Source organism: Mobula hypostoma, chromosome 21, assembly GCF_963921235.1.
Source record: "Mobula hypostoma chromosome 21, sMobHyp1.1, whole genome shotgun sequence".
NCBI lineage: Eukaryota > Metazoa > Chordata > Chondrichthyes > Myliobatiformes > Myliobatidae > Mobula > Mobula hypostoma.
Genome location: NC_086117.1, coordinates 39,176,594 through 39,464,951, shown reverse-complemented (window position 1 = coordinate 39,464,951; position 288,358 = coordinate 39,176,594). Strand labels below are relative to the sequence as shown.

The following is a 288,358-nucleotide window of genomic DNA, read 5'->3' as shown; positions in this document are numbered from 1 at the left end:
ATGTATTGATGTTTACTTGTACTTTGTTTCTTCCTCCTCTGTCTCCAGTTGAATTACTTGGTGCCAGCAACTTGTTGCATCATCATTCTCTTTGTGTTCGATCTGCCAGCCTACACGTCACCTACTAATTTTCCAGCAGTCCTCTCACTCTTCCTGTTGTATGGGTAAGTCATATTATACAGATATAATCTAATGAAGGAACTAACCAATGGACAAATAATGCCTGTGTAACCATTTGAAGTGCCTTGTCCACAGCCTTACAAATTCTATATGATGCTACTGCCTTTATCTTCCGTTCTTTCACCAACACTGGCTCAAAATCCTAGATATCTCTCCATTAAACCACAGTGAACATACCCACACCTCAAAGACTGCAGCAGTTCAGGATAGCAGCTCATTATCTCTTTCTCAAGGGCATTGAGGGTTGGGCAATTAAATTCTCGCTCAGCTTGTAAAGCCCACATCCCTTGAATTAAATAAATAAATAACAAATCTCATGTTTGCCTACTGTAAGCTTATTTTTTTAAGCTTACAAAAACTCCCCTTGCAAGTACCTTGTATTCATTAATGGACCTCGCTATTGAATCAGATCCCAGCATTTTGTATTCATTTCTTCTTTAAAAGCCACCCACCCTATACACCCACCCTGGACATTCTTTTTACCCCTCTCTCCCCTCATTGGGCTGAAGACACAAAAGCCTGAAAGCACAAACCGCCAGCCTCAAGGGCAGCTTAAGACTCGTGAGCAATTAGATGGACTCTTGGCCTCACAATCTACCTCATTATGATCTTGCGCTTTATCGTTTACCTGCATTGCATTTTTTATGGTAGCTTTTACATTTTAGTCTGTATTGTGTTTGTTTTAACTCAGTGCACTTGAATGATTTGATCTGTATAACTAGATTGCAAGTCAAGCTTTTCACTGTATCTCAGTACATGTGTCAATAATAAAGCAATAGCAATACCAGTTATGAAGAAAGTGCAGTGCAAGGAAACGATAAGGGTGCAAGGCCAACATGAGGTCGATATTGAGGGCAGGAGTTCATCTTACTGTACTAGGGACTGTTAAATAATCATATAATATTGTCCTTGAGCCTGGTGGTTTGTGTTCCAAGCTTTTGTATTTCTTTCCCAATAGAAGTGAGAATGTCTGGGGTGTTTTTATGATTATGTTGGTTGCTTTACTGATGCGGTGAAAAGCTGAGACAGAGATTATGGAGGAGAGACTGGCTTCTGAGATATGTTGAGCTGTGTCCACAACTGTGCATTTTCTTGGAGTTAAAGGTGGAGAAATTGCCAGGCCATGATGTATTCAGATAGAATACTTTCAGCACAAGTTTCCACTTACTTACAATGCGTTCCACACACAGATAGTCAACCGGGATATTTCTCCAAAGATTACATTTTGGGGAGGGAATGAATGGGTGCTACACAGCAGAAGCATTCAGGAGAGACAGAGAGAACCTTCAGCTACCTAAGTGTGATAGTTCACAAATCCCAAACAGAACTGGTGATGTCAACTTGTCAAAGAGAATCTGAGGAACACACTGCATAAATTGCAAACTTTATGATAATGGTTCTTAAACAAAGTCAAAGAATTTGAAATTTATTTCCTTCATTTCAACAGGTACTAGTAATTTTCTGATTGTAAAGGATTGTTGTTGTTGTTGTTTAGTGGAGTCCAACTCTTCGTGACCTCATGGACCATAGCTTCCTTAGGGTTTTCATGGCAAGATACGGAAGTAGATTGCCAGGCCTCTCTTCTGCACAGTTACTGCTGCTGCCCAGGTTGGGACCCAGCTAGGCTTGAACTCAGGACCATTTGCTTTGAAGTCCAGTGCTGATGCCACCACACCACCAGCCAGCCCAATTGTACAGGAACAATAGCATGAAATATTAGACTTTAATCTCCGAAGTTAGAATCATACATTTTATCTCAGACAGTGAACACATTTGCATTCCCAAACTCATGCCAGAGAGAAAATATAAAATTTGAATGTTTGATTTTATATTTTGACTCTTTTGTGTAAAGATAAGACCATAAGATATAGGAGCAGAATTAGGCCATTTGGACCATCGAGTCTGCTCTGCCATTTCATCATGGCTGACCCAATTTTCCTCTCAGCCCCAGTCTCCTGCCTTCTCCCTGTATCTCTTCATCCCATGACCAATAAAGAATCTATCAACCTCTGCCTTACACAAAAATGTGGCCCCCACAGCCGCTTGTGGCAAAGAATTCCACAGATTCATTACTTTCTGGCTAAAGAAATTCCTCCTCATCTCTGTTCTATAAGGGGCACCACTGTATTCTGAGGCTTTGTCCTCTGGTCTTCAATTCTCCCACCAAAGGAAACAGCCTTTCGATATCCACTCTATCTGGGCCTTACACAAAAATTGGCTGCTATATACTGTTTCAAGACAATTATTCAAGATCCAGTTATGAGAATATTATTGTGAATACTTTGAGGGAGATACAAGCTGGTCCTTGAAAATCAGGTGAATACACTGCTGGAAATCTGATATAAAAACTGAAAATCCTGGGTACACAACAGGTCAGGCAGAAGCTGTGGAAAGTGAAACGTTAACTCTTACACTAAACTATATACAATAAACTAATTCTACTTTCAGTCCCAGCATATGCATAATTTTTCGTGAGTTTTATCTAGATAACCCTTCTTTGTGCTACTCAGATCTTGTCTGGTTATCATACTCTTCAAATTCAGTTTTTATCCCTTATCATTTAGAGCGTTTAAGTTCATTGCTATACCACACCTGCTGATGTGCAGTATTCATGTGACCTAATTTATTGGAAATACTGTTTATCTCAATAATTCAGATCTGCAATTCTAGCAAATTGTGGTTGACTTCGGCTTTTAGTATGTGGCGGTTTGTAAGAAGAATCTTGTGGACTCTGTTATGTGATTAGTGCAAGATTCATGGATTATACAGCACTGAAACGAGACATTGGGATGTGGGGTTCGTGCTGCCCCACTTCAGCTTTCTTTTGTTCTCATCGAAACCTAAACCTGTCAGCATAACCCTTACTCCCTCTTGGCTATTAGGTTTCCCTCTAAAAGCACATTTGTTATTCTCCTCAGCTACTCCCTACGTTACTGAGTTCTCTTAATACTATCCATATAGAGCAGGAGTTCCCAACCTGGGGTCCACAGACCCCTCGGTTAAGGGTCCATGGCTTAAAAAAGTTTGGAAATGCCTGATACAAAGAATGAAAAGATTTAAATATTTTGTCTCTCCTAAGTCCTTGAAACAACAATCCAGCTAGTTTCATTTCCATCTCCTTCCCTGTGGATTATAAATTCTTCCTTTCCCAGTTCTATCCAATTTCATTTTCAAGGTGTTTCTCCAACTTTTTTGGGCAGTAGTCCAAACATTCAAATTGATAACAATTCATTGCATAAGTTTTTTTTTCTTTCACTCTTTCATCGAATAAAATATTTGATAACTTTCTTAAGTATCTGTTTTGGTTAACAACCCTGCTTCAGGTTGAAACAGTTTTATAGCACCCTATTTGTAAAGTTGTCCTAAGTAGAAAATTTTATGAGTGAATTCTGTGTCATTCAACAATTCAGTCAGAAACATATTTACTGTGTCTCCAGTCAGCAGTAGTTACACTTTATAAGAAATTTAATCCCTTCAAAATAGACTTAGTTTCTTTCACTTAATTATAAAGTTTCTAAGCATATCTTCAATGAAGTACATTTATATGTTGAAATTGAACCCTACAATTAAAGACAGACCAAATCTCCTTTGTATATATTAGACTGGCTCTGAGAGAATGAGAATTAAATATAAATTGCAGGAATCTGATTCAATAGAGAGGTTCATTAATGAATACAGGTGCTTGCAAGGTGAGTTTTTGTAAGCTTGAAATATTAAATAAGGATAAATATGACGAAGTGTATTGCATCTGAGCAACAGTGTTAAATTGAAAATTAAAACCTCGTGTTTCATTGAAACTTGATGCTTGTAACTACATTCTTTTGTAGTTGGTATTAAACCAATTTGTTATTCAGCTTGCAGAATAAATAATTGAGATGCTATCTGGGCATTTTCAGAATCAAAATCACATTTAATATCACCGGCATATGTCTTGAAATTTGTTGTCTTTGCGGCAGCAGCGCAATGCAATACATAATAATAGAGGAAAATATACCATGAATTGCAGTAAAAAAAATTATGGTAACAATGAGAAGAGAGCATGTCCTGGGTGATGAGTAAGATTTTTAGGTAAAGCCACAATATTGTAAGCAAAGATTAGCTACTTACAGATATCATGTATTGCATGAACAAAATGAGATGGCTAATACCATCTTGTCTCATGTTTAATGTTACATCCCAAGCATTATCCCATTATTGTGTCATTTATCAGTGTGAACTTCACAAGTTAGAAGTCACAGTTTGATTGGAGACAACACTTCATTTGTTTTTTTATTCCGTCAAGAGCTGTGGGCTTCACAAGGTGAGCTAGAATTTAATTGCCCATCCCTGATTGCCCTTGTGAAGATGGTGGTGAGTTGCTGTCTTGAATTGCTGCAATGTTTGAGGTGTGGATGTACCCACCACAGTGCTGTGAGGGAGAGAATAGGATTTTGAGCCAGTATTGGTGAAGGAACAGTGATATATTTCCAAGTCAGGATAATGTGTGGCTTAGAGAGTAGCATTTGTTACCATTGTTTCAGCTAGCATTGTTCCCATGCTTTTGTTATCTTTGTTCTTCTAGCTCAGGAGTTCCCAAGCTTTTTTATACAATGGACCAACACCACTATGAAAGGGATCTAGGGATCTGTAGATCCCAGGTTGGGAACCCCTGTTCTAGCTGGTAGAAGTGGTGGGTTTGGAAGGTACTGTCCAAAGAGTCAAGAATGTATTTTTATGCCATCCCATGTCTGGACCTTGATGAGTCCAATCACCTGGCTGTACCTCTATTCCCAGCACATGGGCAGCAATTGAGGACTGCAGACAGTATACCTGGCCAGGTACTGAAAACATGCACCAAACAACTGTCTGAAGTGTTCAGTGACATCTTCACCCCACACTGCTGCAGTCTGCCCTGCTTCAGAAGGGCAGCAATGATACCAAGTGCCCAAGAAGAACAGGGGAGCTGCCTCAGAGACTACCACCTGGAAGCCATCACATCTACTATGAAGTGCTTGAAGAGGTTGGTCATGGAAAAAAAAATAACCCTGCCTGAACATGGACCTGGCCTGCTGCTATTTGCTTACTGTTGCAACAGGTCTACAAACGGGCACAATGTCACTGTCTCTTCACTGTGCTGTGGACACCAGACAACAGCAAGACACCCTGCCTTTTTCCAAAAGTTTCCTTTTGGAAAGTTATTAAAACAAAAACTATGACACCTGAGAAGTTTCTTCCTTCAGGTAGTTTATCTAATCAACCACTCTAGTTCACCCCTCCCACCCACCTCTGTCTATTGCAACCATCACCCCATCCCTGCAATGCACTGTAAACACTTTAAGCCACATTTTATAAAATGCTGTTTACATTATAAATGCATGCTGGTATTTATGTACATTTTATTCTATATCTGTACTTTAACCTCTAAATTTATTTTTTATATAATTCTGTACTTATAATTGTTAAATGTTGTAACTTTTCATTGTATGTCGCATTCTGATCAGTACAACAGAGTAAATTCCTAAATACATGTAAAGTTGATCCTTCGTCCTTGATCCCTGAACATACATCAGGTTGTTGTTTATTGGTTACAGCTTTGTGTTCAATGCCATCATTCTCAATCACCAATCTTCAAAACCTTGGCTTCTATACCCCCCTCTGCAATCGGATCTTTGACTCCTTTATCCGAAGATTGCAGTCAGTGAGAATCGGTAATATCTAATCACTGACAATTAACACAAGCGGTCCTCAAGATTCACCACCCTCTGGGTAAAAAAAACACTCCTCCTCATCTCTGTTCTAAAGGGATGTCTTTCTGTTCTGAGACTGTGCCCTCTGGTCCTAGACTTCCTCACTATAGAAAACATCCTCTTCACATGCAAACTATCTTGACATTTCCATAATTGACAGGTTTCAAGGAAAGCCCCCTTCATTCTTTTAAAGTCCAGTGAGTGCAGATTCATACATTAACCCTTTCTTTCCCGGGATCATTCTCGTGAGCCTCCTCTGTCCGTCTCCAATACCAGGACATTCTTTCTTAGATAAGGGGCTCAAAGTTGTGCACAATATTCCAGGTGCGGTCTGACCAATGACCTATAAAGTCTCAGCATTACATCCTTGCTTTTATATTTTTGTCCTCTCAAAATGAATGCTAACGTTGTATTTGCCTTCCTTACCACTGACTCAATCTGCAAGTTTGCCCAAAGATATCCAACTCCCTATGCACATCTGGTTTTTGAATTATACACTTCTTTACACTATATTCCATCTGCCATTTCATTGCCCATTCGCCTAATCTGCAGACTTCCTGCTTCCTCAGTACTACCTTTATCTTCCACAGACTTGACCACAAAGCCATTAATTCTGTCATCCAAATCTTTGATATGTGATGTGAAAAGAAGCAGTCACAACACTGACCCCTGGTGAATACAACTAGTCACTGCAGCTAATCAGAAATTAATCAGAATTAGGTTATTATCACTGGCATGTGACGTGAGATTTGTTAGTAGTAGCAGTTCAATGCAATACATAATCCAGCAGAGAGAAAAAATAAAATAAAATAATAATAGTAAATCAGTTACATATATTGAATAGATTTTTAAAAAATGCAAAAACAGAAATACTGTAATTTTTTTTAAAAAGTGAGGTAGTTTCTAAAGATTCAATGTCCATTTAGGAATCGGATGGCAGAGGGGAAGAAGCTATTCCTGAATCACTGAGTGTGTGCCTTCAGGCTTCTGTACCCTCTTTATTCCCACACTGTCTCCTGCTAATCAATCAATCTTCTATCCATGTCAGTATCTTTCCTGCAACACCAAGAGCTCTTATCTTGTTTAGACACTTCATGTACTGCACCTTGTCAAAGGCTTTCTGAAAATCCAAGTAAACAACATCCACTGACTCTCCTTTGTCTATCCTGTCAGTTATTTCCCCAAAGAATTCCAACAGATTTGCCGAGCAAGATTTCCCCTGAAGGAAGCCATGCTGATTTCAGTTATTTTATCATGTGCCTCCAAGTACCCCGAAACCTCATCCTTAATAATGGACTCCAACATCTTCCCAACCTCTGAGTCAAGCTAACTGGCCTATAATTTCCTGTCTTTTGCCTTCCTCCCTTCTTACAGAGTAGAGTGACATTTGCAGTTTTCCAGTCCTCCAGAACCATTCCAGAATCTAGTGATTCTTGAAAGATCACTGCTAATGCCTCTACAATCTCTTCAGCAACCTCTGGGGTGTAGTCCATCTGGTCCAGGTGCCTGATCTACCTTGAAGCCTTTCAGCTTCGCAAGTACCTTCTCCTTAGTAATACCAACTGCACTCACTTCTGCCCCTTGATACTCTTGCATTTCTGGCATTCTTCAAGTGTCTTCCACACTGAAGACTGATGCAAAATGCCTTCACGTCATCTGCTGTAAGTCAGTGAAAATAAATTGATAGTAATTCTGGTGAGTTGCTGCAGTGCGTACTGTAGGACAAACTGCTCCTGCAAGTTGACATTGGTAGCAGAATGAGTGTATGGTTACTGATGAGATGTCTCTCGAGCTGGCTGCTATGTTCTGTACGTTGTTGAGCTTCTTGTGTATTGTTGAAGCATAGACACTGCATAAGCTCCACTACATACATCGTAGAAGTGGCTACTCCAGGGTCTGGTCAGTGATAGTCCTCAGGACAATGACAGTGGGTGATTCAGTAATGAGTGCCAGAGGTTGATTGCTCTTGTTATATATCATTAATAGGTGACATGAATGTTACTTTTCCCAGGATTTCAGTAATCAAACTAATTATTGGAGCTAGCTGTCCATCTTGGGTTGAAGGAAAAGCCAATGCAGTTCGTTTTTTTTCCTGCACAGTACGATAGTCATATTGTAGCATCATTGGCCAATCGAGGCTCTTTCATCAAGGAATAATGGTAGTAACATGAATCACAAAATCTGCATTATTGTAGTTGTCACCATTAAGCTTTTCTTTTGCTGAAGGCTATTTTTCAACAGTAATTACTTCTCTTGTGCACACAACCATTAATATTCATCAGTGAAAATGGTATGTATTAAAAAAAGAGTGTGGTAGGTGATCTAATCCAAATTTTAAAAGTCTGAGCAACACACATAAAAGTTGCTGGTGAACGCAGCAGGCCAGGCAACATCTCTAGGAAGAGGTGCAGTTGACGTTTCAGGCCGAGACCCTTCGTCAGGACTAACTGAAGGAAGAGTGAGTAAGGGATTTGAAAATTGGAGGGCGAAGGGGAGATCCAAAATGATAGGAGAAGACAGGAGGGGGAGGGATGGAGCCAAGAGCTGGACAGGTGATAGGCAAAAGGGATACGAGAGGATCATGGGACAGGAGGTCCAGGAAGAAACACAAGGGGGGGGGACCCAGAGGATGGGCAAGGAGTATATTCAGAGGGACAGAAGGAGAAAAAGGAGTGCGAGAGAAAGAATGTGTGTATAAAAATAAGTAACAGATGGGGTCCAAGGGGGAGGTGGGGCATTAGCAGAAGTTAGAGAAGTCGATGTTCATGCCATCAGGTTGGAGGCTACCCAGACGGAATATAAGGTGTTGTTCCTCCAACCTGAGTGTGGCTTCATCTTTACAGTAGAGGAGGCCATGGATAGACATGTCAGAATGGGAATGGGATGTGGAATGAAAATGTGTGGCCACTGGGAGATTCTACTTTCTCTGGCGGACAGAGCATAGGTGTTCATCAAAGCGGTCTCCCAGTCTGTGTCGGGTTTCACCAATATATAAAAGGCCACATCGGGAGCACCGGACGCAGTATATCACCCCAGCCGACTCACAGGTGAAGTGTTGCCTCACCTGGAAGGACTGTTTGGGGCCCTGAATGGTGGTAAGGGAGGAAGTGTAAGGGCATGTGTAGCACTTGGTCCGCTTACATGGATAAGTGTCAGGAGGGAGATCAGTGGGGAGGGATGGTGGGGATGAATGGACAAGGGAGTTGAGTAGGGAGCGATCCCTGCGGAATGCAGAGAGTGGGGGAGGGAAAGATGTGCTTAGTGGTGGGATCCCGTTGAAGGTGGCAGAAGTTACGGAGAATAATATGTTGGACCCGGAGGCTGGTGGGGTGGTAGGTGAGGACTAGGGGAACCCTATTCCTAGTGGGGTGGCGGGAGGATGGAGTGAGAGCAGATGTACGTGAAATGGGGGAGATACGTTTAAAAGCAGAGTTGATAGTGGAGGAAGGGAAGCCCCTTTCTTTAAAAAAGGAAGACATCTCCCTCGTCCTAGAATGAAAAGCCTCATCCTGAGAGCAGATGTGGCGGAGACGGAGGAATTGTGAGAAGGGGATGGCGTTTTTGCAAGGGACAGGGTGAGAAGAGGAATAGTCCAGATAGCTGTGAGAGTCAGTAGGCTTATAGTAGACATCAGTGGATAAGCTGTCTCCAGAGACAGAGACAGAAAGATCTAGAAAGGGGAGGGAGGTGTCGGAAATGGACCAGGTAAACTTGAGGGCAGGGTGAAAGTTGGAGGTAAAGTTAATAAAGTCAACGAGCTCTGCATGCGTGCAGGAAGCAGCGCCAATGCAGTCGTCGATGTAGCGAAGGAAAAGTGGGAGACAGAGTGAAGGAAAAGTGGGGGACAGTTTAAAAGTCTGATGAAGCTTTACATCTGAAATTAGTATACAACTTGCTTGATTTTATCGATCCGTGATCTCTTTGTTAGAAGTCTAAAGGCAAAATGCAGCAGATGCTGGAAATTTGAAATAAAAACACAAAATACTGAAAATACTCAGTTCAATTAGTAATAAAAAGAATTTATAGTTGATATGCTCTTTTCTCTGTTCATAGATGCTGCCTGGCCTTTTTTTCCAAAGACAAAAAAAAACAATGATTTGCATTGCATAATTCATACAATAAGTGGAATTGTTAATGTTTGCATACAATATTGAATATTGCGTAAAACTGTCTCATTTTTTGCTTATGTGAGGTACTGTAACCATAAAGAATGTTTAAGGCCAATGTAATCAAATGAAATCTTTACTAATTTGGAAAGATGGCTTCTATTAGAATTTGATGGTTTAACTAAATGTCCCCTGTGTGCTTTTTGTATTCTTAGCACGAACATCTTGATTCTTAATGAGCTAATTAGTTATGAGAATAGTGTATTGTAGTGCCATATAGCCTACATTAGAAGAGATTTTAAGTCCAATAACTTGACAATTTTTGTGAATTCACTGTGCTACCCTTTAGACTTAGACACTTGATTTGCACCAATACCTTTTTTAATGTTTCAGTTTCTGGAAGAGTTTAATATTTATAATGTATAAATTTGCCTAATTTATAAACAGGGACTTGGCATTAAAAGCCCTGGATTGGATGCTGAGGTGATGGAGAGAAAGCAAATTCAAATATAATATCTGTCTGCAGTAGTAACATCCATTTCCCACTTGAAAATGTTTACCCATTCCTTATCTTGTCATTTCTTTTTATGCATTTCTTTACTTTTAATTACTATTTCATTTATTTTATGTTTTCATATTTGTTTACCACATAGAAGGAAACTGGCTTAATGAACCTATACCAGATCTAAGAGTAATCCCATTCTGACACGCACGTTACTGTAACTTTTTAAATCTCACATGCCTAGAGGGCATGTGCTATCATGAGAGGCTGGATAATCTTGAGTTGTTCTCTCTGGAGCACCAGAGGCTGAAGGGAGATCTGATAGAGCTTTACAACATTACGGGAGGCATAGGTAGAGTAGACAGAGAGTATCTGTTTCCCAGTTTTGAAATGTCTAGGTTCAAGGGGCATGTGAAGGGTGAGTTTTTTTTCACTCAGAGAGTCGTGGATGCCTGGGATGCGCTGCCTGGTATGGCGGTAGAGGCAAACATATTAGAGATGCTTAAGAAATATCTAGATAGACACATGGATGCAAGGAGGATGGAGGGATGTGAACATGGTGTAGGTAGGAGGGATTAGTGTCTGGATGTTTCTGATATGCTTTTCAGCTGGCTTGATACTACATTATGGGCTGAGTGGTCTCTTCCTATATGCTCATTACATTTCCTTTCTTTCTCCTACCATCCCCTCACGCTAGAAATAATGTACAGTAACCAGTTAGGGAGGAAACCAAAGCACCTGAGGGAAATCTACATTATCACAGGAGAACAGGCAAACGCCACATAAAGAGTACCCTAAGTCAGGGTCAAGCCCAGGGCAGTGGAATTGAGAAGCATCAACATTACCTACTGCTGCACTAACTTGTTAATGATTTTGTGCCATCTATCATACTGTGCATGGCTTTGGTCCCCTTATTTAAGAAAGGGTAGAATTGAATTGAGGCTGTCTAAAAGAGATGAGAGGGCTGTCCTATTGTGAGTGCCTAAAGAAGTTAGGTGTGGGCACGTGGCCAAGTGGTTAACATATTCGACTAGCGACCTGAAGGTCGTGAGTTCGAGCCCCAGCCAAGGCAGCGTGTTGTGTCCTTGAGCAAGGCACTTAACCACACAGTGCTCTGCGACGACACTGATACCAAGCTGCATCGGCCCTTGCCCTTCCCTTGGATAACGTTGGTGTCATGGAGAGGGGAGACTTGCAGCATGGGCAACTGCTGGTCTTCGATACAACCCTGCCCAGCACTGCGCCCTGGAGAATGAAGACTTTCCAGGTGCAGATCCATGGTCTCGCAAGACTAACGGATGCCTTTATAAAGAAGTTAGATCTGTTGTCTTTGCGATTAAGAAGAATAAAGAAGAATCTTATTGAAACAGTATCTTAAGGAGGCATGGCAGGATAGATGTTGAGTGTTTCCACCAGTGTAAAGTGTCATGAACAAGGGGGCATTGTTACAAGAGGCAGCCTTTTGAAACTGAAGTGGGAGTATTTCCTCCTTGGAGAGAGTGGTTAGCCTGTTGTATTCTCTATCCCAGATGGTACTGGGAACTGGAACCTCGAAGAGGTTAAAAAAAGAGGCAGGTAAATTTTTGTTAGATAAAGAAATGCAGGGCTATGGAGATTTAGCACAGAAGAGGAGTTGAGACAGGGTAGATCAACCTCGATATTATTTAATAGTGGACCTGGTGGCTAATCCCTGCTCCTAATTTTTGTGTGTTCTCTTCAGAAGTCTGTATTTGGTGTTCTATGTTACACCTTGTTTCTGGTCTAACACCATGCGATACGAATCTTTATACAATTGTCTCATTTCCTCTAGGAGCTTCACTTCCCTCCACACTCCTTCACATCCCAAAGATGTGCTGGTTGATAGGTTGCTTGGCTGCCGTAACATTACCTCTATTATAGTTAACTAGCAGGAGAATCACAGTGAAGCTGACAGGCTTCTGGGATAGAATAGGTTATAATGGAATGTTATTGATGGTGTTTGTCTGAGCATTGGGATAGACTTGATAGACCAAAGTTTCTTCTGTATCAACGGAGAAAAGGAGATTGTCCGATTTCTTCTCTCCTAACTAGATTAAATTGCCTGTGGCATTCTCCCTTAAGATCAGTACCTGTAGCTGGGACTATTATACCTCCAAGATGGAAAACGTAGAAGCATCAGTATAGTATATATAGTACTTCAGTATATTCAATCTTGAGAGAAAGTCATTTTGTACAAATGGCCTTGGCATGTCTCCAAGTTGGAAAAAATAGGAATCAATCAACATCTGGGAATACCTGCAGTCAAAGGGGTTGACTTCACCTTCTGACAGAAGAATACTTATGCCTGTGAAAACTTCCTCCTGTAAAACAGCAGAAAAAATGGCCACAGCGGTGTGATTTTCATCAGTTGCTCAAATTATCTGCCAGCGTCGGATATTGATTGTGGCAGAAATTTGGGTTTCTATATCGTCACCACTGAGACTCTGATTTAAGAGCAACCTAGGGTGCAGGATTCAAAGCCCCTCACCCTTCCATTGATCAACAACAGCCTTCAGCACAAGAGTAGCACTGACTCAAAAATTAAGAACAAGCTAATTTATCCTAAAGGATCAAATTATTGTCCTGCTCCCTGCTGTTCTGTACCTAAAGTTCCGCCCATAAATGGCCAGAAATGGATCAATTAGTTTAATATAATTATTTATTTGGTTCTGCTAATTAAGAAACAAGAATAAAGTTCAAGTTTATTTGCACTCAACTATACACATATATATGTAGCTAAATGAAACAGCCTTCCTCAGGGGCCTAGATGCAAACACAGTGTATACAGTCGTGCACAGCACATCTAGTTATGATAGCACATACAGTCACAAAATAATATTAGTACAAGTCACTGAATGTGGAGGAGTTGATGTCTTTTCTTTCTGTATTTAATGGCTACCTGGAGTAGACAAATATTAAAGTTATATTATACATCCGTACTTTGACAATAGAATGAACCTTTGAACTGAAGCTTGATGGTGCAGGGGATGTTGGCCTGGAGCCATGTTTCTGCAAGAACAAATATGTGGCAGTTCCTCATCTCATGCTGGCTTGGCAGACAAAGGTATATCAAGTTTCCCCAAACCTAGCACAGATTCCAGTGCACCCACCATGTTTCTGTTCAGTTCCACTGCCACCATGCCTCCTCCCCTGGGTGGCTGTAATAGGTGATGCGAAGCATGAGGGAATGGTCTGCACAACAGTCCACACATCTCCCCCACCATTAGTCTCACCAATAAGCTACTGAGCTGTACGCAGTATTTTATGTTACCAATGTCCAACAGGGTCTTGAAATCACAAGAAAAATATTTGAAACACATATTTGCATGATTTGTTGAACCTAGAGAGGCAGCTGCTACCAAGAACACTCGTCCTGCAGGATCTCACTAATTAGTTACCATGTGCTGTATAAAACTGGCTAAAACGTTGACTGTACTCCTTTCCGTAGATGCTGTCTGGCCTGCGGGGTTCCTCCAGCATTTTGTGTGTGGTTGCTTGGGTTTCCAGCATCTGCAGATTTTCTCTTGTTTGTGTTAGGGAATTTCTAGACAAATTGTGAAAAGTAACAAATACAATTGTTTAGGTTTAAAAATACAGACAATATAAAGACTAGATCTTAAAACATTGGATCTGATATACTTCCTGATCAACAAATTTGATTTTCCTGTGTTAAGGCTTCCATTGTTTATCTGCTTGATTCAACATTCATCTGCATCTGGTAAACTCTACTTGTAATGGCTGTTGGAAAGGTACAGAATGAGACCAAAAATCTTCCATTTAGGAAAAGTTGGAAAGTCAATGATGTGGGCAAATAGATTCTTATTTCATTTTAAGGGTCTTATTGGTGAAGAACTGGGCCATTTCACTTTGGAACTGTCCTAGTTGGCAATATTAGAGGATGACCCAAAGAAGCTGGGGGGGTGGGAGGGGTGCACAGACTCCGAATGGGACCTGCTGTTTGATCTATTGCTGTTTGCTCCACAGTTGGTCAATCACTCCAATCATGTATCCGGCATCCTTCTGGTTTGAGGTTCCCAGCACAGCCTATGTGTTCCTAATCGTCATTAACCTCTTCATTGGTATCACAGCCACAGTTGCCACATTCCTGCTTCAACTGTTTGAACACGACAAGGTGAGGACTCAAGCAGTGTAAACATCTTGTATTCTCCTCCAGATTTTTCACATTGCCTTCTGATCCATTTTTCTATGGGGCAGGTCTGAGAACAGAGACAGAAATAGCCTGTGAATGCCTATCAGCAGTATATTAGGTTTATAACTATTGTGCATTGCTGTAGTATTTGGTTCATCCTATTAAGAAGTTAAAGAGTACAATGGTGGTCTGTGTTGTTCTGCCGAGCGTTGTGGGCATGCCACGTTGGCACCAGAATGTGCGGCAACACTTGTGGGCTGCTCCCAGCGCAGCCTCAGGTGTGTTGATCGCTAATACGATGACACATTTCACTGTATGTTTCGATACATATTTGTGAGAAATAAACTTGAATCTTGAAACTGTGTCCTCCTTTACAATCTCTAAATAGTAGATGGTGCATAAAATCACATCAGGGGACTCTTGTGCATGTGCAAAGAAGCACAATGAGCAATCATCTGGGTTTAAAATATCACTTACAATGTTAAAGAAAAATTTATTACAAATAGCAGTGAGGTCATGGTGAATTTAGTCTATTTTTGAGTGGCAGTGGTTGAATTATAAATATTGGCCAGGAAGTGGGAGGGAGCTTACCTCTTCACCTACGAGCAGTACTACAGGATCTTTTGCATCCATTTCAGAGGATAGGGGATAGTTTAATATTTCACACAGAGCAGCAACTCCTGGAAGTGTAGATGCAAAATACCACAAATCCTGGAGATCTAAGGTTGAAGAGAACTATGGTGGAACCTTGCAGCAGGTCTAGCAGCTCTTGAATAAAGTCAAGTTGAAAACACATTGACCTCAGACATTAAACCTATCATCTTTTCTTATCGGATATGAATTACACCTGTAATATTTCCATTATTTTTATGTTTTCATATTAATTAATTAATGTATTTATTGACTGAGGTACAACATGCCCTTCGAGCCGCTGTCACCCTATTTAACCTTAGCCTAATTACAGGACAATTTATAATGACCAGTTAACCCACCAACTGGTACATCTTTGTCCATGGGAGAAAACTGGAGCACCCAGAGGAAGCCTACACAGTCACGGGGAGAACATACAATCTCCTTACAACGACGGGAATTGAACCCGGGTCACTGGTACTATAAAGCATTGTGCTAACCACTGTGTTACTGCCGCACCACTGCAGCCATTCCTTGGTCTTTCACTGAAGCCTCATAATAAACCACATATTCAGGTTTCTAGAGTCGAGGACAGCACTGCAAACTTTGGACTCGTGACAGTACTGAGCCAAGGCAGTGATTTTAGCTGTGAGCAGGCCTTCGGTCAATCCATTTCTTTCTCACTTCCAGAAGCCAAATTAAATGTAAGGAGACTTCTGGTGAAATTATGACATTTGAAGATTAAAATAGGTTATATTGCTCATCAAGCCTCCTCTTACAATGCTTGAATTGACACTAATGTTATAATTTCACAGGGAAAGCTTTACTTCCACTCAACCATGTACAGGTATATGTAGAATGAACTGTAATTATATCTCTACTGCTAGTCAGCCACCCACTGAATAATTTGCATCTTTTGTGAGTAATGTTTATCAGAGTGAGACAGTTATTAACTGGTGTCCAGATGGTCGAAAATATAGAGCCACTACACTGTGAAAAATTTGGGATGTGAGACAATGGCTTAGACCGGGTAGATAGCATAACAAGATGTTTTGTGCCTGCAATGATGGCAAAACTGCAAAGAATCCATTGATATCTGGTACTTATCTGATTTTTAAATATGATTACAGTCAGGTTCTTTTTGCTTTTACGTGTTTTAAAAAGAGCACTTTGCAATTTCTTTGATTTGTTTTGAATTGTGTTTCCATCATAATTTAGCTCCTGTTTCTTCCCTTTGCAGGATCTGAAAGCCGTGAATGGCTACCTGAAATGTTGTTTTCTCATTTTCCCGAATTACAATCTGGGTCATGGACTCATGGAAATGGCCTACAACGAGTACATCAATGAATACTATGCGAAAATAGGTAATTCCAGTTGCCCACCTGACTCGAATAGTTCACCATTTTCAAAGCATGACTGGAAAATAAAGAGAGTATTTGTTGATAAAATATAGCCACATCAGTATTGTTATGTATAGCATACCCACAGCTATGGGCATCTGTATAGCGTGGTTAAGTTACAACTATACTAGAGTGTAAAATGTACTCATGGTAGTGTTTGATCTTTAGGTTTAACCTCAAATTGTTCCCATAAGCTTAACCATTATGTTTCCTGTGCTGGTTAATGAAAACACCGTTTCAGAGCCATCTGTTTTGATTTGTGGATTCCAGTGTTAATGTGATATAATGGAGATTCCACTTAATTCCTGTGTCACTGATCTTGGTGGGAAAACATTGGCTTGCCCGTTGACCCTGAGGGATCTTTATTTACTGGTTCCAGTAAGCTTTCCTCTTCAGAAAAGAACTGTAGAATTAGTAGATGTAGAACTGATCCATTGCATCTCAACAAGGCTCTGCTGGAATTTGCAGCCAAGGACCAGTAGCCAAACACATCCCTGGCATCCAGCCATTCATTTTAAAATATTTATTGCAATATTTAAAAATATTCCAGACCCTTGAGCCCAGCCGTGCCCTAATTTAATCCTAGCCTCATCACGGGACAGTTTACAATGACCAATTAACCTACCAGTGGATACATCTTTGGACTGGGGGAGGAAACGGGAGCTCCCAGAGGAAGCCCACGCAGTCATGGGGAGAGCATACAAACTCCTTACAGGCAGTGGCGGGTATTGAACCTGGGTCACTGGTACTGTAAAGCGTTGTGCTGACAACTACACTACTGTTACTGCACTCTTGTCTTCTGGTTTGGAAGGTCGAGCTGTAAAATCAGAGCTGATCAGGAAAGAAGGTATTGCTTTACTCACTGACCTCATCAACACAAGGAAAGATTATGACCAGTGCTACAGTTGATGTATTTGTCAGTTCACAGATGCACAGTCTATTTCAACCAAACAATTAAATATTTTGCTCATCTACTACTCTGGAAATGTTGAGATGGTGGGAGGTGAATCTCTTCACTCTGTGCTACGTCTTCCTGAAAGGTCAGGGTCATGACAAGCTCATGTTCCGTTGAGATTAAAAGCATTTTGCCTACATACCAAACTTGATGTAAGTGCATAGACACAAAGCCAGGATTCCTTATACAGTGAAGTATCAATTGATCTAGCTTACATTGGCAATTTCATGCATTATCATCTTATTTCTGTTGCTTTGTATTCACACCTGGATGGTATGAACGCTATTTATCCTGCAGAGAGGTCTGAATTTGTCTCTAATGGTTAAAATTTCTCTCTGCAGGTCAATTTGGAAAGATGAAGTCTCCCTTTGAGTGGGATATTGTGACACGAGGGCTAGTTGCAATGACGATAGAAGGGTTTGTGGGTTTCTTCATCACAATCATGTGCCAGTACAATTTCTTCAGAAAGCCACAGTAAGTTTGTTCTATATCATATCACCTATAGACTCCTGTATCATTTAGGCTTGCAACTTCAGAGGAGGATCACTGTGTGTCTTCGAATTTGATGTGGAGTTACTCTTCAGTCTTCATGGTACTTAAAAAAAAAGAACAATTAAACAGTGTCTTTCTTCCGCTTCCGCATCCTTGGATGCTACAAAAGTTCCATTATCATCAAAACAAATTTAATCAAGGAATTTGTATCAGTGGAGATTATTTAAACAGGGTGGAATCAAGTATATATTCTTGAGTTCTTTCTTGGAGTGGATATTTCAAAGGTGGTTATATGATACATTCGGAGTTGAAATTGTAGAATTGTTGCAGCATTGATGGAAACTATTTGAGTCATTAAATCTTATAAAACTTGCCCATTCCCAATAATTCCCATCTCCTTACACTTCCCCTGTGGCCCTGCAATTATTCTCCCTTAAGTGGCTATCCACTTTTATTTTGTAAGCTCCTGTTGACTGCTTCCACTTCCCATGCAGTCCTGAGTTCTAAATCTCTGAGATCAATAGAAGCTCTTTTCCTCACTTTCTTCCCTATATCTTTCACCTGCCATTATTAATCTCTTCCTCAATCTCTCTGCCTTCCCCCTCCCCCTTTCCCCCTCCCCTTTCCCCCTCCCCTTTCCCCCTCCCCTTTCCCCCTCCCCTTTCCCCCTCCCCTTTCCCCCTCCCCTTTCCCCCTCCCCTTTCCCCCTCCCCTTTCCCCCTCCCCTTTCCCCCTCCCCTTTCCCCTCCCCCTTTCCCCCTCCCCCTTTCCCCCTCCCCTTCCCCCTCCCCTTCCCCCTCCCCCTCTCCCCCTTCCCCCTCTCCTCTCCCCCTCCCCTCCCCTCTTCCCCCCTCCCCTCTTCCCCCTTCTCCCCCTTTCCCTGTCCCTCCCCCTCCCCTCCCCCTCTCCCCTCCCCTCCCCTCTCCCCTCTTTTCCCCTCCCCCCCTCCCTTTGCCCTCTCCCCCTTTCCCCCTTAACCCTCCTTCCCCTCTTTTCCACTCCCCTCTTTTCCACTCCCCTCTTTCCCACTCCCCCTCTCCCCTCTCCCCCCTCCCCCTCTCCCCTCCCTTCTCCCCCTCTCCCCCTTTCCCTGTCCCTCCCCCTCTCTCCTCCCCTCCCCCTCTCTCCTCCCCTCCCCCTCTCTCCTCCCCTCCCCCTCTCTCCTCCCCTCCCCCTCTCCCTTTCCCCTCCCCCTCTCCCTTTCCCCCTTCCCCTCCCTTCCCTCTTTCCCCGTCTCCCCTCTTTCCCACTCCCCCTTCCCCTCTCCCCTCTCCCCTCTCCCCCTCCCTCCTCCCCTCTCCCCCTCCCCTCTCCCCCTCCCTCCCCTCTTCCCCTTCTCCCCCTTTCCCCATCCCTCCCCCTCTCCCCTCCCCCTCTCTCCTCCCCTCCCCCTCTCTCCTCCCCTCCCCCTCTCTCCTCTCCTCCCCCTCTCTCCTCCCCTCCCCCTCTCCCCTCCCCCTCTCCCCTCTTTTCCCCTCCCCTCTTTTCCCCTCCCCTCTCCCTTTGCCCTTTCCCCCTTACCCCTCCCTCCCCTCTTTCCCCCTCCCCTCTTTCCCCCTCCCCTCTTTCCCCCTCCCCTCTTTCCCCCTCCCCCTCTCCCCCTTTCCCTGTCCCTCCCCCTCTCTCCTCCCCTCCCCTCTCCCTTTCCCCTCCCCTCTCCCTTTCCCCTCCCCTCTCCCTTTCCCCTCCCCCTCTCCCTTTCCCCTCCCCCTCTCCCTTTCCCCTCCCCCTCTCCCTTTCCCCCTTCCCCCTCCCTTCCCTCTTTCCTCATCTCCCCTCTTTCCCACTCCCCCTTCCCCTCTCCCCATCCCTCTCTCCCCGCGCCCCCTCCCCCTCCCCTCTGTCCCCCTCCCCTCTTTCCCCCTCCCTCCCCCTCCCCTCTTTCCCCCTCCCCCTCTCCCCTCTTTCCCCCTCCCCCTCTCCCCTCTCCCTCCCCCTCTCCCCTCTCCCCTCTCCCCTCTCCCCTCTCCCTTCTCCCCTCTCCCCTCTCCCCTCTCCCCTCTCCCCTCTCCCCTCTCCCTCCCCCTCCCCTCCCCTCTCCGCCTCTCCCCCTCTCCTCCTCCTCCTCTTCCTCCTCTTCCCCTTTCCCCCTCCCCCCCTCCTTTGCCACTGCCCCTCCCCATAACTGAAATATATTCTCTTTGTTTGCCTCAACTAAATCAGTTTTGATCTCAGAACCTCAATCAAACTTCATCTAGATCTTCTTTGCTCTGGAGAGAAGAATCCCAGCTTCACTAGTCCAAGCTTAGTGCTGAAATCCATCATTCCCAGTAAATATTTTCTGCATTTTGACTTGCGGGTCCTAGAGTGGGGTGAGCAGAGTTGAATGCAGCATTTCAATTTTGAATTTGTTTTATATATGGATGTACTGTAATCTCCTCATTTCTGGACTCTGTTCCTTTATTCGTGAAGTTCACAATCCCCATATCCTCATACTTTCCCAATACTGTGCTTTTGATATGTCCAACATTTTTAAAGATTTATGCACCGACATATCCAAGTCTATCTGTTCCTGCACCATCCTTCGAACTCTGGAATTAATATTTTATCTTTTACATACACCAAAACTCCTAGGCAAAAGGGCAGGTTCAGAACAAATTTATTTATGCGAGGCTGGTAAGTCAACCAGGAAGAGGCATTATGTTCCACAGGCACGGCAGTTACTGTAATGGGATGATAGTTGATACTGCAGTAAAAGGACTTCAAAGGATTTCTTCAGACTAACCTTCATTTTGATGCTGTCCCTTGTATTTGACAGAACAACCATGCTTTGATAGTGCCAAGATGTTGTTGTACTTGGTTTGCATTACCTCTTTTGATGCTTCTTCAGTCAATGGGCTGACTCCTACTTCTAGTCCATCTGGTTGTACATAACCCCTCCTCTTATGTTACAGACGCCTGCCCGTTTCCAACAAGCCAATAGAGGATGATGATATTGATGTGGGGAATGAGAGGAGACGTGTGCTACGAGGAGATGCAGACACTGACGTTCTTAAAATTCAGAACCTGACGAAGGTAAACAACAGCAGGGAGAACACTTAAAATTTAAATAGAAGAGTATGTTTCATTTTTATACTGCCTTTTATAACATACAAATGTTAATAATCATAGAGTTCAAAGGTGCAAGAAAAGGCTGTTTGTCCCACTGTGCACTTGCAAGCCAACTGTGAGTCTCTATCTATTTATCTGTCTAGCTATTTATTTATTTATCTATTAAGATACAGCGTAGAATAGGTCCTCCTGGTCCTTCAAGCCATGCCACCCAACAATCCCCCTATTTATCCTAGCCTCTTCATGGGACAATGTACTTCTTCGGCTATCCATCGATTTTCAATGATGACTGAGGCCTGGGCAAGGTTGTATGGAAGACCGGCAGTTGCTCATGCTGCAAGTCTCCCCTCTCTGCGCCACCGATGTTGTCCAAGGGAAGGGCATTAGGACCTTGCTTGATACCGGTGTCATCGCAGAGCAATGTGTGGTTAAGTGCCTTGCTCAAGGACACAACATGCTGCCTCAGCTGAGACTCGAACTAGAGACCTTCAGATCACTAGACCGACTCCTTAACCACTTGGCCACGTGCCACACTAGGACAATGTACAATGACCAATTAACCTACTAATGGTATGTTCTTGGACTGAGGAGGAAACTGGAGCACCTGGAGGTAATCCACGTGGTCACGGGGAGAATGTACAAACTCCTTACAGGCAGTGGTGGGTATTGAACCCTGGTCGCCTGTCCTATAAAGCGTTGTGCAAGCCAGTACACTACCATGCCTCTTTTGAAGCTACCCAGTCTCTGAACTTGCACCATTCCATTTACTCAGGAATCAGTCACCGATCACCACAACCAACATTGTTGACAAACTTGCTAAAAAAGATGCTGCCACTGTTTGCCAAATTATCTGCTGTCCCGCAGACCTAATGCCAGCTGTCTAACACCTCCCTCTGGACCATGAAGCAACAACTAAGCATAGGCTATTATCTCCTAGACAGACATTGACTTCCTCAAGAGATCTTTCCTTCATATCCTTAACACTAATATTGCAGTTTGTCTTCATGGCTGTTTATCAGTCTTTGTTTATGTATAGTTTCATAAATTATATCGTATTTCTTTTATTTTTCCGGTAAATGCCTGCAAGAAAATGACTCTCAAAGTAGTATATGGTAATATGTACATACTTTGGTAATAAATTTACTTTGAACTTTCCAGACAAAGGCTGTTGTTCCCCTCCACAAATGCTGCCTGATTTGCTGAATTCCTTCAGCGTTTTGTGTGTGTTGCTCAAGATTTCCAGCATCTGAAGAACCTCTAGTGTTCATGATTTGTGCCTATCACCTCTAAACTTTCTGCCACCTCATCAATTGACAGTTTCCTTGTCCCAGCAAACTTAATATTAACTTCGATCCTACCATTCCAGAGTGAGGTTGTGCTTAAAACTTTTCAGTTCTTCCTTGAAAGGTCACCCAACTAGTTCCTCGTCAGTACCACCAATCTTCACTTGGCTGAACTTATCTTCGAACTGAATGACTTCATTAGCTCCACAGTGCTATGAGAATCCACATGGATCCAAGCTGTACCTGTCTCTTCCCAGGATAAGTGGTCCTGTTCTTGTGTGTGCTGGTCAAGTCTCCTCTCCCACTCATTGATGACGAGATGACGTTAGTTCCTGTTCTCAATAAGAACTGAAATGTTTTGTCACATCTGCCGTCAACTGCCACCCATTTACTCATGCCATTTCAGCACCATTAAGGCAAACCCCTACAACCAAACTATGAAATATAATGTTACTGTGAATAGTTGAGAGTATAATTCACTCTTGCCTAAGAGAGATCTCCAAAAGACCAGGGGAAATAAATTACTTATTTTGACCCGTCTGTGTGAAGTCCCCAGTACTGACCTGTCAGATGCACAAGGCAGTCACACTGAAATAGGCTTCACAGGCTTTCCGTAAAGCCTGCCCGAAAATGACTGGATCTCAGACCCTGCACATGCAACTGAAAATTTCTCAAAGTAGTGTCTATTTGTGTTGGACACCAGCACATCCAAAGTTGCTGCTTCTCGGAAAGCCAGGTACACCAAAAACCTGGAATGAATATCCTGGTCCTGGTGATCCCTGCCACGTGTCCCTAATTTCTAATTTTATTTTATTTTAAATAAAATTTGTATTGTATTATACATAAAATCCTGTCATGGCACAATCCAATTTCCTGATCATTGTCACCATAATAATTGTTTAATTATTCCTGTGATAATATCAAGAAACAAAAATATATCACACCTGACAGGGCTGGTCTCCATGTAAAAAAAATTCCAGTTAATACTCAGTAGGCTGTGCGTGTTCTTCCCAGTGAAATGTGAGATCAAGATGAACTGAAATTTAAACAAGTGAAAATCTGCAGATGCTGGACATCTAAGCAACACACACAAACTGCTGGAGGAATTCAGCAGGTTGCTGAGTGGCCTGCTGGGTTCTTCCAGCGTTTTGTGTGTGTTGATGAGGTGAATTTTGTTCTGTTTCACTCTAGTACTTGATTAATCTGCAGGTGTACAAGTCTCGGAGGATGGGCCGTATCTTGGCAGTAGATCGATTGTGTACCGGTGTGCGGCCAGGAGAGTGCTTTGGCTTACTGGGAGTGAACGGAGCAGGGAAGACTACAACGTTCAAGATGCTGACTGGGGATGAGAGTACAACTGGTGGAGAGGCCTTTGTTAATGGAAACAGGTAAATGATGACAGTTGCTTGCCACAGTAAGGCAAGGAAAAACTGTTAGTAAATACCCTTTAAACTTTGTATCATTAATACAGCCCTAAAACCTAAATTTCACAGGAAAAAGGACACTTTATCTATGGTCATGCAAGGCAGGAATGTACGACACTTATCTTCTTGTTTGTTTGTTTCAGCATTCTTAAGGACCTGCTGAAAGTCCAGCAGAGTATTGGCTACTGTCCACAGTTTGATGCACTTTTCGATGAGCTCACTGCACGGGAACATATGGAGCTCTACACCAGATTACGTGGAGTCCCCTGGAAAGATGAAGAGAGGGTAAGGATTGGGAGGAGGCTCCAGATTTAATTTAATGCGAAATAATGTTGATAGAATTTACAACACCAAACCAGGAAATTGTGTTCCGGTTAGTGACCTTTTCAATATCTTGGCTCCAAAGTATTTTTATGAGGCTTTATTTTTACAATGGTTTGAAAATGCCAGTGAAATTCTCCCAATACAAATATTTTCCTAATACTTTTATTAAAAAAATGCTCAAGGTGCCATCAGAATGAATAGAACGCAGCACTTCGTGGTATGCCCTGGAAGCAGTGAACTAATTATCCTCAAGTGGTTAGGAATTTTTTTTCTCCCAACAGTGGATTACATTTCTGAAAATAAATATTTCTGTACATAGGACTATAAAGAAAACTGCTTCCACCAAATTTACTTGTCCTGTACTGGTCAACGCTGACAGACTTGCTATTGATTTTCCCCTCGAGCATTATACATTTCCTTCTTGTTAGGTACATTGAAGATCTTACTCCAGTAGATTCTATTACTGCAATCCTGCAGAAGCCTCAGGGAGTCAGGTAGAGAGCAACTTAACTTCTGTGTCAGTTGGTGCTATTGGAATGGCAAGATTTTCCTTGTTTGCTGATCTTCCTATAGATGCTGCTTGGCCTGCTGCGTTCACCAGCAACTTTGATGTGTGTTGCTTGAATTTCCAGCATCTGCAGAATTCCTGTTGTTTGCGTTTGAAACGGTCTACTGATAGGTTTGTGCTGGTTGGTGAACCTACTCCCACCCATCTTCATGAATTCCTTTCAGTATACCCTTCTGCTTCCTCCCTGAGCTTACATAATTTCTTCATACGTATGCCAGTGTTATTTGTCTCAACCTTTTCACGTGGTAACCTAACGCACACTTGGATAAAGAGGCTCCTGCTGTTCAAACAGCCCCATTGATGTGTGGGTTGGTACAATAATTGCCTCTCTAAGTTGCTCCAAATGAGTAGATGAGTGGCTGATTCTGAAGAGGGTTACTGGGAATGTGGCAAGAATTAATTAGGTTTAGATTTAGTGTAAATAGGTGCTTATTGGTCAGCACAGACTTGTGGGCTGAAAATCCTGTGTGCTGAAAGCTGATTTTAGTTACACGACAGTTTGTTTCATTTAACGTGATGTTACTCAGGAGCAAACCAACTAAGAGATTAAAATCTCGCGTCATTTAGCCTCAGTACTAAGAATTTGCCCCTTAAAATTTGTATTGATTTAGAGACATGTCTAGAAGATACTGCAGAATCTCAATTGATGGAAGCAGCGATGACTCATATAGCTCCTCAGCCTGCTGTACCGTTCAATAAAAGTTTGCCCCAGCACCAACTTCCTGACCAGAGAAGTCTAATAGAAGTTTACAGAATATTTATGGGGCTTGATAAACACAATACAGGGAAGATGCCTGCATGGACCAAAGGGTCAAGGAGCACAGGTTAGTTATTGGAGTGGAAGGTGTAGAACTGAGAGGACTGAAAGTCAGAATTTTTTTCCACTGTACTGTGGAGGGAGACACAGTCACGGAGCTTATTCAAAACAGAGTGCAATATTAAGAGAATCGAGAGATGTAGAACAAATCTTCTCCCAAGCTACAGTTCTCTTGCAGACTGCATCAGGTTTTCCTCCAGGATTTCCCTGTATTTTGCTGCATTCATTTTACCCTCTACCTTCACAAGCTTTCCAGGATCTGCTGCAGTGAAGCATCCCCACAGCATGATGGAGCCACCACCAGGCTTCATGGTAGGGATGGTGCGTTTTTGATGATGTGCGGTGTTTGGATTATGCCAAACATAGTGTTTGGTCTGATGGCCAAAAGGCTCAGTTTTGGTTTCATCAGACCATAGAACCTTCGTCCAGCCGACTTCAGAGCCTGCCATTTTCCCATAAAGCGTTTGATGGCTCTGGACCTGAATTCATTAGAATTCAGAAGAATGAGGGGTGACCTTATTGAAATGGTGAAATCGTGACTCACCTTGATAGAGTGGATGTGGAGAAGGTGTTTCCTATAGTGGGAGAGTCTAAGACCAGAGGACGCTGCCTCGGAATAGAAGGGCAGGCGTCCTTTTAGATCGAAGATGAGGAATTTCTTTAGCCAGAGAGCGGTAAATCTGTGGAATTCTTTGCCACAGGCAGCTGTGGAGGCTGAGTCTTTATTTATATTTAAGGCAGAGGTTGATAGATTCTTGATTGGTCAAGGCATGAAGGGATATGGGGAAAAGGCAGGAGACTGGGGCTGAGAGGAAAATTGGATCAGCCATGATGAATGGCAGAATGGACTCAATGGGCCAAATGGCCTAATTCTACCCCTATATCTTATGGTCTAAAGCTGTGTGATGAAGATATGGGGGATAGTGCAAGGAAATGAGACTGAAGTAGAAAATTTATCCAGAATCTTGATAAAACGTGAAGACCAGAGGGTAAGGTGGTCTGTTCCTGTTGCGATTTCATATGTTTTGTTTCCATGTTCTACCAAATTAAATTCAAGATTGTCTAATGTCATTTCCTTAAATAAGTGTAAAGGAGAACGAAATAATTGTTACTCCACATCTGATGCAGCACAAAAATACACATAAGATGAAGGACACAATAATTTTTTTAAAATACACAAATATAATACATAAGATAGCCTATATAAATAGATTAATTGTATGTCCATGAAGTGATGCCTGGCTGTACATAAGGTGAGTGACAGAAAATAATGTAGTAGTGGTGGAGTGAGTGGCTGGCTGCTTTTGAGTCAGGTGATCCTGGCTTGGATGCTACCAAGCTTCCTCCCTGATGGGAGTGAGACAAATAGTCCATGAGCAGGGTGGATGCGATCTTTCGTGGTGTTACTGGCCCTTTTCCGACACCTTTCTGTTTGTATATTCTTGATGGTGGGTAGGCTGGTGCCAGTGATGCATTGGGCAGTTCTGACTTCCCACTGAAGAGTCTTCCTGTCTGCTGCAGTGCAGTTTCTATGCCAAGAAGTGATGTTGCTTGTCAGGGTGCTCTCTACTGCGCATCTGTGGATTGTCATGGGTATAGATGTGAAAAGCCTAGCTCTCTTCAGCCTTTCTCAGAAAGTAGAGGTGTCAGTGAGCTTTCTTGACTGTGTAGGATGTGTTCTCAGACTATGAGAGGTTGTGTGTGATGTGCACTCCCAGTAGTTTAAAACCGTGTTGCCGATGTAAACGGGTGTCAATGGGTGCAAATTCTCCTAAAGTTGATAACCATCTCTTTTGTCTTGTTGATATTAAGAAAGAGGTTATTTGTCAGGCACCAGACCTTGAGTTCCATATCCTCTCTGTAGGCCATCTCATCGTTGTTGGCGATGAGCCCCACCACTGTCTTGTCATTGGCAAACTTGATGATGTGATTGCTCGAGTGTCATGCAGCTCTGCAGCCATGTGTGAGCAGAGTGTGCAGCAATGGGGTCAGCACACAGCCCTGAGGGGCACGCGTTTTGGGGAGGATGGAGAGGGAGGAGGGGTTGTGCATCCTGTGAGGTCTGTTCATTAGGAAGTCCAACACACAGTTATACATGGGTGTATTTAGGCTGAGGAGCAGGAGTTTGTTCACCAAGGTTTGTGGGACAACAATGTTGAATACTGACTGAAATCCAGAAACGACATATTGACATAAGTGTCCTTATCTTTTGGTGTGGCAGCGTCAGGTGCATGAGGGATGCTATGGCATGTGTTATAGATGTTATGGCATCTGTCAGTAAGCATATTGGTAAGTGTTCAATGTGGCGGGAAAGACATTTTTCAGATGTGCCATTACAACCAGTCAAAGTACTTCATATTGATTGATGTCAGTGCCACTGGGCAGTATTCATTTAGTTCTGAAGGTGTACAGTTCTTTTGTACAGGGATGATGGTGGGTGATTTGAACCATGTCGGGACAGCAGCCTGGATAAGTGAAGTGTTGAAGATGTCAGTGAGCTGGTGTGTATACTCCCTGTACTCGGCCTGGGATGCTGTCCGTCCCAGCCACATTACGGGGGGTGACCCTCTGCAAAGTCCATCTCACATGTACTGTTATTATGGGCAGTGGATGCTCACCTGGGAGTGAAGTAGCTTTTGTGGCCGACGTTGTGCTGCATGCCTTGAAGCATGTGTAACAGTTGTTTAGTGTCAGGGAGGCAGGCATCACTGGTATAGCCAACGCCGTTTTTCCTCATGTGGTTGGTAATGCTCTTGATGCCCAGCCACGTACACCAGAGATCATTATGGGACAGGTGTCCTTGAATTTTTTGTGCATAGACCGTCTTCGCCCACTTGATGCCGAAGATGAGGTTTCACCTGGCTACTCTGAGAGCTGTTCTTCATTGGACTTGAAGGAAGCGTCTCAGGAATTTAGTATGGAGCACACCTCTGCATTCAGCCTGGGCTTCTGGTTGGGCTGCAGGATGACCATTCTTAAGGTACCAAAGTCGTGATATAGCCCATGACAGATGAGGCATATTCCTCGAGGTCTGTGTCTTCTCTGTTTGTGGTGGTCTCCTAGAGCATCTGCCAGTTAGTCTGTTCAGAACAATCCTGGAGCATAGAAATTGCCTCATTAGGCCACACAGTGATGGTCCTCTTAACTAGTTTCTCTATTATCAGCAGCGGTTGGTATGCTGGGATTAATATTATGGAGATGTCATGGAGTTCAGGGAGGCCAAGATGAGGGCGTGGGATTGCTTTGTAAGTACCATGTCTGTTCGTATAAACATGATAGAGCCTGTTTGTTCCCCTAGTGACCATGGTGATGTATTGGTGGAATTTTGGTAAACTGTCCTGCAGGTTGACATGATTGTAATCTCTTGTGATTATGAAGAGACTGTCGAGATGCTTGTTTTATAGAGAGCTGGTGATACTGTAAAGCACTACCAGTGCATCCTTCATATTCATGCTCAGGGGGCTGTAGACATTGGTGGTGAACACAACAGTAAGCTCCCTCGCAGGTATTGTGGCTGGCATTTAATTGTAAGATGCTCAATGTCGTATACACAAACATGCGCGTGCACACACCCACGCCCGTGCACACACCTACATCTGCACTCATCTACACCTACACACACACACACATACACACACCTACAAGTCTACACACGCGCTTACACATACACAGAATGCTGCAGGAGCTCAGCAAGTTAGGCCATTGAGGTTGCATAGTGGCATAGTGGATAGCACAACTCATTTACAGCTTGGAACATTTCGGAGGTCAATTCCAGAACCATAGTCTAAGGAGTCTGTGTACGTCCTTCCTGTGGAATACATAGGTTTCCTCTAGGTCCTCCAGTTTTCTCCCATAGTCCAAAGACTTACCAGCTGGGTTAATTGCTCATTGTAAATTGTCCCATGACTAGGTTTGTGTTAAATTGGGTTTGTCGTTGGTTGCTGGGGTGGCGTGGCTGAAAGAGTTGGAAGGGCCTATTCTGTGCTGTATCACTAAATAAAAACAAATAAACATCTAGGGAGGGGAAAATACTGTACATTTTGGAATGAGACCCTTCATCACAGATACTGCCTGACTTGCTGAATTTTTCCAGCATTTTGTATGTGTTCTGTTCCTCTAGATTTCATCCTAATAATGTTCCATTTGCCACGTCCTCATTGGTTCACTTCGACTGACCCTGTCTTAAAGTCGTGAAGCATCCCCACACCTCTTGCTCCCAAGCAATTTTGTATCATTAGCAAACTTGGTTATATTACCCAAAAAAGAAAATATAACAGCAAACTTGAAATAAGAGCAAAAAGAAAACACTGGAATTACGCAGCAGGTCAGGCAATATCTGAGGAGAAAGAAGCAGTTAATGTTACAGGACTGATACATTGAGTTTTGGATCCAAATTATTGACAAGCTATGGATAACTGTGAACACTGATCTCTGCAGCATCCTGCAAGTTACAGCCTCCCAGCTAATGAAGTGTCCATTGATTTCTACTCTTTGGTTTTTGTAACTCATCCTCTGCCAGTATATTTCCTCTAATGCACTGTAGTCTGTTTTTATTTAATAGCCTCTTGTCTCGTACTTTATTAAAGGCCCTTAAGAAATCTAAAATACACAACACCCATTGGTACCCTTTATCTATTCCTCTAGTTATAACTTCAAAAACACTAAAGGATTTATCAAAATGATCATCCTTTAATAAACTAACATTGACTGTCTTAATAATCTTTCTATTTTCTATTATTATTATTTTCTAAGTGTCCTGGGTCAGCTTTGGTTCTCCATTTCCTCTCCCCCTTTCTTCATGGAGGTACATATGTTCCCTCCCACCTGTGGGGATCACCCAAGAGGACCGCAGCCTGGAGGATTTTTATGTTTTTTGTGACAGCAGACACAGAATATTTGTGTAATTTTCTTCTGCTATGTCCTCATTGACTAATGTAATTTCTCTTGTCTTAGTCTATAGGATGCTCACATTAATTTTGCTATTCATTTTCATTTTACATGTTCCTTGAAACTTTTAGAGCCTACATTTATGTTTCTCACTTGATTATGCTTATTTTCTAGTTACCATTTTCCTGTCAGTGTTTTGAGCATTGTTAGATGAATTCCTAAATATTCCCAACCCTCACACTTACTGTTGCGCTTTGGCAATGTGATCCAACTTTTCCATTGTTGGTCTGGTTGGATCAGACTTTCTGCTGTGATTTTATGCTTTGAAATATAGACTTATTTGTTTAAAGTATGCATTAGTTCTTTAAAATGTTAATTGTTTATTTATTATCATACCTTTCAGTGTAGTTTCCCAGTCTATCAATATCACACGTTTGTCAATGGAACAATGTTGACAGGTACATTAGGATATGTTATAGTACAGTGAAGATGTGATATATATTTAGCACATATTTCTAAACTGAAGCTGTTTGTAAGTGAAACTGATTTAAAGATCAATACACACAATGCACTGGAGGAGCTCAGCAGATCAGACAGCATCTATGGGTGGGAATATGCTGTCGACGTTTCAGGCTGAGACCCTTCATCAAGTCCTGGTGAAGAGTCTCGGCCCCAAACGTAAAATGAGTTCCCCCAGCACATTGTTTTGTATTGCTCTAGATTTCCAGCATCTGCAGTATGCTGTCTGTGGCTTGAAGATCAAATTTTTCCATTGAACTGTCTTGTCTCCATTTTTTCTTTAGGTTATAAACTGGGCACTTGATAAACTGGAGCTCACAAAGTATGCAGACAAGCCTGCCGGAACATACAGTGGTGGCAACAAAAGGAAGCTCTCTACGGCCATTGCATTAATCGGCTACCCTTCCTTAATCTTCCTGGTAAGATTCACCAATAATTTGGGCGCCCAGGGGTAAATGAATTCTGCTCAGATCACAAAATGCAACCATTCCAGGTACCAAGGAGTGCAGGTGCATAGTTTATTGAAAGCAACCTCACAGTTAGACAATATGGTGAAGAAGGCATTTGGCATGCTGCCCTTCATCAGTTAGGAGTTGGGAAGTTATGTGGCAATTATATAAGGTGTTGGTGAAGCCACACTTGAAGTATTGGAAACTGTTTTGGTCACCCTGTAATGGGAAAGATGTTATTAAAAAGCACAGAAAAGATTCACCATCTGTTCAGTCAACTGTGTTAAGGTGACCCTTGCCTACTACCAATGTGCTTGCTTACATAATATTAGTAATTGCACTTCAAGGACAATTGTTGGTTGCAAACACTTGAGACACCCTGAATTTGTGTGTAAGTTCAGGTTCCCTGCTTTATTCATTCTGAACAGTAGCAGATATAAAAATATACTCCTACTCATGATTTATAAACTGTTTGAAGTCAATTAAAATATGATAATTGGGCTGTCTGAAACAAAATACAATTGGTCTCTAAGGACCAGTTTTCTAATTGAGAATTCCAAGGATAGAAGAGAAGCAACATATGGCTGATAATAACAGCTTGCAACAAATAAATGGATCCTGTCCTGCTGAGTATATCCACTGTTTTGTGTTTTTAGCTCAGTTTGACAGGTAGAGAGTTCCTATCACCCTATGAGCCTTGACATACAAAACATCATTCTCCACAACTTCTGCCAGCTTCAATGAGATCCTACCATCAAACACATTTTCACCTCACCCCCTACTCTCTACTTTCCATGGGGATCACTCCCTCTGTGATTCCTTTGTCCATTCATCCCTCCCCACTAATCTCCCCCTGGGACATATCCCTGCAAGTGATAGAAATGCTACACTTGCCATTCAGCTCCTATTTCACCTCCATTCAGGGCCGGAAATAGTCCTTCTGAGTGAGGCAGCACTTCACTTGTGAATCTGCTGGTGTCGTCTATTGTATCTGGTGCGCCCAGTTCGGCCTCCTTTACGTTAATGAGACCCGACGTAAACTGGGAGACTGCTTTGTCATGCACCCCCGCTCCATCCGACACAAGCAGAATTTCCCTGTGGCCAACCACTTTATTTCATATCCCCATTCCTGTTCTGACATGTTTGTCCATGGCCTCCTCTTTTGCCACAATGAGGCCACTGTCAGAATGGAGGAGCAACATCACCAGTCTGATGGCATGAACATCGATTTCTCCCTCCGGTATATTTTTTCCTTCCCCTTTTCTCCTCTTCTGTTCCCCATTCTGGCCTCTTACCTCCTATTCACCTGCCTATCAACTCCCCCTGATGCTTCTTCTTTTTCCCCTTCTACCATGGTCCACTCTCCTCTCCTATCAGATTGCTTCTGCTCCAGCCCTTTACCTTTCCCATCCACCTAGCTTCTCTTCTCACCTTCTAGCTAATTCCCCTTCCCCCCACCTTTTTATTCTGGCATCCTGTCCCTTCCTTTCCAGTCCTGAAGAAGGATCTTGGCCCGAAATGTCAACTGTTTCTTCATTTCATTGGCTGCTGCCTGACCTGCTGAGTTCCTCCAGCATTTCGTGTATGTGTGTTGCTCTGGATTTGCAGCATCTGCAGAATCTCTTGCGTTTATCTCCCCATTTGGCCCACAACTCTCTAAACTTCAAATGCAATGCAACAAGGAGTTGAGAAACCTAATGGCCTGAGGGAAGAAGCTGTTTCCCATCCTGACCACTCTTTCCTTTATGCATCAGAGTCTCCTGCCTGATGGTAGAATGTCAACAAGACATTTCAGTTTGCATTTCAGTTTTCAAAAAACAGCCTTTTACAACTGTTGCTTTTCATCTATTCCTTGGAACCGGCTGTTTCTAGCAATTCACTGTCCATCAGTTCTCTTGCGGAGGAGGGAGAGAGAATTCAACCACATTGATGGATCTGGAGTTACATGTACGCCAAACAACACAACCGTGACCTAATGTGGCTCCATATCTTAAGCAATGAATGAAATCTGCCCTTCTCAAGTTACTTCATGTTTTCTGACTAAAAACAATATATTGCCTGGTGTTCATAGAAATGTGTGCATCTGAATAAAGCCTTCTGAGAGACCATGGCTGATGTTTTAGACTCTTATTAAGTTTATAATGCTCAAAGATAAATATATCAACAGGAAAAGTAAAAGGTGAAGAGTATGAGAATGGGAGAGTTGAATAGAATTGCGTCAGCACAGGCAAGCTACAATCAATGGTGGTATCCTGTCCTATAGAAAAAGAAGGTATAGCATTATTACGGTTCAGAGGAAAACCATTTGGCCATTGAGGATATGCCCACTCACTGTAGAGAAATGAAGTATTTTTGAATTTCATTGACATCCCACTGTTGGCTGAATCAAAGGTGATGTTGAATCAGCAGATAGGAGGGAGATTGAAAGTCTGGTTGAATGTCGCCACAACAACAACCTCTCGCTCAATGTCAGTAAAAACAATGATCTGATTAATGATTACAGGAGGAGCAAACCAGAGATCCATGAGCCAGTCCAGGTTCAGGAAGTTATTTTCCCTCTACCATCAGGCTCTTGAACCAGATAAACTTCCCTCACCCCAACACTGAAAAGGATTGAAATGAAATGAAGCACCTATTCACTCACTTTCAAGGACTCTACAATTCGTGCTCTCAATATTTATTGCTTATTTATTATTATTATTACTATCACTATTTGTTGTCTTCTGCCCATTGGTTGTTGGATCATCTTTGTTGTTTGGGAATTTTCATTGACTCTGTTGTGCTTCTTTGTAGTTACTGTGAATGTCTGCAAGAAAATGAATCTCAGGGTAGTATATGTGGATATATATGTTCATTGATAATAAATTTATTCTAAACTTTGAACTTTAAAGTATCATTTCCTCACCTAGTAAATGTATTTCCCTCAATTTTTCATCCAGTTTTTTAAATTGTTGATTATCTTCACGTCCAACAACTTCATAGGCTGTGAATGCGATGTCATTACCACTCACTGTATTAAAAATAAAATACTTCTTCCTCACATTCCTCTCCCAATTACTGCCTTGTGTCCAAATTCTTAAATTTGTATTGGATAGCTATTCTTTGTGTACCTGTTCAAAACCAGACATGTTATCCACTGTTCCCATAATAATTAATTGGTCAATGCATAAACTGGACACATGTCCTCCTGATCATTGTAAATTTAAATCTTCAAACAAAAGTTAAAATTATAATTCCCAGCATATAACATGTAAGCCATAAAAATGTAGCATTTGATTTTGCAAAAAAAGAAATCTTCCTACTGAGAAATTCCTTTGTAGACCAATGAGAAATTCCATATGGGAGATCTTGTCCTCCATTGGGAGCCCCTGGATTGATCAAATCAGGGGCACTGGGGTGGGGATGGATGGTTAGGGCTAGTATAGTGTAAGTGCAGGGCCCAAAAAATACAAAGTCAGAGAAGGATTTAAGCATCAAGTGTCATATTCCAACAATGGGTTGGGAAGACAGAAAATACCTGATCAAATTACCCAATTCCATAAACAGGGGCCTGCCTGGATTGTCTGAAGCATGGCAAGCTCCTAAGGCATGACCTGACTGACAACAGAGTCTCTAGCTGTGCACGGAGAAAGCTCTGTCTGTGCAATGCCTTCACAACTAGTAAAGACCCAGACCTCACTTGGTCCTCTCTGAAACTAAGGTGGTCTTTCAACCATTCTTTTTGAAGAGGGAAGTAAATCTCTCGATTTCTCCATCTTGCCAGCTATTGTGGCTAAATCATTGGAGGCAATTAAAGAGAAAATAGATATATTTTTGAAGGATTGTTGAATTTAGTGCTAAAGGGAAATTGCACAGAAAAGGGCCTGAGACCCGAAGCAGATCAGCTATGGTTATATTGATTAATTGGTCAGGTGTGGGCGAAGTGCTCTATTCCTGCATCTAGGTATTTAAGGGGTATTTAAGTACCTCTTGGACAGGCACAAAGATGAAAGAAAAATAGAGGATTATGGGGTAGTGTGGGTTTAGTATGTTTTTAAGGATCTATGGGTCGGCACAACATCAAGGGCCGAAGGGCCTGTACTGTGCTGTAGTATTCTAGTGTCTAGGTTAATAAATAAGAGATGATTCTGGAAACCCTCAAAAGGTCAGGTAGATTTGTGGAAAAGGATACTGGGTTAACATTCAACTCTAAGGCCCTTCCTCAGAGCTTCTGTTTTTTTTGGCTTTTCAAGTATTCTGATGGTCACAGATAATTAAGAACAAAACGAATCATTTTGGGGAAAAAAAGCTTAAACTTTTAAATTGCTTCCATCTATGCCCACTAAAATCAGTTGGTTTACAGGTTCTATCAGTGATGCCATTTGGAAACTCTCCGTAAGGTCAGGATCTCTGTATTTGACAATGAGTGTGTGGGATTCCACATTTGCCTCCATTTAACCAGGCAATGTGGTGTTTCATTTCGGAGCTACAGGCATCTGCTGGCACAGCCTTGGTCTTCAAAATCAAAGTTGAATTTATTGTCATCTGGCCGAGTTACGTGTATGCAATGAAAAACTTAATGCAGCAATGTTACAGGCACATAGCATCATATAAGTATCATATAGCATAAAAAGAGAAGTATAAATTATACCTGATTTTCATGAGTAGCAATTTCCACAAAATAAAACAAAATTGAAATAAACAAGTCCATGTTAATGCTAAGTGATCAAAGTAGTCAAAATATTGCTCAACTGTAGACATTAGGATTGTTTTGTTTGGTTCAAGAAAATGGGTGAAGGGAAGAAGAGAAGCTGGCCTTAAACCCGGTGATATGAGTCTTCAGGCTTGTTGTGAAAAGATGGCATAGTTGTGATGGTGGAAATCTTTGATGAATGTTACCTGTCTGAGGCAGTGCCTACAATAGATTCTATTGATGGTAGACAGGGATGTGCCCTTGATGTATAGGGCTGAGTCCACTATTACCTGTCATTTCTTGTGCCCCTATTTGGGTTGCCAAACCAGACCATGATGCAGTCAACGTACCTTCAGCAGTATCAGAAAGAAGTTCATTAGCATTCAGTGACAAGCCAAATCTCCTAAGAGACCAATTGGTGTACAATGGCTTCCTTCTGATTCCATCAATATACTGCACTCTCTCCATTGCCAATCCCCAGATCCAGACCTTACTATGTTTATGACTTTACTCTTTTGAGCCAATGTATTTGATAGCTGTCTTTGGGCCAGTTTTACATCTTTCACAAGCTTGAAAAGCAAATTGTGTGCAATCCCATGTATTCCTTTGGCTGTTGCAGGATGAGCCAACAACAGGAATGGATCCCAAAGCACGAAGGTTTTTGTGGAACCTGATTCTTGACATCATCAAGACGGGACGCTCAGTGGTGCTGACATCACACAGGTGATGCTTTTAACCTCTCTTCAGTGTTTGGTTTGGGGAAATGTCATTTTGCCCAATGCTAATAAACAAAGATGTGTCTGAAGTTATTTAAATTATTGGTTGCTATTTGTAGATTTACGCAAGGTTTGAAAGTATTAGAAATTTCTGTGCAGTCAGGAAAGCAATTTTGAACCATAATGGTTCAGTAATGGTGTAGTCAAATTCTGCTCTGTGACACAGTGGTGGGAAAACTATACTTTTTATATGATACTTGAAAGGTAAACATTGCCTCTTGCTCTTCTTGTAAATCAGATGTAGCTTGGAACCTGGATAGACTAAAACTGAAATCAAATGACAATAGAAAGTTTTGTGGCACTTACTGTATGTAGATTAGTCACAGTTTAGATAGCATCCATCCCAGGTTACTGAGGGAAATGAGTGAGGAAATTGTGAGTAGTCCTGGCTGTAATCTTCAAGGCTGGAAAAATAGTAAATACTATACCCTTCAATAAAGCAAAAGAGTGTAGAAATAATTAGGGAAAAAATAACTTTGTGTTTGACAAGTGTGCATTGATTGGAGGCAACCAGCATGGGCATATTGAAGGTGAGTCAGATTTAATAAAATTCCTTTTTTTTATGGAGATTGATTTGTAATATGTGGACTTTCAAAAGTCAGTTGGCATTATGCCACAAGATAATCCCATCACAAGATCAAAATTTCTGGAATAACATGTGTGTTTTTATTTATTTATTGAGGTACAACACATTTATTGAGGCCCTTCCAGCCCCTTGGGCCACACCGCCCAGCAAACCCCAATTTAACCCTAGCCTAATCATGGGACAATTTACAATGAACAATTACCCTCTGAACTCTCACATCTTTGGATTGTGGGAGGAAACTGGAACAACCGGAGGAAACCCACGCGGTCACAGGGAGAACTTACAATCTTCTTACAGGCAGCATCAGGAATTGAACCCTGGTCACTGGTACTGTAAAACGTTGTGCTAACCACTATGCCACTGGTAGAAAAATAACTTAGAAAAGTTGTCTTTGGAGTGAAGGGAAGTGTACAAAGAAGTTTCACAGGTGCTAGGATCACAGTTTTTCCTCAAGTTAGGCATTTGACTCAGGACAATTGGAATTTATAGGATTCCCTGTGAATACAGACCAGTGTACATTGGCCAGACAGGGCATGTGGTGGAATCACACATCAAGGAGCACAGGAAGTGTATCTGTTTGGGTTACCCGGAGAAATCGGCGATAGCAGAACATTGCATTAGCAATGGCCATAGGATTGACTTTGGCATCACCAGTGACACTTGGGACTGCCTGGTGAAGGAAGCCACTGAAATAAAACTGGAGAATAAGAATTTTAACAAAGATGGAGGTCTCACTCTAGGTAATAACTGGAATTCAATTGTAAGCAAAGAAGGACAGTGTAAACCAGATTGGTTGAGGACTAACCAATCAGGGGTGGATGAGAGGGGTATATATACCACCAGACTAGATGTACCTAGGCATCATCCCTGATGAAGATGGTGGAGTTTGTCATTGAAACGCCGGTTAAAATTTGATACCTGTGCCCGGCTGGGAGCCTGAGAAGAGTTTATTTGTCATAATGCTGCAAAAGTACTCGATCTTTTTTTTTAGAAGTAACAGGTTTATCATCACTGTCTTATATGATGTGAAATTTGTTTGTAGCAAAAGTACAGTGCAGAGACATTAAAATTACTATAAATTACACAATTAATGAAAAGTGCATAAAAAAGGAATAATAAAGCAGTGTTCATGGTTTGTTCAGAAATCTGATGAGTCCAGTTCCAGGCACCACACTTTGGAAAAGATGAAAAAGCTTTAGAATGAGGGACTTTAGTTATCTGAATAGACAGAGGAATCAATGCAAGGAGACCTTGTGAAAGTATTTAATACTATAGTGTATCCAGATAGAAAGAAACTGTTTCCCATTCACAGATGGACAAAGAAACAGTGAAAATAGAACTAAGGTAATTCACAGAAGAATCAAATCTGTCCAGAGAAAATAAGAACAGAAAATGTTGGAAGTACTCAGCATCTGAGGACAGAGAAGCAGAGTTAACGGGGAAAGAGAAAACAAATTAGTTTTCAGTCATAGAGAAGGTTAGGGAATGAGAGGTAGAATAAAAGGTGAGACCAGATGAGTTAACGTAGCAGTTAGAATCAGATTATGTTTTCTTTTGTCTGTGTTACGTGTTGTAGCAAACCATGGAGAAAGAGAAAAACTGAGTTGACATGATGATGGGCCAATATGGCCAGTTCTGATACCAACAGAAAGACTGAAAGAGTGAGTGAGGTACGGTTGGAGGGTTTAAGATTAGGTTTATAGGACTGCACCATGCTCATATAGAAGGTGAGGTGTTGTTCTTCAACCTTGTGTCAGCCCTTGTAATAACAGGGCAAGAGGCCACAGATAGATCAGAGTGGGATGGAGTTTTTAAATGGCAGTGTCCTCATAAGGATGTTGATAAAAGAGGGAAAGCAAGATAGAGTAGGAAAGAGAAAGTAGGAGAAAGAAACAGTATTCTCCTAACCTTTTTGAATACGTTTTGGGACATTGCTTAATGGTAGACTGAGGCATATGGTGGGCTTTCAGGCTATGTAATCCACTCAAGTATAATGCTGCTGGCCCACATTATTTCATGGGTGCCCATTTCAAAGCTAAGTCTATCATAGCATTGGTTTAGTGACACACAGCATGTTGGAGGGTATCTTTGGCATGAATTGGTGGTGATTTATTGCAACCCATGATGCAATGTGCAGATGTGACAGATTTATTGGTGAGCGTGTGTTCAGACAACTTTTTAACCTTGTGCTGTCATCTCAGCACTGCTTTCTCAGAAAAAAATCATGAGGTTATTCAAAATTCAGCCAACTAAGTCAATGCTATTAAGCCCTTTCTCTGTATGGACGTTGAATACATTCTGTAGTTTATTTGTTAGTTGGGAGGCTATAGTGTGTGATAATCAATGGGAGCTTGATTAATTCATAAAAATTAATGAAGTCTTGGAATCAGTGAAGAAAACTCCAAGAATATCGTCCTCTCCACCATGTGCCATGTACTAATACCTTGAATGGACCAGGACATACATAGTATTCTTTACGGAAGTGCTGAGGACAACAGCTGAAAGGTTTAATTATACCACAGAGATTAGAATGTTCTTCCAAATGTCAGCATACCCCAGATGTTTACCAGAAGACCGTTGGACGATTGACAGGTCTGGATATTCCTCCATATGTCCATTTCAATCCCAGCTATTTTGGTTAATGAAAATCAATAAAACAAGACCTCGGATACCAGACATTTCAACTAAAGTCAGAAACAGACTTTAAGAGTTCAGGCAGTATCTGTGTAAGGAGGTACAGGGTTCATGTTTCAGGTATAAGACCATGTAGCAGTTAATCTATTCAGTTTTACTTTTACATTTATCATAGAAGTTTGATGCAACCAAATGGTTTGTTCGGCCATCTCAGAGGGCAATCGAGAGTCAAACACAGCGTTACACATAAGCCAGACTGATCCAAAACAGAAAATTCTCTGACGGAAAAAAATTACATTTTATAATTGGTTTGAAGGTACAACAAGGAAGCAGGTTGCAGAGCAGATGTTATAAATATCAAGTGACCAGTAAGATATTAGAGCTACATTCTTCAATCAAGAGAAAGAAGGCAGTTGTATAATGTGCTTGTTTTTTTTTCTGGTCTTGTATTATACCCAAAAGGCATAGCGTGAGCCATTCTGTTAAGGACGTTGCCTTCTGAGAATATCTGTTGAATCCTTGGTCCAATGTACTGAAATGTACTTCTGAGTTTTCTTCATGGAAGGAGATAAATAAAGGATAGTTTAACTGTACAATAATTTTTGTCCCCAAAAGCAACCATGGAAATGAATGAACAGTTGATATTTTGGGCCAAGACCCTTCCTTATGACTAGAAAGATGTCAGTACAAAGAGGTGGGGGATGGGCAAAGAGGATAACTAGAAAATGTTAGGTGAAGCCGGGTGTGTGGGAAAGGTGAAGGGCTGGAGAGGAAGGGATCTAATCGGAGAGGAAAATGGACCATGGAAGAATGGGATGGAGGAGGGGTACCTGAGGGAGGTGATAGACAGGTGAGAAGAGGTAGGAGGCTAGAGTGGGGAATAGAAGGGGGGGAATAGCCAACTTCTATTCCAAATGGACAAGGCACCATAGAATCATCTTAAGGAATTTTCATTTTAGGAGAAAGAAGTGCTGTAATTAGTATGTATTCTTTGAGGAGTTTTGAAGCATTGAATCATTTTTAGATATTTATGACTGCCCCAAACATATTCTTCTATTCCATTCACCATTATCAGCCTTACTTGTTGTTTTGGAAACTGAACCTTCATTTATTTTCTACAAATTCTTTATTAAGAAGGATGAAAAGGCAACTTCAATGCAACTCTACCATAATGTTCCCCTAAGTAGAAAATACTAAAAAAGCCTAAGGAAAGTAGCCAATTGGTGACTAATTTTTGGTAAACCATACTGCTGCAATGCCTGCTATTGCTCTTGTATTGGACTCTTCCAGCTTGTGTTCTTTTCTTTACAATTCATTTACAGGTTTCCCTTGCCATCCGAAGGTAGTGTTCCTATGAAATGGTTCGTAAGCCAAAATGTTGTAAAGCAAAGAAGCAATTACCATTTATTTATATGGGAAAATTTTGTGAGCGTTCGCAGACCCAAAAATAACCTACCAAATCATGCCAAATAACACATAAAACCTAAAATAACAGTAACATATAGTTAAAGCAGGAATGATATGATAAATACACAGCCTATATAAAGTAGAAATACTTTTCCACAATCATTACTGCACTGTTCTCCGTAGCAAAAATCTCCTGCAAGTGCTCCCGGCAGAAAATCTCACACAAGTGCTGTTGGCAAAAACACAGCGCAAGCGCTCTGCAGTAACCTTTAAGCTATGAAGCTGCCAAATCATACCAAATAACACGTAAAAATACATAGCCGATATAAAGTAGAAATAATGTATGTACAGTGTAGTATCACTTACTGGAATCGGGAAGACATCGAGCACACTGATGATGGTGTGTTAGACTGAATCATTGCAGGCTGGGGTGGTGCAGTGGCCCCCACCCTCCAGGCCGCCGACCGATACATTGCCGTGAAGCATGCAGGGGTACAGCGGTAGCCGGGAGGTACACAGCACATCTTTAAGAAAAAAGCCAAAATGAACATTCTAATTAATTAGGTGCCGCCTGGCACGTAATTGTCGGCCCAGATCAGTACCGATTGCATCATCTATGATCTGGGCCGCCAATTACGTGTCGGGCGGCAAAAATTAATTAGCATGTTTATTTCGGCTTTTTTCTTAAAGACATGGTGGGTGCCTCCCGGCTGCTGCTGCATTCTCCGCGAATCGGTATCTGTCCGCGGCCTGGGTGTTGGGGTGATGGGACACTGGGGTGTCATCTCATCGTTGTCTGTTTCCATTAGAGCAGGCAGCTCATCTTCTCCTATGACTGTCCGCCTCGATGTCAAAGGTCGTCTGCTGTGGCTGATGTGGAAGGCTTGCTTGATTGCTGAGCCTCACGCATTTTTCTATCATACAGTTCTTTGTAAGCACTCAAACCATCCTGCAAATATCCCCTAAACCTACGTACCCTTTCAAAATTAAAGTAGTACTTTATCATTGCAGCGAAAATCTCATGCAGTTGCTTCACGTTCAGTTTGCTACTGCATTCGGTTTTGATTGTTATCCTTTCCTCTTCCAATTGCATCAGCTCTTCATCTATCAGTTCTTGGTCATGGTATGCCAAAACCTCTTCAACATCATCTTCGTCAACTTCCACAAGCCAAACTCACTTTGTCCTTGCTTCGTTTACCACGATCGAAACGCTTGATTATGTCTAGTTTTACGCTAAGTGTAACACCCTTACGAGCTCTTTTAGGCTTTTCCGATACCATAGAACTCATCTTGCTAACAGCTGCTCACAGGCAAGTGTTAAAGCAATGCCGATGAGAATGCAGTTCCGAATCCGGGGAGAGCGGCTGCTGGGGGTGCGTGCTGCCTTTTATCGCGCGCTGCTTTTTTTCCGTAACAGTGAAAACACCTTCTGAAAGCAAAAACAGGGTACTAATGTAGGTTTTTCGTAACAGTGAGGTTTCGTAAAGCGAACGTTCGAAAAGTGGGGGACACCTGTATATATTCATTTTTGGGAGTCATTTGAGCATTGCTGGTAAATCAGTGATTGCTCCCCAACCCTATTTGTCCCTTGAGGAGTTGCTGTCATGGCATTACAGAGGTAATTTTTTACCACTGAGGGGTGGTCTGGAATTAATTTTAGTCCAGACATAGTGCTGTACAGCATAGAAATGGGCCTTTCAAACCACCACAGCGTTCTGACCTTTTCACCCATCTACACTAGTTGCCTACATTAGGGTCATATCCTTCTATGCCTTGCCTATTGTAAGTGTCTGCCTAAATACCTGTTCAGTATAATGATTGTAGTAAATTTCTCCACTTGCTCTTCAAGCAAGTTCCAGATATCAACCACTCTCTGTGTTATAAAAGAAATTACCCCCGAGATTGTCTTTAAGACTCCTTTCACTCACCTAATGCACTCTTGTTTTTGGTAGTCCTACTATGTGAAAAAGATTTTGACTACTTCATCTATCTTTCACACTTAAAGATGACAACTGGCTTCTTATAGTTCTTGTAACCAGAATGAATTATTATTGGAAATTGTAGGCCTTTTCCAGTAAACTTAAATCCCACAGCTAGCATCATGTGTTTTGAGCTCATACCTCTGGATTGTTCATTCGTGCTTATGGATTGCTAGTCACACAACCTATCCACTGTACCTGAGCACTGTCTTCCTCTGGGAGACCAGCTTCTCTGGCAAGACCTTTCCAAACACAAGGAACTAATGCTGTTAGAATGGCTTTGACTGCTAATGAAGCAGAACAGGCAATGAAGGTATCTTCTTTGACCTGCTCAGACATTAAAAAATTCCAAAATGTTTTACGCTTACAATGAAGTCAGTTGTCATCTTTAAAATTTTAAAAAGGGACTATTAATAATAATAGTTAGAACACAACAAAGCATTCACTATTCCATAAAATCATAGCCGATCTGATTATCACCTCAGCTCTGCATTGATCCACTTGTGCATACTGAATTTCTTTAGACTGCATCCATCTGTGAGCTGCTGTTTCCAACCTGATGTACTATATCCAGGTGCTTTGTGATACCATCTATGGTGAAGGAACCAAAGCACAGCTTGGATTGCAGCTTCAATGAACATTCTTAAAACTGAGTCATTTTGTGTGTGAGGTACTTGTTTGGAGGTGTTGAAAGGGTAGAGCAGCTTGTCATCAACCTGCAGCAGACATTGTGTTTGCAGGCAATAAGGAATTGAAGCAAACAGAGCTCAGGGTACAACCAGACTTTGTTTCATTGAATGATGGAGCAGACCCAAGGGGCCATTCTGATGCTTCTGTTAGTATTTCCTTCAGAGGTTGTGGTGCTTAGTGTATAATTGCCCTGTAGACTTGATGGCAACACAACAATAACTAACCTAACTTGTTCCTGGGTAACACATGCAGAATTCTGGAGAAACTCAGCACTTACGGAAGGGAATAAATAGGACTGAGAACAAAGGGGGCAGCAGCCAGAAGAAGAAGGTGGGGGGGGTACAAGCTGGCAAGTGAGGGACACATTTAAAATCATAAAGGCAGTGCGCCATGGAAGAAGGGAAGGAAGGGGTGCACCAGAGAGAGGATACAGGCAGGTGAGGAGAAAAGTGGTGAGAGGGGAATAAGAAAGAGAGAAGGCGGAGAGGAGAGAAACTTTCACTGCCCTTTCTTATTAGATTCCTCCTTCTTTAGCCCCTTATCTCTTTCACCAATCATCTCGCAGATTGTTACGTCATCATCCCTCTACCCAACTTTCCCCTACCCTACTTTCACCTATCACTTGCCAGCTTGTATTCATTCCCCTCCCCCCATCACCTTCTTATTCTGGCTCTGCCCCCTTCTTTTCCCATCCAAATGAAGGTTCTTGGCCCAAAACTTTGACTTTTTATTCTCCTCCATAGATCACTGCCTGACTTGCTGAGTTCCTGTAGTATTTAGTATACATTGCTCATGATCTCCAGCACCTGCAGAATCTCTTGTGTTTGATCCTGGGCAACTTTTCTTGCTAGCCGTTTTCCCCAAATGATCAGTTACATTCTCAATATAATACATGAAATATTTGTGTTGCAAACACATTAATAAACTTGGCCATTTAAAAAAATATAGTGCCTATAAAAAGTATTCAGCCCCTCCCACCTTGGAAGTTTTCATGTTTTATTGTTTCACAGTATTGAATCACAGTGGATTTAATTTGGCTTTTTTGACATTGGTCAACAGAAAAATACTCTTCTGAGTAGAGGATAAAATGAATGCAGCAAAATTCAGGGAAATCCTGGAGGACAGCTTGATGCAGTCTGCAAGATGATTGTGACATGGGAGAAAATTTATTTTCCAGCAAGACAATGACCCCAAGCATAAAGCCAAAGCTTCACAGGAATTAGATTGTTAGATTAGATTAGATTATGAGGACACTCAGTCCTCGTTTATTGTCATTTAGAAATACATGTATTAAAAATAATACAATGTTCCTCCAGAAAGATATCACAGAAGCACAGGACAAACCAAGACTAAAGCTGTCAAAACCACATAATTATAACATATAGTTACAACAGTGCAAAGCAATACAGTAATTTGATAAAGAGCAGACCATGGGCACGGTAAAAAAAAAGTCTCAAGTCCCGATAGCCCCATCATCTCACGCAGATGGTAGAAGGGAGAAACTCTCCCTGCCATGAACTCCAAGCACCGCAAACTTACCAATGCATTGGAAGCACCCGACCGCAGCCGACTCTGAGTCCGTCCGAAAACTTTGAGACTCCGACCAGTCCTCCCACACCAAGCACCGAGCACCATCTCTGCCAAGCGCTTCGACCCCGCCCCGGCCGCCAAGCAACAGGCAAAGCCGAGGACTCGGGGCCTTCCCCTCTGGGGATTCTGGATCACACAGTAGCAGCGGCAGCGAAACAGGCATTTCAGAAGTTTCACAGATGTTCCTCAGTGCCCTCACGTCTGTCTCCATCAAATCAGGTTTGTGCACGGCACCCTACTTGACAGATACTGATATCATTCACCGGAGTGGCCGCTGCAAGCTGCGTCACGCCGCCATCTTCTCCTCCCGTCATGGCTTTAAAACAACAAAGTTAATGTCATGGAATGGCCAGGATAGAGTCCAGACCTCAATCCATTTGAGAATTTGTAGCTGGGCTTGAAAAGGGCTGCTCACTCATGATCCCCATGTAATCTGACAGAACTTGAGCAGCTTTGTAAAGGAGAATGGGGAAAAATTGCAGTGTCCAGATGTGCAAAGCTAATAGAGACCTATCCACAGACTCAAGACTGTACAGGTACATCTACTAAATACTGACTTGAAGGGGGTGAGTAATTATGCAATCAATTATTTTGTGTTCAGTAATTATAATAAATTTAGACCAATTTGTTGAAATTTATTTTCACTTTGACATGAAAGAGTTATCTGTTGATCAGAGTGAAAAAAGCAAATTAAATCCACTGTGATTCGGTGATGTAAAACAGTAAAACATGAACACTTCTGGGGGAGGGGTGAATATTTTTATAGGCACTGTATATACAATAAAACTTTAATAATCTGCACCCTCAGGTCTCAGTAGTGCTGTGCTAATATATTTTCCAGACTAGTGGATGTTACTTGTCTTACCCCGTCCATTTTTATTTCCACTTTTGGTCATGGGGCACAGTGGTCTAATACTTCAAGAACTCAGTGTGGGATCCTGATGCTTTTGTGATCCAAAGGTTCTTTGGAATGAGGCTTAAAACTTGTTGCTTATGATCATTTAAGTGCTACAAAAGCAAAGAAGACAAAGAGCGAAGAAGCATGGGAAATGGCAAAGAGTAAAGAGAAGGGAAGAGAGGGGAAAAGGGAAAGACTCAGAGTAGTATTGTCTTCTTATGCCAGACTACTGATAACAGAGATTCCACTGATAACGTTAACCAATTGGATAGTCAGATTCAAGTAATATGATACTGGCCTTTGAAGACGGAAAAATAGAGGCAACTGTAACCATTGAAAACTCACTGAGCAATTGCCTGTATGTAGGTGATTATATAAAAATACAAACAAGCATAAGAAAGTTAAACGACGAGAAAAATGATAATGCTACACAACAATCTGATTGAGTTTAAAAGCAATGGGTAAAAGTTCCCTAGTAAGTATAAAGGGAACCTGGCCAAAAGAACTTGTAATTTTCAGCTTGTCAAAACAGCTCACACTCCAGTCACCAATCTTGCCACATTTCTGACCCACACTGTATCCGATCCCAGCAGTGACTCCACTGTCAATAGGCACAGTTGGCCTCATGAGTATTTGAATGCATTAATAGTAAATTTGTGGATACGAGTTCTTAGCCCACTGATGACTGAACCAGATGATAAACCATCAGGATTTCTGAACAATTGGATATTGGATTATTGGAGTTTTACTCTGCTCTTAAAGATGCTGTGGAGTAATGGAATGTTCTGTCTGTCGTGGAAAACCCCAATGCTTCGCAGTGAAGGAGGAAGGAATTTTAAAATTCAGGGGAATTGCTTCTATGTACCTGAAACTATGTGCAAGTACTGAGCAGAGAGAATAAGTAAAGAAGTGCTTCGAGTGATTGGTTATGGCACACATCAACCACAGCCTACCGGTCAACCTCGATGCTTTGCAATTCGCCTACCGGAGCAACAGGTCAACGGCAGATGCCATCACTCTGGCCCTACATTCCTCCTTAGAACACCTGGAAAATAAAGACACATATGTAAGGCACCTTTTCATTGACTACAGCTCTGCCTTTAATACCATCATTCCAAATAAACTGATTCCTAAGCTCCGGAACCTGGGCCTTAGCACTCAGATCTGCAGCTGGATCTTCAACTTCCTCACAGACAGGACCCAGGCTGTAACAATATGGGACAAGCTCTCCTCTACAATCACTCTGAGCACCGGTGCCCCACAAGGCTGTGTACTCAGCCCCCTGCTGTACTCACTGTACACCCATGATTGTGTAGCCAAGTTTCCATCGGACTCAATATATAAGTTTGCTGATGGCACAACAATTGCAGGCCATATCTCAGGTAATGATGAGTTTGAGTACAGAGAGGAAATTAAGAACCTGGTGGTATGGTGCGAAGACAATAACCTAACCCTCAATGTCAGCAAGACGAAGGAATTGGTTGTTAACTTCAGGAGGAGTAGCGGACCGCACAACCCCGTTTACATCGGTGGTGCGCAAGTGGAACAGGACAAAAGCTTTAGGTTCCTCGGTGTCAATATCACAAATTACCTGACTTGGTCCAACCAAGCAGAGTCCACTGCTAAGAAGGCCCACCAGCGCCTTTACTTCCCGAGAAAGGTAAGGAAATTTGGCTTGTCCCCTAAAACCCTCACTAATTTTTACAGATGCACCGTAGAAAGCATTCTTCTACGGTGCATCACAACCTGGTATGGAAGTTGTCCTGTCCAAGACCGGAAGAAGCTGCAGAAGATCATGAACACCGCCGCAGCACATCTCACAAACCAATCTTCCGTCCTTGGACTCACTTTACACCGCACGCTGTCGGAGCAGTGCTGCCTGGATAATCAAGGACACGACCCACCCAGCCAACACATTTTTTGTCCCTCTTCCCTCCGGGAGAAAAGGCTCAGAAGCTCGAAGACTCATATGGCCAGATTTGGGAACAGCTTTTTTCCAACTGTGATAAGACTACTGAACGGATTCTGACCCGAATCTGGGCCGTACCCTCCAAATATCCGGACCTGCCTCTCGGTTTTTTTGCACTACCTTACTTTCCATTTTCTATTTTCTATTTAAGATTTATAATTTAAATTTTTAATATTTACTATGGATTTGTACTCCAGGGAGCGCAAAGCGCAGAATCAAATATCACTGTGATTATTGTATGCTCTAGTATCGATTGTTTGGCGACAATAAAGTATAAGGTATAAAGAATATGTATGCTTTTGCAAGTTCTTTAATGCTCTTCCGGAATCAGAATCAGCTTTATTGTCACTGGTATATGTCAAGAAATTTGTGATTTGTAGCAGCAGTGCAATGCAAGACATAAACATTACTTTAAGTTACAATAATAAATTTTTAAAAATGCAAAAAAAGGAATAACAAGGTAGTCCTTTAAAATTGTTCCGATTGTTGACCGACTACAGCCTAATGCTTTTCCAATGACCAATGGCATTTCACCTCTTTCCCATTGCTTTATTATTTCCACTTTATTTTCAATCGGGATTGTTTTCCTTTTCTTTGATGCATCACCAGCACTTGCATCCAGTTTACGCTTTGGAGTCATGGTTACAAGGGTAAATAAGAGAAAAATTTAAGCCAAATACAAAGTTACACACTCAACACAGTGTTAACGGCAACATGATCCGACTTAAAGTGGCGGAAAGTGATCTCCTTCCTCGAGCCAATGAACTGCTGAAGCCGCGCAATGTTTTCATGAGCGTCACGAAGTTTTAATATAATAGGCTTTATGGCAGTCCGTTCGTAAGTACGAGTTGTCCGTAAGTCGGACGTTCTGAACCCGGGGACTTACTGTACTAGTTGATGGCAGTCAAAGGTGGGGCAGCAGTTCAGCAAATTCTCCAAGGGGACGGGTGTGAGAGTTGCCGTTCTATCAATTTCCTTTCCTTTTACACACTATTCCATCACTCAGAGAAAGACGGTACAAGACGTGTCTAACCCGCTGCTGTCTGTAAGAAGTTTGTTTGTTCTCCCCGTGACCATGTGGGTTTCCTCTGGGTGCTCCGGTTTCCTCCCACAGTCCAAAGACATACCGGTTGTTAAGTTAATTGTAAATTGCCCTATGATAAGGCTATGATTAAATCAGGAAATTGCTGGCCAACACGTCGTATCGCAATAAATAAATAAATAAATAAATAAAACCCCAAAAGAAATTGAGAAGTTGAATAAAGAATGTAAAAAGAATCTTAAGAAAGAAATTAGAAAAGCTAAAAGAAGATATAAGGTTGCTTTGGCAAGTAAGGTGAAAATAAATCCAAAGGGTTTCTACCGTTATGTTAATAGCAAAAGGATGGTGAGGGATAAAATTGGTCCCTTAGAGAATCAGAGTGGACGGCTATGTGCCGATCCAAAAGAGATAGGGAAGATTTTGAACAATTTCTTTTCTTCGGTATTCACTAAGGAGAAGGATATTGAATTGTGTAAAGTAAAGGAAACAAGAAGGGCAGTTATGGAAATTATGACAATTAAAGAAGAGGAAGTACTGGCGGTTTTAAGGAATATAAAAGTGGATAAGTCTCCGGATCCGGACAAGATTGTCCCTAGGACATTAAGAACCAGTTATCAGAAGATTGATGCCGATAAGAGGACAATGGGAGAACATGCAAGGTGCTAATAAGAGAGAGACGAGAGAGATTACCGAAAGGAGACACGGTTCTGAGTATTGTCAGAGACCGGTGGCTTTGAACCCTGAACTGTTTGAAGTTTGATGGACAGGCGATACCCCAGCAGGGGGATAAAAAGGGACAGGTTCGCTAAGGCAACGCACACACGACTCCATGAGGTAACGAGACCCTGAAAGCAGTGTGCCCCCCCCCCCACAAGTTGGTGGGAGTTTTTGGAGGTCTGGTCGTGGGACGCACAGGGTGGAAAGATACAGTCGGGCGGGAACCTGGTGTGTGTGTCCGCCCTTGCCTGGGTGCCGGGTTCACCGCAGAAGAACGATGGTATCTGGAACGGCTCGCCAGAAAGCTACCTGCGAGGAATATCGAAGGTCTGTTTGGAAACCGATTTGCATATTCATTTGTTCTCTCTCTCTCTCTCTCTCTCTCTCTCTCTCTCTCCCCAACGACACGACGGCGACTACTGCGAACTGAATTAAACTGGACTCTGTATCACTTGATGACTGATCATCTTACCCCTAGACTGCGATGGCAGGCGGTGACTAGTGGGGTACCGCAAGGCTCAGTGCTGGGACCCCAGTTGTTTACAATATATATTAATGACTTGGATGAGGGAATTAAATGCAGCATCTCCAAGTTTGCGGATGACACGAAGCTGGGTGGCAGTGTTAGCAGTGAGGAGGATGCTAAGAGGATGCAGGGTGACTTGGATAGGTTGGGTGAGTGGGCAAACTCATGGCAGATGCAATTTAATGTGGATAAATGTGAAGTTATCCACTTTGGTGGCAAAAATAGGAAAACAGATTATTATCTGAATGGTGGCCGATTAGGAAAAGGGGAGGTGCAACGAGACCTGGGTGTCATTATACACCAGTCATTGAAAGTGGGCATGCAGGTACAGCAGGCGGTGAAAAAGGCGAACGGTATGCTGGCATTTATAGCGAGAGGATTCGAGTACAGGAGCAGGGAGGTACTACTGCAGTTGTACAAGGCCTTGGTGAGACCACACCTGGAGTATTGTGTGCAGTTTTGGTCCCCTAATCTGAGGAAAGACATCTTTGCCATAGAGGGAGTACAAAGAAGGTTCACCAAATTGATTCCTGGGATGGCAGGTCTTTCATATGAAGAAAGACTGGATGAACTGGGCTTGTACTCATTGGAATTTAGAAGATTGAGGGGGGATCTGATTGAAACGTATAAGATCCTAAAGGGATTGGACAGGCTAGATGCGGGAAGATTGTTCCCGATGTTGGGGAGGTCTAGAACGAGGGGTCACAGTTTGAGGATAGAGGGGAAGCCTTTTAGGACCGAGGTTAGGAAAAATTTCTTCACACAGAGAGTGGTGAATCTGTGGAATTCTCTGCCACAGCAAACTGTTGAGGCCAGTTCATTAGCTATGTTTAAAAGGAAGTTAGATATGGCCCTTGTGGCTACAGGGGTCAGGGGGTATGGAGGGAAGGCTGGGTTCTGAGTTGGATGATCAGCCATGATCATAATAAATGGCGGTGCAGGCTCGAAGGGTCGAATGGCCTACTCCTGCACCTATTTTCTATGTTTCTATGTTTCTATATTATCCTAGTTCTGTGTACATGTGTGTTTTATCATTGCTAAACTGTTGCATTTATATCCTTTTTATTAGAGTACTGTGTTGGTTATTTCTTTAATAAAACTTTCTTAGTTCCAGTAATCCAGACTCCAACTAAGTGGTCCATTTCTGCTGGTTTGACAACCCAGGTACGGGGTACGTAACAGGAAGTACTGGTGGTCTTAAGGAATATAAAAGTGGAAAAGTCTCCGGGTCCGGACAAGATAGTCCCTGGGACATCGAGGGAAGTTAGTGTGGAAATAGCAGGGGGTCTGACAGAAATATTTCAAATATCATTAGAAATGGGGATGATGCCGGAGGATTGGCATATTGCTCATGTGGTTCCATTGTATAAAAAGGGTTCTAAGAGTAAACCTAGCAGTTATCGGCTTGTGAGTTTGACGTCAGTGGGGGGTAAATTGATAGAGAGTATTCTTAGGGATGGTATATATAATTATCTGGATAGACAGGGTCTGCTTAGGAACAGTCAACATGGATTTGTGCATGAAAGGACATGTTTGACAAATCTTATTGAATTTTTTGATGAGGTTACTAAGAAAGTTGACGAGGGTAAAGCGGTGGATGTTGTCTGTATGGACTTCCCGTAAGGCCTTTGACAAGGTTCCACATGGAAGGTTAGTTAGGAAGGTTCAATTGTTAGGCATTAATATTGAAGTAGTAAAATGGATTCAGCAGTGGCTAGATGGGAGACGCCAGAGAGTAGTGGTGGACAACTGTGTGTCAGATTGGAAGATGGTGTGTAGCGGTGTGCCTCAGGGATCTGTACTGGGTCCAATGTTGTTTGTCATATATATTAATGATCTGGATGATGGGGTGGTAAATTGGATTAGTAAGTATGCAGATGATACTAAGATAGGTGGCATTGTGGATAATGAAGTAGGTTTTCAAAGCCTGCAGAGAGATTTAGGCCAGTTAGAAGAGTGGGCTGAAAGATGGCAGATGGAGTTAAATGCTGAAAAATGTGAGGTGCTACATTTTGGTCGGACTAATCAAAATAGGACATACATGGTAAATGGTAGCGCATTGAAGAATGCTGTAGAACAGAGGGATCTAGGAATAATGGTGCATAGTTCCCTGAGGGTGGAATCTCATGTGGATAGGGTGGTGAAGAAAGCTTTTGGTATGCTGGCCTTTATAAATCAGAGCATTGAGTATAGGAGTTGGGATGTAATTTAGAGTTACTAATGGCTCCTTTATTAACCAGTCCTCAATCCATACATGTATAGTATACAGGTATTATTTTTTCTCTGTTTTAAAAATTTCCTGTGTAACCGCGTAGCATAGTGCAAGTATGCCACATCCACTTGTCAACACTTCTCTGTACTAGTCACAAGATTGAAACATTATTCTGTCCCTTAATGATTGGTTAACTGTCTTATTGTCTTATTGTTCCCTAATTCACCTGAATCTTTTTTAAATTGTATACATATATCTGCATTTCCAGCATGTGCCAGTTGCACTAAACTGCCTTGAATTTTGGAGTGTGACAACCTGTGCAGCCACAACCTCCATAGACACTTCCATCAAATCTTTGGAATGCTGATCATCAGCTTCTTTCCTTTCAACAAATTTCTCCAGAACCTATTTTCATAAAAAGCTGTTCTTTTCAGCTGTCTATTTATGCTGGACCTGTTGTTCCCCATATTACAATTGAAACCATCTCCACCACAATACCGGGTTGCGGAGTCCAGGTGTGAAGCACTGTAAAAAAAGTTGCTCCTTCTATTTTGTGACTCCTCTATCAAAAGAAGCATATTCTCACTATCTACTCTGTTTTTCATCTTTATGATGTTAAGGATATCCATAAGATCCCCATATAATATATTCTGTTTATAAAGATGATCCTATCTCCTCCAGCACATCCGCATAACTGGAGCTCCATGGGTTATGACCAAATAAATGGCTGGAGTCACTTAGCACTTTTATGCAAGGGCGTTTATTAGGTGTGTCAAAAGTCAAACTTAGAAAAAATAGCAAAGAGAAAGATGTCAATATTTACAAAAAGATATTTACCAGGAAACACATTAATAGCTCCATGCTATTTTGTCCAGTGTGAACTCCTGGCAGCTCTGATATCTATTTCTCCCACTGAGAGCGATGACCCTCTTTTATTAGGCACCAGGATGTACGATCTTTAATTACCCACAAAGTTAACTTAGACTACACATGAATTAGAATATGATGCACCCCACAGTTACAAAATAGCCAGGAGTATCTACCTTAAATACAGTATATAAACAATATATACACATTTACACATCCCCATTACTGAAGAAATTGAATATTTCACTGTGTATGACGGAGAAGGCGCCATAAAACTAACCCTTTAGGGCCCATTATTAGAATATACCGGTCTACTGGGGAAAGACATTGAAGTATACACACCCAGCACAATTACAAAGCAATGTTTGTGCATGTGGATGTGTAAGTAGTGTGTTTACCGAGTCCTCTCAATTGTGTTCTTTATCTCTGAAATCATTTTTGTTACTCCCTCAAGCCTGAGCACATTGTAGCACTGTGGCTTTTTCATTCATTCCGCATTTCATTCTTTAAATTTTATATTTAATTTAAATAAAATTAATATATTTTAAATTTAATATTTAACTAATTTATTTCCGAAGTATTATGATAAAAACTTTTTTGCAAGGTATACATGAGGCTGCTGATGTTTACTTTCATTTTTAAACTTCCTCATGTTCTCCTTCTTTGCATCCAATGAAAATTATATTTAGCCTCTTGTGTCAGTGTTTGTACTTTACAAAATGATTATCAGCTCTTCATCTAAGATAGGTTTCATTTATTTTTATGATAATACAATAAGACATAGCAGCATGAGCAGATTCTTTTGCACTTTGAATGTGCCCCATCATTTATCAAGTTCAAGCTTGATCTTTTATCTTTGTACCACTTTCCTACACTGTCCTTATTTCTGTTGGCTATCTCAACACCCCACAGTTGCAATGGTGAAAGAAGCTTTCCAAAAAATGAAGACCATATTAACAGACAGAAAGACGAGCATGTACACTAAAAACAGAATACGCAGTGCTACATTTATTCTATCCTGACTTATGGAAGTGAATGCTGGACCATTTCCCTAGCAATGGAAAAGAGACTAGTAGAAGCAGCTGAATTATGGCTCTATAGGAGAATGTTAAAAATATCACGGACTACACACACATCAAATGAAGAAGTTCTCAGAAGAGCCCAAGCGGTTAGATCACTCATACCAACAATAAGAGAAAAACAACTCAGATTCCTAGGACACATCACGTGGAAAGATGAACTAGAAAAACTCATTCTCTCTGGAAAGATCGAGGGGAGCAAACCTGGAGGAAGACCTTGGCTTATGTACATCAAAAGCATAGCCAGGCGGCTACACATCGAGGAAATGAAAGTCATCCAAAGAACGAGGGATAGATCTATATGGAAAACCACAGTCACCGATGTCCACATCGGATATGGTACCTAGACAGACAGATCTCAACATCCAGAAGTTGATTGATCTTGGTTTTTTATGAAAACAGCTGAGTCTCTGGTTCTCTGTGGTAGATAATTCCAGAGATCCATCACCTTCTGCATAAAGAAATTTGATCTCTTCTGTCCTTTATATTTGCAGTTATAAACAGTGAAAAGATTTGATATTTAAAGCACTTCCAGAGCCTTAAAACTACTAGAGCCGCACATCACAGCTCTAGTGGCACAGGTTCAGTCCCAATCTTTGGTGTAGAGTTTCCATGTTCTCCCTGTGACTACGTGCACCTTCTCCTGATTTTCCTTTTTATTCCCCACATCGCAATGGAATTAACATCAGAATTAGACTCTGATTTAATAGCACTGGCATATGTCATGAAATCTGTTCTTATGCAGCTGCAGGACATTGCAATACATAATAAAAACAGTGAATAACAGTAAAAAAAAATTGTGTGTGTTAATTTAAATAATAGTGCAAAAACAGTAGTGAGGCAGTTGTTCGTGGGTTCATTATCCATTCAGAAATCTGATGGCGAAGGGGAAGAAGCTGTCCTGAATCATTGAGTGTGTGCCGTCAGGCTCCTGTATCTTCTCCCTGATGGTAGGATGAGAAGAGGGCATGTTCTGGGTGATGGGGGTCTTAAATGATAGATGCCACCTTTTTGAAGCATCATTCCTTAAAGATGTCCTGATGACTAAGTTTACAACTTTCTGCAGCTTATTTTGATCCTGTGCAGTGCCCCCCCCCATACCAGATGGTGATGCAGCCAATTAGAATACTTTTCATGGTACATCTGTAGAAATATGTGAGAGTCTATGGTGACATATCAAGTTTCCTCAAACTCCTAATGAAATATAGCCCCTGTTGTGCCGCCTTTGTAACTGCATTGATATGTTGAGCCTGGGATAGATTAGTAGGCTAACTGGCCACTGTACATTGCCCCTTCTGTGTAGTGTGCAGTGGAATCTGGGAGGAGCTGATGAATGTGTAGGCAGCATAAAATAGGATTACTGTAAATGGGTGCTTTATAGTTAATGGACTTGGTGGGTGGAGTTGTCTGTTTCCATGTTGAACAATTCTGACTCTATGACAAATTAAATACTTATTTATTTGTTGGTGGAATTTGTATACAAATGTGTAATGAAATGTGTTCATAGGTAGAATAGTTTTGCTGATCAAAGATGTTTGAGCTTAATATAAACTACGTTTCAGGCTTAATTGAAGTGGAAAAGGATCTAGTACCTTTTTGAAGGTGAATTGTGTTTCTGAAAGAGAATTGAAATTGTAGAAAAAAGGTTTGTGTACTACTGATTACTCAGACTCAATTTTAGTTGATTTTTGCCTTTTTTTTAGCAATTCAGTTATGTGGCCATTTAAAAAAAATCAATGCACATGAACTTCCAATTCAAACCACACAGTGAACTGAATTGTAGGAAGAAAATGTGAAAACATCTAGTGAGTAAAACTGATGACCAATGAGCCAGATAAGAATATATCCTTCTCTCCATTATTGACTGTGTTATGACATGCGAGTAGAAAGTAGCTTGCTGTTTCTAATTTGCTTCCTTTTATGTCCACAGCATGGAGGAATGTGAGGCATTGTGCACAAGACTGGCAATCATGGTAAATGGGCGGTTCAGGTGTCTTGGCAGCATTCAGCACTTGAAAAACCGGTAACTTCACATTCCAGTGCTTTTCCAACCCTGATCGCAGTCAGCTCCCTGTTTCCCTTAAATGACACTGTTCTTCATTTTCTTGGCACAGAGTTCTTTTGAATCAAAAGAATCAAAAATAAACTTCACACTTTGGTAATGAGCACTGTTGACACCACTGCCCCCCAATTTACACAGTGATGGCTCCACTGTGTCTGCTGTCTGACACCCTTTCTCAAGTTGTCTACATGGAGAGAGGCTGGGCGGGCAAGTGGATTTTGCATGAATCATGCTTGACGATCAGTGATATTCTGACAAGTTGTATATTTACTGCATATCCAAAACAAACAAGAAGGCAACTTTCACACCTAAGACAAGGTGATCCCACTAAACGACACACACTAAATGCTGGAGGAACTCAGCAGGCCAGGCAGCATCCATGAAAAAGAGTTCAGTCGACATTTCAGGCCAAAACCCTTCAACAGGACTGGAGGAAAAAAGATGAGGAGTGGATTTAAAAGGTGGGGGAAGGGGATGGAGAATGACAAGGTGATAGGTGAAACCGGAATGGGGAGTGGTAAAGTAATGAACTGGCAAGTTGATTGGTGAAAGAGATACAGGGCTGGAGAAGCGGGGAATCTAATAGGTGAGGACAGGAGGCCATGGAAGAAAGAAATAGGGACAGGAGCACCAGAGGGAGGTGATGGGCAGGCAAGGAGATGAGGTGAGAGAGGGAAATGGGAATGGGAAATGGTGAAAGGGGGTGCATTACTGGAAGTTCGAGAGGTCGATGACCATGCCATCAAGTTGGAGGCTACCCAGATGGAATGTAAGATGTTGTTCTTCCAACTTCAGTGTGGCTTCATCACAACAATGGAGGAGGCCATGGACAGACATATTGGAATGGGAAAGGGAAGTGGAATTAAAATGCATGACCACTGGGAGACCCTGCTTCTTCTGGCGAATGGAGCGTAGGTGCTCGGCAAATCAGTCTCCCAACCTGCCTCGGGTCTCACAGATAAACAGGAGGCCACACTGGGAGCTCTGGATACAGTATATGACCCCAACAGACTCACAGGTGAAGTGTCACCTCACCTGGAAGGACTGTTTGGTAGTGATAGAGGAGGTGTAGGGTCAAGTGTAGCTCTTGTTCCATGTACAAGGATAAGTGCCAGGAGGGAGAGCAGTAGGGAGGGATGAATGGACAAAGGAGTCACATAAGGAGCGATCCCTGCGGAAAGCAGAGTTTGGGGGGGTGGGGGAGATTTGCTTGGTGAAAGGATCCTGTTGCAGATGGCGGAAGTTACAGAGAATTATATGCTGGACGCAGAGGCTGGAGGAATGGTAGATGAGGACCCAAAGGAAACCCTATCACCCCCCCCCAACTTTCTGCTTTCTGCAGGGATCACACCCTATGCAAGTCCCTTGTCCATTAGTCCCTTCCCACTGATCTCCCTCCTGGCACTTATCCTTGCAAATGGAACAAGTGATACACCTCCTCCCTCACTACCATTCATGGCCCCAAACAGTTCTTCCAGGTGAGGTGACACTTACCTTTGTGTCTGCTGGGATCATATACAGCGTCCGATGCTCCCGGTGTGGCCTTCTGTGTATCGGTGAGACTCGATGCAGGTTGGGAGATTGCTTCGCCAAGCACCTATGCTCCATCTGCCAGAAAAAGCAGGATCTCCCAGTGGCTACCCATTTTAATTCAATTTCCCATTCCCATTCTGATATGTCTATCCATAGCCTCCTCTACTGTTGCGATGAAGCCACACACAGGTTGGAGGAACAACATCTTATATTCCAGTTGGGTAACCTCCAACCTGATGGCATGAACATTGATTTCTCGAACTTCTTGTAATGCCCCCCACCCACCCTTTCTCCTTTACCATTCCCATCCCCTTTTCCTTCTCTCACTTATTTCCTTGCCTGCCCATAGACTCCCTCAGTTGCTCTTCCCCTCTTTCTTCCATGGCCTTCTGTCCTCTCCTGTTACATTCCCCCTTCTCCAGCCCCGTATCTCTTTCACCAATCAACTTCTCAGCTCTTTACTTCACCCCTCCTAATCCTGGTTTCACCTGTCACCTTGCATTTCTCCCTCCCTCCCCCACCTTTTAAATCTACTCCTCATCATTTTTTCTCCAGTCCTGCTGAAGAGTCTCAGCCTGAAATGTCGACTGTACCCTTTTCCATAGATGCTGCCTGGCCTGCTGAATTTCTCCAGCTGTTTGTGTGTGTTACAAGGATTTCTAACATCTGCAGACTTTTATCTTGTTTGTGATCCCACTAAAACTGATTATTCTCAAAGTGCTTGTCAAGTCAAAACTTACTATATGACATAGCCAACTGCACAACACAGATTCTTCAGGAACTTTGAACAGCCCAACATCCTTTTGTGTGTTAGGGTAAAAGCAGACACAGAATAAATATGCAAACGTTGAAATAAATAGGGATTTTGGGAGTGATATCAGAGATTGGTTTTAATAATGAATTTTTGAAGAATTTTTAAAACTAGAGATAGAGCTATTGAGTAATGGGTTGATGGCTTTATAGAATAGATAGAATAGAATAGTACAGCATAGTACAGGCCCTTCGGCCCACAGTGTTGTGCTAATCCTTAAACCCTACCTCCCATTTAACCTTCCACCTTAAATTCCTCCATATACCTGTCTAGTAGTCTCTTAAGTTTCACTAGTGTATCTGCCTCCACCACTGACTCAGGCAGTGCATTCCACGCACCAACCACTCTCTGAGTAAAAAAAAACCTTCCTCTAATATCCCCCTTGAACTTCCCACCCCTTATCTTAAAGCCATGTCTTCTTGTATTGAGCAGTGGTGCCCTGGGGAAGAGGCGCCGGCTGTCCCCTCTATCTATTCCTCTTATTATTTTGTATACCTCTATCATGTCTCCTTTCATCCTCCTTCTCTCCAAAGAGTAAAGCCCTAGCTCCCTTAATCTCTGATTATAATGCATACTTTCTAAACCAGGCTGCAAATCTCCTCTGTGTCCTTTCCAATGCTTCCACATCCTTCCTATAGTGAGGCGACCAGAACTGGACACAGTACTCCAAGTGTGGCCTAACCAGAGTTTTATAGAGCTGCATCATTACCTCGCGACTCTTAAACTCTATCCCTCGACTTACGAAAGCTAACACCCCATAAGCTTTCTTAACTACCCTATCTACTTGTGAGGCAACTTTCAGGGACCTGTGGACATGTACCCCCAGATCCCTCTGCTCCTCCACACTACCAAGTGTCCTGCCATTTACTTTGTATTCTGCCTTAGAGTTTGTCCTTCCAAAGTGTACCACCTCACACTTCTCCAGGTTGAACCCATTCTGCCACTTCTCAGCCCACTTCTGCATCCTATCAATGTCTGTCTGCAGTCTTCGACAACCTTTGGCATAGTTGCTGCTGTGAAAGAAGAAGGCAATGCAAAAAAATTAATATCCAACGAAGGGTAGAAAGGATGAGAAGATTAAGTGTGTTCATGATGGGTTAAGTGGATTGAATGATAGGTTAGTAATGTTGACTAGGGGGGCTTCAAATATGTGTGATTTTGGATTTTAAATTCATCTTCTAATGATAGATATAGGTGAGGAGTTGATCCTTTATAATTTGGTGAATAGAAGATATAATTAAGGTCATTGTGATAGTGGTAGAGAAACATTCAGAAAGGGTGGATGACTCCGGAGGTTAGAGGATGATGGGTATTGGGTGTTGGGTGCGCATTTTGTCGGGATTGTGGTAATTTTAAATAAAAGATTTTCTAAGTGTGGCCAAGCAATGATGGAATATATACAGGGTAGCCAAAGGAGGGAAATCAAAGAATGGGAAATAACCCTCATGAAAATGAGCAATTTGGGGTGAATGAAAGACATGTGGGAGATAGGAGTCAAGTTGCAGAGTGACTTGGAACCAGACATCAGGAGGGTAGAGGACTTAGGGAGTTCACATGCAAGGTAATGTGAACAACGAATGGAAGCAGCAGAGGGAGCTGTGGGGAGGATGAGAGGCATCATATTATAACTTGCCACGCTGTGGCACTGGTTGTAACTGTGTTCTCTTTAATTACATCTAATTTCAAAAATACCTATATCATTACATCTTTTCTGAATAGTTTTCAAAGTATATTCACTTGCAAATCTAGGCATTATGCAAGATTCAAGTAGTATTGGTCAAAATACTGCAGATTAATGTCAATATATTGTATAGGCCTTAAACAAACATCCCAGTTTTAGGGCCAATGCTACTGGTTCTCTGTCTTTTTCCACAGTTTTTGACAGATGATATTGGAAGTTCAAAGGGATGTATATCTGCTGTGCCATTTTCAACAAGTGATGTGTTTTTATTTGCATTTTTTTTGTTTCCTAGGTTTGGTGATGGTTACATGATAACTGTCCGCACAAAGTCCAGTCTATACGTAAAAGAAGTTGTCCGTTTTTTCAACAGAAATTTCCCTGAAGCAGTTTTAAAGGTATGACCGAAGCTGAGGTCTGTGACCTGCTTACATGCTGTAGCCTTCATGCCTAAATCCTCGTGACTGAACCAAAGAGCGGAGAACACTGAAGTCATCCCTTTAAGTTGTTTTAGCTCTGCAGGAGCCATGAGAGCCTAGATGTGCTTCCCATCCTTTTGCATCAGCTCTTGGTCTGTCACACCCAGGAGAAAATAGCCTTTCCATCTCCTGATTCCTTTCACAATGATAGGATGTCAGAGGAAATCCCTGATGTTGATGACTCTGTAGTGAGTAAGGATGTAAGACTACTACTCAGTTTTCATGCTTTTGGAGACCAAAAATTGGGGTTGCATTGACCCCTTGCCAGTAACTTGAAATGCAAATATTTTCTGGCATCCCAACAACATTGTCTTTAAATTTATCTAAGCAACAATTGATATTATTCCCTTTGAATAAGCATTCTCTTTGAATAGCACCATGGGATATTTACTTTCATTTGAAATATTTGGTATGTTAATACCTCAGAGTACTTCCAAGTGTGCAGGACTTGCTATGTCACTTAGAGCCAGTGCTCAGTTTAAAGAGGGAAATCTGAAACAATTATTACCAAGCGAGGATGAAGTGCTTGGTGGGAGCAGGAACAGACAACGCACAGGTGTCCAACCTGGTGAGACGAAGGAGGGGCCAGGCCCGGAGTCACCCCATAGTGCCCAGAATCTCCAAGTGTTGCAAACTAATCCCTCTAGCATGAAGTTTAACAGGAGGCTGATCAAATGGCCTGCAGCTAACATGACTTCACTGTGGAAGCAGTTTGATGAAGGTGTTAACCAAATTCTGGAGGCAATGGTGAAGAGAGGGGTTGATAGGAAGCTGCAAGCCATGACAACAATTATTGTCAGTATATGGAGAGCGAGGTGTCTCCCAGTGGAGGTTGATTGTAGGGGATTCGCAGCCCGTTACTTAGTTAGAGCCTTCAGTATTTTGAGCATTGAGGGAGAGAGGAAGAGGAGAGCCATCCGCAGTACCACCAATACGTCAGAGAGGGCCTCAAGATGGCTGTGGCTCAAAAGAGGAGAGCCATGGAGTCATAAGTAGCTAGCCATCTGGACACAAGCTGGGGTCTGATCAGCCCCGCCTGAGTCACCTGGAGAAGGTTGTATGATGTTGAAAGACCCGAAACACCCGATGATTCCAGAAACATCACTGAAAATGTGTCCAGAAGCATCAGTAGATGTATGTACACAGCATGAACAAGAATCAATAATGTTGCATTCCTAAATGTCTTGTTTACAGAACAGGGTTATTTTGCTACTGGAGAGGGAGGGGCTGGGTTGGGTGAGGAAGCCCCTTAATTATTATAGACCTTAATGCTTTGTGGCTAATGAAGTGCTTTTGTTGATAACAATGAGTCTGATGGGTGCATAGAGAGATCTTGCTAACAACAAGATGGTAATGACCAGGGAATCTGTTTTAATGATGTTTATTGAGGGATAAGCATTGGCCATGATGTTGGTGATCTTATGCTCTTCACAATAGTACCGTAAGCCTTTTACCTTCATCTTATAAGATAGACAGGACCCCTTTTTCATCTATTTAGCATTAGAATGTAGAATACAAACACAATTATTATTGGAATATTGAGTAGGAACTTGGCATGTGTGTTCAAAGTAAATTTATTATTAAAGTACATATATGTCACCATATACAACCCTGAGATTCATTTTCTTGAGGACATATACAGTAGATCCAAGAATCACAATAGAATCAATGAAAGACCCATACCCAATAGGGCGGACAAACAACCAATGTGCAAAAGACAACAAACAGGGGAAATACAAAATAGTATAAAATAATAAATATCAAGAACATGAGATGAAGATTCATTGAAAGTGAGTCCACAGGTGGTGGGCACCGTTCAAAGACAGCGCAATTGAAGTTCAATGAAGTTATCCCCTCTGGTTCAAGAGCTTGATGGTTGAGGGATATTAACTGTTTCTGAACCTCGTCGTGTGAATTTTGAGGTTCTTGTACTTTCTTCCTGATGTGACTGTGAGAAGAGGGCATGACCTAAATGGTGCATATCCCTGATAATGGATGCTGCTTTCCTGCGACAGCACTCTGTGTAGATGTACGCAATGGTGGAGAGGCCTTTACCCATGATGGGCTGGGCAGTATCTACTACTTTGTGTATGATTTTCTATTCAGGGCCATTGGGTCTTCCACACCAGGCTGTGATGCAACCAGTCAATATATGCACTACCACACATCTATAGAAGTTTGTCAAAGTGTTACATGTCATGCTGAATCTTCATAAACCTCCAAAGAAAGAAGAGGTGTTGCTGTTCATTCTTTGTAATTGCACTTACGTGCTGGGCCCAGGACAGGTCCTCTGAAATGATAACATGGAGGAATTTAAAGTTGCTGACCTTCTCCACCTTTGGTCCCTGATGAGGACTGGCTTATGAACTTTCGGCTTGAAGCCCTGAAGTCAATAATCAGCTCTTTGATTGTGCTGACACTGAGTGCAATGTTGTTGTTTTGGCACCACTCAGCCAGATTTTCACTTTCTCTCCTATATGCTGATTCTTCACTGCCTTTGATTTGGCCCACGACAGTGGTGTTGTCAGCAAATAAGTCATTGAAGCAATGTTTAGCCACACAGTCACTAGTGTAGAGTGAGTTGAGCAGGGGACTAAGCACACAGCCCTGTGCTGATGGAGATTGTGGAGAATGAAACAAAATATTTGCAATAATTTTGATTGAATGACTGTGCGGAAATGCTTTGTTTGTGATTATTATTATTATTATTTTGTGCATGGACCAACTGGCCTAATTCAGCTCCTTTTTCCAATTATTCCAGTGCTACAGTCAGGACACCATTTTATAAGCTTAGTGTAACATTGCAAGTCTGACATATGCGTGTTTTGTTTAGGAGAGGCACCATACCAAAGTGCAATACCAGCTGAAGTCAGAAAACATCTCACTGGCCCATGTTTTCAGTAAGATGGAGCAAGTCGTCGATGTGCTGGGAATTGAAGATTATTCTGTCAGTCAAACCACGCTAGACAATGTAAGTGAATCCTTAAACACAAAAAGAAAGGTATTGATGACTTGGGGGTCTTCAAAAGGATTTCACCCATAACCAATAATATATTTAAAATACTTGGGAATGTCTGAGTAATATTTAGCATTCACGAAATATTACCGCAAACCTACATCCACCATAGGTCGTTGGTAACGTGTGCTTTGTGCAGTGGCAGATTGCATTCCATTGAAATTTCCCATTCAGATTATTCCCATCTTTAACCAGAAATTTTAAGATGTTCTATAGTAATATGCATGTAATGTTCACTCATTTTAAAATATGGGTATTTTAAAGTAATGCTTTAGTCAAAAGATGAAGGGTCTTGGCCAAAATGTTGACTACTCATTTTCCTCCGGCATTTGTGTCTGTTGACTCATATAGTCGTTTACTGCCAGGCCTTCATCCTTTTTAGTTACGTCCTCAGAAACTCAGTCAAATTAGTGAGACAAGATTTCCTCCACACAAGACCATGCTGACTATCCCAGGTAAACCACTACTTTTCCAAATGTACATAAATCCTATCCCTTAATTTTATTATCATTAACTTAAAATTCACTAACCTGTAGTTACCTGGCTTATACCAGCTTCCCTTCTTAAATAAACCAACATCATTAGCTATTTTCCACTTTTCTGGTGCCTCGTTAGTGGCTAACAAAGGTGCAAGTATTTCCATCATGGTCCCATCTTTGTACTCCCTTGTTGCCCACAGGGATATGGAATAGATCTCACTTGGCTCTGGGTATTTATTAACTCACATGAATCCCTCGATATCCAACATTTCCACCTTCATGCTTCATATTATCAGCATAACCTCCCTGAACATACTACCATGTTCTTCTCTTTGGGAACCACAGATGAAAAGTATTCATTTAGGACCTTGCCCACAATCTGCTAGCTCCACACAAGAAGAGTCCACTGTTTTTTGTTTACCCCGTCATTCCTGATACAGAATTACTTTAACTTACCAACCAAGGATATTCAATGGCCAATTTTATCCTTATTTATTCCTTAAGATCTCTCCTGCATCTTCTTATTCCTCAAGGACACACACAATTCCAGTTTCCTCCGCCTGCTAGTTTTCTTGCTTCCTGGTCAAATTTTCATGGTCCAAGGTTCCCTGATCTTGCCATCTTTATCTTTCATCCTTACTGGTACATGCTGTCCCTGAATTCTTACTAGCATCTGCTCCATATCAGCTTGCACTTGGACCTCTTTTATTCTATTGAAATTAGCTTTACCCCAATTCCAACTCTGAACTTGAACACAAATTTTATCTCCTTTTCATAACTATCTTGAGGCAAATAACCTTCTCCTTAATGTCAATAAGACAAAGGAGATGGTTGTCGACTTCAGGAGAACTCGCACCACTCACACCCTTATTTACATTGGCAGCACTGCGTTGGAAACTGAGTAATTTCAGACTCCTGGGAGTACACATCTCACACAACCTGGCATGGTCCCAGAACATATTCTACCCAGTTGGGAAAGCTCACCAGTGCCTCTAATTTCTGTGGAGACTGGACTACGCACATCAATACTCTCGATCTTCTACAAATGCACAGTTGAGAGGACCCTAACATCCTGCATCTCCGTGAGGTACGGAAATCGCATTACAGCAGACAGGAGGACTCTGGGTACTTAGAACTGCCTAACGCATTATTGGCACCAAGTCTAGCTGTCAACAAGAACATATATACAGAAAGATGCCAATAAAAGGCTTGCAATATCATGAAGGATCCCATTCCCATCAGGGAAGAGGCTACACAGTATCCACGCCAGGAACACAGTTACTAACCCCAAGATCAAACAAGAGAAAAATCTACAGATGCTGGAAAACCCAGCAACACACAAGATGCTGGAGGGATTCAGCAGGCCAAGCAGCATCTAGGAAGGGTTTTGCCCGAAGCATCTACTATACTATTTTCCTAGATGCTGCCTGGCCTGCTGAGTTCCTCCAACTTTTTGTGTGTGTCGCACTAAGCCCAAGATGCTAGGCTGATCAACACCTCTATCCATTAACCCACCCCACCACGACTGCATACACATCACCTAGTGTCTATGTACATAATAGTTACTTGTACATCGTGTTTTATAAGATTGTTTTTATATTTATGTTTATTGTGTTCTTGTTTTTTAAAATTTGGTTCTTTAGCCTTATTGTTTTCTAATGCTGTATCAGATCAGAAATAACAATCATTTCCTCCTCCTTTACACGCATGCACTGAAGAATGACAATTAACAATCTTGAATCTTGAAATTTCAAGAATTATAGTCACTGTTCCCTATGGTCAAGTACTGTCCTGTCCCCAGTAGGGCACTCTACATTTTATCTCAAAGACTTTCTTGGACGTACTTAACAAATTCCACCCCATCTAAGCCCCTTGCACTATGGCAAACCCAGTCAATATTGGGAAAGATAGCACTGCTCACTTTCATAATGAGCTTTCTGCAACGTGCTTACCTATCTGATCTTTTCATTCCCATTGACTGTTGGGCTGCCTGTGATATAACTGCAGCAATGTGATCAGTGCCATCTTATTCCAAAGTACCTCCTTTACCCATTGGATATTGACTGTAAAGCTGTTTGTTTCTTGCTGATCAATAGTGTGAACCACTCCCCCCTACCCCGCCTTTCCATTTCTCGGTATCACGATTGAAACATCTGTACATCTTGTCCTGCCCTTCTCTCAACATTTTTCTATAATATAAATTGTATCATAATTGGAAGTGCTGATCCATTTTCAAGTCTTACCGGACTTGCCTGTGAGGCTTTATATTAAATTAATGAGAGCCCCCTCCCTGGTTCTCTCGCACTCCCTAACTACCATCTGTCTGCCCCGTCTACTGGATTTCCCTCATTTATCCTGTACATTTGAGTCAATCGCCCCACCTGCTGCACAGATATGACATTTCTCACCATCCTCTCAACTTAATTTAAACTTTCTTGAGTAATATGAGTACACCTCCCTGTAAGTATGTTGGTCACCTTCCAGTTTGGATGTGTGCCAATCCTTCTTGCACAGGTTACACCTGCCCCAGAAGTGATCTCAATGATCCAAGTACCTCAGGCCCTTCCTCCTGCACCAGCTTTTCAATCACACGTTCATCCTGCATGTCCTCCTATTTCTAACCTCATTGGCACGGGCACCGAGGGAAATTCTGAGATTATGACCTTACAGTTCCTGCTTTTTATCTTCTCAAGCTCATTTTGTCTCATCCCTCAACTGCTTTTTGCCTCATCCCTCTTTCTACCTGTGTCACTAATACCAATATATACAATAACCTCTCCCATCAGAATGTTCTGTACCCAGTCCAAGACATCTTTGAGCTTGGCACCAAAGAGGTAACCAACCATAGGAGTGCCTGACTGTTCCCCTCACTGCTCAACACCCCACCTCAACCTTTCCCTCTCCTGTTGTGTATCAGAGCCAGCCACAATGCCATGAACTTGAAGCCGCTGCTGCTTTATTTCTCAACAAACATGGTGCACCTGTCTGAGACGGCATTGGCTACAGGGGACTTTTGCACACCCTGTCTGCAGTTTGCTGCCTGTCCTGGTGGTCACATTCCTCCTTTCTTTCTACGCCTGTGACTAACTATTGTTTCCAAATATTCATAGTGAGTTCAACCACATTGAAGATGGCCAAAGCATAAGAAAAACAACCTCAAATACTGCCATTTATTTCTGTCTGAGCATTTGGGCCTAGGTTCCCTCTAAGATCAGTTACACAGAAGTAGCTTAGAACTGTGTATCTGTCAGTGACCCAATTCCCAGATTTCTGGCTCTTTCACTTCAGATCTATTAAGCTCCGCTGATCTTAATCATCAGCAGTTTTTTTAACTGCTAAAACCATTAGGTTTGGTGAGAGAGCTCCAAACCATTTCTTCGCCATCCAGTCGCCAACCATGGCCACTCCCCTTCAGCTCCACTTAAGCTCTCTTTCTCAGAAAACCCTGCCTCTTTTACCAAGCAGTTTCACAAATCCCTGATGTCCAAATTTGTTTGTGAAGTGGGAAGTTTAATTGTTATAAACATTCTATTAGTCATTGAGCATGGAGTTATTAGCTATACAGCATAGAAGCAGGCCCTGTGACTCAACAAGAGCATGCCAACCATCAAACACCATTTTCACCAGGGGTTCACAACCTTTTTTATGCCATGGACCAATACTATCAAGCAAAGGGTCAGTGCGCCCTAGGTTGGGAACCCCTGATTTACACTAAATCTACCCCAATCCTATTTCATTCTCATATTCCCGTCAAATCTTCTTGACAAGGGACAACTTACAGTGACCAATCTATATGTCTTTGGAATGTGGGAGTAAACTCTATGTGAGCACAAGGAAAATATGCAAACTCTACACAGACGGTACAAGAGATTAGGATTGAACCTGGGTCACTGGTACCATCAGATCTACTGGCTGAGACAGTGTACTGTTTTATTATTGACCTCGAACTCTGCCACCAATTCCTTAAAATTGTCTCCAGTCTAAATCCTGCAACTCCCTAACCAGTGGCACCATGGTCTTCGTTGTAATGACACTACCACAGTTGCTGAAGTATTTTTTTCTGAATCTGGTCCATGACCAATCTGAGTAAGATGCCAATCTACTGAACTCTTGCACTTTTACCACTGATATCACATGTATTTAGAACCAACATAGACACCTGTCACTAGTGTTAGTCAACTTTAGATGACATTGCCAACTCCCCAATCTGATTTGCCTTTTCTAAATGCTGTAATAAATCTCCTGTGAAAACCTTACAGATGGGTTCTACTAAATCATGAGCAACTTTATCTTAGGTTTGCACACAGACAGGACATTCAGCCAGACTCTTCCATGCTGTGCCCAGTGTGCCCATCCAAGCTAGTCCCATTTGGTTTTGTTGGCCCATATCCCTCTAAACCTTGAGCAACAAACAATCTGCTGAAGGAAGTCAAGTGTTCAAGCAGCATCTGTGGGAAGAAGGGACTTGTTGACATTTTCAGCCATTTCAACCCAAAGCATCGACGGTTCCTTTTGTCCCACGCTGCTACCTGACCTGCTGAGTTCCTCCAGTAATTGTTTATTGCTCCAGTTGTCAGTATCTTCAGTCTCTTGTGTGTCCCCTGAATTTTTCCTATCTGTGTACCTGTCCAAGTGAATATAAATGTTGGTAATTTACCTGCCTCGACCACTTCCTCTGGCACTTCAGTACATACAAGTACCAGCCTCTTTGTAATGAATTTTATTTATTTATTGTGATACAGTGCGGAATAGGCTCTTCCGGTCCTTCGAGCCTCGCCGCCCAGCAGTCCCCGATTTAACCCTAGTCTAATTACAGGACAATTTACAATGACCAATTCATCTACTGACTGGTAGGTCCTTGGACTGTGGGAGGAAGCTGGAGCATTATGCGGAAACCCACGAGGTCACAGGGAGAACTTATGAAATCCTTAACAGACAATAGCAGGAATTGAACCCAGGTCGCCTGTACTGTAAAAGCTTTGTGCCAACCACTGCATTACTGTGCTGCCTCACCCACCTCCCGCAGGCTCTTATAAATATTTGCCCTCTCACCTTAAACTTATAATCACTAGTTTTTGTTTCCCTTTCCCCAGGTAAAAGACTATGTGCATTCATCCTACCCATACCTTTGATGATTTTATATACATTTATAGGGTGTATATTGCAAACTTGTCCAATGGTCAAGGAAGTTTCTTAAGGGAGACTTGTATCCTATTGACTGAAACTTGGTTCAAATACTGCAGAATTCAGAGATTAGAGTGTTTCCTCATGCAGTTTTACACACTCTGCTTATCAAATATCTTGTGTTTCTCATAATTTCTTGCCCCCATTTATTTAGCCATGTGACATCTTCTCTCTCAAACATGCCCATCACTTCTCCATTGATTTTCTCTCATCCTCCTACGTTTACAGTAGGCAATTAACCTACCAACCCATGGGATGAAACCGGAGCAGTGGGAGGAAGTGTGCGTACTTCACACCGAAGTGTACCCTTCACAAGGTCCGAATCGAACCTTGGTCTCTGGAGCTGTGCTGTGGCACCAAGAGAGAATTCCCTGAAACCTTTGACCAAAAGTGTACATAACAAAAATGTTCATATGATCAAAGTGCTTGCCATAGGTTTGAAGTTAGCCATAAGAGTACCACAGCACAGAAACAGGCCATTTGGTCCATCCAGTTCTTGCTGACCCAGTCTTCTGCCTAGCCCCACCTACCTGTACCCAGACCATATCCCTTCAATCCCCTCATCCAGGTACTTGTCCAGACTTCTCTTAAATGTTACAATTGAACTGGCATCTACCGCTTCCACTGGCAGCTCGTTCCATGCTCACATTACCCTCTGAGTGAAGAAGTTTCCCTTCAGACTCCCCTTGAACTAGAAATCTTATTGCAGTCCCCTGAAACTCTCCTGTAAACTTCTCCAGCAGTCTTCTCCAAAATGCACCTCTAGAATTGTGTGATGTCGTTGAGAGGTCCTTCTTCCATTCTGGTCTTTGCAGGTGTTTGTAAACTTTGCAAAGAAGCAGAGCGACAACCTGGAGCAGCAGGAAACTGTCAGCACTGGGAGCGTGCACTCACCGATCAAGCGCATTCTCAGTCTCCTGAGGCCAAGGGGCACCCCAACAGAACTACAGGCTCTGACCGTGGATGAGCCTGAGGAGTTAGAGAGCGACGACGAAGGGCTAATCAGCTTCGAGGAGGAGCGTGTAAGTAGTACAAGAGGTTATGATTGAGGGGTTCTTGTAATACTAAGCCTATAACATTGGCTCAAGTATCTATTGTAAGGTGATGGCAGAGGGCCCTCCACAGCAGACCAAGGCTGTGAGCACACGAACCTAGCATTGCAAATTCCCACACCCTCAAAATGTACTGCCATGTCTCTGAGAAATTGCCGGCCATAGGGACAATTGGAATTAGGGATTCAGGTAGCTGGGCATTGTTCTCTGCATAGTGTAAGAGCACAATCAACTTGTGCTGTGGGGACTGAAATTAGGAATAGGATACTTGCAGTGTGCTTGTACAGAGAAGGGAGCAGGGAATGGGACCAGCAACATATAAGAGGGATGGTGTTGAGGTTGGGTGGGGGGAAGGTGGTATGAGAGATTAAGTAATGTAGGAGGGAGAGTGACGTTGTTCAGGAGTAAACAGTTTGTTACTTGGGCAGATTTCCCAGTTAGCAGCAGTGCAGGTTAGAGCCACATTATGCCAATGGCAGAAACCTTCAAAAGGACCAGAATACAGGAAGTGTGTCAATGCAAATAAATTCAAGGGTACTGGCTCCATTTCCATTGACGCAATTTCATCTCAATGAGTATCAGTGCAGTGGGCAGCCTGAGGGCTGATTGTTGCGAAATCAGTTTGTTATAAATTTCTCAAGAGTATAGTAGTAGTTTGAAGCAGGTGAGAGCACATTACGAGCCATAGTTAGCTGATCTCAGTCCTGGTGGCACCTGAACTAAAGCACGTGTCTTTCTTTCTTTCTTTTTAAATCTTTTTATTGAGTAAGTATACAAAAAAGGTAAGCCATATAAACATTAATACAATGTTAAAGTATAATAAAATTCCAAAAGATAACAATACCAAAAAGAAAATACTACAAACAATGTAATTTAAGCATAAGAAACCAAGATAACATAATAGTATACTAGATTTTATATATATCAATGGAAAAAAAGAAAAAAAAAACCCCAAAAAAAAAACCCACCGTGCAACTAACTAAAAGCAAAGCAAAGCAATGGGCTAACTTGAAACCAAACAGAGTTAAACTTAAAATCACGTCCTCAATCCCGACCTCCATTAAAACAGTGAAGAGAAAACAAGAAGGGTAAATATTACATTAAATGAAAATATCGAATAAAAGGTCCCCAAATCTGTTCAAATTTAAATGAAGAATCATAAAGGTTACTTCTAATTTTCTCCAGATTCAAACATAAAATCGTCTGAGAAAACCAAAAAAAGGTAGTTGGAGCATTAAGCTCTTTCCAATGTTGTAAAATACATCTTTTCGCCATTAAAGTAAGAAATGCAATCATTCTACGGGCTGAAGGGGAAAGATTACTAGAAATTTTAGGTAGTCCAAAGATAGCAGTAATAGGGTGAGGAGAGATATCTATATTTAATACCTTAGAAATAATATTGAAAATATCTCTCCAAAAAGTTTCCAAAGTAGGGCAAGACCAAAACATATGAGTTAAAGAGGCTATCTGCCCCGAACATCTATCACAGAAAGGATTAATATGCGAGTAAAAACGCGCTAACTTATCTTTGGACATATGTGCTCTATGAACCACTTTAAATTGAATTAGGGAATGTTTAGCACAAATAGAGGAAGTATTAACTAATTGTAAAATCTGCCCCCAATCATCCACAGAAATGGTAAGCCCCAATTCCTGTTCCCAATCTACCCTAATCTTATCAAATGGAGCTTTCCTAAGTTTCATAATAATATTATAAATCATAGCCGATGCACCTTTCTGACATGGATTAAGGTTAATTATCGAATCTAAAATATATATAGGAGGAAGCATTGGAAAGGAAGTAAGTATAGTACTTAGGAAATTTCTAACTTGTAAATATCTAAAAAAATGTATTCTTGATAAGTTATATTTGTTAGATAATTGTTCAAAAGACATAAGGGAACCATCTAAAAATAAATCCAAAAACCGTAAAATACCCTTAGTCTTCCAAGTTTGAAAAGCGCGATCCGTAAAAGAGGGAGGAAAAAATATGTTACCTAAAATAGGAATCGCTAACCCAAATTGATTAAGATCAAAAAATTTTCTGAATTGAAACCAAATGCGCAAAGCATATTTAACTATCGGGTTAGAGACCTGCTTAAGACGTTTCGAATCAAAAGGAAGAGAGGAACCTAAAATAGAACCAAGTGTATAACCCTGAACAGATTGTAATTCCAATGCTACCCATTTAGGAATAAATAGTATGTCCCGATCAAGTAACCAAAATTTCATATGTCGAATATTAATAGCCCAATAATAAAATCTAAAGTTAGGTAATGCTAAACCTCCATCTCTCTTAGCTTTCTGTAAATGTATTTTACCCAGTCTCGGATTCTTGTTCTGCCAAATAAATGAAGAAATTTTAGAGTCAACTTTATCAAAAAAAGATTTAGGAACGAAAATTGGTAATGCCTGAAACACATATAAAAATTTTGGCAAAAAAAACATCTTAACTGCATTAATACGACCAATCAAAGTTAAATATAAGGGAAACCATTTAGATGAAAGTTGAGTAATATGGTCTATTAATGGTAAAAAGTTAGTCTTAAATAAATCTTTATGTTTACAAGTAATTTTAATCCCAAGATATGAAAAGTAATTATTAATCAATTTAAATGGAAATTTATAATATAAGGGAAGATGTTTATTAATCGGAAAAAGTTCACTCTTACTAAGATTTAATTTATAACCTGAGAAAAGACCAAATTGTGCTAATAACTCTAAAACAGCAGGAATGGATCTCTCAGGATTAGAAATATATAAAAGTAAATCATCAGCATAGAGTGATAATTTATGGGACTTTAATCCCCGAGTTATCCCAGTAATATTTAAAGATTCTCGAATAGCAATTGCAAGAGGTTCTAATGCAATATCAAATAATAGGGGACTAAGAGGACAGCCTTGTCGAGTACCACGAAAGAGAGGAAAAAAAGGTGAGTTTAAGGAGTTAGTACGAACCGAGGCTACAGGGGAGTAATATAACAGTTTAATCCAGGATATAAATTTCAAGCTAAAATTAAACATTTCAAGCACCTTAAATAAATAAGGCCATTCTACTCTATCAAAAGCTTTCTCGGCATCTAAAGAAATAACACACTCAGGAACATTTTGTGAGGGAGTATAAACGATATTTAACAATGTACGAATATTATAAAAAGAGTAACGACCTTTAATAAAACCCGTTTGGTCTTCCGAAATAATAGAAGGGAGTACTTTTTCTAGTCTATTTGCTAATAACTTAGAAAAAACTTTAGAATCAACATTTAATAAAGATATTGGTCTATAAGATGCACATTGAGCAGGGTCTTTATCCTTCTTTAGTATTAAAGAAATTGATGCTCTATTAAAAGATTCCGGAAGTTTACCAAGTTTCAAAGAAGCCTCAAAAACCTTATAGAGCCAAGGAATCAATAAAGAAGCAAAACATTTATAAAATTCAACGGTAAACCCATCAGGGCCAGGAGCTTTCCCCAGATTCATAGAAAAAATAACATTCTTAATCTCATCCATTGTAATGGAAGTATCTAATAAAGAAGACATATCCTGTGAAATCAGAGGGAAGTCTAACTTATCTAAAAAATCATTCATATATTTAGAATCTCGAGGAGACTCTGATTGGTATAAAGAAGAATAAAAATCACAAAAGGTTTGATTAATCCCCACATGATCCAATATCAATCGATCATTTTGGTTATAAATCTGATTGATTTGAGATTTAACATAATTAGATTTCAATTGATTAGCCAGCAGCTTGCCAATTTTATCACTGTGAACATAAAAATCACTTCTTGTTTTCTTTAATTGGTTTACAATCGAGGACGAGAGTAGTAAACTGTGTTCCATTTGAAGTTCAGTTCTTTGTTTGTATAGCTCCTCAGAAGGAGCCATAACATATTTCTTATCAATTTCTTTAATCTTGTCCACAATTACCATCTCCTCCTGCTTCTGTTTCTTCCTCAAAGCAACGGAATACGAAATAATCTGACCCCGAATATAGGCTTTAAAAGTGTCCCAAAGAGTGTTAACCGAAATATCTTCTGTATGGTTAATTGTAAAAAAAAGCTCAATCTGTTCATTCATAAAATTAACAAAGTCCGAGTCCTGAAGCAACAGCGAATTAAAACGCCATTGTCTATTGTTTGGTATATTGGCCATAATTTTAATAGAAAGCTTAAGTGGAGCATGATCCGAAATGGTTATAGAATCATAATCACATTTAATCACTGAAGAAATGAGACGAGAATCAATGAAAAAATAATCAATTCTTGAATAGGAATGATGAACATGTGAAAAGAAGGAAAAATCTTTTTCCTGAGGATGCAGGAAACGCCAAATGTCCGTCGACCCAGAATCAGAAAGGAAAAAATTAATCAAATTTGCAGATTTATTAGGTAAAGTCCGTAAAGGAGCCGAACGGTCCAAAGCTGGAGATAAACAGGTATTAAGATCTCCGCCCCAAATCAATGAAAACTCGTTCAAATTCGGAAACTGATCAAACAATGATTTATAAAATTCCGGACAATCCATATTAGGAGCATAAACATTAACCAAAACTACTTTTTTATTAAATAATAAACCACTAACCAATAAAAATCTACCATTCGGATCAGAGATAATATCCTGTTGTATAAAAGTAACTGAGGAGTCTATAAAAATAGAGACGCCTCGAATCTTAGCATTGGAGTTCGAATGAAATTGTTGTCCCTTCCAAAATTTGAAAAAACGTAGTCTGTCCCCCCTCCGTACATGGGTCTCTTGTAAAAATAAAATTTGTGCTTTAAGTCTCCGGAACACTTTAAAAACTTTTTTCCTTTTAATAGGATGATTAAGACCATTAGTATTCCAGGAGACAAAATTAATAATAGACTCCATAAATCCTAAAGTCAACCCATAACAAGGAGGATTGACAATAGGCGCGACCCACAGACCCGGAGAGGAAACAGAACATACAAAAGATACCGGGGAAAAGGACGTAACCAATACTTCAATAATGTATATAGCCCAAAGAGAAACAAACTAAAACGTGAAGCCCCTCCCACCGCCCCCCACCCCAGGACCCCAAGGCGAAATCTAAAGCAGACCCGCCAGAAAGAAGCAAGCGCTAAAACTACCCCCATGACTTCCGGTATACGCTCCCTAAAAAAAAGGTATAAATATGAAAAGGATCAGCTAATTGTAAAACAGTAAAAAATAAGTAAAAAAAAGTTAACTCAATTAAAATACACACAGAACAGAACAAAAGCCGGAAAGTATATATTAAAAAAAACCACAATAAACCTCAAACTCATGAATAGACACAGCAACAAAAAAAATAGGATTATTAACATAAAATGATTATAAAAAGCAAAACAGAATAAAATTTAAAAAAAACTACAAAATTTAAGGCCGCACAGGAAATACGTAAGATGACAAAAGGGAAGTAACCACCCAGAATCCCCTGGGAAAAGAAAGAAATGACGCAGTTAAAAAGAAAGTTTAGCAGCCATATTAAGAAATCGAAAGTAAACTTTTCTGCCCAAATAGGGCACAGAAAAGTTAAAACCAACCAATTCACAGCCTCCGATCAACGGAGAAAATTAAAAAAAGGCAATTAAGATGTTGAAGATGAAAGTTGATCCAGATAACTCTGGGCATCCGATGGAGAATCAAAAAAACGAAGAGCTCCATCTAACATGCGAATCCTTAGACGTGCAGGGTACAGCAGCGCTGGTCTTAAATCCATCTTATAGAATTCCGACATCACGGATCTGTAACGGACCCGTTGGTCCCAGATTGGTTTACTGAAATCTTCCACGAATCGGAACTTAAGATCCGAAAAATCAATGAAACCTTTAGATCGAGCGAATCGAAACAGTCTCTCCTTATCTTGAAAGTAATGAAAACGTAAGATAACATGCCTAGGTCTATCTGACCTAGACGAGTATGATGGGATTCTGTGAACACGATCCAGTAGCGGTGGTTGGTCAGGAAATACAGTAGGGAATGCATCTTTTAAAAGTTGAGAGAAATATTTCATAGGGTTGTTAGCTTCCACGGCTTCCCTGACGCCAATCATTCGTAAATTCTGCCGTCGCATTCTAGATTCCAAGTCAGAGTTTTTAAAAGTCAAAAAGTCAAGTTTCTTCTTCATTACATTAATTGTTTCTTCGACTTTCCCCATCTTAAGCTCACTTTGTTGCGCGGATTTTTGAAGACCAGATATAGCCGACTGATGTTCCGCAATACATGTTTGCATCTTATCAATTAAATCGGCAATTTTCTGGAACTTAGTTGAGATTTCCATATGAATCAGGTCTTTAACAAAGCCCATAATTTCTGTACGAATCATCTCCCTAACAGAGGTTGAAATTTCCCTCTGAATTAACTCCGATATAGCTTCCAAAGTCACCGGTGATTCAGTCGGAGGGAGATCCGTAGCTTTCGGTTTAACCGGAGGTTTACCATCCTTGCCGTCTTTCCCGTTCTTAGACATAGCAGATCTAAGTTCCATCCAATTGTCAGAGAATTCAGTTTAATTCAAAGTATTGTAAAAATTGATGCCTTAATAGTTAATTAAAGTATAGCTGACCATAGAGAGAAAAAACTCAGAGGTAATGGAGCGAGTCAAGAACGCGACTTCACTCCATGAGCGCTACCGGAAGTCTCGCACGTGTCTTTCAAAGGACTGTGATTACCAGAGTTGACCTGATGTGGCCAAGGCATATGTCTCTCACCAGCCTAACCACACTCACCTTCTGCAGTAACCTCACTTCTGGTTCCCTCCTGGAATATGGCTGTTGCCTCTTTACAGTGAGATAAAACACCAGCTTTGAGCATTTTGGAGGATTACAAAATAAACCAAAAGTGGTTACTACTGAATTCTTCTAGATATAATGAAAAAGATTTAAACAAAAAAGCTCTTCTTGGGTTTCCTGCCAGGTACAGGTATCGATTTTAACTGATGTTTCGTTGACAAACTCTGCCATCTTCATCAGGGTTGATACTTTGCCACGTCTAGTCCAGAAGCATACTGTATATACCCCCCTGGTCCGTCCCTCTTGATTGGTTAGTCCTCAACCAGTCAGGTTTCCGCTGTCCCACCTTGTTTACAATCAAATTCCAGCTCTTACTTGGAGCAATACCTTCATCTTTGTTAAAATTCTTATTCTCGAATTTTATTTCAGTAGCTTCCTTCACCAGCTGGTCTCAAAGCCATTGGCAAGGCTCTGGAGTTTTGTGCCTTCGAAGTGAATCCTATGGCCAATGGGAATGCAATGTTCTGCTACCGCCATTTTCTCTTGGTAACCTAAACGGATACACCTCCTGTGCTCCTTGATGCAGGCTTCCACCGTGTGCTCTGTCTGGTTTTAAAAGGGCTGACTGAAAAAAATCAGGAAGCCTAACTATGAGGAGGAACCTGTTGCTACCAACTGTCTTCCATGTATTTCCTCAGCTTCTGGAAGGATTGCCGGGATCCTGAAGAAACATCGAATACCACCCACAAACCCATAAAGGAGCTCAAATCCCAGCTCATCCAGGTCAAAGGTGACCTGGAACTCAGGATGGCTGGCATTTACATGTTCCACCATTGGCCAGATAGGGCACATGGTGAGAATCTGCATCAAAGAGCACAGGAGGTGTATCCATTTGGGTCACCCAGGGAAATTGTTGGTAGCAGAACATTGCATTTGCAATGGCCGTGGGACTGACTTCGGCTCAAAACAACTGTGCCGTGCCAGTGGCTTTTGAGACTGCCTGGTGAAGGAAGACTTTGAAATAAAACTCGAGAATAAGAATTTTAACAAGATAAAAGTTTTGTTCTAAGAAAGAACTGGAATTTGATTGTAAACAAGGTGGGACAGCAGAAGCCTGATTGGTTAATCCTCAACCAATCAGGAGGGGCGGACGACAGGGCACTGGAGTAGACATGCTTAAGTACCATCCCTGATAAAGATGGCAGAGTTTGTCTTCAAAGCATCGGTTAAAATCGATACCAGAACCCAGCTGGCCAAGCCTAAGAAGAGTTTATTCATCATATATGCCAGGAAAGCACTAGATTCTTTACCTAAAAGATTGAGTGTTGAATAATGCTTAAAAATATGATGTTGTAGTTTTGATTGACACTAATAATAAGAGATGCAGAATTAAGGCAGTGGATGGAATTAAGGACACCTTAGTCCTAATTTAATTGGATGACAGTTAGTGGACAGAATAGCTTTACTGTGCAGTACACACCTCTATTGTTCCCAGTTCCTCTCACCTGCAATACTGTCCATTAAGAAATTAATTGATAGTATTCACAGCAGGAAGAACAAGGAGAAGCAGCTTCCACTGACAGGAAAATCAGCAAGTAAAGGATACGGATTCACGTTATTGGCATTAAAGCCAGAGGATCAGTTTGGAATGCACACAAAATGCTGAAGGAACTCAGCAGGCCAGGCAGCATCTATGGAAAAGAGTACAGTTGACGCCTTGGCCCGGAACGTCGACTGTTCTCTTTTTCATAGATGCTGCCTGGCCTGCTGAGTTGGTCCAGCATTTTGTGTGTGTTGCTTAGATTTCCAGCAACTGCAGATTTTCTCATGTTTGGGATCAGATTGGAAAAAGCTTTTAGGTAGTAAGTTGCTGGATATTGGCTTCAATAAGCAATGTCACAGGTTCATCATATCATTCGCAAGGGAATGAAAGTGGCCAAAATTGACCCAGAATCAAAATGAAACAATTGCCGCCAGCCTGAGACCCACCCCCCCCCCAGAGTTGTTGTACTTGCTTAACACACCCACAGCTCCAAAGGATCAAATTCCCTATTCCAATCCTGCATTAGCAATTGGCAAACATACAATTAAGCTTTATTGAGCGTTATCTCAGTGGTCAGCAAAGATATGACCTCCGCGGTCCCATGCTACATACTGCCACGAAATAAGCATGAGTATGTCATTTATTCCCTTTGGTTTTACCACGGCCCCACTAATGTGGCTAGTTACCATAATACACTTAATTAACGCACAGTGCAGAATGCATGGTTCCTGCAGGAACTAAATGAATACTTGAAAGAGAGAAAATTGCAGTACTTTGGAGAAAGAGCTCTTTGGAGTGGGACTGCTCTGCCAAACTTTGACCTAGAGTGAATCAGCAGAGGAACTGAATGCCCTCCATTGTTGTAGGGTACTGTGATTTGATTTATTCCTTTTCTCTCTTTGCACTCCCTTCTCTCCTGTAATCTTCCATCCATTGCCCACCTAACTCTTAGCCTGTCTATTCCTACCTGAGTCCCAAGTTGCTTGCTAATGGGCAGGTTTGCATCGTTTGTGTGGTTTCTTTATTCATATATGGAAAGAATGCTGCACCTCTTTAAACCAACTCAGTGAAGGGTGCAATATTACCTCATAGGGACCTCTAGCATTTAGACCCTCAAAGGAAAGATAGTGTCTTGAAGGAAAACCTTGCAGGTGTTGGCATTCCAATGCATCCTTCTTGCTGATGAAAATCACAACTTTTGGATATGTTGTGGAAGCAGCCTAAGCAAGTAATTGCAGTAGATGATACACACTGCTGCCACTGTACCAGCGATAGAGGGAACAAATGCCTTGGGTGGTGGGGATGGACTGCCAACCAAGCTCTGGATAATAACAAGCTTCTTGAGGATGGTTGAAGCAGCACCAATCTAACAGAGTACATGCTTCGCTTTCTGAATGTGCGCCTTGTGGATGCTGAGAAGATTTAGGGTAACAGGAAGTAAATTATTAGATGCAGGATACACAACTCCTGACCTAATCTTGCATCTGCAGTATTTAATGGTTGTTCAATCATGTCTGGTCAGTGGTGATGAGGTAGAGATCTATATGATGATCATATTATTGAATGTCAAGAGTGAGTGGCTAGCCTGTTACTTATTGGAGGTAGTCATTGTCTGGTACTTGTGGCATTTGTATCACTTATTGGTCCATGCTTGAATGTGTTGCCTATGAGTATATAGATGTGGATTAATTCATTGTCTGAGGAGATGCAAGTGTGTTCACCACTGAAGGAACACCTTCACTTCTGCCCCTGTCTGGAAGGAAGCCCATTGATAGACCAGCTGAAGGAATCTTGGCCTAGAACACTGTCCTTAGTGATATCCAGGGCATGAGGTGATTGGCCAACTACGACCCTGTCCATCTTCCTTTGTGTGAGCTGTAATTCCAGCCAGCTCACTTCTGGAATTCTAGCTCCTTCGTCTCTGTGTGGAGCAAGACGAAAGAGAGCTGGAGCCAAATGGGAGCAAGACTATCGGGGGATAGTGGAATTGAGACAAGACAATCAGCTCCATTGCATCTGGAGAGGATCAATAAGAATCAAAGAACAATTCATCTCTGCCTTGAGAGTACTGATCCACTAACACAAAGATTCCCAACCTGGGGTCCACAGACCCCTTGGTTAATGGTATTGGTCCATGGCATAAAAAAAGGGTTGGGAACCCCTGCACCAACACATGCCTCATACAGTGATTCTCATCACGTGTGGGAATTAGGATTGAACCCATGTCTTTGGTGCCGTGAGGCCACTGCATTCAAAGGTGTGATAACATGTCACGTTTCCTTAAGTTTACTTCCAGCTACTCACCAGTAGATTCCCAGAGAAAAAGGCATGTCTACCCAACCCGCACATGACAGGCGATGTAGGTGGTCCTTATCAAGCAGTCCTTGTACAGAGGCTCCCTGGGTTATGGAGGACCTGGCTTACAGTAATCAGACTTTACACAAAGTCTACCATGCATTTTTGAAGGTAGTAATGATAATAAAATTGTTTCCTTTTATTCAGTAATGACTGAGTACTTTGTATTTTCCATTAGTTTCATTTTATAGGTGGTGCCAGAGTGATTATTCAACGAAATGAAAGAAGATTAACGAATATATGTGGAATGATACAATTATGAGTCACTATTGAAAACCGTCTGACAGAGAAACTGGCTTTATGACAATGCAACTCTTGTATAGCATGGGGAGTGCCTGTATATGGCATTTAACAACTGTTGAAGGAATTTGTGTGTTAAACCTGTACCCTGAATCTAGCTTTCACATGGGGTCCAGTCAACCCCTTTGTTATGGCTTATATCAGAAGATCTCACAAAGAAAATCTTTCATACAGCATGGTCAGTCGGTTTATTCAGGCCCTCTTACAGCATACATTAGGATAATATTTTGAGTGAGAGCTGAAAGATACTCCATTGATCAAAACAATAGCCTTCCAGCAATCTATTGTATCTGCATTACAATAGTTACGTGCGAGTTTTAAAATTTCAAAGTTCAAAGTACACTTACTGTATTATCAAAGTATGTATACAAAATACAACCTTGAGATTCCTCTTCTCGCAAGCAGCCATAAAAAGAACACAATAGAATCCACAAAAAAAAACAGCCGGTAAAGACGGTCAACCATCTAAAAGAACCAATTATGCAGGCATTAAAAAAGTAAAGAAATAATCTTCTCTCTCTTCGGTTGTTCATGGAAATCGGATGATGACGTCCTTTCCTTTAACGGTGAGATCTTTGATGACTGTACAGTCCTATCCTGGACCCACAAGCTCTATTGCAGGTGGGACATGTATATGTGGTAGTGGTGGCAACCATGGCTGCATTTCTCCAGGCTCTCTTCTGGTTGTTCTTTCCATCTCCAGAATACGAACCCCGTCCCTACACAGCTGTCACCAAGTGGTACGATCAGCTGCAACATTCTCCAGGTCCTCGGGTCTGATCTTGCACTTCCTTAAAGCATTCTTCATCTGATCCTTTTAGCGCTTCTTCGGCCCTCCAGCTGAGCGTCAACCATTATGTAGTTGGCCGTATAACACTCTGCGGGGTAGCCGACATGGGGGCATCCTTATCACGTGCCCCAGTCACTGCAGCTGACGCTGGGTGATCATGGCCTCAATACTTCTGCAGTTGGTCTTTACGAGTATTTCAGTGTGAGGCACCCGCTCACGCCAAGTAATTCCCAGGATGCACTGGAGGCAGTTTATGTGGAAGCGCTCCAAGGACTTGATGTGACAGCTGTAGGTTACCCAAGCTTCACAACTATAAAGGAGGGTGGTGACACAGACCGCTTGGTATACGGCGACCTTTGTGGAGGGTCGAAGGCTCCTGTTCTGAAAGACTCTACGCCAAAGTCTCCCAAAGGCAGCTGATGCCTGTTTAATGCGCTCCGGATGTCGTTGTCAATGCCGCTATCCTCAGAGAGAATGCTTCCCAGATATTTGAAAGATGGTGCTACTGACAAATTATGCAAGCAATAAAAAAAGTAAAGAAATAATACAGAGAACATGAACCCCAGAGTTCCTGAAAGTGAGTCCACAGTCACAGAGTCAGTTCAGCACTGAGGCAAGTGCAACTGGGCAGGACTCCTGCAACTCACACTCAATCATCAAAAATGGACCCATTTTTCTTTGCTGGACAGCTATCTCCCGCACTCTGTATGTAACTGGGTGCTCTATTTTATGGTTTTGTACTTCCGACATGATCCTGCTTATCTCACCATCCATTGTCCTGCATTTGATCCAGTGCTCTAAACACCTTTCTGCTCTTATTGGTTTCTTCTGTTACATACTTCATGGATATCTTGTGACTGTCTTATGAGGATGATGTAATGGTCTTGCCGAGGTCACATGATGTAATCTTCCTGTCAGTGAGGTCACATGATGACCTGTTCTCAACAGGTATATAAAAGAGACTCCTGATGTAACGCAGTTAGTTTTTCAGTCTAGTTTTGTGTTGGTTACTCCGTATTGCTGCATATTTGTCTTATGAAGCAGTTTCGTTTTAAAGTGGAGTTCTGCTTTCTATTGTATTGGAGAGTGAAGACCTTACCAAAATACAGGAATTCACTGAGTCGAGCAAAGCTGATATCGTTTGGCGGTTTTGGAGAGGATCGACCTTTATTGAATCTTTGTTCAAGTAAAAGTGACCTGCAACTGAGATATCACCTGCTAAAGTAGGAAGGATAGTGCAGTGTCTATTCTCCAGAGGAAAAGGTCAGTTCCTTTAAACTGTTTTATTTCCGTGGTTGTGAATCCTGCGGACAAGGCAGGTTCCGGTTGGGATCAGCAGTAACGACACATCTTCGAGGAATTCTTTACTTCAGGAAAGTCTCTCCTAATAGACTGTATAAATCTCTTGGACTTCCGAGTTTACCATTCTAAGACCTGCGTTAGAATTTACCACTTTAAGGACTGTTTTCACATTTACCCTTTTAAGAACTGATCCAGAGTTGCCGTATAGCAGTTAACATCCGGTTAAATTAGTCGTTTGAATATTGTTCGCTATTGTTGATCAGAGTTTAATAAATGTTTGTTTGTTTTTTATAAAACCTGACTCAATTTTATATTCATTGTTGCCAGTCACATGATACTTCCAAGTGACCTTTAAACCTCTTTCACTGATGGACTATATTGTGTATGTGGCCTGGTTACACAACAATGCTATTAATAAAAACGCTGGAGATGGGAGCTAAGTTTCATGGTTCTTTACTGGCAGAATCCGAACTTGGCACACACGTACAGATCAATATGTGCCTAATAGTGCATTCAACGACGTGTCCCTACAACATAAAGTAGTCCCTTATTATACTGTAGGCCAAACAGTACACTCGTCCCCTTTTATTTTAGTAGTGTATCAACTGTTTTTTTTTACTGGGTCACTATGCTAAACAAATATGTCTACCCTTAACGTACAAATGCCTACCATTTGTTTACTTAGTAACTTAATAATATCAAATCATAACAAAGTAACATAATAATATCAAATTACAACTAGCCTTTTTTTAAACTTTTGGTCTAAGACCCATTTATAACTCAAGTCTCTGGGGGAGTCTTCTCTACCTCTCCAGGTAATGTCTGTCAATAAACTTGCTTGTTTTAATACAGATTTCCATATAAAAGTCATGAAAAGTTGACCTCTGAGCATAGAGAGTTAAGAAGTGCACCTCCAACTTGCTAAAAGTTCTAGGCAGCAGATCGCCTCCGTATAATGAAGACTCGTTTGTGCAGCTGTTCTAGATGTATACGCATCTGTGTGTGTGCTATCGCTTGTTTTCCTTACTCATATCTCATTTGTTCCAACTGAGCTAATTACACAGCCAATCTTCGTATTCTCCTTAGATTCCAAATAGATAGCCTGACCTTTATGATACCATCTCTTATCATAATATAACTTTCCACCTTCTATTCGTACTTCATATCTTTATGCTGGTGATTCAGCAGGAGTGCTGGGAAGATGGAGATGCTCAGGAGAAGATGGAGATGCTGTCACTTTTTGTGGAACACATCATTTTGGGAGTTAAAGATATACATGATAAATTGGAGAACAAGGTTGCATTCTACGCTGGTCAACTTGCAAAGAGTTTGAACAGTAACTCTGATGTGAGATCCCAAGGGCCCTTTCAGGCTGTGGTTCAGGTCCTCAGGGACTGTAAAAATAGTGCAGGTAGTCTGTTCTTCAGGCATGATCTGAAAGAATGTACAATTTGCTTAGGAGAACTCAGCAATTCCATCCTGCTTCCATGTGATCATTTTTGCTGTTTAGGATGTATAAAGCAGTGGCCTGAATTAGGACAACGACTCTGCCCACTGTGCTGTACTTCTCTAGATGTTGATTATGTACCAGCGGTAACAGAAGAAATAAGTGAAGCTGTAGCAAAATTAATCATATTTCGCAAGAGGTGTGATGCATTTTTCGTAGCTTCAGTTTCCATGCTCTGCTTCAAAGATGACTTGTCACCAACAAAGAAGTGGTTGGTGATCTGCTGTCTCTGCTAGTTATTAAAAAGTCGGGGCAATCCAATGACTCACAGAAAGATCAATACTTTACCAGTAATCATTCACTTTACCAGTAATCCTTCATCGTTCACGATGAAGCAGTTGATTGAAATCCTGTTGTTTGTTCCATTGTTCGTAAGCTGCTGTTAAAGTACAGTTTTGCTGATATTAAAGATTACCTGCAGTGCTATCTGTCTGGCTCAAGAGGGAGAATTCCTTCAGGTGCACATTCAGCACAAGTGTGAAAATACAACAATAGAAACCTTACAGTTTGTTGCCAGAATTTGCCTCCGTTTTGATGCTGTTTCCCAACTTCTTTGTGAAAAACAAGACACATTGGCCGAGGATTCAAAATATGTATGTGCAAAAGAAACTTTCCTGCAAAGGATTAAGTGTATGATTCTCAATGGAGGAAATGATTAGTTTGAGAGTTACCTTGTGTGAAACTTGTTCTGTTTGAATGGAGATGCTGGTCTTTTCAGGGATTTAAGCTTATTGAGAGTTCGCAGATCTTCCATTATCTGTTCATCTGTTAACAAGTAATTTAAATGCGCAGGTGCAGGTTTTCTTCTTTTGTCTGTAATTGGACCAGAGTCATTAGGTCTCCTTAGTTTCCTAGTCATTATTGGCTTTACCTCCATAGAATCTCCTGTGAGTTCCATTGTTAGCCTCTCATTCTCAATCATCTTTCTTTTCTTCTAACTCAATTTTTTTATCTTCAAATTCCTTCACCACTGCTTTCTTCTCTTTAATATAATTCCTTTCCACTTGTTCTGCCTTCGGTTGCAGAAAAAATTCTGCATTTCGTATTCTTTTCTTGTATTGTTGATCTAGTTTCTCCATCCCTTTCTGATACTCCTGCAAAGTGCCTTCTTGTAACTGCTGTAGCTGTCTTTTAAGAGATGTCAATTTCTCCTGGTACATCTGCTCTGTTACTTTCAGATAGTCTTCATCATCCTGCTTATTGGCAATATCTGTCTCCCTTGCATCCTCTGTATCTTCATCGGAGTCGTGGCCACGGATACTGCGTTCGTCTTCATCGTTGACGCTGTCTAGCTCTTCCGTGTCGTTGTAATAGTCAACAATGGGTGAGAGGAGAGCTGTGGACATCTACCCGCCGAGCTGCCCTCCTTTGTTGACACATCTAGTGCCTTGATGGTGTGTCAATCCAACTGGATTTTCCTGAGCCATTCATGTCCCAGCAATGGTGGTCCTCCATTTTTCAGTACATAGAGGTTCAGCTGCTGTGTTTTGTCTCCGTAGGTCACTGTCACTTTAATTTTGCCTTTGGGACACATTTTCTGTCCTGTGTAAGTCTTTAGCAGTAGTTTAGTTCATTTCAGAGGTATGTCAGAAAACAGTCGTTTGTAGTCGTGTACAGAGATCACTATTAAAGCTGAGCCTGTGTCCAACTCCATTTTCAGTCTCACGCCTGCCACTTGTGGAGTGATCCATATTACTCTTCGATCATCTGTCTCTTTCACGCTCTGAAATTGCAGAAAAGACAATTCACTTTCGTCTGAGTCATTTTCAACAGAACTGCTTTCTTCCATGTTGTGTACATTGTTGTGTTTTCCTTTCTGGAGTGTCTTGTTTCTTTGTACTTTGTCCTTTTTCTGCTGTTTACTAGCTTTGCATACTCTGCCAGTGTGGCCCTGTTTGCCATAGTTTCTGCATTCTTTGTCTTTAAATCAACAGTCATCTGAGTCATGTGACATGTTCTGACAACGGTAACATTGTTTACTAGCTTTGCATACTCTGCCAATGTGGCCCTGTTTGCCACAGTTCCTTCATTCTTTGTCTTTAAACTAACAGTCATCGGGGTCAAGTGACATGTTCCCACAACGGTAACATTTCTTTCCTTCATTTCTGTTCAGTGACATTTTATTCGTAGCGTATTCCAGAGATTTTTGTTGTATCTCTGAAGCACCCTGTGCTGCAATTTCTGTTGATATTGCAATATTCAGGGCCTCCTCTAATGTAAGGTCTTTTTCACACAGGAACAACTTCTGTGTGGTTTCACAATGCATGCCACTCACTAATCTGTCCCTCAATGAGTCCGACAGGCCAGCTCCAAGTTGACAATGTTCTCATAATTTGTGCAATTCGGCACAATATTCAGAAATGCTTTCATTTTTGCTCTGATTCTGTTTGTGAAATTTAAATCTTTCAGCAATAACCAGTGGTTTGGGGTTTAAATGCTGTTGGAGAGTGTCTACTATTTGCTCAAACATTTTGTGAGCTGGCTTTTCAGGGGTTAACAAGCTCCGTAGCTGCCCGTATGTTTTTGCTGCCATAATACTGAGGCTACGTCCACACTAGACTGGATAATTTTGAAAGCACCAGTTTCACGTGAAAACGATAGGTGTCCACACCAGGCGTTTTTGAATATACTCTGTCCACATTAAAAAGGGTATTTGGGCGAATCTCCTCCTATTGGGCACGCGCAGGACACATCTACAGAAAACAAATGAAGAGGAAGCGATATACTTGGTGCATGTTTATCTGTTACAGACTAGAAAGACTTAAGAGGAAATTGCCAAACGACGGATAGCTGTTGGCTCTCACGCAGGAGGACTTAAAACTAAAAAAAACAAGTACTGGAGCGTATGGAGGCAACCGACAAGGAGTTCACGGACAGTATGACCCGGCTGACGGCGAACATTGAAAAAGCTGACTCACTCTGTTGCAGAGGGTTTTGCAATGATGAGGAATATGATGGCTCCCCCCCACCCCAGTACTTTTCACTGCCACAATACCAACCTCATAGCCACTACAATAGCTACACATACGGACACACAGACCCCCAGGAACATCTTCCCCACTCCCACAGAGGGGTCACCCTGGAAACATTTCCTACAGCTATAGTCTCTTCACCGATGAAAGGGTCGACAGGTTTTTTAAAACCTCCGGTTACCCCGTACACACTACAGCACCCAACCGGCGTTTTCAGATTTAAACACTCTGGAGAGCATTTCAGAAAAGCTCCGTTTTTGGGGGAGGAAAACACTGTTTTAGTGTGGACGGAGGGTCAAAACGAAGAGAAAAAGCTTCAGTTATGGATTTATCCTGTCTAGTGTGGATGTAGCCTGAGTAAGACGTTGGCTTTCCTTTCATCATTAACACCATTACCCTCACAATATACCTCTACTCTCTCAATGTAAGTTGCCCAGTTTTCAAAGGCACTATCAAATGCTGTAATGGTTCCAATTATCGCCATCTTCGTTATGTTAAGTTAGCCCCATTTTCCCCTTATTTATCTTTTTGACTTGCGTGTCCTTTTTGCTAGTGCCACGAGCGCACGCCGTCTAGATGTGTGTGCGTCGCTCCTTTTTAGCTCCCTTCTGAGGCAGGCAGACCCTTAGCCGCTGGGGGTCAGTGCCGGCTGTGGTCTCGGCTGGACGTGCTGTGGCTCCGACTGTGTCTCTTGGTCTCCCGACGTTCCCGACCTCGGCTGTGCTCCCACTTCCTTTCAGACTCCCAGCCTCGCCCTGCCGCCTCCTCTCGCTCCTTGGCTCGTTCCTTGCGCCCTTCTTTCGAGAGTCGTTATCAAATAAAATGCGACGTTCCAATACGATGTAGGTTTATTAACCTCGTCACCAATTTGTTGTGTATATGGCCTGGTTACACAACAATGCTATTAATAAAAACGCTGGAGATGGGAGCTAACTTTCATGATTCTTTACTGGCAGAATCTGAACTCGGCACACACGTACAGATCAATACGCGCCTAATAGAGTATGCTCAATATGTGCCTAATAGTGCTTGCAACACGTGTCCCTACAAAACAAGTGGTCCCTTATTATACTGTAGGCCATACAGTACAGACTATTTTTCCATCACCTGTCTCTAATTTATATGATACATAAATTGACCATATTACAAACTTTCCCAATTTTGTTATAATGAATGGAGATTCCTTCACCGTACTAGTATAAGACTAGAGACAGTGTGGAGTAAGTATTAGATTTGACGAAATCATTGCACTATATTAAACCACATGAAATGAGGAATTTAATTTCATTAGCCAGGAGCCACCGTTGCTTAGTAGCATGAGTGGATCTGGTAGCCATGTTTTTTTTTCTCAGGGAACCTGGTGGACAGTAAACATAAGGGAGAGGTGGCATATTGGTAATGTGGCCACAGCCCTAAGACCCAGTACAATACTATCCTTAAAGTGTTGTCTGTGTGGAACTTGCATGTTCCCCTTGTGAGTACATGCAAGGTGCTCTAACTTCCTACATCTTTAAAAGCGAGGAAATGGCTTCCATAAATTTCCCCCTAGTCTCGCTAAGTGCCAAAAGAATCAGTGAATTTGATAGGCAGATGAGAGAGCATAAATTGTAGGAGTACAGAGAAATAAAAAGAGAGAGGATGAGATTTCTCTGCTGAGAGTCGATAAGAAGTCACTGGGTTGAATGGCTACAAGTTGTGCATAATGTGTCATGGTACCATGATCAATATGATTTGGGGCACATTTGATGGATACCTGGACTGTTTTTGTCACTAATTACATGTGTTGGGAAGTGTGTTTCTTTGAGCATGACTCTTGATAGATGGCCTCTGTTTTTTTTCTCTTTTTTTCAGGCTCAGCTTTCGTTTAACACTGACACATTGTGCTGAGAGGGTGATGTTACCGAATCTGTCCCATCTCTGAAGACCTTGTACACAGCGATTAAGAACTTTGCAACAACCCAGCACAGTAAGCGGCGGTGTTGGGAGTAAGGATTGGAGGTGACTGAATGTATGGTCAATTATTCCTTCGAGCTGAAAACCACTTCAAATGGAGACGTTAAATCCACCAACCAGCAGGGAATGCTGGTTAGTAGGTGTGAGTGGTTTTGGTATCCATGCCTTGTTATTCCTGAGGAAGTACTGGCAAGTCACTCTCCAATAAACATCAGTCCATTAACATTTTATTTAATACAGAGTTGTTTTATTTTAATGCACTGTCAAAAAATAGTGTATAATACCTGTCTGCTGTGCATTTGAATATTTTAAAAATTATTTTTTACAACAGTGCAGAAATGGTGAGCAAAGTATTTAGAATCTTTATTTTGAATTACATATGCACTGTAAACACTCAGATATGTAACCCTTGCCAAAACAACACATGCATGAATTTAGCCAATGGTCCTTGGCCACCAACCTGCAAAGGTTTGTAATATGAGTCAGAAAGGGGTAATGGAATTCCTCCAGTTTCCCTCACCTTCCCTGTACCCTGACAACTCACTTAGAAATTGTTTAATGCTCTCCAGTTTAACTTACATATATAAATTCAGCACATAAGTTTAAAAGTGAATTACCACCTTTCCATCTCAGATAGTACTCTAGAATGTTTTATTGTAGCTGGTCGTTACTCATATTAGTCAGTGCCAGCTTAGGTTAACTGATTAGGATCTTCAGTTTTAGAATAGTAAAGTCAGGGTACTTTGAATTATTATTCCATAGGCAGAATATGAAGAATGAAAATAAGATTCTATTTTTGAAAGATATTCTTACATTACCATTCTCCTACTACCTGATTAAATCCATGGTGATTATTCTTTGCTGATTATCAGGCCCGTCTGCAGCCTCAAACAATAATTGAGAGCAACCAAACTAATGTTGCTATTGTCGTCCAGATCATGTCCACAATATAGGTATAATATTGAAGACAAGTTAATTCATTCAGTCTAATTTAATCTATTCTATCATTTGGCTCAAAAGAATATGGGACAAAAGGATTTGATTCCTGCTGCACAGATAAGACATTTATTGTACAAAAATCTGTGTAGGATTAAATACTATGTTCTAAAGACTATTTTTGGCTGATCAACTCAGGTATGGACTAAAGAACGGTTCCAAGGGATATATTGTGGTATTAGTTTATCTTTGGTCATGTGTTAAATAGCTTTTGATAGGCTACTAGCATTGTGCATTACTTCTAATGTAATCAGAACTGAGCTTCAGAAGCTGAATGCGAGGCGTATACCAAACTATATCACACACAAGGTTAAACCTCACTTTTATCTTTAGTTTATCCATCATTTATTTTTGCTCTTGTACTACCAGAGAGTTGTTTATCACACCCTATACATGAAGCACAAAGTACAATAGAAATTAAATGAAAGTGCATTGGCTATGAAATAATATGCAAATTTCTTCTAACTTTCTTGAAATCCTTCGACTTTTATTACACCTGAACTTAAATCTATCTCCTGACAGTTAAATTAAAAGTAAGTTGTAATTAAGAAATAATCCTGCCAGACACTCGGATACAATGCTAAAGCACATTCTGGGCCAAGATTTAAACGTATGGAACCAAATGACAAGTTGATTTTATTTTCAGTTAATGTGATGCCTTTGATCCAAAATGTGCATGTTCAAATTCCTCTGAGTGTTTACAATGAGCTGCAGTACTTACAACCTCTCAACCCATGTTTATGCTTATGCTGCAACTTCTCTTGAAGGTGCCCAATTTAAAATAAGTATGAACAATCCAATGCAAATATAAGGCTTGACCTGCTATGATTAGGTGAATGGTTGACACTAATGCAGCAGATTTTCATAAAGATTCTAAACAGAAAGTATTGAGATATAACTTGCATCTGAAATGGAATGTCTCATTGATGTATATTTTTTACCTTATGATTCTAAAAGTGTCTCCCACAATGGCCATAATGTCAAAGTAATGTTATAGTTGGCATTTCATCTGAAATGAATGCTGAGATAAAGTGGCCTTGTTGACCCGGTTGGTGTAACACTGTGGTTGAGCCTCAAACTGGACTTTGAGCTCAGACATAGGCCACACCTGCATACCCAGCAGGTAACATGAACAGTGAAGATATGGGAATGAATCTGAGTCTTTCCACAGAACTGTTTGATCATTTGTTTTCAAAGCCATTTCTTCTGCTCAGTCAATGCTTTGGAGTTAAGTGGCAAAGGTTTTGGGCCAGGATGTGATATGGCAGCTTTGTTGATTTTTAATACATTTTTTGACACATCTACATATTAATCAGTCCAATACAAAATAAAAGGTAAGGGGATTAATTTAAAAATCTTTTGATTTTCATCCATGTTGTCAGATCTGACCTCTAGATAGCAGTGTTTAAATTGAGTCAAAAAAAATAACGATGTAAATCTGTCATATTCATCTTTTCATTTAATTTTTTCTTCTGGATTTTAATTTTCACTTCGTTGAAGAATTCATCATTAGATGTGAACACTGTTAAATGTTAACTGCTTGAACCATGTCCATGCGTTGTGCCTTGCAACATTTTAATGTCACCCTCTGCACTTCACTCTTAAATACGGGCAGTCTGAATATTGGGAAAGCTACAGTCTTTCTTGAGAAATTGTGCTCAGAAGCTTAGATTAAAATAACAGGGTCTGAAGCACAGATTTCGATGTTGAGCAAAAATGAACTGAAGAGGAATGAGCATTCAATCAACATCCCTTGCAAAACTAATGAAAAGCATAATCACTTAATTCAGTATTGTTTCCCTTGATATTGATTAACCTTAATGGGTGAAAAGCAATGGTTGTATCAGATAGGACAAAGTAAAATCTCATGCTATTAAATTAACTTGTAGATGGCCGAGGCAAACTTGGCTGCTGTGTTACCAATGGCACACTTGAGTTTCCACTTAACGTCAAGTTTATGAAGTGATGCCATCAACAAGGAAGTGTGACAGTGATACCAGTAAGCAGGACTTGTAGAAACAGTGGGACTGTCCAAAATGAACACTCCAGGTAATAGAAGGCCTTCAAGTTCGCCATTGTATAGAGTTTAGCACTTCATGAAAATAGAAGATGGAAAATCAAAATTTCTTTCACGTTTGTGCTCTGATATTTATTTAATTGGTAATCTGAATTACAAACAAAATGATAACCCACCCAACTAACAAGCCACACAAAAGTGGGCATCAGTTGCTTTTTTGAAGAGGATTGGTTAATCCTATTCCATTCCAGTGCAGGAGGAGGTAGTGATGATACAAATTTATTACCGTAGACGTCATAAAATATTGTAAGATAGAATTAGTATATTCTATTAGAGCATTGCAGTGGCATTTACAATAGTTGTAATGGCCTTAAGCTTAATTGCTGGTCTGAGCAAATGCCCATTCGAGACTTTGGTATCATGTAGGCCTCATGTTGTCCTTAACTCTTCAATGCCAGTTGCAAAATCCCATAAAATTTTCTGACATAAAGATCACACTTTACAAAAATATAATTTTAAAATGCTTGGTATTCATTTTACCCTAAGTGTCACTCCTTTCCAAAACGTTGTACTAGTGCAGTCATGAACACTTCTGCAAAAAAAAACTTTGTGTCTGACCTTTTGAACTCAGATTTCACCATCAATTAATTTGTGTGTCAGTGGATTTGTCAAGATGCCTGTTTGTGAGAGAAGTGGGCATGTTAAATTGTGGCATATTTGCACATTTCTGTGTGTCTCTTGTCGTTTATGGGTTGAAAGCAGCCTATACTGTTGTAATTTTTTTTTGTTCAGGGCAATGACAAAGCATCTGGCTAGCTAAATAAATATTTGTTTTGTTGTATAAAACTTGGAAGAGGTTTTGACTTTTCAATTGGATTGATGCACATAGATATCAAATATATTCATTAACAAGAAGTAACTGCTTACCCTATTAATATTATTCATTATTCCCCTGAGCTTTATTGATTACCTATGGCTTTTGCTCCATCAAAAGAAAACAAGGCATTCTATATCATGGAGCCAAGTGTCCTAGATTGTGACAATCGTGCTTGCCGAAGGAGGGCTGAGCTCGAAGGGTTATGGACCAGTAGCTGCCACCAGCAGTAATCTCCAGTCCAACACCTTTCTCATCTCTGATGTCAAACCAGATCAACGATGGTCTGCCACAAATTGCAGAATGGTTTATCAGAGCAGGACTAAGCATGCCTTACAATAAATCTGCCACAAAAGTCAAATGCAGTACATGATTAACCAAGGCTCCAAACCTATGTGGCAGGTCATATTGCTGCTCTGTTTTCCTCCCATAATCCAGAGAGCAGAGAGGCAGGGGGTTAGTATGTTAGTTGGCCACTGTAAATTAGAACCAATACAACCAGGTAGTGGGAGAATTGGGAGCCAGTGTTGGACATTTGAAAGTTAAGTTATAGTAACTAAGTGGGGATAGGATATCCCTGAGAGCTAGCATAGACTTGGTGGACCAAATGGCCTGCTCTTGTGCTGTAGGAAAAGCATAATTTTGGTGTTCTTCCAAGATCATCATCATGAGGGCCATACCTAAATTGTAAAATCTGGAGAAATTGTATATTGTGCAATATTATCTGTCAGCTGCAATTATTTTGTGCTGGTCCACCAGTGCTCACTTCCTGGTCCACAGTGATGAATATCGCTGATTGTTGAGGAAGGACAACACCAGGGACATTATCAGCAGATATAAAATAGTTTGAAGTACAAACAGGTACTGTGTAGTTTGTGCTTCTTTCCCCACAGAAATATATATGGCAACAGACATTGTGCCGATTACCGTGAATGAATAGAAAATAAACATAAGTGAAACTGTAAGTAAAATGAATGGCTACATGGGAGAAAATTATTAGATTGATCTTGGAGTAGGTTAAAAGGTCAGCACAACATTTTGGGCTGAAAATGCCCGTACTGTGCTGTATTGTTCTATGTTTTAATGTTAATATATTTTGCAACTTAGTCTCAGGGTCTTAGAGTCATCCAACATGAAGAGAGGTCCTTTGGCCCACCATGTCCACGCCAACCATCAAGTACCCATCCATACTACTTCCATTCACCAGCACTTGGGCTATAGCCTTCTATACCTCAGTGATTCAAGTGTTCACCCAGTTGCTCATTAAATGTTATGAGAGTATCTTCCTCCACCATCCATTTATGCTGTATGTTCCAGATTCAAACTTCCTTCTGAGTCAAAAAGTTCTTCCTCAGATCCCTTCTGAAATTATAACCCTTATCTTGGATCTATACCTTATAGTTCTACTTCTGCCGTGAAGAAACATTTCTCAGTATCTAATAATTTTGAACATCTCTAGCAGGTTCCCTGCTCAGCCTCCCTCCTTCCAAAGAAACCAGACCTCATCTATGCAGTCTTTCTTCAGAACTGAAATGTTCCATCCCATGCAACTTCCTGATAAGTCTCTTCTGCATTTTTTTTCCAGTACAATCTTGTCCACAACGGTTCTTTGAAGCTAGGATCTTAATTATATTTGACATTGTTTCTATCCAGTGACATGAAATAGCAACAATCCACCAAATAAATAAAATATTCTTGCTGTATATCAGAGCTGCCTCAATCATGCTGTCCCCAGTACCTGATAATATGGAACATTTTCCAATTATTCCCCAAAACTAAACTCTAACTTCATTATTACCATCTTTTAGGTGGAGTCAATTATGCTGCACAATTTAAAAAAAAATTACTCAAAAAATGGTGTCTCCAAACCTTATCGTAAACTTGATCTGTCTATATTAGCCCGTAAGATGAATCAAGATCAAGGCAGAGTTCAATTCAGAGACGCAAGAGATTCGGCAAATGTTGGAAACCTTGAGAAACAATGACAAACTGCCGGAGGAACTCAGCGTGTCCAGCAGCATCTATGGAGGGAAATTGACAGTCAGTGTTTCAGGTTGAGACCCTTCATCGGAGTGCTGATGTTGTTGGACTTGCTGAGTTCCTCGTGCAATCTCTATGGATTGCTCCGCAGTTCAGTTCATTTCAGTGTGGTACTAAGAAGCCTGCCCTAACAGAAGGTCAAAGAGAAAACTCTGTTACTGAGAGATGTTCCTGGCATTCATGGGGAATGACGGAGCAGTCTGATCTAGCTGGATTCCCTTCATTTCACCTGGGATCTGCATCTGCTCTCTGACCTGCCATATGATTGAAATTTATTTATCAGAGTGGGAATTCTCAACCTGAAGATTAGAAAGGAAGAGGTAAGTTCAGGTTTTTTTTCTCAACATATGTTTATTTTAATGCATTTTAAATATTTTCTAATGCGTCATTGTGCTGCTAGTATTTAATCTATTTTGTTCTTTAATATAATAAAAGATTTTAAAATCTCTTATAAAGCCTCATGGAGTTTGACAGGAGGCAGGGTTCCACCACAAGTCTTGTGTTCTGCAGGAGGGGCTCAGTGCACACTGGTCATTTTAAATGATGTGCAGAGCTGACCGCATGAGTTCGCAGACCAAATCAGTGGCAATTGTTACGTACCCCGTAACTGGGTTGCCAAAACAGCAGAAATGGATCACTCAGTTGGAGTCTGGAGTACTAGAACTAAGAAAGTTTTATTAAGGAAACAAGCAACACAGTAATCGAAAGGATAATAAATGCAACAGTTCAACAATGATAACCACACATGTGCACAGAATTAAGATAACAGCATCAATCAAGCTCTATCGTTGCCTAGGGGTAAATGACCAATTTCAAAATGACTCAAAGTTCAGTCCAGTTTAGTAGTTCAGTTCGCAGTAATCGTTGCCATGGCGGTGGACAACGTGGGGGAAGAGAGAGATAGAATAGGAACAACTGATCATTCAGAACACTGCTTCACTCACAGACCAGCAAGATGGCTCACAAACAGCTTTTGGGCGGGTCCTTGGTGATGTCACCTGAGGTCACCGACTGTGACCCCTCCTCCAGATGCGGTCGATCCTCTGCAGTGAACCCGGCACCCAGGCAAGGGCGGACACACACCGGGTTCCCGCTGATCGTACCTTTCCACCCTGGTCGTTGTCTGGCACTTCTCACCCACTCGTGAGAAGCGTACCGCTTCCAGGGTCTCGTTACCTCGGGTGGCGTGTGTCTGTCTTAGCGAACCTGTCCCTTTTTATCCCCCTGCTGGGGTATCGCCTGTCCATCACTTCAAACAGTTCAGGGTTCAAAGGGGGGGAGCCGCTCCAGACAGCTCTTCCTCCCACATCCCTTCATTACACATCTCCAGACGCTGCTCCATTGTTCCTTATCTCTCCTTCCCCTGAGGGCAGGTGGCAGACCAACTGCTGATGCCACTGATGCTAGCCCAGGCCAGCAAACATCTTAATTTTATGTGTATTCTCGTAACACAATGAAGGTGGAGTGCATCATAAAAGTTTCAACAGTTGAATAGTTTCATTTAATATCAGGGAATGTATACAATATACAGCCTGAAATTCTTGGTTTTTCACAGATATCCACGAAAACAGAAGAAACTGCAAGGAATGGATTACAGTAAAAACATTAAAACCCTAAAGTGATATCTGCAGCAAAGCATCAACCCTCGCCCTCCCACTTACTTCAGCAAAAAAGCATCAGTGATCTGTACGCACCAGCTGTGTGGTGGAAAAGGCATAACAGTGCCTCTTTCACCTCAGACGGTTGAGGAAGTTTGGTATGGGCTCCCAAATCCTAAGAACTTTCTACAGGGGCACAATTGAGAGCATCTTGACTGGCTGCATCACTGCCTGGTATGGGAACTGTACCTCCCTTAAATTGCAGGACTCTGCAGAGAGTGGTGCGGACGGCCGAGCACATCTGTAGTTGTGAACTTCCCATTATTCGGGACATTTACAAGGACAGGTGTATAAAAAGGGCCCATAGGATCATTGGGGACCCACATCATCCCAACCATAATCTATTCCAGCTGCTACCATCCAGGAAGCGGTACTGCAGCATAAAAGCCAGGACCAATAGGCTCCAGGACAGCTTCTTCCACCAGGCCATCAGACTGATGAACTCTCACTGATTTGAGTGTACTCTATATTACATTGACTGTTCTATTTATTATAAATCACTATGACTGCACATCACACATTTAGATGGAGACGTAACATAAAGATTTTTACTCATGTATGTGAAGGATGTAAGAAATTAAGTCAATTCAATTCAACCACCAAGCAAGCAGTAACAAAGCCCCCAGAGAGGGACCATGATTAAGCATAATGGGGCAGGTGACATGTCAAAACTTGGTTGTAATTGTCACGTGCACACAGCAATTGAAGGAGAACATTTTTTTGAGTGATGGAACATGGAGAGGTAAATTTTTGCCAGGGCACAGCGGGTTTTACCCAAAAGCTGACACCTTGTACAACAGAGTTTTCTCTCCGTGAGGCATTGCTCATTGTTCAATGCATCTGCATCAGAGTGGAGTAAGCACTCTGTCTCTGGATTTATGAGAGCCGCCCTTTAATACAGCTCAGAAGCAGGCCCTTCAGCCCAACTCATCTGTGCCTATCTCATTTGCCTGCATTAGGATTGTGTCCTTCAATGCCTTACCTATTTAATTGCCTGTCCAAATGCCACTTAAATATAGTGATTGTATCTGATTCTACCATTTCCTCTGGCAACGTCCCAACTCTCTTTGTAAAACAAATATCCTTCAGGTCTCCTTTAAAACACCCTCTTCCCACCTTAAATCTGTGCCCTGTCTTTTCTGATATTCCTACCATGGGAAAAAGATTCTGACTACATATCCTGTTAATGTTTTTCATAATCTTGCGTGTTGTCAGTTATTACACAGTCTTCACTACAGGCAGATAAATTCATCCTATTCAATCTCTTTTGCATAACAAAAGTCCTTTAATCCATAAAAATCATAAGACATTGGAGAAGAACCATCAAAGCGTCAACCCTCCCCATCAAGTCTGCTCTGCCATTCCATCATGGCTGAGTTACTATACCTCTCAACGCCATTCTCCCCTTACTAATCAAGAACCTCTCATTAGACCATAAGAGCGGAATCCACATGTCCAAGGAGGAGGTTGGCTGGTGCAGGGTTGCTGCATTGCAGGGATGCCCAACCTTTTTTTATGCCATTAAGCAAAGGTGTCCATGGGCCCCAGGTTGGGAACTCCTGCTGTATTGAGACGGAGAGTTGGTTGAGAGTGGTGAGCACATGATCTAAGTCTGGTATGGCAATTGTCCCATATTGGACTGCAAAGCACTCCAGTGTGTGGTGAAAACTGCCCAGCGGATTATCGGCACCCAATTGCCCACCATTGAGAACATCTACCATAAACACTGCCTGGGCAGGGCAAAAAGCATTATCAAGGATACATCTCACCCTAACCATGGACTTTTTACTCTCCTCCCATCCGGTAGGCGCCACAGGAGCCTCCGCTCCCGCACCAGCAGGCACAGGAAGAGCTTCTTCCCTGAGGCTGTGACTCTGCTGAACCTCTCATCACAGCGCTAAGCAGTATTGCATCTTTATTGTACTGTCTCAGTACTTTTATATTGTGTGCTGTAGCACTTTTTTATTCGCAGTTATTTTGTAAATAACACTATTCTTTGCATTTCTAGTCAGATACTAAATGCATTTCATTGGCTTTGTATCTGCACTCGGCACAATGACAATAAAGTTGAAACTAATCTAATCTAATCTCTAAGGCTTGCTGCAAAAATGTTGGAAAACTGAAATCTAAAACAGAAAATTAAGCAAATACTCAGCAGGTCAGGCAGCTGCTCTGGAGACAGAAACACAGACATACAGTAGCTTTTAATTGATCTTTCATCAAAACCAGGAAAACTTAGAAATCAAACAAGTGTAATGTTTTAGAGAAAGGTCAGGCAGGGAGGGAATGGGGAAACAAAGGGATAGTTTTTTTGGGGGGGAGGGGTGGCAGGTGGTGATGCCAGTGGCTGAAATAAGGTTGTAAAGCTAAGTGAAAAAGGAAAAAATAATATTTTCAGCTCTAATTTTTTTTCTCTCTCCTGTTCTGGTATTACAGATTTTACTTTTCTCCTCCTACTTATGTCTCCCGGGGGTCTCTGCTTGCTTTGTTTCAGTGTTTTGACACTCTTTTATTTCAGACTCTAATAAACTTTTCATTCTGCTAGTCAGTGACCACTCTGTTAGGTACACCTGCACACCTGCTTGTTAATGCAAATATCTAGTCAACCAAACATGTGGAAGCAACTCAGTACATAAAAGCATGCAGACACAGTCAGGAGGTTCAGTTGTTCAAACTAAACATTAGAATGGGGAAGAATTGTGATCTAAGTGACTTTGACTGTGCAGTAATTGTTGGTGCCAGATGGTTGTTTGAGTACCTCAGACACTGGTGATCTGGAATTTTCACACACAATAGTCTCTCGTATTTACAGAGAATGATGTGAAAACCAAAAATTATCCAGTGACCGGCAGTTCTGCAGGTCAAAACACCTTGTAATGAGAAAGATTAGAGGAGAATGGCCAGACTGGTTCAAGCGGACAAGAAGGCAACAATAACTCAAATAATCACGCGATACAACAGTGGTGTGCAGAAGAGCACTTCTGAATGCATGTCTCATTGAACCTTGGGCTTCAGCAGCAGAAGGCCATGAACATACTCTCGGTGGCCATTTTATTAGGTACAGGAGACACCTAATAAAGTGGCCACTGAGTGTGTGGGTCTTTGTGCAATTTTTTACATGATGATTTAAAAAAAAGCTTTGTCATTGTAGCCAACTCTCACCCAGAGGCTCTGTTCACTTAGAATACGATAAAGCTTTATTGGATTCGACAATAAGTGCTGATTGGTTAACCATTGTGTACTTCTGAAAGATGTGTTCCCAGCATGTTCCTCTCCTACTTGTGGCTTTTGTTGTTGTTAAGGTAAAATAATGTAACATGTTACATTGTACCACAAGTCATGGTGCCTGCTTAACTGCAAGCTACAAGGCTCATCCTGAGGTCTGTAGGCAGATGCAGCAACCTGTACATCTCCCACTTTCAATACACTCACTGTAGATTGCTGTAAATCTATGAATTGGTTCCCAACTGAATTCAGGAGCCACATCCAGCAGTTACTAAAATATGTAACGCAACAGCCAGTGTTGTCAAGCTTGGTGTGTCAAGTGTAATTTCCACAGAATGAAGGAATTGCCAATGCCACCAGCAAATTCTGGTCACGTGCCAGCTGGACGCCGAGGAAGAATGTTCATGTTGATGGTGGACAGAGACCTGAGGTGATGTATGTGCAGTCTATAATGGGACATATGGTGCAGAGCCCATAACCCAGCTCCTTGTCTTGCTGCCATAAATTAGCTGCTTGGTCTTCCCGACATTAGGTAAAAGGTTGTTGTTATGACACCACACAGTCTCCCTCCTATATGCTGATTCATCACCACCTTTGATTGGGCATACAATAGTGGTGTCATCGGCAAACTTGAATATAGCATTGGAGCTGTGCTTAGACACACTGCATAAGTGTAAAGTGAGTAGAGCAGGGGGCTAAGCACACAGCCTTGTGGTGCACTTGTGCTGATGGAGACCGTGGAGGAGATGTTGTTCCCAATCTGAGCAGACTGGAGTCTGAAAGTAAGGAAGTCAAGGATCCAATTACACAAGGAGGTATTAAGGCCAAAGTCTTGACACTTAATGATTAGTTTTGAGGGGAAGATGGTATTGAATGCTGAGCTGTAGTCGATAAAGAGCATCGTGAAGTATGCATCCGTGCTATATAGATGTTCCAGAGTTGAGTGAAGAGACAGTGAGAAGGCATCTGTTGTGCACTTATTGCTCTGGTAGGCAAATTTGAGGAGGTCCAAGCTGTTTTTCGGGCAGGAGTTGGTATGTTTCATCATCAATCTTTCAAAGTACTTCGTCAGTAGTAAGTACTGCTGGACAGTAGTCATTGAGGCAGGGTACCCATGTTCTTCTTAGGCACCAGTATAATTGAAAACTGCCTGAAGCCAGTGGGTACCTCAGACTGCTGAAGTGAGAGGATAAAGATCTCAGTGAACACTGCAGACAGTGATCTGAAAATGTTTTTAGTACTTCACCAGGTATTCCATCTGGACTAGATGCATTTTGTGGGTTTGCACGTCAGCCTCAGAGACTGAAATCACAGGATTATTGGGGGCTGTGGGAGTTTATGATAGTTGAGACAACTACAACTTGTTTGGAGATCCATCCAGTATTTGCATACTACATCCTCTATAGAATCAACTGAAAGCAAATTAAGAAAGATACGATAGGGTCTTTTAAGAGACTTTTAGATAGGTACATGGAGCTTAGAAAAATGGAGGGCTGTGGGGAAGTCTAGTAATTTCTAAGGTAGGGATCTGTTCGGCACAACTTTGTGGCCTGAAGGGCCTACATTGTGCTGTAGGTTTTCTATGTTTCTATGTTTTCCACTATGTTTTTACAGTCAGAGCCAGCATAGAAGGCATTGAGCTGATCTGGAAGCGAAGACCTGTTGTCGCCTACGTAACTTGATTTAACTTTATAAGATGTAACAGCATTCAAGCCCTGCTACAACCGTCAAGCATCCTTTGTTGATTCAAGAAATTGCCACTTTGCCCATGAGATGGCTTTCCAGAGATTGTAACTGGACCTCTTGTAATTTTCTTGGACACCAGACTTGAAAGCCTCTGATTTGGCCCTCAGCAGGTTGTGGTTCATATTACAAAAAGGTGGTGATGAGGAAGCTTTAACGAACCCAAGATGACTTACCGACCTGTTGGAAGTGCAGCGAGATGATTGAGTTTTAAAAAAATAAGGCACAAAATATTAGAATTCATGGGTTCATAAACAGTGAGTAAAAAAGATGGGTGGCTACATTGGAAAGATTGATGAGCTTGATTACACAACAGTAACTGAATGTTGTATACTGAGCAAATTGAGCAAGTGGAATAGCTGAGGAGAAGTGAAAGCCAATTTTGCTGAGTGCAAGATTTAAAAGCATACAGTTTGCTTCAATGTGTAACTACTCCAACCAAACCAGCTGAATTTAGCTTTGCTCATTTCATGAAAATAATGCAGGAACATTTGGAACAGAAACCATTGTTGATTGCAGAGCGTTTAAGGTTTCATAAGTGGAATCAAAAGGAAGGGGCGTCTATTTCAACTTATGTGGCTGAATTGAAGAAGTTGTAAGAACATTGTCAGTTCGGCAATGGGCTTAATATTGCATCGAGAGATAGTTTAATTTGTGGAATCTCACAAGAAAGTATTCAAAATTGGCTCTGAACTGAAGCACATTTAATAGAACATTTGAAATAGCTGTATCAATGGAAACAGCAGACAGAGATGGAATGAGGTTGCAGTCAGGAATAGAATACAGCATGAACAAAAGTTCAATATCTAAACGGAAACCTGCCTGGCTGAACAAGTTGAGTTGTTGTTGTGGCAGGGGCTGACATACACCAGAACAATACAGGTTTAAGATGTTAAACTTGCAAACAATGAACCAAAGTAGAACACGTATAAAGCGAATGTCAGGCAGACAAAAACAAATGGACTACACAAGGAAGAGAAAAAGATAAAAAGTAATGTTACACTTTCAAAAAGAGCACTCACCTGCGTACTGTTGATGAAAAATTTGTTAATGAGAATGACACAGGACTGAGTAGCCTTGAGATTTACAATATGATAACTAACAATAGACAAGCAATATAGCTTACACCAGAAGTGAACAGCAAGTTAATTAAAAGGGAATTAGACACTGGTTAGGCTGTTTCATTCTACAAAATGAGTTTGACGGTATTTCAAAGAAATTAAACAAACATACAGATATTCAGCTAAGAACTTATACTGGAGGACAGAGAATTCCTGTGGAAGTGACATTCATAACAGTGTGAAATACACCAACATGCCACACTGAGCTTGTATGTGGTTAAAAAAAACAGGAGGGCCAGCATTGTGGGATCACGAGTGGCTGAGACAACTGCAACTTGTTTGGAGATCCGTCCAATATTTACATGAAAAAATGAAGTTGGACTTGTTTTCCTTTCATTTTGGACTTGTTTTCCTTTCAATTGGCTTTTATGTTTTGGAGTTACAAAACAAAACAGAGAGTGAGATTAAAGGGGGCCTTTTCTGGTTGGCTGCTAGTGACTAGTGCTATTCTGCAGTAGTTGGTGTTATGATTGCTTCTTTTTACATTATATATTATTGATTTGGATGATGGAATTGATGGCTTTGTGGCCAAGATGCGGACAATGCAAAAATAGGTGGAGGGGTAGGTAATGTTGAGGAAGCAGGGAATCTGTATAAGGACCTAGACAGATTAGGAGAATAGGCAAAGAAGTGGCTGATGGAACCGTGTAGGGAAGTGTCAGACCTCTCAGTCTCCACCCAGCTAACAGGAGTCATCTGCCACTCGTTTCCAATTCATCACCTACAGCTTATTTAAGTCCAGCTCTCATCCCCAGCCCTTGTTCACGCATCAAACCAGCCAGCCTCAAACATTTGCTCCCAGCCTTTCAGTTACCCTGTTGCCTGTGATGTTTAAAATCCCTTCTCTCATTTTGTGGGCCTTGCAGCTTTGCAGACAAACCGACGGTTGACATTTTGGGTCAAAGCCCTGCGTCATGGCCAAGAATGCGAAGTACAAAGAGGTGAGAGGGGGAGATGAGGCAGAGTTGGTAAGTGATAGGTGAAACCAAGTGAGGTGGGAGATCATGGGCAGGTGGAACTGGTAGGGGAGTAATTTTTCAGATAGAGGCTGGTAGATTATCAGAGGAAATGGGTGTGGGGGTGTAGGGGGAAGGTGATAAGTGGGACCAGATAAGGGAGGGGTAAAGGAAGATTTAACCAGGATCTATCTGGCCATTATCCAGATACCTATCCGCCTGGGGCTCTTCGTTCACTTTTCAATCCCCATCACCATTTGGTTCTATCTGCTCAACTCCCTCCCTTACCTGGTTCAGTATCATCCTCCAGGTTCCATCCCTGCCTTCCCCCTCCCACACAGTTCCATCACATTTTTCCCCCATTATCTGTCTCTACCTATCACCCACTAACCTGTTTGAGGACTTCTTCCTCCCACAACTGGTTGCATTTGTCCATCGTGCCCCACCTCACATAGATCCACCTATCACCCACCATCCCGTGCCTCAGCCTCTCCCTCCCATCTCTTTATATACTTCATAACTTTCCTCCACACTCCAAGTCCTGATGCTGGGTCTCGACCCAAAACATGGACTATCCTTTGGACTCCATGGATACTGCTTAACCTATTGTGTTCCTCCATTAGTCTGAGAATAGCAAACATTGTTAACACAAGCTAACAAGGAGGAAAATGAAGTTATGTGATTTGACACCCATATACTGTTCCTAACTACAGAGCAGAAATCAGTCATGAACATTTATTCATATTCTGTTAAATAATTGTTTGCTTCATAGTTTACTTAACAAAAGAGTATGCTTATTAACCCAACACTGGCAATCTCCTTAGAAGCAGAACTCAGAGACAAATGTCTCTGTCTATTGGGTCCTTATGATTGCTCCATTTAACATTTTTCCCAGACTGTTTTCCTTCACTGTATGTATTTATTTTCTGTTTCTGAAACAGAAACAGCAAATGCTGAAAACACTCAAAAGTTCAGGCAGTATAGAGTGAAACAGAATTGACCTTTTTAGGTTGAAGAACCTTTGTCAGAACTGGGATGAGAAAGTTAGTTTGGAGAGAATATGAGTCGGGAATGGGGAGGGCTGGGGATAGATAGGTGGGATAAAGTTCAAGTTTGATTGTCATTTAGCCGTACATGGAATGCAGCCAGACGAAACAGTGTTCCTCAGGGGGCCAAGGTGCAAAACTCAGAGCCAACGGTCATACACAGCACAGATAGTACATCAAAGTATGATAGCAGAAAATATAGTTACAAAACAAAAAGTAATATTATAGCCCATGTCCCTAAGTGTCATAGCCTGTAGATTGATGGTGCCTGGATGTTGTCCTGCAGCCATGCTTCTGCAAGAACAGACTGCAGCAATTCCTCACAGTGCAGCCGCAGAGGAAGGTAATCCAACTTGTCTCTCACCAAGAGATCATTGGACGGCAGCACCAACAGGATGGGCTAGCCTCAAACCCGGCGGCACACAGTCAGGCTCTGATGTCTTCTTTCTCAGCAGCTGTACAGGCAACCCCGAGGTATGTACGAGGGTATGGTCCGCGACATGCCTAAGGCCGCTCAGCTCCGCTGCTGTCGGGCTCTCGCCAATGAACCTATGAATCGGACTCACAGTATTCTGAATTACCGATGTTCAACAGGATTTTACAATCACAACAGAAACAAAACCTCACACCATCCATTGGATCACGTACAGCCTTCACTCACCACCACTGATGCCTCCTTCCCTGGGTGGTTGAAGCAGAGTGCAACACAGTGCATAATAAGTCCAGTTCCAATGCTATCCTGCAACCCACTAGTGCGGTAGACTTGCAGTACCTGGTATTCTTAATATCCAGCAGTGTCTTGCAATCACGAAAAAGATGCAAAGGACAAATAATTGAACCTTTGGTTGGACCCAATGAGGCCACTGTGGCTGAGCGCATTGCCATCTTACCAGAAAGACAAAGACTCTCTTAAGTTGAGGCCAGGATAGTTGTGGAGGTGAGTTGTTACTGGGCAGTTCAAGATCGATGAAGAACTATGGTGAGTTGCAAATAGCAGGTCAAGTTGTGCTAATGAAGAGGGAAAGAACCTACAAAAAATAAACTATGCCAACATCACAGTGAGATGACACCATCCAGGAGCAGCTTGTCTGATGTAAACAGAAAAAGCAAGGCATCAGTGGTAGGAGAGTTCAATATTGAATCTGGGATGCTGCAATGTGCCCACTCAGAAGTTGAGGTGTTTCTCTGCAAGCTTCAATTGTGCTGTCATTAAAGTGCTGGAGGCCTTCACACAGGTGAGGAAGAGAGTGGAAAGGACTGGAGGATTAAAGTGGCAAAAACTAGGAAGTATATTTCTCTTAGTGGGTCAGGTAGTATCTATGGAAGGAAGAAGACAGATGCCGTTTCGGGTCAAGATGCTCCATATGGAGTAGTCTCAAGCCAAAATGTTGTCTGTCCATTTCCCTCTACAGATGCTGCTTAACCTGTTGAGTTCTTCTAGCTTTTGTTTGTTGCTCCAGATTCCAGTGTCTGTAGTCTCATTTCAGGATGCTTTTTTTTTACTGTTTTCCCTCATTTTACCCAGCATTTCCTTGTGATGCATCTCTAGCAGGAAATGGCAGTGCGTTTTGTAGATGAGAAGCCACACCTATAGCCAAAACATAAAAGCTAGGAGAGAACTTCATCCTAATTCTCTGTGCTATGTTGCAAAACCAGTTGTCTTAGCCAGGAGTTCAAAAGTGGCAGAAATTTAATGACGTTTTAGGGCAGTTAATAAACAAGTTTGGTTAAAAAAAAATTTCATGGCTCCATTAAAATTGTGATGAGCAACAACAATGTTGTAACATTTGTTGCAATGGATGTAAGGGATGAAACAGGGACAGATCAGGACTGATGTGGTGTGTTTCAAATACAGTAGTAGGTCATATTGTGCTAATGGAGAGCACAAACCCTGGATATTCTCAGCAGAATTAAAAATGAAATTCCATAGATACTCCACAGATCAGTCATCTGTGGAGAGAGAAGAAGACTTTGTATCAGCTCAATGCCCTTTCATCAGAAAGGAGAAAGTGGGGAGAAAAAAGCATGACTGATGTTGCAGAGAGGTGAACACACACAAAATATTGGAGGAACTCAGCAGGCCAGGCAGCATCTAGGAAAAGAGTAGAGTTGACATTTCGACCAAAACCCCTCGGCAGGACACCTCAATTTTCCAGCATCCGCAGATTTTCTCTTGTCTGTCGTTGCAGAGAGAGGGATGGGTAGAAAGAACAGAGGGATCCTCAGTAGTGAAGAGATGATGGCTGTCCAGATTCCACAACTGTTCTTGACGCCACATGCTTAAACATATCTGACCTGTCTGGAGGAGTACAAACAGAGAGAAGCAAATAATGGCGATTAAAGAGAGAAAAATATCCTGTCGAGATGCAGATGAAGCAATTGCTAGAATAGACGAGGATGTAGGAAATCCTCAGCAGATCAGATATCATCTGGTGAGAGAGAGAAAAATGAGTCGATGTTACAAGCGGATAACCAGAAGTCGCTAGTTCTGACAAAAACAGGAATGGCTATTTATCTGAAATTAATACTTCACGATGGCTGCAGTTTGGGCAGAAGATGAGGTGCTGCTCCTTAGGTTTCTTGAGGACAGTGAAGGAGGCCAAAGACAGAGACATCAAGATGGGAATTTGAAAATGTCATCCTTAATATTGGACTGTAAAATCTTACCTATAACTTTATGCTGTTTGCCTCCCTCCTTTCTTAAACAGCAGTGCAATATTTGTGTTTTTTCTAAGATCACTACCGAAGCCTCCACGTTATAGAAACATAGAAAACCTACAGCACAATACAGGCCCTTCGGCCCACAAAGCTGTGCTGAACATGTCCCTCCCTTAGAACTACCTAGGCTTACCCATACCCCTTTATTTTTCTAAGCTCCATGACCCAATCCAGGAGTCTCTTAAAAGACCCTATCGTTTCCACCTCCACCACCACCGCTGGCAGCCCATTCCACACACTCACCACTCTCTGCATAAAAACCTTACCCCTGACATCTCCTCTGTACCTACTTCCAAGCACCTTAAAACTGTGCTGTCTCATGTTAGCCATTTCAGCCCTAGGGAAAAAGCCTCTGACTATCCACACAATCAATTCCTCTCATTATCTTGTACACCTCTATCAGGTCACCTTTCATCCTCCGTCGCACCAGGGAGAAAAGGCCATGTTCACTCAACCTATTCTCATAAGGCATGCTCCCCAATCCAGGCAACATCCTTGTAAATCTCCTCTGCAACCTTTCTATGATTTCCACATCCTTCCTATAGTGAGGCGACCAGAATTAAGCACAGTACTCCAAGTGGGGTCTGACCAGGGTCCTATATAGCTGCAACATTAACTCTCGGCTCTTAAATTCAATCCCACAGTTGATGAAGGCCAATGCACCGTATGCCTTCTTAACCACAGAGTCAACCTGCGTAGCAGCTTTGAGTGTCCAATGGACTCGGACCCCAAGATCCCTCTGAACCTCCACACTGCCGAGAGTCTTACCATTAATGCCATATTTTGCCATCATATGTGACCTACCAAAATGAACAACCCCACACTTATCTGGGTTGAACTCCGACTGCCACTTCTCAGCCTAATTTTGCTTCTTAACAATGTCCCGCTGTAACCTCTGACAACCCTCCACACTATCCACAACACCCACAACCTTTGTATCAACAGCAATTTTACTAACCCATCCCTCCACTTCCTCATCCAGGTGATTTATAAAAGTCATGAAGAGTAGGGGGTCCCAGAACAGATCCCTGAGGCACACCACTGGTCACCAACCTCCATGCAGAATATGACCCATCAACAACCACTCTTTGCCTTCTGTGGGCAAGTCAATTCAGGATCCACAAAGCAATGTACCCTTGGATCCCATGCCTCCTTACTTCCTCAATAAGTCTTGCGTGGGGTACCTTATCAAATACTTTGTTGAAATCTATATACATTACATTTACCTTCACCAATGTGTTTAGTCACATCCTCAAAAAATTCAGTTGGGCTCGTAAGGCACAACCTGCCTTTGACAAAGCCATGCTGATTATTCCGAATCATATTATACCTCTCCAAATGTTCATAAATCCTGCCTCTCAGGATCTTCATCAACTTACCAACCACTGAAGCAAGACTCACTGGTCTATAATTTCCTGGGCTATCTCTACTCCCTCCCTTGAATAAAGGGAACAACATCCGCAACCCCCCAATCCTCTGGAACCTCTCCCATCCCCATTGATGATGCAAAGATCATAGCCAGAGGCTCAGCAATCTCCTCCCTCACCTCCCACAGTAGCCTGGGGTATATCCTGTCCGGTCCCAGTGACTTATCCGACTTGATGGTTTCCAAAAGCTCCAGCACATCCTCTTCCTTAATATCTACATGCTCAAGATTTTCAGTCCACTGCAAGTCATCCCTACAATCACCAAGATCATTTTCCATAGTGAATACTGAAGCAAAATACTCATTAAGTACCTCTGCTATCTCCTCCGGTTCCATACGCACCTTTCCTCTGTCACACTTGATTGGTCCTATTCTCTCATGTCTTATCCTCTTGCTCTTCACATACTTGTAGAATGCCTTGGGGTTTTCCTTAATCCTGGCCATCAAGGCCTTCTCATGGCCCCTTCTGGCTCTCCTAATTTCATTCTTAAGCTCCTTCCTGCTAGCCTTATAATCTTCTAGATCTCTATCATGAGGTTTTTGAACCTTTTGTAAGCTCTTCTTTTCTTGACTAGATTTATAACAGCCTTTGTACACCATGGTTCCTGTACCCTACCATCCTTTCCCTGTCTCATTGGAACGTACCTGTGCAGAACCCCACGCAAATATTCCTTGAACATTTGCCACATTTCTTCCGTACGTTTCCCTGAGAATATCTGTTTCTAATTTATGCTTCCAAGTACTTGCCTGATAGCCTCATATTTCCCCTTACTCCAATTAAATGTTTTGCTAACTTGTCTGTTCCTATCCTTCTCCAATTCTATGGTAAAGGAGATAGAATTGTGATCGCTATCTCCAAAACGCTCTCCCACTGAGAGACCAGAGACCTGACACCTGACCAGGTTCATTTCCCAATACCAGATCAAGTACAGCTTCTCCTCTTGTAGGCTTATCTACATATTGTGTCAAGATACCTTCTTGAACACACCTGACAAACTCCACCCCATCTAAACGCCTCACTCTAGGGAGATGCCAATCAATATTTGGGAAATTAAAATCTCCCACCACAACAACCCTGTTATTATTACACCTTTGTAGAATCTCTCTCCCTATCTGCTCCTCGGTGTCCCTGTTACTATCGGGTGGTCTATAAAAAAAAATCCAGTGCCAGACAATGCTGAGGATGTTCTACGAGTTTGTGGTGGCCAGTGTGATCATGTTTGCTGTTGTGTGCTGGGGCAGCAGTCTGAGGGTAGCAGACACCAACAGAATCAACAAACTCATTCGTAAGGGCAGTGATGTTGTGGGGATGGAACTGGACTCTCTGACAGTGGTGTCTGAAAAGAGGATGCTGTCCAAGTTGCATGCCATCTTGGACAACGTCTCCCATCCACTACATAATGTACTGGGTGGGCACAGGAGTACATTCAGCCAGAGACTCATTCCACCGAGATGCAGCACTGAGCGTCATAGGAAGTCATTCCTGCCTGTGGCCATCAAACTTTACAACTCCTCCCTTGGTGGGTCAGACACCCTGAGCCAATAGGCTGGTCCTGGACTTATTTCCTGGCATAATTTACATATTACTATTTAACTATTTATGGTTTTATTACTATTTAATTATTTATGGTGCAACTGTAACGAAAACCAATTTCCCCCGGGATCAATAAAGTATGACTATGCTGCAGTTGTATAAGATATTGGTGAGGCCACACCTGGAGTATTGTGTACAGTTTTGGTTACCTTGTTATAGAAAAGATGTCATTAAGCTGGAAAGAGTCCAATAAAATTTATAGGAAAGCTCCTATGACTCATCGACCCCAGACAATCTATGAGGTGTTGCTCCTCCAACCTGAGTTTAGCCTCATCATGGCAGTAGAGGAGGCCATGTATGGACATATCATCTAGGATGGGCTACCATCTAGGTAGTCTCCAGCCTCTTGGTATGAACAACTTCCAGTAATTCCCTCCCCTTCCCTTCCTCTATCCCTATTTCACATCACCTCCCTCATAGTTCCGCCTCCTTCTACTACTGCGCATTGTTCTCCTGCCAATCACCTCCCTGCTTCCCCTTCCCCACCCCTTTGTCTTTCAAATTACTGTTTTTTTTCAACTCCAGCATTCTTCAAACCCTCCCCAAAGTTCTTCCTTCAGCCCTGACGAAGGGTTTCGGCCCGAAACGTCGACTAATCTTTTCAACCGAAGCTGACTGACCTGCTGAGTTCCTCCAGCGCATTGTGAGTGTTCCTTTGACAACAGCATCTGCAGATTATTTTGTGTTTAGGTTAAAGAACAGTTCCTACCCCTCAAACAGCAGGCTTTTGAATAAAAAGGGGATAACTATACTCACTTGCCCCATTATTGAGATGTTTGGAACAACAATGATCTCATTTTAAGTACTCTTTATCTCATTATCTCATGTTCTTATTATTTATTGCTATTTATTTATACTTGCACAGCTGGATGTCTTCTTCACTCTGGCTGATCTTTCATTGATCCTGTTATAGTTACTTGCTGAGTATGCCCACAGGAAAATGAATCTCAGGTTTGTACATGGTAAAATATATATATATATATACACTTTGATAATAAAATTTACTTTGAACTTTGAAAACAAAATTGAGAGAATGAAAAAGCTTCAAGTGCTATAAACCAGTTAAATAAAGATAAAAATAAGAAAATAATCTAAGTGAAAATTATTTCTCTTTGTCTCTTATGGGTGCAGCCTGACCTGCTGAATATTTCCAAAATAAACCTTCCATCACCTTTCTTCTCAGTTAAACTTTCCATCCCGTCCCACAGTTGTGAAGTTAAGGATCAGATACAATATGATCCAATTCAGGACCTTGGTGTCCATACCTGGACAGCATTGTGTCCAGCGGCAGGGCAAGAGGTCAAACGCAGCCACTCCATCCCGATGTGTCAATGCCAACATGCACAAGTCTTAATTGAGCTGTCCTCTGAGGTGGACATTACTCCAACAAAAGGTCAATATTAAATCAGGAACAAGCTAAACTCAAAGAAGAGACACAAGAGACAGCAGATGCTGGAATCTAAAGCATCTCCAGATGTGAACTTCCCACTATTCAGGACATTTACAAAGACAGGCCCAAAGGATTATTGGGGACCCGAGTCACCTCAACCACAAACTGTTCCAGTTGCTATCATCTGGAAAACGGTACCGCAGCATAAAAGCCAGGACCAACCAGGCTCCAGGACAGCTTCATCCACCAGGCCATCAGACTGATTAATTCATGCTGATATGATTATATTTCTATGTTATATTGACTGTCCTATTGTACATACTATTTGTTATAAATCACTATAAATTGCACATCGCACCTTTAGGTAGAAACGTAACATAAAGATTTTTACTCATGTATGTGAAGGATGTAACTAATAAAGTCTGTTCAATTCAAACGAACTGCTGCAGGAACTCAGAGTGTCAGTCAGCATTTGTGGGGTTAATGGACTGTTTGGATTTTGGGTCGAGACCCTTTGAGACAAGCTAATCTCACAAGCACAATGTCCAGCAACCTTATTTCCTTCATAATATTCACTTAACTTAAACATTAATTAGATTTGTTTCCTGGAGATTATTTTGAAGTTCTAAATAAGCTTTATGTATAGTAAAATTATACAAAATAGTGAACAGTGCAAAAAGTGACATGGCATTGTTGGATAGGATATGGGTTATTTCTTTATCTACAATTGCTCGGGCATTCCTGAGTTGCTTAAGGTTAATGGTATTGCTGCTGTCAGTGAGACAGTTTATACCCGTCTTCTTCTGGAAGTACAGTGTATACTTGGGCTGGAGCTTGGATTACACACCTATTCAGGAATCTTCTATTTGATTCTTTGAGTTATATTTAATTTAAAAAATTGTTTAATATGTTAAATATAGTACAAGCAGATTGGGAGGAGGGGTGTTACCATTTGTCGCCTGTCACACCCTCTTAATTTCTGGTTGGCAATGTTATATTCACACTGTTCGGCAACAGCTAAGGTAATTTGGTGTGTTCCATGCCGAGGAGCAGCGCATCGAGTTGCTTCTGCAGAGATTGAGACCACCAGAGAGTGGGGCGAGTTTTGCCCGCGCACCAGGTGAAAGTAGGGCGACCTCGCAAGTCTGAACCATTCCTGACAGTGGGGCGTGGTCTGGAAGACACGTTTTAAGGGCCAAACGCGTGAGGTCTCCGGCTGTTGGCTTGGCGAGTGAAAACGATGGCCGCGGAACCCAAGATCGAGCTGTTCATTAAGGTAAAGTTGTAAGAGCTTGCAGCTTACTTCCGGCGGCGCGATAATTAACTTACGTTAACTCCTATTCAAACGGGTCCGTGACAAAATTGAGAAACATTTGTAAAAAGCATTATCAGACCTTTCCGAACTACTTCTAGTCTTAGATTTTATTTGGAATCTCGGAGAGTAATATGCTTCACCTTAAATTTTAAATGTAAAGTCTACGAGATGAACCAAACGTTCTGATCGTCCCTTCCTGACCAATCTTTTAGTTTTCTGTAATAGGTGTGTTTCATTTGATCGTTTCTCATTTACGCCCTTATTTTCTGTCCCACCTTGGTTAAATAATTTCTGTTTGTCTAAACTATCCACAGTCAGTCGTCACCTCTACCAATGTATAAGCCCTTAACTTTATTTCTTTTAAACGATCTCCGTGGGGTTCTCTCAATTTTTACAGAAACCTCTTGCGGGCTCGCATTTATTTTGTGGGTGCCTATTTCGCATCGACAGGTGCCACTCCGGTTTTGACCCAGCAACTAAATATTAAAGTTGATGTACACTTAGTGACCCATTTATTTGGTACACCTGTGCACAAACTTGTTAATAGCTAGTAGGCAAATTATGTGACAGTAACTCAATGTATAAAAACAGGCGGGCACAGCCAAGATGTTAACAACAGGAATTATGCAGATGCTGGAAATTCAAGCAACACACATAAAAGTTGCTGGTGAACGCAGCAGGCCAGGCAGCATCTCTAGGAAGAGGTGCAGTCGACGTTTCAGGCCGAGACTCTTCGTCAGGACTAACTGAAGGAAGAGTGAGTAAGGGATTTGAAAGTTGGAGGGGGAAGGGGAGATTCAAAATGATAGGAGAAGACAGGAGGGGGAGGGATGGAGCCAAGAGCTGGACAGGTGATAGGCAAAAGGGATACCAGAGGATCATGGGACGGGAGGTACGGGAAGAAAGACAAGGGGGGGTGGGGACCTAGAGGATGGGCAAGGGGTATATTCAGAGGGACAGAGGGAGAAAAAGGAGAGTGAGAGAAAGAATGTGTGTATAAAAATAAGTAACAGATGGGGTACGAGGGGGAGGTGGGGCATTAGCGGAAGTTAGAGAAGTCGATGTTCATGCCATCAGGTTGGAGTCTACCCAGACGGAAGATAAGGTGTTGTTCCTCCAACCTGAGTGTGGCTTCATCTTTACAGTAGAGGAAGCCGTGGATAGGCATGTCAGAATGGGAATGGGATGTGGAATTAAAATGTGTGGCCACTGGGAGATCCTGCTTTCTCTGGTGGACATTCCCTTGTCCATTCGTACCCCCCCCCCATCCCTCCCCACTGATCTCCCTCCTGGCACTTATCCGTGTAAGCGGAACAAGTGCTACACATGCCCTTACACTTCCTCCCTTACCACCATTCAGGGCCCCAAACAGTCCTTCCAGGTGAGGCAACACTTCACCTGTGAGTCGACTGGGGTGATGTACTGCGTCCGGTGCTCCCGATGTGGCCTTTTATATATTGGTGAGACCCGACGCAGACTGGGAGACCGCTTTGCTGAACACCTACGCTCTGTCCGCCAGAGAAAGCAGGATCTCCCAGTGGCCACACATTTTAATTCCACATCCCATTCCCATTCTGACATGTCTATCCACGGCCTCCTCTACTGTAAAGATGAAGCCACGCTCAGGTTGGAGGAACAACACCTTATATTCCGATTGGGTAGCCTCCAACCTGATGGCATGAACATCGACTTCTCTAACTTCCGCTAATGCCCCACCTCCCCCTCGTACCCCATCTGTTACTTATTTTTATACACACAATCTTTCTCTCACTCTCCTTTTTCTCCCTCTGTCCCTCTGAATATACCCCTTGCCCATCCTCTGGGTCCCCACCCCCCTTGTCTTTCTTCCCGGACCTCCCGTCCCATGATCCTCTTGTATCCCTTTTGCCTATCACCTGTCCAGCTCTTGGCTCCATCCCTCCCCCTTCTGTCTTCTCCTATCATTTTGGATCTCCCCCTCCCCCTCCAACTTTCAAATCCCTTACTCACTCTTCCTTCAGTTAGTCTTGACGAAGGGTCTCGGCCTGAAACGTCGACTGCACCTCTTCCTAGAGATGCTGCCTGGCCTGCTGCGTTCACCAGCAACTTTTATGTGTACAGCCAAGATGTTCATTTGTTGTTCAGACCAAGCATCGGAATGGGGAAGAAATGTAATCTAAGTGATTTTGACCATAGAATGATTGCTGGTTCCAGTCAGGCTAGATTGAGTATCTCAGAAACTGATCTCCTGGGGTTTTCACACACAACAAATCGTGAGTTTACGGCGAATGGTGCCAGAAACAAAACGACACCCAGTGAGCGACAGTTCTGTGGGCGAAAGCGCCTTGTTAATGAGAGAGGTCAAAGGAGAATGGTCAGACTAGTTCAAGCTGACAGGAAGGCAACAGTAATTCAAATAACCATGAGATACAATGGTGGTGTGCAGAAGAGCATCTCTGAACACAACACATTGAACCAGTTGACAACTGGGCTACATTAGCACAAGACCACAAACATATACTTAGTGGCCACTTTATCAGGTGGAGAAGGTACCTGATAAAGTGTCACTGAGTGCATTTGGAGCTGTTCCCAAGCACTTTCTAATTCTGCCCAGTAAATTTTCCTTACTTGCAGTGCATATTTACTCCTTATCATATTTATTTGCACGTATTTCTGCCAGGGCAAACACTATCCACCTTTGTTTTAATGATTTGCTCACTTTCGTGAGGTTTTGGCTCGCTTTGATATCCAGAGTGGGATTGATATTCAAAGGGGCAGCACCATTGAAATGTAACTGAGTCAATCTATCTTGATCATTGATCAGAAATATGAATATTTTGATCCCATCACAGATGCTATCTGACCTGTGAAGTATTTCCAGCTATTTTTGCTTCATCCTACCGGCATTTGCAGTATTATTCTTCAACTTTAGATAGCATCATACTAGCTAAAGAATGACTAGAATTAAAAAAGGCAGTAGAAATATGATTGGCATGGCACCCAGGGTAAGAGTGATGTGGGTGTGTATTACAGAAAAATGTTTAGTAAAGTAAAGGAAGCTTCTGTGGTTATTGTATTGGATTGCTAAGCATGCATAGCTGATTACATGGGCTATTAACTTTATGAATGATATTTAGAAAGAGCATCATCTGTTTGGCTCCTGACTATCAGTATGATCTTTTCTAAATTCTTGCTGGTTTTGCTCTAACAAATTAATGTTCATATTGTTATAAGTTTATTGAGAGACATTTACTGATACATGAGAAATTCTTTTGGGCCATACGGTTTACAATATGGACATTGTACTCCTTAGTGTTGCATGTTGTCAGTGGAAAGGTACAATTTCATTCCTGTGTATAGTATCTATGGTACAATTATGCAATTGCAAAAACAACCAAGATTGAGGGAGGGCAAGTTTACTTTCCACAAAAGTGATCAGAAATTATATATAATGGAACCAGATGGCATAAATGCAGAGCAGAATTATGATTTTAAGCAATAGAGGAGCCGTCCTAGTTGGAATAATAAAAGGAGACTATGATTTGGAAGTTTGGTTAATCGCCAAGCTTGGCAAAATGTTTGCAGACATTTTGGCTCCAATCAAGAAGCCAACATCAGGGCACAGTTGAGGATGTTGTCTCCTCAGAATGCTGACTTATATGCTCCTCCGGGTCTGAATGGATATTCATTAGATGTTGTGATCTGGTTGGTTGATACAAGACAGTGAACAATTTAGTAGTAGGAGTTTCTGATTGGCCTAGCTTCGGGGGAGGCCCATTGGAAGTGTTTACTTTACTGTCCAGATCCCAAGATTACTGGCGAATCATTAATTGTTGACATCATTGTTTCGCTTTTCTGCATAAGGCTTCATATACCGGATTTATGTCAATGTGTTTCTTGATGGGTCCCTCTGTAGTGAACCACGCTTCTAGAAGTTCTCGTTCTTGTCCTTCCTTGAGTCAACACTCTGGCTGTTGCCCAGTTGAAATGGTGTCCTCCTCCATCTGGAAACATTTTACCAAGCTCGGCGGTTAACCAACCTTCCAAATAGCCAACCCGAGCTGCAAATATACCGCAATATTTGAAAGGAGGAAGTAATGCCGAAAGCATGCAGTTTCCATTAATTTCAAGCACCTGATCTACTGCACTATTCCAGTGTTCCGTTTCTGTTGTCCATAAGCAAATGCAACTGACTGGCACAATCCAGGATGGAAGAATGCGTGCTGAAGGACACATTGAATCCAGTGTACCTACCACAAAGGCTTTACGGAGATGGACCAGTCTCTGGTCCCTCTACAAGTGGATACTGAGGGCCGGGCCATATGTAACAGCCTCTGAAACAGCTCAGAGAGGCATTATTCAATAAGATAACATGACTAGCTTTGAAAGGAAATGCATTAAATTGATGGTAAGATGAATATAAAGGAAGGCTGTGGCTGCTGAGCAAGTTTCCTGATGGCTGTGGATCAAAGGGTAGAACTAGTACTGATGGGACACAAGCCAGGGCCTGATCAACCCTTGGCTGGGTCACCTGGGCGAGGGTGTCTTCTGTTGAAGGACCTGGCACACCCAATGACGTCATGTTATGTCAGATTAGGAAGATGTGTCACAGCACATCTGAGGATGTATCTCAGCATTCTGATTTGTATTTTAAATGGGAGATTCTGCAGATGCTGGAAATTCAGAGCGACACACACAAAAATTGCTAAAGCACTTAGCAGGTTAGACAGCATCTATGGAAATAAATAAACAGTCGACATTTCAGGCTGAGACCATTCCTCAGGGCCAGAAAGGAAGGAGGAAGACACCTGAATAAAAAGGTGGGGGGGGGGGAAGGAAGGAGGACTAGTTAGAAGGTAATAGATGAAACCAGGTGGGTAGGAAAGGTAAAGGGCTGGAGATTAAGAAATCTGATAGGAAAAGAGAGTGGACCATGGCAGAAAGGGAAGAAGGAGGGGCACCAGGGGGATGTGATGGGCAAGTGAGGAGAAGAGGTCAGAGGCTAAAGTGGTTAATAGAAGAAGAGGGAAGGGGGAGGGAGAAAATTACCGGAATGAGAAATTGATGTGCATTCCATTAGGTTGGAGACTACCTAGACGGAATATATGGTGCTGCTCTTCCTCCCAGAGAGTGGCCTCATTATGACAAAAGAGGAAGCCCATAGATTGATGAGTTGGAACAGGAATGAGGATAGGATCTAAAATGTTTCGCTACCACAGAATTCCGCTTTTAGCAGATGGAACGGAGGTGCTCAGCAAAGTGGTCCCTTTATTTATGCGGGGTCTCACCAATGTAGAGGAGGCCACATTGTAGAGGAGGAGCACCAGATACAGTAGACGACCCCCAAAAGCTTCGCAAGTGAAGTGTTGCCTCACCTGGAAGGACTGTTTGTGGCCATGAATAGAGGACAGGGAGGGGGTGAATGGGCAGGTGGAGCATTTCTGTTGCTTTCAGAGATATGTGCCAGGAGGGAGATTAGTGGGAAGGGATGAATGGTCAAGAGAATCATGGAGGGAGCCCTGTGGAAAGCAGAGAGTGAGGAGAAGGTAAAGATGTGTTTGGTGGTAGGATCCCATTGAAGATGGCAGAAGTTGCTACCTTCAATGGGATTCTACCACCAAGCACATCTATTCCACACACTGGCCTTTTACCCCTTCTCCTCGTGCCTATGATCTCCCCCCGATGCCTCTCATTTTTCCCTTTCTCCCATTGTCCACTCTCCTATCAGATTCCTTCATCTCTAGCCCTTTATGTACCTCACCCAGCTGGCTTCATCTAATACCTTCTAGTTAATCCTCATTTCCCTCCCCTGACCTTTTTATTCTGGCACCTACGCCCTTTCTTTCCAGTCTTGGAAAAGAGTCTCTTCCCGAAACAACATCAAGTGTCTGTTGATTTCCAAAAATGCTGCCTGATCTGCTGAGTTCCTTCAGCAATTTTTATTCTGTGCGTGTTGCCCTGATTGTATTTAATGTGTATACACCGAATAAAATATATGTTTAATAAAAAAGTACTGATGCTGTAAGCCTGATCCAGCCTTGGAACTGGTCCCAAAGAAAAGGATGTGATGGAGAAGCTGACAGGCTGGAGAAACAAAATCAGGTTTATCATTGACATGTCATGAAGTTCGTTGTTTTGCTGCAGTTCTGTGGAAAACTTAAAAATTCCTTTAAGTTATAGAATAGTGCAAAGTACATACATTGAAGTAGTGTTCATGGACCTTTCAGATATCTGATGATGGAGGGGAAGAAGCTGTTCTGAAAACATTGGGTATGGGTCTTCAGGCTTCTGTACCTCCTCCCCAATGGTAGTAAAGCAAAGACAGTTTCCTGGATGGCAAGGGTCTTTAATATGAATGCCACCTCCCGAAGGTGTTGAGAGCAGGCAGGACTAATCCCTGGGCAATTTTGCTCATTTACCCTCCATGGCTGCAGCTTGCAGTCTTCATCACTGCTTCGGACAAGAGTAGCAGTCAAAGGACTGGTTTGTTCAGTAGTGGGCTTAGTGAAGAGCACAAACAGCTGTCGGCGAGAGCAGAGGCCATGCCTGCTTAACCAATCAGTGCCTGTACCTCCAACTGGTTCCACCAAAATTCAGCATGCATGCACATTCCAAAAAAAACATCAGCAGATGAAGATTAGCTTTATTTGTCACATGTACATGGAAACATCAAAACATACAGTGAGATGTGTCATTTGTGTCAATGACCAATGCTGTCTGATTAATGTGCTGGGTCAGCTTGCAAGCACTGCCATGCTTGCCAACATAGCATGCCCACAATTTACCTACCCTAACCCATATGTCTTTGGAATATTGGAGGAAACTGGAGTAACTGGATGAAACCCATGCAGTCTCATTGGGGAGAATGTACAAGCTCCTTACAGACAGCTATGCCATCAGCAGATGTACACACACATACATGCACCTGTGTACCTACACACAGAGAAATTTACACAATATACACAAAAACACTGAGATCTATACACATAAGCACACTGAATGGGATATATCCACACACCGATGCATTCAATGAACTTTCACCATTGGATTTGATTTCAGTTCTTTCAATAACTTATCCATTCTCTTTGAATCCTGTACTGCTGTTTCTAGCTGAAGTTACACACACAAAACGTTGCAGCGACTCAGCGGGTCAGGCAGCATGTATGGAGAAAAATAAGTATTTAATGTTTCGGGCTGTGACCCTTCATCGGGACTGAAAAGGAAGAAGGAAAGAGCTAGTATAAGATGGAGGGGAAAGGGAAGGAGTACTAGCTGGCAGGCGATAGGAGGTGCTGCTCTACTTTGAATCATTTATTACTTACTGCCCATTATACTGCTGGTGTTTAGGACAGCAATGAAGGTCCTCTTTCTCTGTCAATCCATACTATCACACATTGATAGAGAAGGATTGTTCATTGCTGTTTCCATAACAATTTTTTTTACCAGTCAGGGCTGTGGTGCTGAGCTGAACCCCCAAACCTGGTGGGCTGGAGGACCAGTGGACCACTCTTAGTCTGACCTCTACCCTTCGACCCGATTGGCATGGATGACCCTACGAAGAGCCAAAACACAAAGTCCTGACTCTAGCCAGAATAGCTCTCTGGATCATAAGCCTCCAAACCCTATGACATGGTTGTGGCTCTCTGGGAGGAGTCATTTTTTAACTTTTGGTCTATTGACTTTTACCTGTGATCATGATCAGCTATGGGTATTTTCCTTCACTAGTCATATACGGAGGCCAGACTGGGAATCTGACTGCTAATGATTTCAGATACTGTGACCATGTTACAAGCCTTTGCTTGTTTTTCTAATGGTGCTCGATTCAATCTGAAGCTGTTGCAAAGTGACGTTGTTTGACCTATCATCATACCTGGTTTGTCCTTGAGTAACCTTAATTTAATTATCTGTCCCTGGAGAATCTTGGAACCATCTCACTTAATTATTTATTAATGTTCCTTCCTCTCCCCTCCTTCCAGACAGACAGCCCATCCACCCGCTCTCCCTCCCTTCTGGCTCTTTGAGCCAGACCACCCAGCAATCCCCTGGTTTAATCCTGGCCTTGTCACAGGGCGATTTACAATGTTCAGTTGCTCTACCAACTGGTATGTATTTGGACTGTGGGAGGAAACTGGAGCACTCGGAGGAACCCTATGCAGTCACAGGGAGAATGTACAAACTCTTTACAGGCAGCAGGGGAATTGAACCCGGGTCACTGGTTTCATTGGTAAATCATTGTGCTAACCACTACACTACTGTGCCATCGTGATCATGTGAATTGATAATTGCAGCTACCAAATTCAGGTTTTTGTTGAAACTCTGTTAAATATTAATCTGGTAGCATCACAAGAACGTTTAATTCTAATAATGTACTTTCTTGCCAAGATTTCGCACTTAAGCAAACACAAATAATATTTACTTTTTAAAGAAACCAGGTTAAATTTTTGGAGAAATTCACCATGAAACTAATAGCTAAAAATCCAATATGGTCATAACACAGGATTGTGTAGATGCTGGAAAACTTGAGCAACACACTCAAAATACTGGATTGATGAAGGGTCTCTGCTTAAAACATCAACTGTTTATTCCCCTCCATAGATGCTACTTGACTTGTTGAGGTCCTCCAATGTTTTTTGTGTGTTGTTTAAAAGTCCAGTTGCTTTCACTACCCATCAACATTTCTAAGCTTCACTTAAAATAAACAGAAAAATAGTACCTTTACCCCTCCACTTTCTTCCAGGTCTGCTGAATCTGAATGAATCTGCAACTTTACGAGCTAAGTAGTGTTTTTGAGACTTCACAATGTAGATGAGTGATAGCAGATAGCACTACTGTAGGGAGATTGCTATAGGATGATCCATATGATTTTATGTGATAAGATGTTGCAGTGTGGTGATCCTCAGTCCTTACTGAGGATATGTAGCATATGACCTGCTGTTGTAACCATGGTATTTATGTGCCGGTCCACTTGAGCTATTGACAAGTGGTCTTCAGCCAACTTTATTCTGTTTTCACTCCATCCATCGATTGCATATGTCCTCATCTTTAACACTTACCTTTCTATTTTTGTGTGTGTCATAATAATGCCAGAAGTAGTAACACGAGAACTGCACCTCTCGAAAAGATGCAGCATCAAAGATTATCAATATTTTACAATATCCAAATGGAAAATCACGCTAGTAAACTTTAAACTTATCTTTTCTGTGCAGGCCAGCGATGATGGTGAGAGCATAGGGAACTGTCCATTCTCCCAGCGTCTGTTCATGATCCTTTGGTTAAAGCAAGTCAACTTCACCATCAACACAGTAGATATGAAGAGGTGAGTGCTGTCTTAGGGAACTGACTGTTGATCCAAGAGAGAAGGAAACATACACAGAACTGTGGCCATCAGTTGGTTTATTGAGGGAAATCACAGGTTCAAAGGTTCATTTTATTATCAAAGTGTGTATGTAGAATACAACTCTGAGATTTGTCTTATCCAGATAGCCATAAAATATAGAAGACCATCAAAGTAGTTGAAAGAAAGCCATCAATCCCACTACCTCCACGCATGAAAAGAAAAAGTAACAAAAACTCTCAAACCGCAACCCTTCCCTAAAAACTAAAAGAGCACCCACATGGAGAAACAATAACAAGAACATCAAACCCCAAACCCCCAGCCCAGCAAGCGGCAACAAGAACGAATGGGCAAGAACAGGAAATAAAGCATAGAACTGAACGAGGCCAATATGAACTACAATTGGTTTGAACAAGTCCTTTTACACAGGTGTTCGTGTATGGTTGAATGGTAATTAAATTTGCACTTGTACTTGGTTAGGAAGGCAATTACTGTAACTTGTTTTTTTATGGACCTCTAAAAACCACAACCAAACTCCTTGTCTAAGATCCATTAGAGCAGGGATTCCATTTTCAATCTGTGGACTCCTACCATTAACCGAGGGGTCTATGGGCCCCTGGTTAGGAATCCCTGCATTAGAGTGTTATTTTCCTTGATGCCTGTTGACTTCAGTTCAGGGGTTCTGGATGCTGCACTCTGTTAATTCAGTGGAGTGAGAACCTCACCTCAGCTCTGGAGTTCAACTCTTTGTCTAGAACTTTCCAAGGCTCTCATGAACTCTAGAGACAAGGAGCCCCTGCAAAATCCAAATGGAACACTGATGAGTAACCTCTATTCCGAGCCAATGCACAAATCTATCTGAATCACTCTCATTACAAATTAAACATGTTTAAGTATTGCTGTGGTTGAAGAGTCTAGACTTGGACATGGACAAGTTTCAAGTGGTTTTAATATGTGGCCTGCTCATCCACTGGTTCTCTCTATCCATGCCTGTTCCCACCCATTCTGTACATTTGACACTTCTGCAGCATGTTGTGCCCAAACATAATGATGGATTTCTAGACCACTTCTGTCATGTGGCTGCCTTGCAGTGTTACAGGCAGCTGAAAGTCTTTTGTTTACCTTGTGAGCCTTGTGATTTCAAAACCCAATCACTGCTTGTAAGCATCAATATACTTAGTGGAAATCGTCTGAAGACTGGTTCTTGATGATATCAATGGACCCTGCGTTAACTTCAAAGCCTTTGGGGGGGAGAAGAAAAATCTGAGATGATCTCGGCTTTGGGTCAATATTACAAGCTTGCCAGTCCATATAGCAAATCAGACAACAAGGATTCATACAAAGGTAGTTGGAACTAAATATTCTAAGTAAGACAATTTTTAAATATTCCATAAAGAGCATAATTATGGGATTATATAATATGACCTGGTGAGTCTGACCTGGTGAGTATTTTCAGAATTTTCTGATTTTGTCTTTGAAATTATGAATGTTTGACAGACTAGATATTTACAGAGCAAACCTAGGTGTTTTAGCCAAAAAATGGTCACCAGTAGATTGAGAAGAGACATTGTCACTGAGGGAGTGGTTAGTCCATGGAACTTATTACAGAGTAAATAAAGGAACCGTATGAGTGCATTAAATAATAAACTAGTATATAAAGGAAAAGAGAAGACTGGACTGTGTTGATAGGGCTGAGAGAAGACTTTTAAAATAGGAACTGAAGTTCCAGAATGGGTTTCATCAGAACTTCTGAATATATAAAATCTCTCAAACTGAGAACAGGAGTGAGTCATGTTACACAGGCCTATGTGTGAATCTACCACATATTCGACCATTGTATTTTTTTGAATTTCAGTTTGTTCTTTTGTGTACGTTTATTGAAGTATCTTGTTCAGGTCTTAAGCTGACTTGAATTATAATGTATATCTCTTTTTCTCAAGGTACCCCGATATGTTGAGAGAGATTGCTCCAGGGAGCCAGCTGCCCTTTCTTATCTACAATGGTGAGCTCAAGACAGATAATAACAAAATTGAAGAATTTTTAGAAGAGGTTCTCGCTCCTCCCAAGTAAGTAAGACTGTACATGGCCTTTGTTCTGCAGTCTTATTGCTAGTAGCTGTCTCATCTTGTGCTGTTTTCAGCTCCTTCTGGCCATCTCCTACTCATATCCTTGAACTTTCCATTGTTTCAAATCTCCCAGCTGTCTCTCATCTTCCTTTTTAAATCTTTAAACAATTTTAACTCTTTTAAACTTATTGTAAATGAAATTCTTTATATGGTATTGTCTGGAGGTTACCATCCTAGAGCAAACCCAGAACAGCTCCGATCTCTCATGATGTCATAAAGTCATACAATATGGAAACATGCTATTTTGTCTATTAGCTTTGTACTGACAATCAAGCTCCCATTCACACTAATTTTACAGTGATTAGATTTTGTTCTCCCCAGTTCTTCATTACAACACCTCCCCCCACCCCCACCGCCCAGATTCTACCACTCTAACCTTAAATGAGAGTGTTCACAACCATTGAACTGGATTTTGGACCTTAACCTAATATAGCTGGTAAAGCCAATGAAGTTAATTAAGTTCAAAGTTCAGAGTAAATTTATTATCAATGTACATGTATATCACTGTATACAACCTTGAGATTCATTTTCTTGCAGGCATACTAAATAAATGCAGAATAGAATAATAACCATAATAAAAATCAGTGAAAGACTGCGCCAACTTGGACATTCAACCAGTGTGTAAATGACAACAAGCTTTACAAATACAAAAAGAAAGAAGAAATAATAAAAAAATAAGTAAGCAATAAATATCACGAATGTGAGATGAAGGGTCCTTGAAAGTGAGTCCAGAGGTTGTGGAAACATTTCAGTGATGGGGCAAGTGAAGTTGAGTGAAGTTATCCCCTTTGGTTCAAGAGGCTTAAAAGCTGTTCCTGAACCTGGTGGTGTGGGTCCTGAGGCTCCTGTACCACTTTCCTGTCGGCAAGAGAAGAGAGCATGACCTGGGTGGTGGGATTCCTTGATGATGGACTGAGGGAACAAAGAAAATACTTGTGTATGAGAAAATGTACATCTTTTGGATTAAAAAGGTTAAGCACTCAACTGTAAGTTTAGAAACATTAAATGATACAGCACAAGGCAAGACAATTTGGCCTATCAATTCTATGCAATTTTTTGAGGAGAACGATTACTCCCCAGTTCTTTCCTCTAGACTTGAAAATTCTTTCTTTTCAAGTGAATATTTAGTTTGGAAACTATTTGCAGGCACAATTGTTACTTAATCTGATTCCACATTTGGAGAATGGAATCTGCATCTGAGCAATTTGCTGAGTATGAAATTGGATGCCCCATTGATGCTTAACTACTAATGTGGCTCATTACATAATATTACAAATTGTTACATGTGAGCTGTATTGAGCTGGAACAGAGCAAGTAACACTGTGCTGTTCGTGGACAGTCTGCAAAACTTGCTATCAACAATATCGCACTCAAATGTTAGATGGTCATAGGGACGTCAGCATTAGAGTAATAAATACTGCTCATAACTCATATTCATTCTGCACTGGGTTAAAAAAATCAGTCCCTTTTGCACAGATTCATTTTGGCATCTCTGCCCTCTGGTTACTGACTCTCCTGTGTACAATTCTTCTTTATTGACTCAATCCTCTCCCCAAATAGCTTTCAACATTTCTGTTTAATTTCTTTTCTATTTAATATACCCTTCACTTCCTTTGATTTAACAACAGTTCTAATTCACCGTGACCTACTTTTCTTTTGACAGCCTGGTAGTAAAGGATTCCATTTCATCTCAGCTTGTAGTTAGCAAGTTGCTTGGCCTGAGGCAAAATTTTTACCTTGCAATGAGTACTTCCATTGTTGTATTTTTTTTTGGTTTTTAAATGGTTCTCTGTATTAATGACACTGGGAGCACTTGTTGAACTTTGGATGTTGACATTGGTGAAACAATATTTAGCATCCTGCTGATCAAGTTCAAATTCTCGTCAGGCAACCAAAACCAAATCATACAGCTGTTTCTTTTTAATGCTGAAGTAATGCAAGTGTTCCACTTGCATTTAAACTGAGACATATGTAACTACACTCTTCTGGGAAAGAAGAGAGAGAGGAGGACTATGGGCCACTTAGTTTAATGTTAGCTATCATGAAAATGCTGAAATCCATTGCTAAAGATATGATCATTTTGAGAAGCATACAGTGCCTTGTAAAAGTATTCAGTCCTAACTCTTTGTGCACATAAGAGTTTTACAGCCAGGGATTTTGATCAATTTAACTGAGAACTTTAGTTTGTGAATCACATGCAAAGGCTTCTGGTCAAGATGGCACCAGTGTACGACACTTCCTTGTTCGACTTTTTTCAGATAGTCCACACAACTGTTTATTTCACTTTTTTTATATCTGCTTTTTATCCTAAATGTGCTTCTAGAATTGCTAGAGCCTGCAATTTGCAGTTTGGTGATTGATTGAGTGATCTAGCACTTTGCTGTCTGCGAGAAGATTCCAGTAAACAAGCGCAAGTGGCCTTGAGGCAAAGAAGCTTAGAGAAGGGACCTGAGCCCATGATTGACTCCATTTTGCTGATTAAAGTGTCCATTAATCGCGGACAAAAGCACTGAGGAAGGTTAAAACGTCAAGGTGAATGTGGCAAGTGAACGAGGGTTCAGTGCCGACTACCTTCCTCCTGATCACTGCTGTTGATCTGCTGCTGAAGAAGAAGTCTGTGTGGTGGCCTATTGCTTGCTGATGCTGGAGGGAGGCCTCTGTGTTTGAATGGTATCTCTCTATCTCTTGATCCTACCACAGGATGCTAGCGAAGTTCTGCGATTTAAGGATTGGACTGTGAACCGTGGGCTCTTTCAGTTCCACGGTTTTCATATTCTGTGTTTTCGCCTATTTGTTTTTAATGCCGTTTGCAGAGTTTATTAGTTTCTTTCAGTCAATTTTTTTTTTCCATAGACGCTTCCTGGCCTGCTCAGTTCCTCCAGCATTTTGTGTATGTTGTTGACTAATCAGAAAATGATGGAAATGCTCAGTAGGTCAGACTGACTCCGTCAAAAGAGGAAGAATTGATGTTGTAGGTCAGAGGCCCTTCATCAGAACCAGTTTCTCGTGTTTTGCTTGTAAAAAGTATACTCTCAATTGATTAGATTAGATTACGAGGACACTCAGTCCTCGTTTATTGTCACTTAGAACTGCATGCATTAAAAATGATACAACATTCCTCCAGAATGATATCACAAGAAAACACAGGACAAACCAAGACTAAAACTGACAAAACCACATAATTATAACATAGTTAGAACAGTGCAAAGCAATACTGTAATTTAATAAAGAACAGAACATGGGCACGGTAAAAAAAAGTCTCAAAGTCTGTCGAAAGTCTATCATCTCACGCAGATGGTAGAAGGAAGAAAAAAACTCTTCCTGCCATGAACCTCCAGCGCCGCAAAATTGCCGATGCAGCACCCTGGAAGCACCCGACCACAGCCGACTCTTGAGTCCGTCCAAAAACTTCGAGCCTCCGACACCGAGCACCATCTCTGCAGAGCGCTTCGACCCCGGCAACAGGCAATAGGCAAAGCTGAGGATTTGGGGCCTTCCCCTCCGGAGATTCTCGATCGCACAGTAGCAACGGCAGTGAAGCAGGCATTTCAGAAGTTTCTCCAGATGTTCCTCTGTGCTTCTCACGTCTGTCTCCATCAAATCAGGATTGTGCACGCCCCCTACTTAACAAATACGATATCATTTCAGAGCAGCTATGCTTGTTGTGTCGCGCCGCCATCTTCTCCTCCCCTCCCTGGAGCAGTGTTTTACAGCAATTTTGAGGTCCTTCCAGAGATATTCGATCAGGGAAGATCAGCAACAGGCCAGTCAAGGACATCAATTTTCTACATTTGGAGCCACTCTATGGTTGCTCTGGTGGTGTGCTTTGGGTTGTTGTCCTGCTGGAAGATGAACTTCCTGCCCAGTTTAAGCTTTCTGGCAGAGTCTAGCAGGTTTTTATCAAAGATCAATAGCAGCATTGATTTTCCCACAAATCCTGACCAGATTACCAGTCCCAGCTGCTGAAAAGCATCCCTATAGCGTGATGCTACCTCCACCATACTTTACAGTAGGGATGGTGTTACCTGGCAGATGCGCTCTATTAGATTTACATGTACTGCTTAGTGTTGAGGCCAGAATGTTCCACTTCAGTCTCATCCGACCACAAGACCTTCTTCCACATCTTTACAATATCTTTTAAGTGATGCCTTGCAAAGTCTCTACAGCCAAGGATATACTTTTTTTTTAGCCAGGGCTCCTTCCATAACTACTCCTTTTGTACAAGGCCTTCAAGATTGTGGACCCATGAACTTCATCCACAGTTGCGGCCATCGACTTCTGCAGCTCACTCAGAGTGATCGCTGGTGTCACAGTAGCCTCTCTTACAAGAGTCACTCTTCTGCGGTGGCTAGGTTTGGAAGAAAGGCCTGAGCTAGGCGGTATGGCTGTGGTTGCATACTTTTCCAATTTCTCACGATGGGCTGCACTGAGCTCCGACATATGTTCAGAAACACAAGAAAATTTACAGATGCTGAAAATCCAATGCAACACACACAAAGTGCTGGAGGAACTCAGCAGGCCAGGCGGCATCTAAGGAAAAGAGTAAACAGTTGACGTTTTGGGCCGAGACCCTTCATCAGGACTGGAAAGAAAAAGGAGAAGGTAGGAGGAGAGGAGGAAGAAATACAAGATGGCAGGTGATAGGTGAAACTGGGAGAAGGGGTGGGGGGTGAAGTAAAGAGCCGAGAAGTTGCTTGGTGAAAGAGATAAAGGGCTGGAGAAGGGGAAATCTGATGGGCAAGGACAGAAAATCATGCAAGAAAGGGAAGAGGGAGGAGCACCAGAGGGAACTGATGGGCAGGTAAGAGGATATCATATGTTGTTATAAAAAAAATGTGGCTGTACAAGATGGGTGCTTATGATGGGCACAGTAAAATTCACTAAGAAAGAAGATGGGCTAACACAGAAGGGGCAGTGAGTGAGAATAAACAGTGCATTTTCACTTCAGCATGTTGTAACAGATTGGGTGCCTGAGGAATCAATGTTGGAGCCTCAGATATTTCCAATCTATATCAATGAATTAGATATGTACTGCCCGTTATGCCGCTTTCATTTCGGGCAGCAATGAAGCTCCTCCTCTGGCAGTGTTCAGGGCTTCCTTCATAATGTTAGTAGCTTCCTCTTGGTTTTCACTACTGTCAGTAATGCTGTCCCAAGCGGAGACCCAGGAACACCATCACACTCAGACGTAGAAGAATTTTTCATTGTTGTTTCCTTAACAATTTAGTTCTACCAGTCAGGGTTGTTAGCAGTAAGCTGAACCCCTGAACCAGGAGGACCGGTGGACCACCCTCAGTCTGGCCTCTACCCTTTGACCTGTTGGGCATGGATGACCCTACCAAGAGTCAAAGCGTAATGCCCTGGCTCAAGCCAACATTGCTCTCCAGGTCACAGAGGCACGCAAGCCTCCCAACCGTATGGTAAGCTTGTGGACTTCTTGGAGGACTTGGATACATAAACCATTAATAATGTCCACATTTACTCATAGTGCAAAGATGAATGAAAAACTAAGTTGCAAGGGCACAAAGGCTGTGCAGTGGGGTATGGACAACTTCAGTGAGTGGCAAAAAGATATGAAATGGAGTATAAGGAGAGGATGTGGGGTTATTTGCTTTTGTAGGAAGAATTGATGAGTAAGGGTATTAAGTATCAAATGCTATTGTTCTTAAACATCTGGGTAGGCTTGCACAAGAAACACAAAAGGTTGCCTTGCTATTACAGCAGTGAATTAGGAAGGCAAACAGAAATTGCCTGCAATGAGGGATGAAATGCATGGGTGAAAAAGACTTGCTATGATGTTACAGACCTGTTCTGAGATCATACCTGGAGAATGCACCTGGAGTATTGTTTTTGTCTCCTCATCCTTTCAGTAGAGATTCATTAGTTAGTTTTCTAATTTGAGTAGGTTAAATTACAAGGAGAGATTGAGTAGATTGTGCTGACTCTGAAGTTTTGTGGAATTGTATGTAATCTTATTGAAACATATATAAGATGCTGGGGGACTTGCAAAGTAGATGTGAGAGTGGGAAAGCGTAGAATGATCGATACAGTGCTTGTATAAGAGATTAACCACTTGGTATCCAGATGACCAAGAATTCCTTCTCCTAAAATCATGAATTTTTCGAATAGTTTACCACAATGCATTATGAATATTGAGTCTCAAGGCTCAGGTAGACCTATTAGAGGAGTTGAAGGGTATGAGAACAGGAAATTTGCTGACCATACAAGCATTGTTGGCAGAATCTCTGATGGTGACGAGAGGGGGTACAGGAGTGAGCTATACCAGCTGGTTGAGTGGTGCTGCAGCAACAACTTTGCACTCAGTATCAGTAAGACTGAAGAACTGATTGTGGATTCAGAAAGGGTACGACAAGGAAATACAAAATCAATCCTCAAAGAGGGATCAGAAGTGGAGAGAGTGAGCAATTTCAAGTTCCTGGGTGTGAAGATCTCTGAGGATCTAACCTGGACGCAACATATTGATGCAGCTATAAAGAAGGCAAGATGGTGGTAGTATTTCATTAGGAGTGTGTGGAGATTTGGTATGTCACTTGCTAATTTCTGTAGATGCACCATGGAGAGCATTCTGACTGGTTGCATCAACATCTGGTATCGGACGGCTACTGCACAGAATGAAAGTAAGCTTTCGAGAGTTGTAATATTAGCCACCTCCATCATGGGCACTAGCTTCCGTAGTATCTAGGGCATCTTCAAGGAGTGGCGTCTCAAAACTGTGGATCTATCATTAGGGACCCCTGTTATCCAGGACATGCCCTTTTCTCATTACTACTTTCAAGAAGAAGGTACAGCAGTCTGAAGACACACACTCAATGATTCAACACTCACAACATGCTGGAGGAACTCAGCAGCTCGGGCAGCATCCGTGGAAACGATCAGTTGACATTTCGGGCTGGAACCCTTTCTCAGGACTGAAGAGGGAAGGGGCAGAGGCCCTATAAAGAAGGTGGGGGGAGGGTGGGAAGGAGAAGACTGGTAGGCTCCAGGTGAAAAACCAGTAAGGGGAAAGATAAAGGGGTGGGGGAGGGGATGCAGAGAGGCGATAGGCAGGAAAGGTGAAGAAAGAATAGGGGAAAACACAATGGGTAGTAGAAGGAGGCGGAACCATTAGGGAGGTGATAGGCAGCTGGGGGAGGGGGCAGAGTGAAATAGGGATAGGGGAAGGGAGGGGGAGGGAATTACCGGAAGTTGGAGAATTCTATGTTCATACCAAGGGGCTGGAGACTACCTAGACGGTAGATGAGGTGTTGCTCCTCCAACCTGAGTTTAGTCTCATCATGGCAGTAGAGGAGGCCATGCATGGACATATCTGAATGGGAGTGGGAAGCAGAGTTGAAGTGGGTAGCTACCGGGAGATCCTGTCTGTTGTGGCAGACAGAGCGGAGGTGCTCGATGAAGCGGTCCCCCAATCTGCGTCAGATTTCACCAATGTAGAGGAGGCCGCACCGGGAGCACTGGATGCAATAGATGACCCCAACAGACTCACAAGTGAGGGTTGTCTCACCTGGAAGGACTGTTTGGGGCCCTGAATGGTGGCAAGAGAGGTGGAGTAGGGACAGGTGTAGCACTTACGCTTACAGGGATAAGTGCCGGGTGGGAGATCTGTGGGACAGAATCTCCCGGTAGCCACTCACTTCAACTCTGCTTCCCACTCCCATTCAGATATGTCCATACATGGCCTCCTCTACTGCTATGATGAGGCTAAACTCAGGTTGGAGGAGCAACACCTCATATACCATCTAGGTAGTCTCCAGGCCTTTGGTATGAACATAGAATTCTCCAACTTCCGGTAATTCCCTCCCCCTCCCTTCCCCTATCCCTATTTCACTCTGCCCCCTCCCCCAGCTGCAAATCACCTCCCTCATGGTTCCGCCTCCTTCTACTACCCATTGTGTTTTCCCCTATTCCTTCTTCACCTTTCCTGCCTATCACCTTCCTGCCTCCCCTCCCCCACCCCTTTATCTTTCCCCTTACTGGTTTTTCACCTGGAACCTACCAGCCTTCTCCTTCTCACCCCCCCCCCCCACCTTCTTTATAGGGCCTCTGCCCCTTCCCTCTACAGTCCTGACGAAGGGTTCCGGCCCGAAACGTTGACTGATCGTTTCCACGGATGCTGCCCGACCTGCTGAGTTCCTCCAGCGTGTTGTGAGTGTTGCTTTGACCCCAGCATCTGCAGATTATTTTGTGTTCTCAATGATTCAAGAACAGCTTCTTCCCCCTGATTTCCAATTTTTAAATGAACATTGAACTCATGAACACTACTATCTCACTACTTTTATTTATTTCCTATTATTTTGCACTTGTTTCATTTAACTATTTTATGTATATTTAATTCACAGTTTTCTTTTTCCCTCTATTATCATGCATTGCATTGTACTGCTGCTGCAAAGTTTCATGACAGACGACGGTGATATTAAACCTAATCCTGATTCTGAAATTCTAAAAGTGGACTTGAAATCAAATAGCAGATCATCTTATTAAAGAGTGCAATGGGCTTGGAGCACCACGTGACCCCTGCCAGCTCTTGGCCCTCGTGTTGTTCCTGTTCAGTCAGGGCACTCCTAATGAAATAAACAGTATGAAGTAGAAGAGTGGTTTTTACAGAGATTTTTTTTGCCTTATCAGTTCATATCATTCAGATACGGAGTCTGGCAGCCACTTTATATATGGGTCTTTGTTTATCTCAGGTACCCTAAACTGGATGTCAGATACAAGGAGTCCAGGACTGCAGGCGATAACATCTTCCAGAGATTCTCAGCTTACATTAAGAATCCACTTATTGCAAAGAATCAAAGTGAGTTTATCATACGATCAGTAGGTGCATTGATGTGACATTGATGGGGTACTAATTAAAGTCGAGTTGTTTGAAGTTTATCTCCTTGTATCAGCATAATGTCTCCTTAGTTTATAATCTAAATAAGTACTGAACCACAGTTCCTGTAGATCAGGAGTTCCCAACTCTTTTTATGCCACGGACCAATACCATTAAGCAAAGGTTTGGAAGCCCTGCTAAAGATGGTAAAATGAGTCAAAAAGTGGTCTGTTTCTAAATCAATCAATACGTTCCTGTTATTTATCCTCCTTGTCCAAACAAAATGATTAGAAGCTGCCAAGCAATCCATTGGACCCATACATCAGATCCTCCGACCCTCCCTTTGTCTCTGCCAACTTGGGAACTCACATCAATACCTCTAATTCCTGTTGGTGTGTACTGACACTTCGTTCTCAAGAAATGCACCTTTCCATTTGTGTAGTGAACAATATGTGTACATTTTTTCCAATCTACTGATTGAATATGTGAGCATTTCCAGTCAATATATTTAAGTTTGTGTTAACATTTTCCCTCTTACTACCTCAATGCACTGCTGTAATAAAATCTCTAATCATGGAATGCTCATGTTTTTCACTGAACTTAATAACAATAATAATGACAATAATAAAAGTAATTAGCAATCTACAGGATTATAGCTAGCATACACATTCTTGTAAAATGTTTGGCTTATTTTCCAATAAGGAAAATCTATCCCATTGTCTTTGGCTTAACTAGTGTTTGGTCAGAATCCAGTAAGGCTGGGCTTTACAGTGGGTAAGAGCTGTGCAGTTGGCAGATGGTTCTAAACATTGTATTGATTCTGTTTAGCTTTGGAGAAGTTGTTCCTGAAAGCACTCTTGGAGTTGGAGAACTACCTGAACACACCTTTGCCACACGAGGACAGCTCTCGACCATCAGAGCGATTATTCCTGGACGGAAATGAGCTGACGCTAGCAGACTGTAACCTCCTGCCTAAACTCTACATTGTCAAGGTGAGTGAGGTTTCAAGACATGGATCGTGTCATTGGGTATCTCGTTCTGTAGGATAGATACTTACCTTCCAAATATTACTTGGGTTGGGTTAGTGGCCTTTGTTCTGGGACTCAGAGTCCTGTGGTAACCATTAACAGCACCCACTCCCCAATTCAATGACCCCAAATCTTCAGTTGTTGCTGTGCTGCCCATGCCTGCCCACAAGCTTAGCACTTGCCTGGTCTGGATACCTCTGGAGAGAACTTGTTTGACAGAAGCTAGCTCCAAAAATTGTGGGGAAACATTGCTCAGAGACATGATGTGTGATGTAAGTTTGAAGGGCAGTGGGGGAGGATGAGCCACACCCTCAAATCATTGTTTCATAAGCCACAATACCAAACTAAGAGTCTCTTCAGTCAATTGCATCTCTCCTAGTCTCCAGCCATTCGTTTCCGCTAATCCTGCCGTAAATTCATTAGATTTTTCCAATATTTCCATCAATACCCCCACATTCAGCCTCTCTCTATGTCGCAGGATCAATTTACAGTCGTCAATTAACCCACCAAAGTCTTGAGATGTGGGAGGAAACAAGCATCAACAGGGAAAACAGCCACGAGGAATAACATGCAGACTCCACACTGACAGATCCCGAAGTCAGAATTGACTTGGGGCCACTGGAGCTAAGAAGCAGCAACCCTGCTGGCTGTGTCACTGTGCTACCACGTTATCGGTTATATCCATTGGTTAAATCACACTACTGGTTTAACTAGCTGAAAAAGCTGTTAAAAGCCAAGTGCTTCTAGCATTGAGATGCATTCAAACCATTAAAGCTAACTTAGTTAATTCAAAAAAAAACTTGTAAACTTAACAGTTAAAATATTATCTGTACGTACCAACACTTATTCCCTTATATTCATTCTCCTAGTTGTACCGCACAGAAACAGGCCCTCAACCCATGTCCATGCCAATAATTTGGTCCGTCTGTACAAAATCCCATTTGCCCCCATTAGGACCATGCCTTTCTATACCTTGCTTATTTAAATGTCTAAATAGCTCTTAAATGTAATAAGTGCATCTAATTCCACTAACTCCTCTGGTAGTGAATTCCAGCAATCGACTGCCCTCTATGCAAGAAAACTTTCCCCTCTGATCTCCTTTAAAGCTTTTTTCTTTCACAGTAAACCCATGCCCTCTTGTTTTTTGTGGGAAGGAGATTTAGTGCAATATCTTTTATAATTTGATAGACTTATATCATCAACCTTCAACTTCCTTCACTCTGGGGAAAAAGCCCAGTCCATCTAAATTTTCCTATAATAAAAATGTCCCCCACTCAGGCAACATCCTGATGAATCATAAACATGAGAAAGTCTGCAGATGCTGGAAATTCCAAACAACACACTCAAAATGTTGGTGAAACTCAGCAGGTCAGGCAGCTTCTATAGAAATTTAAGGCCAAGACCCTTCCAGGCTGGAAAGGAAGGTGGAAGATGCAGAATAAAAAAGGTGGGGGAAGGGAAGGAGGATAGCTAGAACATCTTGGTGAATCTGTTTTGCACCCTCTCTAGTACAGTCACTGGAGAAGAACTTGTACTTCACTTGTCTGATAGGACCCCCATTAGGAACTAGGGAATCCTTGCAAACTTGTACTTCTGAGACTGAGGAGTCTAACGTAAGGGTACCACCAAACAGCAAGTTTGCAACTTTAACACTCATGCATACTCATGTAGAAATCCAGAATAGCTGGCATTTCCTTTTAAAATCTGGGCCTGTGTTGTGTGAGTTTCCATAAACTGGGCTTATTAAAGGGTGATTCATGTCAGGTGTTAAAGGGGTTGATAAAGTTGTTGGAGAAATTTGAGTGCTTACAGAAACATAATCTGTGATTTATGTCTTTAAGAGAAGACCCCCAAATTTGTAAAGCTATTGTTATCTGAATAAATAAATCATTTGGGGTTTGTGTGTATGGTACTCTGACTTTTTACCCACTTATTCATAAGCTGTTTGAGTGTGAAGCTGCTTGTGGGCTGCATGCTATGAGAGGTGCGACTACCTGTCATATAACGTTGTTCACATGGTTTGCATAGTCATACTAATGACACCACTGACTATCCGATTTCTTAACAGGTTGTATGCAAGCATTATCGGAACTTCACTATCCCGAAGCAACTCAGAGGCCTGTGCAGGTATCTGGAAAGTGCAGAAAAACGTGAAGAGTTTATGAATACCTGCCCCAATGAAGAAGAGATTAAACTGGCATATAAAAATGTTGTGAAAACATTGGTATAGATTTTGGTTTCTAGAGGTGTATCAGAGATCACCTCATCTCCTGTCATGGGTCTGTTTTTATGCTGATAATTAGAACTGTCAAGCTTTAAAGCAATACAGCATTCTCACATACAAATCTCTCTGTTCATATTGGATGTTGTGTTTCTGGAGCCTCCATTTCTAAAGAGCCACTGGGGCCTACTGAAAATCCAGATCACCAAAGTGCAGAGAGGAGATAGCTCATTAGAATAATTAGTTCCTTTAGCTCTGTATTGATGCAATTTCATGAATGAGATGGTTAGAGTATGGGAAATGTAAACTATATTATTCACCCCAACTCCACACAATAATGATTTCATTGAAATTTTGGCAAAATTAGCTTTAGATCTTCAAAGGATTCAAAGTACATTCATTTATCAAAGAATATATAAATTATACACCTTGAGATTTGTCTGCTTACAGGCAGCCACAAAGCAAGGAACCTGAAAGAACCCAATTTTAAAAAATGAAGACTAACACTCAATGCTCAGAGAAAGAGGGAAAGAAACACAAATCGTGCAAACAATAAGCAAGCAACAGCATTCCGAACCAAATTCGAGTCCGTAGACCCGATTCCCCGGAACAGCTAGAGTACCCAAGCCTCGGTCTCAGTTCATCATATAGCTTTTGGCTTGTTTTAAAGATGAAGGTTCAAATAATCTGAAGTTAACTTTACAGACAGGCTAAACCTTTGTGAAATCTCCAGCTTAATTAATACCAAGGTGTGCCTTCCAATGAAGTTATTTTTATTAATAAATCTGTACTTGATGAGAAAATTACAGCCTGAGAGATATGACTGAAGAACGTGGCAATTCTAATTAAGATGACACAATTTTTCTAGAAGGCTGAAGAACCCCAGAAAGAGTTTAAAAATTCTTGATGTTCCATTACAGAGTGACAGATTGGTGGAAGTGAAACATAATTAGACAAACCACTCACAGCAGATTACTTACAGCTCGTTACAACCTGGCATTTAGGGCAGCAATGAAGGTCTTCCATCTCTGTCTGTCCATACTGTCACAAACAGATACAGAAGGATTCTGTAACAGTTTTGTTTGACCAGTCAGAGTTGTTAGCACTGAGCTAAATCGCAGAACCTGGAGGACCGTTGGACCACTCTTCGTCTGGACTCTACCCTTGACCTGTTTGGCGTGGATGACACTACCAAGAGCCAAAGCATAAAGCCCTGATTCCAGCCAACCTACTTCTCTGAGTCATTGAGACATGCAAGCCTCCAAACCCTACAACAAGATTGAAGTCCTATTGGAGGACTCACTGCAGATACAGAGATATATTTTAAAAAAGTATACTCTGACATCAAATATAAATAAATTTTACCTTTTGCTTTTGTTGGTGAAATCCTAATTTTACTTATCAGATAGCGATAATGCAGACAAACTTTCAAGTGATTACACCAGTACAGACCCGTCAAAGAAATCAAGCGTTGCACTTAGTATTGATCAAGCACACATTCTGCAATATGGTTAATCGATAATTAAATCTGCTTAAGTACTTTGAATCATATTTCATATTTGTATCTGTGTATGTTTAAACACCTTAAAGTATGATTTTAAATTAGGTTGTGGTGAAAATAGTTACAATAAATTGCTAGCAGAATTAAATTACTTAGTTTTTCTGTTACAGATTTAGATTTCGGAATTGCTTAATTCTGTTTTCTATTAAATTTTATCAATTCCAGGAGAGCAACATATCCTCGATAGCTGACTTATTCAAATGAAGGATGTCACTGCTGTATTATATACTGTATATTCTGTTTTTAAATGTTGTACCTCAAATATTGGCTCTACAGTGTTAGAGAAGAAACCTTTAGACCTCAGAACAGGGTTTCCTGACCATCTTTATGTTAGGGTGCCGTACCATTAATTGAGTGGTTCGTGGACCCTAAGTTGGCAACCCCTGCCTTAGAAGGAAGTTGATGGCCTTATCAGTACAGCAGAAAAGTAGCAAATGAGAAGTGTAATGTGATGCATTTGTAGAGGTGCAACAAGGCAAGCTAATATACTGTATGGTACATGGAATGATATTGAATAGGTATGATGCATGCGATGATACTGAATAGGAACTGAGGGACCCAGAAATGCATATGCACAGATCCTTAACAGAAATAGGACAGGGTTGATATGGTTAAAATGTACATAGAATGCAAACCATTATGAGCTGGGGCTAAAAAGAATATAAGCAAAGATTGGGGATAATGTCAGGATGTGCATGATCATTGCTAGACCACAGCTTCATACTGTGCATTGTTATGGGCACATGACTGGAAAAAAGTTAGTCCACTAGACAAGAAACAAGATTGGAACATTTTAGAGATGAGAATGTGGATGCTGGACTCTGGGGCAACAATCGACTGGAAGAATTTAACAGGTCGAGCAGTGTCCACAGGGGAGTGAATTATCGACATATTAGGTCAAGTTCTTCTTCAGGAACTTTGTTTTTCCAGCATATTGTTTCTTGATCTGGAAAATTGTAGGCACTATTGCCTTTTCAGAGGGGTCAAGCCAGAGTACATAGACTTGAATGAGTAGAAGGATTAGAGAGGAAACCATTTGAAGGTCAGGAGGGTGATTTTATAGCCCCCATTATGTTAAGCATTGGTAGGCTGAAATATTAGAAGATACAAACTAGCTTTGTTATCATGGGGAGTTTGCAGTGCACTGAACAACAATATAAACAATGCAAATTAATAACAGGCACCATTCAAATGACCTTGATCTTGCAGTTATGTATTGAGTCATAATACCTTGCAGTACAGAAACAGGCTCTCAGCCCAATCCATGCATGCCAACCGTCACGTACTCATATACACCAATCCCATTTATCAATACTTGGTCTGTGCTGCTAATAGAAGTCTCTTTGTCATTTTATATCTGAAATCTTCTGGATTAAATCTCTGTGCTTAGTGTTTACTATTACTGCTCACTCAGATAATGCACCTTATTTATCATAAGTAGTGTTGCCATAAATAAGCTATTTTCACCATTGATGGATTCCTGCTGCTCAATGTACAAGTAATGCTTCTACTGAGGGACCTTAAATCAGAATGTTTTTGTCACTGCATCTGTAGTCCATGGAGAATCCCCATCCATGTTGAGAAGTTGCATTGGTTCTCTGATTCCCAGTGTGGAATCATATTCCTGTGTCCATGAAGACTATGGAAATTCCAGCCCTAATCTCTAATCTATTTTACTGTGGCGGATCTCATCCAGGCCAATGGTTCAAACTCTTTGTTATCGGTGACCCAGATTTACAGAGTGCACAGTGTTGCCTATTGAGTGGATATAAGTCCAGGGCAGGGTCGGATGTATGACCTTGATGATACTGATTGGAACATTTCCTTATGCTCCTTAACCTCATCTCCCAAACCCCCAACCATCATCTGGATGGACATTGGCATCAAGCACATGGGAACGCCACCAGTTCCTAGTACTACAGCTTGTCATAGTTTCTCCCCATGTTATCACTCATTAGGCCCAGGTCTGACTGGGTCACATTCTGCAATACCCTACCTAACAGTACTATGGGGTTACCTACACCACAGATACTAAAACAATGGAAGAACCAGTCCCATCAGCACTAGGGTGGTTAGTGCTGGGCAATAATTGGTGCACCTCTTTAATCATAATGACATTCATATTGTTTTGCATCCAATGATATTCTCTTGGTAATTAAATCTGGAATAACTTGTATTTAAGTTGCTTTGCACTGTGTTTAATGCAGTAGTGATTTCTAAAATTATTACTGATGTAACAGAATTGGTTGCTTGTAAATAATATCATGAATAAAATTCTGAATAAATTCCATGTTTTACCTTTGAATGTGTTAATGTTGCTCATTAATTATCAGTGTAAGACAGTTTGGAGGTGGCCTACAGCCTCCTTCAGTATGACACCTATCCATTGGCGTTCTTTGTGAGCTTCAATTATGCCACGCTGCATGTAAACTATATAAAGCACTGTGTTTTAGATTTGAGCCACCACATTTCTATGAAGGTTTTGCTCAACATTTAGGATGGCAAGAATTGTTGGCTAGTGAAATAGGTTTTCATATTGTTGGATACGGTCAGCAGTGTAGTTGTCAAGGCCTTCAGTGCAACTCTGCCTTCAAGAAGGATTTCACAAAAACAGTAAATGAACTGATGACTCCTGGCACATGCACAGAAGCTGCAGTTTCAACAACTGGATGAAACAGCCGAATTCTTCGCCACTTGGTAAAGTCTCCCACTTCCTCCTCAAAAATGAACCTTACTTTGGCTTGGTAGCATATTGAGTTACTGGAGGAGTATCTGAAAGCTTGGATGTATAAATCTGTATTTAGAGGATTCACATTCAGGTAACTTAATTAAACAGAGAACATCAGCACAATGACACAGCTAGTAGAACCACTGCTTCACAGTACCAGATACCCCGGTTCAATCATGACCTCGGGTATGACCTACAAGTTCTCCCTATGACAGTGTGGGTTTCCCCTTCACATCCCAAAGGTGTGCAGGCTGGTAGTTTTATTGACCACTGTAAATTTCCTGGGTGTTAAGTAGGGAGAATAAGAACGTATAGGATCAATGTAGGATTTCTGTAAACTTGTTGGTTAGTATGGAGTCAATGGGCTGAAGGGATGGTTTCCATGTTGTATCTCTCTGCGATTCCATGACTGAAACTATCTAATGGTTGGAAATCTCCCTCATGGAAGGAAATTGTTCTAGTCTCACAAAGTCTTAACTGAAATGGCCCATCAAGCCTCTCACTTCAGTGGGTACGAGGAGCAAATTTTAATTACGGTCCTTGTGCCCTGACCAAATGAAAAAAAATGCAATATATTGAATGGGAAATCAAATAACCTGCAGATGACAGAAAGCTGAAACAAATGCTGGAAATACTGAACAGATCAGCCGACGTCTATCAAAAAGAGAAACAGATTTCACGCCTTGAGTGGAAACATCAGTCATGGCCATGTGCTGCAAAATTAATTGCTTAACTGGGAATGTTGACCTATGTTTAAAAAAGGGTATACTGTATGGTTACATTAATTGTTAATGTTATTTTTAACAGATTAAGGTATATTTAAGTTTATTTTTGACTACTTCTAAAATCTTTTTGTCTTGATAATATAAATCTACTTGCACTATTTTTTAAATGCTGTAACTATCAGAAGAATTAGAAAACATTTTATATGGTTGGGGCACAATCTACTGTTTATGGTCCATTGGTTAGTATTTCCTGGCATCTCATATGGGTGACCTTTTAGAGGTGTATAAAATCATGAAGAGCATAGAATGATTGCTTTTCTCCAGAGAAAGAAGCTGAAACTAAAGGGTATAGTTTTAAGATGAGAGAGGAAAGATATAAAAGGGATCTTGAGAGTAACTTCATGGAGAGGGTGATGTGTATGTGGAACAAGCTTCCGAAGTCATAGGGTGATACAGATCCCCTTTAAACCAATGAGTCCATGCCAACCAAAATGTCCACCCAGCCAGCATGTATGTATCCAAGTACTTCTTAAACGATTCTATTATACGAGTTTTAACCACTTCCCCAGCAGCTCATTCCATATATAATCTCCACTCTCTGCATGAAAAAGTTGACCCTCAGCTCTCTTTTAAATCTCTCTCAGCCTAAATCTATGACCTCTCGTTCTGGACTCCCCACTACTATCCACCTTATCTTTGCCTCTCATAATCTTAAATATTTTTATAAGGTCAACCCCTTATTGTTTTAGGTTCCAAGGAGGAAAGTCCTAGTATAATTCAGATCATCTGGTTCTGTCAGCAATCTTGTAAGTCTCTTCTACACTCTTTCCACTTTAACACATCTTTCTTACACAGGGTGACCAGAACTGGTCACAGTACTCCAAGTGGAGTCTCATCCTGTGGAGCTGCATTAATGCAACATAATGCCCGAACTTCGATACTCAGTGTCATAGCTACTGAACACCAGCATGCCAAATGCCTTTTTATTACCACACTGTCTACCTGCACATAGTGGCCACTTTATTAGGTACACCTGCACATTAATGCAAATATCTAATCAGCCAATTGTAGCTCAATGTGTAAAAGCTTGCAGACATGGCTCAGAGGTTCAGCTTTGTTCAGAACAAACATCAGAACAGGGAAGTAATGTGATCTAAGTGATTTTGACTATGAATGATTGTTGGTTTAAGTATCTCGGGAACTGCTGATCTCCTTGGATTCCACATTAGCGCTTGCCTGGTGATGTTGTACTTGGCTTACACAGTAGTACTGTGTCCTATCCATCCCTATCATCTTTTCCTTACTTCTTCTGCTGCTAGGTGCTGTGTTCTCTTCCATAAATCGGTGTTGCCAATGGCTTCTGGCCAGCAGACCTGGAGAATTTTTCTCAGACAGCTGTTAATAAAAGTGACACACACAAAATACTGGAGGAACTTAGCAGGCCAGGCAGCATCTATGGAAAAGAGTAAACAGTCGGCATTTATTTCTTTCCATAGATGCTGCCTGGCCTGCTGAGTTCCCCTAGCATTTTGTTTATGTTGCCTTGGATTTCCAGCTTCTGCAGATTTTCTCATGTTTGTGACTAATAAAGGTGTGTACTTTCCTGATGATACTCTTTGTTTTCCTCCAAGTCTCTGCCCTGTACAAAAGAGCTGACTTCATGTTGGAGTAGAACAGCCTGATCTTAGTGTGTTGTGACAGCTCCTTGGAGCATCAGATATACTTGAGCTGGCTGAAGGCTGCTCTGGCTTTACTGATCCTTGCCTTGGCATCTGCATCGGTGCCACCCTGTTGTTGACACTACCCAGGTGGGTGAAAGCTTCTACCTCCTCATTTGGACATCCCTCAAGAGTGACTGAGTGGACACAGGTTGAGTTGAACCAGAGAACTTCAGTTTTCCCTTTGGGGATGTCAAGGCCAACTTGTGTTGATGAGGTTGTCAGGTCTGTTGTTTTTTTCCTGCATCTGCTTGTGGATATCAGACTGGAGAGCTATACCGTCAGCAAAGGCAAGGTCATCCAGCTGTTTCCATAAGGTCTGGTGGATCCCATTCTTTTTTTGTGCATGATCTAGTCTATGATCAGAAGGAACAAGAAAGGTGATATCAGCCATCCTTGTCTGACACCTGAAAGTCGCTGGTGAGCTGCTCTCTGTGGTTAACTCTGCAAGACAAATTCTTGCTCAATCTGACCATCTTGCCTGGTACTCCATAGTGCCGCAGGATTCTGCACAGCGTCACTCTAGTCCTGTTGTTATTCATGACTGCTTTCTTCCACCTCCCCACCTTGACCTTGTGTAATGTTTCAGCTGAGAACCATTCTTCCTCCTGGTTCTTTTCAGTATCTAGTACCCCTTGACATGTTGAGACTAGCATCTCCTTAACGTTCTGCGATTCGTTGTGTCAATCCTCTCCCTGGTGTAGTTCTTGTAAAGCTTGGAATTTGTCGCTGAGGACCAATTTGAATGTTTCCTGGGTCTGCATGTCTCTGTTCATGCAGAATTTCTGCTTCATTGATACTAATTCCATCCAATTCTCCTTCAGATTGAGTTCCATCTTTGCAGCCAAGAGGTTCAACTGCTGCTCCTCTCCTCACTCTGGCATCTTGAAGTGATCTTCTAAAGTTCTTGATGTGGTCTATTTGGTTCTCTGTTATGTGGTCAGGTATACCCAGGTGCTCTTGTGAATTCTTCTGTGGGGGAAGATGCTGCCTTTGGTGACCATGTTATTCAATGTGCACATGTAAGTTAAGAACTCTTCATTCCCACTCCTCATACCCAGTCCACGAGTTGCTATCACGTCTCGTAGCCAGTGCTATCTGGTCCTATTTTTGCATTGAAGTATCTCATAAGTATGTTAATATCTCTCTCAGGATATGCTTCTAGGATGCTCTGGAGTCTGTTGTAGAAAAAGCATCCTTGGTTTCTTTGTCGCCTTTGTTATTTGGCGTGTAACACTATGATGTTCATCGTTGCTCTAAAGAGTCTTGAGGAGAAGCGGAGACCATGGACTTCCCATCCTATCAATGCCTTATATGCTACTTTTGATAGCATGAATGCACTCCTTTTGTGTGTGTGTGTGTGTGTGTGTGTGTGTGTGGGGGGGGGGGGTGTGGTCATCTTCCTCATGCCTTGAATAAAGCAATAGTTTCCCCGTCATCAGCCGCCCCTGGCCCGACTCTATCCATCTTGTCTCGCTGATGCTGAGCAGGCTCAGATTATTGTTCTTCATTTTCGCCGCCATTTGCGTTGTCTTTCTACTTTCATACATGGTCTTTACATTCCATGTTCCACTGGTGATAGCCCTGGATGATAGAATGATGATCAGCACCTTGGCTTCCGTAAATTGCAGCTTTGACCCACACAAATTCATACATCTTCCAGGTGAATATCCTTCCTCTTCCAGGGATGAGTTTCTGTTGGTGTTTCTGTAGCCAGGGTTTTTACTGGATGAGGTTGCTAGCCCCATGCCCAACCCTCCTCCTCCTTTTGCAGCCATCTTGGGACCATCCCTGCTGGAGCTTTCTGTAATCATCCTTGGATAGTTATCTCATGGATTGCATCATTCAGAACACTTCACCCTTCAATTAACATTGCCGCAACAGACTGAAAAAACTGTAGTCACTTGTTCTGTCTCCCAACCAGGTGCCAAACTGATGTAGATGTTTCATAATTTAGTTTGGCACAACATCACGGGCCAATGCATCTGTTCCTGTCCTGTTCTATGTTCTGTAATAAAATCTGCATCACCCCAGGAGCTAAGGTACAACTTCATTCATGGCTAACTGCCAAATATTTTGCTTCCTGCTTGAAAAGCATCAAGTGAGTTCAGATGAACTGCTGGTGTTTTCTGCAGCTGTGTGAAGCTGTCCGTTGTGTTTTAACTGCTTCATTGTGGCAAGAAGACAGAAAAATATCCCTATCAACTATTTCCCTCAAACTGTAATAAACTGTCATTTTTATTGACAGAGCACGATGTATAATTCAACCACTGTTACTGAATATATTGCAAATATTGTGATGCTCTCAGGCAATCCATGACATTTAATGTCAGAAGTACAAAGAGGTTGAAGTTGTCCACCCATAATTTAAAAAAATTACGGAAACAGGAAAACTCTGATTGTTTCCTATCCCTTTGTTCAGGAATCTGACTCAATGCATGCTAGCATCTGTGCTCCCTTTAATACACCCAACTGCTGGTCTTTGCACTCCTGTTATTGATCAGGGTTCTGGGTCCCAAGCTCCCTCCAACATACTGACCCCTTTCTGTACTCCCTCCAATACAATCCACCATCCCTCCCCATTTCTGTGTCTTCTCCAACCTATGGTAAACCAATCCTGAGCTCCCTCTAACACATTGGATACCTGGTTCCTGCACTCCTTTTCAACTCACCTCACTCGTCACCCACGTGGCCTTGATGTGGGTTCCGCTGGAAAATGTATCTTCCTACTGTGCTGAGCAACATCTAAAAAATAATGTCTGTTGAACGTATGTTGGAGTATTGTTGTAATAACATCCAATAGTCACGGGTGGTAGAGCCATTGTCAGATACCCAGCTTCAATCCTGTCCTCTGTTGCTGTCTGTGAAGTTTCCCCGTTCCCTCGGTGACTGACTTTCTTCCGATGTTCTGATTTCTTCCATATCCCAGAGATATGCGGGTTGGTAAGTTAATTGGCCACTGTAAATTGCCACTAGTGTATAGGTAAGTGGTAGAATCTGAGGGGAGTTGAATAGAATGTGGGTGGGGGGGGGGGAGAATAAAATGTGACTAGGGTAGGATTAGGGAAAATGGATGTTCAATGATGATGTAGATTCAGTGGGCCGAAGGGCTTACTTCCATGCTGTATCTCCCTGTGACTCTACTTCCAATAAAATCTACCAGTCTGGCACCACAGCAGTCCCAAGTGTGCAGGATTAATGGTGTTTGTTTATAGAGTAAAGCCTGTCTTTAACAATATGTATTACAGTAGGCCTGGAAGTTTCAATGTATTGTAAATACTAATTGTGAAAGTTAGTTGGAGATTTTGTGTCATGGATGAATGGCTATATCTATGATACCGATTTGGTCTTTGTCCCAACACATGAAATTAGTGTTGCACACTCTCATACTCACGGAGCAACTAAGCCGTTGGCGGCAGTCCTGGATGCCAATGTGTTAGCTACTATGTTTTCTTTCTTGGATTAAAGTGGCTAAAATACCCACTTCAATGAAAAATAGCCGGACGGTCCTTATTCCAAAATCTGACAAGGGAAAATTAAAGCCTGTGGACAATTGGCACCCTATCACCATTGGATCAATCCTACTGAGGTTTTTCTCAAAGATATTGGCCAAGAGGTTGATGAATACCATTGTCTTATATTGTCATCAGAAAGGATTCGTCATAGCGTGGTACTTGGATCAGAAAGAAATTAGCAAGTTGGACTTCACATGAAGACTGCAGTGTGGAGCGTTGATATAGGAGGATCAAGTGTTTGGGGAAGGGGTGTAGATAAGATAGGGAACCAGCTGTGCAATGGAAGGGCTGTGTCAGGAAACAACTGTACAGCAGAGGCTTTGGGGCTTGGAGAGCTGTTGAACTTCGGAGGGGATAGGCTCAGGGAACCACTTTATGTTACACCAGAGGCAGTTGTTCCCTGGAAGAGATAGGAGACCAGTTGCACGTCAGAGAGGGTGGGTTCAAGGGACCAGTCGAATACTGGGGGAACCTAGTGTCAGAACTGAGCATCAGAGTGTATCAGGTTGAGAGACAAACTATATATTGGAGGGATTAGGGGAGGTGACAGGATGGGGTGGGAGTACGGAAAGACAAAGAGGGGAGGTCTCGAGGGATTTGTGTTGTTTTTATCTACCTCCAGCTTGCTAGGTGGCACTGTAAGGAAAGGATTTGTTGTCCCAGAAGTGCCAAAGGCAGGAACACTTGGTCTTGTGACTTTCCTGCAGTCAACATGGAACGTTCCTTTCAACAATGAAATGATTATACATGCAACTTATATCTTCTGCTGGATTAGATAAAGGCTGGATTGATGGTGAGGTCATGGAAAGCATTGTTCTATTCTTCAAATTACTCCTCGAGATCTTTTCCATCTTCTTAAGAAGGCAGTTGGACCTCAGTCCTAAGGCCCATTTGAAGTGTTATTTGTGTAATGACTGACCATTCCCTCTCCCAGGACAACCAGGCCCCTATCTTGCTGGGCTATTAATCACGTACCACTCATTCTTCACTATTATCAAAATTTACTGTACTGCAAACCTCAGAGTGATTCTGTCTCCCATACTTACAGAACAGAACAAATGCACACTGTGAAGCAATGATTTTAGTTATCGCTCTTTAATTTAAAATTCCTCATCAAATAGCTATTCATGAATTGTTAAACAAGTATATTTAAATTGTATGTAATAACAAAAATAGGTTATGGCAGAGTGCATTTAATAATAAATATCTTCATCCAACTCATTTTTAATCCAGGCAACACACATCAAAGTTGCTGGTGAACGCAGCAGGTCAGGCAGCATCTCTAGGAAGAGGTACAATCGACGTTTCAGGCTGGGACCCTTTGTCAGGACTAACTGAAGGAAGAGCTAGTAAGAGATTTGAAAGTGGAAGAGGGAAGAAACTGGTGAAGGGTCCCGGCCTGAAATGTCGACTGTATCTCTTCCTAGAGATGCTGCCTGGCCTGCTGCGTTCACCAGCAACTTTGATGTGTGTTGCTTGAACTTCCAGCATCTGCAGAATTCCTCGTGTTTGCGTCATATTGAATCCAGTTCAGTTTGTTTTTAGTGGGAACTTCACTCGTTCTCATCAAGGCTGTTGTCTTCAAAGCTCACTCCAGTGGGAGCTTTATTTCTGAAGAAAAGACAAGTGATGATTTGCATCCAATGCACAGAAGGTACAATACTGCCAATGGAGTTACGCACTTGCAAGTGCACAGTCTGGAACGAAGTGTCGGGGACAGGTAGCATACATAAAAGGACAATCCAGACACATGCATCTATAGAAACTAGATCACAAAGCATCAATCATTTCTACATTATATGATTCAGTTTCTGAAAAAAGCAATTAATAAAATGAAGACTTCATATCATGACTTCTCCCCCACCACACACCAGTCAACTCTTGCTCTAAACCCAGGTAACAATGGACAGGCCAACTCCTCTGTCTCTCTGCCCTGCAGCCTGCAACAGACTGAGATGCAACCCTGCCTATAACTGATTTCCCTAATACACTGTGTACTGGTGTAGGGTATTGTAATGGGTGGAAATATAAGCATAATTCACAACTACCGACATTGAGTTGGGGTTCACCTTCTGAGGCTGGCCTGACATGACGTAATTACGTGAAATTTACTTTTACCTTGCTTTACATTCTGTGTTTGGAGGACAATAAAGGAGTTTTTATGGTTTCCCTTGAATTCACTGTAAAATGCCTCTGCCGTTTTATTTATGAAAACTTACACTAGTCGGGGTGCAAAGAAAAGGAATCCCATGTCAGTACAACAAACACCTACCAGTGGACAGCACCTTTAAAAGCTAAACATTTGTAGCAGTATAATGGGATAAAAGAATGAGCAGAATTTGTATCGCCCCTCCCTGTCTCTGCTACCTCTTACTGCCCTCCTTCAGTGTTGGTTTTGCTTCCCTTTCCTTGCTCCACCAGTAGCAAGTCTTCCACCTGCAGCCCAGACAGTAACGTCTGGAATTTCCATTCTAAACCTCTCCACCTCTCCTCCTCCACAATGCTCCAACGCCTAACTGGCTGATATTTTGACCACTTGTCCTAGCACCTCTTTAGCCAATTGATTACTGGCCTAAATGCTGGAAAAGCCTGCCAAGCAGAAATACAGAAATAAGTTGGTTACCTCTTCCTGCCTGGATTTATCAGGGACTCTCCAGCCAGTCTTTTCCTGGCCACTTGTGAAGATCCAGGCTCATTATTCTTCATCTTGGAGTCAAATTCAGCTAAGGAGCACAGGACACTATTAGAACAGGAAATATGTTTATGCTTGTGTTTGTCTGAGGGTTGGGGTGTGTCTGTGTGTGTGTGTGTGTGAGAGAAAGAGAGAGAGAGAGAAAGAAAGAAAAGGTTGTGTGAGTGTAGGAGGATAGTATTTCTGTGTGTGGAGGTTGCCAGTGTGTATATGTGTGTGTGTGTTGGTGTGCATATGCATGTTTGTATGAAATTGATGAATCTCTGGATTTCTCTGCCCTGGAAAACTGCAGAGGCTGGATCACTGAAGTATTTAAAGAGAATGAAGAAAATATTTGAAAAATCAGGGAATTTATTGAGCACTGGCACATTAGGAGGAGTTGAGGTTTGGGGTTAGATCACATTGAATAGTGGGGCAGGCTTGAGGGACCAGGTGTGTGTGTGTGTGTGTGTGTGTGGTAGCACTCTTGCATAGCTCAGGTTGAAAACATGACTGAGGCAATACCGTACTGTTCTAGATGCTGCCATTGAGATGGCAAACTGTCCTCCAAACCTTATGAGATCAACGTAAAAGGTACCAGAGCCCTAATCAAAGAGAGGTAGCAATGATTTCTTGCTGGTATCCCAATTAATACGCATCTTTCCTCAGTCATTTGCTCGTTATTATCCTTTGAGCTAATTGATATAATTTTTCCACGATCTAATTGTAAACTTTTTAGTATATTTTCTTTTCTTGCTGGTGGTTTGATGTTTATTTTTAGAAGCTTTTTGTATGACACATGGCTCCGGGGTTGTACACCTAATGGGTTCTTTCTTTCTCTCACTTTTCTGCTTAGTAGGTTTTTTTGTTATCACAAAATTTTTTTTTCAATCTTTAAGATAATGTCTTTTTTGAGACATTGTAAGTGTTGTTACTTCAATGTAGTCATGTTATTTTTTCTGTATAATACAACAATAAAGAGATTTGAAAAGAAAAAAAAAGTAAAGTAATTTTTATGTCTTGCAGTGCACTGCTGCCACAGAACAACATAGAGCATGTCGTTGATAATAAACCAGATTCTGATCTTACCTGTTAGGAACATCCTTTGTGTTCTCTGCATCATATTCCCCAAGTCTATAGCATTGCTTTCTTCAAACACTAAAGGGTCAAAGAATAGTTTTAAAATATCACCTTCAGTGTTCCTCAGGCCCCTTCCCCACAGTGTGATAGCAAAGAATGGCGTCCGTTATTTGCACATTCATCACGAGCATCTCCAGGTGATAAAAGATCACTTAACTCAGCCGGAACGGGGTTAAAATGACCAACTCCTTAGGAACACACACAAGATGCTGGAGTGCAGTCCTGATGAAGGGTCCTGGCCCGAAACATTGGCTATACTCTTTTCCTGAAAAGCTGCCTGCCTGCTGAGTTCCTCCAGCATTTTGCATGTGTTGCGTGGATTTCCAGCATCCGCATATTTTCTCTTGTTTGTGTTTGAACTCCTTAAGAAGGAAGATTAATCCATACTGTACTCCTGAAATTAGCTTTTAAAAAACTTCCATCAGGTTTGACCTGATACAGCTTCAGAGTCCATTCAATTCAATGGAGCGCAACAGTTGTAAGGGCCAAGGGAAATTACATATTTTTTAATTAATTGCCTTTCTCAAACAAATATTTTAAGTGTTTAAACATGTTTTGAGAGTTTACTAGGTCATGATTTTTTTATTCTTTCATAGTAGTTATTGTTAATAATGTTTCTGACTACCCGGCACATTCAGAAACATTCAAAGCCCTCATCAGATTTGCCAGTGGGCTAAATTAGAGTGGGATGGCTGAAGCAAACCTTAATGTTCTTTGCTGCTGCTTCAAAGATGCGGGTTGTTCTGGTATTGCATTGTATAAGTCCCTGCTGCCATGTATGGCCACAACATTTATGATCAATGTGTACTTTGTAAGCTCATTCACATTAACAGACCTGGGAAAGGATGTAAGTCAACAGTGACCGATGATGTTCAGTGCTGGCAGTAAATCTGACCTTTAGACTAATTGAAAATTGGAATATTTCAGGATTTTGGAAATATTTAAGAAAATATGAGTTTCTTTCAGTCTTGTTGCCACATGGTACAGCAGATTGGAGCAAGGGAAGAATTAGTGCAGTACTGCTTTAAATCTCTCACTTGCTGTTAATAACTTGTAAGGACAGAATCCAGGAAACAAATCATCTCCCAACCTCCATTCAAAGTTCAAAGTGCAAGGAACATTAAAAGCCATAACAAAGTGAACTGCAGTTACATTGTCAATTCAACAGAGAAACATCATTCACCAGGATGATCATCCCCTCTGTCACGGTTTATTAGGAAAACGTAGTTCAAACTGCAAGTTCCTTATGTGTTCTAAAATGGCAAGGGGTTGACCAGCTGATCAAAACAACCTCCGATTCCAACCCCCTCCTGCCAAATACAGGAATGTATAGAGTTTTTCTTCTTTTCCATCCCCTTCCCTACAACTCCTGACCAACCCTTTCCCCCGTACCTTTTATTTGCTTTTGCAGGGTATGCACTTGGTCCACCAAATGAAACATCACAGACTGGAGCTCCATTTTTGTCTCAGAAATGGGTAACTTGTACAGGTCAAAAATTAGATCCTGGCCATCCTGGCTAAGTTTGAGTATAATTGTGTTGTCCAGAACGGTAAGATTGACTGCATCCGTCAGGAAAGCTTCTCTATGGGATGACATAAGTTAGTGTAATGGGATCTGTAACATCCACCCCTCATTTTACCAAAGCTGACATTGCAATTCATTGTGACTACTTGCAATGATACGCCTGATCTTCTCACTGATATGACACTGATGATACAGCCATTCAGTTCCCACAGATATTTCTCTCATAATTACAGGACCTTTCAGAAACACTAGGTCCTTGTTAGTGGCAAGGGATAGGGATGCAGACTTGCCAAGGGTAACAAAAGAACACAAGTACTTGAAACGATGAAATGGCTGGAGTGAGACCCTGTGGTCAACACCTGCATAGATACAACAACTTCCACATATGCTTCATTTGGAAGTTTGAACAGGTAACAGCAAGCAGAAATATATGAGCACTCTGGATGCAGACTTACTCACATTCCTGACCCGATTCTGGGTTGCCACAATCAAGAACTCTCACCCCCACCCCCAACCACAAGGGCTGTGGATGCTGGGAGAATTGGAGCTTTAGATCTTGGTAGATCTTTGTTTAAATTTCAAGGAATATGGAGTTATGAGTCACAGATCATATCATCTAGTCAATTGCAAGGACAAGGTCAAGGGAGGAAAGTTCAACATCTTTTCTAGATTGTAAACAACATTCCTTTTCCCTAAGGAGCAACGGGTACCCACCTGGTTCTAATGTGATATTCGTCAGTGGTTTTTATCCCATGTGCAGACTTCTGCAAAAATAGAGGAAAAATATATTTGCGTTTTTGGACATTAACAACAGAACAATAGAGGAGTCAATAATCAAACGATAGTGAAAATAAATTGAGCATTGGAGGCAAAAGACACTGTTAGGTTGTCAAGGTACAAGATTAAACATATCATGTGCATCATCCATCATGTGCTGCAGGATCAAATGAGCTCCATTAACTCCACAGTCAACCCCCATCACAGTTATATGTTGACGGAGAGAAACTCCTCTGGAGAGTAAACAGCAATGAGTAAAGCTAATATACCTTAAACAAAAGTGAAAGTGACAGAGTCATTATTTGGTTCACTAAGTTTGCCCATATGGCAAATTACTGCAGAATACTGCAAATGGACAGGGACCAGTCCCTCAAGTAAAGGTACCCTACTGTTCTTTGCCTTACGAGGACACGCCATTGACTATAGTGAGTTGTTTTTAATGAAATTAGAATTAGTATCAGCAAAACATAAGTAATTGCTGTCAAAAGGATTCTTAATAGAAATAGGCATAATTTACATGGTATGCATTCTCCGTAAGACCATCAAGTGAAGGAGTAGAATGAGGCCATTCGGCCCATTGAGTCTTCTCCGCCATTCAGTCATGGGTGATTTTATTCAACCCCCTTTTCTTGCTTTCTCCCTTGTAACCCTTAACCCTCTTACCAATCAACAACCTATCAATCTCTGCCTTAAATACCACCAATGGCTTGGCATCCTCAACCCTCTGTGGTAATGAATTCCACAGATTCATCACCATCAAGCCAAATAAGATCCCCCTCATCTCAGTTTTAAAGGAATATCCCTTTTTTTTGAATCCTAGGCTCTCCTGTAAATGGCAGTGTTCCACACCCATTCTAACGAGGAGTACAGAAAAATAAGGAGGAATGGGAGGGGTGGGACTGATGGAGTTACTGTCTGAGGATTTATGGGCTGAATAGCTTCTTTAAAGTGTAGCAGAGAGCAAGCAGTAGCTGTGAAAGGAGAGAATGAATGACCAAAAGACCCAACCACTAACCACAGCAACCACTTATTTCTGCCGACATGGCACCAGAATATGTGGATTCCGGATCGGTCTCCACAGTCACCTGAGATGCCATCAACAGACAACCTCTTAGGAGAACATCATGCTTGACTCAAGTAATCGTATTACCACTACGTAAAATATCACTTTGGGAAGTCATCAGATCTATGGAATCACTTATCCAGTATCATTACCTCTTCACTTCCTCATGAATATAAGCATCTCATTTGTAAGACTTCCAATATATCTCGATTTGAGCCAATGCTACCTGCAGTCAGTTGACCATGTTAAGTTCTTTTATTGATGGTGGCTCCAGAATCCTGCTCCTTGTGCCATCTGGTGGACATGTCCTTGATGTGCACAGCGATAATTTACACAGAACTATAGAGCAAATTTGAGAGAAAAGCAAAGCCAGAAGGTTGGACACCAGGATTACAGATGATAGGCAGAAACGATGCACTTAATACACAGATGTTAATGGTATGCCTTTACACACACACTCTCCCTCTCCCTCCCTCCCCCTCTCTCTCTCTCTCTCTCTCTCTCTCTCTCTCTCTATATATATATATATATATATATATATATAGCCAGCAGTCAATAGATTAGAATCTGCTCAAGTTTTCCTTCATAGCAGTCCATCATTAGAACAATTACATTAGAACTACTTACATGCCCCTGCAGCTTTTGCTGATTGAAAGCTGTGCTCCAAACATCCACAACGTTGGTAACACTGAGAAGGAAAGGTGCACAGTTGTGTCAGTATTTGATCTTAGAGAGTCACACATGTGAAAGTGAAACGAGACAATGGAGGGAGTGTGGAGCAAATGGAATCCCTTCCACCCAGGGTCCTCATTAAGGACCAGCTCAAACTGTCAGATTTTACTTGTGAAAAATCTCCTTCAAATACCATAAACCTATCTATTTAATCACCAAATTAATTTCTCAGTGGCTCTGCAGAACTGGAAACGGGGAAGAGTCAGCAGATGAGGTGGGGGTGGGGGTGGGTGAAGAGGGTGAGAATGGGAGTAAAAAGGTTAACCTACAAAAATCTGGCGTGGACTTGATGGCCTGAATGGCTTTCTTTTCAACCCCAAAAATTTCATGATTCTAAGGAAAGCTCTCTTCCAAGTATCCTTTGGATCTACCCATACTCAAATTTCCTGCACAACCCTATCAATAAAAAGGAGACTGAGGGTAGAAAAAAATGGAAAGAAAAAGAAGATTTGAAGCAATCCAGAGTTTCGAGAGGAAAGTGATCCATGGCGATAGCTATTCAACTTCTGTAACATATTAGTAGTTAATATATTCAGAAATCAGTTGATAGTTTACATATATGACACTGGAATCCAGAACAATGAAGAGGCAGTGACAGGAGGGCCATTTATTCTAACCTCAATTCTCATTGATTTAGTTTTCCTAAATTCAAGGAAGGTTTATGAGATTGGAAAATAGTGAATATAACTCTTTTATTCAAAAAGGGTGGGAAACAGAAAGCAGGAGGCAATTGGCTAGTTAGCCTAATATACACCATAGTGAACTGCAAATGGTGACTGGGCCCTAGAATCTGCACAATTGGTAATTATTCCTTTCATTGTAATGACCTTGTCTCTCACGGTCTTACCAGAGATTGAAGATACGTGGACCAGGGACCGTGTAACAAAGGTACCTCTGGTGGTTCTGAGGGAGTCTGTGGATATGAAAACATCTGACACGAGAGTGGCACTCCAGTTTATCCATTATTCAGTAGCTGTGTACTGAAAAGTCCCTGCAGACATGACAGAGCACAGTCAGGACAGCCATACAGAAGTAGTAACCAGCAGCTCATTCTGCTTTAGGTAGCACAGCAATGTATAAAGTGACAAGACAGAGCACATGGTGGAATAAGTAAACCCAGAGTATTTTTATGCTTATTTATTATTTTCCAGAATGTGGGCATCTTTGGCAAGATCACCATCTATTGCCTATCATTAACAGCCCCAGAGAAGACAGTACTTAAGAAGTGGCAGGACATTCCCAAACCAAGCTGGTGCAGGGTGTGGTGATATCCCCAATTACCCACTGTCTTTCTCCTTGATGGTAGAAGGTACATGTTTTGTAACACGCTCTGAGAGCAATCTATTTGAGTAGCTGTGGTGCATCTTGAAAGTTTATGTGCTGCAGTCAATGTACACCAGGGGTGGAGGGAATCATTTTTTAGAGTGTGGGTGGTGGTACTTGTGTGTTTGTTGAACACCTAAAGTTGAGTTCATACAGGACTATGCAGAGAACTCTATCACTCTCCTGGCCTGTGCCTTGTCGTTAGGGGAAGGGGTTTGGGATGTCAGGGGATGAGTCAGTAATCATAGGCACGGTATCTAAAACCTGGATGAAGGGAGGTGGTGTGGGTTTGAAAGCGAGAGACAGCAGCATTATAGATACACAAAATGATGGTGAAGCTCAGCAGGTTGACTGCAAGTGTCGACAGTTCATTCATTCATTCATTTCTATAGTTGCTGCCTGACCGGTGGAGTTCCTCCAGCATTTTGTGTGTGTGGCTTTGGATTTCCAGCATCTGCAGACTGTCTTGTGTTTAGGGTTATAGATAGCAGATATAGGACAGACTGTTTGCAGAAATAGAGCTAGTTCGGGCTCTCAAGGGCCAGCTGTCTGGACATTTGGGGAAATGACAGTTTTGCTTTCCAACATTGTGCATTTCTGTTAAAGCCAGGGTACTTGAAATGACCATAAAGGGACTGAGCAATAAGGTGCACTCAGTGGCCACTTTATTAGGTACTGATGTGCACCTGCTCGTTAATGCAAATAACTAATCAGCCAATTATGTGGCAGTGACTTGTTGCATAAAAGCATGCAGATATCGTCAAGAGGTTCAGCAGTTGTTCAGACCAAACACCAGAATGGGGAAGAAATGTGATCTAAGTAACTTTGACCATGGAATGACTGTTGGTGTCAGATGGGGAGGTGTGAGTATCTCAGAAACTGCAGATCTCTTGGGATTTCACACTCAACAACCTCTAGAGTTTACAGAGAATGGTGCAAAAAACAATCAAAAGAAAAACATCCAGTGAGCAGCAGTTCTGTGGGCGGAAACACAATGTTAACGAGAGAGAACAGAGGACGATAGCCAGACTGGTTCAAGCTGACAGGAAGGCGACAGTAATTCAAGTGTGTTACAACAGTGGTGTTAAGAAGAGTATCCTCACGTCAAACCTTGAAGTGGTTGGACTACAGCAACAGAAGACCGCGAACGTACAGCAGCTGGTACCTAATAAAATGGCCACTAAATGTACTCAGTTGCCAACAATGCTCCGTTTGGAGCAAGTAGGGATAGGGGGTAACGGGTTCCTGTGGATTTAGTGTCAGTACTACTGTTTTTCATGCTATATATAAAGTGCAAGTGTATATGTATAATGTTCACTTGGGGATAATGCAATAGGTGGTAACACGGTAAATAATGAAGGCACGGCAACTGCTGATGCCAGCGGGTTGCAGGCTAGCTGCCGAAATGCGCGGACAAATGGCAAATATTACGAGCCGATACTGTGATGCTGAGAGGACACATCAGTGATGTAACCTGGGGTCATCGGGTGTTTCGGGTCTTTCCACATCAGACACCCTTGCCCAGTTGACCCAGCCAGGGTTGATCAAGCCGCAGCTTGGTCTATGGGTCACACCTCTTGATCCTTAGCCATCGTGAGGCTCACTCAGCAGCCTCTGTGACGGTCCTGATGGCTCTTCTCTTGGCGGCCCTCGTAATGCCACGGAGCGAATGGGTTCTGCACAGTGAGCAGCCAGCAACACTTCTACATCCCACCTCTATAGGTTCGCACCGCGCCCTCCACCCCTGTCTCTACCACTGATCTACCAGCTCCTGGTACAGTATTTGGCTTTCTTGCGCTCAAACGCCTCTACAATCCGGTCTTTCCAAGGAGTAGTCAATTCGACCATGTCCACCAGCATTGAGGTTTCTGACAGAATGACCATGTCAGGCCTCCGAGATGATGATGCGATGAAGTAAGGGAAATTTAATTGCTTGGCCAGATCGACTTTCAGTTGCCAGGCAGACGCCGCGGCGATCAAGCCTGCCGGTGATCTGGGTTGAGGCTGGGGTTGGTCCCCAGCGTTGACAAAGGCTACGGGCTTTCTGGGTTGGCGGAGGTACCTACTAAACACTATAATTAAGTTCCACAACTATTTATGAATTGTCTCGTTACTCTGATCTCCACTATCTGCATCTTTGTTACTCACTGTGCCAACAGACAGTGACTTCGCCTCACTAACGCCGCAGGGTCCTTGCGCTGGTCGCAGCAGCAGCTTGTCAGCGTTCCTGTCGCCTCGGGATCCCTCCTCCGGAGCCGTACCGGCAACCGGTGAGTCCCGATTTAACGATCTGTCAAACTACTCCTCATGAGTCAAGGAGGAGGAAAAACTGAGGGAGGATTCCTTCGTAGTAAAGTCCAAGTATTTTTTCTGTATAGCACCATCTACTGAATTGGGAGTACGAGAAAATTGGGACGTTGTGCAATTCCTGCCTTGTGACATAAACATGACGTTGAAACACAAAGCTAGGCTTGCCCAGGGTCCTGTGAAGTTTGCGCGCTGTTTTAGACCAGCAGTTCAATCCCACTCTCGCTCTTTAGTTTAGAACAGAGAACAGTACAGCAGAGAACAGGTCCTTTAGCAGACAATGTTTTGCCGACTCTTTAATTTACTCCAAAATCAATCTAACCACTCCCTCCACATAGCCCCCCATTTTTCTTTCATCTATGTGTCTATCTAAGATGCTCTTAATGTATCTGCATCTAAGTTATGACAATTTAACTGTTTTAAAGTAATTGTGAGATTCCTCTTTTTCAAGCAACTAGGTTAGGGTTAAATCGGGGTTGTAGGGGGTTGCTGGGTGGACGCTGTTTCTCTAAACAAAACTAAAACAACCAATTAGTGTAAAACCTCACTGTTACCAGATTTATATAAAACTAATCCAAGTATTCCTGTGGGCGACCGCATTGGATGTTTCACATCTGACAACCACCCCGAGTTATCTTGACTTTTCAGCGACACTTCATTTTGGTCTGCAGAGGCAGTCTGACCAGGGGATCTGTGAGGAGAAAACTAAATGAATGACTGGTTACTCCATTCTCGGTTACAGCCACCAGGTCTGGCATTACTGCAAAATAAATTTTGAATTGGTCTCACTTTAAGGACTCTTTATCTCATTATCTAATGCTCTTGTTATTTATTGCTGTTTATTTATATTTGTTTTTGCAGTTTGTTGTCTTCTGCACTCTGGTTGATCTTTCATTGATCCTGTTATAGTTGCTAGTCTATAGATTTACTGAGTATGCCCACAGAAAAATGAATCTCAGGGTTATATATGGTACTAGCCTACAAAGTACCCAGGATATCTTTAGGAAGCAGTTTCTCAGAAAGGCAGCGTCCATTATTAAGGATCTCCAGCACCCGGGGCATGGCCTTTTCTCACTGTTACCATCAGGTAGGAGGTGCAGAAGCCTGAAGGCACTTACTCAGCTATTCAGGAACAGCTTCTTCCCCTCTGCCATATGATTCCTAAATAGACATTAAATCCGTGGACACTACCTCACTTTTTAAAAATATACAATATTTCTGTTTTTTGCACGTTTTAAAAAATCTATTCAATACATGTATACTGTAATTGATTTACATGTTTATTCATTTTTTTTCTTCTATATTATGTATTGCATTGAACTGCTGCTGCTAAATTAACAAATTTCATGTCACATGCCGGTGATAATAAACCTGATTCTGATTCTGGTGACATACATGTACTGTGATAATAAATTTACTTTGTACTTTGCTTTGTGAGTGATTGTATGCAGCATCTATGGAGAGGGTAGTCAAATCACAACCAAGAGAAGATCTGCAGATGCTGGAAATCCGAGCAACATGCACAAAATGCTGGAGGAACTCAGTAGGTCAGGCAGCATCTATGGAAAAAAGTGCAGTTGACATTTTGGGCCGAAACCCTTCGCCAGGACTGAAGAGAAAAAGCTGAGGAGCTGATTTGAAAGGTGGGGGGAGGGGAGAGAGAAACGCCAGATGATAAGTGAAACTTGGAGGGAGAGGGATGAAGCAAAGAGCTAGGAAGTTGATTGGTGACAGAAGGCCATGGAAGAAAGAAGGAGGAGGAGCACCAGAGGGAGGCGATGGGCTGGCAAGGAGATAACATGGGACAGCAGCATGAGAAATGTCGACTGTATTTTGCCATAGACACTGCCTGGCCTTCTGAGTTCCTCCAGCATTTTGTGTGTATTGAGAGGGTAATTCATGTTTCTGTTATTCACATTAATTTAAATGCAGAGAGAGATGTAGAGGGATGCAACAAAGAAGCATTCCCTTTATCCACTGGATCTGCACTGACTATCAATCACCCATTTATAGTAATCTACAGGACATTTTTTTTGTTCTCCCCCCCCCCCCCACCAAGATTGCTCCAACCACCTACACATTGGGGCCATTTTACAGCAGTCAATTAACCTTTCAGCCTGCACATCTTTGGGATGTGGGAGAAAGACAGAACACCTGGAGAAAACCCACGACTCACAGAGTGAACGTGCAAACTCTGCACAGACACCAGTGGACAGAAATGAACTTGGGTCTCTGGTGCTGTGAGTTGACAGCTCTACTAATCATGGTATGGCGATGCGCTTACTGCATTTATTTTTTTTTGGTGTGTGCCTGCGTACGTGCGAGTCTGTGCACGTGCGTGCATGCGCATCTGTGTGCGCATGTCTGTGCGTGCGTCCGTGATGATGAATTTTTCATGGCTTTTTCCAAGGCGCAGAGTGAGAGAGAGAGAGAGAGAGAGAGACTGTGTGGTACGCCACTCTTCACACGGACATTTTCGCAGTATTTTCCCTTTGTTTTACAAGGTCGAGATGCGGTCTCAACACTCAACCCGGCGCGGATGGAAAGCATGCTCGGGGGCAGACCAGACTAGTTTTGAACCTGGGAACCTCTGCTCCCGGGTCCGGCACCGATGTCATTGCTCCACCAGCCAGCCCACGCTTACTGCATTTAAATGTACTTTTTTTATACTTTAGGTGTATTTGTCTTTCAATTATTTTCAATTCATTCACTAGTTAATTTTTCACATATTTAATATATTTAATGTTACACAAACCACAACCATCCAGTCCAAAGGTGAGAGTCGTCCTTGGCCAAATGAAGTAACGTTGCTCAATGTTGAAATGATCCAAGAATAAGCCAGGAAATATGGTCCGGTGACTCTGACATCAGTGGTATTCTAAGGGACATAATATACTGTATATAAAGTATTTGGATAGGCAGTGCCTAATAGCGACTGTCAACATGGTGTTGTGCATGGTAGGTCTTATCTAACCATTCTTATTGAGCTCATTGAGGAGATTCACAAGCAGGTTGGTGAAGGTAAGGCCTTGTCGAAAGGACATCAGAAAAGCTTTTGACCAAGTTGTTGTTGTTGTTGTTCGTCCTTCGTAGTCGAAGATGACCATGGCTTCAAAGTCAAATGGGAGATTGGTGGCTGTGGGTCCGGAGGTGACTGATGAGGCCAATCCGGGCCCTGAAGGCTCGCCCACATGTGGGACACAAGTGGGTGGGTGCTGTTGTGGCAGTGGATGCTGCTCGGGCCTTGCGCACAGCACGCTTTCGTTGCGCCTCGATGATGCGCCTGACTTCAGCTGCACGGGCTCCTGTGGTGATCTTGCTGCGTCAAGCTGGACGGTCGAGGGCAAGCATCTCCCACGTGTTGGTGTTGACACCCAGGCCTTTGAGGGACGCTTTGAGGCCAAGTACTGTATACAAGGCTGCTCCAGAAATTTAAGTCACTTGGCATTCAGGATAAAGTGGCCAAATGGATTTCAAATTGGCTTAGTGGGAGATGCCAGAGAGTATTCGTCTCTCTGAATGGTGGTGTGACTAGTGGTGTGCTGCAGGAATTGTCGTGGTTTATCATCTATATTAATGATTTGGATGATAATGTGGTAAACTGAGTCAGCAAATTTGCAGGTGACATCTAGATTGGGGGCATAGTGTACAGCGAGGAAGGCTATCGGAGCTTGCAGTGGGATCTTGGCCAGCTGGGACAAAGGGCTGAAAAATGGCAGATGGAATTTAATGAAGATGTGTGTGAGGTGTGACACAGTGAATGGTAGGGCTCTGTGGCGTACCATCGTTTAAAGGGACTAGGAAATACAGATCCATAATTCCAAAAAGTAGCATTACAGGTAGAGTAGATAGGGTCATAGGAAAGTTTTTGTCACATCGGCCATCATAAATCAGGGCACTGAGTTCAGGAATTGGAAGATTACATTAACATTGTACAAGGCATTGGTGAGGCTGAATTTAGAGTATTGTATGCACTTCTGATCACCTACCTACAGGAAATCTTGAAAGAGTGCAGAGAATATTTACAAAGATGCTGCCGGGGTGAGGGCTTGAGTTCTAGGAAAAGGTTGAATAGATTTAGTTGTGGGGGGGGGGGAGGGAGGTATAGATAGGGTGTATGCATGCAGGGTTTTTCTCCGCAGGTTGGATGAGACAAGAACCAGAGGTCGTAGGTTTAGAGTGAAAGGTAAAATATCTGAGGGGAATCTTCTTCAATCATAGGATATACCAGTGTGGGATGAGCAGCCAGCAGATGTGTTAGATGCAGATTAGAGTCATAGAAAAGTGCAGCACAGAAACAGGTCCTTCTGAACCATTTTAAATGCCTACTCCCATCGACCTACATTGGGACCATAGCCCTATGTATCCCTACCATCCATGTAACAATCCAAACTTCTCTTAGACATTGAAATCGAGTTTGAATGGACCACTTGTGCTGGCAGCTCATTACATACTCTCACAATGCATTCAATTGAAATACTTAAGTTTGAATTGGTACATGGATAGGATGGAATTGGATGGATCTGTTCCAGGTGCAAGTAGATGGTACTAGACAGAAGATCAGATTCACACAGCCTAGGTGCTCCAAAGGGTGACTTTTGGACACCCATATAGGCAAACAAGTTCCCATATTAGAAACATAGAAAACCTATCATATTCGCCTCCACCACCGTTGCTGGCAGCCCATTCCACGCACTCATCACTCTCACCGTAAAAAAACTTACCCTGACACCTCCTTTGTACCTGCTCCCAAGCACATTAAACTTGTACCCTCTTGTAGCAGCCATTACAGCCCTGGGATAAAGCCTCCGACTATCCACACGATCAATGCCTCTCATCATCTTATATACCTCTAACAGGTCACCTCGCATCCTCTGTCACTCCAAGGAGAAAAGGCCGAGTTCACTCAACCTGTTTTCATAAAGCATGCTCCCCAATCTAGGCAACATCTCAGCCTTCTCAGCCCAGTTTTGCATCCTATCAATGTCCCGCTGTAACCTCTGACAGCCATCCATACTATCCACAACACCCACAACCTTTGCGTCATCAGCAAACTTACTATCTCATCCCTCCACTTCCTCATCCAGGTGATTTATAAAAATCACGAAGAGTAAGGGTCCCAGAACAGATCCCTGAGGCACACCACTGGTGACCGACCTCCATGCAGAATATGACCCGTCTACAACCACTTCTTGCCTTCTGTGGGCAAGCCAGTTCTGGATCCACAAAGCAATGTCCCCTTGGATCCCATGCCTCCTTACTTTCTCAATAAGCCTTGCATGGGGTACCTTATCAAATGCCTTGCTGAAATCCATATACACTACATCTACTGCTCTTCCTTCATCAATGTGTTTAGTCACATCCTCAAAAAATTCAATCAGGCTCGTAAGGCATGACCTGCCCTTGACAAAACCATGCTGAGTATTCTTAATCATATACCTCTCCAAATGTTCACCAATCCTGCCTCTCAGGATCTTCTCCATCAACTTACCAATATTATTAATAAATTTAAAAAGTCTGACATGCTTATATATGTTGATTGCTATAAATAACAGATAGTCTCATCACTTCAGTAATTCTTTCAAATCAGTCTTATCTGCTTTTGATATGCACAAGTATGGTGAGGTACAGGTACAATGAAAAACTTACAAACACGAGAAAATCTATAGGTGCTGGAAATTCAAAGCCCTTGGGTCTCAGCCCGAAATGTCGACTGTTATCTCTTTTCCATGGATGCTGTCCAGCCTCCTGTGTTCCTCCAGCACGTTGTGTGTGTTACAATGAAAACTTTGCTTGCAGCTGTATCACAGGGCTTGTACTTTCAGACAACACATAGAACATAAGCTATACATAACTTGTGCATAAACTTTAGTGAAAACAAAAAGACTGCATAACAAGACCTTAGCGAACAAGAAATCTACAATGAGAGACAAGTCCAAGAGATGGTCATTTCCCTCTACAGATGCTGTCTGACCTACTGAGTTCATCCAGTAGCTCGTTCCTTTTTCTCACCATGTTTTTGTCTGCATTGAATCATAGTTTTGATAGACTGGGCATGTTTTCCCTGGAGCAGACAAGGATGAAATTGAGGGTGTTGGATAAGGTAAAGAGGAAGAATCTTTTCCCCTTGGTGGAGGTTGTCTTAAACAAGATGGTGTAGGTACAACTGGAAACGTAGGAGGCTTAGATGGGATCTGAGGGAGTCTGTTTTCACCCAGAAGGTAGATGGAGTCTGGAACACAATTCCTGAGGAAGTGATTGTGGCGGACATTCTCCCAACATGTATGAAGCATTGAATCAAGCTCTTGAATGGTCTGGGCATAGAAAGCTATGGAGCAAATTTGGCCAATTAATTTAATTAAATACAATGGTTAACATGGGTGTGGTGGGCCAGGGGAGCTGTTTCTGTGCAGGTTGTCCCTAAAACTTTAAATAGACTACTTTTACACACATTCTTTCTCTCACTCTCCTTTTTCTCCCTCTGTCCCTCTGAATATACCTCTTGCCCATCCTCTGGGTCACCCCCCCCCCTTGTCTTTCTTCCCGGACCTCCTGTCCCATGATCCTCTCGTATCCCCTTTTGCCTATCACCTGTCCAGCTCTCGGCTCCATCCCTCCCCCTCCTGTCTTCTCCTATCATTTTGCATCTCCCCCTCCCCCTTTCAAATCCCTTACTCACTCTTCCTTCAGTTAGTCCTGACGAAGGGTCTCGGCCTGAAACGTCGACAGCTCCTCTTCCTATAGATGCTGCTTGGCCTGCTGCGTTCACCAGCAACTTTGATGTATGTTGCTTGAATTTCCAGCATCTGCAGTATTCCTGTCGTTTACTTTTACAGAGTGCCTGCATTCAACCTTATTCTCTATTTTTTTGGACTTAGGGCTTTATTCCTTGGAATGTAGAAGAATGAGGGCAGATTTGATGGAAGTATAGAAAATTATGAGGGATATAGATAGGGTAAATGCAAGTGTTATTTTCCGCGGAAATTGAGTGTGACTACAACTAGAGTTCATGGGTTAAGAGGATGTTATACGAGTCTGTGGTGGCCAGTGCTATCATGTTTGCTGTTGTGTGCTGGGGCAGCAGGCTGAGGGTGGCAGACACCAACAGAATCAACAAACTCATTCGTAAGGCCAGTGATGTTGTGGGGATGGAACTGGACTCTCTGACGGTGGTGTCTGAAAAGAGGATGCTGTCCAAGTTGCATGCCATCTTGGTCAATGTCTCCCATCCACTACATAATGTACTGAGTGGGCACAGGCGCACATTCAGCCAGGGACTCATTCCACCAAGATGCAGCACTGAGCGTCATAGGAAGTCATTCCTGCCTGTGGCCATCAAACTTTACAACTTCTCCCTTGGAGGGTCAGACATCCTGAGCTGATAGGCTGGTCCTGGACTTATTTCATAATTTACTGGCATAATTTACATATTACTATTTAACTATTTATGGTTCTATTACTATTATTTATGGAGCAACTGTAACAAAAACCAACTTCCCCCGGGATTAATAAAGTATGACTATGACTATGACTATAAGAGTGAAAGGTAGAATGTTGAAGGTGGAACATGAGGGGGGAACTCAGAGGGTCATAAGAGTGTGGAATTAGCTGCTAGCGCAAATGGTGGATGTGGGATCAATTTCAACATTTAAGAGAAATTTGGATAGGTACATGGTTGCCGGAGGTATAGAGTAGAATGGTCCCGGTGCAGGTCAATGGGACTAGGCAGATTAATGTTTGGTACAGACTAAATGGGCCAAAGGGCCTGTTTCTGTGCTGCAGTGCTCTATGACTCTCTAACCCACAGGGAGTATCTAATCCTACCTAGAATGGAAAACAATGATGATGCACAATTGTGTGTAATTTGCCCCTTTAGAGGGAGGATCTGGAAGCTTTGGATTTGACAAAAAAGATATTTGCCTCATTAGAGGGTATAAATTATAAGGACAGATTGGACAAAACTTGTGTCGTTTACTCTTGAGTGTTGAAGACTGAGTGGAGACCTGATCAAAGTTTACAAATTATGAAAACCATACTCAGGTTTTTCCCAAAGTAGAAATGTCTAATACTTACCACGAGAGGGAGAAAGTTCAAAGGAGGTATATTTCAAAAGCAAGTTTTTTTCCGAGAAGTGGGTAGATCAAGCAGCATATGTGGAGGTGAGTAAACAGTCGACGTTTCAGGCCAAGACCCTTACCCGAAACGTTGCCTGTTTACTCCCCTCCATAGATACTTCCTAATCTGCGGAGCTCTTTCAGCATGTGTGCGTCGCTCAACATTTCAGCATCCACAGAAACTCTTGCGTCACAGACAGCTGAATGTTTAGGGATAGAGGAATATAGATCCTGTCCAGGCTGACGAGAGCGTTACTATTACCATGTGGTACTGTTCCATGTCCAATGCTCATAAAATCCAGCTGAACAAACATTTCTACATGATTGTAGTATGGAGCCCTCGGTAACAGCCCCAAACAATAGCGTTTCCCAGTTGCACCTGATGTAAACAGGGAACGGGGTTCCCCACCTCTCCTCCCGTTGGCCGAGGCTGATTGGACATTCGGAGACATCTTTCTCCGTTGCCGGACGGGGGTGGGTCGACGGGTCCCGTTACCTTCAGACATGCGTGCGGTGTATTAAAGCCAGTCTCAGAATGCCGGGCGGCGCTGCTGATTGTCCGAGCCCGTGTGCATTGACACGTTTGGGTTTGCCGCTCCAGGGAGGTGTGAACTCCAGTGAGACGGAGACCTACCGGCATGTGTGAACGTAGTGGCGGGGAAGGTGTGGACGGGGCCGGCTGCTTTTCTCAGCTGCTGTCTGCGGACCGCAAGCAGGTGCGGCGGACGGTGGCAACTCTGGTTCTGAAGTTGCACCGGAACAAGGAGAAATTAGTCCGAACTTTCTTGGGATATCCCAGCAACCGGCAGGTCCTGTTGACCCTTTACGGCTTCCTGGACTCGGGAGAGACACGGTACCGTTTGATATTTTTGTTTAGATTGGGGTGTGGTGGTGGTGGGTGCTTGTGCGATGGTGGCCGTGTTTACAGGACAGGCTCAAGTACAGAAATAGAGGTCCTGCGTCGGGAAAAGAACAATCCCAGGATCAGCTACTCGTGGTAGAAGGAATGTAAGAAATTGAAGTAACTGCAATGTTACAGGTGAACAGGCTAAAGGAGGCCACAAAACTTCAGGGAATAAAGAGTCTAGGAACAGAAGTATTAAACCATGGTTAATAATAAACCCGCGGAGCGCCAAACAGAAGCTGGAATCAGTCACCACGTCAATTCTTGATGCTTTGATGTAGCAAATCATTTTTTTTCTTCTTTCTCCTCCTGATCTACCCAGTTCTACCTGTGCTCATCACAGCCCCTCATCAACCCTTTAATCGCCCCCGTCCCAAAGTGCACTTCTTTCACTGCCCCCCCCCCGCCACCCCCGTCTCCTGTTAATATTCACCTCGCCTCCCTTACTTGGTTCCATGCTCCACCTTCCTTTCCTATCAGAATCCATCATTTGCTACCCTCTGTCACCTTCACCTATCACCTCTGTCACTACTTTCCCTCTTCCCTCGTCCATCTGCCCATCACCCCATCCACCCATTGCTTGCCAGCTCTTGCTCTACCCTTTACCCCTCAGCTCTTTATACTGGCTACTTCCCTTCAATCTTTAAGTCTCCGCCTGAAATATTTTCTGTCCATTTCCTTCCACAGATGCTGCCTGACCTGACGAGTTCCTCCTGCAGTTTGCTCTTTGCTCCAGATTCCAGGGTCTGCAGTCTCTTATATCTGTAGAATTCACACATTTGACAGATTATGGTTGCACTTATGGCTACATAAGGCACAAATGGTAGTATAAAGAGAGCTCAGCTCTCAGTGAGTTAGGAATAAAATCAGTGCAGATAATGTGGAAAAATAATGAAAAACATTTACCAAAATGGGGTATTGCATTAACCACAAATTTATGGAAGAAAGGCAAAGGAAGAATTTGGGGAAGAGATTTAAAATAGTAATGAAGACGTGAATCTGTATGAACATGTGCAGAAGAATGAGGTGGTGAATATTCTCTTTCAACCTCATTCTCATCTCAATGTTTGTGCTTCTGTCATTTTCTGAGAAGGGCTGATTAAACATATCCCACAAAATTGATTGAGCTTTTTGAAGAGATAACCAGGATAATTGATGAGGGCAGGGCAGTAGATGTCTGCAAGAACTTCAGCAAGGGTTTTGACAATGTCCCACTTGGTAGGCTTGGACAGATCACATGGGATGCATGTTGAGATAGTCAATTGGAGAAAATATTGTCGTGGTAGAAAGGTGGTAGTGGAGGATTGTGCTGATAGTTTGGTTAATTGCCTACTGTAAATTACCCCAAATGTAGATGTATGGTAGGAAAATCAGAAGAGAATTAAAAGGGAGGCACGTGAGAGAGAATAGGTCACAAGAAAATAATTGGGGAATGAGATCAGTGGGATTGCTCTGAGAGTCAAATTGCCTCATTCTACATCATAACAAACTATGAGGAAAATGTCACCATCAACTAACACAAGAAAGTCTGCAGATGCTGGAAATGCAAAGCAACACACACAAAATGCTGGAGGATCTCAGCAGATCAGGCAGCATCAATGGAAAAGAATAAATAGTCGATATTTTGGGTTGAGACCCTTCAAGACTGAGAAGGAATGGGGAAAAATACTAGAATAAAACAGGTGGGGGAGGGGAAAGAGGCTATCAGGAAGTTGATAGGTGAAGCCACGGGTGGGAAAGGTCAAGGACTGGAGAAGAATTTTGTAGGAGAGGAGAGTGGATCATGGGAGAAAGGGAAGGAGGCAGGTGAGAAGAAGTAAAGGGTCAGTGTGGGGAATAGAAGAAGGTTTGGGGGGGGGGAAGAGTTTGTTTACTGAAAGGAGAAATTAATATTCATAGCACCTGTTTGAAGGGCACCCAGACCAAATATAAGGTGTTGTTCCTCCACTTGAGGGTGGGCTCATCTTGGTACAAGAGGATTGACATGTTGGAACAGGAATGGGAATTAAAATATTGGTCAACAGGAAGTCCCACTTGTGGTGGATTGTGCCGAGGTGTTCGACGAATATGTCTTAGAACACTTTTTTGGTCAAGTTATTCTATCATTCCCAATATTATGGAAGCATTTCTCATAATGTTACCCTCTGCACACTTGTACGTTCCTCCTAAACGTTCTTTAAAAAAGCAGGGCTCTACACTCTCGATGTGGTTTGTTTTATTTACTGTATTATGGTTCATTTTTGAACAAATTTTATTTTAAAAATGAGAGAAAATATTTTGAGATTGTCAAGGTAAGTTTATTGGTACTGGCTATCAAATGTTGAACTTGGCAGATTTCCAGTGCCAGCAGTGAGTACCGGTAGTTCAGATATCTTACCCCAGCATGCATAACTGCAATGATGTGTTCCAGAAACACATCCAAGGACCCATACTTGGGTCAGTGATTTCAACTATTCTAAAAAACTTGATGCGGTGCAGAGAGATTAAGTGAGATTTAATTCGCCTTTATAAGTGCAATATCCTATGTCTCAATTTTTAGACGAGCAGGGGAGTCTTCCCTAGTATCTTAACCAACCAACATTAGAATAATTTACCCTGCCAATTTTTCATTGCCAATAATGAAAATGTGCTCCTCATAGATTGGCTGCCATGAAAATAACTGTTGTCACTGCAGACATCCCACCTCTCCCGGAACTGCCGGGAGTCTCCCGCAGATTGATAGCGGCTCCCTGACACCCAGAAATTATATATCCTGGAAATTGATTTTTTTTAAAGGGAGAGGGAGAGCGAGAGCGAGCATCCTGATTGGTCTCTCTTCATGCTAAGAGTGGTCCCCAACCACCAGACCATGGACTGGTACTGGTACCGGTACCAGACCGCAAAGCATGTGCTACCGGGCTGTGTGGAAATGATATGATTTGGCGATATGAAACAATGAGTCAGCTGCACCTTTCCTCATTCTCTGTCATGCCCACTGCTAAACTTCAACGCACGCGAGGTCATTACGCACGTGTCATCCATGTCAGCGCGGGAAGAAGATCAACTCCTCAAGCTTGCAAATGACGGCGGGCTGAAAAGTATGTTTGACATAACATCTCTGCCGGCATTCTGGATCAAAGTCAAGGCTGAATATCCTGAGATAGCCATGGAAGCACTGAAAACGTTGCTTCCATTTCCAACATCATATTGCTGCGAAGTGGGGCTTTCTGCAACGAAAACTAAATTGAGAAATAGACTGGACATAAGGAACCCCCTTCGAGTATCGCTGTCTCCCATCACCCCTCGATGGCACTGTCTTGTTGCAGGAAAACAAGGCCAGGGCTCCCACTGATTCAGCGATGTTGGTGTGTTGCAATAATTTTATATGTTCATAGGAGGAAAATATGTGCTGTGTGTTTAATATCCAAACGTTACTTAAAATGTTATGATGCTATTAACTTATAAGTAACTTATAATTGACTTATCACTATATTCATGCAAGGAAAATATGCGCTGTGTGTTTAATATTAAATTCCTTAGATGAACCCTTTTAGAAAAGAAATTGAGTGTATTAGCTACTTATAAGTGACTTATAGTTGACTTATCACTTATATTCTGGTCGTGATTTACACCCCTCACCCTGGTCGGCTGGTCCGCAGGAATATTGTCAATAATAAACCGGTCTGCGGTGCAAAAAAGGTTGGGGACCCCTGAGTAGACCTTCAGTTTTCTCTGTGGGCGGGCTTTACAGTCGACCTCAAAAATAATGACAGTGTTGCTCGCTGCAGTGTTTGCAACAATAACTTTTCAATTGCCCGTAGTGGGTTAAAACGTAAAAGACATGTTGAGGTGAGTTTAACAGGTGTCATTTGTTCATTAGTGTAGCTAATGTTATTTAAACTAGCTGGCTGGCTGCAAAGGAGCTACGCTATTGACGTCCTATGTGATGAGGCCAAACTCCCTGTAGACTTGCTTAAAGTTGTAATAGAATAAACATGATAATATAATATAAGTACATATTTTAATGTCACATTTTCCGCATATACCCAACTTGGTTCTACCTCCCTGAAATGGTGGTGCTACCTCCCTCTATATGAGTTGTTGCAGGGTGGGATGTCTGTCACTGATAATAAAATAACTGGGCCCAGAACACATGCACTCAAACATAATTTTTATTTACTTGTGCACAAGGAGAACAAGCATGGGTTCGGTCACCCACACTGTTCTGGTCTGAACAGAAAACTACTATTTTTATACTGAATTGGCTTTTCAGTTACAGAAATTTATTATTGTAAATTGTACATGTTTGAACTCCCTACTCACAAGATCAATCACAACAGAGGTGTCAATCGAAACTTCAATCAGACGGCTGATGATATTTTGAAGTTAGTAACGACAATAGAGCACTAGTTATTGAGAATGTTTTTACACTTTCTGTTATCTCATCTGTCTCTGGCACCACCTATTGTGTAAAGGGGTGTAGTGCTTCCAGAAAGAAATTTCTGGGAAAGTCTCACTACAGAGGCCTCTCTCGTTTTAGTACACATTGCCACAGTCTATCTCGTTTGTAGTAAGAAGGGGTGTCTCCGGCAGTCTCAATTCAAAAATCTCACTTGATTATTACTGCTGCAGGCTAATATTGTCTTACTGCAACTTCCACACTCCCTCGTCTTTGTCCTGTAGAGGAAAACAAATATTACTGAAGCAACACACATCAAAGTTGCTGGTGAATGCAGCAGGCCAGGCAGCATCTCTAGGAAGAGGTACAGTCGAAGTTTCAGGCCGAGACCCTTCGTCAGGACTAACTGAAGGAAGAGTTAGTGGGAGGGGGAGATCCAAAATGATAGGAGAAGACAGGAGGGGGAGGGATGGATCCTAGAGCTGGACAGGTGATTGGCAAAAGGGATATGAGAGGATTATGGGACAGGAGGCCCAGGGAGAAAGACAAGGGGCAGGGTGGAAACCCAGAGGATGGGCAAGGGGTATAGTCAGAGGGACAGAGGGAGAGAAAGGAGAGTGAGAGAAAGAAAGAATGTATAAAAATAAGTAACAGATGGGGTACGAGGGGGAGGTGGGGCATTAGCGGAAGTTAGAGAAGTCGATGTTCGTGCCATCAGGTTGGAGGCTACCCAGACGGAATATAAGGTGTTGTTCCTCCGACCTGAGTGTGGCTTCATCTTTACAGTAGAGGAGGCCGTGGATAAACATGTCAGAATGGGAATGGGACGTGGAATTAAAATGTGTGGCCACTGGGAGATCCTGCTTTCTCTGGTGGACAGAGCGTAGGTGTTCAGCAAAGCGGTCTCCCAGTCTGCGTCGGGTCTCGCCAATATATAGAAGGCCACATCGAGAGCACCGGACGCAGTATATCACCCCAGCCGACTCACAGGTGAAGTGTCGCCTCACCTGGAAGGACTGTCTGGGGCCCTGAATGGTGGTAAGGGAGGAAGTGTAAGGGCATGTGTAGCACTTGTTCTGCTTACAAGGATAAGTGCCAGGAGGGAGATCAGTGGGGAGGGATTGGGGGGGATGAATAGACAAGGGAGTCGCGTGGGGAGTGATAACTGCGGAAAGTGGGGGGAGGGGAAGGGAAAGATGTGCTTAGTGGTGGGATCCCGTTGGATGTGGCGGAGGTTACAGAGAATTATATGTTGGACCCGGAGGCTGGTGGGGTGGTAGGTGAGGACCAGGGGAACCCTATTCCTAGTGGGGTGGCGGGAGGATGGAGTGAGAGCAGATGTGCGTGAAATGGAGGAGATGCGTTTGAGAGCAGAGTTGATAGTGGAGGAAGGGAAGCCCCTTTCTTTACAAAAGGAGGACATCTCCTTCGTCCTGGAATGAAAAGCCTCATCCTGAGAGCAGATGCGGTGGAGACGGCGGAATTGCGAGAAGGGGATGGCATTTTTGCAAGAGACAGAGTGAGAAAAGGAATAGTCCAGATAGCTGTGAGAGTCAGTAGGCTTATAGTAGACATCAGTGGATAAGCTGTCTCCGGAGACAGAGACAGAAAAATCTAGAAAGGGGAGGGAGGTGTCGGAAATGGACCGGGTAAACTTGAGGGCAGGGTGAAAGTTGGAGGCAAAGATAATAAAGTCAACGAGCTCAGCATGCGTGCAGGAAGCAGCGCCAATGCAGTCGTTGATGTTGTGAAGAAAAAGTGGGGAACAGATACCAGAATGGGTACGGAACATAGATTGTTCCACAAAGCCAACAAAAAGAAAGGCATAACTAGGACCCATACGGGTGTCCATAGCTACACTTTGTTTGGTGGAAGTGGGAGGAGCCAAAGGAGAAATTATTAAGAGTAAGGACTAATTCCGCTAGATGGAGCAGAGTGGTGGTGGAGGGGAACTGATTAGGTCTGGAATCCAAAAAGAAGCGTAGAGCTTTGAGACCTTCCTGATGGGGGATGGAAGTATATAGGGACTGGACATCCATGGTGAAAATAAGGCGGTGGGGGCCAGGGAACTTAAAATCATCAAAAAGTTTAAGAGCGTGAGAAGTGTCACGAACATAGGTAGGAAGGGATTGAACAAGGGGGGATAAAACCGTGTTGAGGTATGCAGAAATGAGTTCGGTGGGGCAGGAGCAAGCTGAGACAATAGGTCTGCCAGGACAGGCAGGTTTGTGGATCTTGGGTGGGAGTTAGAAACGGGAAGTGCGGGGTGTGGGAACTATAAGGTTGGTAGCAGTGGATGGGAGTTCCCCTGAGCGGATAAAGTCGGTGATGGTGTGGGAGACAATGGCCTGATTTTCCTTAGTGGGGTCATGATCAAGGGGTAAATAAGAGGAGCTATCCGCGAGTTGTCGCTGTGCCTCGGCAAGGTAGAAGTCAGTATGCCAGACTACAACAGCACCCCCCTTATCGGCGGGTTTAATAATAAGGTTAGGATTAGTGCGGAGGGAGTAGAGAGCAGAGCGTTCGGAAGGAGTGAGGTTGGAATGGGAACAAGATGTGGTGAAGTCGAGACGGTTGATGTCCCATCAGCAGTTAGCAATAAAGAGATCCAGAGCAGGCAGAAGACCAGAGCGGGGTGTCCATGAAGAAGAGGAGGATTGAAGACGGGAGAAGGGGTTATCGGTGGGGGTGGAAGAGTCCTTGCCAAAGAAGTAGGCTCGGAGACGGAGAAAGAAGAGTTCCGCATCATGGCGAACACGGAACTCGCTAAGGTGTGGGCGAAGGGGGACAAAGGTGAGGCCCTTACTGAGGACAGAGCGTTCTGCCTCTGACAGTTGAAGGTTGGAGGAGATGGTAAAGACCCGGCACGGATGAGAGCTGGGATCAGAGGAGGGAGGCTGGGGTGTCAGTGGAGAGGGGAGGGTTGGGGTGAGAGGAAGATGGAGCCTCTGAGTACCCAGGAGCTGACGATGGGATCTGAGGGAGACAGGATTGCAGAGTATTGGTAGGGGAAGGGGAGACGGGAGTCAGAATAGCAGCACATAAAGACCCGGCCTGGAGTTCAAGGCTGGAGTCGCAGTTGGTGGTTGCGCAATTGCTTTGAAGGTGTCCATGGTCGTTGCTGGAGTCCGGGTTTTGAATATGCCCTGAGGTGTTGGAGCCAGCGAGATCAAATCTTACTGAATTTCAGTAATGCAGATTCTCTGAAACTCCATTACAGTTTCATTAGGAATGGTTGGCTGTTCAGATCAGGTGCAAGACTTAATAGCACAAGTAACACCTGTCCTAGACAACAAAAAGTCCAGTGCTAGTTGATTTTGAGGACACAGTGTGGATTGCCAGCATTTTGGCGGTAGTGTCATTGATGACCTAGCTCAGATCATGTAATGCTAAGGCTGTATCATTAGCCAATTTTTAGAGCATTGAGGCTATGTTTATACTCTTAGAATCAAGTCTGCCAGTGCCCCAGAATGGGGATGCCATTATCCAAAAACACTCACTTTCTGTAATGATCCTTTGATGGTGGCCCTACACACAGAGAATGTGGGCAAGTGGTAGATTTATGGTACTACAAAGGCCAGGTAACAACACCTCTCCATGGCTTTGGTTCAGGACACAGATCCCATTTTTGGGTTCTCCTGGCAGCCAGTGTTAGGCCTGGTGGCCAAACACACAGTAAGTGCCATTAACAGGACTTGAGGTCGCCAGGGGTATAGGTGATAGGCGTTGCACATACTTTTACCTAAGTTCAGTCTTTTGCCTTGCTGGTTATAGTAACATCATGCTATAATTATACTAGTTCATCAAAAGAATTCAGAAAGTATTGGCAGCCTGATCAAACTGGAGTGCTACGGGGCCGTAAATATCTGCTGTTGCTGCCTTAGCAAAGGAGTCAACTCATTTGTTCCCTCTAATTATTTCGTCCTTCCCATTAGAGATTGAAAATCTGGCTGAGTAATGCCATAACAACAACAACTTAGTCAAAGCCAACAAGACCAAGGGACTGATTATTGACTTCAGGAGGAGGAAACCAGTGGTCCATGAGCTAGTCCTCATTGGAGGATCAGAGGTGGAGGGGGTCAGCTACTTTCAATTGCACAGCATTATTATTTTGGGGGAGCTGTTCTAGACCCAGCACGCAAGTGCAATTCCGAAGAAAGCACGGCAGCACCTCTTCTTCCTTAGAAGTCTGAGTAAATTCAGCATGACATCTAAAACTTTGACAAACTTCTATAGATATGTAGTAGAGAGCATATTGACTGACTGAATCACAGCCTGGTATGAAAATACTAATGCCCTTGAATGGAAAATCCTACAAAAAGTAGTTTTACAACCCATTCCATCATGGTAAGCCTCCACCCCGCTTGAGCACATCTAGATGAAACATTGTCACAGGAAAGCAGAATCCATCATCAGGGACCCCCACCACCCAGAACTTGTTCTCTTCTTGTTGCTGCCATTAGGAAGAAGGTACAGAAATTTTAGGACTTGCCAGGTTCAGAAACAGTTACTACCCCTCAACCATCAGGCTTTTGAACCAAAGGGGACAACTTCATTTAACTTCCCTTGCCCCATCATTTAAATGGGTTTAAATGGACAACCCATGGACTCACATTCAAGGACTCTTCATCTCACGTTCTTGGTAATTATTCTTTATATATTAATATTATTTCTTTCATTTTGTATTTGACAAGTTGTCTTCTGTACTTTGGATGAACACCCAAGCTGGTGTGGTCTTTTATAGATTCTATTATGGTTTATTGAGTACTGTATGCCCCAAGAAAATGAATCTCAGGGTTATGTATTATGACGTATACATGTATATACTTTGATAATAAATTTACTTTGAACTTTAATCCGGATACTTTTGAAAGCATTTCTACATATTCATTGTCTCCTGCCTGAAATTTTTTGTGCCATTCTGTAGTGCAAGGGAAACATTTTCTTAGAGCTCCTACTTCATCAGTTCTAGGTATATTTAAATCAACATTTCACTCAACCCCCTGTAATCCTCTGCCTCCTGTAGTGCTATTGGGAACTGTGTCAGATCACCCAGTTGATGCCGGCCTCACTAAGTAGTCAAGAGGTGTTACGGTGTGGGTCTTGTTGAAGATGTGCAAGGGGAAGACAGGGGTACATATTCTCAGACTCGGGTACTAACTTTTTTCAATCAAACACTGAGGTAGACATTATTATCCTTTGTCCATTCTGTGTCTATTCCTCCTTTAACTTTTGCTTACTTTCTCTGCTTGTTTACAAGATTCATCTAACTGATTTTTTTTTTGCATTTCACATCTGTATTGAATAATCACAAACCAGCTTACCTTCTGAGATTTTCCTTTCTGGTGCAAAACACACTCAAGTATGCAGACACTCACTTAGTCCATTTCATGCGCTTCAACATACTTAACACTTTCTGGTACAAACATGCATGCTACCAGGTTCCTTTAGAGGTCCGGGACAGGGTAATTTCACACACTGTCCACACACATGCAATCAGGTTGTGCATGCACACACACAAATTTTGCAATTCCCTTTTTTTGTTAAAACAATAGACTTACCAAATTTTCCTATGCTTCATGTGGGGGTCTGACCCAGATCACGGCAACACCTTGTGCGAGACTCCAACCCAGACCATGGCAATTTCGTCTTTTTTCTCTGCAACTTTCCTATCTCAACAACTAAGGTATCATACCTTGACTATTCCACACAGGAGGAAGGGACTCAGTCCCTTGCTCAAATATAAGCAGCGTAGGATTTAGGACTAATCGGCTACTGAGACTGAATTCTTTTCTCCCATGTAATGAAGTCAATGGTTAGCCATCTCTTTGGACCCTCCAAGTAACCCTTGTCGCTGGTAATAAATAAAATAACTTGTGACTCAAGCATTCCTTTTACATATGCAAAGGGAGAACGGCATGGGACCCCGTCACCCACACTGTTCTGATGTTTGAACAGAAAATTTCTATTTTTTTTTTATATACAGAATTGGCTTATCGCTTACTTATACTAATCATTGTAAATTGTTTAGATCAATTGCCATTCACAATAGAGGTGTTAAATTTTAGTCCATCGAAACTTCAGGTGGACAGCCGATGATATTTTGAAGTTGGTAATGGAGCCTTAGTTGTTGACTATGTTTCACATGCCTCTGTCATCTCATATGTCTTCGGCAGCTCCTGTTGAGTAAAGGGATGCTATGTTTTAGGTAGACATTTCTGGTAAAGTCTCACTACAGAGGCTTCACTTACTTGACTTGAGTATGTATTGCCATCTGTACTGTCTCGAGTGCGGTAACCAGAGGGTCTCTGGTGGTCTCACTTTAAAGGTCTCACTTGACTACAACTAATCCCTTTTGATAATTAATGATAAACCTGCTTGCTCGAACCTTTCAACTGGCATTTCCAAATCATACTAACATACAGAGTGAAAATTTGTCTCCTCATCTTAGTGTTTGATTCAAAATCAAAGAAGAACTGAGGAAATTTCAGGTACACCTCATACTAAGTCTTTAAAGAGAGTTTTAAAAGCTGAACATATAATCTATGTTGTAACCTCTGGTTGAGCTTGGCTATATTCCCGTAGGTAAATTACCCAGTTTTGCTTCACTAAGCAGTCAAACTGTGCTTGGTTCTGATTTCCACCATTGTGTAATGACACAGTAATAGGTCAGCATTTGTGGAGTGATGAGTAACCAGGCTCATGTCTGCCAGTCTATTGTAATGCACTTCATGTTAAACAATTCTTGCAATTGAATGATTGGAACCAATTTGTAGGCTTGACAATGCATTTATAATACATAATGTGTATGCAATCTGAATTAATTCATCTGTACTTCTCTCTGACCTCTCCTGAATAGTTATATTGACTTCAATGAAAGAGTGAACTTTTAGAAGGTGATTTCATTTGTTCGACATTGTGTGGGAGCTGGCCTTAAGAGTTCTGTTTGAAACAATTTACAAGAAGTTTATCTGAAATGGGGAGTCCTTAACATTGAATGGTTAAGATGGAAAACCATGGTCTTGCCCTGACTAGAAATAAAGAACAGAAATTCACAATAACATAGTTAAAGAATTAATAATTAAATTATCAGATTGAAATACATGACAAACTCACCTAAAACACAAAACATGTGGTATTCTGCCTTAACTCAAGAGTTTTTCCTGTTTTCTCAAGCTAGACAGACTGATAACTCCAATCCTGGCATAGTTGTAGTTGAAGGTGGTTTTACTCTTCACCAACACATTATAGTACGCAAGGAGCCGGTGAAAAAAGGCAGTACTTCTTAGCGTTCTAACAAAAAGCAGATTCACATATTAATTGAAATTCCTGTGACTTCTAGCAAGTGCTTCTAACTGCTAAATGAGATGTACAACTGATATAAAATGACTGCCCTGATGATGAAAGCTATTGCTTAACAATGCAATAATGAGCAATCAACAACAGCCGTGAACCCACAAGTAAGCAGTGAGATCCAGTAATTAGAAATAAAGTAACAATCCAAATCAGGAATGACATAACACTCCCCACCTGGTATCCACCAACTGAACTCATGGCTTTCACAAAAAAAAAACATTAAACATAGAATCAATGCTCCTGATCATTTGAATAACACAGTCAAACACTAAAGAATAATAAAACCATCAACTGGATTCCAAATACAGGAGTCAAGTTCTGCCCTTCAAGAGAGATCACTACCCAAACTTCCAAAAAAGCCAATTAGATAGAATCAAATATATAACAGAAGATCCAAAACAAATCTAGAATCTATACAAATTCAAAATGTTGACTTCATTTTTACGGATTTGTAACCAGAGTTCATGGTTCAATCATTTTCGAACAGTTTATTGTTTTCTATTTATACTGTTTGTTTCCTTCCTAAGTAATTTCAGGGTGTTTCTTGAGCATTCGTGTAAGATGAAGCTGCTTGCCTGCTCGTGGTTGTTTGGGAGGTGTTGTTGGGGTCTAACGAAAGGGTAGTGGTGCCACCCAGCTGTTCGAGCTGTCTTGTTGGAACCTGTTATCCGTCACCCTCGGGAAAGTAAGATCTTCTATTTAAGGAACTAGTTTTGTTGTCATCCTCAGTATGGGCAAAGACAGATTCACCCGTGGTTACTATGTTGCTTGTCAAACCTCTGTGTTGTGAGGTCGAGACGGGAGGCTGGCAGTCCCTCGCCTGGTGGTTGGTTGAAGAACAGCAGCAGAAACATGTGGAGTGCTCTTTAAGGAAGGCCCTTCAATCCTCTAGTGGATTCTCCCTGAAGCATCTACACTTCCAGAAAGAGTGTGGTTTCCAATGTAGAGGGCACTGCTTGTTAGGATCTTATGATATTTTAGAGTTAGCATTTTGGACAGCGTTGTCCACCTTAGTTTTGTGCACCATGACAGGGCCTCTAACAGGTTTCTGTGATTTAGGTGGTGCTGAGTTGAGCTGGTTAGGATAACGCTGGGATTGTTCCTCATTTTGACTCTGCCCAGGTGAAACTAGAAAAGAAGGAGAAGAGTGGGAAGTGGTCTGTTTCCCATTTTGTATCTAGTTCCCCCTGACATCCAGCTCTTCTGTAGACTAAAGCAGAGTTTCTCAAAAATGGGACGAATTCCTTGTGCAGTGTTGAGGTAAGACAAGCCTCGTAAGTAGCTTTCGTCTTTGGCTTCCTCCAGCTCTAATTACAGGACTCCTTGGTCTCACAGACATTGGGCTTCCTGCTAGAAATCTTGGGGAAGAACTCTGGTTCATTGAAGAGTGTAATCTCCATTGCCTCCATGAACCCGTAGAACACTTTCAGTCTTTCCCAGCCTAAACTGAGAGCAGCACTGGGGTGTTCAATGTAAATTGACCTTAACCTGATTGCTTGCTCAGCAGACTTGGGTCCAAGCCACTCAAACAGCAGGTTGAGTTCTTCACCAGGCTTGAGCTTGAGGTCTTCAGTGCCATTGGAGAATGTGGACTTCTGAGCCCAGTAACCGTCTGGCTTATCATTGAATTTGGTGAGTCTGGCCGTCAGCAGGTCATGTCGAGCTGGGCATCTCGCAAGATCTGACACATTGTGGTTAGGTTGGGGTTTACCTTACCAGGAGGCCGAGCAGATTAACCACCTGTGTTATGCCATGGTACGTAGGAGCCTTGAGCTCATGAGGGAGGTGGTCTCTGTTCTGTCCTGTTTGGGTAAAAGGTGTTAAGTTGTGGGGTGTTATCCTTTGGAAGAGGAGACCCCATTTTAGTCTTGATTGGCTGGCCTAAGTCATCAGTGTCTGCTGGTGAGTGGGTATTAGCAAAAGCAGACTGGTCTTGGACATATTTCATAGTCCTCTTGGCTGAATGACATGGTGAGTTTGATCTCATATCATTATTGTCAGCTAGCTGCTCCATGCCCACCTCAAAGACTTTGGCCTCAGATAAAGCCGTCTCCACCTCCTTTTCATGCTGCAGTGCCTCTGATGAGGCTTTCTGGTGGGTTTTCTCTAAGTTTGGTTCAACCTATCTCACTTTACAGCAACTTCTCTTTGTGCAAACGATGCCTTGACTAACACTGCTTCGGCCCTCGCACGGGCTTCCAGTGCTAACCATGCTTGCTGCTGATCCATTAGACTGTCTCGATAGTCTAAATTAACTTATCAAACGCACTGACCATTGCTGACATCGATCTGGTTTTGAGGCTCCTTTTCTCCATTGCCAACATTTTAACTTTCTGTTGTGCAGGAGCTCGCAGAATCAGTATCCAATCCACCACAACTGGAATCACCGTTGAGAGTGTTTGTTTTTCCTCACTATTCTGCTCTTGCTCAGGAGTTTTCTCTGTTTTCTCAAGCTAGCCAGATAGATAGCTCCAGTCACGTAGCTGTAGTTGAAGGTGGTTTTATTATAGAACATATAATAGTACAGCACAGTACAGGCCCTACGGCCCACAATGTTGTGCCGACCCTCAAACCCTGCCTCCCATATAACCCACCACCTTAAATTCCTTCATATACCTGTCTAGAAGTCTTTTAAATTTCAGTAGTGTATCTGCCTCCACCACTGACTCAGGCAGTGCATTCCACGCATCAACCACTCTCTGAGTAAAAAACCTTCCTCTAATATCCACTTTGAACTTCCCACCCCTTACCTTAAAGCCATGTCCCCTTGTATTGAGCAGTGGTGCCCTGGGGAAGAGGCGCTGGCTATCCACTCTATCTATTCCTCTTATTATCTTGTACACCTCTATCATGTCTCCTCTCATCCTCCTCCTCTTCAGAGAATAAAGCCTCAGCTCCCTTAATCTCTGAACATAATGCATACTGTCTAAACCAGGCAGCATCCTGGTAAATCTCCTCTGTACCCTTTCCAATGCTTCCACATCCTTCCTATAGTGAGGCGACCAGAACTGGACACAGTACTCCCAAGTGTGGCCTAACCGGAGTTTTATAGAGCTGCATCATTACCTTGCGACTCTTAAACTCTATCCCTCGACTTATGAAAGCTCACACTCCATAAGCTTTCTTAATTACTCTATCTACCTGTGAGGCAACTTTCAGGGATCTGTGGACATGTACCCCGAGATCCCTCTGCTCCTCCACACTACCAAGTATCCTGCCATTTACTTTGAACTCTGTCTTGGAGTTTGTCCTTCCAAAGTGTACCACCTCACACTTCTCTTGGTTGAACTTTATCTGCCATTTCTCAGCCCAATTCTGCATCCTATCAATGTCCCTCTGCAATCTTTGACAATCCTCTACACTATCTACAACACCACCAACCTTTGTGTCATCTGCAAACTTGCCAACCCACCCTTCTACCCCCATATCCTGATCTTTAATAAAAATCACGAAAAGTAGAGGTCCCAGAACCAATCCTTGTGGGACACCACTAGTCACAGCCCTCCAATCTGAATGTACTCCCTCCACCACGACCCTCTGCTTTCTGCAAGCAAGCCAATTCTGAATCCACCTGGCCAAACTTCTCTGGATCCCATGCCTTCTGACTTTCTGAATAAGCCTACCATGTGGAACCTTGTCAAGTGCCTTACTAGAATCCATATAGATCACATCCACTGCACTACCCTCATCTATATGCCTGGTCACCTCCTCAAAGAACTCTATCAGGGTTGTTAGACCCAATCTGCCCTTCACAAAGCCATGCTGACTGCCCCTGATCAGACCATGATTCTCTAAATGCCCATAGATCCTATCTCTAAGAATCTTTTCCAGCAGCTTTCCACCACAGACGTAAGGCTCACTGGTTTATAATTACCCGGACTATCCCTACTACCTTTTTTGAACAAGGGAACAACATTCGCCTCCCTCTAATCCTCTGGTACCATTCCCATGGACAACGAGGACATATAGATCCTAGATCCTAGAGGACATAAAGATTATTCAGCAATGTGTTACAATATGCAAAGAGCCGATGTAAAAAGTCAATACTTCTCGGTGTGCTAACGAAAGGCAGATTCAAATATTGATTGAAATTCCTTCATCTTCTAACAAGTGCTTCTAACTACTAAATGAAATGTACAAGCGCTATAAAATGGGTGCCCTGATGGCGAAAGCTATTGCTTAACAACTCGATAATGAGCAGTCAACAACAGCTGTGAACCCATGAGTAAGCAGCAAGATCTAGTAGTTAGAAATAAAATAACAATCCAAATCAGGAAATACATAACACGTGGAACTAAAATTGTGTATTTACAGGAGGGCAGAAAGAACCACTTAAGTTTGGATTAATTTACAAACGTTTGTATTTACAGGAGGTTTATATCTTTGTTAGTATGTTAGGGCCAGCCTTAGACAATAGAGGACAGTGGTGCATGGTTCTAAACACTTCCATTTTCTGGACATTCACTACCCTGATATGACTGTGGACACCCGTTTGTTGTGAGGATTATTGGATGTTAAGAGATGAGGACTATGGAGTTACTGTAGGAAAGTGGCACTCAGCTTATAAGTCAGCATGACCTCTTTGAAGCTGGAGCTGGCACAGAGGTTAAATGGCTTACCCTTGTTTGTATTTCTTATATCCTTGTAAGTTTCTGGAAGGAGATGATGTCAGTGAGCAACATGATCAAGGGTCACATCCTCCAGATGGTTCATGAAACTACTGACTTCCAGATCTTCTTTTTCTCTGATGTGTGGATCTACTGCTGTTGGAACCTGTGATCTGCATTTTGGTGGTGTGTTTTTGAGCTGATTGTGTGATCTGGCACTTTGCTGTCCCCAAGAGTGTTCTGTGAGGTTTCGAGCAAGGCATGCAGCCTTGAGGCCAAGGGGCTTGGAGATGGGACATGAGCACATTATCAAGGTGGCCTGCAGATAACGAGCAGCACTGGACTGTGCTGGACTCAATATGCATGGAGTCTTTCAATTTTATAGTTGGTATTCTGTGTTTTTCACTCGTTTTGTTGCCATTAGCATGATTTGCTGTTGTTTTGTGTGCGTGTGTGTGTGTGTGTGGGGTGGTGGGTTTGGGAGGGGATGGTGCAGTTGTTGGTGTTTTTCCTTGAATGAGTTCCATGGTTTTCTTTGTTTTGTGCCCTCCTCTGTGTGAAGAAGAATCTCAGAGATGTTGACAGCATTATACTTTGACAGTAAATGTACTTTGAATCTTAAAGTACATAGAGAGCAAAGCCATAGACCTTGTCCACAATGTTAAACGTTGGAAAGCATTGAATCAATAGTGCAATTAGTAACTAAGGGGAGACAGAGAGTAGAATGCATTGCTGCTATGTATTAACATCTTAAAGCCATAACAACTGGAAATGAATTTCTCAAAGAGATTATAATCTTTCTAAATTTGATTGCATCAACCACCTTCACACATTTCTGACTGCTGTAGGCATCGAAGGGATTCTTTCTCCTTGTAGTACCTTCTAAATAGTGGTACTTTAATTATGCCACTATTCCATATTTTTTTTCCCAAACTGTCGTCAGCTTGCTTTAAGTCCACTTTCTTATACTGTCATTATAATACATGATTCCCTTGCCATCGAACAATCTATTTCAGCTTCAAATATTCAAGCATTCAGCTTCTACTACTTTCTGGAACAAGAAACTCCACACACTCACCACACTTTAAGAGAAGCAATTCTTCTTCACCTCAGTCTTAAATAGGCAGCTCTTTATTCTGGAAAATATTCCCTCTGGTCCTAGATTCTACCATGAGAGGAAACATCTTTCCAGCTTGTATCCTATAAATCCCCATAATTGAAATTATGTTTCAATAAGAGCACCTTTCATTTTTCCAAATTCTATTGAGCAAGGATCCAACCAGTTCACCTAGTATTAACCTAGTGAAATTGCCTTGAACTGCCTGGTAACATTGTGGTGATCAAAGTTTTTCTCAGTGCTGTAGTTGAGGCCTCTCTAGAGCCTTGTACAGTTATAATGAAATTTACTTGCTTTTATGATCCAACTGTCTTGAAATAAAAATCAACATTCTATTGGCCTTCCTAGTTACCTCTTGCACATTCATAGTAGATTTCTATGTTTCATTTTAAGTTGAAATCATATGGTGGCTCACTCCAAATGAGTAATAATTTTTATTATTATTCCTTCCAAAGAGAACACATTTTCCTGCATAATGCTCTAGTTTCCAACTTTTGCTCACTTATTTAATCTATCTTTATCATGACCATGTGTCTTACTATTTCATTATCTGTCCTTGTCCTCTGGAAATTTGCTGTTATTCTGCTCAACACTGCCAAGTTTGTGTTGACTACAGACTTTGAAATTGAACCCAAAATATATGGTCCAGGTTATTTATCTGGGACTTGGGTGCTAGATGGACAGATTTTCCAGGCCTTTCCTAATAATATGCCAAAACTGTTAATTCATTTTTTTCCCGCTATGTTACACAGTAGTACAGTATGTTTTCCAGTGAACCTGGTGAGTTTAACGAGAGCATGGGAATGTTGCACTAGTGTGTTTGAAAAGATTTGGGGAATGATGCTAAACGATTGATGCAATTACAAAGAAGGCAAACCGATAGCTATAGCTTGAGAATATTTGGTATGTCACCAAAGACTCGAACAAATTTCTACACGTGTTCTGTAGAGCGCATTCTAACTGGTTGCGCCACCATCTGGTTCGGAGGCACCAATGCACTGGATCAGAAAAAGCTGCAGAGGGTTGAAAGTTCAGCCAGCTCCCTCACGGCCAATAGCTTCCCCATTATTGAGGGCCTCTTCAAAAGAGGGTGCCTCAACAAAAATGTGGCATTGATTACTAAGGACCCCCACTACCCATGACATAACTTCTTCTTATTACTTCCATCAGAAGTGAAGTATAGGAGCTTGAATGCACACGATCAATGTTTTAGGAACAGCTTCTTCCCTTCACCATGATATTTCTGAATGGTTCGTGAACACTATTTGTTATCTCTTTGAGCTACCTAATTATTTTTTATATATTTCTTATTGTAACATTGTATTTTTTAATGTATTGCCCTGTACTGCTGTGGTAAGTCAGCAAATTTCATGATTCTGCTTCTAATTCTGAACGATGGAAAAGTAGATTATCAGTGTTTTGCTGAATAAGGATAGTAGTGGACTTGGCTAGATGCAGGAAGATTGTTCCCGATGTTGGGGAAGTCCAGAACGAGGGGTCACAGTTTGACGATAAAGGGGAAGCCTTTTAGGACCGAGATGAGGAAAAACTTCTTCACACAGTGAGTGGTGAATCTGTGGAATTCTCTGCCACAGGAAACAGTTGATGCCAGTTCATTGGCTATATTTAAGAGGGAGTTAGATAAGGCCCTTGTGGCTAAAGGGATCAGGGGGTATGGAGGGAAGGCTGGTACAGGGTTCTGAGTTGGATGATCAGCCATAATCGTACTGAATGGCAGTGCAGGCTCAAAGGGCCGAATGGCCTACTCCTGCACCTATTTTCTATGTTTCTATGATTCCTAGGGAACCCAGTACAAGCTTATCACCAGTTAGGAAAGCTATTTCTCTTTGTCTCTTTGGTTAAGAGCAATTATTGCCTATTAGATGTATTTATTAATTATCAGGTTACCCCATCGATAGCAAGAAATTGGCTCAGTGACCCAGTTTAAAGACAAGCAATAACATATCACTGTTAGATCTAATTATTGAAATAACTCCACGCCTTCCCTAGTTACAGTGCAGCTGCAGATTTGTCTTTAGCAAAATATGTGAAAGATGTTTTTGAGCATTGTGGGAAGGACTCATCACTGAACACGTTGTGTTTCAAAGGGAGAGTTCAGCCTGCTACTCTACTCAGTCCTTAAAACCAAAGAGAGATTGTTTTTCCAAGCAACACACATAAAACCTGCTGGTTAACGCAGCAGGCCTGGCAGCATCTCTAGGAAGAGGTGCAGTCGACGTTTCAGGCCGATAGTCCTGATGAAGGGTCTCGGCCTGAAATGTCGACTGTACCTCTTCCTAGAGATGCTGCCTGGCCTGCTGCGTTCACCAGCAACTTTGATGTGTGTTGCTTGAATTTCCAGCATCTGCAGAATTCCTGTTGTTTTTGTTTTTCCAATTTCCATTTTGAATGATCTCTGCCTGAATATATTTGGAGTTGGGTTGAAGAGAAAGGGCAGAGAGGAGGCGGCTAGTAGCAATATGATAACATAATTCAGGGGTTTAAATGTGAAAGTGGAAGGGTTATTCTGGAATCTGGCATCTTGATAATCACTAAAATCATTGTTTCTTCAAGGGAGAAGTTTGAAAAATGTTTTCTTGTTCTTGCTTTTCTTCAGGAATCTGTTAATATTTTAACGTGCAGTGCTTTTAAAATTAATGTGGGAAGGGTGTTAGTGGAAATGGGGGGGTCATGGGAATGAGTCTGTCTGGGACTCTGGGACAGAAGCTGATATTTGTGCAGAGGTAATTCTGGGGGAAGGGGCTTGGGGAGTGTAGTGGCTGCTCTATAATCTACAATTGGAGCCTATACCTTGCAGTACTCCTCTCAGTACTTTGCAGAGTGAAACATTTTCTTTTGAAGTTAGAATTTCCATTGTAGCTGGTAATTAAAAGGAGACATAGTGGCTGAATTGTCCATTATAAATACCATGCATTGTTGCATGCTATTATTATTGAAGGAATATTTGGCCCAAGAAGCATAATGCCTACTTGAGTGATATGGATAATGGTGTGATAAATGTCCTGGGACTCTTGGAGAGCACAACTCTCTTTTAGGATCTTTTATTTTCATCTGAGAGGATGGGAGAGATGGGTTCTTGGCTTAATGTCTCAGCTGAGTTACAACAAATGGTCAGGTAGTGCTCATGAAGAATGAACGGTGATCACCAGTTGCCTACTTGTGTTGCCTACATGGAGAACATTGTGTTATCATCTAATGTGAGGCAGATCTGTGGAGGCAGTGATTATGTCACAGAGTTACAGATTATGACAGCAAAGGAACAGGCCGTTCAGCCCAACTCATCTATGCTGACCCAGTTGCTCATCTCATTTGCCTGTATTTGGCCAATAATCCTCTAAATCTTTCCTATTCATACACCTGTCGATGTCATTGAGTCTGCTCTTTAGTTAAATAAAATAGCTCAATTAAAAGGAAAAGTAATTAACACCGAACTGAATGATCTAAATGCTGAAAAGAAAAGTTATAGTCAAAGTGCTTGATGAGATATGGATGTGCTTCCTTGCAGAGTACCTGGTGTCCAGTGTCATAGGTAGAGGCTTTTCAGTACTGCTGTGAATTATGGGAAATGCAGCCCTCCATAATAAGTCAATAAACAAATGAATTCAACTCCAAGCTGCCAAAGGCCTTTGTATTCAGATTCCATGCTACCAGAATACTTTCTACCCATGGCCTGGATAGTTTAATGGGATCATCAGAAATCAAAAACCAAGTTTATAATTATCTGGGGGAAAGAGTTGGGAATGAGGCAATAAAACTAGTTTTTAATTGAATGTTCAGTAATATTTCCCCCAACCATTGTAAACAGGGCTTCAACAACTTGTTAATTGAATAATTCATTGTCTAGTTTGTAACAATTGTGTCTTGCTTGGATGGTCCCAAATTTACATTCTGCGCGTGACTGTGAAGGGAATGAAAAGTACATGTTTGAGTTGATGTTGGAGAACTGTTCACAATGCATTCAGTGATATTGTTGGCATAGTGAAGTATTACTTTATTGCAGCTACTCCAAAGAATGAAGTCTGTTTGGACATGTAATGTTCAGTCAACAGTGTTAAGGTGACCCTTGCCTACTATCAATTTACTTGCTTACATAATAATAGTAATTGTACTTCAAGGACAATTGTTGGTTGTAAAACACTTGCGGCACCCTGAATAAGTGCATATGTTCAGGTTTTCTATGTTATTCATTGTTAACAGTAGCAGGTATAATACACTCCTACTCATGATTTATAAACTGTTCAAAGTCAATTAAAAATATGATAATTGGACTGTCTGAAGCAAAATACAATTGGTCTCTGAAGACCAGTGTTCTAATTGAGAATTCCAAGGGTATAAACAGAAACAACATATGGCAGATAATAGCGTGACTGTGTGGCTAAGCACAGCTCCAATGTCATATTGAAGTTTGCTGATGATACCACTGCCCTAGGCTGAACCAAAGGTGGTGATGACCACTGCCCTAGGCTGAACCAAAGGTGGTGATGAATCAGCATATAGGAGAGAGGTTGAAAATCTGGCTAAATGGTGTCATTACAACAACCTCTTAATGTCAGCAAGACCAAGTAGCTGATAATAGACTTCAGGAGAAGGAAACCAGGAGTCCATGAACCAGTCTTTCTTGGAGAATCAGTGGTGGATAGGCTTAGGAATTTTAAATTCCTAGGTGTTATTATTTTGGAGGATCTGTCCGGGGCCCAGCACATAAATGCAATTACGAAGAAAGCGCGGCCATGCCTCTATTTTCTTAGGAGTTTGTGAAGATTCGACATGACATATAAAACTTTGACAAACTTCTATTGCTGTGCAGTGGAGAGTATATAAACTGGCTGCATCACTGCCTGGTATGGAAACACCAATGCCCTTGAATGGAAAATACTGCAAAAAGTAGTGGATACAGCCCAGTCCATCATGGGTAATGCTCTTCCAACCATTGAGCACATCTACATAAAACACTGCTGCAGCAAAGCAGCATCCATCATTAGGGACCCCCGCCATGCAGGATCTGCTCTCTTCCCACTGCTGCCATCAGGAAGATGGCACAAGAGGCTCAATGCTCACACCACCAGGTTCAGGAACAGTTACTAATCCTCAACCATCAGGCTCTTGAACCAAAGGGGACAACTTCATGTCATTAACAGGGGCTCTGGGAATGGATCCAAATGTAAGACACTGAAGTACAAGGAACAGGACTAGGATTGTCAAGAAAGCAAGGAAAGCAGGGAAGAAATGATGCTGGACATTGACACCGGCCCTGGACGAGACTAGGATTCAGGGCCTGGGCTCAGACTTGGCTAAGAGTGGAACCAGGACAAGGAACTAGGAGCCTGGGCTAGGACTCCGAGCCAGAGACGGGACAGGGACCTGGAACCTGGGTCTTGACTCTGGCTTGGACCCCAGATCTAGGCGAGGACTGGACGTGGCTACAGGATGAGAACCTGAAGCCTTGACTTGGTCTTGGCAGAACAGGAACTTGGAACACAGAGCCAGGACCCCTCCTTGGGAACAGGACTTGGGGCCGGGACTCTAGGGAGTAGGACATAGGGCCAGGACTCATACACAGAACACTGAGAGACAGATCTCCACTCAAGGTAGCGGCAACCAGCCGGACCTACCCAGTGGAGACAAGGGCACAAAGAGACAGTCCCCAACACAAGGTAGCGGCAAACAGCCAGACCTACCTAGCAAAGGTATGGACACAGAGACAGTTCCCAACTCAAGGTAGTGGCAAATGGCCTGACCTACCTAGCAAAGGTGAGGACACAAAGAGACAGTTCTAAACAACATAAGACAGTTCCTTATCTAGATGCAGCAAGGCTCCAGTCTTGCTCTGGCGGTAGAACTTGACAGCAATACAGGTGAGGCCACAGGCAAGGCTGTAGGCAGAAGGAAACAGTCCAGTAAATGCAGCTGAACTCAGGAGCTATTATGTAGCCTGCCCAAAATGAGAATCAGGTGCCTTAATTAGAGCACCCAACAGAACAAGGGAAAACTGGAAAACCCGGAATAAGGAACAATGGACCGAACCGTGAACCAGAATGCGGACCTCATGGACTGGACCATGACACTTCACTCAACTTCAACTTCGCTTACCCCGTTATTGAAAATTTCCACAACCTATGGAATCATATTCAAGTACTCTTCATCTCATTGATATTTATTAGTGTTGGTTATTATTATATTTATTAGTATCGCTATGATGATTGTACGTTCTAGTGTGAATTGTTTGGCGACAATAAAGTATAAAGTAAAGTATTATTTTTCTTTTTGTATTTGTACTATTTCTTGTCTTTTGCACATGAATGCTGAAGTTGCTGCAGTCTTTCAATGATTTCATTGATTGTGTATTATTATTCTATGAATTTATTGAGTATGCCCACAAGAATATGAATTTCAGTGTTGTATATGTTGACATATATGTACTTTGTTAATAACACTTACTTTGAACTTGGTTTTGAGTTTTTATCTCAGTGAGGTAGAAATTATGTGGGGTTCAATCTTCCATGTGATGTTTGCAATTCTTTTGCTTAGCCTCCAATTCCACTGAACCTGGCCATTTCAAGAGGGCTTAACTGCCCTGTGCAATTTCTCTGTGAATTAAAAGTAAATCGGTGTATTAATGGAACTAACAAAACGTCTCCAATTCTGAAGATCAACTGTCTACCAACATCTTTTACAAACCAACCGATTCCCACAGCTATCTTGACTTTACCTCTTTCCACCCTGTCTTCTGAAAGGATGCTATTCTCTTTTTCTCAGTTCCTTTGTCACTGCCGTGTCTGTTCCCAGGATGAGGCTGTTCTTTCTAGAACATCAGAGATGTCCTCCTCCTTCAAAGAATGGGCTTTTCCTTCCTCTGCCATTCACGCTGTCCTCATCCTCATCTTGTGCATTTTCCAGATATCCACGCTACTCCCAGCTTCCCGTCACTTTAACAGGGATAGAGTTCTTTTTGTCCTCACCTACCACCCCGGAGGTTCCACATTCAACACATCGTGTTCTGCAGCTTCCACCATCTTCAATGGGATCCTACTACAAAACACATCTTTACATCCCCTCACTCTTCGCTTTCTACAGGGATCATTCTCTACGTGATTCTCTTGTCCATTCGTCTCTCCCCACTAACTTCCCTGTTAGCGAGGGAAATACTACACCTACCCATTCACTTCCTCCTTCACCTCCAATCAGGGCCACAAACAGTCCTTCTGGGTGAGGCAACAGTTCACCTGCAAATCTGTTGGGACCGTCTATTATATCTAGTGCTCCTGATGTGGCCTTCCCTCCATCAGTGAGAGCCAACGTAAACCTGGGGGACTACTTTGTCGAGCACCCGTGCTCTACCAGCCAAAAGTGGAATTTCCCAGTTGCCAACCATTTTAATTCCTATCTCTGCTTATGTTCCAACATGTCAGTCCGTGGTGTGAAATGATGAGGCCACTCTCAGGAAGGAGGAGCAACACATATTCCGTCTGGGTAGCCTCCAGCCTAATGGCATGAAAATCGATTTCTCTTTCTAGTAATTTTTATTGTTTTTTTTCCCCCTTCCCCTTCCCTCTTCTTTCATTCCCCATGGTCTTTTACCTCTTTTCCTCACCTGTCTATCACTTCCCCGGTGTCCCTCCTTCTTTCCCTTCTACCACAGTCCACTCTCCTCTTCTATCAGATTTCTTCTGCTCCAGCTCTTTACTTTTCCCACACACCTGGCTTGACCTATCACCTTCTAGCTCCTCCTTCCCCTCCCCCCCCACCTTTTTATTCTGGTATCTTTCCCTTTTCCGGTACTGAGAAAGGGTCTTGCCCAAAAAGTCAGGATGCTGCCCAACCTGCTGAGTTTCTCCAGTATTTTGTGTGTGTTAATCTGGAAAATAGAATCTGCTACTCTGGTACCAGCAAATCCCAAGAGAGCTGAATTATTGAAATTTTACTGCGCTCTGCTGACACTGCCACAGTGTCTTAACGGGCAAGTGGATTTGTTAGGTTTGTTGAGTTGCCAATTGTCCAGTGTAGCTGGCCTATTCTGTGACTATGGAAATCTGCAGGTACCTGAGATCTGTCCTCTGATTACAACAGGGCAACGGGAGGCAGTGGCAAATCATGCAATAGAATCCTGGTGTCCATTTTCCTGTTAAATTAATTTCTATGTAGGAGGTATTTTTAAGAGTTCTTCTCCAAGGATCATCACCTCGTTGAGGTGGAGAGGCTTGAGTGTTCCTGACATCCCGAGAGCGATGCCATCTGGAGCTTAGCTCATAGTAGGGTCACCCTTGGCGGTCAGGTCAAAAGGGAGATCCTCAGTGGTGGAGCTGGCAGAAGATGATGACGCATCATAATGGCAGTGAAGGGGAGGAAGGCTGAAGCAGTGAAGTGTCCCCGGTCATTTTGCATTCCATGCCACTGGAACCTGACCCTGATCTGTCGAGGACCGTGTGGTGGATCAGTCTCTCCATGTTAAACAACGTCGCGCACAGGAGTTCTCCGTTAAGTGATTCGACCCTAGACAAACCCTTCGGAGAACTTCATACTCGACTCGAGTGATCATGCACTACTACACTATTTTTAAGAAGCAAGTTGATGTGCCACATTAAAATAGTCCTTTTCTACAGTAAGAAAACTGGGGAGTCTTCTGTCCTTAGAATTTTCAACTGAGAGACCAATTTTATTTTGTTTCAGACAGTCCAATTATCATGGCAAAATATAATCTGGTAATTGCCATGGAAATAAGCCTTTGTGTCTGTCATGATCATATTTCCAATCATTGCTCCCTGGGACTACTAGTTCTTCTCAGGTCAATGATCCCTTTGTTAAAACATAACATTGACTGAACAGTGCTCCCTCATTAGTAATTTTCCAGATGATATACTCCACTATTGAAAGGAGTATTTATTGCAGCCTTTGATTTGAAGGTTATAATATTGATGTCATATTTTTATGAAGGTAAATTATTTAAAAATCCCCTTCCAAAGTTATACTGTTAAAGAATGCTAGCTGGTGATTGTGAAAAATACTTAACGTTATATTGTGCATCAACATGAACGTTTAACATAGCCGAAGCGCAGTGGGAAACTGGTCTGTTCGCAGGAGGACATAGACCAACATCTGAAGAAGATATATAATGATCCTGAAAGAGAGCAGGAATTGGGAGAGTGCGACATCCTAACAGACCCACCTGAACCGGATGTGCAGTTCGACATGTCAGAGCTGCAACTAAAGGAAGTCAGAGAGGTCGTCCGCAAAGCAAGGGCAAGCTCGGCTCCAGGACCAAGCAGCACCTCGTACAAAGTGTATAAGAACTGCCCCAAACTCCTGCTGCATCTGTGGAAGATCCTGAGAATCTTCTGGAGAAGGGGGAAGATCCCAGAACAGTGGAGAGTGGCTGAAGGGGTGTGGATCCCGAAGGAGGAAAATGCCACCCAGATAGATCAGTTTCACATCATCTCCCTGCTGTGTGTCGAGGCGAAGATCTTCTTCAGTGCAGTTTCCAACCGGCTGTGCACCTACCTAGCAAAGAAAACCTATATTGACACATCAGTCCAGAAGGGTGGCATTTCAGGGATGCCGGGCTGTCTGGAGCACATCAGTGTGGTGACACAGCTCATCAGGGAGGCCAGAGAGAACAAGGGCAACCTGTCAGTGCTGTGGCTCGACCTGGCAAATGCATATGGCTCCATTCCGCACAAGCTGGTGCAGCTCACACTGACCAAATATCACATTCCCAGCAGAATCAGAGACCTTATCACTGATTATTACAGCAACTTTAGGATGAGGGTCTCTTCAGGAGCAATTACATCAACCTGACACAAGGTGGAGGTCGGCATCATCACAGGGTGCACTATCTCAGTGACACTGTTCTCCCTAGCCATGAACATGCTCACTAAGTCTGCTGAACTTAGTGAGAACTTAGTGCAGAGGGCCCAGAATGAATTCCGGTCAAGGGCAACCACCTATCAGGGCATTCATGGATGACCTCACAGTCACCACAGAATCAGTCCCAGGCTGCCGGAGGATTCTGCAAGGGCTCGAAAAGCTGGTGGAGTGGGCCCGGATGCGTTTCAAACCTGCCAAGTCAAGATCGATGGTGCTGAGGAAAGGGAAGGTGGAGAACAAGTTCCCGTTCAGCATCGCAGGCACAGCCATCCCAACCATCACAGAAAAGCCAGTCAAGAGCTTAGGCAAAGTTTTTGACAGCTCTTTAAGGGACACAACATCCATTCAGGCAACCTGCACCGAGTTGGATGGCTGGCTGAAATCTGTGGACAAGTCTGGCCTACCTGGGAAGTTTAAAGCCTGGGTGTATCAGCATGGCATTCTTCCCAGAATCCTGTGGCCCCTCCTCGTCTATGCAGTTCTGATCTCGACAGTCGAAACCTTAGAGAGGAGGGTTAGCAACCACCTCAGGAGATGGCTGGGGCTGCCAAAGAGTCTGAGCAGCATCGCACTCTATGGACACCACAACAAACTGCAACTGCCCTTCAAATCCTTGGAGGAAGAATTCAAGGTAACAAGAGCTAGAGAGGTGCTACAGTATAGGGACTCAAGTGACCCGAAGGTGGCTAGAGCAGGGATCCAAGTAAGTACTGGCAGGAAGTGGAGGGCAGAGGAAGCTGTTCAGGAGGCAGAGGCGAGGCTGCGTCACAGGAGGCTGGTGGGAGTGGTCACACGAGGCCGAGCTGGGCTAGGATCCTTTCCAGCTCCCCAAATGGACACCAGAGGGAAGGAAAGGCGTCGTCTAGTTCAGGGGGAGGTGAGAGCAGTAGTGGAGGAGATGAGAGCCTGCAAGGCAGTGGGAATGAAGCAACAGGGAGCTTGGACAAGATGGGAGAATGCAGTTGAGAGGAAAGTGACCTGGGCTGATCTTTGGAAAGCCGAACCACACCGCATCCAATTTCTCAACCAGGCAGTGTACGATGTGCTTCCAAGCCCATCAAACCTGCACACATGGGGCAAGGCAGAGTCATCTGCATGCCCACTGTGCTCCAAGCGAGGAACCCTGGAGCACATCAGGTCCTGAAGACCATCGCTGAAGCCGTCAGCGCAGGAGTTGAGTGGGCGAAGCGGTCCCGACCCTCCAAGCAGACCATTGCCTTTGTCAGAGCTGGGGAGCAGCCAATACCTGCCAAAAGTACATTTGCAGGCATCCTGACCTCTGTAAGGGACTGGCAGCTGTTGGTGGACCTCGAAGGGCAGCTGAAGTTCCCCAACCATATCGCAGCCACCACCCTGCGACCAGACATTGTCCTAGTGTCTGAGTCTACTAAGCAAGTGGTGCTGCTGGAGCTGACAGTCCCATGGGAAGATAGCTTGGAGGAGGCCTTTGAAAGGAAGCTCTCCAAGTACGCAGGACTGGTCAGCAACTGTCAGCAGGCTGGATGGAGAGCGAGGTGTCTCCCAGTGGAGGTTGGTTGTAGGGGATTCGTAGCCCGTTCTTTAGTTAGAGCCTTCAGCATTTTGGGCATCGAGGGAGAGAGGAAGAGGAGAGCCATCCGCAGTACCACCGATGCAGCAGAGAGGGCCTCAAGATGGCTGTGGCTCAAAAGAGGGGAGCCGTGGAGTCATAAGTAGCTAGCCATCTGGACACAAGCTGGGGTCTGATCAGCCCCGGCTGAGTCACCTGGAGGAGGTTGTATGATGTTGAAAGACTCAATACACCCGATGATTCCAGGAACATCACTGAAGATGTGTCCAAGAGCATCAATAGATGTGTGTACACAGCAGTTTAAAACACATGTAATGAATTAGCTCAGTTCAATAAAGCTGCTTCTAGGGACAGATTTGGAACATATTCAACTTGTATTAACAGATCCAAAAAATTAGATGTTAAAAATCTTAGTCATATCATGCACTTTATTCTTTCTGGATGTCTTGAAATGGTAATATAATAATCCTATTTATTATTCTCATCGCATTGCCATCAAATCTCCGTTTTCTCCCATCACCAGATTCTACCACTCACGTACAAGCCAGGAACACCTTTCAGTGGCTAATTAGCTCATACCTGAGGGCATGGAGCACCAGGAGAAAAGCCATGGGAAGAATGTGAACAATCCAGGGCCTGAGATCAGAATTGAACTGGGGCCTCTGGAGTTATAAAGCAGCAGCTCTACAAATTGGCACGGTAGCACAACGCTTTGCAGTACAGGTGACCCGAGTTCAATTCCCACTGCTGCCTGTAAGGAGTTTGTACGTTCTCCCTGTTACCGTTTGGGTTTCCTCTGGGTGCTCCGTTTTCCTCGCACAATTCAAAGACCTACCAGTTGGTAGGTTAATTGCTAGGTTGCCAGGCAGGTAGGCCTCTCTGCCTCTTATGGTGTCCCTCTCTATCAACGAATGTTGGTGATATCAGAGTATGGTATCAGACATCTCAGCCTGCAAAATCTCATTTCAGGGAGGTAGCACCATCAATTTGCGGGAGAGGTGGGATGTCTGCAATAGACTAGCTTCTTAGCAGCTGGCCAGCTAGTTTAAATAACGTTAGCTATGCTAATGAACGAATGACACCAGTTAAACTCACCTCAACATGTCTTTTACAGTCTTAACCCACCATGGGCAATAGAAAAGTCACTGTTGCAAACAGTGCAGCGAACAACACTGTCATTATTTTTGACCCCTATTAGGCAGGGGTACACTTTAGTGTAGTCTGGGGTGATGTATGTTTTATATATTTTTTTGGAACACTGCCATGGAGCGCTCTCGCTCGCTCTCTCGCTGGCTTGCTCGCTCGCTCTCTCTGTCTCGCTGGCTCGCTCTTGCTTTCTCGCTCGCTCTCTCTCGCTTTCTCTCTCGCGTGCACTCTCTCTCGTGGTCGCTCTCGCACTCTCTCTTGCTTTTCTCTCTCTCGCTCTCAAAAAAATTCATTTCCCTGATATTATAATTTGCGGGCATCAGGGAGCCACTATTAATATGCGGGAGACTCCCGGAAGTTCCGGGAGAGGTGGGATGTCTGTGGTATCTTGGTTCTGAGTTTATGGATTGGACTAATGTGTTTATAGACTGTGGACTTTGTCAGACTTGTGGTTTCTATACTCTGTTTTTTTTTGTTGTTCCTTTTCCATTTTGTTGTATGAGGGGAGGGTGTTTGGAGGTTGATGTTCTGTTTTTTTGTACTGGGAGGGGTTGTTAGGGATTGATGTTCTTGTTCCATTTTTGTGCGGGTGAAGGGTTTTGGCGGTTGATGATCAGGATTGTGTGGGGAAGTGGGTTTGATATTTCTGAATGACTTTCATGTTCTCTCTTTGTTTCATGGCTATCTGGAAAAGATAAATTTCAGAGTTGTATATGGATATATGCTTTGATAATAAATGAACCTTTGAGCCTTTACTTAGGAACTACTATGCTTTAAGCTGAATATCACAAGAAGTATTATATTGCTGTAGTTTACCTGATGGAGCATTCACAGAGTCATATAGCATGGAAACAGGCCATTCAGCCCATCACATACATACTGACCGGTGGGCACCCATTGTATTAACTCCAGCTACCAATACTTAACCCATAGTCTTCTATGCTGAAATGATTCAAGTGCTTACCTAGACATCTCTTAAATACTATTCGCGACACTGCTTCTGCCAATGTCCTCAAAGTTCAGATTACATTGATTGTCAACGTACATGTGTGTCACCATTTACAACCCTAAGATTCATTTTCTTGTGGGCATACTCAATAAATCCATAGAATAGTAACAATGACAGAATGAAAGACCGCATCAACTTGGTCATTCAACCAGTGTGCAAAAGACCACAGACTGTGCAAATACAAAACAAAAGAAATAATAATAAATAAGCAATAAATATCAAGAACAGGAGACGAAGAGTCCTTGAAAGTGTAATCATCGGTTGTGGGAATATTTCAATGATGGGGCAAATGCTGTTGAGTGAAGCTATGCCCTTTGGTTTAAGAGCCTGATGGTTGAGGGGTAAAATTGTTCCTGAACCTGGTGGTGCTCCTGTACCTTCTTCCTAATGGCAGCAGCAAGAAAAGAGTATGAGCTGTACGGTGGGGGCCCCGATGACAGATGCTGCTTTCCTGCGACAACGCTTTGTGTAGATGTGCTCAGTGGTGGGCAGGGATTTACCCATGGTGGAATGGGCCATAAACACTACTTTTTGTAGGATTTCCCATTCAAGGGCTTTAGTGTTTCCCTACCAGGCTGTGATGCAGTCATATGCAATATGCTGTCCATTACATATCTATAGAAATTTGTTGAAGTTTCAGATCTTTAGGTTCTCTGAAATAATAATATTGAGGAATGTAAAGTTGCTCACTCTCTCTATCTCTGATCCTCCAGTGAGGATCGGCTCATGGATATGTAGTTTCCTTCTCCTAAAGAGAGTAACCAGCTTCTTTGTCTTGCTGACTTCGAGTAAGAGGTTGTTGTTATGGGATCACTCAGCCAGATTTTCAATCTCCCTCTTTTATGATGGTTCATTACCACCTTTGATTAAGCCTCCGACAGTGGTGTCATCAGCAAACTTGAATATAGTATTTGAGCTGTGTTTAGCCACACAGTCATAAGTGTAAAGCGAATAGAGCAGGGGGACTAAGCACAGAATCTTGTCATGCACTGTGCTGATTGAGGTCATGGAGGAGATGTTGTTGTCAATCTGAACTGACTGGGGTCTGCAAATGTGAAATCTGAGGGTCCAATTGCAGAAGGAGGCATTAAGGCCAAAGTCCAGGATATTTTTTCAGTTTTGAAGGAACGGTGGTATTGAATGCTGAGTTGGAGTCGATAAAGAGCATCTGTGCTGTCTAGACATCCCAGGGTTGAGTGAAGAGGCAATGAGATGGTATCTGTTGTGGACCTGTCTCTGGTAGGCAAATTGGAGTGGATCTAAATCACCTCTCAGGCAGGAGTTGGTATGTTTCATCAAAACAAACTCAAAACACTTCATCACTGTCGATGTAAGTGCTACTGGACAATAGTCATTGTCTTGGGTACTGTATTTCAAGTATTCATCACTGTCTGGGGAAACCAATCCACCTCTGATCTATATCTTCCAGTTTTATCTCCCTCTAATATGGAGAAAAGTTTCTTGCTGTCTCCTACTGTTAAATATTTTATATAGGTTTCTCTGTTGTGTCCCTTCTTATCTCCTATAATTCATGCTCCAATCTCTTCTTATAACCACAGTGCTCCATCCCAGACAACATCCTGGTGGAATTCCTTTTGCACCCTCTCCAATGCATCCTTCCTATAATGTAGTGTCCAGAATGGCATAACATGCTCCATCTGGGGTCTGATCTATGTTTTATAAAGATAGAGCATAACCTCCCTGTTTTTGTATTCAGTGCCCCAGCAAATAAAGGCCAGTATCCCATATGCTGCCTTAACCATTTATCTTCTTGCACCAGCATCTTCAAAGATGTACATCAAAGTCCCTTGTTCTTCGATACCCCCTGGAACCCCATCATCTATGATATATGTCTTGTCCTTTTTGGCACTCCAAAAATGCATCAACTTACATCTATCATGATTAAGTTCCATTTGCCTTTTCTCATCCTATTTCACAAACACATTTATTGTAACGTGAACAAAGTCACTGGAGAGACACGGAAGCTGGCAGATACAGAAACGTTTTGCTTAACAAAATGAGATGCTCTTGGGGGAAAGGGCTCCCATCCCAATATTACATGACATTTTTATATGCTAAAGATCAAAGGTAGCAGCAGGACATTTCTATAATTACTATGTATCTACAAAGCTTCCTTTTGAATTACACACACCTTCTTCGCACCCACACTCTAGACACCCAAAATGAATGTTAATCAGCACTGTCTGATTTGCAATTTAGTCCAATCTAGACCTTCAGGAAATTATTGTTAAGGACTGCATTTTAAATTCAGTGTACAATTCACGTTCATGCCTGAAGATTGGTTGCTGATGAAGAAAATACTTGCTATATACCCTAACTCCAGAACACACCCTAATAACATTGACATCACACTGTAGTCCAAGGCCACCCTCTCCACTGTAAGCAATTCCATCAAGGTCCATGTCATCTACAAACTCACTAATCATGCCTCCCACATCCACATACATTGGTAAGTTTAAACTGGTGTATTTTCATCACATGTACGAAGGTACAGTGATAACATTTTGTTTTTCATGCCATCCATACAGAAACTTTCATCACATCTGTGCATTGAGGTAGAAAGGGTGGCATGGTAGCGTAGAGGTTAGCACAACGCTTTACAATACAGGTAACCCAAGTTCAATTCCTGCTGCTGCCTGTCTCTCCATGACCACGTGGGATTCCCCTTGGTTCTCTGGTTTCCTCCCACAGTCCAAAGACCCACTGGTTGGTAGGTTAATTGGTCATTGTAAATTGTTCTGTGATTAAGCTGGGATTAAATTGGGGCTTGCTGGGTGGTGTGGCTCGAGGAGCTGGACGAGCCTATTCCTCTTCCTCACTGTATTGCAATAAATAAATAAATAAATACCTAAAAGGTAGATAAATCAATATGGGAAAACAATAATGAAATGCAGATTAAAATTTGATAATTACAGAAACAATGATGTGTAGGCAGACAGTAAGGTGCAGGCCAAAGTCACTCATGTATATTACAATCAGCAAGGGTCCCAGCCACAGTTATCCAGTCACAACTGCAGCCCTCTACCATGTTCCACTGCCTCCTATTGCCAAGCCAATGTCTGATCCAATTTACTTGGATCCCATAGCCCTTAATAGTTTGGAACAGTCTCCTATGTAAGGCCTTATGGAAGTCCGTACAGAAGTCCATGTAAATTACATCCACTGTACAGTCCTTATCAATGCATGTTGTTCTCTCCTCAGAAAAGACAGACTGATCAACAGCATCTGCCCTTGACAAAGCCACGTTGGCTACCTTTGGCTTGTGGCCGCTACTGATGTGTGACTCATTGGTGTGCAATTGCCAGTCTTTAACCTGCTTGTAAATCATCTGGTAGTTTACGCCCAGCAAAAGTTTAAAAATCTCAGCCAGAGCCCCAGCAATCTCTAAACTCTCCTCCCCCTGCCAATAAAAACCAGAGATAACTATCCTCTAATACTTAAGTGAAGGCACTCAGTTAAGTCACATTGATGTTTCCATACACTCCATTGAACATTTTTGTGAATGTGTCAAGACCAATTAAGAAGCAGTGGAGATGTAAATTGCCCATAATTGTTGATTGTCACTGTTCAGAATTTTGATAATGGACAAAAAACAAGGAGAAGCACTCTTTATGACTTCAGAATGATGCGTTTAAAAAAAATACTAAATTGTTTTAATTTCATCAGGCTGTAATCTGGGCTTCACAGTACACTTAGAACATCACATAATGTCTTTATAATTGCTCAGTTATGCAATAGAGGTCTATTCATGAGCTAGCACATGAACTAAAACTCTTAAAATCCTACTGCAATAAACTCCTGTGAAATTGATACATTGTTCAAAGAAGAACACCACAAAGGTCTATAGTCTAAACTGATCACTAATGAGATACAGAGGGAGTGGCATGTCTCAGACTTAAAGTTGCTTTACAGATCTTATCCACTTAGAATTGTACATTTTGATCTTGACTTCACAATAGGGTAATATATGTAAAGGCTCCTGAAGTTCACTGTGCAATATCTAGAGTCTTTTATCAGAAAAGATGTGGGCCCCTTTTAAGATGTGTTTGACCACGTTAGCCAACAGTGTTTGAATATCTTTCACTACTTACTGTGGGGTTTTGACCTGAAAAATCAACAATTCATTTACTCCCACAGATGCTGCTGGACCTGTTGGGTTCTGCCGCAGGTTGTTGGTCCAGATTCCAACATCTGCAATTGCTTATGTCACAATCATCTGAGCTTCAGCCTCCCAATCACCCCGCCCTCATGCTTTTGCCTTTGGTTACCTGACGACCAATTGGAACACAAATAGACAACTGGCTAACGGTGAAAAAAAAATTGTCCAATGGATTTTTGCTGTTGCCACCAGTTTATTTTTGGGCCGGTTGATGGTGTAGTGGCACCAGCAAGGCAGATGGTCCTGAGTTCAAACCCAGCCAGGTCCCAACCTGGGCAGCAGCAATATCTGTGTGGAAGAATAGCCTGGCAATCTACTTCCGTATCTTGCCGTGAAAACCCTATGGACCCTATAATCCATGAGGTCACGAAGAGTCGGACTCGACTGAACAACAACAAACCATTTTCTTTAATAAAAATATATAAGGTGAAAAGGAGTGATTTTTAAGTACACTTTGATTATTCACTCTGGCTGCTAGCATTATGTTTAATTTTTAGTAACAGGAGTATGTCCAGGAAAAGTTGATAAAATTATCCTGGCGTGGATTTTTAAACATGGGACTGAAGCTTTCAGTTTTAAAAGCTTTGTTTGACATAAAGAAGAGACTTGCCTTTGCAGATAATAGTAAACATGCACAGCTGAATGAAACCTAGTCCTGCATGCTGGAGGGTGGCAGCTGTCCTGACTGAATCTAAGCCTGTGGCCTATCATCTGATCATGGATCACCCTGACTCGCCACTCATGTTGCCCACTCAGGCAGCTTTGGCTTGCATTCAGCATCGGAGAGAGAGGGACCTTCTTTAGTAACTGTAGCACAATTAGGCTGCAGCTATATGTGAGGGTAATGAATGGGTAGTGTGCTGCACACCATATTATTAAAAAAAAGTTATCAAAGGACTGGATGATGTTAGAATTCTTCCAACAAAAGCAGGATGTGGTGATTCTTATCTGCAGATGCTGGAAATCCAAAGCAATACTGGAGGAAATCAGCAGGTCAGGCAGCAGCCGTGGAAGAGAGTACGCAATTGACATTTCAGGACAGGACCCTTCTTCAGGACCCACAAAGAAGAGGAAGACACCAGAATACAAATCTGGGAGCAGGGGAAGGAGGATAGCTGGAAAGCATTAGGTGAAGCCAGGTACGTTGGAAAGATAAAGGGCGGGAGAAGAGGGAGTCTGATAGGAAAGGGGATGGTGTGGGTTTTTCCCAGGTGCTCTGGTTTCCTCCTACATCCTAAGAAGAGCAGGTATGTTAATTGGTTACTGTAAATGACCCCTTAGTATAAGTAAATGCAAAAAAAATGAATGCGTGTATAAGAATAAATTGAAGGACTATGAGAGGAGTGAATGGGATTCTTCTACGTACTGGCAAGGACCCAGTGGGCTGAATGGTCTCCTGTGACATAGTAAGCAAGAATGCTGTAAGAGATTCAAATGGAATACTTTAACATAACAAAGGTAAACAAGGTGAAGATGTTCGCACTTGTTCAACGTTCATTTATTATTTAAGTACGTTTGCATTATACAACCTTGAGATTTGTCTCCTCACAGGCAGCCACAGAACAAAAAGAACCCATAACAAAGAGAAGACCATCAAGCACCCAGTGTGTAGAGAGTAAAAAAACAAATTGTGCAAATAGTTAATGTCAGCGAATTGCATTCAGAGCAAAAGTCGGTCTGCAGACACAAAGTCTGGAGCAGCCAGAGCAGGCCATGACCTCAGCCTCATTTCAATGCAGAGCTGAGTAAACGTCATGGAGCAGCGAGAAGAAACTGCCCGACTGACCTCTTGTCCCATCACCCTGCTTTTTCAATCCATTGACCCGGTGTTTAAATCATCCAAACATCAGACATTTATGCAGTGAAGAAAAGGAACATTTATTTAAGTAACACACACAAAAAATGCTGGTGAACGCAGCAGGCCAGGCAGTATCTATAGGAAGAGGTACAGTCGACGATTCGGGCCGAGACCTGTCGTCAGGACTTATTATTTAAGTAACATTGTACTTAATTAAGGTGTACTTATGGAGAACTAGATAAATGCAGGAGGGGATAAAAGAGAAAAAAATGATATAGAGGGACCTGGAGTTATTGAGAGAGAGAATTTGTATGAAGGAAAATGCAGCAGAGATTAGAACGACCTGACCTTGTTCTGTAAATTCTACATATGAGATCTCCAGGCTGACTGTAAGTGAATGGGCCAGCTTGTCCTGGATCCACACACACTGACCTGACTCACGGGGGCATGTCCTGCCAAGTAGACCCTTCAATCTGAGGGTCATCACATGGGGTGGAGTGAGGTGTACTCTGAACAGGCTTCAGGTGCTGAATCTTGGAGCCTCACTGATGGAGTGGCACTATGGCACAGCTGGTAAAGCTGGCTGTCTCACAAGTTGAATCGTGCCTATAGAAGTCATGCATCTGTTCTCTATCTGTATTGTATTTTGCCATGTGTGTTTATTATGGTAGCTAGTTACGTGGGTGGGGGCATGGTAATAGTGAAGGTTAGTTACATATTCAAGTTTTATTCTGGTTAGTTTAGAGCTGTCGGGTGTCATGTCTTTTGTTGACCACTTAAATGCATTTGAAATCACTTAACTCTACTTAACTTCACTTAAGTACGTTTAATATTCCAAGCTTTAGTTTCATAAGTTTCATCACTTCAGGATTGTGTGCTTTGCTAGTTTCTTAATAAAGGAGCGAACACATTTTGGCTTTTTGGACATTATTCTTGGATTGATCAGAGGCCGCGTCATACAGGGTAGCTCCTCCTGCTTGATCTCCAGCAGCGGCATTGGTTTATTCGAGTTGCCGCTCCACTGCGTGGAGTTTGCACGTTCTCCCCCTGACCGTATGGGTTTCCTCCGGGAGCTCTAGCTGCTTCCCAGAACCCAGAACCATGCGCATTGGTAGGTTAACCGGTCTCGTGTTTATAAGTGAGCAGTAGATTCTGAAGGCTGTTAATGAGAAGGTGGAGGGAATAAAATAGGCTTGGAATGATACTGGGTGGTGGTCAGTGCAGACTTGATGGACCAAAAGGCCTCATCCTGTACTGCATGATTCTGTGAGGATCACCCTGAGAGTCTCATTCATGATCAGAGGCAATTAAAAATGTTCAGATAAATATAAATAAAAAAGAAAAATATAATTCAATTAAAATTATCTCAAATTAAACAGTAGTAAAATAGGCTAAAATATTTGCCTTCACTTGTAGTTGTTCACAGCTACACCAATCCTCCCTAGGATGCTGCCCATCTGGCTTAACGTATTAGTGCTGTGCCACAGGACTAATGTTGAGTCCAGTGTGTAGGAGACAAGAGGTGGCAGCATCTGTGCTCCATCTCGCCTCTGATTTGTGGATCTCATCAGACAGGCATGAAAGTTGAAGATGAGCCGACCTGCACGCAGGAGTTGGCAAAAAGGAATGCAAGGTGGCTCAGCGTTTTATTCTTTTGCCGACTCTCAAGCCTGTTTGACGAACAATAATTTTACTCTGTGTGCTTTATTATATCTCTCAGCGGTGCAGGATTAGATCTGAGCGTAAGAGTGAGGCTTTCCGTTGGTCGGGGTCGACCATGGATGTTGTGTCCTGGTTGCCTAGGTGATACGCAAGCCAGGGCACTACGATGTGGAGAGCAAGCTGTTGCCCAGGCAGCAGGCTCCCCCTCTCCACACAGCTGATGAGTCCTAAGGAACAGCAGAGATCGATGAAGTTTGGCACCAGCGGCACTACAGCAGTTGTGAGTCAGAATTGAACTCAATGTAAGACTATCTTAGGGACTCCAGCTCTGGATTTTTCCCTTGAGGTTTGCTCCTGATGCCTTCCCCGTGAGTGGGTATAGCTGCAAGGCAGGGGAGGTTTTAGGTCAGAGTTTTCCTTCTAGATGTGCTGCCGACTGCGGCTGACGAGCCCCAGCTGCCCAAAGAGACTGGTTTTAAGGCACCAATAACCTGTCCCTTTGCCCCTTCTTCAGGAGAAATGGTTCCACTGGGCTTGGTAACTAAATGACATAAAGGCCAGGAGCTGGAGTTGGTTGTCAATTTGAGATGCACAGCGCTGGGATCATTTAATAGGTAGTGAGAATTTATTCCCATTACCACCTCCAGCTGTAACAACGGTAAGGAACCGAGTATTTTTTAATTACTGTTTTGGGATGCGGAATAATTGGCAAGGCCAGTGTTTATTACACATCCCTAGTTGTCCCAGACATGAAAGGGTTACATCCAAGCAAACACTGACTCTGAGGGTTCTTTCTGAAATCTAAAATTTGTGTGCTTTGTCCTGTGACAAACACACTTGGGTAGACTGTATCCACTCCTGGATACAGTCTGTAGAATAAACATATTGGAGTCTGTTGATTTGGTAACTGTGGTAACCCAGGTCCTATTGTCTGAACTGGGCCTGGTCAATAAGTTTGTGCAGGCAAGATCCTAGTGTGTTTGCGAAACAAAGCAAATAGAAACCAACTCTTCAGGTCAGAAATCTCTGTATGTTTTCATTGCTAACCAGAAGTGGGATAGGTTTGAAAGCTAAATCAACCGTTTTCTTTCCATCAAGACTGGCAAACACAGTGACAGGTCCCTGAATCTCATAATATTTTACTTGGAGCTTTTACTTTTACTACAAACCAAGCGTACAAGGGACATCGACTTACATACATTAATGATTTCATGTAGAGAATAGGTGGCATTTGTGTTTAATGGAGATGCTTTTTAAAGAGATTCTTTCTTTATAGGAATTGGAGAGGGAGAGAAAGATTTTTTTCTCCATTTGTTGTTTATTTAAATCTTTGTCCCTCATTTTTATAAATACTTTTATAATAGAGAAAGAATAATTTGGAAGTTAGAGGATTAGGAAGCTTATAAAAACCCACAGAAGGCAAGTTAAAAAGTCATAAAATGGAAAAGATGGAATACGTAAGTAAGCTAGCCAAAAATATGAAAGAGGATACCAAAAGTTTCTTCGGATATATAAAGAGTAAAAGAGAGGTGAGAGTAGATATGGAAAATGATACTGGAGAGGTAGTAATGTGGGACAAGGAAAAGGTGGATGAAATGAATAAGTATTTTGCATCAGTCTTCACTGTGGAAGACACTAGCAGTATGCTGGAAGTTCAAGAGTGTCAGGGGGCATATGTGAGTGTGGTTATTAGGGAGAAGGTGCTTGGGAAACCGGAAGGTCTGAAGGTAGATAAGTCACCTGGACCAGATGAACTACACCCCAGAGTTCTGAAAGAGTTGGATGAAGACATTGTAGTAACATTAGTAATGGTCTTTCAAGAATCACTAGATTTTGTCATGTTTCCAAAGATCTGGAAAATTGCAAATGTCACTCCACTCTTGAAGAAGGGAGCGAGGTAGAAGAAAGGAAATTATAGACCAGTTATCCTGACCTCAGTGGTTGGGAGGATATTGCAGTTGATTGTTAAAATGAGATTTCAGGGTATTTGAAAGGACATGAAAAAATGGGCCAAAGTCAACATAGTTTCCTAAAGGGAAATATTACCTCTCAAATCTGATAGAATTCTTTTGAGGATATAACAAGCAAGATAAACAAAAGGGAATCGGTGGATGTTGCGTACTTGGATTTTCAAAAGGCCTTTGACAAGGTGCCACACGTGAGATTACTTAGCAAGATAAGAGCTCATTGTGTTATAGGAAAGATATTAGCATGGACAGAGCACTGGCTGATTGGCAGGAGGTAAATAGTGGGAATAAAGAGAACCTTTTCTGATTGACTGCCAGTGACTACTGGTATTCTGCAGGGGTTGGTGTTTGGACCGCTTCTTTGTTGAATGTCAATGATTTGGATGACAAAATGGATGGCATTGTAGCCAAGTTTTCAGATGATATGAAGATGGGTGGCGGGGCAGGTAGTGTTGAGGAAGCAATGAGGCTACAGAAAGACTTGCACAGATGATGAGAATGGGCAAAGAAGTAGCAGATGGAATACAATGTCAGGAAATGTATGGCCATGTACTTTGGTTGAAGGAATAAAAGCATTCAAATTCAAAAATGCAAGGTGCAAAGGGACTTGTTAGTCCTTGTGCAGGACTCCCTAAATGTTAACTTTTAGGCTGAGTTGGTGGCAAGGAAGGCAAATGCAAAGTTAGCATTCAGTTGAGAGGGCTAGAATAGAAAAACAAGAAAGTGATGCTGAGGCTTTGTAAGGTACTGGAAAGGTCCCACGTGGAGTCTTGTGAGCAGTTTTGTTCCCCTTATCTCGGAAAAGATGTGCTGACATTGGAGGGGGTTCAAAAGAGGTTCACAAAAATGATTCTGAGATTGAACAGCTTATCATATGAAGAACGTTTGATGGCTCTGGGCCTGTACTTGTTGGAATTTAGAAGGATAAGGGGGAATCTCATTGAAAGCTATTGAATGTTAAAAGACATAGGTAGAGTGGATGAGGAGAGGATGTTTCCTATAGTGGGGAGTCTAGGACCAGAGGGCACAGCCTCAGAATAGTGGGATGTCCATTAAGAATGGAGGTGAGGAGGAATTAATTTAGCCAGAGAGTGGTGAGTCTGTGGAAGTCTTTGCCACAGGCAGCGGTGGAGGCCAGGTCATTGAGTGTACTTAAGGTGGAGGTTGATAGATTCTTAAAAAGGCAGGGCATAGAAGGTTATGAGGAGAAGGCAGGAGAATGAGGCTGAGAGGGAAATGCATCAGCCGCGATCAAATGAGGAGCAGTCTCGATCGGCCAAAGGGCCAATTCTGCTCTGATGTCTTACCAGTCTTGTTTGTTTTTTTGGCGTGTGTCTGTGTGTTCGTGCATGCGTCTGTGATGATGGCTTTTTCAAGGTGCGGAGCGACAGAGAGACTGTGTGGCAAGCCACTCCTCACACAGACATTTTCACAGTATTTTCTCTTTGTTTTACGAGGTCGAGTTGCGATCTCGACACTCAACCCGGCGCGGATGGAAAGCGTACTCGGGGGCGAACCAGATTAGTTTTGAACCCGGGAAACTCCGCTCCAGGGTCCGGCGCCGATGTCGTTGCGCCATCAGCCGGCCCATACAGTCTTGTTTTTAATGGTGTGATCAGCCCTGCAGTATCAGTCCCCAATGGACAGTTCAAATCTTGAGGTCACCCTTTACCTCTGCATAAGAATGTAAAGCCTCACCTATGATTTTCCTCAACACTACCTGCCCCTCCACCTATCTGCTAACACCTTTTTCATTTGATTTCCATCTTTTGCTATTACCTGTTAGGAAATAAGAGTACAGGCTGTCCCTAGATTATCAGGGTTCTTTTCCTTAGAACTGACAATGACTTGAGCAGTCAGAAAAGAACAACAATGGTGTGTGGGAGAGGATCTCAGCAACAGTGGTGACGGGAGAGGGAGCAGGCTTGGGAAGGGTGGCCACTAGCCGCACTCACTGACAAAGAGAGTAAGCAAGCGAGTCTCTCCAGTGTTTCCACCCCCTGATAACTGTGGTTCGATGGGGGAGAGAGCTGGAGAGAGAAAGTGAGTGGAAATGTCCCATTCCCATCCGGCAGAAGTTGTCCTCAGTCCCATAGCAGCTAGGAGATCTATTTCCATTTATCCTGTTGGTCACCCAAGATGAATAAGAATAGATTCATGGTTCTATTGAATCTATTCATATGTAGATTCATTAGATATTGGTTCATGTGTATGGGGGGTCCATGACTAGGGAGTCCCAGACATCCCACCTCTCCCAGAAGTTCCGTGAGTCTCCCGCTTATTGATAGTGGCTCCCTGATGCCCGCAAATTATATACAATATCTCAGAAATCGATTTTTTTTGAGCGAGCGAGAGAGCGCGAGAGTGAGAGCAAGAGAGAGCGCAAGAGCGAGCGAGAGAGAGAGAGAGAGAGCGTGCACTATGGCAGAGTGTTTCAAAAAAAGAAAATATAAAACATACGTCACCCCAGACTATACTAAAGTGTGTCCCTGCCTAATAAGGGTCAAAAATAATGACAGTGTTGCTCAACAGTGACTTTTCTGTTGCCCATGGTGGGTTAAAATGTAAAAGACATGTTGAGGTGAGTTTAACAGGTGTCATTCATTCATTAGCATAGCTAACATTATTTAAACTAGCTGGCTAGCTGCTAAGGAGCTACTCTATTGCAGACATTCCACCTCTCCCGGAAGTTCTGGGAGTGTCCCGCAAATTGATGGTGCTACCTCCCTGAAATGAGTTTTTGCAGGGTGGGATGTCTGGAGTCCTGAGGTTGATCTTGCACTGTGCATGTGAGGCCTAGTGTGTGGTATCTCTTCTATTTACCTATATTCTGCTCTCCTGATGAAGGGCACAAATAGGCTGCCTTATGAATTATACTATTGATGACCTTGACAATGGAATATTTCAGGTTTACTGCTACTCCCATTCAAAATCTGATGACTCACTCTATCCCTTTTTATTAAATATATTTTGCTTTTTTGTTTCATAATAAAGCAACATAATATTTATTTTGATGCATATTGAATATTTTAGTAATAATGTAAATATTGTTTGATTAAGCATTTTTTGTTGTTTATATAATGCATTGCAGGTTCTATGTGAAAGTACATAAATGGCATTCGTTATCACGTCACCACGTGGTATGTGCGTGCCTTGCTTAAAGTAAACACGAACTAAGACTTGCATCTCTCAACACCCTTGATTGCCTATGTATTCGTTTTCAGGCCAGGAATCCCAAATTAGGACAATTTGCTGAGTGAAAAGTAAAAACTTAACTAAATTTCCTCTGTTATAAATAACTGAGAAGATGATAATGGTATATGTAGTATGTTTGGGAGGAATGATTGATCTTAGAGCTGTGGGTGGTGAATGTTTGCACAGTAATACATTTTCTTCCTATCTCATGACTCTGTGTTGGTAACTAACTGCTGATGAATTTATTGCCACATACATTTTTATAATTTATTATAATTTTATATTGCGACATTCAAGAAGATTGCCACGTGAAACTCATAATGCATATAGCACAGGTATGTTTATTCCCAACTATTTTTATGTCTTGGGCCAATACCGTTAACTGAGGTGTCTGTGGACCCCAGTAGGGACCCCCTGCTCTAAAATTTTCATACTGATGAGCCAAATGTCTTTTAAATCGTAAACACATTAAAGTCTGCAAATGCTGTAAATCCAAAACAACACACAGACTGCTGGAGGAGCTCAGCAGATCAGGCAGCATCTATGGAAATGAACAACAGTCAATGTCTTGGCCCGAAACATGGATTGTTTGTTCAACTCTGTGGATGCTCCCTGATTTACTGAATTCCTTTGTCTTTTAAATGTTGTTTTTCTCCACTATCCTCTGAAACGGAGACTGTGGGCACCTGAACTGTAGAAAGAACAATAAAAACTTACATTTATATAGCAGCCTTTCCAACTATGGCAAATTAACGTGTACTACAACCAAATAAATATAATTTGATCCCCACTTCCTCTCCCCCCTCCCTCCCTACTTCTCCCCCGCCAATGTGCCATTTGTTATCCCAAACACTTGCAGCATCTGATTGCTAACTCTTTATGACTCACAAGAATTAGAGACTGGTTTAATATCATCGGCATATGTTGTGAAATTTGTTGTCTCTGCCGAAGCAGTACAATATAGTACAAAACATAATTAAAAATTCTGAATTTCAATAAGTGTATATACTAAATAGTTAAGTAAGTCGTGCAAAAATAGAAATTAAAAAAAAGTATTCAATATTCATTCAGAATTCGAATGGCAGAGGAGAAGAAGTTGTTCCTGAATCATTGAGTGTGTGACTTCAGGCTTCTGTACCTCCTACCTGATGGTAGCAATGAGAACAAGACATGACTTGAGTGATGAGGGACCTTAATGATGAACGCCACCTTTTTGAGCCATCACTCCTTGACGATATCCTGGATACTACTGAGGCTAATGCCCATGATTGAGCTGACTCAGTTTACAACTCTCTGCATCTTATTTCAATCCTGTGCATTTGCGCACCCCCCCTTCCACCATACAGTGATGCAGCCAGTCAGAATGCTCTGGATGGTACATCTGTAGAAATTTGCGAGTGTTTTTGGTGACATACCAAATCTCCTCAACTCCTAATGAAATGTAGATGCTGTCGTGCCTTCTTTGTAGTTTCATTGATATGTTGGGTCCAGGTTAGATCCTCAGAGATATTGACACCCAGGAACTTGAAATTGCTCACTCTTTCTGCTTCTGATCCCTCTATGAGCACTGGTGTATGATCCCTCGTCTTACCCTTTCTGAAGTCCACAATCAGTTCTATGGTTTTACTGATGTTGAGTACCCGGATCCCTCTATACTTTACTCATTTATAGTCCTTCTCCATTAAGATAGTAGCCTTTTCTTTAATTTCTCTTTCGAATGTGCATAAACTCCTCCTTTCCCACATTAAACTCCATTTGTGGCTTGCCTACCCAACCTATCCATAATCCTCTTGCAAAGAGCTCATCACAGAACCTGCTTTCCCACCAATTTTAATATTATTGGCTTTAATTTTTGTCCTTCATTTATCCTTGTGTCGTTTAAGATGAAATGTCACCATAGCTGACAAGTTCATGTGTCACTGAGCAGCTGTAAGTCTATTTTGTATCAGATGTGAGGCTATTAAATTTTACTTTTCACATAACTGAATATTTGCCTAAATGTCAACCTAAACCTTTAATGAAGACACTGAAATATGATGTAACACATGTTTATGTTTATTCCATCAACTTTGAAGCTGTGCTTTTGACTATAAATCATTACTTCAGTGTACTTTTCATTCAGAAATAGTTTTGAAAGAGTTGTAAATTTCTGAGTTTAGTAGGTATCATTCATACATTGTGATAGAGCTTATAGTGGGAACTCTAACATGAGGGACATTGCAAGAGACCTCACACAAAATAAATCAGATAAAATCAAAGTGATGGCAAGTTAAGGATTTGAGCAAAAGTTTGATGAATGTTACATATATTATGGAACATTTGTGCTCTCTGTGAAGGTCTCATCAGGCATCTAACACCAGTAGCGTTATGCTGTTTACTTTTTAACTTGTGTTGTAAATGCATCTTATTATTTGTTAATTTACTTGTGGCAATATTCCTTTATGTGTGTGAGTTATACGTACTGTGTTGTGCACCTTGGTGTGGAGGAATGTTGTTTTGTTTGGCAGTATACATGTGTATGGTTGAATAACAATAACTTACTTGCCGCCTTATTTGTCAGATTGCTTTCTCCTACCTTCACTCTTTCTGCTGACACTGGAACTACTGTTCATTCCTCTGGTAATGATTGCTCAGTAACAAGCAAAAGCTAAAGAGTAAAGTTGGCAGTGGCAGGCCCACATCCAAACTGTCTGTAACAGCCCCTTTATTACATCTCTTAGCTACCTCTCAACCTGATGTACCTCAACAACACCTCATAAAATAGTGAGGGAGTTGAAGTGTGAGTATGAGGCTGGAACAATTAAGGCTCTACAGCCTGGCAGCTGGGGATGGACATGGGTGCAAAAATTAAGAGTGTTCTATGCTAGAGTATTAAAAAATGTCGTTACTCTAAAATTACCCATTTTAATGTTCCAAGAATTGATTTTTATTTTAATATCTAATGAACTGCTTGTATTATTGGTTAATTAATGACTGATGCATTAGTCATTTGAATTGTTCTAACTTGCAGCCTGTGCAGTGATGTGGCATATATACTGGGCACCATTGCAGAAAACGAGGTTGGCGCACAGCATTTGCTGACGACCGCACAAACGCAGCCACGGGAGTCTGGCAGCCTGCTGGGCAACCTGATCGCCATGCTAAAGTGGACGGATGATGAGGCGGTGATGAACACTGCAGGTACGCTCAGCACAATGGTAAGTCAAAGGTCAGGAAAGCGAAAGAGCTCATTGTTGAATTCAGGGAGGGGAAGGAGAGAAAACAAGCACCAGTCTACTTGGTGATACGGAGGGTCAATAGCTTTAAATTGTTTAGTATTAACATATCAAGCCCAGCATACGCATGCAATCAGAAGAAAAGTGTATCGGCATCTTTACTTTCTTAAAAGGTTAAATTTTGCATGTTATCAAAAACTCTAACAGACTTCTCCAGATGTACTTTTAAAGTATCCTGGTTGGTTGCATCATGGTCTGGCTACGGCCATTCAAATGTGCAGGAAAGTAAAAAAGATGCAAAGATTAGTGGACTCAGCCCAACATGTATCAGGTACATTCCTCTCCACCTTCGAAAGTACCTACATGACGCCTTGCCTCAAATAGGCAACACCATCAAAGATCTCCACCATCCAGGCAATGCTGTTGTTTCACAACTACCAGTGGGCAGGAAGTACAAAAGTTGTAGTTCCTCATCTCCACGTTCAGGAATAGCTTCTTCCCTTTAACTGTTTGGTTCTTGAAACAATCTGCACAGCTTTAATCACGTTCTCAGTATAGCAACAATGTGACCACTTTGCACATTTTGTCCTACAATGGGCACTTTTTTATTGGTGTAAATCTGTACTTGTGTAATTTTGCACATTTTATGTTTAACTAGAGTATGTTTTTCTTGTGAATGTTGTGTCTGCAGGGCTATGTGCCTGTGATTGCTACTGTGGATACATGTACTGGTGCATATATCAATAACCTTGACTTTGACATTTAGAGGGAGAGCTAGGGGAATTATGCATTGCCTTCTGATCAGTGTTTCCTCCTAGGTGAAGAAAATAAATGACCACACTGATACCTGTGAGATTTTGCTATAAACAAATTGGTTGCCGTATTTCTTATATTCCACCCAGTGACCAAACCTTGAAAGTAGGTTTTACAAATAAAGTGTTTTGAGACATCCCAGAGGGCATGTGAATGCATTACACACTTAGGGGCCACTTTATTAGGTATCTCCAGTACCTAATAAAGTGGCTATTGAATATATGTTCCTAGTCTTCTGCTCTCATCGACTTCAAAATTTGACATGTTGTACATTCAGAGATGTTCTTCTGCACACCACTGTTGTAGCATATGGTTATTTGAGTTACTGTCACCTTCCTGACAGCTTGAACCCATCTAGCCATTCTCCTTTGACTTCTCTCATTAACAAGGCATTTTTACCCACAGAACTACTACTAACTGGATGCTTTTTTGTTTCTCATACCATTCTCTGTAAACTCTAGAGACTGTTGTGCATGAAAATCCCAAAAATTAGCAGTGTCTGAGATGTTCAAACTATCCAAGTCTGCTGCCAACAATTATTCCACGGTCAAATTGGATCATATTTCTTTCCCATTCTGATGTTTGGTCTGAATAACAACTGAACCTCTTGAACATGTCTGCATGTTTTTTATACATTGAGTTGCTGCCACATGATTGACTGATTATGTGGTTCGTCCATCGTTGACGTCGATGAAAACCTCAACGCCATGGTGATGGTGTCGAGACTAGCATTTGATTTGGATTTAAGTGAGGAAGAGTTGTGCAGTGTCAGCCTCACTCTCTCTTCCCAATTCTCATCTGGATCCAATGGCAAGACAGAAGTGGAGACGGCTGGAGGTGGGACTAGGCACAGTGGATGACTAGGACATCTTCTGTGTCTTGTCGTGCTCTACGCATTCCATGACACTTGGAGAGACCGCCTTCTTGACCGTTGGACCTTCCATTGGTCTCATCCGCTCAATCCGCCGGAGTCTGTCTTCACATGCTGGGATAGACAACTCCCTATCTCACCGAGGGTTTGAGACCCGTCAGCTACCCTCACCTGGTTTAGCCGGCTTGTCGAAGCCGTTGCCCGGGGTGTGGCCGCTGTCGCATGCAAACAGCTACGGGGAGCCACAGGTGAGTGCTGAGTGCCAGGTGGGGACCAAAGGTGGACTAACTGCCTTGAAAAGGACACAACATGCTCTCCCACCAGAGGTGCTACCCCTCCCTGACACCCCATACACCCCATATAATGACTGATTATATATTTGCATTAACAAACAGGTGTGCCATTGTACCTAATAGAGTGGCCATTGGGTGTATAAATGAAATTAGTTTTTTTTTGAGAATGTTTCCCAGATTGAGGGACTGAAAAATCTAAAGCTGAGGGGTCACTGTTAGGACATTAATGCCGATTCCAAATGAAATAATTTAATTAAAAACAGAACTGAGAAGATGTGGTTAAATGGTTGAAAGCCACTGTGATCAGCACATGATAAAGCAAGTGGAATCCTGCTGCTTATTTTGGGCCACCATCAGAACATTTAATGATCTGTTCCTCACCCAAAAGGTGCTCCAACTTTTGTCAATGGGTGTGTGTATCCAGGTACACGTACACAACCAGCTTGACATGATCTTTAATTAAAGAATCATTTGGTTAGCATCATCCAGTTCAGAAGAACATTTTTGAAAATGGACAGAATCATTGTGTGAGTCTCTGTTTGAGCTCATGTAGGATATTGCTGGCCCATCAGAAGAAGTTGTATCTGTCTTACAATCCTCTCAAATTCATTGATTATCCTGAGTACCTCATGTAGATCACCAAAAATCAATTTCAAAGCTTAACAGGATACAACGGAAGTCTTTGCTACCTTATATTGTACATAAATCCTTTTATTCCTGGAGTGATTGAGGAGAACCATAGCTTTACCCTTGCCCCAATATCAAATGTGCCTCTGTCAACCCATTCCCTTCACCAACATTTTTATCCTGAGGTGCTGCCACCAAAATCACCAGAACTCCGGTTCCTAATGTCGGAATATTGAAAATATTACTTTTATAGGAACCCAACGTTATACACCCCATAACAAAGTTTTAATTCCTTTATTAGGTCTTCTCCAGGTTGTGACAGGGCTGTGTTCCTGACATCTGTTCATAACCAGAACTGTTTGCAAATTGGAAATACACATTATTAGTTACACCTGTACACCTGCTCGTTAATGCAAATATCTAATCAGCCAATCACGTGGAAGCAACTCATTGTAGACGAGCATGCAGACATCGTCAAGAGGTTCAGTTGTGGTTCAGAACAAACGTCAGAATGGGGGAGAAATGTGATTAATGTAACTTTGACTGTGGAATGATTGTTGATGCTAGACAGGTGGGTTAGCTCTCTAAGATACTGGGGATTCCCTGAAATTTTCATGAACAACAGTCTCTGGAGTTAATAAAGAAGGGTGCAAGAAAAACCAGAAAACAAAAAACATCTAAGTATTGGCGGATCTGTGGGTGAAAACACCTCGTTAATGAAAGAGATCAGAGGAGAATGGCCATATTGGTTCAAACTTGACAGGAAGGTGTCAGTAACTCAAATAACCATGTGTTACATCAGAGATGTGCAGAAGAGCATCACTGAAATCATAATACATTGAACCATGAAGTGGATGCTTCACAACAACAGAAGACCACACTGGATTTCCACTCCTGTGTCTAATTAAGTAGCCATTGAGTGTATGTCCTCTTTGCAATAGACTTGTATAAAAAAACACAGGCCAAACAAGGTCAATGTGTAGTTAAATCAGAGCATTTAGCTCAACCATTATCACCCAGCAGAAGATGGCTGCCGCCCTACAACAGCTGGAAAATCTATGCCACCAGTCTTCCAAACGCTTGTTGGCATGTACAGGGCGTCGATAACTTAAGCGTTTGTAATCTGTGGTGGGCCCATAGGTATTAAGTGTTGCAAAAAGATAAGTGTGGAAGTAAGGTATTGCTGATACAAGGTATTCTTTTGCTTCAGGCTGAGACCGTTGAAGGACGAAGGTGGTTACTGAATGACACCTGCATTGAGGAGATGGTGAGCAATGTGACAGCTCTGCTGGACAGTGTAAACGACTGGACAGCCAGCAACGCAGCTCTAGTACTGGCGAGGATCACAATCTGTGAATCTGGCTGCAGCAAGCTCCTGGAGCACCCCCATTGCAGGCACACACTCAGCAAGCTGATGGTGTCTCTGGGTGTTGATGAGGCAGGTAAGCAGTTGTATTTTGCACCATAAGGCTGAAATGAGGAGTAATTTCTTCACATAGAGGATGAGAAATTCTAGGAGTTCTCTAACCCCCAATGACTATGGAAACTCAGTCATTGAGTTTGTTTAAAAAAAAAAGTTGATAGATTACTCGTTGTTAGAGGATTCAAGGGATGCGGAGTTTCTGCAGCAAAGTGTCACTGAGGTGGAAGGTCAAGCATGATGCTGTCGAATGGTGGACTAATAAGGAAGGACAACATGGCCAGCTCCTGCTCCTCGTTCTTATTTTTATATTCTGTTTTCTGCCATTCAATATATTAAAGTGGAGGGACATGAACTCTTGATGAGTAGTGGTGAAATGTTGTGGACAGCAGGACAGTCAGTGAAACCGAGGCTAAAATGAGATTAGCCAAGAGCTTCCATTATATACTATCAATCTCTCTTTCTTTCAGTCCAGGTGAATGGTCTTGACCCAAAACGTTGACTGACCATTTCTGTTCATAGATGCTGCCTGACCTTCTGAGTTCCTCAAGTTTTTTTTGTGTGTTGCCTGGGATTAGCATTAAGATTATTGTTTATTGGAGTAAACTTGTGCAAGTAATAATAAAATTAAACATAAGGGTTTAGAAGTTGACTAAATGACTATTGTTCTTAAGTGTAGATTAATTGTCTGCAATAGACAGCTCCTCCTACAGAGATTTAGGCAACCGTGATCCTGGACGTGGGAGAGCTTTGCATTAGGTCTGAAGATTGGCTCTGCTCCTGCAGGAAGATTGATGGAGCTCTTGCAACATTGTTGAAAGAAAGATTGATAAGAGTGTTGGGGTCTTGTCTAACATCACCAGTGTTGATGGAAATCATGCAGCAAGCAGAATATGAAGTCTGATGATCTGTCAGTAAGATGTTTGTTGCTACTTGAGGCATCAGGGCCTTGCAGTGTAACCAGTATTGCTTCCCATGCTCAGTTTCAAGGCTGATGACGTCCTATGATCACCCTCTATCTTCCAATTCTGATTGCTTCACATTCATATGTGGGTTACAACTCAGGGGACAACAAGGGCCTAACATTAGGCATGAGCTAAGATTATTTGAAGCTCTGATTACAACACCTTTTAATTAGATCCCAATTTCTAGCTCACTCCCACTTAATTTTCAGTGCAGTGATAGATAAGGAACTGAACGACAGGATTCTGTCACCCATTCTTTATACTTGGCTACCGGCCAAGTAACATGTTGGCTTTATTAGTTGTTGCTAATAATTTAGTTATGACAACCTTTAAGGACCAGGTTCTGGGCTGCTTGACTGCAATTTTACTCACCCTGGAATAGCAGAATAATAAGTTTTGGAGATAGGTTTTACGAAGATTCAAAGCACATTTATTATCAAAGAATGTATAAATTACACACCTTGAAATTTGTCTGCTCCCATGTAGCCACAAAGCAGGAAACCCAAATAACCCAATTTTTAAAAAAAGACCCAAACTACTGCACAGGGAGAGAGAGAAAGAAAGAGAGAGAGAGAGAGAGAGAGACTCATATCATGCAAACAATAGAAAGAAGCCATTAGCATCCTGAACCAGATTAGGCCCAAGATCCAGTCCTGCAGTAAGCCCAAGCCTCGATCCCCAGTGGATCACGCTGGCGGGGCAGAAATGTACGGTTGTATCAGTTCACGGTGTTGCAGAGAAAGGACTACACATTCGGGGGAGAGCGAGCAAACTCAGCCCAATCTTCGCCTCCAAACCTGACACTTGAGCTTCTGGTATTTCTGGGCACCGAGAATTGTCCAAGCACCAAGGAGTGCCACGCTCCAGGATTCAAATCCAGGCGAGGTGACACACTTGGGCTGCCCAGCGCGAGGTCGTTCTCAATCTCACCAAATTGGCTCAACGCTTGGAGTGATCCAACATTGCACCTGAGTATCAAAACTCTTCTGTATTCACTCCTCTCTAAGTCGCTCACTGCATATCCGGTAGTGATATGAACCCTGTCTGCAAACCTGCCTTGCAAAGCTTCAGAATGGCTCATCCCCTGAACTAGCCTCGCTTCCGCCTGCCTCCTCACCCTGTGGTGATAGTCCACCATAATTTGCTTCAGAAATGATGTTATAAGTAATGATTTTAGTCAAAGCACTTGCCTTATGAGTTACCAGGAAGCTGTCACATATCTTCCGCAGCGCCATCTTAAACTAGAAACTTTACTCACTTTGTGCAAGTAGAGGTCCTTCAGTAATGGGAAGAATTAGCTATAGAATTTGTTTGGTTGTATTGCTTCAAAATGGACAATTTAAATTTAATTGTCCTTACCTACCATTCGTCTCCACGTCGATTTTATACAAGTTTAAAGGGAGTAATTTTACATTCTGAAGTTTAACCAAGTGTTCTTAGAAAATAAAGGTCTAATGTAAATGGTAAAATGTCTGCAGTGGATTTGAAGAACTTTTTTTTCTATTAGACGGGACGAACTCATAGCTTGAGGTGAAAAGTCTTCACTCAGTAGTTGGTGTGAGTGTGCAATGAGCTGCCGGTGAAAGTGGTAGATGTGGGCTCAGTTGTGATATTGAAGAGTAGTTTGCATAGGTACATGGATGAAAGGTGCTTGGAGGTACACGGTCCAGGGATAGGTAGGTGGGACTAGGCAGGACATCAGGTCTGCTGTAGTACTCTATGAGGTGGTGTTGGTGGTATAAACTCTCACAACATTTAAGAAATATTTGAAATTGCACTTGAATTGCTAAAGCATAGAAGGCAACACTCCTAGTGCTGGTAAGTAGCCTGGACAAACTGGACTGAAGAGCTTGATTCTCTGCTTCTTTGATTCTATAACTTTCAAGAAGTTCAATTAGTCTGTCCAGAACAATGTAAGTTAATTGGCTGCCCATCCATCACCCTGAATATCCAATCCTTCCACCACCCGCAAATAGCAGGTTCTCAGGGGCGAGGAGCAGCTTGTAGTCTAATTGAGGATTTTTTACGGCTTATATATGGATGAATTGCTGTGTTGCAGACTGAGATCTAACAGAAGGCTTTGGATGGATTACACAGAGAATAGTTTATACCTTGGAGCATTACATGTTGGAAATGAGTTTCTAACCAGAATCTAAAGCAAAAATCAAACATTACATAACAATTGCTGAGAATTATAGAGTTAATGCTATCAGACAATGTAAGCAACTAGATTGCATTTGAAATTCTTTGAAGCTGCAACATGAAAACTGAGGTGCGATAAAACCTCAAATTGCCTTAGAGGAAATCTGTTTGTGGAAATTATGGGGACTCTGGCTCTGACAAACTTTAACCCAGGACATTTTTCTTCTGAATGAATAAAGCTCAGTTTACCCCAAGTGAAGTAGACACCATTCAAAGCAGTCTTAATGCCCTTCACAACTCTTTCCTTTCTAGAGAGAGGCCTCCAGAAGAAGAGGAAAAATGTCAAGTTCAAGTTTATTGTCATCCAACCCTACACATGTATTTTTGTTGATTCTCTCCGCGCCTTCTGGAGCATTGGGCAGCAACCTTGCTGTTTTTTTAACAGTTGTCTGTTTTTATGAGGCTGAATTGCTAGCTTGACGCTCAACCCAACATGGATAGGAAGCGTGCAACGATTCAGCCGGATGTGAACCCAGGCCCACTTGCCTCAAAGTCCAGTGCGGATGCCACTACCTCTCTGGCAGCCAAGCACACATGTACATGGCTCAGCAAAACATCGTCCCTCTGGGGCCAAGTTGCAAAGTACAGTACATACCGTCACACACAGCACGCATAGTTACGATCCAGCACATGCAGTCACAAAATATTATTAGCACAAGCTCATAAGTGGCATGGCCTGAAGATTGATGGAGCATGAGATGTTGTCCTGGAGCCACGTTTCTGTAAGAGCAAGTACTCAGCAGCTCCTCATCTTGTGCTGGGTCAGCCACAGATGAAGTCAATCCGGCTTGAATCATGCGGGGTTGGGTCTGGCCCCTGAAGACCGGCTGTCCCATTGATGCTGCTCTCTAGTGTTTGCTCCCTGGAAGACAATCTTCAGGCCATGCCACTTATGAGCTTGTGCTAATAATATTTTTCAATCTTATTGTAAATGTAAATAAATTCAAGAAGCTTGTAATTAGCCTTCAGTTACTTTGTAAATTGCTGAAATGTCTATCTGAGCTAGTTCCGTTGGCCTACATTTGGCCTGTAGCAAATTGTTTTCCAAAACCTTCACCCTCTGTGTTCCCCTTTACATCTTACCCCCCTTTACATTCAATCAATGCTCAGTTTTAGATTCCCCTACCCTTGAAAAAAGACTTTGACTATTTCTATTCCATTATCTGTAGTTAAGACTACTACATTCACAGAGATGGGTGTACCTGTGTCTCTGCTAGACATGAAGGCTAATTACAAGCTGCTTGAACGTACATTTACAATAAGATTCTTGTTTGAACCAATGTCTGCTATATTCACGTAACTGCAGAATACTTCTTAACATACCCTCCTTTTGGTCCCAGGACAGAAATCTGTCCCAGGAAGGCCAAACTTTAAGAAGGATCTGATTAAGCAGGGCAGCAAAAATTCCCTTCCCCAATTACTAACCTACGTGTACCTACATCTACACTACTTAACACCCCTAACTGGCTATCTACAAGACTGTGCAGACATGGCAACAGAACGTTTCAGAAATTTGATGACATTTTCTTTGCCCCTTCAATCTCTGATAGCTAAAACCACCAGTAATGGCTGTCAGTAGTTACTCTGTGGGTAGGGTCACAGCAAGGTAAAGTCGGTTCCGGTCCGCAGCCAACAGTTCACATTCCATGCCATGACACATCAGAATGATCTTGACAATCAGTCTTTATGATTGATCTGCAGGTGGGTTTGTGGGTGGTCTCTATTCAAGTAGCTGCAAGGACCTCGTCCCAGTGGCACCCCTTCCCGGACTGTCCTTTCGATTGCTAGCCCACCCACACTGAAAGGGCCCAGTTTATTTATGTTCACTCCCCATCTAGGTGGGGTAACTGCGTACCAACACTGATTTCTTCTCTCTTGTTCGGTCTGCCTTGCCATTGAAGTTTTGAAACTTGATTTCTCTGCCTTAACTCAGATCCCTTTACATCTATTTTCCCCAATATCTTTCTAATCTGATCTATGCAACTAATCAACTGCCTCCAAGAACCAGCCTTCATTACAAAATATAGTTACTGTTATACTTTAAACTTAATTCACAGTTCACTGACAATGCTCCTTCTTTGTCACCAAGGAATGCCCCTGCATACAAAAACAAAATTTAAAGCCGAGCTTCCACTTGGTGAAGCTACCTGGGAGGTGCAGTGATCTGAATGACGGAGCGACACCTTGTGGCTTGTTGTGGTGCACATACTGCATGGTTTCAGCTTGTGCATCAGAGTTGGTAGCCCAACTAGAACCCTTGCTGAGAAATTAAAGACCAAAGGAGACATTTTCAAAAGAAAGTCTGCTAACTTGTTGTGCTAATAAAAAATCATTTGTAGTGAAGTAAATAGTTGAACCACATCTTATTTCTCTGCTAGCTTAAGAAAGACTGACTTATGGAAATGCCTACAAATAATTGTGCTTCTAATTCTAAAGGTAGATGTATGTACACACCTTTATTCCTACAAATAACAGAACCAATTTCCTGTCTCCACTTTTAGTAGTTGTTTGTTCTTATAAGTCTCATGTGCTTTTGATGCCATTCATTATAGTATTGTGGAAATTCAGTTATTACATTGAGTACATTTGTGTAATTTTCGACTTGTGGACAAAATTAACTTGTAGATATCTGTAAAAACAGAACCTCTTTGTTAAATGGGGCAGCCTGCATTCAAGGTCTCTTTGAAGTTCCAAGAAGTATTTGATCAGCTTTGAGTGGGCCAAGTCATGTAATCATATCTTTATTAGTCTAAAACTAGTTGAAAATGCCCCAACACCATCTGTACTCTGCAGCCTACCCCACAAGAGTGCATCTACAGTTTCTTGTGTCTACTTTTGCAGCCTCTTCCTGTGTAATAAAGGTCACCATCTCTAAATGGAAAGAAATTCTATGAAATGTCTGTTCATTTAGTAACCAATCCAAGTTCCACAGAGAAAGTGGGGGTAGAAGGGTGGGTTGGCAAGTTTGAAGACGACACAAAGGTCGGTGGTGTTGTAGGTAGTGCAGTGGATTGTCAAAGATTGCAGAGAGACATTGATAGAATGCAGAAGTGGGCTGAGAAGTGGCAGATGGAGTTCAACCCGGAGAAGTGTAAGGTGGTATACTTTAGAAGGACAAACTCCAAGGCAGAGTACAAAGTAAATGGCAGGATACTTGGTAGTGTGGAGGAGCAGAGGGATCTGGGGGTACATGTCCACAGATCACTGAAAGTTGCCTCACAGGTAGATAGGGTAGTTAAGAAAGCTTATGGGATGTTAGCTTTCATAAGTCGAGGGACAGAGTTTAAGAGTCGCGATGTAATGATGCAGCTCTATAAAACTCTGGTTAGGCCACACTTGGAGTACTGTGTCCAGTTCTGGTCGCCTCACTATAGGAAGGATGTGGAAGCATTGGAAAGGGTACAGAGGAGACTTACCAGGATGCTGCCTGGTTTAGAGAGTATGGATTATGCTCAGAGATTAAGGGAGCTAGGGCTTTACTCTTTGGAGAGCAGGAGGATGAGAGGAGACATGATAGAGGTGTACAAGATATTAAGAGGAATAGATAGAGTGGATAGCCAGCACCTTTTCCCCAGGGCACTACTGCTCAATACAAGAGGACATGGCTTTAAGATAAGGGGTGGGAAGTTCAAGGGGGATATTAGAGGAAGGTTTTTTACTCAGAGAGTGGTTGGTGCGTAGAATGCACTGCCTGAGTCAGTGGTAGAGGCAGATACACTAGTGAAGTTTAAGAGACTACTAGACAGGTATATGAAGGAATTTAAGTTGGGGGGTTATATGGAGTCAGGGTTTGAGGGTCAGCACAACGTTGTGGGCTGAAGGACCTGTAATGTGCTGTACTATTCTATGTTCTATGTAAAGTCTCAATGCTGCGGCACTACCTTTCTGGACCATGCAAGCACCTGGCACTTTAGTTAAGGTGATACCTTTCTCTTGTGATGCATTATTGGGGTTGGTGTGTGGAGTCTAAAGGAATACAACAAACTCATTACTGTGGTGCAAATTCGCCGTCATAAGAAGGAAATAGGAGCAGGATTGGGTCACCAGGCTTTTCAAGCTTGTTCTGCCATTCAATGTGATCATGCTACTTTGCCCCAGGCCTCCTCTCTTCTGTACGATGGTATGGAGCACAACATTCGTAAATCTTCCTTTAGAGAATCTCTGAAGCAGCTTGTGTGCTACATAACAGAAGATACGTAACATGAAATTTAGCAGGCATGAAATTGGGTTCCCACTTTTTCAATAGCTAGGGCATTCCTCACGACCACTGTATTAAGTCACTTTTTTATAAAAGAGTAAGAACTTCAAGTTCAAAGTAAGTTTATTATCAAAGTACATATGTCACCATATACAACCCTGAGATTCATTTAATTTAATAACCATAATAGAATCAATGAAAGACCCACCTAATAGGGCAGACAGCCAGTGTACAAAAAACAAACTGTGCCAATAAAAAATAAGAAATAGTAATAATAAACAATAAATATTGAGAATATGAGATGAAGAGTCTGTGAAAGTGAGTTCATACTGTAGGTTGTGGGAATAGTTCAGTGATGGGGCAAGTGAAGTTAAGAGGTCATCCCCTCTGGTGCAAGAGACTGATGGCTCCTGAATCTGGTGGGATGAGTCGGGAGACTCCTGTACCTTCTTTCTGATAGCAACATTGAGAAGAGAGCATGACCTGGGTAGAGGGGGACCCTGATGATGGATGCTGCTTTCCTGTAACAACGCTCCATGTAGATGTGCTCAATAGTGGGAAGAGTTTACCCATGACGGACTGGGCCATACCAACTACTTTTTGTAGGATTTTCCATTCAAGGGAATTGGTGTATCCATACCAGGCTGTTATGTAGCCAGTCAATATACTCTCCACTACACACCTATAGAAGTTTTTTTAAAGTTTTAGATACCATGCTGAATCTATGCAAGCAGAGGTAGAGGTCCTCTGAAATGATAACACCAAGGAATTTAAAGTTGCTGATGCTTTCCACCTCTGATCCCTGGATGAGAATTGGCTCATGGACCTCATGTTTCCTCCTCCTGAAGTCAATAATCAGCTGTTTGATCTTGCTGACATTAGGAAGTTGTTATTGTGGCGCCTCTCAGCCAGATTTTCAATCTCTCTCCCTTATGCTGATCTGTCACCACCTTTGAATTGGCCAATGACAGTGGCATCATCAGCAAACTTAAATATGGCTTTGGGCTGTGCTTAGTGACACAGTCATTCCTTAAAAGTGAGTAGAGCAGGGGATAAGCACATAGACTTGTGCCGATGGAGATTATGGAGAGAGATGTTGTGGTCAGAACTGACAGGCGTCTACAAGTGAGGAAATCAAGGTCCAAATGCACTAGGAGGCATTGAGGCCAAAGTCATGAAGGTCATTGATTAGTTTTGAGGGGATGATAGCATTGGATGCTGAGCAGTAATCAATAAAGAGTATCCTGATGTTCTGGTAGGCAAAATGGAACAGATCCAAGTCAATTCTCAGGCAGGAATTGATAAATTTCATCACCAACCTCAAAACACTTCACTGTGGGTGTAAGCGCTACTGGACAATAGTCATTGAGGGAGGTTACCGTGTTGTCTTAGGTGCCAGTGTAATTGAACCCTGCTTGACGCAGGTGGGTACCTCAAGCTGGCAATATGAGAGGTTAAAGATCTCAGTGAACACTCCCACCATTTCTCAACATAGGTCTTTAGTACTTGGCCACATTCTTCTTAGGCACTGGTATAACTGAAGCCTGCGTGAAGCAGGTGGGTACCTCAAATTGCCAAAGCGAGAGGTTAAAGATGCAGGTGAACACTAGCCAGTTAATCAGCACAGGTCTTCAGTACCCAGCCAAGTACCCTATCTGGGCTGGATGCTTTCCAGGGGTTCACCGTCCTGAAGATGGCTCTCACCCTGGCCTCAGAGACTGAAGTCACAGGGTCACTGGGGGCTGTGGGAGGTCGTGATGGTTAGAGCAGGCATAGACGGCATGGAACTCATTTAGTAGCGAGAACCTATTGTCACCCATGTCGCTGGATTTAAGAGGTGATAGCTTGCAAGCCCTGCGACATTGTCGCATACGTAAATGGGAATCTGGTTACGTTATGATATGTAGGTTACAACCAAAGAAAAGATAGCTGGAGTCGCTTAGGACTTTCATGTAAGGGTGTTTATTCAGTGCATAAAAAAATCAAACTTACAAAAATTAGCAAAAATAGTGAAAAGAAGACCGTCGATATTTACAAAAAGATGTCTAACGGAAAACACAATAAATAGCTCCATACTATTTTTGTCTAGCATTGGAACTGCTGGCAGCTTTATCTCTCTCCTACCACTGAGAGCACAGAGCCCTGTTTTTAAAGCACCAGGACATTGCATTTTTAGTTACCCACAAAGTTAACTGAAGACTACACATGAATCAGAATATGATGCACTTCACAATGTAGTTACAAATAGCTACCTTAAATACAGTATAGAAACAATATATACATTTATACATCCCCATTTCTAAAGAAATTGAGTATTCCAGTGTGTATTGTGGGAAAAGCACGACAAAGTCTCCTCATGCATGTTAGCTTGGTTTACGACCCATTACAAGAATGTACCGGGGGAAGACTTTGAATTGCGCACGCTCAGCGCAGAAACAGCAGACTGACAAGGCAACGTGTGTGTGGGTGTGTGTAAAAGCGTATGTGTAAGGAGTATGTTTATTGAGCAGTCTCCATCACAGGTGAGCAGGAGACTAAGAAAGAAAGCGAATTGGGTTGATCGTCTATCTGGCACTTGGCTGGTAGACATAAAAGCCATTGTTCTCCAAGCAACAGGACGTGTTTACAGTATATGCTGATCACCAGATCCTCTTTTTCTTAAAGTGAAGCAAATTTGTAATCATTTGATCATTTCAAAATCAATCATGTTCAGGAGAAATTCAGAGACAGAGAGACCATTTAGCTAATGTTCAACAGAACATTAAGGAATAATAAGTTACTTTTGAATACTTTTCTTTGTCAGTTAGTTGTAATATTTTAAATGCAGATATTTATTTTGTCCTCCTTTTACAACTGTATATTACAATGTGTAACCACAAAAATTTTCCGCCTTCAGACCAGTTAGTGTAGGAAACAGTGCGTTCAGCTTGTCTATACATTTGGCTGAGATGTCATGATTGGTCTGAGAGGTAGTGAGGGGTGGATGTGTCAATAGATTATCTGTCATGGTGGATGGGATCATACAGGGTGTATGCAGAGTGCAGAGTTCAAATGACTTAGCAATTGATTGCCAGTTTGTACAACATGTGTGCCTATTAAAGGGCCAGGAGTCGACGTGTATGTAAGCTGAAGAAATATTGTCTAAAGCGTCAAGGATATTGAGAAGATAGAGATTAAAAAATTCAATAAATACGAATCCACTGAGCTAATGAGATGGAGCTTTGTTTTTAAAAGCTTCTGTTCTCCCAACTCTTGACTCAGGTTTCTAACTAACCGTGGGCCCTGAATCCTGACCTCTTGATAGCTACACCATCCATCCCCACCACTATCCAGGGCACTGATCTGTGTCCAGCTTCAGTCCACAGCTTCGACCTCCTTTCAGTCCTTTATAGGTGAATTCCCTGCTCTCTCAAGCATCAATCCCTTAATGGCTGAAAGGAAAAATATCACCCCAAAGGTCCTGATCCAATAATTGATATCCTATCCATCAGGCAGGCCATCTTTCTCTGAGAAATGAGTCACCCACAATGAAGGTTAGGCTGTGGCCAGTACATCAGTGGGCAAACACCTTACCTTAAGCCCTATTCAGAACTTGAACCTCTGGACCTCTCTCTCTCTCTCTCTTCCCCCGCCCCCCCCCCCGCTCCACCACACCCCCAAACCTCCCAGTCTTGCCCCAATCCCAGAGAGTGGAATGAATAATGAAAATATTCTATCGTAGATCCATTGGCCCCTGAGCCTCTGAGCAGAAGGCCAATACCCAGAACTTTCCAGCTATAGTGACCCAGATAGAGGCCATTTGACCCATTGGGTCCATGGTGATTTCCTGGAGAGCAAATTTATCAGTCCTATTCCCCCTCTTTTGATTTTCCTGTTCTGCTGAATCTTATTCTTACCTGCATGTGTCTATCAGCTCTCCTTTGATTCTTTTTGCCATTAACCTAGACTGAGGTAATTTACAATAGCTAATTAATCCACCACTACAGGTGTCCCCCGCTTTTCGAACGTTCGCTTTACGAAATCTCACTGTTACGAAAGACCTACATTAGTACCCTGTTTTCACTTTCAGAAGGTGTTTTCACTGTTACGAAGAAAGGCAGTGCGCGAAAAAATCAGCCCGCGAAAAAAGGCAGCCCGCGCCCCTAGCAGCCGCTCTCCCCTGGATTCGGAACGGCATTGCTTTAACACGTTGCATTGAGCAGCCGTTAGCAAGATGAGTTCTAAGGTGTCAGAAAAGCCTGAAAGAGTAAGGGTGTTACACTTAGCGTAAAACTAGACATAATTAAGCGTTTTGATCGTGGTGAACAAAGCAAGGACAAAGTGAGTTTGGCTTGTGGAAGTTGACGAAGATGATGTTGAAGAGGTTTTGGCATCCCATGACCAAGAACTGATAGATGAAGAGCTGATGCAATTGGAAGAGGAAAGGATAACAATCAAAACCGAATGCAGAAAGTGAAGCATCTGCGTGAGATTTTCGCTGCAATGATAAAGTACGACTTTAATTTTGAAAGGGTACGTAGGTTTAGGGGATATTTGCAGGATGGTTTGAGTGCTTACAAACAACTGCATGATAGAAAAATGCGCGAGGCTCAACAGTCAAGCAAGCCTTCCACATCAGCCACAGCAGACGACGAACCTCGACCTTCGACATCAAGGCGGACAGTCATAGGAGAAGATGAGCTGCCTGCCCTGATCGATGATGAGATGACACCCCCGTGTCCCACCACCCCAACACCCGGGCCCCAGATAGATACTGTACCAATTCACGAAGAACGCAGTGGTAGCCGGGAGGCACACAGCACATCTTTAAGAAAAAAGCTGAAGTAAACATGCTAATTAATTAGGTGCCGCCTAGCACGTAATTGTCGGTCCAGATGCAATCGGCAATCGCCTCTGACCTGCGCCGACATTTACGTGCTGGGCAGCACCTAACTAATTAGCATGTTTATTTTGGCTTTTTTCTTAAAGATGTGTTGTGTGTCTCCCGGCTACCGCTGCGTTCTTCACGACAATGTATCGGGTCGGCAGCCCGGAGGGTGGGGGCCACTGCACCACCCAGCTTGTGAGGACTCAGTCTAACACACCATCATCAGTGTGCTCGGCACTGTTTTCCCAATTCCGGTAAGTGATACTACACTGTACATACATTATTTCTTCTTTATATAGGCTGTGTATTTTTACGTGTTATTTGGTAGATTTGGCAGCTTCATAGTTTAAAGGTTACTGGAGAACGCTTGCGCCGTGTTTTTGCCAACAGCGCTTGCATGAGATTTTCTGCCGAGAGCACTTGCGTGAGATTTTCGCTACAGAGATTTGTGCAGGCAATCGTTGTAGAGAAGTATTTCTACTTTATATAGGCTGTGTATTTATCATATCATTCCTGCTTTTACTATATGTTACTGTTATTTTAGGTTTTATGTGTTATTTGGCATGATTTGGTAGGTTATTTTTGGATCTGCGAACACTCACAAAATTTTCCCATATAAGTAAATGGTAATTGCTTCTTTGCTTTATGGCATTTCTGCTTACGAACTGTTTCATAGGAACGCTCTACCTTTGAATGGTGGGGGAAACCTGTATATCTTGAGAAACCAAAGCATCCTGGGAAAATCCACATTGTCATGTATAAAACTCTACATTGTCAGTGTCAGTGTCAGAGGTCAGGGTTGAACCCCGTGAAACACAATATTAAAGAATGTGCTGCTGTATCACCCCTGTTCATTGGTGCCCATGCAATGAACATATGGTGCTCCTGTAACAGCACGCTGCAGTTTCTAGGTTGTGATTTTTGATTCATCCTGTTGGTTATAACTCTTCTATTTTCTATCGCAGGATGTGGAATGAGTGCAGCTTTTGCTCTCGGGCGCCTCTGCAATTTTGACATTGGTTGCAAACAGGTACTAGACTTGGAAGAGGCTGCAGCTATGGTGAGTCAGTCTGTGGCTACATCTTACGATGATACCAACTGAAGTAGCTTCAGAAAGCACTGGCATTGCTCAGAAGAGAGAAATAGAGTCGATGTTTCTGGTTAAAGGCTTTTTAAGAGGAAGTATAGAGGCAGGGAAGAGGGTTGATTGAGATAGGAAAACCTCTGTTATAATGTAGAGGGAAAGATTAAATGGGAAATAGGATAATGGGAAAAGACAAAGAACCTTGCTTTTGTTTGAGATATATGTCATCATTTGAAATATTGATATGGTAATGAAGAACCTGCCACCAGACCTAGCCAGAACCTCTCAGGTCACTTGGACTGTTCCCTGTCTTTATTCCAAGTTCGTGGACCCAGTCACTGGTGCAGGGTTCTGCTCCTTGAACAGTCAGTTTATCACACCTTTCCAGTCTTGGCAAGGAAGAAGAGCAACTGTTCGAAGATAAACAAGATGAAAATGGAAATGTACTCCATTTGAGGTTAATAAAGAAACTGGAGGTGGCCCTGTTAAAGTGCATAATGTTCCCAGTGAATGCAAGCACATGTTTATATACACATATGAATTATTAGTTTGGAGTTGGACAAAAACTGCTATCTGCAAGTGAAATATCTAAACTTTACAAAGAGAGTACTGGCTGGGTGTTGCTTAACCAGCAGCAGTTTGAGAAGGGTGCTGGAAAAGAATCGCCGCCCGAAATGTCGACTATTTATTCATTTCCATAGATGCTGCCTGACCTGCTGAGTTCCTCTAGCATTTTGTATGTGTTGCTTTGGATTTCCAACATCTGCAGACTTTCTCATGTTAGGCACTCTGAGGAAGGTTGCTGCCCCTCTTTATCGTGTGTGTGGAATTGTGAGTAAGTGGGTCAGTAGCAAACAGGTCTGAGGAAACTGAGCAATGACGTGTAATACACATCAAAGGTGCTGGTGAACGCAGCAGGCCAGGCAGCATCTCTAGGAAGAGGTACAGTCGACGTTTCGGGCCGAGACCCTTCGTCAGGACGTGTAATGCCAGAAGTTGATTGTGTCATTTTAAAATTCATTTAATACAATGAAAATGAAGGAAGGCTGGGTTCAGTGTTTTTCTTCAGGTATTGAAGTCCATATTTTGTCAGCGTTTCTAGACTAACTGAACAAGTACTTGACCCTTCCCCCTTGTAGGAGGTCACTGTCTTGTCTAATTCCACAGACATACTAACCATTTGTGAACCCAGCTTTCCTCAGGATCATGTTGATGATGGGCAGAGACTTCTTGACGCAAGCCTGACTGAAGTCCCCAGGAATGATTTGAAAGGCATCAGGCTAGGCATTTTCTTGTTTGCATAATTACTGCTTGAACCTGTATTTCATTTCCTAATCTGAATGAATGGACATTCTGTTCTTGCAAGAAATCTGGTTATATAAGATTACTGGGGCAAATTTCACAGCAATATCTTGGGACCCTAGTAAGATTGGGTCCTTAATCATGTAGCGGTTTTCTTGCAATATATTGTCGGCCAGATCCTGTGAAGTCCAGTGAAGGAGTGCAGTGCAGTGTTAGTTGAGATGGCCTCTGTCACTGTTCATCTGGATTTACAGTGGGTCTGCTTTGGCTGGGTATAGTTGGATGCCTGTAGTTTGATCTACCTGTTTTGGCCAACTGTATTCAGCCCACCATTTCAACTCAGTGACCTTTCATCAGAACATGTATTTGTCTGTGAGGCCGTCGTCTACTTGGATCTCTCTCCCTTCACAGGTGCTGTCCGACCTGCTGAGTATTCTCAGCCTCAGCATGCTTCTGCATGCATTTTGAATTTTAAGAATCTGTGCAGTATTTTGGTTTTGAATCAGGCTTAATGTGGTTCGTTTTGACTGTATAACGTAGCAGGATAAGTCTTGGGTTTGGGAAGTACCTCTGATAGGTTGGACATTCACCCTGGCTGACGTCCACCGTGTCTCTGATCTGCAATATTGTCTTTGTTTAGATTACGGCACTGGAGGAGATGATGTCACACGGGGATACCGGAGCAAGCAAGAATGCCTGCTTTGCCCTGAGCTGCCTAGCTGCGGATAAGGATGGCCACGCCCGTGTCTTGCTGAGCCCTGCCTTCCCGCAAATACTGAACTCCTTGTGCGTTTTACTGGAGTCACAAGAGCAGGAGTCAGCCTGGTTCGCTGCCATGTGCGTAAATGCAAGCAGTGTGTGAGCCAGTTGTTCTTTGGAGATAATCATAGTTTTTCAGCAGGAAAACAGACCCTTCAGCCCATTAAGTCCATGCTGACCATTCAGCATCAATTTACACTAATCCCACTATGTTTTTCCTAGCATTCCTATCATCTGCCTCTGCATCCTCCTACACACCCACACAGTTTACAGCCACCAAATAACCTACCAGCCAGCGCACCTTTGGGATGTGGAGTTAACAGCATCAGCTATGGGAAGCACTTATATTCACAGGGAGGAGGTGCAAATTCCGCACAGGCAGCAGCCAAGGATTGAATTTTGGAGCTGAGGCACTGCTCTACCATATATGCCACCCGCTTGTCCCAATGAAAGCAAATGTGAGGAGATTGGGTTCTTCCTGTGGAGGTGATAGAGTATGTTAAATCCAAGGCAGGTTATCCATGTATAGGACACTTGGAGGTTGTTGATTCAGAAAAGCCAGTCAGGATGCTCTCAATTGTGCCCCTGTAGAAAGTCATTAGGATTTAGGATCTTTGCAAGATTGAAGAATTGAGGGTTATGGGAACGGAAGAGGTGTTCCTCTTAGCACAGAGCAGCCATGGTCATATTGAAAGGTGGAGCAGGCTGGTCGCCTATTCCTTCTCCTAGGGTCTTATGTTTTTGTGTCAGGGTGATGAATGTTATAGAGCAAAACAAACACTGAAACAGGCCCCTCACCCCAACTCATTCATGATGACCAAATAATATTGTCTACTCTTGCCACATTAGACAGCTCAGATCTGCCTTGTGCCACTGTCCAGTGAAAAGTCTAACCTGAATAGGGCTGAAGATGCTGCTCACATCTCATGTGAAAGCACCTCAAACATTGCTTGTCCGCCACACCTCTTCAGCTGCAGAGGAATTTCTATGTCTTGGCCTTGTATATTATTTAAAGTGATGCACCTCATATGCCACATAAAACAGCAGCAGATTTTATGTTAGTGGACATTGCAGGCAATTTTCTCATAGATTGTTATGATCAGGGAATGAAAATATGTGGGGTCTCGAGTAATTCTTTTTGTGCCCAAATAGAATAATATAAACATCATTTTAATTATTAGGTAACTAATTATCAACCTGGGTGACGAGGTGGAGATACATCTCAACCAAAGGAGGTGTAAGGCGCTCCTTCCCTCCACTAGCCTTCAGATCACCCTTAACCCTCCCCCAACCCATCAGGGTCACGTGAAACCCTGGGAGCAAGTGGTGGATGGTCATATGAACAGCTGGTGCATGTCACAAGTCCTGCATGTGCCACCACTGATGCCAGGCAGACAGTCTGTGCAGTATTGATAATGGCTTGGGTCACCAGTCTTGTAAAGATACTGCCGGGAAGAAGGTAATGGCAAACCAATTCTGTAGAAAAATTTGCCAAGAACAATCATGAGCATGGATAGAGTGATCCCCCACGTCATAAGACACAGCGCATAAGGATGATGATAAATCGGCAGCCCAAGTGAGTTGGAAATTTTGTTCCCTTTAATATATCTGCTAGCTGTCAGCTTTTGAAAAATTAGAGGCATAGATCTCCTCCGTTGATCTCCTTAGTGTGAGAACATATTCGGCAAACAATGAGGCAACAGGTCTTGAGGTTGGGCAAACCCCTCCATACCAGCCTCCTTCTTTGTGTTCTGTGCTGAAGTTGTAGATTCTGACTGGAGTCTCTATGATTAATTGTCTGCAGATTGCACTTAGCTTCCACCAGAATTATGGCAGCAGATGAAGACTGAACTCATCCACATTCGGGACTGATGATGTCAAGTCAAGTCAAGTCAAGTCAAATTTATTTATATAGCACATTTAAAAACAACCCATGTTGACCAAAGTGCGGTCCAATCCATAACAGGTAGCTAAAATCACAAATACAAGAAACACAGATATAAACAACAAGGCACACAGCTTATAGGCAGAAAATAAACAACACATGAGCCTAAGCTCCAGCCAAAAATCAGCCACATCAGGAAGATTCAAACGCTAGTAAATAAAGGGAAGTTTTGAACCTGGACTTAAAAGAGTCAATGGAGGGGGCAGATCTGATAGGGAGGGGAATGCTGTTCCACAGTCTAGGGGCTACAACAGCAAAGGCGCGGTCACCCCTGAACTTAAATTTAGATCGTGGGACAGCCAGGAGCCCCAAGTCAGCCGACCTGAGGGACCTGGAGGTAGAATAAGGGGTTAGAAGGTCTGCGATATAGGAGGGGGCCAGCCCATTTAGGGCTTTAAAAACAACCAGGAGAACCTTAAAGACATCTACTTCATAGACAAAGTATTGCAACTCATAAAGAAAACAAGTATTCTGTATTGATCCATTAGGTCCCCTCTGTATGTGACTGTTTGTGAGGGATGGTGTTTCTGTATTCGCAGGACGTTAAGAGTGTTGGGCAGCTATCCGAAAGGAGTTATCAATCTGAGAGAGCATCCAAAAATCTCAACCCTGTTAAAGGTAGGTAAAGATTATACAGTAATCAAGAGTGAGAAAATGAAAGCTTCCAGTGACATTGTTAAGCATCAAATGTTACTTGAATTTGTGCTACGCACTAATTTGGAAGAATTTCCAGCTCCAGTAATGGCATCATGAGCTCATTCAGTGAATTCAGAGCCTGTTAGTTGCAGGCCACAGCCTCAGTTCAGCGCAGAGATGAGTAAACCTTACAGAGCAGATGGCTGAACCAGCCCATCCCTCACCTCTGGCCCCAACACCCCGACCTTTTCAATCTGGCCTGGCACTTAAGAGGTTTGGGAAAAAAAAGTACTGGAAACACAGGACAGGCTAGAAAGTATCTTTGGAGAGGGAATGAGTTAATGTTGATTACCTTGCATCAAGACTGAGTAAAGTTAGAAATCGAACACGTTTGATTGCGGAGGAGTAGGGTGGAGACAGCAAAAAGAATATCTCCCAGCATGAAGGGCAGGAGGGAATGGATAATCAAGTGGTGGTGCTGCTGGCTGAGAATAAGTGGTGAAGAGTTGCTAATCAGAGCTGATATGTCTGTAGGAGGTGTAAGTATAAAGAGATGAATCAAAACAGACAAGGAAGAAACAATGCTAGGACAGTGATAAGATGTAAACTGAAAAATAACGAAGGTGCTGAAAATGTGATGCTGAAATTCAGATCCTATGTGACCTGCTGAATATTTCAACCTTTCTCCATGTTTGTTCAGCTTTCCATTAGCTATGTTTATTTTGGATTTGGATTTTGAAATTTCAGGTTTTGTCTTGTAGTTTGTGCAGAGTTGGTTGATCCAGTTTCTTCTTTGTGTTTGAATTAGAGAAGAGGAACTCATGTCCAGCCTTGGGTTGTGAGAATGAGTTTAGGACTATGTTTTTGTGGAGTTTATGGGAAGTTTAGTACCTTGCTGAATCTTAAGGTACAAAAAATAGTTAAAGGTTCTGTAACAGGCCCTTACACATCTCTGTGTGGAGTCACACCCATAATCAATGGTTTGGTAGTGTAAGAAAGGTAGCAAGAAAGAAGTCTAAACAATTACAAGCCCTCTTGCAGATTTGTACTGACGAATGGGTGGAAAATCTGCCTCTTTCCTATGAATCTAATTGCTTGTCTGGTATCCCTCATGAAGAGCAATCAACTTCCTCCTCCTGCAGACTTCAATGACAATAGCAAGTCCATTAGCAACTGTACAATAAAGCAGCAAACTGTGGAATTATGTCTCCAGTCTTTCTTCTTTGAGATAAACCTATTTCTTCAGCCTGTCTTAATGTTTCCTGTGACTCTAAGTTATGTCTGAATAATATTTTTTGAAGTGCATTGGGATGCTTTTCTCTATTAAAGCTGCTGTATTAATACTTAATTTCTTAGTTATGTGTTTATTTTCACATTGTTATACTTCCTTCATTTATGAGCGCCAGTATTGAACTACATGTGTGTATGTTCTTGAATTCCATTCAAGAAACCATGTGAATCACATTATACAGCTTCCTCTATCTTGTCTGATAGAACCATCAGGACCACTTATATTTGTACTTACAGTGATGGAGAAGGATGTTACATGGCCCAACTTGTCTATGTCAGCTCCCTAGAGGAGCAATCTCATTACCCCACCTCTCCTTACCTCCCTGTACTGCTACATCTTATTCTCTCTCACATATGCCAATCTACCTGTGAGTCATTGAAATGTTGAAAGAAAATGGAGGACCCATAGGAGACCCACATGGTCATTGAGAGAACGAGTAGACTCCACACAGATAGGTCCTTGAAGCTATGAGGCCACAGCACTATTGCATCACTGTGTCTTTGGGATATGCTGGGAGTAGGGTATGGGATTTGGGAAAGAGGAATAGGATATATTAGTGCAGACTGTAGGGGAGGGGTTGTTGGAAGTGGCTATAGGATTTGTTCGAGTTGGCTGTGCAGGGTGTTGAAGCAGGTTATTAGCTGTGAGCTGTGGTTATGTGTTAGAGTTGATATTAGCATGTGTTAGGATGCCCTTGATGTTTGGGAATGGGGAGTGGTTGTGCTTGTAGTCTCTAAGTATGTGTTAGACTGAGGTACTGTTGTGAGTTGAATGGACTGTTGACACAATGGAGTGGCCAATGATTGTTTTGGTTATGTGGATGGAGTTTGTAACAGTGCGTGGCTTGAGAGAGGCTTATGGACTGTGGTCCCTGTTAGTGTGTGGATGATAAGATGGACTCTTGACCTCACAGTCTATCTTGTTATGATCTTGCACTTTTTTGTGTATCTGCATTGGATTTTATCAATATCGTCTCCACTTTATTCTGCCTTGTTTAATCTTGTTCTACCTCAGTGCACTGTGTAATGATTTGATCTGCATGAATACAATGCAAGACAAGCTTTTCACTGTATCTTGGTATATGTGACAATGTTGAACCAACGCTAATACCAGTGACGGAGTGGACTGTGGGGTAGTTGGAATGTGTGGTGACTCTGTAACAGACTGTAGATGGGTGTTGGAGGAAGCCTGTAGAGGTATTGTGAAATCTAACCACATGGTTGGGAGGGGAGGCTTGTAGTGGGAGGTGATATATTGGCAGCGCCACTGTGGAGCTGAGATTATGCTTCTCAGATAAAATGTTAAATCAATGAAGGCAGACAAGGGTAGAATCAGAGGGTTTCCTTTACACAAACTCAGTAACTTTTCAGCATGCCTTTGTGTGGTTAGGGAGTAAGCTAAAACAGGTGTGCAATTATGCAGAGCTTAAGCACGACATGAATCAAAGGGGTGTACTGTATGTAGGTAGGAATAATCCAACCAGAAATACCATTAATGTTTGGTTTATTTCAAATGAACCGTACATCAAGGAGCAAAGTAATCTGCCCAGGGTTCTGAGTCCTGCTTTTAATTCTGCCCAAATTGAACAGACCATGGCCTGCTCTCCCACTGCTGGCAAGGATCTGCTGGAGGAAGTGGACTTCACCTTGAGAAAGCTGCAGCCTATCCCCAAGCCTTCACCTCCTCACGTAGACATTCTGAGTGTCAGTTCAATCCAAATCAGTTGGAATAAGCTTGTCCTTGATAGCGGACTGGAGGTGATGTACAGGTAAGAACACACATGGTGGTTGACTAATGTATGATAATCATTAACCGTACCTCCAGCATTAGTTCCGGAACAATCCAAACATTGTGGAACATGGGAGATAGATGACCCATTTATTGTTTGTTTTGTAATTCAATCAAAAAAAAAATCCCAAAGGTATACATGTTGGTAAGTTAACTGGCCACAGTAAATTGCCCTTGGTGTGTAGGTGGGTGGTCAAATCCCAGGAGATGGGAATATTGGGAGAATAAAGTAGGGAATACTGTAAATGGGTGGTTGGTGTAGACTTGGTGGGGCAAAGGGCCTATTTCTGCACAATATGAACCTATGACTCTAAACTAGTTCTCATAATCCAAGCTGCTGAAGCTGAAGTATTATTACACTGCTTAACTTATCTTTAATAAGTGAGTCAGTATAGAACTGTAAAGCCCTACAATCCTTTGGGTGAAGGGGAAAAGACTTTTTTTTTGCTCTTTTGTGTGTGAGTTAAATATTTTAAATTGTACCTAATGAATTGATTTTAATTCTGACCACTAGTTTCCATGGCAACTCAGTGCTCAGTACTTATAATTGCCCTTAAAAGAAGTAAGCTACCACACAATCCTTGTCTAGAATCTTGAAATCAGTCAAATTTAGTCCCACAGAATCAGGATCAGGTTTAATATCACTGGCGTATGTCATGAAATGTGTTAACTTTGCTGAAACAGTACAATGCAATACATGATAACTATAGCAAAAAAGAACTATGAACATCTATTGGTATATTACCTTTAGATAAAAAGGAGCCAAGAGGACTTTAGATTAATCCCTATTGTGATTTTAGAACCTCTCAAAAGTGCTTTAAAGGCAATGCAAAACTAGTGATGATCCACTCTTATATATAGGATAGGCAGCATAACTTTGAAGAGCAGTAGGTGGTCAGGGGACCCTAATAAAGCTAAAAAAGAAAGTGGCAAGGGAGGGAGGTTCTGTAGCATGCTGCCTCAGGGAGCTTGCTGGAAGATTTTTGGCAGCAATGGACTCGTTGTTATGGAGATGGCTAAGCTTGTTTAAGAAGCCCTTCCCGAAGGTCTCATGAATTAACTGTTGCAAAATCTGTCTTTTCACCATCTTTATAAATATTGTAACTATGGAGAGTAATTCCAGTAAGGCGTGTTTTCACAATTATCTGCTCCAAATGCTAAAATGTTTTCTATTATTAATGGGGATTCTTAGTTGCAACTATCTTCCTTCCTGGGAACACCTGACAATTGGTATTAAGCATACAGATTGAGACAGCTCTTCTATTATAGTTTCCTGCATTTATTAATGCAGCTACAGAACTCTGCAGATCTGCCTAAAAATGCAGTGTTATTTCAGACATGTTAGCTTGTTATCGAACTATTTGCCTTGTGTAGGTCTTTAAAAATAAGACTCTTACCAGATTTCTCTGCAGCTTCGTGATCAGCAGACATGAAGATTTAAAAAATTTAAGTGTCTGCTGATCATTAAGCTGCAAAGAAGTTCATTGATGAGTTTGCGAAGATCATTGCTGATGAAAATCTAACACCAGAACAGATCTATAGTGCAGATTGTTTTTATGCTTCACATAAAACCTAAAAAATATTAAAAAGCAAATACAGTGTACTGTAAACTTTTAATTCAAACATGGCATCAGTGCACTTATAGGTAGATCTGCAGAGTTCCGTAGCTGCATTAATCAAGGCAGGAAACTTGAATAGATGAGACTGAGAGCCTGACATGGTTTGTTGTTGTTCAACAGCTGATTCAGGTATTCTTGCAATGCTGCTGTTCTGCTTTTGTTACCCTGCACACATTAGATTTTCATTATATTGTTGGTATGTAATAATTTTTACTGTTAAGTACAAATGTATAATGAACAAGTTTAAGACAAAGACTGCTTACTGGTAGCCCATAAATTCAGAGTTGGAAATGATGGAGATCCCAAGCTATCTCATTATATAGTACAAAATCTGAAACACCTCTGGCCTTAAGCATTTTGGATAAGGGGGCACTAAACCTGAATCTCCTTCAAAATCTACATGCTTACCAATATTGCCAAAAATTTAAGACTCACAGATATTACTGTTTCACGGACAAATAAAGAGCGAATGGAAATATGTGTCGTTCAACCATGTGCTTCAAATTGAATCAAAACTAATCCCTGACTAGTAACACCACCCTTTCTCTTTTAATCCCTCCTACTCTGTCGTGCCTAAAACATCAGAAGCCCAGAATATTGAACTCCCAGTCCTGCCCCTCCTGCAACTAAGTCTCACTTATGGTTACAAATATCATAATTCCAGGTGTTCATCCCTGCCCTGAGCTCATCTGCCTTTCCTACGATACTGTGCCTCTTGCATTGAAATATACACAGCTCAGGACACTAGTTGCTCCATACTCTACCTTTTGATTCCTGAGTTTGTCTGAGGTCTTAACAACAGCAGTTTCCACAACCTCTCCACTATTTGTTTTGCACTCCGGTTCCCATCCTCCTGCAACTCAAGTTTAAACCTCTTCCCTCTCCCCCCACCCCCCAGGTGCAGCACTAGTAAACACCCCTACTAGGATATTGGACCCCTTCCTGGTCAAATGCAAACTAACTTTTCTGTACAGGTCCCACCTTCCCTGGAAGAAAGCCCAATGATCCAAAAATCTGATGCCTGCCCTCCTACACCAACTCCTTCATCACATGTTAAATTATATAATCTGCCTAGCTCTGCCCTCACTAGCAAGTGGCATGGATAGCAAGCCTGGAGGCCCTGCTCGTTAACTTAGCACCTAACTTCCTGAGCTCACTTTGCAGAACCTCATCGCTCATCCTACCCATATTATTGGTGCCTACATGGACCACAACATCTGGCTGTTCATCCTCCCACTTAAGAATGCCAAGGACTCAATCCAAGATATCCCGGACTCTGGCACCGAAGGGGTAACAAACCATTCAGGAATCTCGTTCTCATCCACAAAACGTCCTTTTTATTCCCCTAACTAATGAATCCCCTATCACCAAAGCTCACCTCTTCTCTCCCCATCCCTTTTGAGATCTGACTGCTGTGACTTCCCTATGGTAGGTCATCCCTCTCAACAGCATTTAAAGTGGTATACATGTTGTAGACATGTCTGGTGACGTGGGTACTCTGCACTGCCTGTTAAACCCCTTTCCCCTTCCTGACTGTGACCCAGTTTCCTGTGTCCTGCACCTTGGGTGTAACTACTTCTCTGTACGTCCTATCTATCACCCTGTCAGCCTCCCGAATGATTCGGATTTCTTCTAGTTCCAACCAACTCCTTCACACAGTGCTAGAAGTTGCAGCCTGATGCACTTCCTGCAGGTGTAGTCTCTTTGCCTTCCTATATTCTGCAAGAGGATCATTCCACTATCCTGCTTGGTATCTCTACTGTTCTAACTGAGCAGATATAAAGAAGGAAAAGCAATAAACAGTGGGGGAGAAAATAAACTACCTTTTTTGCCTTCTGTCACTCAAGCCTCTTCTCACTGAAGCCTTGAAGAGCTAAAGCCTCAAAATCCCCACTCTAACTCTGTCTACTCCAACAATGGCCGCTCCTCATGTCTATCAATCCTGAATGCTGATTGGCTGCTGCTCAAAGCACCAAACTACTGTGAGTTGCTCCCTTTTCGACTTACTTAATGAAACTGAGTGAGGTACGTCTTCTTGGGCTTCCAATCTCTGATTTACCACTGCTGAAAGCACCAAACTGCCACGAGTCGTGTAGTCTTTTCTACTCAATTGGCGAACCAATGAATTACCTCGGAAGTGAGTAGTGCCCTCTCAATATGTTCGACATGCAGTAGTTCCTCAGAATCAAGAAAGGGAGAGAGTTTACTGAAGGAATTTAGTTTTGGGAGCGATTCCTCTTTGTGATGCACTGTACAACCTCTGCAGAAACCTGTTTTGAACAAGAAGAACGATTGCTTACAAATGTGCCAGCCACTGTAAAGTCTGTCTTTGGTTACTCTTGTAAAGGAATGGCAATATCTAAAAGCTGAGCAATTGCTCTGGTAAGTGACTCCCAGCTTTAAAATCACTCAAAAGTATCCATTACCAAGTTGGAGCAGTGATAAATAAGTGATGTGGGTCGACAGAAGAAGAAAGAAGAAGAAAGCCCTTAATTCCAAGTGGAGTCATCGGGACGCCATCATGACGGTATTTTTTTTTTAGCAGGCTTTCTTATTTTTACAAGGCTGAGTTGCTAGCTCGACGCTCAACCCAGCATGGATGGAAAGCGTGCAAGGGAGCCGGCTGGATTTGAACTCAGGCTCCTTCACTCTGAAGTCCGGCGCTGATGCCACTACGCCGCCAGCTGGCTAATATTGGTCGACACTTAAAGACATATTTCTACATCCACTTCAGGGTCGACTGAGCTGAAAAGTTACCTGCTGGCTATGTTACTGTTGAAGATCAGCAAGAAAAGCTGGGCCAGTTAACCATGAGGAGAGGGTGAGCTGATTACCTTGGAGTGCTCTTGTGATCAGCCAGGTTGAGATTGGTAGAAACATAATTCCATTAGCTGTTCTGAGTTGGCCACCTGATATGTTGGCTCCTATGAAGTACATAAATATAGAATCTCCTTGTTCCATTAAATATACAACTGAGCTGTTGGTAAAGTATTTGATATTGTTTAGCTTTGTGCCTAGCACTTTGATTATAATCTCAACTACTAGAACAGCAGCACCAAGTTCATGCCTTGGTGTGGTGAGATCAGATTTGGGAGCAAGCCAGCTTCACTATATCCGGCAGCATCTGTGACCTTCATGCAACAGGAGCAGCAGCTTTAGTTGATGCATCACACAGTAATGCAGCCTTCTTTCTTTTGGGCTGTGGATAGTGGAACACTGTTATGTATTCTCGGTTCTTGAAATTTTAGATCAGATTATGAGGACACTCAGTCCTCATTTATTGTCATTTAGAAATGCATGCATGCATTAAGAAATGATACAATGTTCCTCCAGAGTGATATCACAAAAAAATCAGGACAAACCAAAGACTAACACTGACAAGACCACATAATTATAACATATAGTTACAGCAGTGCAAAGCAATACCATAATTTGATAAAGAGCAGACCATGGGAACGGTAAAAAAAAGTCTCAAAGTTCCGATCGATTCCCGATAGTCCCCGATAGCAGGCGGCAGAAGGGAGAAACCCTCCCTGCCATAAACCTCCAGGCAGCAACAACTGTTGATGCACTGGAAGCACCTGACCACAGCCGACTCTGAGTCTGTCTGAAAACTTCGAGCCTCTGACCAACCCTCCAGCACCGAGCACCATCTCTGCCAAGCGCTTCGACCCTGCCCTGGCTGCCGAGCAACAAGCAAAGCCGAGAATTCGGGGCCTTCCCCTCTGGAGATTCTGGATCACACAGTAACAGCGGCATCTGGTTTCTCCAGATGTCCCTCTGTTCTCTCACGTCTGTCTCGATCAAATCAGGATTGTGCATGGCACCCTACTTGACAGATAACAGATATCATTCACCAGAGTGGCCGCGCAAGCTGCGTGGTGCCGCCATCTTCTCCTCTATGGTGCTGAAGGGCAGAACCACTGCTGCCACTGCTTATGTCTCTCTTCACGCAGTTGGGCACCCATCCACTAGTGTCCGAGGTCAACTCTCTTAACCTGAAGTGTGTCTGGATACTGACTAGAGCAGCAAATCCATGAGGGTCAAATAGGCTGTTGATAGTCGATAGCACACTACGACGTGTAAGGGGTCTTTCAGTATCAGTGACCTGGAAAGTAAGTATGTTTGTAACAATGTCCCATCCAAGGCCCAGAATACACTGCACAGGAGGGAGGTCCTGTCCAAGATCAAGAATCTGTAGATATTTGGCCATTTCTAGGGTGGGATATATTGCATGACCTCAGCACTGTTGGATGCAATCTTACGCAGTCTGAGATTAGAATACACCAACATGCCTTGTGCTGCCTTCAGCATGTTAACTGCTTCTTCTACATCAGACAATGATTTAAGACTCCCAGCAACATTGGAATATCTCTCTATGTTCCTCCATTCTTCAGTCCTGAATTCCTTCTCTTCATCGATAGGTGTCCTCTCAAGGCCTTTGATAGACACAGCTGGTGAGGGCCAGTTACCAAATACATGATTTCTCATGTGATGCTTCAGAAACACATTGTCCAGTGATGGTCATGAAACCACAGGAAACTGAGGTAATTGCGATGATCCCCTCTCACAAGGAAGCTGTGGAACATTTGTTCGATGTCTGCCATCACTACAACATACTCAGTTCTAAAGTGCATGAAGACCCCAGGCACACTTTTATTGACATCTGGACCCCTCAAGAGCACATTGTTCCGTAATACTCCTATGAACTGTGCACTTGAATCGTAGATAATTCGTATTTGTGCAGATTTCTGGGGGTGGTAAACTCCAAAGTTGTGAAATCAGCAACTTTCTTTGTTGGGATCTGGTGGAGGAGCTAGCTCAGTTTGATTGTTCCTAAAGAGTCGCTCCATGAACTCTGCATAATGATCTTGCATTTCTGGTTTCTTTCTCAATGTTCAAGTGAAGGACTTGAGTTGACTAAGCTCTCTGATGCTTGCTAGGAGTTGTTGTGGAGGCTGGAAAGGAAAGGGGGCTACCAAACCGTTTGACTCATCTTTGCTGAACTCTACATTCATAATTCAAAGGAAAACCTCATCTTCGATGGAAGGTGCCGGCTTATAATCATCTTCTGTGTGACAGAAGACCATCTTGCCTCTGTCTGGTTGAGCAGAGGTAAGTATATCAGGGTGCTTGGTTTGTTTTCCTGCAATCTTCTCTTTCATATAGATTCTACACTCACAGGGTCTGACATGACTTGGGCGCAGTTCTCCAAGACATTGGTCTTAAATGTGTTGACAGTGGGCTGATCACCCACTATGACCGATCACAGGTCCAATCATAGGGCATAAGGTGCATTGTGTTGACTATTGCACTGTTCATGTACCTTTGTGTATAGGTGGTGTCTCTGCCAACCAACAGGAGAATCTCAACAGAAGACTCACGTGGGGGAGGGGAGGCATCTTGTCAACTATGTCCTTATGTTATAAATGACCGTATCCAGCTTCGTGAGTTGGGGTTTTATCCCTGTTGTTGGGAATATGGTCACATTCAATGAGGGTGGGCAAGGGTAAGCAGATTCCCCTCCTATTGACTCTATCACAAATCCACTGGCTCTCCTTCCATCAACTTCTGATGTTCCAGAACATATCTTAAGGGTATATAGGGAAACAGAACTTTGAATACTGAAAATGTCAAAGAATGTTGATTTTGCTATTGGCACATTGCTCTGATCATCTAATATTATATATGCCTTTATTTTTTGCTCAGGATATCCTTTTGGGTATATGTTGACTGATTTTAGAGTAGGATTATTCTTAGAAACCTTTCCCACATGTCTCTTTGGATGAGGAAACAGCTACACATGATTGATTCTCAGCTGACTCGCCGTTGTGCTCTGCTGCAGATGTACTGGAACCAGTAACAGCCAAACGTGCCGGCCCTGAATGAAGTACTGATAAGTGCTGATCACAATTACACTCAATGCAGTGCATGCTAACTTTAAGGTCCTTTGCCTGGTATGTTGTTGAAGCACAACATCTGAAGCATATTGAGTGCTTCCTTAGAAAGTGTCTCCGGTCTGCAAGCAATTTTTTCTCTGAACCCACTGCATTTCTTTAAGGGGTGAGGTTTCTTTTGGACAGGGCTTTGTCGATTGGGTTTCAGAATGAAGTTTTTTACTTCAGTTTTGCTGACCATGCTTTTGCTGGATAGTTCTCTTTGAATGACATGCTGCTGACGGTTGAGAGCGCAAAACAAGGGTCCTTTTGCATTTCTGTGTGCAGCAGACAAATTCCACAAAGAATGAAAATGACAGATGGGGGGGGGGCATGATGCTTCACTTTATACTTGAACATTTCAGTTATCCATTGAACTTTTATGTTAGTTTCTCTAAAATAGGGCTTATTCCTCTTGCTGTGTCCAAGAAACTCATTCCAAGTAGGTCACCCTTGATTTTGTGGCTTGTAATCCCTACAATAGATCTGCAAGCTCCTGTAGCTTTTGTGGTTCTTCATGAGAGAGCTTTGGAAAATTATCAAGCCTGCTGAGGAGAGATTCTTCATTTGCTTCTGGAGAGCCATAGCATTTGTCCGGCTTCTACCACATCATTGCAAATCTGGAGCTGGATTATTAATGTGTACTGCCCTAACCCTTCTTGCATGTTGTAGTGACTCTCCATCAAGTCACTTACAGAGGTCTAGCTCTTGGCAAGGTTTGCGACTTGGCCCTTCAATGGCAGTACAGTGTGTGTCACAGATATTGAATGAAAAAAATCTCTTAAACCTAATAAGATCCTAGTTGATGTGTGAACAAGCAAGTTAATGTTGGCATTTAGTGGACTAGGTCAGTGGCACCTTTTAATTTGTTTCTAGTGAATTGTGTCCATTTCTGTGTGGTGGTGTTTGTATTCCAGAAAGCAGATCCTCCATTAAAGAAGTCAACAGCATCAATACAGAGATATGAAAATTAACAGATGGAGCACAGGAGGCAGGAAATTAACATATGGTATCTCTTTTTAATTCATCTGACCCAGTGAAGCTGAGGCTACTTGCAGTACCCCTGCTGGTGACTACCTCAGCAGAAGACAACTAACTCATCACCAGAAATAGACCTTGAGGATAATCTGACTAGGTGGATGTTATTGGGAGCATACAAACTGGTGAAGATAATTCCTCTAGAATACAATCTTACATTCTGATTTAATGTTAGAAGTTGAACATTATTTTATTGTTGTAAATTGTATTGATTTTGATTTGTTCTGCTGTGATTTCAGCTTGCTCGATGGAGAGAGGCTACTTTATAAAGGCTCAGATTGCAGTTTCATCCTAACAGATGTAAAAATGAGTAAAGAATATGCTTTTAAGCTGCATGTTTCAACTGAAGTCGATGATGGACTGTACAGTGACGTCACTATGACAACGGTGGAGGAGGCTGTACCAAGTCGCCCACTGGACTTTCGAGTGATTGGCTGCACTCCAACACAGTTGAAGTTGGCATGGTCTCCCCCAGCAGAGCCCAATGGTGTTATCAAGTGCTACGTGCTGTACAGAGGTGACATGGCGATTGAAACAACGTCAGAGCAGAGCTGTATAGTGAGTGGACTCACACCCTCCAAAACCTACGAGTTCCACGTGTGCGCCTGCACCAGCAAGAGAAAAGGCGAGAGGTCCTCTCTTTGCGCAAGCACCGCCGATCCTGGTGACCATGCACCTGGGAAACTGACCCTCAATGTCCTGGGGCGCAATGAGATGTTCATCACCTGGGACGTGCCAGAGGTGCCACTGGGACGCCTGTTCAATTTTGAACTCAGCATGAACGGGAAGGTGGTGTACCTGGGTGCTGACCGCTGCTTCACTGCCAGGCGCCTGACGGCGAACACAGAATACATCTGCACCGTCAGAGCCATCACTAGCGAGGGGAAGTGTGAGAGCAAGCCCGTAACAAAGAGGACAGCCAAGGACGAGTATATAAATACAAGCAGGTACATTCCATTTACCACACTTGGCAGTTAGAATATTCCCAAAAAGTGACAACACAGTAGCTCTCGAATGTAGCAAAAAAAAGGCAACTTAAAAAGCACTGAGTTATCTCCAGAAAAACTTATTTCCGCCTCTGTAATATCTCCCCAGACTTTATCATTCCATCTAAAACAGGGAATGCTAGAGATATCTAGCAAGTCCGGTAATGCCTGTTGGGAGAAACAGTTGGTCACTTTTCCCAGAATTTGTTTCGCAATTCACAGCTGCGGTTCGATTCCATGAGCAACTCCAGCATTTTTATTTTGCAGTCCCAGATCTACATTTACTTTTTTTCTCCAAGCTGACTTTCTCCTCTCAGTATATCTAAGAATATTCAGAACTCGGTTGTGTCCCAATTCTCTATTTTAGCTCCAAGTACTATTCTTTCAAAACCCTTTATGGCTTTATCACTTCCTCCCACTGTTAGCTCTGTCAGTCCTAAATGTGCTCTTTGAATTCTTGTCATGAATGTCAGTGATTATAATCACTATAGCTGCGGCTTGGTTGCTTGCTCCCTTCTCCTCTTTAAAATGTCTTAAAACCTACCTTAACTGCGATAGTATTCTTGTAGTTAATTTGGTATAAGATTTTCCGTTACACCCAGATGGAATTTTATCCCATCAAATCTACACCAGCTCACAGAATAATCCCATTCCTCCACTACTTTTCCATTTTACCTGTTTTTCCTACATCTCAATCAGCCACCAAACCCACCCCTCTCAAATTCTACTGCTCATCTTTTCACTGGGGGTAATTTAGCAAGGTCAATAAACCACCCACCCACCCAGAAGGAGGAGGAGTAGGTATCTGGTGGCTAATTTGGCAGGGAGTGAGAAACGTAGTTGTAGTGCAGTAGGTGGGGAGAAAAATGTTGAGGATAAATCAGTCGAATGGGCGGAGCAGACTGGGGCAGGTTACGGAGCATGAAAGGACTAGCAATTTCAGCTGTATTTACTTGAGTGCAGCTGCCTTGCGGGTCAGTCAGATGAATTGAGATCAGAATCAGGCTTAATATCACCGGCGTTTGCCATGAAATTTGTTGTCTTTGCCGCAGCAGTACAATGCAATAGAGTAAAAGAGAAAAAAAAACCTGAATTACAATAAGCACTGTATATATAAAATAGTTAAATAAATAGTGCAAAAATTTAAAAAAACTTGAAAGAAGTGAGGTAGTGTTCATGGGTTCAATGTCCATTCGGAAATAGGATGGCAGAGGGAGAAGAAGCTGTTCCTGAATCAGTGAGTGTTTGCCTTCAGGCTTCTGTACCTCCTTCCTAATGGTAACAATAGGAGCAAGGCATGATAGGGGTCCATAATGATGCATACTGCCTTTCTGATCACCACTCCTTGAAGATGTCCTGGATACTACGGAGGATAGTGCCCACAATGGAGCTAAGTTTACAATTCTCTGCAACCTATTTTGATCCTGTGCAGTAGCTCCCACAATCCAGATGGTGACACAGCCAATTTGAATGCTTTCCATGGCACATCTATATAAATTCGGGAGTGTGTTTGGTGACGTGGATCAACGCTTGGAATTATGACATTATTGCACGCACAAAAGAACTGGGAACTTAATGGTCTGGGATTTAGATGTTTCAGATGCTATGAATGGTAAATAAAAGAGCAGAGGGAGTTGTATGACTGATCTTGGAGAACACCGTGACAGTACTTAGAGAAAATCTCCTGGAGGGATCATCTCGGCATTATACCGGTAGGACTTAGGAAAAAGAGAGGGTTGATTGCTTTGCTGGGTGAAACTGCAAGCTTATCAATATTCAGAGGGAATTAGAGAAACAGACATGTAAGTAAATCTCAGAAAATTGTAAAAGCAGTAGGGTTGTGGGAGTGGGGGATTTAAGTTTTCCTGACTGGGATTAAGAGAGACAGAATTAGTTAGGTGTGTCCGAGAAAGTTTATCAGATGCATCACATGCCGATAGTCCTACTAGTGATAGAGCAGCAGTCTAACTTATCCTATGAAATGAAACTGGGCAGTTGTGAATGTTTCAGTGGGGGAACGTTGTGGGAATGATGGCCATAATTTTGCAAGTTTCAAGGTGTTTATGTAAAGTTCTAAGGTTATTCCTTGTATTAAGGTCTTGAATTGGGGATTTAAGGGTATTGAATTTTTCCTTTGATCAGGAAGAAAAAATTGTGTGGCAGGTATAAAAAAAGATGGCAATGGTTTATTATTGCCACATGTACTGAGCTACAATGAAAATCCTGTCTTGCATGCTGTTCATAACAATCAAATCATTACACAGTGCACTGTGCCAGTACATGGTAAAATAATAAAATGAAGAATAATGTGCAGCAACAGAAAACGTGCACTGCAGCTAGACAATACAGTGCAAGAACATAACGAGTTGGATTGTGAGGTCAAGGGTCCATCTTTCTGTTACCTACCTACGAGGCAAATAGAATCAAGTGAGTCTCTTGAGTTGTATAGAAAATGGTGAAGAGAAAAAAGAAATTAGGAGGGCAAAAGGGGGCTATGAAATATCCTTGGCTAGTAACAATACGGAGAATTCTAAGATATTCTACGTATATTTGGAGCAAAATGGTATCTGGGGAAAGAGTGAGTCCCCTCAGGAACCAATGGAGTATCTTGTGGATGCAGCCAGGTGATGTGGATGAGGATCCAAGAGAATACTTACCTGTATTCACCAAGGAGAAAGATATGAAAGATAATGAGTTCAGTAAGAAGTATATGATAATTTATTTATTTATTGAGATACCGCGCAGAATTAGGCCATTCCAGCCCTTTGAACCATGCTGCCCGCAACGCCAGATTTAACCCTAGCCTAATAAAGTGACAGTTTACAATGGCCAATTAATTTACCAACTGGTACATCTTGGGAATGTGGGAGGCACCCAGAGGAAACCCATATGGTCGTGGGGAGTACATACAAACTCGTGATAGACAGTGGCGGGAAATCTGTAGCATGTTGTTAATGTCTTTATTAAGAAGATATCATGTTCTAAGAATGTTAGAATGTTAGATATCATGGGATGCACGAGTGTTGACAAGTCTCCAGGGCTGGGTGACATCTGTCTCGTGTTGCTATGGGAACAGAGGAAGAGCGTGCTGGAGACCTGATGGATATTTCTGCATCTTTGTTAACCAAAGGTGTGGTGTCAGAAGGTTGGTAGGTATATTGGAGGAGAAAAAAAAACAGAACCAAGTTTGAGGAAAGAGACAGAAATTTCAGAGGGTTTGAGGAGAAAGTTTTTTTCATACAGAGAATGGATGATATTTGGAACTCACTGCCAAGGAGATTGGTGGAATCAGAAACAATTACTATGCTTAAGGTGAGCACTTAAATAGTTAAAACATAGAAAACCTACAGCACAATACAGGCCCTTTGGCCCACAAAGTTGTGCCCAACATGTCCCTACCTTAGAAATTACTAGGGTTACCCATAGCCTTCTATTTTTCTAAGCTCCATGTACCTATTAAAAAGTCTCTTAAAAAAAACCCTATCATATCTGCCTCCACCACTGTTGCCGGCAGCCCATTCCAAGCACTCACCACTCTCTGAGTAAAAAACTTACCCCTGACATCTCCTCTGTACCTACTCCCAAGCACCTTAAACCTGTGTCCTCTTGTGGCAGCTATTTCAGCCCTGGGAAAAAGCCTCTGACTATCCGTACAATCAATGCCATCATGGAAGTTAAAGCATGGAAGCTTTTGGACCTAATGCATTTTAGCATCGGCACGATGGACCAAGGGCTCAATTTCATGCTGTACACCTCTATAGACACATGGATCCATGACAAGTTTGCTCTTGACCCATGTGTTCTGAAAACTCAACAGCAAGGCCCTCTCATCACGAGGTTTATTCGGCGATAGGGCAAAATGCAAGTGTCACCCACAGAACAGGTAGAAATAATTATTTTGTTAAGCAATGTCAAACTTCTCATAAAGATCATGGATGCCCCTTGATATTCAAAATCATCATAAAACTATTAAAATATTAACCATACCATTTAAAAGTGAAGGCATCTACTAATATCCAAAATTTAAAAACAATAAAAAAATACACACTCAAATAAAATTAAATAACTCAATTAAGGTCTAGTGATCCACAGAATATAAGTACTGCTGATCCACAATTTTTTAAACAGAGAATTAAATGGTAATTAGCCCACTTTTCATGTTGTTAGTTAAGTGATTCATCATCATTGAATTTGTTGGTCACTTATTTGGGGAAGATAAGGAAGGGCAGCTAGAAAGAGGGGGAAAAAGAATATGCTAGGACTGTGATATTCAGAATACAGCAATTGCTGGAAATCTGAAATAAAAATGATTATTGGAAATCAGGTGATGAGGGAGAGGGAGTGAAATTTAAAGGCCCTCCCCAGATTAAAATCACCTGTACACATGGATGAGCTCCCATAAATATTATTAAATTCAAACAAGAACCTATCTTGAATAAATCTCTCCTCAGTAATTTCTCCACAGTAAACATAAACCATTGTCTGTCAAGAACTCAGGCTGCCACTTCCACTGTGAGAAGCTACTTAAGAAATTGACAAGGAATCATTTCCATTGATACTTCTGCAATGGTATTCTATTAAACAGTGTAACACACTGATACTTCAACCCCATCAAAATCAGCGACAAGAGAAGGACATCCTGTTTCTGTACTATTGTAACTAGACAAGAGGAGGCAATCAACAACTGTTTATGTTAACTGGCTCTCATCAACACTATTCATCCGAGGTGAGATTATTGCATTGAGTGATTTTGAATATTTTCCAACACATGGACAAAATTGACTTAAAGATGTCTGTAATATGCTCTCATACACTAAAGGCGAACTGTTTAACACTGATCTCCCAATCTACTTTGTCACGTTCCTTGCATTTTATTTCTTTAGTTGCACTACTCTTTCTCTGTTACTTTAACACTCCATCCTGGGTTCTGTTTCCCTCTGTTTTATTTCATTTATTGATACAGTGTGGAACAGCCCTTCTGGCCCAACAAGCAGCATTACCCAGCAACCCACCTATTTAACTTCAGCCTAGTCACAGGAACATTTCCAATGGTCAATTAATTAACCTACTAACCGGTATGTCTTTGAACTGTGAGAGGAAACCAGAGCACCAGAGGAATTGTGCACAAGTAAGAACTCGTGTCTCACAAATATCTGTACCACACAAATATATGTTTCTTCAAGACATAATTCAATAAATGCAGTTCCTAAGGATTTTGATGGAATGGGTTACTAAATGTGAAACTTTGAACACACAGCTACATTTTCACTTCCATTTCTTTCTGTATTGCTTTGTTTACAGATGTCTCTACTCTCCAGCCCGCAGAAGTCAATCAGTTGCTTCACCTTCAATCAGGGAAGGATCCAACTTATCTGAAGGACTCCGGAAGTCTAGAACCCAACCTGGAATTCATAAAGAACAGTTCCCTGGCAAAACACCCAAAGGTCACGACATTTCTAGTAAAGGGAGTCTGAAAGGAATTCATAAGCAGAACAGCACGGAAGTTCTTGCCAAAACTGTCATGCGACACAAGCCCCAATTTTAACACTTTTGTGAATAACTCCCAGGGGCTATGCAGATTTATTTTTTAATTGTGTAATTGTGTTGTTGTACATCAGAAGCAGATTGGTAATTTCAGTTCTTCGAAATGCTGTTGTAGCTTGTATATTTTATCTTTGTATACATACAGTGGAAGAGCAGGTTCCAGCTGCGGATGAAGAAGTGAGTCAGTTGGGAAGACACCACAATCTTAGATTAACAGCTGACTCTCCTGTTAGCTCTTCCAGTTTATAGGATTAATACAACACGTTGATGGACTCTCAGCTTTCAATAATGTCACTTCCCTTCTTATCTAACTACTTACCTAATGGAACGTCACAGCTGGAGGGACATTATAGTAAAAGTGTGTCTTGTGCAAAAAAAATAATGAGCTGGAGGTGGAAGGTTAGCATGGATTGATGGGAATATGGTGTTAAGATTACAATCCGATTCACCATGTTCTTACTAAATAACAGAGAAGGCTTGAGGGGCTGCTGCTGCTTTGCTCCTAATTTGTATGCGAGACCCTTGTTATTCAGCTTTGCCAAACGGGAACGGTCAATCTCAAACTCAGAGGAACAGGAGAAAGAAGGGTCATATAAGTGAGATTGTCTATAAAATTTAAAAGCATTAGATTAGCAGGGGCATGAGGAAGATTTACTCAAAAATAAAATGAAGGGAATCTGGAACTCCATATCTGAAATGCTGTTGGCAGCAGAAACCCTCACCACATTTAGTAAGTGCGCTGATGAACACTTGAAAAGCCATAACCCATGAGGCTACAGATTGAGAGCTTGGAACAGGAATTAGTCTAATCATTCTTCCTTGACCTGAAAACTGCCTTCCCTGCTGTATCTTTCTCTGATGTTATGAAATCTGTACCGAAGTAATCCCCTTTCATTGTCATGAAATCCATTGCCAGGTGTTTAGCATCTTTTGGAAAAATTAACCCAAATCAGTTGGAATATTCTCTGTCTACTTATTTTGTCACCTGCCCTGATTGGAGGGAGAAGTGTTGGTGAGATGTACTGATGGGGGTGAGGGAAGTGGGTTCAAAGTTCGAAGTACAGTTATTATCAAAGTAAGGGTGAGGTGCCTCCGTCGGTTTGAGTTGACTATACGAGGGGTGATTTTTAAGTTTGTGGCCTAAGGTAGGAGTCAATTTTAGAAAATCTAGCACATTTATTTTTTAACATCGTCCCCTCCTACAATTACACACTTAGTCCAGCGGTCATAGAGCATATTGGTCTTGGACCTCCAGTGTCCACAGCAGGGGTGATTGATAAGTTCATGGCCTAAGGTAGAAGGCGATAAGTTATACGGCTCTGGTTACATGCACATGCAGTTCAGCTCTTTGAGTGATTATGCAGGAAGTTTGAAGCTAATAACTCATCTCCTTCTACCTTAGGCCATGAACTTATCAATCACCCCGATGCGTTATTAACTTCAAACTTTCTGCATAATCACTTAAAGAGTGGAACTGCATGTGCATGTAACAAGAGATGTATAATTCATCTCTTTCTACCTTAGGCCATGAACTTATCACTCAACCCTGCTGTGGACACTTTCTGGAGGTCCAAGATCCGTATGCTCCACGGCCGCTGGACTAAGTAGGAGGGGACTATGTTGAAAAATAAGTGTGCTCGGTTTTCTAAAATTGACTCCTTCGACCTTAGGCCATGAACTTATCAATCACTCCTTGTAGATATTGTGTCCTAGCTGTCTCGATATGCAAGCCTGGGCAGTACGATCTGGAGAGCAAGCTGTTGCTCTTGTGGCAAGCCCTCCTCTCTCTGTGTATCTGATGAACCCAAAGGAACAGCAGGGATCAATACAGTTTGGCACCAGCAGAGTCACAGGAGTTGCCAGTCGGCATTGAACTCAGTGTAGGACTGTCTTAGGGACTCCAGCTACTCCCCATGAGTGGGTATAACCGCAAGGCAGCAGTGGGGTTTGAGATCAGAGTTTTTCTTCTCCTAGATTAGCTGCCAATGATGGTTGACAAACCTCATGTCTGAAGCGACTGGTTTCAAGGTGCCAGTAACCTGCCTTGACCCCTTCTCCTGTCAGTAGAATCATTTCCACCAGGCTTAGTAGCTAAGCCACATGTGAAGGCCAGGAGCTGGACTTGGTTGTCAGAGGCTATTTGAGACGCATGCCATTGGGAGCATTTAATAGATAGTGGGAGCTTGCCCCCAGTATCAACCCCAGGTATAACAACTTTAAGGAACTATTATCAAAGTATGTATAATATATACAACCTTGTGATTCACCTCCTTATAGGCAGCCACAAAACAAAAAAACCCAATAGAACCCATTGAAAAAAAGATGTAACCCAATGCACAGAAAAAAAATAAATTGTGCAAGCAATAAACGTAAGCAAATAACATTCAGAATTGACGTTCATGAAAGAGAGTCTGCAGCCACAAAGCCAGTCATCACCACAGACGATTCAGGATCCCATTAGTTGTAGGCCACAGCCTTGAGAACCTCATTAACTTCACTGAAGAGAATTTACTCAAAGGCACAAAGAACAAATAATCAATATGATGAACTGCATTCCCAAGAACATTTTGAAAAATTCTGCTTGATGGTTGGGTGGTTCTGCTGGCATAGTATAGTTTAGGTAAGTGTAAGATTGGAAATTTTTAAAATATTTTATAATATTTTATTGCTGTAATTTGGCAAAGGCAATACTTAGAAGTTTACATGGTCAGAAAGTTTTTGTTATAAATTAATATCTTCAATGCTTTTTTAACACTGTGGTTTAAGTGCTACATAAAGGACACAGCAGGACTGCCAGGGTTTAGTTACTGTCTTTGGCACTCCCTGTTCCCTGAATGACAAAGGGTCCTATTTTGCCAAACTTTTGGGATGAAACAGTGTTCCCATGGGATGGGAATGAAAATCAGAAGATTAAACCACAAAGGCACAGATTTCCTAGTGACTGACTCAGGATTTGGATTGTCCTAAAGTTGAAAATGTATTTCCTACCTATCTTATTAGTAGAGGATTGGTGATTGTGGAAGGAATGACAAAACACCAATTAAGAGTGTGATTAATTAGCAAACTGTCATGACGATATTAAGGTTCAAGCTTGTTTTAATTTTAATGTAAAAAGATTTCAGTAAGGTTTTTTGATATCCATGAATGACATTACCTTGATCGTATTGAGTTCCTCACATCATATGAGCTTTTTAATAAAGAAAATTTTGGAATACTTGCTGTCAGTATGCTTCTGTTAAAATAGGGGAAAGAATAACTGCCAGAGATTAATATTAGAAAAAACATACCTTGTTTCACTGTCCAGGATAACACAATCTGACAAAATGGTTCATTGGATATTACCTTCACGAGTTCTTTTAGGATTTCTCCTGCATGTAACTCCCTTTTCATTCAACCATCCATTGCTTAGTTGGTAACCAGCTTGTCTTTGTGTTGGTAGATTTGATACGGATCTACAATCTAATTATAATGAGCTATAAGTAGGGAGTTATCCAATAAAATGAGATATCCTTGGACAACCAAATTCGACTGGGTATCTTCCTTCATATATCTCAACCTACTGGGCACCTTTTTGTATAACATTGCATTAGACTTCTTTCATATTCTACTGCCCTCACAGTGCGTATGTACAAAGCAATGCAGTGAGTTAAACACCTCAAAAATCACCTGAGATGGAATCTTTCTTCAAGGATTTTAATGAGATATTACTTGTGAAACTGTAGAAAGTTAAGTAAAAAATACAGAATCACTGTGCGCCTGAATATACTAATTCTACGTGGCATCCGTTAGTCTCGCGAGACCATGGATCTGCGCCTGGAAAGTCTTGCTTCAGTCTGTGTTGGTAGAGCAGCATCTGTTGCGGCTCTAGAGGCCCACGCAGGAGTGACAGTCTTGGCTGCAGTGACTGCACTTGAAGGCGCTGTCCTCCGGTGTTGTCTTGGTTCTGCTTTTTCAGGCTGATGGTCAAGCTGAAGTCCTGGCAGGTTCTTGAGAAGCTGTCCATGATGTGTTGCAGTTGCTCTTCAGAGTGTGTTGCCAGTGCCGCATCGTCTGCAAACAACATGCCCCTGATGAGTACTTCACGAACCTTGGTTTTTACCCTCAGCTGGGACAGACTGAACAGCCTCCCGTCCGATCTGGTGTGGAGGTAGACACCATCAGTTGATGTTCCAAAGGTGTGCTTCAGCATGACTGTAAAGAAGATGCCGAACAGGATGGGGGCAAGCACACAGCCCTGCTTCACACTGCTGCAGATGTTGAAGGCCTTTGAAGAAGAGCCGTCGAACTGAACGACGCCCTTCATGTCTGTGTGGAATGACTGAACTATTCTGTGGAGCCTCGGGGGACAACAAATCCTGGCGAGGATTTTGAACAGGCTGTCTCTGCTCATGAAAGCATCATAGAATGGTTGTCTTTGCTCTCTGCATTTCTCTTGTAGCTGTGGAAGGGAGAAGAACATGTTGATTGTGAAGTGTTCTGACCTGAACCTGCGCTGAGACTTGGGATATACCCTTTCGGCTATTTTCTGCAGTCTGTTCAGGACCACGCGGGCGAAGACCTTCCCAGCGATGCTCAGCAAGGAGATTTCCCTGTAGTTGTTACAGTCGCTTTTGTCCCCTTTGTTCTTATATAGGGTGACAATGTTGCAGTCTCTCATGTCTTGCGGCACTGCACTCTCTGTCCAGCACTGGCACAGTAGTTCATGCAGGTGGTTTAGCAGGACACCCTTTGCACACTTGATGGCCTCTGGTGGAAGGCCATCCAATCCTGGTGCCTTCCCAGTGTGCAGGCTGTCGATGGCTTTACTCAGCTCTTCGGCAGTCGGCAATGCATCCAGTTCCTCCATGACAGGCAGGAATTCCACGGTGTCTGTCCGAGATGCTGTTTTCTCTGGAGAAGAGTTCAGAGTAATGCTCCACCCATCTCTCTATCTGCTTGCCTTTGTCTTTGATGGTCTCGCCTGTTATGATTTTCAGTGGTGCTACCTTGGTCTGGGTTGGACTGATGGCTTTCTTGATCGCCTCGTACACTCCACAGATGTTGCCGAGGGGATCAAGAATATACTAACACTGTTGAATATTCTCACAATCAATGTTAACCAAGGTAATGCAAAACACTCCATAACTATGGCACGTAAACAAGAGTAAACATGTGGCACAACAATATATTAATAACAATAAGCATAGTACTTCTTTCAAGATATCTACTAAATGTTTACCAATATTAACAAAACCTAAGACTCACAGTCATTGCTGTTTCAAGGGCAAATAAAGAGAGGATAGAGATACACATCAAAGTTGCTGGTGAACGCAGCAGGCCAGGCAGCATCTCTAGGAAGAGGTACAGTTGACGTTTCGGGCCGAGACCCTTCGTTAGGACTAACTGAAAGAAGAGCTAGTAAGAGATTTGAAAGTGGGAGGGGGAGGGGGAGATCCAAAATGATAGGAGAAGACAGGAGGGGGAGGGATGGAGCCAAGAGCTGGACAGGTGATTGGCAAAAGGGATATGAGAGGATCATGGGACAGGAGGCCTAGGGAGAAAGAAAAGGGGGAAGGGGAAAAAACCCAGAGGATGGGCAAGGGGTATAGTGAGAGGGACAGAGGGAGAAAAAAGAGAGAGAGAAAAAGAAATAAAGAATCTGTGTATATAAATAAGTAACAGATGGGGTATGAGGGGGAGGTGGGGCATTAGCTGAAGTTCGAGAAGTCAATGTTCATGCCATCAGGTTGGAGGCTACCCAGATGGAATATAAGGTGTTGTTCCTCCAACCTGAGTGTGGCTTCATCTTTACAGTAGAGGAGGCTGTGGATAGACATATCAGAATGGGAATGGGACGTGGAATTAAAATGTGTGGCCACTGGGAGATCCTGCTTTCTCTAGCGGACAGAGCGTAGGTGTTCAGCGAAATGATCTCCCAGTCTGCGTCGGGTCTTGCCAATATATAGAAGGCCACATCGGGAGCACTGGACGCAGTATATCACCCCAGCCAACTCACAGGTGAAGTGTCGCCTCACCTGGAAGGACTGTCTGGGGCCCTGAATGGTGGTAAGGGAGGAAGTGTAAGGGCATGTGCAGCACTTGTTCCACTTACAAGGATAAGTGCCAGGAGGGAGATCGGTGGGGAGGGATGGGGGGGACGAATGGACAAGTGAGTCATGTAGGGAGTGATCCCTGCGGAAAGCAGAGAAGGGGGGGAGGGAAAGATGCACTTAGTGGTGGGATCCAGTTGGAGGTGGTGGTAGAGATAAATTTCTTTCCACAGTGTGCTTCAAATAGAATCCAAATTAATCTGCGCAGGAAATTAAATAAAAACGTTAACATACGGCGAATCATGTTCACACAAAAAAACTGTGCCTCTAGAGGCCAACATGTGTGGCATCCATTAGGTGTCAAACTTAACTACTGAAACTAAAAGTCAAATGGTCACCTCATTAAGTCTTTGACGAAAGAAGGATACTCTCAGAGCCTCGTCTTGAAACAGTCTTACCACACAGTCTTTAATCAATCTCATGTCAAAAATACCGGCCTTGATGATGTTCCTGATGGAGATTAAGAAGAAATGCTGGGTTAGTTAACCCTGAGGAGGAGGTGAGCTGATTACCTTGGAGCCCTCTTGAGGCATAACCAGCGGGGTTGAGATCAGTAGGGACATAATTCCATTGGCTCTTCTGTGGAATTGCCAGATACGTTGGATCTTATTATGTACATAAATACAGAATGTCTTTATTTCAAAAATATATAACTGAGCATAACTTTTCTGTAAGTGAAGTGCTTGATATCATCTATTTCTCTGTTCATCTCTTTGATTTTCATCTCTGCCATCTCAACTGCTAGAACAGCAGCACCAAGTTCAAGCCTTGGTACGGTGAGATCAGGTTTGGGAGCAAGCTTTGACTTGCCCAGGATAAATCTAACTTCACTAAATCTAGCAGTGTCTGTGATATTCAGGTATGCAACAGCAGCAATAGCTTTAGTTGACAGATCAGAGAAGATCCAGACCTCTCTTTTGGGCAGGGGATAGCGGAATTGTGTACTGTAGGTTCTTGGAATTTTCAAGCCCTTATGATCCTAAAGGGAAGAATACCACTGCTGCCACTGCTCGTGTTTCGCGTCAAGGAATGGGACACCTATCCACAAGTGTCCTAGATCAACTCTCTTAACATGAGGTGTCTCTGAATACTGACAGCAGCAGCAAATCCCAGAGGGTCATATAGGTCACGTAGTCGATAGCACACCATGATGCATTAATTGTCTTTTGGTATCTGCGAACTGAAAGGTAAAGGTATCAGAAACGAGGTCTCATTCAAGGCTCAGAATACACCACAGAGGTAAGTACTGTCCAAGATCATGATTCTGTAGACCTTTGGCCAGATCTTCATATGAGAAACGTTGCATGACCTCAGCACTGTTGGGCACGATCTTATGCAGTCAGAGATTATCCTGCGCCAACTTGTCTTGTGCTGCCTTCAGCACGTTGACTGCTTCTTCTGCAGTAGAAAATGATTTAAAGCTATCATCAAAATAGAAATGCTTCTCTATGTACCTCCGTGTTTTAGTTCTGAATTCCTTCTCACCCTCGACAGCTGTCCTTGAAAGGCTATAAATTGCCACATCTGGTGAGGGATTGTTACCAATTACATGAACTCTCATGAGATACTACAGAACCTCATTGTCCAATAAGAGGTCATGAAACCACAAGGATTTGAAGTAGTTTTGATTGTCGTCTCTCACTAGGAAGCAGTGAAACACATATTCAATGTCTACCATCACTGCGACAGACTTAGTTCTGAAGTGGACCAGCACCCTGAGCAGTGTTAGTGAGATCTGGATCCACAAGAATACTTTGCTCAGTGATATGTCTTTGAACAGTGGAAGTAACTCAAAGACAATATATATTCGTGCTGATTTCTTTGGGGGGGGGGGTGGTAAAATTGGGCAAATAGCAGTTTTTCTTGTTGCAATCTGGTGGAACGGCTGCCTCAGCATGGTTGCTCCTGGAGAGTTTCTCCATGAACTCTGTATGATGATATTTCTGCTTTCCTTCTCAATGTACAATTGAGGGACATGAGTAGATTAAGGGCCTGCTCTCTGTTATTCTGTAGAAATTGTCATGAAGAGTGGAAAGGAAAGGGAGCTACCGAACTGTTTGACTCCTCTTTGCTCACCTCTTTGTTCACGATCAAAGGAAGGCCTCATCTTCAATGGAAGGTGCCAGTTTATAATCATCTTCTGAGCAACAATTCAGCTTGCCCTAATCTGGATGAACAGAGTTAAGTATATAAGGGCACTTGGTTTGCTTATCTTCTCTTTCATAGATATTCTACTTAATCTTCTCTTCCATACAGCATCTACATTCACAGGGATTGAAATGACTTGGGCACCCATTCTCCAGGACATTAGTCTTTAATGTTCTGACATTGGGCTGATGAGGACTTAACCCACTATAATCCAACCCACGTCACTGGAGAGACCCTTCAGGAAAAATCACGTTGAGCTAGTTCCTCCAAGGATCCCAACAAGGAAAACTGGTATTTGCCCAACTTTGGCATAAGGTGTATTGTGCTGACCATTGCGCTGTTCATATACCTTATGTGCATAGATGGTGTCTTTGCCAAGCAACAGTAGAATCCCAGTGGAAAAGTCATGGGGAATCATGTTAGCTATGTCCTTAAGATGTGAATGACCATGTGCTGCTTCAGAGTTGGAACTTCATCCCTGTTGTTGGGAATATGGTTGCACTCAGTGAGGGCTGGCAAAGGTAGGCAGACAATCCAATGTCTTTTCTTCCAGCAACTTCTGATGTTCCAGAACATGCCTTTAGTGTGTATACAGAAACAGAACTCTGAATACTGAATGTGTCAAAGAATGCTGATTTTTGCCAATGACACATTGCTTTAATCATCAAATATCAGATACGCCTTTATTTTTTGCTCAGGATGCCCTTTCGGGTAGATGTCGGCTATGCATATTTTAGAGCAGGAGTTGCCTTGGAAGCTTTTCCTGCATACCTCTGTGCAGGAGGAAGTAGCTACTTCTGACGGATGCTCAGCTGGTATACCATCATGCTCTGATGGGTGTGCTGGAACCAGCAGCAGCCCAGGGTGCGGGCCCTGAATGAAGTGCTGATGTGTGCTGGTCACCGTGGCTTTCAGTGCAGTGTATGATAGCTTTACAGACTTTTGCTTGGTGTGCTGTTGAAGCACATTGAATGCTCCTTCAGAAACTGTCTCCAATCTGCAAGTGTTTTTTTCTCTGAATCCTCTGCATTTCCTCAAGGGATGATGTTTCTTATGGACCGAGGTTCATGATAGAGTTTTCTACCTTATTTTGTTGACTGTGAAATGCCCTGGTTAAGATTTTTACTGCTATGCTGTAGGTATTTCATTTTAGCAGTTCTGTAAGAGCAGTCTGTTCTACGTTTAGCATGTTTGGGTTTGAGCTAAAGATAATTAACTATGTTGCTCAACTTAGGAATGTTGTATCACTCAATCAGGATGGTGGAATTAGAAGAAGGCTCGAGAGAACAGGGGGCAAAGAGGTTTTTTTGTTACAGACACTGGTTTGTGCTGAGGTCTTTTTGGTGGAAGCTGGGAGAAGCCAGGAGGGAAGATGACTGAGGATGCAGTCCCTGTTGCACAAGGTGCTTGATGCAGATGAATGGCTTCAGGGAAGAAGAGCCAATCCTCCCATGGGGGAGCCTGTTTCTTTGAGGTGGATTTTGAGCGACATTTGGAAATTGGGTGTGCTTTCACGCAGACTGCAAGTCCAGCGTGTGAGTTAAAGACAACTTCAAGGTAAGCTCCAACTTATGTACACATATGGACTAGGTTAACTGTAATGGGCTCTTTTAATTTTTTTCTTTTCTTTTTCTTACTAACTGTTTGATAAAGCTGACATTTGTATATATAATTCCTTTATAATTGTATTCAGTGTACGAGCAAACAACTAGGGCCATTTCGCATTTTTGTGTGGTGGCAGATGAATTCCACAAAGAATGAAAATGGTGGATAGGGGCATGGTTTATTTACACTTGAACCCTTCAGTAATCTACTGTTCTTGGATACTGTACATAGTTTCTCCACTATAGGGTTTATTCCTCTTGCTGTATCCAAGAAACTCAGTCTTGGTAGGTAACCTTCATTTTTTGCAGCTTGCAGTTCCAACAATAGATCTGCAAGCTCAAATTGCTTTTGCAGTTCTTTGTGTGAGAGCTTTGGAAAGTTATTGAGTCTGCTGAGGAGAGCCATAACATTTGTCCAGCCTCTGCCACAGCATTCATAAACCCATAGCTGGATTATTAATATAAATTTCTCTAACCATTCTTGCATGTTGCAGTGACTCCCCATCAAGCCACTTACAGAGAAGGTCTGGCTCTTCACTAGATTGGAGACTTAGTCCTTCCATGGCATTGCAAAAGGCATGACTTCCATGACAGATAAATGGAAGACTGGTTGTCAAATACCTCTGGTCCTGCTATGACTTGTTCTCGATGAGCCAGATACTGTACCAAATTTAATGCACCTGCGGCTCCTGAATGAGAGCATTGCGGTTTGCCAAATGTGTGTCCTGGGATGGATGAAAGTTCACTTTGTCCATGTTTGTGCAGATGGGATTGGCTTCTGTAGAAATTCTTAACTGAGGTATAGCTGTGTGGAACTACAAAATGGAGTGTTGTAGGTTTTTGCTGCTGTAGATCTCGACTATCAGCACCTGGACCGTGAAAGACATTTTGGTTGCGTAGTGTTATAAGCTTCTCCTCGTAGACCTGGAGCACGGTCTTTTATATTGCCAAAATGCATTTGGACATATTTTTTAGCAAGCTATATTGGCTGTTGTGATGACAAGGCATGACTGATTCTGGTTATAGACTCACCACTGTCTAGGTCATCTGCTGTTTCATACACTTTGCCTCTGCTGAGACAGCCGCAGCTTCATACTCTTCCCTGAGCATTGAAGTAGCCCTTAATGTAGCCTCTACATGTGCTTTCAACTATATATGTTTATATGTGCATTCTCTATGTGTATGTTATCTTTCTGCATTTTTATTTCAACTTCATGTTTAGCATAAGCCACTCTCATTCTTGCCACTTCAGCTCTGATGCAGTCTCATGCCGCAGCTATGCTGGTTGTGGGTTAATTCAAGTGGTGCAAAGATGCGTTGCAAAGATGAATCACATTCTGACCTGACTTCCAGGTCTCGTTGATGACGTTGCTCAGGTGAGAAGCTGACATTGTCATGTATGACATTCAGATGCATCTTCACCCGTGGGTGATGTCTTTGAAGACAAGTTAACTTTTCATTCTTCTGCCATCACAGCACATATATACAAAGCTATGCAGTGAGTTAAACACATTCTGAAAAACCACCTGAAATGGAAGCCTTCTTCAGGTCATTTAATGAGATCTTACTTTGAAACTGCAGCAAGTTAAGGAAAATATGTATTAACTTCACTGCAGAATCATTGCACACCTGAATGCACAAATACTATTGATTATTCTTGCAATTGGTGTTAACAAAGGTAATACACACATACACCACTCTATAACTATGCCATGTAAACAAGAGTAAACTTGTGGTGCAATGATAACTTAATGATGATAAACGATAAACATTGTACTTCCTTTGAAATATGTCTACCAATATTAATAAAACATAAGACTCAGAGAGTCACAGGCATTACTGTTTCAAGGGCAAATAAAGAGAGGATGGAAATGGAAGAAACACACATAAAATGCTGGAGGAATTCTGCAGGTCAGGCAGTATCTATGGAAAAGAGTACAGTCGATGTTTCGGGCCGAGACCCTTCATCAGGACTCAGCCTGCTCCCTGGCCTGCTGAGTTCCTTCAGCATTTTGTGTGTGTTGCTTGGATTTTCAGCATCTGCAGATTTTCTCTTGTTTGTGAGAGGATGGAGACAGATGCCTTTCCACTGTGTGCTTCAAATTGAATCCAAATTAACCTGTCCAAGTAATATAAAAAAACATTTTTCCATTTACAGTGGGTGTCTCCTTGCTTGTAGCTCTTTCTGTTGGACATCACTTCCAAATATTTCATTACAATGGATGCTCTCCTGCACAGTCCAATCCTTTTAAGCATCTCTCTGCAATTATTCAAAATTTAATATTCAAGATTGTTTAATATCATTTCCAGGGCACAAGTGCACAGGAAAACATAATAGTTGTCATTCCTGATTCGATGCTGCTCAAACAATCACAAGAAGATACATGACACAATTTTTAATATATCACAATAAATATATGTATATATGCTGTATATCTTACTGTACATACTATTTATTACAAATTACTATAATTTGCACATTGCACATTCAGACGGAGCCGTAACATAAAGATTTTTACTCCTCATGTATGTGATGGATTTAAGAAATAAAGTCAATTCAATTACCTTCATTTTAAGGCTCAAATGATTTTGTAAAATTATAACAATTTCACCAAATGTCTTGCTTGCTGGCTTTGCAGGGATCACTAAATTGCATAGGAGACTGTATGTTTCTTGGGCCCATTAAGCTAAGAAGTGTAGGGGCTTTCTTTTGCTCCTCCATGTTGTTTGTGTTACAAAACAGTTCAACACTCTTGATATGTGACTGCCATCCTTCATTAGCACTATCAAATTTATCAACTTTCCCGACTGAAGCCAACGCTACTTTCTCACTTTAAATTCAGCACTTCTTTCACTGTTACTATGCCCTGTACTCACGCGTTTGATAGTGTCTGTGATGGCCTTTTCGTGCTGTGTAACTCTCACTGTTTCGTCCCGTAACTGTCGGTGCAGTTGACGATCTCCTCTGACATTCAGGTTCATACTCATTGCCAATTTGTTCTATCTGTGCACAACCACATATCAGTTAAATAGAAAGCACGGGCACAGGAGATGGCTTTAACTGATGTATTCACATTGCAGCAAGAGAGCAATGCGCATGCATGGACAACAGTGAATGCACAGACAACAGATCAATATGTAGTGCCGGGGGTTTGGTGGTGGTTGCTTTAAAAGAAATAGATCCATACATTACAATACTGGGCATCTCCCTACGTGTTACTATTAGGTACCTTCCCACTTGTAGATTGATATATTGTACATCTCTCTCTCTGCATAAATAGTTCTACTGTTCGGCTACCTGTTCATGATTCCCATCACTAACACCTTCAGCTGGACATCTCCTAGCTTGATCTTCATTCTGCATGCTTCTTAACAAATACAAATAGATAATCATGTAAGTCTTCATATTTTAAGACCAATGGGTGGTACTTAGTGTAATGGTTAGCACAATACTTTATAGTACCAGCGACCCGGGTTCAATTCCTGCCGCTGCCTGTAAGCAGTTTATATGTTCTCCCCATGCCCGCATGGGTTTGCTCCAGGTGCTCTAGTTTCCTCTCGCAGTCCAGAGACATACTGGTTGGTAGGTTAGTTGGTCATCATAAATTGTCCCATAATTAGGCTACGATTAAGTCTGGCAATTGCTGAGCGGCACGCACTGTCTCTCAATAAATAAATAAATTAAATAAACAAAAAATATTTTAAATGAATATTGCATTGTCTTCAAAGAAACCAATTGTGAGTAGAGCCAGCATCTGCTATTCCCAAATATATTTAGCATTAGCCACCAAATCTGAATAGTTCACCTATCAAAGTTTGGCTAGGCAGCTTATAACACATTTCAGAATTTATTCCAAAGGAATTCAAAGATCAGCAACTTGTTTTTACTTGGCCAATCTGCTTTAGCCGCTTTGGTTCAGTGAGAATCTCTGAATATGCAGGATTGGATTTGTATCTATTCAAAGTACCTCCCCCTCAATTTAGCATTGATTTGCCAGTCTATAAAGTACACTCCAAATACTTGGAGAGTGAACTAGAATTGATAATGTAAGTGACTCAGAAACAAGTGTGTTTGCACTAAACCAAGACTCACATGTTAAGTAAAGGACTTCCAAATTTTAAAGAGATCAAGGTATTTTGCCAAGTCTTGAGATTCTTTTAGTTGCTGTAGATAAGAGTGCAAAACTGCATGAATGACTTTGCTGTAGAGATAAGATGAAGCTATTAAAATATCATTCACTTCAGATGAAATGGGAAACTTTAAATTTCAACAAGTTTCTTTTGTGCTCCAATCTTTAAAATGGTGTTTGTGGATTAATTTTTTTAATGCTGGAATAGGAGTTCTAGCATTGAGCCAAAGCTGACTGCTTAAAACTTATTGAAGTCTGCTTCATAATTTCAGGAGATTGAGGATGAACAGAATCAGAATCAGGTTTAATACCACTGGCATACGTGGTGAGATTTGTTGACGTTGCAACAGCAGTACGGTGCAATGCATAATAACAGAGAAAAATGTGACTTACAGCAAGCATAAACGTGTGCCTAGGTGCGACTCAAGTAGCAGCAGTACTCTCAATGGATACAATTAAATATTCACTTTTCAGCCTGATACAGTTAAAAAGCACAACTGCTTCCAAGGTTGGTACAGTCAACAAAGATGCCCTAATGCATTTAAACAAACTATGGCTGCTTAAAACCAATGGAAACAACACCGATTGTGGTCGGAAGTGCCCATGGAGAACACCTTGGAGGAGGCGCGGGTGTAGAGCGGGTCTACAAGTGCATTTAAGGAAACGAGGGGTTTTAAACTCCCTGTACCGACTATCTTGCTGGCAAACATGCAGACTCTGGTGAATAAAATCGATGATTTCAGAGCTAGGGTGCTGAATCAAAGGGACATTAGGACCTCGAGTGTCCTTTATTTCACAGAATCCCGGTTAATCCCTTCCATACCAGATGCAGCCATCCAGATCAATGGGTTTACTATATACCATCAGGATAGATCTATAGAGTCTCTCAAAAGCAGAGGTGGAAGGGTATGCCTCATGATCAACTCTTCTTGGTGCACAAATATATCAGTGCTGTCCCAATTCTGCTCACCAGACCTGGAATATCTAGCAGTAAAGTGCCGTCCTTTTTACCTACCACGGGAGTTCTCTGGGGTCATTTTGGTAGTAGTTTACATTGTACCTCAGGCCAACGTCAAGCAGGCTTTGGATGATCTGAGCAATGGAATCAACATGCACGAAACAGTGTACCCTAACGTCTTCACCATCAATTTGGGAGATTTTAACTAGGCCAGTCTGAAAAAACCACTAAGCAATTACCCTCAACAGATCACTTGCAATACCAGAGGAAACAGCGCACTGGATGATTACTACACCACCATCAAGAATGCCTACCATGCTATTCCACACCCTCACTTTAGAAAGTCTGATCACCTACTGTACTTCTACTCACTGAGTATAGGCAGAGACTGAAGACGGCACACCAGCAGTGAGGACCAAGATGGTATGGACAAGGAAAGCACAGGAGCGGTGGACTGGGCTGTATTCAGGGATTCATCTTCGAACCTGGATGAGTAGGCTGCAGTTGTTACCGACTTCATTAAAACCTGTGTGTGCCACAAAGACATATTGTACATTCCCAAACCAAAAGCCTTGGATGAACCAAAGGTATGTTGTCTGCTGAAGGCTAGATCTGTGGCATTCAAGTCTGATGACCCAGGCCTGCACCAGAAAACCAGGTATGACTTGCAGAGGGCTACTTCAAGGTCGAAGAGACAATTTCGAAAGAGGTTGGAGGTTACATCAGAAGCACGGCAACTCTGGCAGGGTCTCCAAGACATTATTTCCTACAAAGTGAAACCCCATGGCATGAATGGCAGTGATGCTTCACTACCAGATGAACTCAACGCCTTCTATGCATGTTTTGAAAGGGAGAACACACCTACAGCTGTGAAGATCCCTGCTGCACCTGATGACCCTGTGATCTCTGTCTCAGAGGCTGATGTTAGGCTGTTTTTAAAGAGTGTGAACCCTCGCAAGGTGAAAGGTCCCGATGGAGTACCTGGTAAGGCTCTGAAAACCTGAGCCAACCAACAAGCGGGAGTATTCAAGGATATTTTCAACCGCTCACTGCTATGGGTGGAAGTTCTCACTTGTTTCAAAAAGGCAACAATTATACCAGTGCCTAAGAAGAATAATGTGGGCTGCCTTAATGACTATCACCTGGTAGCACTCACATCGACAGTGATGAAATGCTTTGTGAGGTTGGTCATGACTCCTGCCTCAGCAAGGACCTGGACCCATTGCAATTTGCCTATTGTCACAATAGGTCAATGGTTGATGCAATCTCAATGGCTCTTCTCACAGCTTTAGACCACCTGGACAACACAAACACCTACGTCAGGTGTTCATCGACTATAGCTCAGCCTTTAATACCATCATTCCCACAATCCTGATTGAGAAGTTGCAGAACCTGGGCCTCTGTACCTTCTCTGCAACTGGATCCTCGACTTCCCAACTGGATGAATACAATCTATGTGCATTGGTGATAACATCTCCTGCTCGCTGACAACCAACACTGGCGCACCTCAGGGTTGTGTGCTTAGCCCTCTGCTCTACTCTCTATATGCACATGACTGTGTGGCTAGGCATAGCTCAAATACCATCTGTAAAATTGCTGACGATACAACCATTGTTGGTAGGATCTCAGGTACGGACGAGAGGGCGTACAGGAGTGAGATATGCCAACTAGTGGTGTGCTGCTTCAGTAACAACCTGGTACTCAACGTCAGTAAGGCGGAAGAGCTGATTGTGGACTTCAGGAAGGGTAAGACAAAGGAACACATACCAATCCTCAGAGAAGGATCAGAAGTGGAGAGAGTGAGCAGCTTCAAGTTCCTGGGTGTCAAGATCTCTGAGGATCTAACCTGGTCCCAACATATCGATGTAGTTATAAAGAAGACAAGGCAGCAGCTATACTTTATTAGGAGCTTGAAGAGATTTGGCATGTCAACAAATACACTCAAAAACTTCTATAGTGGTACCGTGGAGAGCATTCTGACAGGCTGCATCAATGTCTGGTATGGAGGGGCTACCGCACAGGACCAAAAGAAGCTGCAGAAGGTTGTAAATCTAGTCAGCTCCATCTTGGGTACTAGCCCCTCCACCGAAGACATCTTCAGGGAGCAGTGTCTCAGAAAGGCAGCGTCCATTATTAAGGACCTCCAGCAACCAAGGCATGCCCTTTTCTCACTGTTACCATTGGGTAGGAGGTACAGAAGTCTGAAGGCTCACACTTAGCGATTCAAGAACAGCTTCTTCCCCTCTGCCATCTGATTCCTCAATGGATATTGAATCTTTGAACACTACCTCACTTTTTAAAAAAAATACAGTATTTCTTTTTTTTGCACACTTTTAAATCTATTCAGTATATGTAATTTATTTATTTATTATTATTATTTTATTTATTATCATTTTTTTCTCTGCTAGATTATGTATTGCATTGAACTGCTGCTGCTAAGTTAACAAATTTCACGTCACATGCCGGTGATAATAAACCTGATTCTGATTCTGATAGTTAATAGTTAACTTATGTAATAAGTAATACAAAAATAGAAATAAAAAATGTGGTGAGGTAGTGTTCATGGGTTCAATGTCCATTCAGAAGTTGGATGGCAGAGGGGAAGCAGCTGCTCCTGAACCACAGAGTGTGCTCCATCAGGCATCTGCACCTCCTCCCTGATGGGAGCAAGGAGAATAAGGCATGACCAGGGTGACGTGAATCCTTCGTGATGGATGCTGCCTTCTTGAGGCATCACTGCTTGAAGATGTTCTGGATATTGTGGAGGCTAGTGCTCATGCTAGAGCTGGCTAAGTTTATAACTCTCTGCAAGTTACTTTGATCTTGTGCAGTAGAGCACCCCCTCCCAAGATACCATATGGTGATACAGCCACTTAGAATCCTCTCCACAGTACACCAGTGGAGATTTTCGAGTGTTTTTGGAAACATACCAAATCTACTCAAACCCGTAATGAAATATAGCAGCTGTTCTGGCTTCTTTGTAGCTGCATCAGTATGTTGGGTCCAGGTTAGATCCTCAGAGATATTGACAGCCAGGAACTTGAAACTGCTCACTCTTTCTCCTTCTGATCCCTCAAAGAAGACTGCTGTGTGTTCTCTCTTCTTATCCTTTCTGAAATCCACAATCAGTTCTTTGCTCTTATTGAGGTTGAGTACAATCTCCAAGGCAGAATTTTTTCTCTTCATTTTAACTGCACAACATGTGATGCAATCATTTATAAGCAATATGCCTTGCTTCTAAAATTTACATGCAGGGCCTTTAAATATTGGCAACTGGAAAATCCGAGGAAGTTCTTAGTAATCTGTTGAGTAGGATGTGGATGAAGATATTATATCACATGTCAACTGCAGGGAATATATGGTAGGGAATGGGGGAGGCATACTGGGACTGGGATTAACTGAGGACTGCCTGGTCCCTTTTTTATTATTGGCCGCAAGGCCGAGCTTCTCTTTTCATACTGTGGACTTCCTTGTTCTCTGTGAATGTATGAAGTCTTAAGGATGCTCCTTTTGGGATTTGTAAGGGAAATGGTGAGTTGGGGGATTCATATAATTTCAAATTTATGGTCTAAGATCTAGTTATATTTGGCACAGGTGAGATGAGGTAGGGATGGAGGTGGGCTTGATTACATCCAGATGTTTGATGCTATACATAACCTTTGGGTTTCAAAATGACTTCAATAAAATGTATGTCATTTTGGAATGACCTCAGCATCTCTAGCAGCTATTCTGCACCCATTTTTGAGTGGTCGAGATTCACTTTGAGTGTTGTAATGAAGAGGCACATTGGTCTTTTGCTGTTGTGTGCCATTATAATGAGCAAGCAGCACAAAATTTCCATAATTTCTGTATTACAACAATTGAAGAAAGATTAGTTAAACATTGAAATACAAATTTCAAAAGTTCAAAGTTCAAGGTAAATCCTCATTTTCCAAACCTTTCCTATCCATGCATACTGCATGTCCAAACATCTTACTGACCTTGCACTTTAATTAGCAACAGGAGAAAAATAATTGCAGAAAATGTTGGAAATACTCAGGCAACTTCTTTCGAGAGAGAAAAACAGAATAAACTTTTAAAGTTTATATTCAATTTTATTGTCATAGTCATACATATACAACTCTATACATAAGTTAGACAACAAAATGAACATAATGACATTAGTTTACTGAGCAGTTGAAAGGTCACTGGCTTGAAATGTTAACCCTTTAACCTGTCTCTCTTTACATAGACGCTGTTTACCTTTCCAAGAATTTCCAGCATTTTCTATTTTAATTTAGATTTCAATCATCTACTGTACTTTGTAATATATAAACTAAAGTTGTGAGTTCAAATCCTACCCCAGCAGCTGGGGAACTTAAATAAGCTATGACATTTTAAAATAAGTCACCCCTGTAATCATAGCTATAAAATGACCAAATTGCAGTTAAAAACGTGCCTAATTGTAAGCTAGCATGATCTGATCTGGTCAATGTGTGACTAGCAATCTGTGGGAAAACTGTGGCATTCATATGATCCCTAGTCAGTCAATACAACAGGAATTCTTTAGACAAGGGAATATCAAATTGATCGTTTAATTCCTGCACACACATCTCATTGAACATTGCTTGTGTCCCTGCTTTCATTTTACCATGAATTTCACATCGGTCTTGCAACATTACAATCATTGTCAGGGTTCATGAATTTCAACCTGGTCTCTATATTGAAATCACATTCTCCTTCCCATTCTGTGGCTGGTGTATATCTGTAGCCCACCTGGAATTGCGCTTAGCTGGAAAAGATGTCCACTTTTGATGGCTGACCCAATTCAATGCGTTGCTGGAGATTCCAAGTTCAAAGTAAATTTTTTATCAAAGTACGTATAGGAAAAAAATATGAAAAACTATGTAAACAAAGATTGACAAACAACCAATGTGCAAAAGAAGACAAATTGTGCAAATAATAAATAAGTAAATATTAATACTGAGAACTTGAGTTGTAGAGTCACTGAAAGTGAGTCTATAAATTATGGAATAGTTCGGCATTGAGATGAGTGAAGTTATCCATGCTGGTTCAGGAGTCTGATGACTGAAGGGTGATAACTGCTCCTGAAACTGGTGCTATGGGACCTAAGGCTCCTGTAGCACCTGCCCAAAGGTTGTAGTGTGAAGAAAGCAAGTCCTGGATAATGGGGTCCTTGTTGATGAATGCTATTTTGAGGCAGTGCTCTTTGTAAATGTGTTCAATGATGGTGGGGGTGGGGGGGCTTTCCCTCTGATGAACTGGTCTATATCCATTCCGTTTTGTAGACTTTTTGTTCCTGGGCATTGTGCAACCAGGCAATGATGCAACCAATCAGGAAGTTTGTCAACATTTTAGCTGACATGATGAATTTACGCAAACCTCTAAGAAAATAGAGGCAGAACCCTCTCCACCTCCTGTCCTTTAATGAGGTGGAAGACTTTCATGGACCTCTGCCTTCTTCCTCCTGTAGTCAATAATCAGTTCTTTGATTTTGCTGACATTGAGTGAAAGGTTGTATTTGTGGCACCATGCAAATGAATTTTCAATCTCCCTCCTATATGCCGATTTGTCACCACCTTTGATTCATCCATCAACAGTGGTGTCATGAGCAAGCTTAAATATGGTTGCACAGAGCCTTATAATCATACTGTATGTGTAAAGTGAGTACATCAGGGGGCTAAGCTGACAGCCTCATGGTGCACCAGAGCTGATGGTGATTGTGGAGGAGATGCTGTGGCCAAGCCATACCGAGCAGTGTCTGCAAGATCCCATTGCACAGTGAGCTACTGAGGCCTAGGTATTGAAGCTTAGTGATTAGTTTCAAGGTGCTGATAGTGTTGAATTCTGAGCCTTAATCAATGAAGGACATCCTGATGAAAGGACCTTCATTGCAAAGATCTTCCAGAGCTGAATCTAAAGCCAATGAAATAGCATCTGTTGTTGACTTGTTGTGATGATAGGCAAACTGGTGCAGATACAAGTCCTCAAGCAGGAGTTGATGTTCGTCATGACCAACCTCTCAAAGTAATTCAACACAGTGGATGTAGACGCTACTGGATGATATCATTGAGGCAGATTGCAGATACCATCTTCTTCTTGGGCACCAGTATGATTGAAGCTTGTATGAAGCAGTTGGGTACCCCAGACTATCTGGGCCAGATGCTTTTCATGGATTTATCCTCCTGAAATATGCTCTCATGTCAGCCTCAGAGAATGAAATCATAACGTCATTGTAGCTGCGGGGTTTTGTGAAGGTGTCTCCATGTACTGTCAGTCAAAGTGGGCATAAAAGGCACTGAGCTCATCTGGGAAACCTTGTTGTAATTAATGTTGGTTGGATTTGCTTTGTAGGAGTGATGTGATTCAAGTCCTGTCACAGCTATCAATCATCTTTCTATAATTCAGTTTTGGTCTGGAATTGCCACTTTGCATGTGAGGTGGCTTTCCAGAGATTGTACTTGGACCTTTTGTACCTTCCAGGATCGCCAGTCCTGAACACGACTGTTGTAGCCCTCAGCAGATTGTAGATCTCTTGTTTCATCCAGGATTTCTGCTTGCGGAAGACCATGAATTATTTTGTGTGTGCACACTTGTCCACCAGTATCTTTATAAGCTCCGTAACAACTGTGGCGTATTTGTTGATGTCGTCTGATGTGTCCTTGAACAGGCTTAATCCACTGACTCAAAGAAATCCTGTAGCCATCCCTCTGCTTCCCATGACCACCTCATTGTTGTCTTTACCTTCGGTGCCTTGCTACTTAGCCTTTGCCTATTTGCAGGTAGGAGGAGGACAGTATGATGATCAGATTTCCCAAAATGAGGTCAAGGGATGGTACAGTAGCTATTCATGATGATAGTGTAGCAGCGGTCGAGTATGTTGGGTCCTCCGGTGCTGCAGGTAGTGTGCTGATGGCAGTTGGACAGAGATTTCTTCCAGATAGCCTGATTGAAATCTCTGGCAGGATGTAATAGGTGTCCGAGATGGGCATTTCTTGCTTGTTAATCACAGCGCTCAATACATCGAGAGCTTGCCTGACATTTGCCTTTGGTGATATGTAAACTGCGGTCAGGATCACAATGGAAAATTCACTTGGTAGGTAGGATGATCCGATTGGGAGAATGAGACTGAGGTAAGACCATTACATCCCAGCAGCACGATGAGTTTATCATGGAGCAGATGCCACTGTCTCTATCCTGATGCCACTATCCAGTCTATCCAGAGGATTGAGGTCCCCTCCGGCAGAAGCATGGTGTCTGGAGTGTCGGGGGACGGCGTGTGAGCCATGTCTCAGTGAAACAGAGAATACAGCAATCCCTCATTTTCTTCTGATATAGCAATCCTGCCTTTAGGTCCTCTATCTTGCTCTCCAGTGACTATATATATATATATCTCTTAGATGTCCCTAACGTTTCTGTCTCTACCACTATCCTTGGCAGTGTATTCCACACACCTACCAATTGATAAAGCATTACCTCTGACATCCCCCCTATACTTTCCACAAATCACTTTAGAATTAAGCCACTTTGTATTAGCCATTTCCACCCTGGAAAAAAGTATCTGACTCTCCACTGGATCTATGCCTCATAATATCTTGTACAAGTCTCTCAAATCATCTGCCATCTTCAAAGAGAAAAAAAGTATCTCACTCAAACTACCCTCATGAGACATGCTCACCAATCCAGGCAGCATCCTGGTAAATCCCTTCCGCACCCTTTCTAAATCTTCCACATTCTTCCTATAATGAGGTAACCAGAACTGAGCACAATATTCCAAGTATGGTCTAACCAAGGTTTTATAGAGCTGCTACATTACCTTGTGGCTCTTGATCTCAATCCACTGACTAATAAAGGCCAATACACCATCCTATCAACTCTTATTCTTGTTCTCTTTATATTTGTTTTCTCTGTTATACAGAAAAAAACTTCCCATTTATCTACACTGTATATGTCATGTATAATTTTGTATACCCGCCTGGTGACGTTTTGGCCTCTGCTTCAAGGAAATTGTCATTCCTCTTTAGAAATTATTGATTGTGGTATTTAGTTTGCTCAGCTATGACATGGTCCTTCAACAAAATTAAAAGTGAATTTAATCGTATATACAGGATGAATATGTTATATTTTGAAATATCAGAAACTAATTGAATGAAAAATATACGAGCTGGGATAGGTTTCATCTGCTTAATTTTTCTTTAGTGAGGTGCTCACATATGATATGTTGGCATAATGATGTATACCTTTCATGTCCTTCCTACATATAACCCATAATGAATGATGTAATCCAACAAAGAATGCTTAATCAAACAAGATATTTACAATACACTACACTCTTCCCTGATTAGCGATAAACTCCAACTTAATATAGAATACATCCTAACTCAGATATGTAAGGTATTGCTCTCTAGTCATCTTGTGTATATACACAGACAGTATACTATATAACACGACTATATATAGACATCTACAGCACAGTAAATTTTAAATTGTCAGGGCTAAAGATTTAATCTTCCTAGAGGATTTCTTACTATTGTAGGATAACGTTTTTTCTTGAGCGTCTTGGTTTGCTAACTAACATTCTAAGTAAATGTGGTCCTGGGGTTTCCTAGATGTTGGGAGAAGCTTTCACAATGTCTTAAACATTATCTGCCTCAAGTATGGTGGATTTCTATGACTGCATGGTGGCAGTTGAGTATTGAAACAGCTGAGCTTTGAGGAAAATGAGTGACTGCAGCGTGAGTTGGCCTCTGAGTTCTCTTTCTTTCTTTTTAAATCTTTTTATTGAGTAAGTATACAAAAAAGGTAAGCCATATAAACATTAATACAATGTTAAAGTATAATAAAATTCCAAAAGATAACAATACCAAAAAGAAAATACTACAAACAATGTAATTTAAGCATAAGAAACCAAGATAACATAATAGTATACTAGATTTTATATATATCAATGGAAAAAAAGGAAAAAAAACCCCCCAAAAAAAAACCCACCGTGCAACTAACTAAAAGCAAAGCAAAGCAATGGGCTAACTTGAAACCAAACAGAGTTAAACTTAAAATCACGTCCTCAATCCCGACCTCCATTAAAACAGTGAAAAAAAAACAAGAAGGGTAAATATTACATTAAATGAAAATATCGAATAAAAGGTCCCCAAATCTGTTCAAATTTAAATGAAGAATCATAAAGGTTACTTCTAATTTTCTCCAGATTCAAACATAAAATCGTCTGAGAAAACCAAAAAAAGGTAGTTGGAGCATTAAGCTCTTTCCAATGTTGTAAAATACATCTTTTCGCCATTAAAGTAAGAAATGCAATCATTCTACGGGCTGAAGGGGAAAGATTACTAGAAATTTTAGGTAGTCCAAAGATAGCAGTAATAGGGTGAGGAGAGATATCTATATTTAATACCTTAGAAATAATATTGAAAATATCTCTCCAAAAAGTTTCCAAAGTAGGGCAAGACCAAAACATATGAGTTAAAGAGGCTATCTGCCCCGAACATCTATCACAGAAAGGATTAATATGCGAGTAAAAACGCGCTAACTTATCTTTGGACATATGTGCTCTATGCACCACTTTAAATTGAATTAGGGAATGTTTAGCACAAATAGAGGAAGTATTAACTAATTGTAAAATCTGCCCCCAATCATCCACAGAAATGGTAAGCCCCAATTCCTGTTCCCAATCTACCCTAATCTTATCAAATGGAGCTTTCCTGAGTTTCATAATAATATTATAAATCATAGCCGATGCACCTTTCTGACATGGATTAAGGTTAATTATCGAATCTAAAATATATATAGGAGGAAGCATTGGAAAGGAAGGAAGTATAGTACTTAGAAAATTTCTAACTTGTAAATATCTAAAAAAATGTATTCTTGATAGGTTATATTTATTAGATAATTGTTCAAAAGACATAAGGGAACCATCTAAAAATAAATCCAAAAACCGTAAAATACCCTTAGTCTTCCAAGTTTGAAAAGCGCGATCCGTAAAAGAGGGAGGAAAAAATATGTTACCTAAAATAGGAATCGCTAACCCGAATTGATTAAGATCAAAAAATTTTCTGAATTGAAACCAAATACGCAAAGCATATTTAACGATCGGGTTAGAGACCTGCTTAAGGCGTTTCGAATCAAAAGGAAGAGATGAACCTAAAATAGAACCAAGTGTATAACCCTGAACAGATTGTAATTCCAATGCTACCCATTTAGGAATAGATAGTATATCCCGGTCAAGTAACCAAAATTTCATATGTCGAATATTAATAGCCCAATAATAAAATCTAAAGTTAGGTAATGCTAAACCTCCATCTCTCTTAGCTTTCTGTAAATGTATTTTACCCAGTCTCGGATTCTTATTCTGCCAAATAAATGAAGAAATTTTAGAGTCGACTTTATCAAAAAAAGATTTAGGAACGAAAATTGGTAATGCCTGAAACACATATAAAAATTTTGGCAAAAAAAACATCTTAACTGCATTAATACGACCAATCAAAGTTAAATATAAAGGAAACCATTTAGATGAAAGTTGAGTAATATGGTCTATTAATGGTAAAAAGTTAGTCTTAAATAAATCTTTATGTTTACAAGTAATTTTAATCCCAAGATATGAAAGGTAATTATTAATCAATTTAAATGGAAATTTATAATATAAGGGAAGATGTTTATTAATCGGAAAAAGTTCACTCTTACTAAGATTTAATTTATAACCTGAGAAAAGACCAAATTGTGCTAATAACTCTAAAACAACAGGAATAGATCTCTCAGGATTAGAAATATATAAAAGTAAATCATCAGCATAGAGTGATAATTTATGGGACTTTAATCCCCGAGTTATCCCAGTAATATTTGAAGATTCTCGAATAGCAATTGCAAGAGGTTCTAATGCAATATCAAATAATAGGGGACTAAGAGGACAGCCTTGTCGAGTACCACGAAAGAGAGGAAAAAAAGGTGAGTTTAAAGAGTTAGTACGAACCGAGGCTACAGGGAAGTGATATATCCAGGATATAAATTTCAAGCTAAAATTAAACATTTCAAGCACCTTAAATAAATAAGGCCATTCTACTCTATCAAAAGCTTTCTCGGCATCTAAAGAAATAACACACTCAGGAACATTTTGTGAGGGAGTATAAACGATATTTAACAATGTACGAATATTATAAAAAGAGTAACGACCTTTAATAAAACCCGTTTGGTCTTCCGAAATAATAGAAGGAAGTACTTTTTCTAGTCTATTTGCTAATAACTTAGAAAAAACTTTAGAATCAACATTTAATAAAGATATTGGTCTATAAGATGCACATTGAGCAGGGTCTTTATCCTTCTTTAGTATTAAAGAAATTGATGCTCTATTAAAAGATTCCGGAAGTTTACCAAGTTTCAAAGAAGCCTCAAAAACCTTATAGAGCCAAGGAATCAATAAAGAAGCAAAACATTTATAAAATTCAACGGTAAACCCATCAGGGCCAGGAGCTTTCCCCAGATTCATAGAAAAAATAACATTCTTAATCTCATCCATTGTAATGGAAGTATCTAATAAAGAAGACATATCCTGTGAAATCTGAGGAAAGTCTAACTTATCTAAAAAATCATTCATATATTTAGAATCTCGAGGAGACTCTGATTGATATAAAGAAGAATAAAAATCACAAAAGGTTTGATTAATCCCCACATGATCCAATATCAATCGATCATTTTGGTTATAAATCTGATTGATTTGAGATTTAACATAATTAGATTTCAATTGATTAGCCAGCAGCTTGCCAATTTTATCACTGTGAACATAAAAATCACTTCTTGTTTTCTTTAATTGGTTTACAATCGAGGACGAGAGTAGTAAACTGTGTTCCATTTGAAGTTCAGTTCTTTGTTTGTATAGCTCCTCAGAAGGAGCCATAACATATTTCTTATCAATTTCTTTAATCTTGTCCACAATTGCCATCTCCTCCTGCTTCTGTTTCTTCCTCAAAGCAACGGAATACGAAATAATCTGACCCCGAATATAGGCTGGCCTCTGAGTTCTCAATGCTCTGTTTTAAGTGATAGACTACAAGTGGGACAGGAGCGCCCAAGTTCCGAGCCGAAACAGACTTCTGTGGCTGATGGAGGTATCTGGTAAGCGGTTGATACAGATGCAGATGGAAATCATGTAATCAAGCTGAGCCCTCTCAGACACGTAAAAGTTAAAAAGGAATGGCAGAATACTGATGAACAAAATCAAGCTGCAGCGGCTGTCCCTACTACCACTGCGACCAGTATCCATAACTACACCACCACCGAGCTACAGGATTTAGCCCAAAGGCTGCATCAGCAACCAGGGGAATCCTTGCTCAGCTGACTCGTTCATCTGTTGGATTTAGGAACCTCCCAACTTTTTCTTTAACATGCATGGTATTCAGTTAGGGTTATTAACGACAGACCCATTGGTCCTGGCTGAAATGTAGGCTGACGGAACTGAACGCTCCCTGTGGGCAGTGTTCATACAAACTGTCTATTTTCGCTACCCTGCTCCTTTGGCTTGGGATGCACCTTCTCATCCCTAGAACCAACACCCCACCCCCCCCCAGGCTGTTTCACGCTTCAGTGATGTGGCAACACTATCTGCCATTTATAATAATAATACCTTTAACAGCCCTGAGGCAGTCCCTTTTTCCCTTGGCATGCCGTCCTGATTGATAGCATGGGGCCCCTCATGGTGGCCAGGCGCCCTGCTGGCTCTGTTAGGGTCAGCTGAGGGTCGGACTGTTGCAAAGACCAGCAGTCTATTGGCCCAACTTGAAGGGTCAAATGTAGATTGGTCACGAGTCCAGGTTAAAGCTGTTTTTAAATCCCAGCAGCAGCGCGGGAAATTTGAACGCCCCAAAGCAGTTGTGCCTCACAGCCGGGATCAAAGAGCCCTTTTCCGAGAAAGGAACTGAGACAGTTGAGTTCCTTTTAAACCTGGGGGTTCTTTGTCCTTCCTGATCTCCGCATAATAGTCCTGTTTGACCAGTTGGAGACATGATAGTTCATGGCACATGACCATTGATGATCGCCAGTTAAATCGGTTTGCAACCCCCCCACCCCCACTGGCCTCAGCTGTAGCAGACGTTGACACACTGATTGAAGACATTTCTAGCAGGAAATGCCGTTATTGCTGAGCAATCCCAAGATCAGTTTGCATTTACATGGAAGGGCACCTATGCACTGCTTCCACCAGGTACGTCCATAGACCTACTATTTTCCACAATGAGGTGGCATGAGATCTGTGTGAATATGTCCTATTCCCCAACATCAAAGTAGCTCACTATATACTATAGATGATGTGACATTGCAGGGGTTCTCTGAAGCGGAGGTTTCCGAAAACCTTAATACTTCGATTGATCACGTATGGTTGAGGGGATTGGAAACTAACCCTGATACAGTACAGGATCCAGCTATGACTGTTCATTTATTGGGAATACAATGTACCAATGGTGATAGGATAATTCCAAATAAGGTCAGGAATAAGATCTAGACATAGCACCCCCTACGACAAAACAAGAAGCCCAATGCTTTGTTGGACTTCTAGGATCTGCTGCAAACCATATTTGACTATGCAGCTCTGACTCTTGCACACTGTGACCTGAAAGAAATATAGTTCTGTATAGGGCTCCAGCAACAATTCGCTTTTCAGGCTGCAAAGGAGGCTGTCGCCACAGTCTTACCATTATCTCCTTGTTGAGAGGGTCTCCCCTTTGAACTATTGGTTTCTTTTAAAGATGATGTGGCTGTCTGTATGCGACAGAGGTATGGAGGGAGGAATATACCTCTAGGTTTCTGGTCCAAAGGCTTCCTGATACTGCAACCAGATACACTGCATTTGAGAAACAACTGATTCTGGGCTTTGATAGAGACTGAAACACAGATGGGAGATTCACTCATCTCTCTGCACCCTGATCTTCACATTATGGGATGGGTACTCGCTGACACATTCACCCATAAGGTAGGACATGCACAACAGAGTTCAGTTGTCAAGCAGAAGTGGTATATTTTTGAATGAGCATCAAAGGGACTGGACAGAATTAGTAAAATACATGAACTCCACCTGAAGTTCATCCGGTTGAAATCTCATCTCTTTCATGGGACGTTTCCTTTGACCTTCTGATTCCTGCTCAGCAGCCTGGTTCACCAATGGCTCTGTGATATGGAACAACGATATCTTTCTTCCATGTCCCTTTAACCCTCTCACCCAACAAGTTCTGAAGAAGGTAGGCTCTGATGGATTGAGTCAACCTGCAGAGTTTGTAGCTGTGCGTACTGTCATTATGCAGGAAACCAAAGAAGCTCATAGTTATACCAATTCTTGGGCTGTTGCTAATGGACTGCTTTCTGGTTGCCTCGATGGAATGAGCAGTCTTATACTGTTGTGGGTGTCCCTTATTAAGCAGAGTTATGGAAGAGTTGATCATCGCAAGTTACCACTACAACTTACCATGTCAATACCCATTTAAAAGATGATTCAAATGGGTATTGATAAGATTTAACAACATTGCTGACAAACTTGCTTGTGTTGATACAATGACATCTGGCCCTCAGACTCAATTACCCAAATTGCCATTTGCTCGGTGGGCCCATGAATCTTCTGGTCATTTGGGGGTACAGGGCACCATGGCAGCAGGAATTATTCCTTGCCACTGATATAGCTCATACAGTGGTAGGGAATTGTGAGTTATGTTTAGAAATTAAAGACCACTAGTTTTTAAAACAACCCTTGACTGCCATTTACTGTAGGTGTGCTCCTGCTTAGATAGGGCAAATAGATTACGTGAGACTCCTTTCTTTACAGAAGTGATTCCAGTACCTTCTCACGATGGTAGACACTTATTCTGGTTATGTGATGGCAATCCTTATTGTTAAAGCTAATCAGGATGGTATCCTTTGGGGATTGGAACATCTTGTTTCTGCATACAGTGATCCCCTTGAAATTCAATCTGATAATAGTTCATACCTTTTATGTTACCTTGTGTGTTGGCGCATGGCCAAGTGGTTAAGGCGTCGGTCTAGTGATCTGAAGGTTGCTAGTTCGAGCCTCAGCTGAGGCGGCGTGTTGTATCCTTGAGCAAGGCACTTAACCACACATTGCTCTGCGACGACACCAGTGCCAAGCTGTATCGGCCCTAGTGGACAACCCTTGGACACCATCAGTGTTGTGGAGAGAGAAGACTTGCAGCATGGGCAGCTGCCGACCTTCCATACAACCATGCCCAGGCCTGTGCCCTGGACACCTTCCAAGGCGCAAATCCATGGTCTCATGAGACTAACGGATGCCTATATATTATGTTCCAGGGTACAAGAGTGGACTGTCTCTGATGGTGTAAGGTGTGTCTTTCATATTCTCTATTATCCTCAGGCCAATGGGCTGATTGAATGAATGAATAGCCTATTAAAACAACAAATGTGTTTACTTACTCCAGACCATAATATTATCATCTGGATGGTTACTTGTCCTTCCCCCAGTTTGCATAATTGAACAACCACCCCCTGAAAGGGGCACTCTCTTTTTGTTAATGACAAGACAATCTATTTCTTTTGTTTCTGATGCCACAACTGAACGGGCTGATAAAGAGCCCATTCAGTTCTTCAGTGGGGGCAAAGTTCTTGTGACATACTGTCTTTCCCTCCAGTGCAGGGTGAGACTATTACCAACGGACAAGGAAGTACTGTAATAGTGGGTGATGGTATGAGATTGACCCACCATGTGTGTGTGTGGATAAGGGTAAATTGACTAAGAGGGAATGAAAACATTTCTAACTATCACTCTGGTTTTATTTTTAAAGGTTCCTGTCAGTATGTTGCTTTGTTCTGTTTTAATGCTTGTCTTGTGTTTTGTTGGATGTCGGACTTTTGTTGAGACAAAACAAGTCACTGGTAATCTTGAGACTCATGAAAATGATATCATTGTTTCAGGAAAATATGTACATTATGCAATATGTGCTAAATGGGGGCCTATAAATGTGAGGAAATGTTGTAAACCTAGAGCCCTCATATGACTTTTTTTTCTGTGAAACAAGTAAAATGCCAAATTGATTGTAAATTGACTCTTGCATCCCTGATGAGAGGTTTGTAAATCTTGCTTTACTCATTCTGTTTGAATTCTCAACATGATATTACTATCACCCCCTCCTCCACTTAGGGATGAAGACATATATATTAATGTGAATGTTGAGGTTAGTCCTTGGATCTGTATAATTTCTCATATTTTAATAATCATGATAATATTAGTTTTAATCTTCAAAGGGATATTAATATGTATTCTTCATTTTAAGCAGAAGGAAGAGTTCTATGTACCTTTAACTTGCCGGACATTCAATTTAATATGTATCATATTGAATTTTGTGAAACATTTGGATGAAAGTCTGGAGGGTCAAAATGACAATTTAACTTTTTCTGAGTTCGTGGCACATGAAATGTTTGTACAGAGTAAACACTGTTATGTCTGTAGAATGTTTGCTGGATTCTTCCCTAGTTTCAGGCACCATTAACATGATGATGTCAGCTATTGACTAAATGGTCACTTTGAGAGCTAGGTTGATGGATTCTTTCTCAGTGTCTGCATTCAAGCTTATTGCTTATATGTATAGACATTAATAATCTTTTGCAAGCTCCAAGGAATGTTGTGTCTAAAATATTGGAGTATTAATCGGTGAGAAGTGACCATTATAGTGTCTAAATTGATTCATGAGAGCATGTTGAATACTGTATTGGTGGACAGCGTTGTTGTTTGAATGATAGAAATCAGGCTGAGTTAATGACATGAGGACAAAAGATCAAAGGGCTTGTCTGTGTCTGTGTCTGTGTGTCTCTGCAATTGTGAAACTTGTATTTATTGGGGTGCCTTTCCATGTT

At 42.1% G+C, this 288,358-nt stretch overlaps 4 protein-coding genes across 6 annotated transcripts in view; 3 read left to right on the top strand and 1 right to left on the bottom strand.

Annotated features, from left to right (window-relative positions):
* abca2 (ATP-binding cassette, sub-family A (ABC1), member 2) overlaps positions 1-95,062 on the top strand; it is a 583,930-nt gene extending 488,868 nt beyond the window's left edge. For both annotated transcript variants that reach the window (XM_063073801.1, XM_063073800.1), the window contains exons 36-49: positions 49-164; positions 14,517-14,664; positions 16,553-16,676; positions 18,009-18,141; positions 21,054-21,174; positions 23,703-23,881; positions 24,061-24,202; positions 31,317-31,451; positions 36,773-36,876; positions 57,056-57,148; positions 61,505-61,607; positions 64,522-64,659; positions 71,183-71,389; positions 90,774-95,062. In XM_063073801.1, the coding sequence (XP_062929871.1) occupies positions 49-164; positions 14,517-14,664; positions 16,553-16,676; positions 18,009-18,141; positions 21,054-21,174; positions 23,703-23,881; positions 24,061-24,202; positions 31,317-31,451; positions 36,773-36,876; positions 57,056-57,148; positions 61,505-61,607; positions 64,522-64,659; positions 71,183-71,389; positions 90,774-90,809 (1,779 nt within the window). In that variant the 3' untranslated portion in view covers positions 90,810-95,062. The remainder of the gene's footprint in view (positions 1-48; positions 165-14,516; positions 14,665-16,552; positions 16,677-18,008; positions 18,142-21,053; positions 21,175-23,702; positions 23,882-24,060; positions 24,203-31,316; positions 31,452-36,772; positions 36,877-57,055; positions 57,149-61,504; positions 61,608-64,521; positions 64,660-71,182; positions 71,390-90,773) is intronic.
* Positions 95,063-114,625: 19,563 nt separating this feature from the next.
* Positions 114,626-142,367, top strand: LOC134359934 (chloride intracellular channel protein 4-like). Its single transcript, XM_063073799.1, has 6 exons — positions 114,626-114,955; positions 124,180-124,289; positions 126,248-126,373; positions 135,139-135,245; positions 136,092-136,255; positions 138,360-142,367. Exons 1-6 carry the CDS (start codon positions 114,920-114,922, stop codon positions 138,519-138,521), a joined length of 705 nt encoding a protein of 234 aa, XP_062929869.1. The 5' UTR covers positions 114,626-114,919; the 3' UTR covers positions 138,522-142,367.
* A 7,836-nt stretch (positions 142,368-150,203) lies between these two features.
* Positions 150,204-160,359, bottom strand: paxx (PAXX non-homologous end joining factor). Its single transcript, XM_063073160.1, has 8 exons — positions 160,139-160,359; positions 157,515-157,658; positions 156,563-156,623; positions 154,810-154,859; positions 153,963-154,153; positions 152,520-152,588; positions 151,383-151,482; positions 150,204-150,370 (listed from the first exon to the last, which is right to left on the bottom strand). Exons 2-8 carry the CDS (start codon positions 157,628-157,630, stop codon positions 150,313-150,315), a joined length of 645 nt encoding a protein of 214 aa, XP_062929230.1. The 5' UTR covers positions 157,631-157,658; positions 160,139-160,359; the 3' UTR covers positions 150,204-150,312.
* Positions 160,360-168,989: 8,630 nt separating this feature from the next.
* On the top strand, positions 168,990-257,718 carry LOC134359661 (uncharacterized). Of its 2 annotated transcripts, none has more exons than XM_063073159.1 (9): positions 168,990-169,264; positions 216,172-216,358; positions 220,191-220,422; positions 233,598-233,692; positions 235,659-235,855; positions 238,262-238,340; positions 241,239-241,417; positions 250,270-250,977; positions 256,318-257,718. In XM_063073159.1, the coding sequence occupies exons 1-9, from the start codon at positions 169,050-169,052 to the stop codon at positions 256,559-256,561; spliced, it is 2,136 nt and encodes a 711-aa protein (XP_062929229.1). In that variant the 5' UTR covers positions 168,990-169,049; the 3' UTR covers positions 256,562-257,718. The 2 variants fall into 2 exon arrangements, with proteins under 2 accessions (XP_062929229.1, XP_062929228.1); XM_063073158.1 differs by having other exon boundaries at positions 235,659-235,876.
* Positions 257,719-288,358: the final 30,640 nt, after the last annotated feature.

What these genes read in the sequence shown, in the direction of transcription:
- LOC134359934 (XM_063073799.1), top strand. Translation starts at nt 114,920, where the DNA reads ATGGCCGCGGAACCCAAGATCGAGCTGTTCATTAAG. An exon ending in AACACAGTAGATATGAAGAG is followed by an intron (nt 124,290 to 126,247) that starts GTGAGTGCTGTC and finishes CTTTTTCTCAAG; the next exon opens with GTACCCCGATATGTTGAGAG. An exon ending in GAGGTTCTCGCTCCTCCCAA is followed by an intron (nt 126,374 to 135,138) that starts GTAAGTAAGACT and finishes TGTTTATCTCAG; the next exon opens with GTACCCTAAACTGGATGTCA.
- paxx (XM_063073160.1), bottom strand. Translation starts at nt 157,630, where the DNA reads ATGGATAAACTGGAGTGCCACTCTCGTGTCAGATGTTTTCATATCCAC. An exon ending in AGCAAAAGCTGCAGGGGCAT is followed by an intron (nt 154,860 to 156,562) that starts GTAAGTAGTTCT and finishes CTATTTTTGCAG; the next exon opens with AAGTCTGCACATGGGATAAA. An exon ending in ACAAAGGATGTTCCTAACAG is followed by an intron (nt 151,483 to 152,519) that starts GTAAGATCAGAA and finishes TGTGCTCCTTAG; the next exon opens with CTGAATTTGACTCCAAGATG.
- LOC134359661 (XM_063073158.1), top strand. Translation starts at nt 169,050, where the DNA reads ATGTGTGAACGTAGTGGCGGGGAAGGTGTGGACGGGGCCGGCTGCTTT. An exon ending in CTGGACTCGGGAGAGACACG is followed by an intron (nt 169,265 to 216,171) that starts GTACCGTTTGAT and finishes TCTAACTTGCAG; the next exon opens with CCTGTGCAGTGATGTGGCAT. An exon ending in TGCGTAAATGCAAGCAGTGT is followed by an intron (nt 235,877 to 238,261) that starts GTGAGCCAGTTG and finishes CTGTATTCGCAG; the next exon opens with GACGTTAAGAGTGTTGGGCA.